The 243793-nt window shown below is 43.3% G+C and overlaps 2 protein-coding genes across 4 annotated transcripts; one reads left to right on the top strand and one right to left on the bottom strand.

Moving 5' to 3' along the window:
• The first annotated feature begins 43200 nt into the window (after nucleotides 1–43200).
• On the top strand, nucleotides 43201–229061 carry BACH2 (BTB domain and CNC homolog 2). 3 transcript variants are annotated; one of them, XM_057432095.1, is made up of 8 exons: nucleotides 43201–43513; nucleotides 85879–85965; nucleotides 148142–148292; nucleotides 151588–151729; nucleotides 182901–183155; nucleotides 210178–211722; nucleotides 220001–220207; nucleotides 226047–229061. In XM_057432095.1, the coding sequence occupies exons 5-8, from the start codon at nucleotides 182913–182915 to the stop codon at nucleotides 226524–226526; spliced, it is 2475 nt and encodes an 824-aa protein (XP_057288078.1). In that variant the 5' UTR covers nucleotides 43201–43513; nucleotides 85879–85965; nucleotides 148142–148292; nucleotides 151588–151729; nucleotides 182901–182912; the 3' UTR covers nucleotides 226527–229061. The 3 variants fall into 3 exon arrangements, with proteins under 3 accessions (XP_057288078.1, XP_057288076.1, XP_057288077.1); XM_057432093.1 differs by lacking the exon at nucleotides 151588–151729; XM_057432094.1 differs by lacking the exon at nucleotides 151588–151729 and having other exon boundaries at nucleotides 43211–43253.
• Nucleotides 229062–241271: 12210 nt separating this feature from the next.
• On the bottom strand, nucleotides 241272–242817 carry GJA10 (gap junction protein alpha 10). Its single transcript, XM_057432081.1, has one exon. It carries the CDS (start codon nucleotides 242748–242750, stop codon nucleotides 241272–241274), a length of 1479 nt encoding a protein of 492 aa, XP_057288064.1. The 5' UTR covers nucleotides 242751–242817.
• Between the last annotated feature and the right edge of the window lie 976 nt (nucleotides 242818–243793).

Consider the following 243793-nt stretch of genomic DNA (forward strand, 5'->3'; position numbering starts at 1 on the left):
TGCAGTACCGGCTACAATGGCCTTTTATTTAATTCCTTTTTTCTCCCAATTTGCTAAATCAATATTCAGCCCTCATTCTGGGGATGGCATCCATTTTTTGCAACAGGCTGCACAAGCACAATGGATGTTGCATAAGTTTCTGGGAAACAGTCACCGAAATGTCTCACTGCAGCCCATTGCCGCTCTATATAGGCCTCTCTACTGGGAGATTTGCAAAACAAAAGTAAGGCTTGTTTTACGAGGAGCTCCACATATTGTTATTCCCAACCAGTATGACAATATCTGCTACTGAACCCATGTCAGCCGTGAGACATGGGCTCAGTATACAACTGAGATTATACAACAGTAAAAGGATTTCTTTGCATAGGCCGGGAAGGGGATAAAACTCTCATCCTCTAGACCTTGCAGAGATTTTTGGTCGACAGCCCAGCTCTAGACCTATACTCTGTGTTTCCAGGGTTTGGACATAGTATTTTGTGTGCTACCATAGCAACTGATGCTCACATATCTGCTAGCAGATGGCAGTTCCAGGAAGAAGGCCTGAAAACGTCTGTGTAGCAATCTTTGCATCCCATGGACATATCAGAAAGACTCTATCTTCCAGGCTTCTCTTCCTGATGTTTCAGATATCACTGGTTGGCGTGTGGCTTCATGAGGTAAAGACAGGGCAAACAGGGAGCTACACTATCAGTAACACCACCAGCTGCACTGGACAAATCAACAGGAACTTTAAAAAAAGCATAGAACAAGTAGACACTTGGGAAAATATGATATAATGGAGAAGAGTCATAATGGTTGTTGTGCAAGGAAGCAGTATCTCACAATTCACCAGTTTTCTAAAGGCAGTAATGAGCACATAGCTGTAGTTCATTTGGATGATAAAGTAGGAGTTCAGCAAGGTTTCACAATATCCTTTATCAAGGACTCTTAAAGATGCTAAACTAGAGGGAAAGTTCCCTCATGGATTAGAGGAAACAAAGAGGAGGAATAAACCTTAAGTTCCTGTGGAGAACCATTCTGCTTCTGCGACATTAAGCATATTTACTAACCACCTAGAAAAGGCAATGGAGAGTAAGCTGATGAGGTTTATTGATCATACTAAGGCACTGAAGCTGTAAGAATGAGTGATGACTGTGCAGAATCATAATTCAATGCTACAATACAAAGCAACAGGGAAATAAGACAAAGTCAGACAAAGTTCAGTGTCTGAACACATCTATGCATACATGGAAAAGCAACCCTAAATTCAGAGGTAAGGCAGTGTGGTTTGAGTTGACTGTTACCCCCCCAGAATGTAATCCTGCATTACAACAGGCATTACATTAATGTGTATTCTATGATTCAGCCTTTTCTACAAACATGCTAGCTCAGGGTTTAGCAGCACCAAAAGAGCAAATGGCATTTCATGAACTGTTAGGAAAGGAACAGAGACCAAGAGTCCTTTTTATTCCTGTATCTTGAACCCTCTGTGGAGTTCCAGTCTCTCCATGCATCTTAAAAAATAGGATACAGTTACAAGAAGGACAGACTCACAACACATATGACTGTGGAAAAAACAAAGATTCTGGAAGCAAGTAAACAACCTAGAAAGCTTTCACCTAGAGAGAGGTGAGCAGGGAGATGACAGGCATTTAGGAAACCTTGAATGGCATGGAAGAGTTGGATAGGGAATGATTAGTCACTCTTCCTATACAGCAAGAAGGACACAGCACCAAATTTTGAACCTACCACATGGCAGTTGCAAAACAAAGGTGGCACTTTTTCACAAAGCAAAGCTCATACTGAGGAATTAATTGCCAGGGGATGCTGCAAATGCCAACAGCTTGCATGGGTTCCAAAAAACAATTGGATAAAGTCATAGGAAAAGACCATCCTGAGCTACTGTGCACAAAGATGCCACCTCCAGCTCTGGGAGTTTCTGGGTCACAGAGTATGTCAGAAGCTGGGAAAATACCTGTATCACTGTCACCCCCAAACCATTTTCCTACCCACTGTCGGTCACTGTTAGAGATAGGGTACTGAGCTAGCTAAAGCTTTGGTCTGGGCAATCAAAGTCCTCTTATGCTGCATCATTTGAGCCATAGGAACTGATCTCAGGCTGTGACATAAATGTGACATAACTCAATGTTTTTCACTGAAAGCCGCTTCAGATTTACCATAAATTTATAAGAGCCCACACATAGTTATGATACAATTCCATCCTGCCTTGGCATTGCATGCTCTTTAACTTCGAAGTAAAATGGGCAACTCACAGAACACATGAAAAGAAGCAGAACACTTGGTATTAGGCTTTTGCAAACCCTCTGGACCTTATTATTTTTCCATTTTTGTCTTCTTCCTTATTTTACCTGAAATGTTAGCAGTGATGCTTTCTTTACAGAGAAAATGAAGATATGCTGATCGGGTAACCTCTCTTGTACATCACCTGTTCTTCAGGAGGAAATGACTGACTTCGTCTCAGTATTTCTAGCGGAATAAGGAAGGGTCAGACCCTGGAAACTGGATTCAACTTATGTTGTACCTCACTCAAATGCAAGTCACATTGCAATCACTGCCACTGCTCAGAGGATTAACAATTTAAGGTTAATAAGAATGAGAATCAGCCCCTAATGTACCCAGTGTCACTGTAAGAGTCCTATTTTGTCCATCTTATTGCGACTGCTGCCCCATTAAAGCCCTAAAGAGAACTCATAAATATAAAAATACCCAAGAGTATGGCAGAGAATCCTGCCCTGAATAATTGCACTGAAATGTTCTAAAATGAACTTAATTTCCTTCTCGATAGCCTCAGTAATACTTTGAAGAGAGAAGAATGAAGGTGAGGACATGCATTACATTCTGCAGAGGTACAGAAAGAAACCTTTTGCCAGCAAATATGTCAGGGGAATAGGTCTAAAAGGACTTATATCTGTGAAAATATGACCTCTGATTTTGCCAAGGTCAGTAAAACCTACTGTGATTCACTTTGTAAGTGTCGGTCACACAAGTTAAAGCTGCCTTAAGGCAATTTAATTTCTGTACCCAAATGCAACAAGACGTGCTATTTCTGAAAGCTTTGCAAAATCCTGCTCTGTGTGGAGAAGCAAGATTGTCTGGTCCAACATTTGTTTATGATTATTTATGGATCCAAAACATCTTAGTCCTTTACTATAAATTCATACAGAATGGCAGATCAAAAAGCCATTAAGAGCTGTTAATCTAACATGAAACAGGCTTCTTCATTTCAGTTTCCTGGCTCATGCTGTTCAAGGGTGGGTGCTGTTCTTCCCTTAGCTTCTCTGGCCATACGTGCCAGAAGACCCTCACATCACACAGGCCTGCAGCACCATTTGTTGAGAGAATATGTTATAATTCTGGATTACACAATTTGCTGAACATTTCTTGAGTTAAAGCTAAGAAGAAGAGGGTATGTGTCTTGCACTCTGCCCTAAATGCCTTTATATGGCTGTTTAGAGGCTGTCACTGCACCTCATAATTGCTAGTCTTGAAGGCAGAGATGAGCATATGGGGTCACACCATTACCCATTCCTTCAAACATTCCTGGTTCTTTGTGTCAGGAAAATGAGCTCCCGAGATCCACCGCACTTGTGTTCACATGGGATTTCTTTATTGTGTTAGGAATAGGAGGATTTCCATAGAAGGTTATAACATTTCATGTCCTGTCTGAGACTGGCTAATTCTACATATTTCTGAGAAAGGTGCCAGGATCTTTTTAAGTAGTTGTGCAGTAGTATGATCTCCAAAACAGTAAGCAATTTACCTGCACCAGGAAAAGAAAGTGGCTTATTATCTGCAATGTATTTACTTCCTTATATTTTCCAGTTATCCTACACACAACAACAATACACATCCTTTTATTGATGTGTCTAAATGCCTACTAGTGCCTCTACTTTTTTCATATCTTGTGGCAATGAACTTAACGGACTGTTGAAGGAGTATTTACCATTTACTGGAAAAGCCTGCCTTTCAGTTTCACTTCATTTTTAGCTCAGGCAGTGCTATATGCATTGTTTGCGTGCCATAGGATGCTCCTCTCTAACCCCTTTTGTTCACCTCCTATCTAACTAAGCAAGTCCCTTTTTGCTGACTTTCCACCAAGAAGTCTCCCTTAACTTTAGTTGTTCTATCACCAGGTTTCTGGATCCTCTCTAGAAAGACTGGCCTACCACTAGAGTATACCTTACATGACAGATTAGCTTGTAATGCCTTTGCAGCTGTAAATGGTATCCTCTCACTTGTGTTGTCTCAAGTATCTTGCTTGTTTTCTAATAGCTATAATACATTGTGTGGTGTCTGGATGTTGCTGTTTACACAGATACTCAGAAATCCTTTTGGTTCTCTGGAAAATCACAGTTTGGGCTAGAACTGTACAGTACTTGCCAACCTGAACACCCAGCCCAGCCCTTTCCTGGTGATGGGCCACAGAGCTGGTTGAGCTCTGGTGGGACACCATGACCAAGCTGCAGTCAGACAGGGTCACCGACGCCCAGAAGTGATGCACTGCTTCATCCCCCTAGTTATGCAGTTGCACTGATTCCCATGATGCAGCACAACTGCTTCTTGTAACTCTTACTGAGCTGAAGTAGCTCATGAAATGGGAAGAAAATGGACATCAGGAGCAAAGGTAAATGGATCAGCTTCACAGTTGGCCTCACAAGCAACACAGTGCATGTCAGAAAGAGGGTGAGAGTCCTGGTCAGCAGCAGCAAGCAGGAGAAGGGAAGTTCACCTCTCCATACAGCTGGCAAGCAAGCACCTCAGCAGACCCAAGCCTCTAGTGTTACACCACTGTTGTCAACAGCAGTTTCCCTCCTGTCATCTCACTCTATCTCCTCAGGTCTCTTTGTTGCTCTTCACTGCCCTCTCTTGAGTCATGAACCAGCAATGGGTTGTGTACATCGCTGTGGCTGTAGTGGCTTCCTCTCCTTTCCAGACTGACACCTTTCGAACACTTGCTCTAGATAATGTGCTTGGAGCTTCTTGTTTGCACTTAGCTACACAGAGACTTGCCAGCCTGCTCCTGCCCTAGACTCTCTGCCACCAAATACCACTACCCTCATCCTGTGACTATTTGTTTTATTAACTGTTTGTCAGGGATTTTGACAAAGGTTTCCTGACGGTGCAGGTGCTCAGGGTCACCACAGAACAACCTTGGCCATGACTCTAAGGTGTCTGTGGAGCTGTAGTCTTTTAGCTTTAAACTCCTGCTTTCTCCTGTGAGTTCCCTTTATATTCAGATGAAGAAGCGATTCAAGAATTCACAGGAGGAAAAAGGTGCGCAGCAGAAAGAGATGAGATATGGAGTGTGATTATGCAGGAATCCTGTGAAACTTGAATTGTAGGAAAGTCATCTCATCTCCTGGGCTGGAATGTCTCCTGCTGATGGGTGCAACGCTTTCCCAGTGACTGTGAAAATCTTGATAAGGAAAGTGATGAGACACTCTGGTGCTCTAAGACTTGGGTTTGCCCTCCCACACGTTTTGGGTGGGCAGGCAAACCACAGACTGTCATCTGTGAAGTCAGAAAGCATTGGGTACATTTAATTACTACATTAGCGCTTGCTAACACTTTCAATGCCAAGAACTGGTTGTGGAGGGTTTTGGGGTTGTTGTTCGCACTTTGTTTTTACCACAACATAACTATTGGGGTAGGAGCTCACACATCTGAGAGTTCGAGTCAGCCCATTAATAGGCACTAACTGCAATAAACAGGTCAGGAAATAGTTGTGGCAAAGCAGAGAGCTGTGTGGCTTTGGCTTATTCTCACACTTTTCTTCTCATTGTTTCTTATTCTGTCTTTTTCCACTCACAAGGTTTTCTCTTTGGCAGTTTTTCTATTTCCAACAATCTTATTTGTTCTGAAGAAGAAAATAATGTAAATAAAGGATCTTTTCAGTTAAACAAGGTTTTTCAGCCCTTGGGAGTTAGGCAACACAGAAATCCCCTCTGAGAATTTGTGCCTGACCATGTTAACAGAAGCTGCAGGGCTGCTCACTGCACAGTCCATTTATCATCAGTCCCCCGATGACTGGCCACAACCTCATCAAGCATCCCACAGCCTAATCACCCTCTTTCCCAGAACTCCAAAGAAGTCAGCCAAATCCGGCTGTGACAACAGCAGCCAGCTGCTGACCTCCCCCTCTCCCATGGGTACACAGCCCTGGCACAGCTGTGCGGTATCACTGCATGGCAGGGGAGCAGGAAGGGGTTTCAGCACCCCAAGGAGGCAGGGAAGGTTCTTGTCACCCCAAATTGTCTGACTCAGGCCATCACCTAATTGCTCGCCTGGGAAAGCAGCTGGTTTGGATCTAGCTGTATGATCTGCTCTGGGCAAGCGCTGCTGGCTCCTGAAGCCCCTTTCCCTGGGACACACAGGCTGACTGGGATGTGTAGAGTGTGCTCAGCACCTGCAGGAGCTTGTCAGGGCTGCACTTCACTGGAGGCATCACACAGGACTGCTTTGCCTGACACTATTATAAGTCATGTGGCCTAGAGACCTAAACAGTTTTGGCACTGCTGTTTCACACAAGAAAGGGAAATTATAACTGCATTTGGCAGTTTCCCTGAGAACAAAAACTGAGGCTTCCAGAAGGGGTACGCAGCTGTTCTGGTGTCATCTAGTTAGATATTTGGGTAGGCAAATACCTGAATCAAAATGAGCTTTGTGACAGATTTGTGATCTTTCAGGTTTTTTTCCATACTTGGAATATCTGAAATGAGTCAGCCCATGCAAAATCGTTGTTTCTTAATGCTAGGGGATCGGTGACAAAAAAAAAATCCCCAGTTGAGAGCTTTTCTGTTAGTTGGCATTTCCTTCCTGATCCCACGACAGGAGCCCAAGTATGTGTGTACCAGACCTGTGCTTCTCCCTCCCTGTGCACCCTTGCCTCCTGCTCACCAGGGGAGACAAGGGCTGTGTGCTGCAACCCTGCCATCTGCCCTGGAGCTGTGGAAATGTCCTGACACCATGCCTCTTCTCAAAACGTGCTCAGGCTTGCAGGACCCATCTTGTCTTTTCTACCTCCGCTCTAAACCTTGTGTTGAATCAGAGGCTGAAGGACTGCAGTGCTTGTTGTTCAAAGCAAGATTAAAACACTACACGGGTCATAATGAGAAGATCATTTCCCTTTCCTCTGTTTTTGGTTTGGTTTGGTTTGGTTTGGTTTGGTTTGGTTTGGTTTGGTTTATCCCACAGTGATTCCCTATTACCAAACTAATGACTTTGAGAGCATGTTTTTTTCTCTTTTATTTCATCTTTAACTTATGTCATCTGTACCCTTGTCAAGCACAAACATGACTGAACTCATGCATGAGAGCACCACGGTTTTACTCCACAGATGGTTACTAAGCCTGATGTAAACATACTGTTGTTTTCATTTAGCTTATAGGTGAGATATTAAGCAGGTTTTGATCAGTGTGAATACATCTGCTCACTGAATCTGGGGTAGATTTTTGTGCACAGGTATCCCTTATAGGACTTAAGCTTCTACACATAGAGCAAAGTAAGTGAATATAACCACATCCTAAATCAGCCAGGGAGATTTGCACTGATACAATTAAACTCATGGAGATGTGTGGGTGTGGACATCCTAACTACTAGCAATCATCCTTCTGCAGAGTAATAATCCATATTAATATGTACCATTTTCTGGAAAGAAGGAGGATGGCTGCCCCAGAAAGAACTTTGTGGACACCACTGGGTTATGCTTTACTGAGTTCAGCTCACTCATGGGTTCTTTTGAGCTCTTAGCCACAAGCATGTAACAACAGTGATCAACAGGACCAAGGACCATGTAGACTCTGACCAAGAAGAGCATGCCCCAGGGAAGGGAAATCACGCAGAGGCAAGGGTGCATCAGCAGCAGCAGGCTGGTTCACCTAGCACGTGGTGCTGTCAGCTGGTCCAATCGTGTCGCCTCCGCACCCTTGTCGTGCTTGACTCACCCTCCCCACTGCAGTACATCATCATCCAGAACGTTATCATAGTAGGAGCTCTCTTTTGCACAGTGACATACAGTAAAAAACATTCCTATAAAAATATAGGAAATATATATATATACATTCCTATAAAAATATAGGAAATCCATGCTTTTTCACCACTGACCTCATCAAAGAGACCATTTACAAAACCTCCTGTCCCAAATAGCTGCAATTATTCAATAGCTTTCTGTTCTGTGCAAGTTCTCAAGCATCATCAGCCTCTAAAATGGCTTGGTCCTAACCTGGCCTGATCTGACTGCCTGGGATGCTATCTGGAAGTGCCAGAAATGTACCTGCAGTGGGGACCACTAACCCACAGAGGCACCAAACACACAACCCTGTGGAGTAAGTGGGAGAGCTGACACCACCATCAAGGTGCGCTCACTCCTGCTGACTGGAGTAAACTCACCCAGGGTAATGTCACCCAAAGTCACAGAGAGAAAAAGGCAGATAATAAAAACAAAGACTGCAAAACAAACACAGCAGATGTTTTCCCTTGCAAATGAAGCTGGAGTGTTCAGGAAGGTGGGTGAGTGCCTGTTTGTCATCTAATATTTATATACATTTTATTCTTATTTATATCATCCTCGCAGGGTGTCAAGCTCTCAGAAGGAATTTGGATAAATCATTCCGTGAATGGGAATAATCAAACTTGCTCTTTTGTTTTGCTGAAGCTTTTCTTAGCTTACTATAAACTAGTTCCAGGTTGGTACTGCTACTTCTTCCTTTTACATTTAACCTTCATGTCACTCTAGTCTTACCATGGTGAGTCTGAAGTTCATTCACACAGAAGCCAGCTGCTAACTGGTTTTTCTGTAATGTCCCTTGATTTTACTATTTAATCTTCTTTTCATCTTGCTCATGTACAATATCTATGGCTACACATATTCAGTGGGGTTATGAAATATCAGATCCCTCCCTCTGCTTCCCAGGAAGGGAAGGAGAAAGGAAAGGGGAGATTTCATTTCTATCCCCTGGTATTATGCTCTGAATGTTATTCACTGTGCTAATATCTGTATCAGCATGTTTATAAGCTGATGTGCTTTTAATTGTTTCACTCACTCTCCCATACACATGATGTAAGCACTCTAATGGGTTCTGTACCTTTCATCCTTTATTTTATTGTTAATGGTATCTCCAGCAGTATAAAATGACAGATGAGTGCAGTCTGAGAAAAGCGGAAAAATCAATGCACGCCCAGACTCTGTATGAGAGCAGGCAAGGAGCTGCGGCTGCCAAGCACTGCAATGCCTCTTGGGTCAGATGACGAGAGAGAGGTGATGAGCAGGGAAAGGCACACTGGCAAAAAGTCTCCTGCAGTGCCCACAAACGTCAGGGAGCATTGGAGGGAGGTAGTGGGACCCAAGCAATAGCAAACTCTTTCCTTGACTCCCAAAACAGAAGTGTCCACACAGGCAGGGGCTGTGCCCAGCTGCGACCATGGGCAGACCCACATGTGCTTGAACAGCTGTGCCCTGGAACACGTGATGGTGTTAGAGGGTGTCAAGCACAGCAGCTAAGTAGCTCTCTGTGTCTTATGAGGAACACCTGACTGTCCTACACATAGCTAGAGGAGAGTGTCACATGCACTCCCCAGGAACACATACAACCATCAGCCAGTGACAGCATTAATAACACACAGGGGCAGCCACTTGCCATTTCCAATTCTCTAGACATCTCTGTGTTCCCTATAGGAAAATACAGCTTGATCTGTAGCCATGGAAAAAAAAAAAAAAGTTTAAAAAAAAACAAAAAACCAAAAACCAAACCAGGAAATTTTAATGAATTTAGGGAAAGAAATCCAAAGGTAAGGAGAAGTATTGTTTGTTTTAAGACAAGATCCCACCCTTCATGTCAGGCTGGAGCCTGGAGTGGGTATTGTACTGCCAAGTTATAGGAGCCTGCAGTGGAAATGCTGACAGACCTTCAGCAACACTGCAGTCACAGTCACTCTATAAATAGGCTTTGCAAATGCCTGGCATGTGAGATGGGTTCAAGTAGCCACTTGACAGAATCTGGCAATCTGACCAATGATTATTTCAGAAAACAATCACAGATGAGATCTGTTTGTCTGTGCACTCATTCTCGCAGGTGGTTGGGGTGCATATCCTACCTATTCTCCAGTGCCGATACAATGCATTAAGGATGCTGTTCTGGCAGGTACAGTGCTGCTTCCCAAACAAAGCTGTAACACGAACTACTTTGCTCAGTCTAGTACTATTCAAGAATAAGTGGCCTCTATTGGGTTTCTATATGTAGACAACATCAAACATGTGTCACTGGAGCATTCAGATATTGATTTTACTCAGCCTGGGAACTTCAAAGTGGGTTCTTTCCATGTCATCTTGAAAACACATCCTCTTGCTCCCATGCTATAGATTGTCTGTTAGCGCACGTGCATGCAGACTCCTCCAGCTGCTAGTCGTCACTCTCCTATTTGTTTCTAAATTAAGGGCAATTGCTGCATCCCTTTATCCCCTAATGGCAATAACTATTGTGTGCAGTAATGTAGGAGCTGTCTCTATTGCTTGGCTTCCCTACTGTTACCCAGCCGTGCCTTGAAACATGTGGGTTTTTAACCAGCATGCAATATCAAGCACTGGTCCCAAAGAGGATCACTGGGGACACTGGAGGATTGTTTAAAATTTGTGAGCCTGTTTCTGTAGCTTCAGGGAGTGTGTTAAGTTTTCACCATGTATTTGTTCATCCCATCATGTATTCTGGGGCTCTTTCTGCAGCTAACAGCTTCATGGAGAATTTTTGCCGTTCTACAACTAAAGGGGTTGCACTGTTGATTTAATTTGCTTCATGTTTTCTTGGTTTGGGGAGAAGATGTCTGTCAATGAGGTACAGATCCAAGTGCAAAGCAAATTTTGTTAACAGCTATCCAGAAACTAAAAAAAAAAAGGACAATCAGATACTTTCAGTAGGGGAGTTAAACACTGTGCCTGAGCCAGATTTCCAAGGACAAGGAGATAGTCTTTTTCCTAGAGTTCTCCCAGTAATTTCAGGTGTGGGGAAAGCATCCTCTTTCTGTCCCAGTTTGTTACATAATTTTTCTGCACATCATTACATTGCTGCCACAGTTCAATCCAAAGCCAGTTGAATCCTGAGTAAGTCTGATGCAGAAGGTGCCTTAGAGCCTTTGGTCTTGAAATGTGGGTGTTTAAACAGGCTGCCATGAGCCCTTCATAATTCTGCAGTAGGAGAGACAACTGTCATCAGAGGGAATCCATGAAACAGAGACCTGCCTGGTGTGGGCCATATTCTTGCCATGCATTTGAGACTAAAAAAGTCATTGCCCACCCACAGTCAGGAAGCTTTGGTGTTCTCTGCACCTTGCCAGAGAGGCACAGACCAGTGTCCCCCCTCCTTATTTGTGGGTGCCCAAGTGAAACATCCATATCTCTCCATCCACAGATCCACTACTGGAATTTGAGCACATGATACATAATCAGAAAAATGAGAGAGTATATATTCTTTGTTAGGGTCTCTCTTGATACAGAGAAGGTCTTCATATAATGTGTTATTATGGTCCACCAGATGTGCTGTTGTCATTATTCTTCTTCCTAAAGTAGGTCAAATGGCAGCTATTTTCTCATAAAAAATAATGAGTTAAGAGTAGCAAATGAAGACCAATAAGCACCTGAAGCAAAGGAACAGCAACACTCTGCTGCAGGAGGTCAGCTCTCTTTCAAATATGGCACTTTTGCTTCTTCATTGGCACAGATGAGCGTTCTTAACGAAGTGCTGATCTTAATTGTTCAGTAATCTTTCTTCCTAAAACTTTAGGGCAGATAGCACATCATTTATACTCACATATTATTGTTTCCTGCAAGTGTTATCTATTTGAAAGGCCGGACACAGAAGCTGATGTAATATCTCAGTAATACTCAAGGAGGTTTGAACCAAAGCAAAAGTAATAACATGGGACACCCCATGAGGAAAACAGTGTCTAAGAAGCACAGTCGAGGTGGACAATGGTGATGGCTATCAGTGGAGCCCTTCACAGCACCCAGGGTTCCTGTTGTCTTCTTCAGCTCTCTGCCCCGTCTGCAATAGATGCTCTGCCTGAGGCTCTGGCCTTTGCATGGACACTGCTTTGGATATTTCTGCACTTTGGTATTGCCAAATGCCACTCACTCAGCTCTGCGGAGCACACATTTCTTCACCAGGACTTTGATGACAGCAGATGGCTAATCAGCAAATAGTGCCAAAGGCAGAAAGGATGGGGTTGTTGTTCAAAGTCTGAATCCTTAAGGTGATGGGGGATGTTAGAGCACTTTCAGCATATATTATTAAAAAAAAAAAAAAAAAATGAAAGAATGAAAAAAAGACCACAGGTAAATTGGGACAATTGATCCTGCCAAAGTCAAAAGCTTCGGCTATTGCTTTTCTTTATGCATGACACATACCGATTAACAATTGAATGCTTCTTTCAAAGGAGCACAGGCGATCCACTGTGGTTTAAAGAAGGTGGAGAAACCCTGACAGAGAATAAAGATGAGATACAAAACCTGTAGTAAAGGAATGCCTCAGTGGAGATCACTTTTCTGCATCCTTCCTGCTTTCCCTGGAGCTAAGCTCAGCGCTGCACTTAACTCAGGACCAGAACCTGCTCATTTTTTCAAGGCCAGTCTTCTTTGGTTTCTTTCTTTTCATACAGCAATTGGGATTCTGTCCTACATGTTAAAATAAGGATATTGGCAAGCAGAGATTCTCTTTCCAAGCTGTGAGATAGAATGATGGAGTCAGCCTGCTTTATGAATGCTAAAAGGGGATGCGCAGTTTCTGGAAAACGCTAAACTGACCTGCGGGGTTTGAGACCTGCCTATAAAGTTCCCATTTAAATGAGATGCTTTCAGAGTGGGTGGACCAAACTACACTCTTCCTAAGTGTCTGCTAATAACCTTAATGGAGTGCAAAAGCATGGAGAGGCTCCAAAAGGGATTTAAAAGTGGAGGGAGCAGGAAGGGCAGGATTGTCGCTCCGCTCCGTATATAAAATTCCACACCCCAAATCACACAGAGGTGCTGAGGTAGGCAGGGGCCTCTGGACATTATTTCATTCAGAACTCAGAGTGAAACACTCAAACCTGCATGTTTGCATGTATTCAAAAAGGCACCTGTGGACACAGACATCACATCACTATCATTTGACCAAAAACCCTGGAGCAGCAAAAGTATTGTCAGGAAAAGAGGAGGCTGGAGTCACAGGATGAGATCTGCAAACATGCCTGAGGGCGCCAGTGCACCCGAGGCTAAATCTCCTCCTGGCTCAGCGCTGCATGACTTAGTGGTTCAGATCAGGAGAAAACGCAGCCCCAGGGCAGAAATCCGTTTTCACCCACAGGCTGCACACAGAGGATGAAAAGCCTAGCAGTGGGCTCTTGGGAAGTTGGCAAGGTGAGTGGGGAGCCAGCAACCAGCCCTGTGACAGTGGGTGGCCATTAGCACCGAGAGCAGACTGGGCCAAGCCCCTTGAACACAGCGACGTTCTTCTTCTCCCTTCAGGATTCTCGCCTGGAGCTGGCTGCCAAAACTTGCCCAGCAATGGTTTCTCCAAATGGGCTTTGTGTGTTCTGGGGAAATACCCCAAGTGCTCAGGTAAGATTTAAATTCACACACAGCATTGTTCTGAGGGCTTCATCTGCACTGTTCACAGAGCCGTTAAGACAGCAGCTTCTTTTGCCAGGGCTGGTGGGAATTTTGTGCTGCTCTCCCTCAAGGGGCTGAGAAATCCCACCCAGAAAAACAGAACACACCCAAAAGTCTGCTGAAGCCAAGTGAGGATAGGGGATTGGGAGACGTGAACAAGGATCTCCCATAGGAATTAGCGCACCCTGATTGCTGCCAGAGTATACCGGGGGCTGTCTCAGTAGCAGTCGGGGTGGGGAGGAACAGTGAAAAAGTGCATTTGGCTAGGCTAGCCCCTTTCCTTCAGGCTGCACAGCCAAGCTTTGAAAAGACAGAGAACAAAAGGCTGACTGGCAAGCCGGGGAAGAAAGTGCTGGAAAGGAATTTGTTTCTACAGGAAGCTCAATGGCTTGTTGTAAAACAGACTGCAGTTCTGTTGTTTCCATGTTAAACCCTAGAAAGGGGCAGCTCCAGCAAACAGTGGATTTTCTGGTGCAAAACCAGCTGAGGTTTGAAAAGGACGAAAGGCAACTTGAGCTTCCCAGCTGGATCAGTAGTAAAAAATAACAACCGAGAGCAAGCTTTTTCCCCTGTTCTTCTCCTCCTTCCAGAAATTCTCTGATTTCATCTTTTTGACTCTTAAACATTCATTTAATCTCAGGCTTGCCTTTCAGAAAAATGTGTAGAGGGCCTTCTCCACCCCAAATCTACAGCAACACTTCCAATTTTCATTACCAGAAATAGCAAAAGGAAATGAAAAGCAGGTGTGGGAAGGCTTTTCTGAATGATGCCAGGGCTGTGCTTTAACCTTTACTGGAGGGAAATACACATCTGTGCGTGCCAGGCTATTCCCTGATTGCACAGTTCCCTTACAGCCAGGAGAAACTGACAAAAACAACCAAATACTCTCAAGTTCTTTTAAGCATGTTTGCTGACAGCCTGTGCCACTGAAATATTTCACTGACCTTTGACAAAGACAGTAAATACGGTTTGCTAGGCTGCAAGGAGGAAAAAAAATCAGGGCATTGGGGATCTCAGCATTAAACAAAGAAAACGGTAACATGAAAACAATTTTGGAGATCAGAAGAAAAATAAGCATCTCAGTTATCTCTTGATCACACCACGTCCTCCTTGCTTTCTGCATGTATTAGTGGCACTTTCTTCGAGTTAACTTGAGATGACTTTGGTTTGATCCTGCCAGATGCTGAGCAACAAGCCACGGCCAGACTCGACAGCTTGCAGCGATTGAGCTAAGATTAGTCCCAGATTACTGCCATGCAGCCTGCGAAAGCCGATCATTCTGTTTTTCATTTCTGTGGCAAAACTGTGAGATCCTGGAATTTGTTCTTTCTCCTCTTATATACCATCCAGCGAAGCAAGAATGAATGCCCTGGAGCTAGCTGTACACTGCCAACTCAAGCCTTTAAAATGAACACAAAAATCACAGCCCAGCCTGAACAGGGAAATGTAAGCCTGAACCTGGCCCCAGCGACAGTGGCTGCTGGAAAGGCCCCCTGAGGCAACTCCAGTGCTGTAATAACCTACGTAAACAGGGACGGTGGTTTTTTTTTTATCCTCCGCCTTGCTTCAGTGGAAAGGGGCGGAAAAATAACTCACTTGCGTACACAGTCATTTAGGCCCAGTCATGATTCCTTTAGAGCCTGTGCCAATGGATTTTAGTCATTCTCTGGCAAAGGTTTCTCTTTTAACCACAAACACTGAATAGTTGCTGGGTGAGTCACCACCTTGAGTAATCTAATTCCTTGACCAGTACATGCTTGCTTCCTGCACTGCAGAGTGTCTTTCTTCACTCGGATATTTTAAAGTGTGCCTTTCCTACAGGACTTTTCTTTCCTGAAGTGCCCAGCGCCGCAGGGCTGGGAGTCCAGAGGAGTCTGGAGTCCAGCTTCCAGGACAATTTCGGCTGCAGATCCCAGGCCACCTCAGGGTTGGGAAAGGCACCATAGCCCACTGGCTACCCTCACCTCAAATCCAGCATGTGTGTCCTTGGAAGAGCAGCAAGGTCCGGGTTGGAAGTTAATTTTTCAGACAATATGCCCTTACTCAGCAAGTCTGGTCGTATCCAGAGGCATAATGCAGCTGTGCAGCTTTACCAGCAAATGGTAAACCAGCTAAATCTGCAATGCTTGCCTTGTACCAGTATCCCAGTCAGCCCTTTGGACAAGAGAAGTTAGTGCCCAAGGGCTGTTCTAACTGACTTTAGGAAGGGAACACAAACAACAACTGTAAGCAGCACAGGATTGTGGTGGGGCAAACCACATGGAATGGTGTTGGTGCAAACCTTTTGGAAAGGGTGTGGACTGTTTTCCCTTTCTCATATACTAGCTTTATGAGAAAATGTACTGTTAAAAAATCACCGGGCTTAGAAACACTAGAGAATAAAGGTGTTTCCCCCCCCCCCCCCCTTTAGAAGATGTAATGTTTCAGGAGCACTTAAATGCTCGAGGATTAAATTGTGGTGAGTGTTCACAAGACACCTTTTGAAGAATGTTATTAAAATCCTTCCTAGCCCCTTCTTTCATGATTGTAGCTTTCTGTTTCATTTCCTATTTATGGGGGACCATGCTTTCCTCGGGGCATCTTCTGGCCGCTACTTCTCTGTCAAGCTCCTTCTCTTCAGGGGAGGAACAGAAAACAGAGGCAGTGAGAGGGGAGGATTAAATTATACTCTGGTATTTTCAAGCCAAGAAAAACAGACTATAATAAAAGTACTTTAATATAAATTTACGATCCCAGAAGAAAAATGTCTCAGAGCAAGGTGGCTTTCTGTGTTTATGTATATATAAGTACTGCTGACAAACAGGGCAGATTCAGCTATGGCTATGTCTGATACCCTGTGTGTCTACTAGGACCATTAGGTCCTCTCTGACCTCAGAATCTATATGACTACATAATAGATGTATGACCTTGACTCTTGATCTACACTCAAAACACACACACGCTCCTTCAACAGGGGAAGAAAAAGTGTTTTACATGAATTGTCCAAAGACGTGATCAATCCTGAACTTGGTGACTGAGCAAAAAGATTGTTATTTTTGATTTTAACACCTTAGTGCTTTTTAAATAATAATACCACATTGCTTGTACATGTTAATCTGGGTTTTTAATATTCTATTTTCTTCTTTAAAAACTTGGTATCAATAATCTGCCATTTTAGGATTGGAGAACGCTGTCTGCAAAAATACAGGTCATTTACATAATGAACTGTTTTAAGTTACTTTAATTTAGAGTATTTTTTTTATTACATATGGAATATAAACACTATCAAAACACAGAAATAACAGAAGAAAGCAGAGCTGTTCAGGGACCCTCCCAGAGGAACACAGTTAGCTCAGTCTGCACTGTCCACAACATGCCGGTCAACAAAGACTGGGGCAAATCTTATTTGGTACCATTTCCAGAAGCTGGAGCTAAACATTTCAATATATGATGTGACACCAACATAATGTGTTGTTGCCTCTGCTCCCATCCTTCATCTGCATCATCCTTTTGTTGGCTGATGCTTTTCCATCATTACCACAGAAGCATGCCAAGTCGGACTGGGAAGGACAGGATGGTATCACCTACTCCAGTTGTTTTCAACCTTCCTCAGACTGTGGGTCTTGAAAATCTTTCCTGTCATGTTCAGGTCTTCTTCTGAGGGTAGTAGCTGGCATGGGTGAACTCATGTGAGTTTGAGCATAACCTGACATCATACCTAAGGCAAACCATCACCAAAACGAGTGAGTGGTCTTCCACCTCATCATCATCCCTGTGAGTTGTGTCCTCTTTCCTTCAGTGCTCTGGCATTCACACAAGGCCAGGGTCCTCCAGTGCGGGAGCTGAACCAGCAAGTGGCATCTCACCTTGTCTTCTGGTGTTAGTTTCCTTCTGTCTTTCTGCCCCAGCCATGTCACTGCAAGGCTAGGTCAGCAAACACCACTTGGTAGCAGTGCAGGGAGCTGTGGGACCACAAAATGTCACAGGTAGCAGGGTATTTTCAAGGCACTGGCTGCATCAGCTTAGTTATAGCATAAAACTGAGCCTTGGCTTGCTTGCGTGGAAAGCTACTGATCTCATCCTAAAGACGTGAAGCAATGTCAAGCCCACCACCATTGTGGTAAGCTATTTCAATATTCATTTACCACCACCGCTAGGAAGCTGGTTTTATTTCAAGGTTGAATTAATTTAACTTCAGCTTACAGATGTTTGATCTTGTTACATTTTTACACGTGGCATTAAAACATTGCCCTAGATCTCATTTCTCTGTGTAAATATCTATAAACACAGATCAAGTCACCTCTCAGACTGCATAAGCCTTATTTTTAGGGCTTGACTTCCAGCTCTTGGGTCATTTTTGTAGCTGTACTTTCAATTCTCTGCAGTATTTCACATCTTAATTGAAGCATGAAAACGAGAAGTGGACAAAGTATCGTAATAGCAGTCATTAATTCAAAATCACTTTCCTCCTTTTACTACATATTCCTTTAATATACATCTATGGGCTACATTGGCCAATTTTTCCCACGGCATTCCGTTAAGTGCTTGTGGTTGGGTAATTATTTGCAATGACCCCTGTGTCCTTCTGTTCAGTACTACTTTCCAAGAAAGTGCTCCTCATTCTGTGCAAGTTTTTCAATCAAAAGATAATGCAGTATTAAGCCAAATGGCTTTGAGAAGCAAAAGTGCATATACTGAGGCAGATCTGCGGGACAGTAATCCTCTCAGAAAAGGGCAACAGGTTTGTATGATGAGATATACCATCACTGAAACCATACTGACTGACGACTGCTAGAATTTTAGATGTAACTAGAATTGTTTGTAGAGTCCTGATACCACTGCTCTATTATTTTGACCAAGATCTTCATCAGGGTCTTATATTTCCCTGCCTGACACTGCTCACTCCTTGCCTAAATATCTCAGTTTTTCAAGCTATGAGCACCCTGGCTCACTCCTTTCAGCCTCTTGGCTATGCATCATCTGAACAGGCTGACTTGAAAATTTTGATCTTTAGCAGATGCTGCTTCATGCACTTTTTTTCTGTACATGAGAGTTTCAACTTCTGGCTATAACTTTGTCTGAGCTGGTCATATCCTCCTGCTTCACCCCACCTATAGCACAAAAATCTCTTTGAAAGTGTCTGCCTTTTCAAGATCCAATTTACACATCCACTATTTGCAAGCAGCAGTGGGCCCTTACCTAACCCACAAACTTTTTATTCCTGATATGACAAAAATACCTTCTTACTGCTTTTGCCCATTTAATCCCAAGCTATGTGAGTGATTCCTTTAGCTCTCCACATGACTGTGCATTATTTACAGCTGTTAGCTTCACTGTCCATCCATCCTTTCACCCTGGAAATCTTTCTGGCAGCACAACTTCCCTGTGTGACTGCAGAACCAGGGCTGAGGGACACCAGTAGGACAGCATGAAATAATCCTCAGTTTGACGTAATGGTTCCCACAGTGCAAATCTGTTATGTCAGCAAAAGGTCTGAGTTTTTGCAAAACTCTTCCTTTTGAAGTTCCAAATATATGTGATAGATGTCGGTACTTTCTTACAAGGTCAGTGAAACCAGGCTGCTCTCACTGGTGCAGAGGCAGCTGCCAATTTTTAGGTCAGCGATGATCTCATCTTCCTCAAGCGGAATAAAAACCAGTATGCGGAGTTGTCATATGTTCTACTGATACCCGCATGGCTACTGCAGCACAGAGGTCAATACTAATTTAATCTGTTTTGTGACTGCAGTAAAGCCATGGCACTTCTGCATTAAGAAATCATTCGTTATTTCTGGAAACTCAGGAAATGTTGCTACTGGCCAGAGGAGTCTAGCCAGTGCATCCCGAGAGAAAGGTGTGTGGGATAATGCAGTTTTACTGCACATCATATAGAAAGCTTAAGAGCGTGTAAGATTAGATGCACTTTAATAAATGCTTGCCAACACCAGCATCTCTTTAATTCACCACTTGAAAGTGTAGTCTATGACTTTTCAGAGAGCCTGGTCACGATCTGTAACAGCCTAAAAAGTAGTAACGTCTTTAATAGACAGTGCCTTAGGTGAAACTCATGTCACCTGTCTAGATCCCCACCAAATATACCAGTCTGGGATGCCCCACATGAGTGTCCTTTATTTACTTCTGGAAAGCAATACTTCTGTATTTACTTCTGAAAAGCAGAAAACTGCTGTGGGATCCACCTGTGCCTCCACGAGCCACGTGCAGTGCCAGCCCCTCTGGACTGGCATTGAAGGGACAGCCGTCTGCATTGTCTGTCTTGACTGGGACCAGTTGTGAGGCCTTCATGGGCTTTTCTGAGGTTTGGCTGGTTAGAGAAGAACAGTATTTCCCAGTTTCCTACACCACCACTTGTGTGTCAGTTTCAGTTGGTCCTTGCAAGTTCTTCATTCAGATGTCTGATTCAGCATCTGGTGGTGATTTGATATCTCCAGATGTGATGATAACATTCCAGCTCTTCTGCTTCTGGTCACGACAAACTGCCTTTTTCTTTGTTTCTCGTATTCTGTGGGCAACTTAACTCCAATGCCAAAGCTTGAAAGTTTTGCTATAGTACTGGCAAGATCAAGGAAACTTTTCAGAAAAGCTTTCTTATTTCTGACCTTTTGGAAGATGATCAGCTTTATCTTAAGACCTTTAACTCTCCTCTATGGAAGGTCTCATAGCTTCCACTACAAGGAGATCATTGGTAAAAAAGCAAATACGATACGTGGTAGAGGTCAAAAGAACTGGTAAAGCTCTTCCCATTCCAATCACTGCATTTGTAGAAGAAAGCTCTCAAACTCCCAGACAAAAGCCTTCTATATGAGATGTCTGTGTTCAAACTTTATCTTTTTTCACGAGTTACCAGCTCAAATAAACACTTCTACTTTTCTAGCAGAAGTGCTTCCACTTCTAAAAGAGATACGAAAAGTCTTAGCAGTGTTTGACAATATAGAGTGAGAAACTGATACTATTAAGGCCCTATTAAAAAGAAGTTTTTAAAAGGATTAAGCAATAATTATAATAAGGATTCAGAAATAGTAGAAAATTTTGCCTTCATTTTTTTATTCAATGTTTAATTCTCCAGAAAGAAAAAAATTAGACAAAATATATTTATACTGCATATAGCTCAGCTGTGAAAAATATTCCTACCTTATTTTTATGGTATTTCAGCTTTTGTTCTGTGGCTTTCATTTTATTTTTTCAACTACAAAGACAAACTTTCTGTTGTTGTTTAGTTCATTGTGGGTGAATACTAGAACTTGAAATGTACGCTAATTTATGTTGCTACAATCCACAAACCAAAGAACTGACAGAGTTGGGTCTTTGTACAGTAACTGTAAGCCGCTGTGAGCCTTGTTCTGCTCTTACAGCTAAACCAGTGCAGTAATAGGACCCAATTCTGCTCCCATTCAAGTCAACAGGATTTTCAGTAGTAATGTTTATGAGGCTAAGCTCAGAATATATATTGCATGGAATTAAATACCCAACAGTTTGTCCTAAAGACTAATCCGTCACACTGAATTGCTGGGAGCTGCAATGGAAATAGAGAATGAGCTGCTTCAACCTTTCCTGGCAGCACCATGGATTTGATCTGAGTTACAAAGGATCACTGAACATGAACAGACCTGGTGGCTTTGAAAACCAACCCCAGAGTAGCTGTGAGCATATTTTGCCCCACATCCCACCCACTTTCAGTCCATACAGCTACCTTGCAAATAGCTTGCCCATGGCCTGTTTCAATGCACCTGGGAGCATCCTAGCCCGCAGAGCAAGCTCAGGCAAGCGTGGTCCCCACAGCTGCTGCGGAGAGCACACCTTGAACCCAGGCAGGGTCTGCACTTACAGACTTGCAGTATGGAAAATAGTCAAGTCTGCTCTTGAGGGTGGTGTAGGCACAGTCAGTATCCTCTCTAGAGATTTCTGGGATTCTCTGAATGCTCTCCATGACCTAGTTCAGTCTCTGTTGCACCACTGTTTGCCCGTAACATTACCCTGGTGTGGGTGGAAAGCAAAACATGCTGTCTGCCAGGTAAAGCTGTGGGAAAGGGCTAGGTCTTCCCTGCTCCGAGAGTGGCATGACAGCATACTCACAGGAGAAGCCATAAAGAGAAGAGCTGGGTTGTGCATCAATTAAGGGCTAAAGCTGCAGTTAGCACAGATCAGCCATGCACCAGAGATGTTAGTGATACTATCCTCACTTGTGCCAGCTGAGGATCTGGCTTTTAGCATCCTTTGTGGCCCTCAGAAAGGCACAAAATGCAATGTAGCCATGAGCAAAAGAAGAATAACAAAGCACTTTGTTAGCAGCAAGGGTTAGAGAGCTGTATCGGTTTCTTCAATCACTGCTGGAGTCCCTGCTGCTGGCCTCATCACCTGCCTGTTTCAGGCAATCTCTTCTCTAGGCTGCCTTAGCCATCTGGTAAGATTACAAACAGAACAAAGCAGCAGCAAAGGAGAAGAAGGAGATGGGGCAGGGGGAGCTTGTTCATCCTGCTCCCCCCCTGCGACTCCTTTTTATCTTCTGAATGTGTAAATCCTGGCTGTGGCCTGGCTCCTAACAAACTGTGTGTGCAGAGGTAGCCAAGGCCATTTGATTCAGCTCTATTGGAAATCTGTTTTCTCGTTGGTCTTACACAAAGTTCTATTAATTAGGGCTGATAGAGCTTAGTGAAAAAATCTGCTTGGCTAGCAAGGGCACTCTCTTGCTCACTCGCATATTTCTTAGATCTTGCCAAGATCTCAAAAATAGAGGGAGCTTAATTACAGTCAGTGGATTAATCTCCAAGGGAAAGAAATTGTAATTAGCTCTTTGAAATGTGCCACTTTTTCTTCTGGGCTTTCAGAGTTTGTCAGTGTGTCTGTCTGTCCTTCTGTAGGACTAGAAAAAAGGTAATTCTGCACAGCTTTTATGCTTATTTTTCATCCCAGGCCAGAAGTACAAATGGCAGCTGACTCCATAAACATTTTCCAGCTGATCTTGAAGATACTGTTGTTTCCTCAGTTTCTCTCTTAAATCCTGCCTGCTGCTTCCCGCGGGGCTATTCTCTCTAGTTGTGGTCACCAGTGTTCCTGCAGCCAAGGCTGTGAAGGCCTTCTGCTGTCTCTTTGAACTCATTCTCCACTTCATGAGAGTAACAAGAAAACTTGGGGTTTGACTATGCCATTTCAAGCTGTTCATGTGATGGCATGAGTGGCAAAAGCCCACCAGTGATTGACGGGAAGGTAATAAACCCAGTGCCTTGTAGTCTATCATTTATGTTCATGTTCAAGTAGGTTTGAAGGTGAACAGGAGTGTTGGGGAGAAAATCTAAAGCCAGAACAAGGCATTGCAAGAGATTTCAGTGAATTCCCATTTCTCATGCATGGGAACTAAGCAAGTGTTTAAATATCACCTTGATAAATGAGAATGCGTCCAACAAAGACACACCAAGCACTCTGATTTATAGCACTCATTCAGTGCAGTCATGTCACTGATACACAGCACCTTTGCTGTTGATTTTGCATGTAAGCAAGCTAATTTGTACAGGCATGTACATCGGGGTGCATCACACATTGGCAGGGAAGATCAAGCCCTTTGTGTGTACACACTGGCTGTGTATCAAGCAGAAGAATAAAAAGAGGAAATGAAATACTCTCCTATGGGGGAATGAGCATGGAGGGAGCCTTCAGGATGTATATCCCTTAATCCTTCTGCCTAGTATATCATCATTCCTCAACAGTGCAGTAAAGCTATCCCTTCATTAAGACTCTCAGTCCTAGGAAAGGTGACCCAAACTCCCCTTCCATCCATCTGAATCTTGCTCTGACAGCCAGTGACTTGTTAATTATTAATATGAAATATTTGATGGTACATAGAGCAGCTGAACCCGGTTTAATGTATGCTCAGGGCAACTCTCTGAAGCTGAAATCAGCCATTCCGGTGCCTTGGATTTTTCTACTGAAGTTTTGCCTTTTGCCTCCTCTTTTACTTTCCCGTCTTTCTTTCTTGTGCCTTTGTGCCTTCATGCCTTCATGCTGAGTGTTTTCTTTCATCTCAGCAATGAACTTACAGGTCTGCATTTCAATTCTATTCCTTTACTTACCGATCAGGCTTAATGGAAAAATAAGAAACAAGATACAAGCCCTTTTTTTCATCAGATCCCCAGAAACCCTATTTCTTTCTTCCATCTGGTTAGCCTGTCCAGTGGCACACACTTTGAAACACTGCTCCTCTCTGCGTACCCCTGGAGTTTGAGCTGAGGTTATTAGCTTCCAACTGTAAGTGAAATCACATCACCCCCAATTAAACATGTGCTGTATGTGGTAAATACAGGCTTTGGAAGACTTATCTTCTGGCTTAGGGAGCGCTTTTAAGATGCAAATCTCCTCTTCGGAATGATTTGCTTGCTATGAGATTATGATTTGCTACCTGCATGCTTTATTGACACAAACATACATTACAGAGCTCATAGCTGCTCACCTGCTCTGGATGCAGTCACCGTTACTTACAGAACCTGTCTCTTTATCATTCAAAATAGAGGGATATCATCTGTTTGACCTCCACTCAAGCTCTTTAGCACTGATTTGTCAAAAGCATTTTCCTGTCTTGGGTCAGGTCACATTTGGCTATACCACCTTCACCCTTTTATTTGTGCAGCATCTCCTGTGCTGATCAAGAGAACTCATTCTAGTTAACACTCCCCTTCTTCCCCCTTGCAGCTTCTTTTTTTTTTTTCACCTTCTTGCATTTTGCCCTTTTGAGATCTACGAGCTGTGATAATACACAAGGGCTGTGCCAACACAGACTAGAATCCAAGCTTAACAGTGGAGAAAATCCCCCTCCTGAATGGCAGGAGTGAGCCCCAAAGCACTCTTGTTACTATTTCCCTATGAACATGAGAGTCAGCTCAGTTAAAGCTTCTTTGGAAACCTGGCCACCAAGTCACTCAGGAGAACCTAAACCAGCAGCTACTTCCACACGGTATTACTATCAAGTATGGCAAAGACACTGGAATTTGGAAAAGTCTGCTTACTGTACCCCCTGCTGTATTCATTTTATGATCACTGGAATATACACAGTATCTATATGCTTATTACATGATATACATCCATTCCTACCTAGGAAAAATGAGAGCACGTATTCAACCAATATTCCATTTTATGCTGCAATTCCAGCTCCTGTTAGGGACCTAGCAAGCAACACATAGTGGAAGAACAAGCCCCATTCCTTGTTTCTCCTCCGCTTGTCCTGAATTACACACACTGTTTTTCCTGAAGAATCTCTTTAGGCTGCATCATAAACCAGAGGTATTTGCTTTGCAGAGGCAACCTTTGTTCTACTTAGCACAAAGTAATACCCACTATCTGTGTACAGATGCAAAAGCGGAGGGGATTTGGAAAGTATTTTGGAAGAGTTTAGAAAGCAGAATTGAGATTTTTATGATTATTATTTTGCAAATTTGAACATTTTCTATCACATTAACTGACTTTACAGCAATTTATTTTGCTGCTATCATAAAGGGAGGTAATGAACCATGAAGTTTCTTCAGGAAATTGTCAGCATCTGCCTACAAATAAATTTCAAACACGTGAGCCACAAAGGAAGAACACAGTGATTCAAAGAAAACTGCTTGTCCTCATCCTAAAAGCCAGCCAGTGTCATTGGTGTTTGACACATTCAGGAGAAGGGGCTGGTTCAAAGACATGTCACTGCTATGTAACAATGGAAAATTTAGATGCATGTTAGTCATCTCAGAGATAAGATTATCTCCTTTGAAAGCATATGTTTCCGCAGATGGGTAATCATAGTGAAAAGATAATCAATAAAATGAGAAGAAATTCAACAACCTGCTTTTTTATTCTCTTAGGGATCTCACTTTTTAAAACAATTATCTCTCTGTTATATGTGACACCTTCTTTGTTCCTCACAGTAGGTGCCTAACACTAAATCAAAACCGAAACCCATATCTAATCAAAGATAATAGGAAATTTAAAAGATTTCCTTATCAGTTCCAAACACATACAGCATCACCTAGTAGTTATCTAGGATTAGGAAGCTTTCTGGGTGTGATTCCTGATAGCATTTACCTCTCATCTCTGTAGCTTTGGTGACAAACATGGTACTGAAGAATAAAGCAACATCCTCAGGTTGTGATATGCTGGAAATCTATGGGAAATGGCTTCTCCATGCCTAGAGCCTTGTGTGGTCATTTATACAGGTGCAATAAATACAACCAGCTATATATGAAGCATTTGATTCTCACTATTAGTGGATGTAACTGACTGTGCAAGGTACGCAGCAGTGAAAAGTCAAGCTTATGTACGTTTTAATATTTAAAAGTTTCCCAGTAATAGAAAAGTTGTACATTTCCTCTATTCAAATGCTCATTTTATGCAGCTAGGGGATATCTATCATTCCCTCTCTTGGGTCTTTTCTTCCTTGATGTAAGAAGAAAAAAGGGGGGGTATTTAATTGTGTTTTTTCCTGATATATTATTATTACAAGTACCTCAGACCTTCTTATGACTTCACACAAAACACTGGTCATTGATGTTTCGCTGATTAGGAGAAAGTCAGTGTTTTTCTTCATATCAGGTTTACTAGCCAGAGAAATGACTTGCTAAACTCATCACAAGCAGAGAGTTAGTATGCATTGATTTACTAATTTTCCCCTGTGCTCATCACTTTAACAGCTGAGCATTTCATAACTTTTGAATGGATTTATCTCTAAAGTAGATCAGTGAGGTAAAGAAATTTTATTTACTTCCATTTTACTGAAGAAGAACTGAGGCAATGAGAGATTAAGTGACTTGTCACAGGTCGCAAAGGAATCCAATAATGCATCCAGAAACAAAGACCAGACCACTTTGGCATCAATTCAGTGCCTTCCTCACAAGAACATCTTTCTTCTTCATTTAATAACCTCTTAACTCATTTCTTCCATGGATTCTGTATCATGTAGCAGTCTGTGACTCTGTTCATGGCTTCCTTGCTTTTACCCACAATCCCATCAAACTCTCCATCCTTATGGTGCCTTCAAAAACATTTTATATTTATTTCTGTATCAATGCAAACAAAAGAACGCAGTATTCTCAAAGTACCATTATAGAAAACCTGGCATGAAACATATGGAAGAAATAAAATGAGGTGATGATATGCCACTCCAACAATAGTGAGAAGACAATATATTGCTAACAACACTCCCAGTCTGCTGCTTCTCCACTGTGCATGAAAAAGAAAAAAAAAGCTTTGTTAACAGAAATCACAGATAGTTATTTATCAGTGCTATGGTTAAGGTTTGCTTTTACTTGGTTTTCAGCTCAGAGAAGGACATATAACAATTATTCTCAGTACTCTGTACATATTTGTAGCATAAAAATAGCAGAAATAACCTGGTTTCACTTGTGCACTATAGCAGTATTTCCTTGTCTGGAAAAAAAAGAAGAGCTTGAAATGCTTAGACAAAGAAGAGAAACACAGTGTTTTGAATAAGGCTTTATAGTGGCCTGTCCTGTTTTCTGGTCTCACTGCAAAAAACTAACAAAGCATAGCACCCAATGGAGTAAATGGATGGTGTCCATCAGGGTACCTGGGGTCAGCAACAGTCCCAGTTACAGACACATAACTCCTAGACAGGTCAATGGGACAGGGTCTCCAGTGGACAGCAAAGTCATTTCTCTGGTGCATGGCTGGTACATTTCATTCCCATTTGCACTGGTATCAGTGAGTAAGTGATGCAAAAAGCCATGAACAATTTGAAGGCAGAATTTCTTCCTGAACTATTTTCAACCTGGTAGTAGGTCAAGGAAGGGGTCTGTTCTTTATCTGAGCTGGGATTCTTGAGGATGCCCATGTCCTAACTCCCCAAAATCCTTATTGTATTTGCATTAAATCTAAACTTGGGCTGCTGCAGCTTACAAATTCTGTATGTCCTTCTAGTAGCAATCTTGGACTTTTTCTAAGAAACACCATAAGTCTCATCATCCACCCAGCTCTGATTGTGCACCATGTCTGCAGAGGCTGCTGGTGGGGGAGAGGCTGCTGCACCTTGCACAAAGGTGAAGGCCATTCTCCTCACCAGCGTTACTGCAGCTCTGACCAGGCTCAGAAACACAACCATACTCCATCAGTTTTCACCTCACTACAACTTTCAGGGAGAATACCACAGTTCTTCAGCAAATCTGGCCTCAACAGTAGCATCCAAAACCCTCTTGAAGTAACATTTAGACTCAACTGGGATATTTAGAATTAAATGTTTCCTACTTACCTTTTTGCCACACATTCAAAGTCTCACTCAGTTTCAAATCGAGGGTAACTTTGCGTGTTGATGTTTCAGCATACACATTAACTTGTGCTTCAGTAGAAAATGTATCAGTGTTTGCCCTCCAAAGAAGAACTGAAGGTAGTTTCATTCAGTTCTCTCAGCCCTATCCATGTACTTCTGGTGTGTCAAGGAGTGGAGTAAGAAAATTTCCAGGATTTACAGAAGTGTTATACAGGCAAACTCCATCAACCACTTTCCTCCAGACCTAGCACCTGGCAGGAAACAGCTCAGCAAGCAGGACCAAAAGATGAACTGCTGGAACTGATGAAACTTCATCTTTTTGCAGCTGGCAGAAGGATTTTCATGCCAGAGCCAACCTTTTTCAAGGTCTGGCTTGACAGAAAACCACTCCAGAATGAGCAGTGCAAGCCCCAATGCAGATGAGCACCCACACAGCTCTGCAGCCACAGCCACATCCTATGGGAGGGGAGGGCACTTTGGGTGGTGCCATTGAAAGAGCAGCTGCTGGCACATCACTACTCATGGACGCTCTGTCAAAATCCATCACAGAAAACTTTGTCCCTTGACTTCAAATATGAATATTCTTGTTTGTTAATCTTGAGTTAGGAAAGATGGATGAATTATCCAGCTACTCTGGTAACATCCATAACAGTGTGTTTCCAAGTACTGACATGGAGGTTTAGGAGAAAAGTCTAGAAACTGTAACAAAAAAAAAAAATTCTGGATAATTAGACTCCTATTAGTATTGGGAGTGATGGCTTTCTATCATTATGCTATAAAACACAGAATCTCGCCTTTACATGAATTTCCAGTAACCTCTGTTTTTCTTGCTCTTTTATATACACTGTCCTTATAACATTTTTATAGGATACGACAAAGGAAATATTTCAGTAAACCTTTTCTTTCTTCATGTACTGAGGAACTAGAACATTTCATTTAGCCTTTTAAGACATGACACATCTTTTGACACCTTCTGACTCCTGGTACAAGGCAAAGGCAACTTCTGAGCCTGTGTTTTGGTTTTCCTTCTCTTTTTGATCTGTTTAGCTGAACCCTTGTCAGTTGAGAAAGAATTTTTAACTCATACATTTCTGGATGCTGAAAAAAAATTGCTTCTCAGTAACCACAGGACTGCTGCAGCCAAGAGCTGCAGCAGAGCTCTCTTTTCCACCAACAGGACTGGACTCTGTTTATGCTTCAGTCCTTCCTCAACTTTTTAATAATGCTCCAGTTATCAAAGTTTTCCTATTATAAACTCTCTTTAAAATATTACTTATTTATTACTCCTTATGACCATGGCTGTTAGCCTTGATCAATGACATAATCCTGTCTGCCTTAAAGATATCACTAACTCCATAGACAAAGTTAAGCTTACTGGCCTTTCCTTTCCTTGATGCTTACTCACTTTTCCTTTTATCTAAGAGCCAAACCCACAAATACCCAATTCATTCATTTATTTTGTTTCTTTTGTCCACTAGCATTTACACTGGCCATTTCAGATCTCTAAAACTGAAATACTGAAATTACTGTGCTTTTTTGAATGAATATGGTCCTACAGGGGCTAATAAGGAGTAAGCTGATTTGCATACTCAGATAAGAAAATAAAAAGATCAGATATCTCTGCATGGATATACAGTCACACATATAACAATTTTTGCAACTGACTCTGTGTTTGATAGGTTAATTTTTCCTTCAGGTTAGCATCAAGACAACACTTTGCCCAGTCACACCCATATTCATCTACAGAATTTAGCCCTAAGCCAATTCAGATATAATAATTATTATTTCCTCCTTCTTCCCATTAAAGTACTGTAGGCATACTTTGCTTTGAAATGAGCTGGCTGATTTTTTCCCATGAAGTACATAAACTAATCCACTACTTATAGCACTTCTTTTCTCTCTCTGCTTTACACAGCACATGTGGTTCTCATGATGAGAGAAAAGAACAGATTAATTTTCTCTCCTTTTTAATTAGTCCGTTTTGTACCAAAGCCACAGAAAGAAGGCAAAGATAACTTAGTCGAGAGTTTTTTTTCTCTCGAGACCTTCTCAGTGATGAGTTAAAATGAAAATTGCTTGGAATTGGTTGGGTAAGGTAGTGAACTAGCTGTGCATCTTTCTGGGTTTGGCTCAATGTTGGTTCACGTCAGACATACAAGTTAAGTTTGCAATCTTGTCCTGAGTCTCGTTTGTACAAATCGCAGGCTCCAAGAGGGCACACTGTAAGTCACCCACATGGGCAGCTAAGAGATGCTGGTGGGTGCAGGTACTTTGATTCAGCTGAGGTCCTCAAGTCAGGCAGTCTCAGTATTTCCCACCAGCTCGTCATTGAGACGCCTCCCACCTCCTCCCTCACCTCCCAGCCCATCTCCCTTTCAAAAATCTCCACTTTTTTTCTTAAAACTCCACATTTTTAATAGATGGGTTTGACATGGAGCTTAGAAGAAACCATCTGCAGCAGTTAAAATGGGGCAGTTTATGAATAGATGAGAGGAGGAAAGTATCTAACAACCTTAAGTTAAAGTTGCTCTCCTAATATAATTGTCAATGATATTAATATTTAAAAAAATCAAATGCCTCATTGAATTATCACATTGCACTGTATTATCATGTTGAACAAAGGCAAGGAAAACCTTTTTAAGAAATACCAGAGCCTTAAATAGTGGAAGAAGAGCATGGTGCTGTGAACTTCAGAGATGTAGCCTCCAGGACAACACCAGGAGTTCACACAGATGTGTTAGAAATTCTGCCCAAACCAGCTCAGCACAAGTCACAAGTAAACCATAAATAGAGAGTAATTCAGAGGGAGGAGGGGGAGCAAATAGCCAAAGATATTGAGATAAACAATATATAATCATTCAGAGACTATACATAAAGCTGCATGTGTGTCTCTGTAGGCCCTCCAAGTCATTAAGGAATTGAGGATGCCAACCTTATGAAGTTTAATCATGCCAAGTGCAAGGTCCTACACCTGGGTCGGAGCAATCCCAGGCACAGCTACAGGTTGGGCAGAGAAGAGATTCAGAGCAGCCCTGAGGAGAAGGACTTGGGGGTGTTGGTTGATGAAAAACTGAACATGAGCCAGCTTCAGTGTGCGCTCACAGCCCAGAAAGCCAACCTTATCCTGGGCTGCATCAAAAGGAGCATGACCAGCAGGTCGAAGGAGGCGATCCTGCCCCTCTCTCTGCTCTTGTGAGACCTCACCTGGAGTACTGTGTGCATTTCTGGTGTCCTCAACATAAAAAGGACATGGAACTGTTGGAACAAGTCCAGAGGAGGGCCACGAGGATGATCAGGGGACTGGAGCACTTCCTGTATGTAGACAGGCTGAGGAAGTTGGGGCTGTTCAGCCTGGAGAAGAGAAGGCTGCGTGGAGACCTCATAGCAGCCTTCCAGTATCTGAAGGGGAGCTATAGGGATGCTGGGGAGGGACTCTTCATTAGGGACTGTAGTGACAGGACAAGGGGCAATGGGTTAAAACTTAAACAGAGGAAGTTTAGATTGGATATGAGGAAGAAGTTCTTTCCTGTTAGGGTGGTGAGGCACTGGAATGGGTTGCCCAGGGAGGTTGTGAATGCTCCATCCCTGGCAGTGTTCAAGGCCAGGTTGGATGAAGCCTTGGGTGACACAGTTTAGTGTGAGGTGACCCTGCCCATGGCAGGGGGGTTGGAACTAAATGATCTTAAGGTCTTTTCCAACCCTAACTATTCTATGATTCTATGATTTTCAAGAAGCTGAAGTTATTATTTGTATTTGTCTTCACTAGAGTGGAACATTTTGAAATCTACTGAAATTATGAGTGTGATACTATAAACATTTCTGAAGAAGAGGTACAGGAGCAAGTTCAGAAAACCCAATCTGATGAAGTTAAAAGAATCCAGAGTGTTCAAAAGCTGAACTTCAGAACATAGTGACTGGAAAGAGCTTGCAATGCAACTGAAAAACAAGGGTGTTTCCCAAGACTAAAGAATTTCCCTGTTCCAAAATATGAGTCAGAAATGAACACAGGTAATGCTGACCCCAGGGCCAAGGATGCCACCATGGATGAGCTTAATTTGTGCATGCAGGATCAGACCAGCTGCATCTCTCTCCCCTCAAACCTTCCCAAAAGTCCCAGTGAATTAAGGGAGTAGGAGGTGTCAGCAGGCTTTCAAAAAGCTCTTGACAAACCTCCTCATAGCAGAGCAATGGGTCACACGACAAACTGTGAATTAGTACGCTGTGTTATAAATGGATTAAGCAATAGGAAACAAATAATCTCGGTACAGCCCTGAGTTACAATGGTAAATGCTAAACCCCTGGTGATTTGAAGGTTAACCCTCATGTCTTCCAATTTCCACTAAATCTATTTGCTCATTGTGAGGTTTTATGAAGAGGCTGCCTGAAGAAAAGGGGGAACATTTACCTTCAGGAAAGCTGGGTGTCTCCTTAACTCTGCCACCCCCAGGACGACACTGCTAAACTGAACAGCCATCGCAAGGTTCGTGCTAATACATTATCCATTCCAATTTCTTTCTATCAGGGACTTTATTTCACACCTTATTGGCTGCAATTTTTCTTCTGCTGTGTCATCCTGGCACCTCATAGCCTGGTCCGGAAAGCAGAGCAAGTGAAACAGAGAATGCCCAAGGTCTGATCCTGTTCCTTGGTTGATTTTTCACCATGATTTAGAGAGCAGTGACAATGTGTTGCTGAAGTTTATGCACGCTGCTAAGACTGAAGGGCAGCATAAATTATGGAAAATGGTGAGCGGTATTAGTAGATCACACTTATACACCCTAGGCAAGTAAAACGTAGTCTGAAGACTACAACATAACGTGTGTAGCTGAAATAACAGTTTCATGATGTGAAATGGCATTCTCTTTGCTTGGTGGTTTCAGGAAAATTCAGTATAGCTTGCAGAAGGCATCCCTCCCACCTCTCATAGGATGCAGGCAATGACACTTAAGCAAATAAAATAGCATGAGCCATGCTAGACAAACAGACCGACACACCTCAAGACAGTTTCAGACCTCTGTATTCAGCAGGCAGTATCTCCTGTGTAGAGATCATTGCTAAACAAAGGCTCTGATTTCAGTTTTGTTTGATGTTTGCTATAGCTGGAGCAACAGATGAAGAGACCCTGGGAAAGCTGATGGAAACAGAGGCATGGGTGACATTAGGTATGGAGAAAGCATGAAGAGAAACAGGCCGTATCCAGCAAAACATGCATATGCCCATGCCCACTACAAGCTGCTTGCTTACAGCCCTCGCTATGCTCCCAGCTTGCCCGGTGCCTCTGCCTCGCATGAAAGGGGCTCATGGGGCTTGAGAGCTTTCCAGCTCTCAGCCTGTGAACAGCCACTGGACTCATTACTTTTTCTTCACAGAATGTGTCTGCTAACCAACCCTTTTGTCCCCCCAAGCTCCTCCCTTCTCCACCCCACTGACCTGCAGCTTTTCACTGGTCTTACAGCACTGACCCCCACTAAAATGTAGTGGTGAGCCTCCACATTGGAGAGCATCAAGCAGGCAGAGCACCTTCTTGTGGGGTGCCAGGCTGGGGCAGAGGTGCCTCACTGCTGGACTCTTAAGGCTGCAGGTCCACAAAAGTGTGGGGTGCTCTGCCCTGTCCCCAGCCTCTCATTCCCATCCTCCCTTTGCACCAGCTGTGATCTCCTTTGATCTTCTGATCAGCTGGTTTAGGAAGTTAAGCTGGCTATTCCTCCAAAGAAACGCACAGCCACTTTAGCTCCTGAACGGCCTTACTGCAATGTCAGACAAACACCAGTGCCTGCCGAAGGGGCAAGTGGTGGGGTAGAGATGGGAAAACATGACCAGAGGGAAGAGTGGGATGAGAGCAGTGCCCACAAGGACTGTTTGGAGCTGTCTCAGAAGCACACCCTTAGGTACCATTCTGCTTGCCATCATCAAAACCGAAGCTTGTCTGTGCCTGTGCAGCAATGACAGCCTCAGGTCATGAAGGCAAAGCTTTGAGATGAAAAACCTACATGGTTTGGGCACCTCTTTGTTTAGGAGGCACCTCTCTCAGGGTCACATCTTTAGGTTTAAACAGTTAGGCCCCATGGGCAGTAGTTAAGCCTTTTTTGGATCTCCTTTACCTTCTGGTATTGCTGTTAAGATCCATGTGCTGGATTTTAATAACCGTTCTGTGATATACACAGAAGAAACCCACTCTCAGTGGGGAGTGCAGAGAGGATTATCATTCTGCTGTAACAGAGCCAGGATCACTCCACAGTGATGCTCAGTGTTATTCAAGGTCATCAAAGGATGCTTTGAAATTTTCCTTGCATTGTTGCCTGGGAGAGCAAGCTGGAGTAAGCTGGGAAGGAAAGGGAGTCTCACAGGCATTGCCTGTTTTCACAGAGTAGCCCAAGAGGAGCTCCTGCTACTTCATGAGCAAATGCTGGAAGAGCAGAAAGAAACTGGCACCACTGCTGCTTTCCATGAGCCTCTCCTCTGCCCCGTTACTCTGCCTGTCACTGCCCTCTCCTTTGCAACTGTGGGAGGCACATGGCCAGGCAGCATCCTCTGCCTGCAGGCAGACCTCTAACTCACTGGGGTGAGTTGCACTGAGGAACCTACCCAAACCTCTTAGCAGGACAGAAAGCAGGAGCCACTGCCCTGTGCCAGCAAAATAAATCTACCCAAAGTAATAGTTTTGCAGGTGGGGGCTGGGAAAGAATTAACTGCTTCAGTTAGGGAGGACTCAAGGGGAAGGGAGTGGTGGCTTGAGTATTTTTCATCTAGACAATTAGGTCTGCTCCTCGGGGCAGTGGGTGTTAGGCCAAAGCTGGAAAGCTTTCCCTAAACTAGTAAAGCACAAAGCTTTCACACAGTGTGTGCTCAGCCCCAAGAACTTCCTGGTAACCCAGGTTATTTGAGGCAGATTGTTGATTAGGATCCAAGAAAGGATTAGAAACTCTTTTGAGCATAAATAGTATTTGCAACTGTGTGAGTTAAGCAAACGGATACAGGGGAAATCAAACCCCACGCTTCAGGGCATAAACTGCTCTCTTGTGAGTCAGGATCATCCTTTTTTTCCTCTACGCATAGCATCTCATAATTAGCTAGGTGCTTGCTGTGGTTTTGATTTGCTCTGAAGCATCAGTTACTGGCCACTGCCAGAGGCGGGGTGCTGGGCTAGATAGACCTGTGATGTGTTTCTGTAGGGCAACCCTTTTGTTCCCATATTGGCAAAGCTTTGTGGGAAAGCTTCAGCGATATGTGTCTTCAGCAGCTCCTGGTCTTACCAAACATTGGCCTCTCATTTCCATAAGCACTAAAGTCAGTCTGAATTGTTACAGAAGTAAAAAGGCAAAGTTACAGAAGGGTTTATTTATCTACCTGGTACAGACAGCATTTATTTACTAAATGCAAAGATATTTTTAGGATCTGCATGGGTCATTTTTGCCAGGAAGAAATTAATTATTTTCTTCATTCCGTTTCAGCTGCAAAGAAGTTACACAACTCGCAGAAGGTTTTGTAATTTGAAAAATACATATTTCTGTATGTGTGTGCATATACACATACACGTATATATATATATATACATATATAAAAATATAAGTTGGTCCAATAAAAAGGTTTGAATTACTAGCATTTCCTTACAAATTAAAGGCAGGCAAGGACCAGTATGCAGGTGACAGAGCATGCACTAACAAAGTCTGCCTTTCCACACTGCCTCTTTGATGTACCTCATCTTTGCCCTGAAGGAATTTCATTATCCTATGGTGAGCTGGTAATGAAATCTGTACTCAGAATCAAGCCTTCATAGAAAACGGTATCTTGGCTCTTTGTTCTGTACAGACTAGCTGTGTGTGGTAGGAATATGTTTCTATTTGTGTGTGATCTGAGTGTACTTTGAATACTGATCTCCAGATAAAAAGGATAGAGATCCAGTTTGACAAAATATTAAATGCCTCTATCTTGCTTTATCTAACAAAATTCTGATGCTTATTATCGTGATGAACATTTGGGGCGATATTCTTAGTGTTCAGCATGTGTGAGAACAATCTCTCTGTGGAGAATCCAATGGAGTGTCAAAGACCCTGATTTACAAAGAGTGCAGAGGGCTCTTAAGTACTATTTTTAGAACAATGCCACAACAGATTTACACACAGAGAAAAACCCCTCCTCTACAGTCACTAAGGAGCAAAGTAGCATTTCACTGCATAATAATGAGGAATTAATTGCTCTTTGTCATCACTTTTTATGCAAATTGCCATAGAACATTTGCCCAATGTGCATTTTACCTTTTAACAAAGAAAGTAGTCATGACAAACTAGACCAAATTTCATAAGCTAAAGACAAAAGTAGGCTGTGCCACACGTAAATTGCAGCTAGCAAGTCTATTCCTTTGAGGAACTCTATCAACTTCCCATGAAAGTCCATTAAAAAAAAAAAAAAAAGAAAGCAAACGAAAAAGGTTTCTTGGCCTACACGTCTAGTTAAATTAAATAAATTGAATTAACTTCAATTATTAGATGACTGACACTTCTTCTAATGGAATTTGCTTGTCAGTCTTTACAGCATTTGCTTATTTTTTCCTTTTGCTTGGAATAATAACCAAATATTACCAATTTTGTTTCTTTACCAGCTGCTTTCAAGCTTTTACTCGTATTGTTACTGAATTTCAGACATCGCAGGATGCCAGTTGTTTAAAAATGTTTTGTTGGGCTTATACTTAAAAATAATAAAAAAAATATTATCAACCTTGTGTCTTACCTATGTGTTCACAACATTTACATTTAGACTAAACTGACAATTCTTCTGAGAAAAAGAGAATTGCAACAGCTACAGAATAGCATTTCCTTTCACTGTAAAAAAGGGAAATACATAATAAATCACCTTTGTTCTACATGAAGCTTTAATTTTTTAGCCATTCTGCAACTGCCACTGCAAATTTGATGCAAAAATTAGATGGCAAACCAGGTCAAAATGTAGACATCCTAATGGATTGTATTGTGTCAAAGCATTTTCTCCAGAAACATCTCAATGTTTTCTTTTCCCTGAGAAACACAGGGAGGATATCTCTGCGCAAGGAGTTTCTGTCTCGCATGTGCAATGAATCAATTCAGTGAACTAGTGGGTCTTTTCAACCTCTAGTTTCTACCAACTTCAAACATAATAGCGAGTTCCAACAGAGTCCCTTTTCTATTCATATGCTATTCACAGCAGACCTTTGTAGTTCACAACTTCAAGTTAACATAGCAAAGAGCAGTTTTAAATCACTCCAGTAATCAGGGGTCACAATCACTTGCTGTAGCTGCAAAAAAAAAATAATAATAATCACACACATGCTGCAAGCCAATGCACTCTGCTTGCACCTTTACGAAAGAAAAATAACAGAGACTTGACCTCTGCCTTAAGTGCTAACACTTCAGCAACACTATCTATTAATCAAAAAACATATGAATGCAGCTTACAAATCCCTCTGCATGGAAAGCACCATCTTCACTCTTACAGAAATATATTTCCTGTCCCAGTCCTTGCTTGAAGTGCAAGAACATCCTGCAGTCTCTTTGAAAAAAAGTAAAAGCAATGGATGTGAGAACTAAATAAATCAAGCAGTTGTTAGTTATTTGAGTGGAAACCCAGAAATTTGTTGCTGTCCCAAGTTTTTTTGTTAGCATGAAAGCTAAAAGCAAAACAAACTGCCTTAGCAAAAGCCAAAGACTTCAGCATAGTAAATGAAGCACTCCAACCTGCCCTCGGTACTTCAGAGTGTCAGGGATTTAGCCTGGAATAAGAAGTCAAAAATATTCCAACATGTGCTCCAATGCTATCAGAGGCAGTGGAAGCCACTGTGTTGGTACAGTTAATGTGTGCTTCCTAAGTGCCAGTACACCTGCACTTTCCATGTTCCCCACCTGCTCTCCTGACTGTTCTTCTCTGGCTTCTGTTCAGCCGGGCAACATCCTCAACCTCCATGAGCCTTCTTATGCTCCAGTCAAGTTTCAGCTACATGAAGTAAGGGAGATGTTGCCAGAGGCACAGAAGAAGCCGGGCATCCAGTCAGATATCCGACTACCACTGCCAGTTCTGAAGAAACTCCTTGTGACTTCCTTCCATCAACAGCAAGATGTCCTCTGCTGTGGCTCCACAGTCCAGCCTGGAGGGTAAGAAATGTATTGGACAAAGCCCCAGTTACAGTTATCCATTGAAAGCAGAATCATGGGTGCTAGAAAGCCTGAACTGTTACCAACTCAGTATCTTTGTTTGTGAGTAATAATTACCTCAAGGCTTTTACTCTTAATTAGTGGTTTTGGGTCTAGTCAGCCACTGGTGCATGTGCATAAGCTTTCACTGATGTTAAAGACTATGTGGAGCAAAGAGTCCTTAGGAATAGTAAGTTCTCCCCATGGAGTAGTGTTGTGGGTTTTTTTTTTTCTTACCCATCTTCTGTTCGTTCCCAAAATCATGACTTTGAATTAAACCTCACCAGATCACTGGTGTCCTTTGACATGTCACAGGAGAGATATGGACTGCTCAGAAATATCTCTGTCCTCTTGAATGTCTCCTGCCTGATATTTACTCTCTAGAGCACAAACACTGCTCCGACACATCTGGGTTAACCACCACGTGCCCTCCTTATTCTCCAGTCCCTCCCTCATCAGTGCTCAAGAGAAAGGATGGTTTTTTTTTACCCTTCTTGTGCATCCCTTGGTTTGCAAAAGGACCATGTTGCCAACACAGATGCTTTGTCCACACTTCCACATTTTGCTGCAGATATTTTCACTTTTCTGGATAGCTGGAAAGACAGAGGGTTGTTGGGGAAAAAAAAAAAAGATTACAAGGCTTTTGAGCAAGCTAAGCTAAAACAAGGTTGAGCTTTGTCCACAGTTGCCCTCAAACAACTTTTGGAGCTGATTTGCCTGATTCTTAGTGATAGGGGAACATGAAGTGAGGTTTAAATACATCATTATGAATGTCCTTGCTTTTGCAAGCAGGCTCTGGGATCATCCTGACCTGCAGAATCAGGGAATTTGCAAGATTTGACCTTTAAAACACTAGAAGTATAATATAGTTTTTCATTGTATTTTAAAATACAATTCCAAATACAAATTCTAAAATGTTATTCAGAAATTGTAAATAATAAATATACTAAGTAAAAAAAAATAAAATAAAAATGAAAGCAGTAATCGAGATGATGATGATCTCAGAAGGTGGCACTGATTTAGAGACAAAATGGGCAAGGACAAAGCCTTGTCCTTGCTGGCCATCTCCAGGACTCCCTGTGGGCTATATTTGGACTGCCTTTCAAGACACCGAACTCCAAGAGACCAGAAGGATGATAGGATTGTGTTCGCTTTAGGGCTGAAAAATTCTGACCTTCTTTAGAACCAATAAAAAGAGTAACCTTGAGGTCATTCATCCTATCTGCCTAGCACAGGTGTTGCAAGTACTTTTCCTGTATTATTATGTCAAACTGAAGTCTGGCAATCTCAGCAAGCAGGTGATCTGAGCAGTTTACTTCTCTTTTTTTTTGAAGAAGATGAACACCGGGTAGACCCTACTTTTTGACTTAGTGACCACAAAGCATGTTTTGGACATAAGACATAAACCTTAATGATTCCTGACCCTTGACTTCTTGACATACAAAGTCAACAGCTCTTTAGATTCCCTTTCTGTTATCTGCATCTATTTTTTTAAAGGTCAGTGCCTGCCATTTTTTCCTGCCTTGCCCCAGCACTATAATTTTAGTCCTTGCAACAACACTTTGTTAATATTTCTATATATTTCATATATTACATCTCATCAGCTCCTCAAAATACCATGCTGGAGATCTGATGCTCTGTGCGTGGCAAATGTTCCTTTGTGGAGCTTTTGATGTGATGTCAAGCCATGCTGCGGAGACATTATACTGTGGATCTTTGATACCACACACCATGACAGTGTCTTCTTCACAGCCGTCACAGCCACTGACTCAGGGTGTGCTGTTCATACTGTCAGTGCTCCTGGAAACGCAATGTACCTGGGGTGTGTTAGAATATGGTTGCGAAAAGACATACAGTGCCTGTGGTATAATCAGTAATCAACTGTGAATTTCTTAATCACTGCAAAGAAAATGATGCAATTTCATTAATTCTACCTTCACAACCCAGGAGAATATGTGCATAATTATTGATAATGACATAGGTCTGTGCACAGGACTGGGGCTGCTTATCCAGGGAAGTTGATCTTTTTCACCCAAATTTTGCAGGGTAAAATGTACTTCAGAAGGAAATTACAATTGCCTCAGTTAAAACCGGCAAGATTTGTTTTTATTTTTCCTTTTTCACTTCTCCATTACCATTGTAAAAATCAAGTTGCATAAGATCTGCTAACATGTCACTCATTCATAGAGTCTTCCGAGTCAGAGCGGTTGAAGCTGAGACGGCAACAAAAGTTGTTCTGTATAGTACTTTCATCTCTTCCCTTAGAACTTTAAATTGGGAATTACCTATCCCCAGGAAAAAGCAATTCGTTTTTATAAATACGTGACTGAAATACCTTGCAATACACAGAGCTCTCCAACAAGTGGCACTATTAAGACTATTCAAGTAACGAGATTGATATGCAAATGAGGTCTCAGAAAGGGATGTTGGGACATGTTTTACAATATTGGATTCCATTTAAAATCTTTTAAATTTACATATGAAGTATGATTGAAATAGATATTCATAATGCAGATACTCTGGAAAGTTTTGTGTTATCCATAAAGAAAACACTGAGAAGTAGGTCAAGTGCCATAAGCTCAACCAGGCAGTCCTCTCAAAAGTGATGAAGTCATGGTGGTGCAGAGAAGCCACCTAATTAAGAAATTAGTAAAGGTAACATGTAGCGAGGAAATCTGCCCACAGAGTCGAGCTCAAACCAGCTGTTCATGTGCGGGTCTCAGCTTTCCTCAAGGATAGCATTGTAGCATTCGCAACAAGCTATCCCTGAAGTATTCATGGGATAACTTCTAAATTGTATCTATTCACGTTTTTTCTACCTCATTTTGTTGTCGTTGCTTGACAAAGTTTGGCTGTACTTTAAGAAAAACTGTCCAGAAATAGTTACTTTTACACAAGATTTGAGGTGTGGAGCCAGTTGATTGCAATAGAGACAGGATCAGCCTGGATTTGTTGCTGGAATATAAGCAGCTTGGGAATAAGTTGGGAAGCAAATGAGTTTTAAAATGTAAGACACATGATATAAAAACACCATTTTTAAAGAGTAGGTTTCATTCTGTTGGTGCAATATTTCTCCTGCCTTTGAAAATCAACTCTTGTTGTTTTTTCCCAGTTTTCCGGTGTTATTTATATACAGATAGATAGACAGAGACCATAATAAAATCACAATCTGAATTATATAGAAGAATCAAGATCCTGTCTTCCATTATGAGCTGGTCAGAAAATTATTGATAGTATTTGTGTACCAGAAGCTGCATAGAGTTGTTGGGTGAGTTTTCACAAAGCCTGTGTGCCCAGTCTCTGCCTGGCTTTAGCTTCTTTCCATCTGTGCCAATCTCAGTCCAGCACAAGCAGGATCTGGTTCACACTAAAGTCACTGCAAATTTTATCACAGGGTAAACAGAATAATAATAATATCTGAAATAGATGCTTTCACTTCATGCTTCCTTTAAGCCAAATAGTAACATTCATTTTAAAATGTCGGCCAGTGAGATAAATGGCAATTATTGTGCCTTTCCGAAACATGTGGTATGGGCAGAGGCGTATCCAGAGTGCTTTGTTGAGTTTTCTATTTGGCTGGCTTTGACTACCTGGAGCGGTTATCTCCCACACTGTGTTGTAAATAACAGAATATGTGCACTTTGAATGCCGTGGCATAATGGGCACGTAGCGTGCTAACTAAAGCATTATAAATGCTGTAAGGCTTATTTTTATCTCTTCGTCCTTCTCAATATAGTATTTTTATCTCTCACGCCAATACAAAATTATTTTTGTGTCTCTAGGAAAAACAAGGCAATGAGGAGACTCAGTCTGCTAGCATTTAAACACATGACAAGTCCCCTTACACACTGTGGGACTTTTCACATGCTTAGCACCATATATGTCTGCAGAGCCAGAACTTAAATGGCACTGGTGAGCAAGGCTTTATATGAACATTGCTTGGAGAGGGAAAGTGAAGTTTATGTGTCAAATTCTCCAGTGGGGTGCTGTTCTGTAGCCATGTGTAGCTAGGAAAAGTAAAAGGGGTAAATGCTATTGAACTAAAGAGCTTTTTGCTTTGCACAACAAGACACCCGTGCAAAATGCAAGCCAGGGCTTCCAAAAAGTGACAATACATTTGTTGCTACATACAGACAGTTGATTTTGTGTTGGCATGCAGGATTTGCAGTTTTCCACAGTCTAGCAGGCTTTGAAAACACAGTTAGCCTGGTGGAGCTGCTGCAATTTCAGCGGAAGACATGAGTGAAATAACTTCATAGAAATTGTTCCTCTCTAAAAGATATGGAAAATAGTATACATCATCTGTCTGCAGTGAAAGGGGGAAACAGAGTATGAAAAGGTACACTAAAGACTGACATAAACACAGAAAAAACAACAAACATGCACATGTTAATGACTGAATGCGCACTTGTTAGCAGTAGGTCACCATCAATCTTTATTGACATTTACTGCAACCACAATTCTTTTTTCAAGACCATTGACCCAGGAAAATGTAACCCCCTTAGTTATCCAACACCCTTTAATTAGATGTCTCCAGAGACAATCTCACTCACAACCCCTATCGTGAATCATTTATTTTCTAAATTTCCTTTTTCTCAGCCACCCCACATCTTTATGTTTTTCTGTCCTAGCCCAACTTGAGCAACTTAGGCTTGCAGAATGCAGTTTATTAATGTACTAGTTCCCCTCACTGCATTTCATGTCTCATGGCATTTGGGTCTTGCTCGGAAGCCCTGAGAGCATCACGATGGTTTTCTGGAATCACAGCTTTCTACTTGGCAAAAGGCACCACAGCGCTAGGCCTCTGGGCGAGAAAGGGCTGGTAAACAAGCACCTTACACTTGTTGGGATAGGGCACAGCACGGCCCACCCTCTGGCGCCGGGAATGCTTGAGGGGATTTTGGTTTTGTTTTCAGGCTCCGGAGCACTTATCTATTCCTGTGACGTTCGGCAGGGCTGACTCATGACTGCTGGACGCTCGCGGTCAGCATTATAAGTAGGATGAGGTTTCTCTTTGGGGCGGAGCGCATTAAATACCACCACGACCATCGACACCCAGGCTGCGCCGGCAGCGAACTGTAACAGGGTGGGCATTCTTCACCATGCCCTTCACCTTCTAGTTCACGGCCAAGCCTGGCCAGGGTAGCGGGTCCCGGCCAAGACTTTGGCTCTGGAAGCAGCTGGTTCAAAGCAATCGCCATGTGATGAGCGTCTGGGTCGGGATTTTTTTCTCTTTCATTTGGGGGGGGGGAGGGTGCAGGTTTCTGACTGCAGAGAAATACTAATAAGAATTTCCGAAACAACAGCAGCAGCAACAACAAGAGCAAACCCCCCCCTCCCCAAACCTCCTCAGCCCTAACAGCCTTTTACCCCCACAACCCGGGCCCGCTCCACCCCGCCTCACGATCCCCCCCCCTTTTCCCCTTCCCAAAGCTGCAGCGAGAGGGGCGACCCCCGAAAGTTGCGCGGAGGCGAGGTGAGTGCGCCTGTTCCGCGGCTCGGCAGCCCCGCCGAGGAAGGGAAGGGGGAAGGCGGAGGGGAGGGGGGGGGTGTGAAGTTTTGGGGGAGGCTGTCCGGGAGTGTGGGGGGGCAGCGTGGCTTTCCTCCTCCTCCCCGAGCAGCTGTTAGGCGGGGGGCTGCACCCAGCTCCGGGGCAGCCGCGGGCTCTGCCGGAGGAACGCTCGCTGCTTATTCCTTCAAGTGGGAAACGCACACGTTGCGTAACGGCGAGTGCACGGCAGGCGCCCCAGCGCGCGTGTGTCCGCGTATGCTCCGCGCCGCCGGGCGGGCCGGGAGCTTCGGGGCAGCCCCTCCGCTAAAGGGCCGTCCCGCCACCGCTGCCGCCTTCCTCCGGCCCCGCCGCCACCTGCAGCGGCTCGGGGCAGGGGGACACCGCGTCGCGTCGCACCCCCGGGCGTGCACCGTGTTGTGTGTGTGTGTGTGTGCCCCCCACCCGCTGTGTCCCCCCAGCCCGGATTTTGTGGGTTCGGAGGGAGATGCGAACTCCGATAACAGTTTCTTGGATCATTAAAGCGTAGCGTGTAGGCAAGGCAGCGCGCCGCGAAGGCGCTGGCTGTCATGAAAAGACGCTAAGTGTGAAATCGTGCCTCTCCTTTTGTGGAGCGGGCTATTTTTGTAATGCGGCGGGGTGTCTTGCTTAAAACGCTTCGGTTATCGTGAGATCGTTGTGCCCTGCTCGCTGGGCCCCGGCAGCTCCGGAGTAAACCCCAGGTTTCATTCTTTATTAACAAACGCAAGACAGAGATGTCCTCTCATTAGAAATAGTCTTTAGGCTGTTGGAGAAAGATTGGCAAATTACTGTGTTGCTGTTTGCTCTAGTTGAAGCCGTGTCTGTGTTTTCGCGATTAAAGCCCATTTTTACAGACTTTGGAACTGTCGCTAAACTTGTGCATATTTTAATTTGGTATTCTGGGGCTCGAGCTAGAGACAAGTCGATGTTTTTCAGCCAGGGAATTGTCTGAGATTGTGCTGTAGATGGTGGAATGCTCTGCAGTTTAAAGAGGGTGGTGGTGCTTAGGTAAATTGACTTCTTCAGGTATGTAAATACTGAAATTTGAGATAATTGTATTTGATGAGATGAATGGAATAAAGCGATAAGGTTGTGTGTTAAGCTGTTGTCTATGGGGCTGTTGTAGCAACAGCCTCACACCAGCCTTACACCAGCCTTCTAGGTGCCTTTACATCTGACAGATAGAAATAAGATTCCACTTCAGATGTGGGCGCGTTCATTTAAAAGCCTGTGTTGCCTTTTGTATCGTCCCGCCCGCCCCCCTTTCACACCGGGATCTGGGCGCTTGTGCAGCAAGATGGATCGGCGTCGGACTTCCCTGCGGTGTGTCGAACCTGTGCTTTCAGCGTCGTTTCTCACATTTGACCCTCCAGCTTCAAAGGCTGTTCTGAAGGTCTCAGCAAGGAATGGAGGGAAGCCGTGACTAATTGTAAAAGTAGAGGATCGGAAAAGCAGGAACATGCGTCTAGTTTTCCTGCTGGTTTGCTCTCTGAACACTGGATGAGCCGTTCAGACAGATGTACACCAGTGCGCTGTGCTGTCAAGCACGAGACAAGAAAGGTCCCTAATGATTTTGGAGATTGTCAGGATATTTAAGAGATCTTTTACAGAAATGCTCTGCAGAAGCAGAGTGTGCATTGCTGGGCAACTCTTCTGCGTAATTTGCAGGTTAAACTAAAATTTCTGAAAACTGTTACAATTGCAAAGATTGGATGGGAAAGCTGCACACAGCAGATACACAATTGATGCACGTGCTGATGGATCCCAACTGGTTAATCATCAACAGTTGTTTATGCCCAGGTATCCTACGCAGGGAAACAGTGCTAGGACAGGTATTTCTAGTCCTTTTCTGACCCTGAGGCGCATCTGGAATGTCTGTTGGTATTAATGTCGTGCACGCTGGCAGGACACGCTGGTGATGTAGGTGGGACCTCTTCCTCGCCTTCCTTCTTTGCTTTCTGTCGTTCATTTTGCAGCAAGGAGACATCAGCTGTTTGCTCTTCTGTGCTGAGCGTGAAGGAAAGTTAAGAGATGGCACTCGAGTTGCCAGCCGAGAACATCGGTCCAAATCCCAGTGAACAGGCAGTGTTATAGACGTGATGCTTCTAATATGAGGAGACTCTGGTAAATCTTTGACATTGTAGAAGCCCTCAGAGGCTCGTTGAAATGAATGAGTTTAATAAAATTTCGATACTGTACAGCAATCTCGCGTATCTCTTTCTGCATGTGCATAATTAACAACAAAGAGAGCTGAGACTAAAACCCTCCTTACATGATGTGTAGCGTGGAATATGTAACAGAAGTTGCTTGCCCTTCCTTATTTTAAAAGTTTCATTGCTTGATTTTCTGTTCTGATGTGCAATAGCAATTTTTTCTTAATAGGCTGCGGTGTGATTGCTGGTTAGTTATTTTCCTCAATTTTTTCCATAAAAATACCACCAGTATTTTTATATAAAAAAAAATCAGTTGCATTTTTTATTTTTTCATGAAATCCAAAAATAATAATAAAAAAGATGTTTTCTGATTGTGTGCCTGTGGCATTCTTTTTGGGTAGGACTTCACATATGCACAGATAAAGAGGCAACCTCTTAGAGCGTAGCTAAAAGACATTTATGGCACTAAGCAGAAAAATGAGATGTGTAACATTAATATATGTGAAGTAATCATTACAGTAGTAATGACATTTTTATGTAATAAACTGTTGATGTAAATTGAATAGCATTTTCTGTGTGATGTGAACAGTCTTTTGTGATTTTAATTTAGGTGGTATGAACACGGTTTATATATTCAAATCAAGATGTGCATGCCTTTTTAATCAAAGGATTGTTATCTGAATGGCTTCGTAGTTTACAAGTTGCATGAACATACCTGTAGTGTTTAACAGATCCTGACTTACATTTGCAGGAATGCATGCTTCTGTCTTTCATGTCTGGGTCTGAATTTTCAGCTCAGCTCATTTTGGGTGTAATGGTCTTATATTAGTTATTTCTGAGTTTAAACTCTTAGGGGAAATATACCAATGATTCCATTAATGTGTGGAAGAAAATCAGGATTTAAACTTACAGCTTTCATAAAAACTAGAGCTAGTCTTGCTGCTTCCAGCGTTTCTCCTGACTACAGGCGTTTGGGGAGAATGTAGAAGAGGGTCTTTCTGGTATTTCAGTTCTTCACTGATGTTTGAGTAGTTGCTTAAATGATTTTGCTATAGTAGCTGAGTGGGCAGTAGTTTTCTACCCCCAGTAACTCCCTGAGGTCTTCCAGAATAGTGCTCAAACTGCTTATTCAGCTTTTTGCAACAAATGGTCATCCTTCCTTTAAGTTCAGTCAGAAGATATTAACCTTGGCAGCTGCCTGAATATTACGCATCCATTTTGGCGCTTGTATGACGAAGGTGTAAAATTCATGAATATAGCCAGCTGAGTTGCAGTGAGTTCATTTTGCCTTTTAGTTGGGCAGGAACATCTTTGCTGTGTATTGAAAAGAGGACTGGTTACTGTGTTACTCTTTGACTGTGAATTACAATTTTAGAGCAGGGGAGCAGTGGAATGTATACAAATCCCTCCCTGGCTGTGACGGACTTGAGGCCCCTGAGTTAGCTAGAACTAATAGTATTGATTGAAGAGCAGCCATATGTTCAGAACAGGTAAACAAAAAGGAACTGGGGAATACGTCTGGGAGAACCTTTATGCTCAAAGTTTATGTGTATGGCAGTAACTTTGATCTGTCAAAAATCGGTCTTGAAAACTCTTCTGCTTGATTGTATTGATCTTTATGCAGAAAGAGCCCCAGCAACAACCTGAAGAACACCAGCTGTGCTGCACTGGCATCTCAGCGGATCGATAGATTTGTCCCTTTTTAGTGTGAAACAGGTTGCTTCCAAAGGCTCCTGATGTTGCAGGGGCTGAACTGCAGCTCTTGGGTGGTTGAGGGGGCTGCCAGGTGTGCAGCCTCTTCATGTATAACCCCTCACCCCTTTGTGATCTACTCTGCCTTTGCTCCCCCTTGGCTGTTTACACCTAATCATGCAGACCTGCCCTCAGAGCACATTGACACACTTTAGATTGAGTGTCTCAAAGAGGAGAAGCAGGAGGAGGTGGTGGTGGTGGTCAAGAGGCACTGGGACCTGAGGTATGCCGTTTTCTTCTTCTTAATGTGAACCGTGACCTGAAAGGGTTGGATCCTCCCAGATTTATTCCGGAGACCTATAATTTGCATACAACTTTCTCTGCTTTTGTGTCAACTGAACAGATGCTTGAAAAGCTGTTAGAAATTAAAACCCTGGGAATTTCCAGTTTACCCCTAGTAGGAGTTTAAATGGAAGCTGGGAGCTTATTTCTTTTTTTTGTTTGTTTGGTTTTTTTTTCCCAAGCTTTGAAAACACTTATCTGGGCTGTGATGGGTAAATGGATAGGTTCAAGAAGAGTCTTCCACTAAAAAAACAGGAACTGTTTATTGCTTGTCACAGTGCTGGGCTTTTGGGCTGTAGAGCAGCAATTTTGTTTTTTGAAAAGGGGAAAAGCAGTTATGTCTGTTCAAATAAACAAAATGACCCCTGAGACTTAATCATAGGTACTGTTATAGCTGACATCCACTGAGGTTTTCTCTTTTCATTATTAGCGATCGCTTTAAAACCTAACCCTGAAGTAGGAAAACAGGAACTGTAGGTGTGGAGGTGTTGCTTTACCCCAATTTGCATGCAGCCTGTTTTTTATTTAGTGGGTAGGTGTGTTCAGTGTATGTGAGAGCAATTGAACATGTCAGCAGTTTCCTACAAGCTGCTCTTGCTGACTCACATGTCTGGTGCAGCTTGGAGCTACCCTTGCAATAAACTATCCACAATAGGAGGCGCAGGCAGAGAGACCATCAGTGCCGAGCTGTTGTTCAAAGGTTATTTTCAGTTCTTTGGTCACTGCTTTGCTGTGGTTTCCTTCCCCAGTAATATCAAAATACACTGTCATTTTGCCAGGCTGCTGTTCTGCTAGGCGGAGAGTGCGAAACAAATTCACTGCACCACTGCAGAGGTTGTGCTTGAAGCGTATCTAGATGCTATGGGTATTCAGCAGGAACAAACCTCTGGGGTTTAGTTTGTTTCTTGCTTTCTTTTTTTTGTGAATGGGATGTTACAAAAAAAAAGAATTCCCCTGAGCACTGTTCCTGATTTGGACGTGCCATGTCCAGCGTATGAATTATATCTTCCCTTGATGATTGCTAGCTGTACAGTCTTCTCCCCTCTGCCCCTTTCTATGGCAGAAATCTTTAAAGCCAGCAAGGCATTCCTATTAACAATCTAGTTTTAGGTATCTTTAATTCTCAGAATTTTGCAGTTTCTTTGGTCTGTTTTTCATCTCCCGTGTGGCAATATTGTTGGCCATTAGCATGAAAGGATGTCTTCATTTGCATGAAGATGATAACTTGCACTGTTGTACAACTGCTTCTTTATTTACAGATTCTGTTCTGATTACTCATAAGGATCCTAAAGCAATAGATTCTGCTGACTGATGATTTTTAACTGATCTTCTTGTGGTTTGTTTTCTTCCCTCCTTTGTTTTTACTTTCTTAGTCGATCACAAAAGCCTTTGCAGAAGCAGTGTGAATTATCCATCTGCAGTTCTGGATTTACTGTCACAGAATTTAGATTCGAAGTCGCCTTTTGCATATTTTTCTTTTTTTTGTGAAATGGAGTGAAAAATAAGCAGTCTCTAAAAGTGTGATAAACAAAATCAGCTGATATAAACCCAGCTTTAATAACAGTAAGGTGAGTTCTTGTCACTTGTTTTGGTTTTAGTCAACTACTTCTACCAGTAATGAATAGAAAACCACATTGAGATCCTTGTAACACATGAAGAAAATGGGTGTTCTTGGTTTCCGCCAATACAAATGACTCATCAGTATCAGTAGGGTTTCTACTTCTAATAATAAAACTGTGGAAGACCTTTAAAACATGTGGGTTTGGCCCCTACTCTTAGTGAAAGGTTGGAAAATATTACTTTGAGCTTTTTACTTTTAAAAAAACCCCAAAACATACAGCAAAATTTATGAAAACTTTAGTGATTTGCTGTGCAACAGTGAAAGATCTCATACCCGCCAAAAAGCCCTAATTGTACCCCTGCTGGCGGTGCTAAAATCTTCCCCTCTGCTGTCTCCTCATTGTTTGGTGTTTCACTGCAGTGAGTATTGCTGATGTTCAGTTTCAGTGTGTAAGATGCGCATCTGGAAAGTATAATCTATTTATGACAAGTTGGGGAAGACTTGGCACACTACCTTGTCTTGCTGAGCTGCTGTTCTTCCACTTTGTTAAAGAGAGGACAGTAAGATTGCTGAGTGACCTGTATTGCAGTCTGAGTTGGGGTCATAGGATATGGAAAGGAAAGTAAACAGAAAATAGGAGTTGGAGAATAAATGACAACTGCAGGATGTGTCTGTCAGTACCTAGGAGGAAATGCACATGTTCCAGTACTGAAAGTGATACAGAAAGTGATCTATTAAACTCTTTCTCTCTTTTTTTTTTTTTTTTTAAGTAATAGATTTCAAATACACTGTCGTCCTTTTAGCTATTTACCTATGCAGCTAAATGTAAAGAGTCTGTGTTCATTGCCCTGTGTTCAGGGCAGTGAAGCAACCCCTAGCACATACCGTGCTTTTTTTAAACTGTAATTTGTGGAGCGTGAGGTTACTTTGTTTTCATACAAGCAGGGCATGCCCTTCTATATCAAATAGGAGTATATCAAATTTTAATTCTTTTGTGTGAGGTATTTCACTTCTAATAGCAGTCCAATCAGTGTCTCCTGATCTGCTTCATTAATATATAGTGTTGCTGCCTCCTTTCAAGTTGCCTGTGTTAAAAGATTTAAAGACTATAAATGAGGCAGAGCTAGTCTTTTCTTCCCTGTTAAGACTGAAAATTCCAGCATTTATGAAATCTCTGTGTTTACTTTCTCTGTTGTTGCAATATTTATACTGGTAAGTTATTCCTTATGAGGATGTGATCGTTCTTTGCTTATTATTCTGTTTTAAAAGCAGAGTGTGCTTTTTTCAAAATCTACTCTGGGGCAGATCGTCAGTAAATCTAGAGATATCCCAGCTCCCTCTCTGTCAGCGGGCATCTTTTCCCATTAAATATTTAAATATATTTATGTAGTTAATTTGGACTGTGCTGAAATACTGTGGATGTGGTGTTAGTTTCTTGTATAACCAGACTGTGATGGAGAATCTTTGTCTTGTAGCTTCTTACTGGGAGAGGCGCACTAAAAATAGAGGCGTAGAAGCCTGTGGAGATATAACTTTGAAACATGTGAAAATCCAGTTGTTTGTTACATGGCAACATTAAGAGAGATTTTACTATTTTCAGATCTGTAGCAGTAAAAGGCCAATTTCCAACTTAAGGGATTCATTTATGGACAGTTCTTACTGAAGCTCACAAATAATAATCAGCACAGACTGCAAAATAGAGTGTCAGTGGTTATTCAGAGTTCAGGAGGACACAGGTTCAGTGCTCTGAGTTCAGCTTGTCTTCAGAAGATAATTGCCATTAGAAGTGTTCTGAGGTTGGGTCATGACAAATGAATAATGCATCTAAATCTCATCCATGTTGTGAGCTTTGCTGACTTGGAAATGGGACTGTTGTCCAGAGTCACCAAGGGCTGGGCCTGTGAAGAACGACGGACACTGTTGCTACTGAATTTTGAGCTTGTGGTTCATTCAGCTCTGCATCATCTCCTCTCCTTGCCTTGTACTTGCCATGGCACCTGTGTCATCTCACAGTGGGCCAGTCCTAAGAGCTAAATTGGCAGCAGGTTATTCATTGTGTGCACAGGGTTAGTTTTCTGCGGGTTGAGTTTACTGCAGGGTCTGGGAAGAACCTGGGTAACGAATCAAATTAAACCAAAATTTGTTTAAAGACCTAGAGCTGGCCATGGGACACCTAGCCCCTAAGGGGCAAATGGCCATCACAGCATCTTTCCCCATCTCCTGAAGGTCACTCTTGTTTTGCTTTTGCAGTGTGGTGGTACTACTAAAAACCAAATCAACCTGTACCCAGCCTAACCTGCAGTTTGGTCATAAGAGATTGCTGCCAGGGAGTGAGAGGTTCAGGCCCTTTAATTTTGGCTTGGGTTTGCAACAGACAATTGAAAGAAACGTTAGAGGAAAACAGAACTCAATCAAGCAAGTCTTCTACATTAGCAAAATGCAAAAGTGCTCTCTTTTGTAAACATTCAAATAACTGTGTTATTCTGACTTCATTCTGGTTGCTCCTGGCCTGATGTGACCTGGTGTGTCACCTGTCTCCCAGCTGTGATGAGCTCTTGTGTATAACCTAAGTTATAGCTGAGATGAACTGGTTGTGGAGAGTTTTTTTGAGCCAGGCGGCTGTGATCCTAGACCCTCAGGTTTTCCTTCCAATCTTTTATCACTCTGGGGATGATGGCAAGCATGGGCACTTAGAGCTGTTGAGTAATGGGTTCAGTGCATTTCACAGCGGCTTGCCTTTGCTTAGGTGAAGGATGGAGTCTAACCTATTGTAACTAGAGGGGCTGGTGCTGGGTGAACACAGGAGGTCCTGCTTGGCTGTGCGCTTGGACTTTGCTGAGCTGATTCAGCTCTCCAACCTAGCACACGTCAGTCTACCGTTTTCTTAGCCCTGGCTAATTTTCTAGACAATCTGAAGAGTAAGACCAGGGGTCTGAAGAGTAGCAGGGCTAAGGCAGGGTAGGTGGGGGAGCACTGGGGACGCAGAGCCTTTGGAAAGGGGCAAACACATCACTTTGAGCCGTAATGCATAGCTTCGCCCTTTGTGGCTGCTGGAGCCAGTTGGCTGTTGTTTAGAAGGAGGGATAGCGCTGCCACTGTTCTCCTGTGTTCTTGAGCAGCACAGCTGGTGATTTTATGCAAAGCTGAGTGCCTGCCATGTATATTGGGCGAACTTTTGGCCAGAATTTGACTAGCAGAAATCAGAGTGTCTGCAGGTTTTTCATTAGGTCCTGCTTTCAAGCTGAGAAACCTAAATTCTGCTTCACGTCAACTTCGGGTATCTGCTGTTCCTGAGGTACTTCTGTGTGCTGAACCTGTAACCTGCCAAATGCTTCTGACTCTACTTGGCGATTTAACTGCATTTTCAATCCCCTAATTTATTCCTGTAGCTGTTATTAAATATGTACTGAGGGGAGCTTCTTTTTACAGAAATCCAGATTAATTGATGGTGTGAAGTAATGGTGAGGCATGTCAGTGAGCTAAGCCCAGTGTAAAACTCATGGTAAACTGTAAAATCGTTGCGTAGTTTGCTGTAGCTGGAAGTTCACGGGCAGTGCAAATGTAAGCACTCTGCAAGGAAATTTTTTGTTGGTCTTTTCTCCCTTCTTGTTCCTCTTCGTTTGGCTTATTATTAGACTAAAAGTAGAGCCAGTGATTCATTCAGTGATCTGTTTCTTGGACAGTTAGTCATCTGCCAATTTGTGTTAACTTTCCACTTTGTTCAGAAAGTGAGTAATGCTTAATGCAGTAATGACCAAATTCCAACCTTAAAAAGCTGTGAGCATCATTCAAGTCATCTCTAAACTTTCTCTTCAAAATTTTTACTATTCTGTAAGATCAAAGCAAGTAAGGTCTGGTGTGCATCATGGTAAAGCTACAGTCCAGCTGCTTTGTCTAGGCACGGTTATTAAAGCAAAACACAAGGTTGCAAATGTAATGTGCAAGTTGTTATATACCAACCTGTGTATTACTCAGTCAGTGTAATGCTTGTTTTTCTTCGCAACTCCTACTTTCAGCAGATAAATATTGCCTCCTTATTTCCCTCCCTCCATTCCTCCCTAGGCTGCCATGACTTTGTTAATTTATATTGTTCCCTACCTCTCCAAATTGTGATGCTATCAAGACTAATGTAGTGAAAATAGCTTGCAAGGAAAGCTGGAATTGGCATTAGTGGCCTGCTGCAAATATTTCTGGTGCTTTTCACAATTCTTTTTGTTGGACAAAAATAAATTACTGTGCTGTTGAAGTTTTATCTGTATAGAACTTGAAGCTAAAAAGCCTTCCTACAGCAATTGGGTAGATATTTTGATCTCAAAGTGATGCCAGTCATTTCTGAAAATGAACACAGTACTTGTTTGAATCGCTTGAGATTTTTTTAAGTACTTTTTTCTTTCTTATGGAAACTGGAGTAGCATAGAGAGTGAGGAGGTCAGTAATGTCACGGGAGAGCTTTACAGGACCAAAGTCTTTACAGTCTGCTCTAACATAACATGAAAGGGCTGACTGCCGTGCTCAGCAGCAAAGGAATTCAAAGTGCAGGAAAGACTTGAGTGCTGTGGGGAGGGTGTGTGTGCACAGGGGGTAGGGTGAGGTGGTAAACATGGGTACCAAAAGGGGTTTCTGCTTGGTCTGATGTTTTCCTTCTTCCACAGGCACCTGTCGTCTTCTCTTACAACTTCAGTCCATCCCTTGCAGTGAAGTTACTGTCCCTGTGTGTGATCGTCCTGTGGTGCAGATGGTTTTAGAGTGTCCTCAGTGCCACACTTCTGTAAACAAGCAATACAAAAGCCAGTGGATGGGAAAGAATAGCCTTTGGCTGTTCAGTCTGCAGGCAGCCCATGGTCACCTCCTGCTGCCCTGTAACGGGGTCATATTAGAGAAGTCTGTTGTGCTCTGCTTGCTGTCAGAATAGAAAATATGATTTGGTCTTGAGGAAAATGTAGGGGAAGATCTGTTTCCCCATTCCTAGGATCTAATTCCAGTCTGTGTCCTGGTAGCCATGTTGTAGTGTCAAGAACTGCGTCTTCTGAAAGGTTTTTCCTTGCAGTCTGACTTTGCAGACCAGCAAGTTCGAATAGTTTGGTTAAGCTTTGGACAAACAGCCATACTGGGGATGCTTATTTGAACACCAGCCTTTGAGACTTGCTCATTGTGATTACCTGCGCATTTCCCAACATCAGCAGTGTTAATTAATGCACTTGCCTCTTTAGACTGATTTCAGCTGTTCCAAAAATTACATGTTTCTGATTTGGACGCAGTTGCAGCTGCTGAGCTTTACTTCTCAGCAATAATGCTGGGCTGGAATTTGAAAACTTCATGGGTATATCTGCTTCTCAGTTGGCTCAAGTGTGAGCTGAGCTTTCACCTGCTTCTGGTTGAAAGGTGTCCAGGAGCCAGCCCGTACAAGTGCTGCTCCTGGGTGTGATTTCAAGCAAAAAAAATGAACCATGTGGGATTGTGTATGGAGGGACCCCAAAGCCGTACCTGAATAGCCTCAGAAACTCTTGTGGTAAGATTAGCATATTATGATGTTACTCCTTTGCTTTCCAAAATCAAAACCTCTACCTCCCTAGGATATCTTGAGCCAGTGGAGGCTGTTCTGCTGCCCACTGCAGCTCCGTGTGGTTGGTGGTGCCAGGTGGCTGTGCCCTTGGGTCTCCTGTGCTCAGTGGAGAGGGAGCTGCTAATGGGTGCTGGTCGGCAAAGCCAGACTGCCAAACCCCACTCCACTCTCCCCAGTCCTGTAGGATGTCTGACCGTCAGTGAGGGTGACAGACCTTGTGTGCTGAACTGGTGCTGGAGATGGGCACCTACCATTCACAAGGGTGTGCAGTGTTCAGGGCATCACTTCACTGCTGGGTTGGCACTTCAGGTTTCAGGTCACCTGAACGGGACAGAGGAGGCTGCAGGATTTATGGCTGTACTTGGTCTAACATCTGGCACACCCGCTTTGTTTGTCTGGTTAAGAGACTGTGGGGAGAAGCAGAGATGACCAAGTACCCGAGACCTTGTTGAAATTCAGATAAGGGTGGTGTTAACTGTTGCAAAGCTGAAATTGCATTCAGGGTATTTATATCTGAGGAATTTTGCTTTTCTTCCTCTCTATCCCTGCAGCTTCTGTTTGTTCCCTGAATGTAAAGTTTAGGACGTTCCCATGAAGTAGGATGCCTGTGTCATCCTCCTGTGCAGAGAGGTGCCTGAGGAGGCACAGCCGGGTGAGGGTTCTCCAGGGTATTTATAAGGAGGTATCTCCTGACCTGGCTTGCTCTGCAGGTGCGCTGCTCAGTCAGTTACAGAAACCACGAGTTGAAATGATCACGGGGGTGAAACAGTTTACATACAGCTTTTCAGTGTTTGTTTTTATTTTTAACTCCTTCCCCACCCATGGCCGCCTCCCCCGGCTCATTGCTGAGACTGAAACGGCTTAAGGAGGGAGAAATCATTGCTGCAGAATATGCAGTGCCCCCAGAGTTTCCAGATGACCTTTGGAAAGCAAGTTGCTTTCTTAACAGCAGAGACCCCACACCTCTTCCTTCCCCGAGCCCCACTTGTTCCCTCCTGCTGCTTTGTCATTTGGGGTTTATGGGGATAAAACTTCTTTTTTCTGTGGAGCTGGGCTGTTTTTAGGGGGATTGCATTTATTTTTATTTTAAGGCTGACAACAGATGAAAAGATACTGCTGGCAAAGTATTTGAAGGAGGTGGAGGCAGAGTGCCTTTCTGGGGCCTGCAAGGAGAGTCATCAAGCCAGGTCCTGCTATCTGGGCACCAGCTCTCAGTGTCCTCAGCAGCATGGTCCCCACAGCCAGGCACCTTCTCTTGGACACTTGGTATGTGCCCTTTTTGCCCTAATTTTAGCTTATCACAGAGAATTGATCTTGCCCATCTGACCATGAGAGGAAATTTAAGACATTTCTTTCTCTTTTTTATTTATTTTCGTAACCCATGCTTAGTCACTTGTGGAAAATTCTGGTCAAAAGGGTGAAATTTCTTTGCTGGCTGTTTAATCTCAAAACCACAGCTCCCGATACCCAGGACACACTAGTGATAATACGCTGCTTACAGCCTTTTTCCAACGCTGAGTAGGTGTGGGTAGGTGTGCATGGGGGGGAGAAAGGGAAACAGCACAAATAGGACGGAGGGGTCCTTCTTGCTCCTTGCACTACTTTTCTGTGGGTTATTGTTTTTCCTTTAAATTAGAGAAAGAGAAGGGGAAGCCTGTATGCATGCAGAGTAGGTTAATCATTGCAGAAAAACTTGGCACTGGTACTCCATGTATACACTTTCACACGTGTGCCGATGGCTTGCGTGCGTACTTTGTGGCTGGTGCAGCGTCGCTGGAAAGTATGTGGGAGCATGCCTGCTTCCTCTGAGACTGCTACAGGTGGTCAGGGGAGGGTGTGGGGCAGAGAAGGAGATGCTCAGGGCGAGGTACTACACCGACACCCACTTCCTTTGGCATGTGTTGTCGTGCACTCCAACCCGCTGCCTCGCCGACAGCCCGGCGGCTGCAGGTCGTGCCTGCAGTGCTGCGTCTCTGCCCTTACTGATTCGCTGCTGTAGGTTTATGACTAAGGTTGTGGTTTAATATGCCCTTTTTAGGTATGCCAAGTGTTTAAAATTATCTAGTGTTGCGTTTCTTTTTTTCCCTTTTTTTTTTTTTAGCCTTTTCTACCTTTACAAGTTTCCGCAACTTTCAGAAGGCAAAAAGAGTAGCTGTATTTTAAAAGAAAAAGGTTTACCTGATTGTTGCTTATCAGCTGCAAGTATGTACCTTTTGCCTTTAAAAAACTATTTTTTGAGATTAAGTAGTTTCATAGCCTTTAAGGTTTAAATATCTAATGCAAACTGTTGGTGAGCCTTAAAACTAAATAAAAGAAGGCTTAGATACCTGGAATTTGCAAGGAGACACTCTCTTTAGACGAGATGCTTTTCTTCTGCAGCCATACCCCAAGAAGATTGTAGTTAACATTTGCAAGTACAGATTTGTTTCCTTGTAATTTTGAAATCTTCACTTGAGGGCCCGTAATTTTCCTTAACTGTTCAGGTGCTGCTTAATGCCTTGGATATTTGTTGAATGTATTATTGTGTGCATGCTCGTATTCCCTTCAGTTTCAGATGAAACGCTATAGCCTAGCAAACTACGCTGCCATCTTGCTGATGGTGAAGATAAAAGTTGCACCTACTGTCTTGGGGAGGAGATGGGAGTGGAGGGAGTGGACCTCTCCTTCTAAGCACATCTGATTGATCTAATGCCCTTCTTTTTTAGCAGTTTGTGCAGCTTTAGTGCTTACTGATTACCCTTTTTTCCAGTTTATGTCATTTTCCACTATGGAGCAGGACAGAGTTTACCTACTCCTTACTGAAGAGAAAGGTGTTTTCTCTACCTGGAGTATCTGGCATTGGCTCATGGTTGATAGGAGCTCCAAATGCTCTGCTCCAGGGGAGCTTGAGCAAGTTGAGCGGTCAATGTAGCTACTGGATATCAAGTAGAGGTGTAGAGCAGTCTTTCTGATGTTTGTGCCACCTTGTATCTTGTTAATTGAAACAGCAGCTAAAGGACCCACAGTACTTGTGGACTGTGTGTTTGACAATTTGAAAAGTGTTGATAGGCAACCATTATGGAAGCATTAAGGACTGATACACATTTTGAAAAGGAATAGCTGCAGGGAAATTGAATGCCCTAGGAAGATGTAACAAGATCTGTGAATCATTAGCAAAGTCATACAGAATTAAACTGATTTAATTTGGGAAAAGGTGCGGAAAGTCTCATAGCACTTTGGCTCAAGTTCATCTCCTGCAGAAAGACTTTCTGGCTGTTGTTTCTTGTGTTTTGTTTGCTTTGGACTTGAGATGGCTGGTCTCTGTAACCGTGCAGCCTGCTTGGCAGGATTCTTGTATAGATCCCGGGCATCACTCCTTGAATGCTACAGGAGCTCTGGGAGCAGCTCATTTAGAAGGTGCCAATCCTTCTGCAGGGGATTTGCTGCTCAGTGCTTCCTTGGGGCTGCCTTGCTGGTGGTCCTGGGGCTCAGCAGCTCCCGTGGATTTTACCCATCTCAACCCTGGCAGGGTCACAGCTATTCCCTCACCAGCAGAGCCCTTGCACCTCTCGCATGATGCAGTCCGTGGTAATGAGCCCTAAATTGCTTGGGAGGCAAGGACTGGCCACCCTGATTTAGGGGCTGTCTGAAAAAAGGAACAAGATGAGGGAGGTTGAGTTGAAATAGTCATAAATGTTGCATGCAGCTGCCAGGCTGGAATCGTTGGATTAGAAAATGAGCAAGAAGGTGATGCAAAGCCAAGAAGCAGCTGAGGGAAAAATCAGAAGTTACACAAAGAGTAAAAAATGAGAAGACAGTCCAAGCCATCCCCTGTCACTTTGGAAGGGGCAGCACTTAATTAAAACTCCTGTGTTGGAGGAGGTGATGTAGGAGTTAAAGCACCTACCTGTTCCAAGTTGATGCTTTTTATGCAGTCTCACTTCAGAATTACCCAAAAAAGAGTTGCTTGCATACAGGAAATCATATTTTTGACTAGAAGATACAGTAAAAAGACAGGGTGGGGCATATGTGCTTTAGTGTATGAAAGTAAAAGGAGAGGGTATGCTGCAGAGCATCGTGAGTGAATCCATCTTACTCCTCTCCCTTTTTTAAAATGAATTCAGAAAGTATCATGCTCTCAAGCTACAACACCAAGGCTTGAGCAGTTGGTGTGAGAGTTACCGTGTACCATTTAAACTCTGCCATTTTACCATCTATGTGATGAAAATGGGGTTTAACAGTTGCAGGGAGGTTTAAAACATTTGAGTCCCCCAGACAACACAAGCATTTAGTTCAGCACACAGAGCTTGCACGCTGACCAGAGGCACATGGCAAATACAATTCTGATCTGTTTTATTTTTTCAGAGGTCCTGCTGGCAGGCATAAATGAAGCAGATCGAGATCTCACTGTGGTTGCAAGCTGTGGCAGAAAAATTAGCACCACACTTTCCAGTGGAAGCAGAACAAAAATGTAGTCTGCCAATTAAATTGGAAACAGCTCTTAATTTCCCCTCTCCTCCTCCTCCCACGAAGGATGAATGGCTTACTCTTCTGGATGGAACTTTGTGTAATGACTCATACTTTTATATGGATTAGTGTGAATATGTAGGTGAGGGAGACACTGGTATCTGAGAAACTATATATAGTGTCTAGGAGAAGTGTCCTGGAACGCAGAATAAATGAACGTGTGATCTATTTCTCTTGATGAATTAATGGAAACATAAATGCAGAGTATCTTCCTCCCCTTACTCCCTCCACTCCCTGTTGTAGTCGGCAGATACAAAGGAAGTTTATGATGAACAGACAATGTGCTTGTATTGATAACTGAGCTAGTCACTAAAATAAGGATATCTCCTTTGCCTTGTCTGAAATACTTGTGGACAGGGCACCAGGAGTCAGAAGTGTTAGCAATGCAGGCATCAGCAGTGAGCCTGCAGGGTTTCTGCAGTACCCTTCATGAGGTGGTTAGTCAGTATATTTCCAGCAGGGAAAGAAAGGCCCTTCTATGTCTTTGCTCCATGTCCCTTTGATCGGACAGCGCTTCTTATGGGCAGCAGCGAGAGTTAAGAGCATCACATACCTTGCTTTTCTGGTGGCACGTTAACATGTATTGTTGTGTCACCATCATACCTGCTGCTGTAAAGCAATAGGTAAGGCAGCCCTATTTGTGCTAGGCTTAGACAAAATCTCTTGGCTCTGCAGTCATCTCTAGCTGGTAACTTAAGCTGAAAGTGAGGGTTCACATGGGGGTCCTCCAGAGGACTCTGAAGTTTTCCATCTCAGGGTTCCTGTTTCACCCTCTCCTCTCTGCAGCCATTTACTATCCATCCACTTCCACCAGAATAGCTGTTAATAGTTGGACTATGGATGCAATCGTTCCCCTGTACTCTGCACTGGTGAAGTCGCATCTCAAATACTGTGTTCAGTTCAGGGCCCCTCGCTACAAGAGAGATACTGAGTTGTCTGGAGAAGGGCAGCAAAGCTGGTGAAGGGTCTGGAGCGCAAGTGTGTTGAGGAACGGCTGAGGGAACTGGGGTTGATCAGCCTGGAGAAAAGGAGGCTCAGGGGAGCCCTTATCACTCTCTGCAGCTATCTGAAAGGGGGTTGTCATGAGGTGAGGTCTATTTCTTCTCCAAAATAACAGCCAATGGAATCAGAAAACGGCCTCAAGTTGTGCCAGGGAAAGTTTAGATTGGATATTAGGAAAAATGCCTTCATGGAAAGGATTCAGCGTCAGCCCCAAAGACACTATGCTAGCCCCCCAGCTCTTGGTTAGCATGGTAGCGTTAGTGGGTGTACAGTACCTGCAGCTTTTTAATACAGGGGGTTCCAGAAATTTGAGTCCTTTTGTGACAAAAGCTGCCATGGAATATGGGGAGTTGTCATGGCCGCGGCAGGAGAGCAGCCTGAAGTTTGGAGCGTGGTGTGGCTGCGAAGGGGGAATGTCTCTGCCTCCATCCTCCAGCCAGCTCAGCGCTCTCTTCCCTCCTTCCCTGTTTATTCAGAGCAGCCCTGCAGAGACAGATTTGGGGGTGTTGGTTGATGAAAAACTGACCATGAGCCAGCTTCAGTGTGCGCTCACAGCCCACAAAGACAACCTTATCCTGGCTGCATCAAAAGGAGCGTGACCAGCAGGTTGAAGGAGGTGATCCTGCCCCTCTACTCTGCTCTTGTGAGACCTCACCTGGAGTATTGTGTGCAGTTCTGGTGTCCTCAACATAAAAAGGACATGGAACTGTTGGAACAAGTCCAGAGAAGGGCCACGAGGATGATCAGGGGACTGGAGCACCTCCCGTATGAAGACAGGCTGAGGAAGTTGGGGCTGTTCAGCCTGGAGAAGAGAAGGCTGTGTGGAGACCTCCTAGCAGCCTTCCAGTATCTGAAGGGGGCCTATAGGGATGATGTGGATGGCCTTTTCATTAGGGACTGTAGTGACAAGTTACAAGGGGTAACGGGTTAAAACTTAAACAGGGGAAGAAGGGAAGAATAAAGAGTAAGTTCTTTCCTGTTAGGGTGGTGAGGCACTGGAATGGGCTGCCTGGGGAACTTGTGAATCCTCAGTCCCTGGCAGTGTTCAAGGCCAGGTTGGACAGAGCCTTGGGTGACATAGTTTAGTGTGAGATGTCCCTGCCCATGGCAGGGGGGGGTGGAACTAGATGATCTTAAGGTCCTTTCCAGCCCTAACTATTCTATGATTCTGTGATTATCAAGCACTGGGACAGGCTGCCCAGGGAAGCAGTGGAGTCGCCATCCCTGGAGGTATTTAAAAGACTTGGAGATGTGGCATTTATGGGCATAGTTTAGTGGTGTATTTGGCAATGCTGGTTTTTTGGCTGGACTTGATCTTAAAGGTCTTTTTCAACCTAAATGATTCTGTGATTCTAATAAAACCTCTGTCAATGAAACCTTCTGGTTGGGGGGGGAAAAAAGAAGACAGCATTTTAAAAAGATGTTCCAGACTCGGGCATTTTACTGTGTTGCTGATAAGCAAGGCTACAGAAATTTAAAATGGGAATAGTAAGGGGTCAGTGAGTTGTGGCAGAGGAGGAGCCGACCAAGCAGACAGGGAAAGATGAAGATGTGTTGAGTTAGTGTTGCTGCAGGTACTCACAGTGGGATCTGCACCCTTCAGTGTTGTTTTCTCCTCTTAGTGTGCAACAATGCCCTTTGCTTCCTGGGGACAGTGGTCTTCTAGGTGTGGAGTCTCCATTAAGGGCAGAAGGAAGAGAGAAAACTGGTTTTATTACTTTAAAATTAGGCCTTACATAAGGAACTTCCCACTTTGAGCAGTTGTCCAAAAACCTGATGTAGCTGGTTCCTCCTTCTTAGATTGTTCACCGTAGCTCACATTAGCATTTAATTGTAGGGACCTTATTTTTACATCTCAGACCTGCAGATATGTATTGTGCTAGCATAACATTATTAGGTAGCAAGACTGAAAATCATGATACCAGTCCTGAGTTCCTGGCGCCTGCTTTCCCTTGGAAGTGTACTGCTGGTCTTCTCTGGAACGACCCTGGCTATGGAGTCTCCTCAGCCCTCTGTAGGGGAGAACTTTAGTTTTCCCTTCAAGCATGATCCCATGCAAGGCTTACTCTCATGGTGTCACAAAACCCTGGGAATGTTTTCTGGAGAAGGGGAGATGCATTAAAAGCACACAACAACAAAAAGAAGCAGCCCTTTTTATATAAGTGGGGGGGAATACCACAGTGTCTTCAGAGAAGTAGACTTGGTCATGTGGAGTATCTCAGACCTCCCACCATCAGATGTCAAGGAGGTCCATTTTAAAACTATTTAAAATGATTACCTGGCGTGGAATAGAATTTATAGCAAAGTCTTACTGCCTAGAAACTCCAACATGGAGAAATGAAGGATTCATGTCATTTAGTGTAATTTCTTGAAAAGAGATTAAAACTCTAGTGTTTGTCTTGGATCCCCAATGCAAAGCACAGGAGGGAGGGATGAGGGTATTGTGTGATTAATGAGCCTTTCTGCATATGTTTCTCATGCCTCACGGCATTTAGTAGTCTCAGTGACCTAGCTTTTTATTTCATTTTTTCTCAGTAGTTTCCAGGAATGAAAGAATCTGTGCTCAACCAGCAGGTCTCCTCCTGGCTGTGAGGATGTGGGCCAGTGTACTGGCCTTGGACTCCACCAGTCAAGTAGGTTGAGCATTTCTATACCATTCCTACCATCACTTCTTTTGTTCTCTGCTTTGGCACAAAACAATCCCTACAACATAAAGCTACCACCCTCGCCTTGAAAACAGGATTCAGTGAAGATGGGGAGCAGCATTACATTGAAATTGCCAGCATAACTTAGGACTAGTTGATTTGGGTACTGCAGGAGTCTGTCCACAGTATTCGCTGTTCAGTAGGAGTCTGGTTTGCAAGCTAGGCGTGCCCAGTGCTCTGGTCCCAGCTACTACAGCTCTGTGACAGTAGTGTAGACCTGTCCCAAGCTGAAACAGAGGCCATAGGAAGAACAGCTCTTCATCTGTCTTTCTCTGTCCTCAAAAGAAGAGAAACCCAAGGTAACAGCACGTGGTTCCTGGCACTTACATGAGAAAGGGAGCAAAGGGTAAAGGTGCTGTATGGACCAAGCAGCACAGTCTGTTGTGGTCGGAGTTTTTTCCTTCATGGATCTGTGTGATTTTTATGGAAAAGGAGGGGATTGGCTTAGACATCGGACTGATCATCTAAGACAGTGTGAAGAACATCTGATGCTGAAGATAAGCAATTCATCCTTTCAGATGGGAGCTTTCTCAGCTGGTGGCAGGCCATGAATGGCACATCAACAGCTCTGCCTCCCCTGGGGTTCCTCCCTGCAGCTGCAGACCATGTGCTTGTGAATGTGTGAGTTAGGGGACAGTATTTAACTTGTAAGCTGTACATCAGTGAATCCGTGTAGGGGAAATGATTTCCCTTGAGCAGAGGAATGCTAAGCTGGAGTGGAGGCTGAGTTTGGCAGGCCCTTTGGTGCTTCAGGCAGCCTTGCCACCACTCTGCGGTGGCCTCAGAAGGGACTCTCAGTTGCCAGGTCCCATTGAAGGAGTCCTAGGTGCTTTACAACTACTATATAGCTGTCCTTATTTCCTGTGCTGCTTTGACCAAGGTGTGGAGGGGCTGCACAAGGAACATGGGGACAGAGGGCTGGAGCATGAACCAATATCCCTCTAGAGCAAGAGCAGGGAGAAGGAGGACTTGTGAAAAATAATGGTGTGCTGTACGTCAGGTGGCAGCTCTCCAGGGACTGGAGCATGAGAAGAGCATGCCTTCGCTCTTCTGACAGTAGGGCTTACGCTTCCTTTCCTGCCTCTCTCCTTACTTGGAGAGTAGACAAAAGAGAAGTCATCTGATCAACCTGCCAGAGGCCCTTCTTGCTTCTGCCTGGTTGAAAAGGGAACCGTAAAAGTTTCCCCATTCATTCCTACTATTCTTTCTTGGCTGTTGGTGCACAAGCAAGTTCAGACTCTATCAGTCTGTTTTCCTCATATGCAGGCAGTCTGTAGTAAATATTTTTTGCCTTTCTCTAAGCCCTGAGTACAACACACCTGTTTTCTACAGCCGTGTGCCTTTTTAACTAATTGTCTTAAATGGAGGAAGTCAGCAAGTAGATGGAGGGTTTTAATTTCACTGAAGCCATTCAGGGAAAGCAGCTGGATTTCCATTCTGCATATGTCTTTATTCTACCCCATGCTTGACCAGTTTGGGAACTGCTGTGGTGAGCACAGGACATAGTGAGCTTGTGTGGGTGGTTGCATGCTCATCGCAGAGCATGCAGAATGAAGCGTGCCTAAATGTCTGGGGCAGAGAAAGTAGCTCAGCATCGTTTATATGGAAGAAGCCTTAGAGGTTTGCATAAGCCTTTTCTGCATCCCAATGAGTAGCCTAAAGGAGTGAGGCCTTCCACCATAGAAGCTATTGGAGAGAGTTATTAGCTGGCAGCCTTTGGGGCGTAAGCTTGGTTTCAAAGAGCTTCAAAGAGCTTGGTTTTCAGCAAGTCAGGGGAACAGAAGAGACACAATATGGTGGGTTTTCCTGTGATTGACCAGTGCTAGTTTTCTTGCACCTTGCCCTGAAGCTTCTGTAGCTCTGCTGCCTGAAGCTGATGGTGGGATGGACCATGAGTGTGATCTGAGAAGGCATTTTCTTGTGTACAGTATAAACTACCATCATGTAGTTACTATTAAACATTGCTGGTGTTTCCTCTGAATGATACATTTGGAAGTCTTATAAAAAAGTGTGTAAACAAAAAATACAACTGTGCAGGGAACACTTAGCTTCTACGGAAAGAATTAGAATAACTAATTGCAGTGTGTTACATGTGGCAGAAACTAGGCTGTATCCAGTGAAATAGACAAGGGGCCTGCCATTGATTTACAGGGTCATTGGTATACCACATTGATCAGTGCAGATTTAGGGCCAAATGGAGAAGAGGAGATAGGGTGGAAATTAGCATAAAAATTGTCATTCTCTGTATGGGACAGCTAAGACCATGCTTGTAAGCTCAGACCCACCCCACATATTGAAACAATATTCAGTGTGGGTTTTGGTGATTATTTTCTTTGCCTGGGGAGGGAATTGTTTGAAAATTGGCTGCTCATAAATATGTAGTGAAGTCTTGGTGCTCTGGACAGTATTATACTGCTCTGAAAAACTTGGGAGCAAAGCTGTTCCAATATGTACCCTTTCAGATCCTGCATATGAGGAGTACTGTAGAGGTAGGATGGTACATCAGATGTAGCCCTATTAGTGAAAAGAGGAGGATAACTGGCCTAGCAATGATGTAAAAAAAAAATAAAAATCATCTCTTTGGTGTAATGCTTTTGATGGGTCAAGGGGATGGCAGAGGGGTTGATGCAGGTCGTAACATGGAAGTAAAGCATGAGCGTGAGCATTAGCAGTGAAGTCCAGCAAGGCAGGTGCCCTGTTTTATTCATATTACATATATTGTACTTTCTGGGATGTTTTTATAAAAAAAAAAGACAGATGTACCGATTTTAATGTACTGGACCTTTGCTTAGTAACAAATGGTCTTTTTGGAAAACTTGTACATAGTAGTATTGTTTTAGTGGGTGCAAATCCTTGCTTAAGCTACAAGCATATGTTTTGGACAAGATGTATTTTGGGCACTGTGTGTAGAATTTTATATAGCAGTTGTCCTCTTTGCTTTTGTGGGTAAATTTTTTAGCACTAAAATATTGAGCTACGACACTGTGCTTCATTGTTAGGTCCTCTGACCTTTGCCTTTAGTTGGAAAGGGGTCAGGAAATCTTAGTTTCCTAGAAGCTGCCTGAAGTCACAGGAGAAAGCAGAATCCCTTCTCCTAGCAGCATGTGAAGTGACCTCTCGGTGTAAGCAGAAATAACTGTGGCCACATGAAAGCTGTATGGAAGCTTGGCTGTGAGAAGTCGGTGATTATGGGAAGCAAGTAAACAACATGGAACTGGATGTTAATGTTGGTTGTGTCAGATATGCAAACTTGTGTAGTTTGCAATAGCTTTGCTTATCAGGATTTGCAACCCACCTCTTACCAAGCAGACGTGAGCCCGTGGAGCGGATGTGTATATATATTGCTTCAGAGGCAAGATCCAGTTGTGGGCAAGAGCAGGGTGATCATACAGGGAAGCAAGATCAAAGCTGCCTCTTCTCTGACTCTTGGACTGTGTAAGAAAACAGAAAAGCAATCCAGAATGGTGAAGACAAAACATCTCAGACTCTTGCCAGTTGGAGAACTGCTAATAATGTTTATAGTCTTGGAACAAGAGACAACAAAACAAGTTACTTAAGAAAAGAATCCATCATTCTGACAAAAATAGAGCTTTCAGCTGTTGGGTTTTTGTTGTTTTTTGTTTTGTCTGAGCCTGCATTTCTCCAGCCAATCAATCCTGTTACTGAATAAAACTCTCAAAATCAACTTACAAATATTCACAGACATTAATCTTATTAAAACCTATGTGTTATACAGTCTTTTAAAATGAGATTATGTCATGTTTATAATAGTTACCCATATTTTGTACCCAGTCTGCTCTAAAATTGAACAGTTTTCATTAATTTTTCTTGCTTGTTTAATTTCATGCTTAAACCAATAAGTTACAAATCCGCATGACTGCCCACTTATTGTTACACTCAGAATAATTGCACTGAGTCACTGTGCATGGACTTGGATTGCCACAGGGTGTTAATACTTGCTGTTTAAGCAAGCATGTTTATCTGAAAGCTGGCTCATCAAGCTGTGGAATGCAATGTTTACTACATGAAGTTCAGCATAGAACTATTGCAGTTAGTCTGTGATCACTAATAATGCATAGAATTAGTGTCTGTCTTTTTAAGGGTGTTAGGGAAATTATCTGCTAAGTGTGGGATAAATGCAGGAGAAATAAGTCTTTGGCTTTGAGAAAAGGGGGTTTGTGTGCGTTCAACAGTCTTCTTAAGAATCTTTTTTTTTTTTTTTGCCTTTGCTTTTTTTTTTGTGCCAGTAGGTATCAGGTTTTTGGCTATGCTCTGTCCTGAATACGTTATTTAACCAGAGGAGAATTTGTGATTGTACAAGCTAATGATCAATTCCCTTAATAAACTGAAAGACTTGTTTCTTTCCTGTCCAGGTTAATTTCCAAGGTGTAGTCCAAGTGTTTAGTTCCAGACTGATGTAGAGGGATTTTTTTTTCCTAGTGAAATTTTCCTGTGTAACAGAAAGAGTCCCGGGGACACTGACATTTGAAATGCCATTTCACCTTCCTTTATTTTGTTAATGTGTTTGCAGGTAATTAAAACACTGAGAAATTTAGTGGCAGCATCACCTGCTGGAGTGTGTTTTACAGCAGAAAAACAAATAATGAAGGGGGGTAATGGTTTACTTACGCCTTCTGCTGAGGCCATTCACCATGCCTGAAAGCAGCCGATGCTCTGCAAATGCTTGGCACACAGGTGAGAACAAAGAACCCTTCCCCTAGCAGGTTCCCTGCACCAGCAGGTGAGGGGCTGCTTAGAAGCACCATGGCGTGAGTGCTGGGTGAAGCCTGAAGTGCTTTTCTTCCTCAAGCAAGGTGGATGATCCTATGTAGGACTTGGTCAGAACTGATACTTGGGTTTTAGCAGGAAAGCGTAACTTCTTCTAATCTGTAAAGGATCCTCCCACAGTGCTTGAATTAGGGATTAAGAGTGATGTGTCAGCAGCAGGCTGGATTTCATTTTTTTGGGAGGAGCATCTGTGCAGTTCTGCAGAGTGAGATAAAACAAACTTTAGATGGGAAATCAGCTGAGTTAGTCACAATAACTGTATTGTGGAGCTGCAGGTGAGGAGCCAGGCACTGCTTCATTCTTTGCAAAAACAGAGGGAAGGTTTTTTTATACTGTACCATTCTTTCAGTATTTATTATTTATTGCCATTAAGCATAGCTGCTCCTGACCTAGGTGATTTAGTTTGTTGGTTTCCTGTTACTTAAGTTACTTGGAATATCCAAAGGCATCACTGTTATTCACAAGACATGCCTGGCAGTTTACTATTTTATGTTTCAGGTGGTATTTGCATGTCCGTGTATCATGTTTATAAATATGATATCTATTTTCATTTTTCAGCATATGTATTACAGTAAGAACATAGGGAACAAGGACCGGAGGACATCATAGTTACAAATACACTTTCATTTATATTTTCTTATTTGATGCTCTCTTGTTGATCTTTTGCTGTCTACGCAAAGAATGTTTTAGTAAACAATACAGATTAGAACACAGAGGAGTATGTATGCGTGCAAGACAAACTTACATACTTTTCCTACTGCATTAGACTTTTTTTAGGTTTTAAGTACTTGCATTATTCTTAACAGTGCTAATACATGGAGCGTACTGAGATATATTCTACACGTATCATTTGTTCTTGGGCACCAGTATAACATACGTGGGTGTCAACTGCATATTGCTGTGGTTTCAACCAATTTATCATAGTTTTGTCCTGATGCAAAGCGTATGCTAGACCCAGGATTGCCACCCACTTTAAATGTTGTTAGCAGATAGCATTTATTCAGCCACTTTAAAATCTTAACATTGTGAAGTGGTTTTAAAAGGTTTAGGTCTTTTTAAAGCAACTTTCATATTCCATCTGGATAATATCTACCCGTGTTGGTACTGGAGATCATTATCCCATAACATGTAACGTAGGTGTGGAGTTCCACTGCATTAATGGATTAACTACACTGAGGTCTCAAACCTCATAGAAGAACAGAGACATCCTCGTTAAGTGTCTGGACAGGATACAACTGACCGAACAGCAGTGTTCTCTCAAAGCTCTCCTTGATCCCCTGGATGCAGTCCAGGGAGCCCATCACTTCGAGGAACGCACGTGTCGGAGCACATGACCTTACGTAATAACCACACGTGTGAGAAGCCCAGGGGGCAGGTAATCCATTGGATGTCCAGTGGTGATGCTGATAGCGGGCTGCGGAGTTCCTGCACTGGGGAAGTTTGCAGCGGGTTACCTCAGGGTTTCTGCAAATGGCATCCTGCAGCTGTTGTTTGTCCTCCTGCTTCTCTTGTGTAGCAGTTAGGCTGGGAGAGTGGGGAGCGTGGCTCCTGTAGTCCATGCGGAGATTTCTGAAGGAAGCTCACAGGGCTGCATGGATTGGTCCTGTTGCCTCCAGTCAGTTCTTTGGCTGAAATTAGTTTGGAGGTTTGAGAGCATGAAGCCACAAGTGAGCGCACACGAACTTACAAAGCAATGAACATACCCAGAGAAATGGCAGAGTAAATTTTTTGCGTGTCACGTAAACAAATATGTCGTAAACATTCAGCGCCTGCTTGTTAGGCTTATTTGGTAGGTTAGCCTGTGTTGCCTAAGAGCTTAAGTTAAAGTGCTTACCAGTGCTCTGCTTGATCTTCAGGGATGTACTGAGCGAAACAGGCTGAACTTTTTCACCCCTTCCTCCATTTCTGTGCATGTACAATGGAGGCTACCTGCTTTCCTGGGGCTTAGAGAGGATTAGTTCCTTCTTATGGCTGGCTTTGGAGAGGAGAAGCACTAAGCTGGGTGGTGTGACGTATGTCTGCTCTGATGGAGATGGGAAGGGAGGAGGCAGCAGGGTGCTCCTGGAGAGCGAGGAGCATTAGCTGGTGAGGATGGGGTCAGGATAGCCCCTGCGTGGGGTGGAGTGAAGGCCACCAGTGGCCACGGGGAGACCCAAGCTGCATGGGTCTGACTGGTACTTCTGGAATGCCTGCAGCCTGCTCTTCAAAGCAGGCAGAGTGTGACAGGCAGAGGCAAAATACGCGTGGTGTGTCAGTAAATACAAGCACAAACCTATTGGCTTTAATCAGCTTATGAGAAACAAACTGCACCTGAGAGATGCACGTGCCAGGTTTGCAGGGTGAGCTCTGGTTTGGGCATGCGTGTCCCTGTGTCCTGCCTGGGCCCACGCCCTAGGGTGGGGGATGCTGCCTTCGGGCTCCATCACACAGCCTTGTGCCTACCTGCCCTGGGCCACCCCCAGAAAGCCTTCCAGGAAAGGAAAGTCTCACCAATTGGATGATCCAGCACAGATTTGGTGTTCACCTGGAAAACTGTGCTCAGTGCCTGCTTCTAGACAAGTTCAAAGCTGGTTCAAGACAAATTACCTTCATGTAGCAGAATTGGAGGCACAGATGCTTACCTGACTCTTCCCACTTCCTTCCTCATGAGCTCTGTGTCATTCCTGTTAGTCCCCATTACCTCTGCAGTGAGGGCATGCAGCCCCAAGCTGCCCTCCAGATTAATAGCTGCCCCATCATCTGCTTGGTGGTGTCTCTAGCAGGTTCCCCTTCCTGCCCATTCCTCTCTCCACATCCTCTGGGATTTAATTCCATGTAATTTGGCTAGATAATGCCCAACAGGCCAGGGTCTGAAATTGGGTGTAGAGCTCCCAAACTGTGCAGACTGAAGGAATGCCCAAGTGCATCTATGACTTCCAGTGGACTCTACGTCTATTGGTTAAAAATCAGCTGGTTTCTCACATTATCTCAGTTTTCTTTCTTTTTTTTTTTATTTTTTAAAATGTTTGTTCCTCATCCCTCCTAAGAAGACAAAAGGCTGTAATATTGAAAGATCATTTTGTAAGTCGGGGGAGAACATACTTTTTCCTTGTGCAAATTAATGTTCTGTAATAACTACCATGCAGGAATTGATTTTCTCCAAGTAACAACTTTGTGGGCTTGATCTGGTAAACAGTGCTGTGCGTGTTGTGTGTAACCCTGCAGTATTTGAGGGCTGATCATGCAAGAATAGCAATCACATTCCAACATTTTCAGGTTCCAAAGCATCAAACATAAGAAAGAACAGCAAAACAAACATACCTGAAGCTCATTGACCATTTTCATCCGAGTTTGCCAGGCCCGCACTGTAAACATGGTGGTACTGCAAAGCACATGACAATTAAGTTAAAAGAAAAAGATATTATTTCATGCTCGTGAAATATTTAACATAGGAGAAAAACAAAGGAAAAGGCTCTCTTGGCATCTGCGTCTGCGATGGGGTGGATGATTTCTTTGCTATCTTGAAGTTCTACCTGAAACTGAGGCAGAAAACCCTGGCACTTCATTATCATCAGGCTTCTTGCTGTCTCTTTCAAATGCAGCTGGCAAGCTCCTTGCTTTTCCCTTGGATCATGAACGGGGACTCTCCAGCTCACAGGGACTCTGGGAGAATGTGTGAGCAATTGCATAAGTCCAGAGAGGAGCTGCCAGGGGTGGTTCTGTAGTAAAGGGGCTCACTGTTGAAGTGAGAAGTAGGGCCAGAAGGGCAGACACTGCTGGCCCTTGACACAGAGGAGGAGCCCTGTGATTCTGGACCATCAAGTGATGTCCAAAGAATGCTTTCTGTATCTTCCTCTGCATCAGCTGAAAGAAAGGATAGAGCATGTAGATAATTGGTGTTTTGTCTGGCTGTGCCCATCTGGTACTTGTCAAAGTAAAAGTTGGTTTCTAGAGCCCACATAAAATCCATCCGTAGGTCTGGGTTATTCCTCTGTACCTTGGAAAAAGTAAACTTGTGGACCTGGAGTTCAGCCTGAGTTCTGGCTAAGCATGTGCTTAAGCCTGCTAGGAGCCTGAGAGGACAGTGCTGGTCCAGGAGTGAGGGGAGCTGGACCATGATGTTCCAGTCTGAAGGAAGCCAGTGGGGATGGTGCCCTTAGGGGGTGTCAGAAGAGAGGCTGCTGTTAGTGCCTACTTGGGTCAACACAAACCTAGGTGGTGAAGTTGGCTCCCCAGGATGGTGAGAGTGGGCACTGATCAGGTGCTGTGATTCTGCTGGCTGCACAGGTTGTGGTTCTCCTGGTTTTACCAAGAGGTGTTCCTTCATGGGAAGGTATTTGCCAAAGCCATGTGTACCAGTTGGGCTGGCACCAAGCAGATGCCTCTGCTGCCTGGGCAGCCTTCAGCAGAGCCGAAGGGCTGCGCGTAGCTGTTACCTCCTCTTCTGGTGGTGAGGCTGACGCACAGGCACATGCACCCAGTCCCTCCCTGCCCAAGCTACCAGCCCTGCTCTTCTGCAGCCAGTTCTCTCAGTGTGACATTACCGGTCTCCTGTTTTGATGGCTGTGTTTGAAATACCTTCTTGCTGATTATGCAAAGTATGTGCTTTTCATCACCACGCATTGTTGTGTGAATGCTGTGTTGAGTCTTCACTTAAAACTTAATATTTCTTGAATATTATATGGTAGTTGCTTCCAATTTTCTATTGCTTCATCTGCTGGCCACTTCAGCTTAAACTGTTGTTACAGCTTTTTTTGTGAAATCTGTTATGCCTATTCTGATTTTTCTTTTCAGTTGCATTTAAATACTTGGCAGCTTAAGTAAACCTTCTTGCCTCAGATATTTTGTTTAGAAGAACAGCTTCCCATTAAATCAAATATGGAAGTTTGTTTAGTTAATAGTGAGACTGTATAGTGCTGCTGAGTGTAAAACACTGTTGTAGCATACAGCATTAAACTGAGTGGTGCATTTCTTGAAATTTGAGGTTCGTATGTTGATTCCTACATATATCAGGTTCTTAAAAAGATCTGTTACTGCTCTTCGTGAAGAATTCTGTCACAGCAGTTAATGTGTGCTATTCCTCTAGATTTTACCCTTTGTATAGGGTAAAGGGCATAGAGTTCAGAGATGACTGAAAAGGTGCTTCTTCAAAAGGCTAATGAGTAAAACTGGACCTTGGCAAGAAAGATGCATCAAGGTAATGTGTTCCTTAAACCGTGGCTCTGAATCTTCCCTCAGTGGAGCAGGAGCAGCTGGAGTCCTTTGGGAACAGTGTTGCGTATCCTCAGGTTCTGAAAGGAAAAACCCCCGCATGTCCTTCTGGAGGACTGAGAGGAAGAGAGGACAGTGTAGAACTTGCGAAGGCAAGAGATGGGAGTGAAAGGCACAGAAAGCTGCTTAGATGGTGATGAGTTTTATCTCAGCCCACTTCCAGAGCTTAAAGCCCCCCAGGGTGTGTCGGCGATCCAGTGACAGCTCTTCTGAGCTTGTCCTTTCCGCTGGGTAGCGAAGGATGGGAAATTTCTGCCTAGAATGTGTGGGAGCTGGACCAGGTGAAATGAAGGGTGGTGGGAAGGGTCCCTGCTGAAATGATGGGTCATTTGTTTAGTAAGATGACTGTGCTTGAACTGAAATGCGCTGATGCTTCCCCACAGTCTCAGACAGCTTCGTTCCTGACTGGCTCTGTGAATCCACGTCCTGCTGTTTACCCCGTGCAGACAGTATTTTGCTGTGAAGGGGATGAGCCCACATAAAGACTTGTATGAGGAAGCACAAGATCTCCCGAAGATAGTGCAGAATTGTTCCTTAATGAGTGTTCAGCACAGTATTTCATAATGGACCTTCAGAAAAGTATGAAAAGTATTTGCTTTGGTGTCTTAATAACCTCTCCGGGCAAGGGAGTGGTCTCCCCGTGCAGAGCTGCTGTGAGCTGGAGCCTTGGCCTTCACCACAGTGAGTGGCCCCTCTGCCTCCTGCACATCATCGCTTCCACCCGTAAGATTTTGTATGTTACAAGCAAGGCTGCTCACAGGCTGGGATTTGGCAGTGTCTTTTGTAAATTAGTGTTTGGAAAGGAAACCAGGGGGCTTTGCTGGATGCCCATGAATTCATCCAGGTGCTTGTTTCTAATGCAGACAGCGGCTCATTCATGAGCATAACCCAAAGAGGGTGTAGTCAGTTGTATCATTTTTTCTTTTTTAACTGAAAAAAAAAGTGTTTTTGCAAGTGATTTAAAAATGGCATTAAGTTAAAAAAAAAATCAAGCAGGTGTTATGCTAAAATGAGAAGTGCTTTTACGGTTTCACAGCGTATCTGGGTGGGTTTTTTTCCTCTGTATTAACATTCCCCACAAAAGCAAATGGATTGAAGACACCAAGCAAGTGGCTGATCATAATAGACTTTTAGGTGTGGGTTATTGCTCGGGCTTATGCTGCTTTGGGGTGCCTGTCACTTGCATGCCAACTGCAAAAGAGTTTGATTATCTTATTAGTTGCAAAGCAAGGAAGCATAGGACAAAAAGCGTGGGTTACTGTTGAGATGTTATAACCCCAAATTAAAACTAAATAGGCTAAAAATGCCTTTTGTTTCCATTACTATTTATCCCTTCTTAAGATAAATGAAAACAGCGCTAAGGAACTATGCGTTTATTTTTACAAATGTCTAGAAAGCACTGGAATATGACGATGTGAGCACGACAGTGCTACCACCATCCCACTGCAAGACCACATGGAAGCATTTAATTGAATGAAGAGACCATTTTCTTTTGTTTGAGATTATGGGATATTATTTAAAACCAATTGCAGCTTATTGTTTTTAAAGTTGGTTATTTTCAGCCAGTAGCCTCTAAACACCGCCTATTTTGGCTGTGTCTGCTCCACACATGCCGAGGCTGGGAGAGAGGGGCAGCCAGAGCCAGGGGCATGAGCCCTGTACTGCCCATGGCTCATATGCACCAGATGGTCCCACCCTGCAGCTGACCCGCTGCTGATTCCCTTTACTTTCCTAAATCTTACTGATTTTCTCCTCTATAAATCATCAGTTCCCTTTCCTAGCAATTAATCATTTTGCTTATTTTTAGTTCTATATTTAATCCTTCCCATTCATCAACTTTCTTGCGTGTTAATTTTCCAATATTAAAAGAGCAGTATGCATTTCTGTGCCAGTTCAGATCTCTCTCTGTGTACAACAATGCCCCTTCTTTATTTTGGTGACTGTCCACAAGATGCAGGAGGAGGCAGCAGTACTCCTGCCCCACCTCAGATGGCAAATACAACATCCCAGCAGCGTATGGTGGCTTTACTGTTTAATTACTCGGTGAAGACATGGTGGATCATGATATGTTTATATTCTTTTCCAAAGTCTGGAGGAGATGGGAAGCTCATGCCCCATGAATCCAACTGGGCTCTTGACCTCCCTGGTATAAAAGGGAATGAATTGCTGTTGGGTAAATTGTATGTTTGATAGAGTATTTTCTTTTACATGTGTTGAGCTCTTTCCTGTGAGGGTGATGTGGCACTGGCACAGGTGGTCCAGAGAAGCTGTGGCTGCCCCATCCCTGGCAATGTTCAAGGCCAGGTTGGACAGGGCTTTGAGCAACCTGGTCTAGTGTGAGGTGTCTCTGCCCATTGCAGGGGGGTTGAAACTGAATGAGCTTCAAGGCCTCTTCCAACACAAACCATTTTATTATTTATTCTATGAGGTTTTTATTTGGTTGAAATCTACTTTCTTCTTGTGTGACAAGACAGAGAAGCACCACCTCCTGTTTTATCTCTCTGGTTTATTTTCTAAAACATCTATTTTGAGCAGACCAAATGGAGCCATGTTACCCAGAACTAGAGCACACCTTCCTCCAGTTCAGCAGTGCTGCTGCAAGGGTTTTGCTGTCCCTCCCTTTCCTTTAGGCACCCAGTGCTGGCGTGTCCTCATTCAGGGCCCAGGCATGGGGCATGCTGGCCTGCCACCACAGGAGGGCAACCCAAGCCATCCCTAATGGCGCGAGAATCTGTCACTTAAATGGGAGAGGTGTTTATCAAACGATTTAAAAACCATCGCTGTGTGGATGCGTTTCTCAGGGTGTTTCTGTTTTGTGACGCAGCACAGTCTGTCAGTTGAGCACTCTGGTTGAATGATAGCACTTTTGTTCCAGGATACACCTGCAGCACATATGTAGACTTCTCTCTTCTTTCTTTTACTTGTATACATCAATTCCACATAAAACTTCAGAAAAGCCACATCACGTTTCTTAACTGATTCTTCAAACCAGCCCCTGACTTGCAAAATGGTTGTCAAGAAGGGTGAGGGGATGAACTGAGGTGTTGACACCTGCAGCAGCAGTTGGAAATTAATACCCTGGAGCCCTGTGTCCAGTGATGTACAGCTCCCTAAGGGACAAACCTGGCCTGAAGAGTACAGGGGAGCATGTTGAGTGGGCTTATAGCTCTGCATTTGAATGCGTATATGCATTGCTGTATCTTTGGCAACATGTGCTGCCTGCATCTTTTATAATTCCAGAACTTATTCAGACGTCTGAATAACTTCCCACCTCTTGACTGCAGGTTGATAGTGGTGCCCTTTGTGGATTCGTGTGGATAAATTCTCTGCAGTACATACCGTTGCTCTGTCTTTAATGTGCATACAGAGCTGCTCAGATAAAATAAATTCATTGTACCTCACTGCAGTTGTCAATGAAAGGAAACTGTGCATTTTTCCCTTGAGTGCTGGGATAGTTTTTCTCCAGCCTTTCTTTCTTTTGAAAGCCCTAGTAGCATGCTACTTTTTAGATCTCTCTCTCTCTCTCTTCATGGAGTAAAAATCACTTTCTGCTTTTCTTGTGTTCAGAATTATGTAAAGCAGTTGCTGAACATAAACATGCAACAGTAAATGCCATAGAAATGTATTCTACAAAGATTCCACCGTTAACCACACCAAAGAAAACAAAAATGCAAGGTTCTTCAAATCTATGTCACATGCAGGAAGTGACATTTGAATTCTTACTCATTTAAAATTAAGCCATCTTAACCATTTTCCTCTTTTAAAGTGTTGGTGATTTTTCCATTAGTTATAGGTTTGTCTTGCAAGTCTTCAAGAATAATTTTTTCCTTTTTTTTTAAAGAGACTTGAGCTGTTGGGCTTTTCTAAGATGATAGTACACGTGAGTGTAAGGACTGCGTACATTTAATTGGCTATTTGAGAGCCTGTGTTTGAGGACTGACCTCAGAAGCATTAGGAAATGGTAATCCCGCTACTTATCTTTGCACTTCATAAAAAGCATTGTTCAATTCTTGGAAGAAGAGGATGTTTCAGTCTTGCTCAGTTTCTTTACTTTGTTCTGGTTTGCTTTGATTCTGTTGGTGTTTTTCCTGGTCCACTTCAGTGCTGGAATATAGTACCAAAACAACTGTGTGGGTTATGACTTTTACTCCCAAGTTTTTCAGTGTTTCATCATGTGGAAGCCTCATGTCGAGGCTCCAGTAAACAGATTTTTTTGAATCCAAACAAAAAGTGAGGGCCACAACATGCAACCAGTTTTGGCTGTGAAATCAGGGTCAAAGTCACTTGCACACATTCAGTCCTGGCAGTGGTGAACTTGGGCTTGCCTAAGTGTTGATCTTTCCCACTGCTCCGGGCTGAGCTTGCATCCCAGCAACAGATGATGTTCGGGACTCCTCTGGATGGCAAGCTGAGCTGTCAGTCCCCTCCACCATTCCAGTTGTCCAAACAAGGTTTTTCTCCTTCCTTTTTGAAGGAGTTTTGCTGGAGTAAAGTTGTATTTTTCATTATTGTTTGAATTGCTGATCCTTCTGTGTCCTGATTGCGCTGAAGGTTGAACACAACTGTTGATGCTCTGCTGAAGCATGAAAGGACAATGCGTTTGTTTCATTTCTCAGGCATCTGCCAGGAGTATTTCATAGCGTTGAAGTGTTGAGATGTTATCTCAGTTACTTAAATGCTGTACTTCAACATTTCCCCATTGCTTGGGTTGAAAACAAAATACCAAATTTGAAGTCTGAATGCTTTTTCAAATGAACTATGATATTTAATGTACTTTTAGCCAGTACAATTATCACAGTTGCTAATTGGTACAATTTTTATCATTACTGTTGAATCATCTTTATCAGAATATGTGTGCCTTTTATCTATCACTTCTCTGTAGCATTGTGGAGGAATAAGCCTTTATCTCCTGTGCATCTCCTGTATATTATTCTGTCAGCCAGAAGTGTCTCTTTTGGTATTCTGGAAGTGTTGAAAGATTTTAAAATACAGTCTACTGAAAAAAAAAAAATAAAAAATAAAAGATACTCTGTTAAAAAAAAAAAAGAAGCAAAAAAATCTTGTTAAATAATTAAGATGCTTTGGGCTCTATCAGGATTGACAGTGTTCTTGCCATAATATACATATGCAAAAACTGTAAGAAGTTTAATATTTTATAGCAAGGATAACTCCAAAACCTAAATCTGCTGGCTTGTTTCTATGGTAACAAATATTGAAATATGTCTAGCCAACACTGTACCCCCCATTTAATTTCTGTCTATGGGTTCTAGGAATTCATTAAAACTGTAGAATCCTTTTAAAATTGGTGCGTTCTGCTGTAAAATTCCCTAAGATTAATGTTGAACATAACTTTAAATTTTAACATAAACATTTCTTTGAAAGAGATTTCTTAGCAAGCGAGGGATTAGGGTTATAGTTCTGAGACTGTATGCACATTGATCTGGTATTTCTGTTCTTCCTTGGCAAGTTGAAATGTTTTTTTTCTTTGTGCATGACTATACTTTAAAAAATGAAGTTTCAGTCTGTGGATTCTGCTGAAAGTATTAAAGGCTGCTTAACTGGAATAGTCTGGCTGGAAGACAACAACAGCATGAAGTCAGCGCCTGCAGGATTAAATTTAGTGGTCTGGACCTCTTGGCCAGGGGTAGTTCTTAAAGGTCCTATCTTACTCTTAAGATTAAAAGGATGAGTTGCTGGGAGCTTCAGCCTTCAGTTAATTGCACTTAACTTTGTTTATGACAGAATATTTTCTGGGTATCTAATTTAAGCCATTTTGTGTCTGACATCTTCTGGTTGTTTTCTTCTTTTGAGGGCAGCTTGGCAGCGTTGGGAAGTAATCTGAAATGCTGGCTGTGAGATTCCATTTCCCCAGCGGTAACTCAAACCACAAGCACCTAGTCCCAGCAGTAAGAGAAATATTTTGAGACTTTGAAGGGAAACATCAGGTTGATACAACATTTTGCATCTGGTTGACTAGCCAGCATTAGATGCAGCTGGAAGCATAAAGACTTCCTCCCTCTGCCTGCAGGGACTCTGGTTTCTGCTGGCATGTAGTAAAGATAATGAGGCAACAGAAAGAAAATTTCAGAAACTGAGATTTGTGCTTAACAGCTGTGCTTCAGGAGCCCGTGATTGTGGACTAAATGCATGTTTTCTCACAGGGCTAATAGCTTCCAACCTTTTTTCCTCAAAGAGACTTACAGCTGGGTAGTTGAAAATCAGACCCAGCAACCTTAAACTGATGCCTCGAAGGGCAAGGAGGTGCAGATGGAACCAGTAACTGAAGTACTCAATAAAAGCAGAAAGTGGTGTTCAGAAAAAGTGTGGTTCATTCACTTGCATCCTTCCAGAGTAATAAGGAAGACACTGGGATACTTAATGGGCAAAGTATCATCTCCATGGTCCTATGCTGGAATGAGTGATTTCAGTGCTGAGCTCAAGGCTGACATAGGCAGTGCTTTCCTAGAGCAGGGAGGATAGTAGCTGAGGCAAAAGTCTTTTAAATGTATTTTTTAAATCCGAACAAAAATTCTGAACAAAAATTTCTGAAGGAACTGACTCAAGACTCTCTGCAAACAAGTGAAAAACTTCTGCTCTTCCATCTCTTGTGTTGAATGTGAAACAAATTATTTTTCTATAAAATAATCCATTTTTCTTAAATAGGTACAAGAATTTATGTAACAAAAGGAGTTCTGTTTTGACGCTTTCTTACATTGTATTGATGGGCTTGCCGTATTTATTTTCAGGAAAAGTGAGCAGGATTGAAAGCAGGATTATATATGTTCATGGAAGCTGTGAATACTCCCGTTCCAGTATGCTTGTAATCTTTCACAGGCAGAGCAAGGCTGCTTGCTACAGCATGGCCAGTTGGTAGCTGTCGGGAAGCTTTCACGATGGACAAATGTGTCCACACCAGTTTTTCCACCTTACTTTAAAGCATCTGGTATATATCAGGGTCCTACACACCCTTTTTGACTCTTAGAGCTGTGAAATGAAAACAACTTGTATTCTTTTGTGATCAGCTCTCATATTCTCATGCAGTGTCTGTGCAATTAAACACATCAGATTGTACTTTGACTCACTCCTGCAGTTTGAAAAAGTACTTAGCATCAGGTTTAGATGAACTGCTTAGTAAAATCCTGCAGAGAGTGAGTTGAGGAGAAGTACCCGTGAGAGGTAAGATGCCAGCAGTTACATGGTCTGCTTGGCATCAGGCAAAGGCAGAGTTCGAGCCGCGATTACCACTATTAACCTCTGTGGTGTTTGCATAGGACAGGAGACACTGGTTTTTGCAGACCTAATGTCAGTATTTCCTTTACCATAAGCAATCCTGTAGGAAGATGCATACCAGACAATTAAAAAATAACAGGCAGCGTGAATGCATACAGAGAAAATCTGCTTTGATAAGGAGTGTTTGTTTCCTGCAGGAGTTCTGTAGCCCCTTGCGAGAGGAGCAACAAGAATTTGTAGAACTGTATTCATTGCAAATGTCTCTCTCAGTGCTTAGTGCTGTCCTGAGAGTGGGGAAGGGGTATTTTTTTTCTTACAGGGTTTTGGGAGACCTGCAGTTTGGAACAGAAGGTGAAAGGTACAACTCCAGAATGTCTTCTGTGTGATATTCCCAACCATAATGTTACTGAGCGCAAGTCACCCTGCCCCATTTCCCTGCTGATTCAAAATGCAGTTTCTTATTTTTTTGCCTCTGGAGGCAAAATTTTGAGAGGTCAGGGGCGGCTCTGTTGCGGCTTCTTTTCTGTCCTCAATTCCCTATCCTTATGGCAGTGTTTCTCACTATAGTCACTTCTGCCGTAGTGGTTAAAGACAGAAGATGTTTAGCTTAACCCCAAGGCAGCTCAGACCTAGTGCTAGATTAATTAAAAAGTAGTGCTGTGCCCTCCGCAGTAGCAGAGCTTTGTTTGGGAGGGGAGTGACGGGAAGGGTGCTGTGCACTGGGGGCAGGAGGATTCATCCTGCCTGCCAAGATTCCTGCCGTCAACAGTAGAGCCCTGCGTGTAAGGGGAGCGGGTATCAGCTCTTCAATCTGCCGCACAGCTCCCCAAGCTGGGTTTCTCCTGCAGTGCTCTGTTTGTAAGGGAGTTGTTCCTCCACCGAGTGTTTTATTTTCCAGAGTTGTTTTAAGCCCCTTTTCCATCCAAAGCAAAGCCCTTTGGCACAGTGGCTAGGTAACAAAGCTGTGCGTTTCTCCTCCATGTTATGTACTTCATACGAGTTAAAAGGCTTGTTCTGCCTTTCATCTTGCGGACTGTTTTCTGCAGATATTTCCTAACTTTTCCCATGACGTTTTCGCCTGGTTCTTCAGAAGACTGCACAGGCTGAAAGAGACTATTGTTTCCGCAAGAGCACAAGCATGTGCACATCAGCTAATCTGTTTGGTACAGGATTTCAGAAGTGGGTGTTGGACTGAGGAACAGGATTGGGATGTGTGCAGCTACAGATTCTTGCAAACAGCATGCTCTCTTATTCTGTAAATAATATCACATTTCACTTTCGAGGTTCACCATTCGTGTTTCTCTAGAAGTTGAACTCTAGTGCCATGAGACGTAAACAAGGAAATGGTGTACAGGAAGATTGTAAAAGCTTTGGTTAGCAGAGCTTGGAAAGCTGGTTTGGTTTTCAGTCCTGTGCCTGGATAGGTATCAGCTACTTGATTATGTGGAGACTCAGCACGTTTATTTTTCACAAATACGTTTTCACAAACATCTCAGGTTTAAAATTCATACTTCATTGTCTTTCTTGCTTTGTACTTCCCCATGTTTGGGTTTTCATTTTTGAAATACAGGATAGACAAACAAGTACCTTTTAGCTTGGTGTTTAGGAGGCAGACTTTAGCAGCTGAGTTGCGTTTGCAAGCTGAACCTCATACTTACAGCAAACTCTTCCTGCAAAATAGTTTACACACAAGACATGCTGGTTGGCTTTTTTTTTATAGGATGTTACTGCCAGGGGCCAAAGCAACCACTGGTGGTGGCTTTTGTTTTGCACTCAGGATCTCAGAGGATGCAACCTTGCCGCAGATTTGTTCTCCCTTTTGGGAACATTACCTAGAAGATGATGCCAGGACAACTCCAGCTTCCTGGTGGTGACCCAGATCTCTGCTGGCTATGAGATCTCATCTCCACTGGGCATGGAGCAGAAACAGCAGTTGCATTCTCAACTGCTCCTCCGTGGGCATGCTCCTGTGTGGTTTCCAGGCTCATCAGCAGCTTTGCAGTGTCTTGGCTATTGCTGGTGACGTGACTGGTGGCGAAAGGCGGAGTTTTCTTCCACGGTCTGGTTTCAAGTAGGTCTTGTACGAGGGTGTGGGGCAACTCCAGGGTGTTTTTACATACTACTGTATGTGTGTGTGTGTGAGACAGCATGAAAATCCTCAGGAGTTTTTTTAGCAGCGACAACATTGTATAGCTGGCGGTTCACTCTATCTCCATTTTAACACAGTTTCCTTGCTTGGTCAGGAATAGTTGCTGCTTGTGAATGACTCCTTGGGACTAGAGGATGTATGCTGGGAAGGCTGGCATTTGCTGATAGTTTAAGAATTGATAAGGATTGATACTGTGGTTTGTTGGTGGATTTTGTGTGGCTGAGATGCCTTTTGATGGACGCACAGAAATTCCCAGGTGATGATAAATTGACCATAGTCAATTTTGTAAAAGGATCAGGAAGAGAGATTGTGAAGTAAGGAGGAGTCAAAGCTTTGGTTCCTTTTCATCTACAGGCTGCCTCATTTAGCAAAGAGGTTATAGTCTCGCCCATAGCCACATGTGTTTTTAGCACCTTTGGCCCAAACTTCTCTGTTGGCTACCCTTGAAGGTTTTTTCCAGTGAGACGCAGCATGGGACAACTAGCTTGCTTTACAGACCATCTCACTGCTTGCCCAAGTGGTGTTTCTGAAATTGCACCTCCTTTTCAGCAGCTCATGGGAGCAGTACAGAGAACTGGAACGAAACTGTGAAGCTGCCTTTTCCTACCCAAGACTCCTTTTGTGTTAGAGTCCTTGCTGCTATAGCCAGGAATATTTGAGGCGTGTTTTTACTGACAGTTTTCTGCTCTGCACTCCTGGGGATTGGATGTAGGGCAGTTTAGAGGGTTCCTTACAGTGGAAATCCCTATTTGCAGTCAGCGAGTTCATCAGAGCCCTAAATTATTTACCTTAAAGAATTCAAGCCCTGAATTATTTACCTTTAAGGTCTGTCTTTCGGCACTGTGCATTTGGTTGACTGTAGACCTGTACTCTGTTATGCACTATGAATGTCTAAGGCAGCATAATAGCTAGGGCGGTTTCAGCTATTTGCTGTTAATTTTATTTTCTTACACAAACATTACAATATAATTAAGGTCAGAGTGTGACTCAGTGAGATATAAAAAGGATTTGTGCAGACCTAATTTTAAGTCTTGTAGATGCATAGACAGTTTTTGATTACATTTCTAAATATGTGATCATGCTCTTCCTAGAAGTCCCTTGCCTAGCACTGAGTGTAGAGCCCTAGCCCTGGGCTGATGCCCTGTTCAGCATCTTGATTTTTCCTCACTGTTTGGTGTTTAGCCCTGGGCTTTTATTTATGGCACACTACACATAAACTGAAGAAGATTGTCTTTTCCTCACAAACTTGTTCTGTTTATCAGTGTCAGGCTTGAGGGTTTAACAAATAATTTGGGAAGCATTGCCGCATCTTTACAGGAAGAGAATTAAAACAAGAGGACAAAGGATCTTGAGGATCTTACAGCCTTGCTGCTGAGATGTCTGCACACCACATAGTGTTTCATATGCTGAGAGTATAGTTCTCTTTGCTGTGACTGTTCATTAGTTTTGCTTGAGAGAAGCCGGGATTTCAGGTTGGTTAGGAACTCGCCATTAATGGCCACTTGGGAAATGCTGGGTTTAAATGACTGGAGCAGTGCTGCATTGGAGCAGTGTGTCAGCTCTCCAAGGCATGGCTCATCTGCCCGAGTGCTGAGCGGGGTGGCAGGGAGTGGCAGGGTGGCTGTGGTCTTCACTGTTAACATCTGTCAGAGTTGTCCTCCTCTTTTATCTATAGCCCTGATGCTCAGCTCAGGTCTGTCCCATGTGCCAAGCGTGGCAGGAGAGGGTGAAGTGAACCGCTGTAGGCAGCGCTTGCTCACCACATTTTCTTCCCTTTTCAGTGCTTCACTCATCAATGTTCTCTCTGTACACCAAAGAAAAAAAGCAGGAAGCAGACAAATGGTGAACAGTGTCCACCAGTGTTGTAGAGGCTTGAATATGATTCATTGGCAGTGCTGTGGCTGCACAGCCACTGTGCAGCTCTCGGTGATGTTCTTTCCTTATCCTACCTCCAATTTTCCATCCCCATTAAGTGAAATTTCTTGTTCTTATGTATATTTCCCTGTCACCCCCTAGCCCAGCTCTTGGCTGCTCTGTGTTGAGTATGGATGGCTCCACGCTGCTGGGGCTGTGGCAGGGAGGTCACCTGGAACAGGAGAGAGCTTCAGTCCATGTCCTTGCTCGGGAAATGGCCCAGCCTGGTTGGGAGCAGATGCCAGAGGCAAAGGCTACCTCTCTTCTCCTCAGCCCTGGGCTTGACCATACTCTTTGCTTTGTGTGGCAGGCACATGGCTAGTCTGAAGTTTAAACTCTCTGCTGCCGGAATTTGTTGAGTCTTTCCAACCACTTTCTCAGGAATAGCTCAGTCAGACCACTGTGACTGAAAGCTTGACACAGAACTTTCTGGCAGACATCCATGTTGATGATGGACAGAGTATGCCAAATGCCCGAGCCCTGAAATAGCAGGAAGGGTGTCACAGCCATATCCCCTAGCCCATGCTGCGTGGCTGTGTTTAATTCATGTGCCCTTCTGAAGGTGGGCAAGAGATCACGTACAGATTGTTGAGTTGCATCTCCTTATGTGGTTTGTTTTGTTCCCTTTCAGAGAAAGCAATGAAATACTGACATTGATGGCATTTCCAGTCCTGAAAATCCAGTGGCATTCTTTCTTTACTTACGATGTGTCTTCTGGCCATTCAGGGAGGCTGGTGGGTTTTTTAGAGGTTGGATCTTCAGTTGGGTTTTTACCATATGGGCCTTTTTTTCTTCCTTATTTAAGTGTGGAAATTTCTTATGTGAGGTGTACATTTTGTTTTATTGGTGTATTGGTAGGAGAATTTGACACTGAAACTTAAAGCTACTAATATGTGAACTGAGAAGTAAACACAGACCCTTCAAGAATTTTAAGTGGAGTTACTGCAGAAATAGTGTTGTAGGTGCAAAGTTCAGGGAAACTGTAGATTAAGTAATCAATGTAATTTTGCATGTATTTTTACATTGCTGCTGTGGTGGTTATTAGTGGCATGTATTTACTGTTGAAACTGAAAGAGACTTAAGTAGCTCTCTCTTCTCTCGTATTTCTGCTTTTGGTACACTGAATGTCTGCTTGGCACTGGTCCTGGTGCTGCCAGGCAGGAGAGGGCAGAGGATTTGGGTGCAGGAGAACTGCATTGTCCTGCAACGAACACTTGCAAGAACTGCAAGTGATGGGCTGTGGTACCGTGGCTGCCCCCCAGATTTTCTCTGTCACTTCTATTTGGTCAGTGTGAATTTTGGGGAAAGGGCTTCTTTCTTGTGTAACATCTTCATGAAACGAGGCAGAAAACAGAAGACCTAAATATCTTCTGGGAAAGCCAACCGCTGTAACGCGAATAACAGATAATTGTGCACAATAAATGAATTTTCTCTTTTTGTGTTGTTTTTCACACAGAGCGATGAGGCAAGAGAGAAGTTTTTAAAAACTGAAAAATGTGATTGCGTAAACATCGTTGTTGGCAGGCGGACTCGGTGGATTCAGGTAATGACGTGACACTGCTTTTTATTATGCTTTATAAACTGGCTAGGGTTCAGGCTGACAGTAGCCTTTTGTCAGGGACTGAGGTGTAGAGGAAAGTGACAAGAGGTATGACAAGAAACGGTGGCTGGCTGTTACATTAATTCAGACCAGGCAATGGGGTGTGAGTGTTCCCCCAGCATGGGTGAATGCTGAATAGGACAGCGTTGCTGGGACTGCAGTAGCTTCTTTCCTTATGTCTGTCTGTTGAATCTGAGGCTGTGAGATGGTTGCTTGGTTTTTTGTTTTTATTTTTTTAGATTTTTTAGGGTTTTATTTTTTATTTTTTTAGATTTTTTAGGGTTTTTTTTACCCTAATAGATTCTCCAATTCAGCCTCTTACAGCCCCATCAGTGCAGGTGGGGAAGCTCCATGCCTGTTCTGTGGAGGAAGGTCAAATGATTAGCTGTCCCTTCAGACTGTAAAGCTCTGAAGCTATGAATATTTCCCTTGAATTCCCTCTTTTAAAAGGTTTCTGGATCAGAGCAGATCATTATCTGCTAAAAGACCCAGACCTAGACCTTTAATGCTTTTAGAGGACTACCACTGGTTGTTTTGTGTGTGAACGAAGACATAGAGAAACCTAATGTGTGCTGTTTAAACATGCTACTAATATGTTTGTAACCACCTTATCTTAAAATAATGGACTTTTAACATATTTAGGTCCTGGTTTGTAGGCAATGTAAGTTGCTAGCTTAAATGCATCTCTTATGTTTTTAATTGTTTTATTTCCCTCACTGAGGGGGAGTGGAAGATAAAGTGGGGGAAGTTTACAGTGCTAAATTGCACTCGATGTTTGTAATTGGGGTCAGATCCTATCCTCAAACTTCTTAGGCAGTCCCAGTGAAGTCATCAGGCTTTTCACAAGCATATGGGTTTTCCTCTCATGTATTTGATTCCAGGATAAGGGCCTACAGTGTGCTTTTTCTGTGAGCTGATTTCTCACATATATGAGGAGATTTGGAAAACAAGTATCTTTTTCGAAGTAGGCTCTTGGTTTCCAGCACTGATTGGAGAAGTTCTGCAGTATTTTACTGAGAAGCAGATGAGCAGAGCTAGTTGCCTTAGACTGAGCTGGTTTTAACTGGCGAGTCCTTTGCATTTTCTTTGTTAGTTCCAAGTGGGAAAAATGCAGTTGTGGCTTTGCATTGCTGTTGTCATGACCAAGAAGGACGTTTAAAGCATGTGAATGGATGCTTTAAACACCCATTTGATATTTCCTAGAGCCAGCTTCTTTTTAGTATTAAATTGCATACTCTGGGAAGATAGTTGCTGTATCAACACTGGTATAATGACACATTATTAAAAAATCAATATCCAGTCATAGAAATGAGTCCTGGTGTAAGCAGTTGGGTGCTTACAGCTGCGATTTGTATGTATTTGCAAATGTAATGGGCTTTTTTTTCTTGTAGCACTGGTAACTTGGATAAACACTGTATGTGTGACTCATTGCAGAGTATAAACTTATTTTAAAGGAGCAAGTGTGGGATTTGCTTAATATCCTATTGCTTACATCCCTGAATACTTGCATTAGGTCATGAGTAATCTTAAATTGGCCAACCTGAGAGGAAAATTACTGTTGATGTCCCATAGGTGACTTCAGAAATAAACAGAAGGATGAAAGTGCTTCAAAAACATAAATAGTAGTTAGAATTCATAAAATCATAAGCATATGGCACAAGGTCTTCTAAAATATTACAATTGAAAGCTTTTTTATAGTTTCAGATAGAACTTGTTTAGTTATCACAGGAAAAGTAAATATTTTCGTTCATTTTCTTTAGAGCTCTCTTGTTCCATTCCCCTTTCTTTTTCTCTTTTTCTCCTTCCGCCCCCCCCCCCCCCCCCCCCCCCCCCCCCGAATCTTCTTAATTTGGTGGGAATGGGGAACCAGCCCCAAATGTGCCTAGAAGGCCCTACTTGGGAGCAGGAGATAACACTGGTAATTGTCCTTCTGTTGTTAGGTTCATTCTTGAAGTCCTTCTGCAGTGTCGGCATGGAGTTGATGTAATCCAAACTGAACATTCCCTGTGCGCATGTGTGCGTGAGTGAGATGCAGTGGGCACTGCAGTGGCTCCTGGACTGGTCAAGAGCACACCTATATTTTTAACATGGTACCCCAAGCACTGGTCATGAAGGATGCGATCCCTCTGTGTGTGTGTGCATGGGGGGTAGCACAGTGTAGCATCCCTGCTCTCCCTACTCTTCTGCCATACCTTTGGTGGGGCAGCCCTGGTCCCCAGCCCTTTGGGCATTGCAGTGGGGAGGTCAGGCTGCTGCTGAAGGGAAGTGAAGGAGAAAGACGAGGAGCAGAGGAGTGGGGGGCCGGGTGGGGAGGGGGAGCTGGGGAGGAAAACACAGCTCCAGAGGGAAATACTCTGTGCTTTGCAGTTGCTTGTGTGGATAGAAACCAGATGGTGCGCTGGAACACCCGCTCGCTTGGGCGGCGGCGGAGCCAAACATATGGTTAATGGTTAGGAGAAAGAGCTTTGCGAGCCAGGGCTTTGCTGACTGCCTCGCATTACAGATTGTTGCAGTGTGTCATTACATTGCCAAACTAAGTGCTTAATACCCACTGCGGGCGCTGGGCAGGCATTTGCAGGGAGGATGCTGAGGCTCCCTGGGTAGGGTAGGAGGCTGACATCACGTGCGTCCCCCCGCCACACCTCCCCACGCCTTGTTTTCCCACTGGAAATGCTGTAAATCTCCCCTTTTACAAGCTAAAAGCCTACAGCAGGCAATTTTCCTGTTCTGTGTGTCTTTAATCCGTTTATTTCCAACAGCATAGGGTTGGTTTTGCCTCTTTTTTGTGCCTGTTTTATTTGGTCCCCAAGCAGCCAAGTTCACCTAGGCTGCAGCACTGCACTTACATGCTCAGTTCTGGGATCTTTGGGCGACACCAGACCCATGTTATCTAAGGAACTGCTGAGCTCATTCATCTCCTTTTCACGGCCCGCTTCCTTTTATTTTTAGCCAAATCCGTCAGGCCTGACAGGCGGGTAATTTGAGCCAGAGAAAGGGCAAGGCTCCAGGTCCTTTCCACAAAGCAATTCTTCTCCTCCCTCCTGGGAAGGCTCCAAACTTGGCCTGCTCCAGGCAGATGGATTTGTTGAGTCATGTGAGATCATTTACACAAAAACACAGCGAGGCAGTGAAAAGGAAAAAAAAAAAAAAGGGAAAAGAAAAAAGAGAAAAGGTGAGGGGCGGGGGGGAGGAAGGAGGGTGGGAGAGCGTGCGCTGCCGGGGCTGCTGCAAGCGTAGGAAATGTGCTGCGAGGCAGCTAGACAGAGGAATGCAGCAGATTCATTCTTGTATAAGGTAATGTCTCGTTTACAGTACAGGGTGGAGCCAGCACAGAAGAGAAATCACTCAAACGCAGATTACTCATTTAAAACAAAAATTTTCCTTAAAAATAAATAAATATAATAATAATAAAAACTAACAACCCAAGCAACAAGCAAGCCGTGTGCACGGGTGCGCAACAAAGGCAGTGTTGTTGACAGCACCGGGTTACAGTAGCGGTAAACTCCAGGCTGGGAGGTTGCTGGAAAATGAGTTTGCTCTGTGATGCAACCGGAGTTTGCTTTGTCTGGCCGCCAGCACGAGCAAGGCGGTGGGGACGGGGAGGCCAGTGGCGGTGGCAGCAGCAGCGTGCTTCGCTCCGTCCAGGGATGGTTTTAGGCGGCAGGGCGGGATGGAGGGAGCAATGCAGGATCCCGAGCAGGCAGGTTGGGTTGGGGCATCAATGACAGCAAAAATGGGGATGTGTGTGCACAGAGGGGGTGGGGGAGAGCCTCTTCTTGTTTTGGTTTTGAACTGGTTATGGCATGATCTTCATTACATCAGGGAGTAGATTGCGTTTTTTCAGTTGAATGTTGATTTGATTACCGTTTGCAACCTAAGCTAACCCCAGCATGTTGGTTTTGGTTTTTTTAAGTGGGTGGTAAGAGAGAACATCAAACTTGGGGCTTTTCAGATCTTGATGCATCCCGGAGAATTAGGTTGGGGTAATTTATGCAGTGTTCTAACGAGTTGTGTTCAAGCCTTTAAATAGACATGGACTGTATTTAAATATTGTTAACATAACTTCCAGTTACTCCACTTTTCTCAGTAAGGCAATATCTGAATATTAGTGTTTTGTCCCAGTGGTGATTAAAAATCAGAGTAGGAGCGGAAACTGGATCTGGAAATTGGTGGAAAACATGCGCAATCAAACAAGTCCTATACAAAGCATTTCATTAAATTCTCAGCTGCAGTTAAGGAACTCGTGGGAGCATGTAAATGTGGGTTTGTATTTTAACTTGACCCTTCCCCCTGCTGAGCAGCATCTTCCACAGGGGTGTCCGCTGAGTTGCTTTCCTTTGGGGAGGGCTTGTCTGGAGCCTGTCTCCCTCTGCCTGACCGTATTTTCTCCTTTTTCTCCTCCTCCTTCTACTTACACCTTTGTGTGCAAGACAGCTAGCTTTCCCCGTCTTCTTGCCCTGCCAGGCTGTGCTGCTGAGCACGTTTGGCGTGGGGAGAGCCTCCATTTCTCGCACTTAAGAGTTTTCTCACTTGGTGGAAACCTTTTGTCTTCTCTGTCTCTTGATTGGGCTGCCTCGTTAATTATGTTGAAGGAGCACTTGGCAGCACCCCGAGTCCCAGCTGGGGTCCCACACTGCACAAACCCACAACCAGGTCCCTGCCTGCCCTCAGTTTATGGCTGGTGTACTGCGTGAGAATCAGCGGAGGGGTAAAAGTACAAGGATGAGAAGTACAGACAGGTTTGGGACCTAGGTCATGCAATAAGCTGTGGCTGTGACACAGCAGCTTTTAATGAGGGATGGCTGTAGATTGCTCTGAGATCCTCGGAAGGGTCCCAGAAAAAGACAGCATTGTTATTTATTCTGTTTATTCTGTTTGCATAGTTACTGTAACTTTCTTTTCCTTCTTCCCCAAAATACGTAATTATCCTACATGTTCTGTTGCTGTGAGCAACATTTCCCGTAGTTACCCAGAGCTGCAATTCCAGTTAAATTCTCACTTTATAAAGCTAATCTCTCAGCAGTGGCTGTGCAATTTCCAAAAGACATTTGTGAGGAGCCAAAGTTTTAACGATTTTTTGTTTTAGTGGACAATTCTGCATGACCCTCTGTTAACTGTTCATGTTCATTGTCAGTTGAGAGCTCAGTAGCTTCATCTCTGTGTATGAATGACACTTACAAGACTTGCAGGTTTTTTGAGTTCCCCTGCAGGGTGCCCCACTCCTCAGTATCTCCTTTTCCCACTCCAGAGATGCTGCATGTGTGGCTTTTTGCATCTTTGTGTCAGTCAGCCAGACTGACTAGACAGGTTTCGGGAACTGTTCATGACCTGACTGTCGGGAAAATCAACCTTATTCTTCCTTCCCCCTCTTTCATGGCGGCTCAACTTCCTCCCCTTCTTCTAAAAGTGTATTGTCTATCAGATGCTATCAGGCCCGTAACTCTCTTATCTCACTTCTCCTATCGTTTCTATTCTTCTGCTCCTGCTGCCTCTTCCTTTATCTTATGATAAGACCAGAAATTTCTCTGCTGCTGGCATTTTCCCTCTGCACGCATACTGTGGCGCTGCCTCCTTCGGGATCTGAGGAAGGATAAGTTTGGAGTTTGCACGTGTTGTGTCATGTTCTGTGCTTGACTTCAAACTGCACAGGTAGAGGGCATCATCTAGGGTAATTTCTCTTTCATTGCTGCCTTAAGCAACCAGCTCTCTCCACTGAGGTTGGAGAATGAACAGGAGGTCCTTGGTGCATCCCTCACCAGAGTGGCAGAGAGAGGCATTAAGGATCTCCTGCTGAGGTTGCTCTTTCCATAGCGATGCACCCCATAGCCAGGGTTTTGCTTGCTTTCCTCCAGTTGTGAGAGCACTGTATTTCCTTTCAAAGACCTTATTCTGTGCCCAGATTGTATTACCTTCCTTGATCTGAAGTTATGCTAAGGAGAGAAGCTCTGGGAGCGAGGTAACCCTCTGCATTTGAGCTCAAATTATCGTGCTTGACAGGATCAGATAGCAATTCCCTCCTACAGAAAACTTGGGCAAGCTTTATAAGTTGCTGCAGTGATATCTAAGGTGAGCAGGTTGGTGACCTGCTTGTGTCACAAACATTTGTTTATGGGACTTAAGAAATAACCTCAAGATAAATAAATCTCTAGCCTGACAGCTTCCTCCTTACAGAAAATCATTGTAGCTGTGGTGCAGTGGTGATAATTTCCTCTTCTTCATGTATGCATCTACAGGGTGTGCTAGGGGGAGAGGTGAGATTTGTTCTAAATAGGTTAATCTAAATTTCTGCGGAGCTTTATAAGGCATTACATCTGTAAAGTTTTCTCATCCAGCAATGAACCGGTGCAACAGTGAAGTGCGGGACTGTTTGTAACGTATTCAGAAACCTAGCTGTTTTCTGGTTGCGGCCAAATCCCATTAACTGTGATTTCCCTGCTTCCTTTTTCCTCCTGTCGAGCCTTATGGATAGTGGCTTCTCTTAACAGCTTGTTTGGAGAATCTGCTCCGAAAATCTCCCAGCCGCTCCTCTCCTCTCAAAGGAAGGGAAACTCTGGGAGCAGCTTATCACCTGCTCATCAGCTGACTTCCATTTCTGCTACAAAGTCTCTGTCGGCCTTACACCAAACAAGCTTAAATCTCTCTTCCACTCGGTCGAGCACAGCAGAGGTAGAAGTCCTTTTGGAGTTCAAACTTTGCCTGTTGATTTAGTGAGACATCAATCCAGACAGCACAGCATGTATAAAATTGGCTTCTTTAATTCCCTTGGAGCATCCTTAGGGATCCTTGAGAGTTGTCTTGAGAGTTTCTAGCGAGGATGTGTGAGCACCCTCTGACACTGCTCTTGCAGTAGCAAGTTTTTCAAGTCTATGTTAAAAAAATACCAAGTTATTTTAAGGCTCTGTTCACTCCATTAGCTTTTCACTCATAGTTCCTGTAGCGTTACTAACTGCAAACGTGATCCTTTATTTCTTTTGCCTTGATTCTGTTATAAACTAAATTGGTGTTGGTAAAAGTCACTTCTGATCACATGCTGTAAAAAAATTTTTTTTTTTAACCTGTTTGCAGCCTTTGTGCAATTAAGAAGTACATACTGTTGGTCCTTGATAAATTCATTCATGTTTAATAGGTATTTGTGGGTCATATTTGGCTTTAAGTGGCTGTATTATGGCTCTTGATGCATTTTGGTGGCTGCCTTCAGATGTATGTATGGAGCGATCAGACACTGTGGTTACTCATACCAGTTGTTTTCCTGTGTCCATACTGAGCTGTGTGTGTTACAGAAATATTTTTAGTTACAGTCTTGTCAGATTTGTTTAAGGAAAGGAGATGTCTTTATTTTTCAGAGATGTTGTTGTTGTTGTTCAGTGATCTGTGAGTGAATGAAATTATATTAATGTTTTCTTCTCAGTTGATCAAATTCTTAATGCTACTTTTGAAAGTAATAGTGAGCCTTTCATCTTAAGACTTGCTTTTGCAGACGTAGAGCAATTTATCTTTTGTATCTGCTTCTCTAATTGCAGCTTGTAAAGACCCTTAAGAGTCCTGCTAGTCAACAATTTCCTTACTTCAACCAGTGAAAAATCAGATTTAAAATGCATTTTACCTGACTCTCAGTTCCACATTTAATCCCTCTTGGTTACTATGGTCACAGCATAAATAAATACATTTGATAGCTTACTTGATCATGCAAATGTTTCATGGCTTTCTCCTTCATCAGCATTCTCCTTTTGTCAAGGATATCTGCTGTCATAGAGCCCCAAGATGTTGATTAGGTAAGAGGGAATGCCGTATATGGGAAAATAAGCCAGCACCCACAAGGTAGCTTTTGACTAGAAAATAGTGAGATTTCTGTAGCAAGTTCAGCATGTTGTTTTCTATTTGAATACTTTTTTGAAATTAATAATAAAATATTAGAAAATAAAGTTGTCATGCCTTCTGGGAGGATGGCATAAATAATTAATATGGGATATCTGTCTTCTCATTTTTGGGTTGATTGCTTACTGGCTTCCACATAGTTCCAGGAATGGGGGTTTGAAGGCCCTGCAGTTGGCTTGGACTGTGCCAGACCAGCTCAGACTTGTTGCTGCCCTTCTCGTTGCTGTTCACTGTGATTAACGATGTCTGGATGGATGGCAGAACACAGATGGTGATGACAAAATACTTGTCTTCTCCTTGGATGCGCCACTTAAGTGCAAGCATCAGTGAAGCCTCTTCTGCAACCTGGTGATACTAGAAGGAACAGGACCACATGCTGTTCCTGGGGGGAACAATCTCAGGTGGGTAGTACTGCACTGCTACACGAGGGTATGCATGGCGCAGCCAGACTCGCTCAGCTGTGCTTTTTGAGAGTGAGAGGTTAAAAGGACAGGGGTAAACCACGGTCTGAAGCAGACTCTTGGGTGACACTCATTTGGTTACGCAGCTCAAGTGCAGCAAGAGTTTCAGCCTGCCCACGGTCTGACAGCCACACACCCGGTGGGAAGTTATTTTTCTGCTGGGTTTTGCCCCTTGTGAGTGTTGTCATCGTAAATAACAGCAAATAAAGGGTCGGAGGCTTATGGGGCATCATGGCCTGTTCACTGTTGAAAATAAATCTTCTTTGATTAATTTTCTGTGGGGCAAAGGGGAGGAGGAGTTCATGCCCTAAACTCTGGAGAATTTTTAGTATTTAATGCTAATTTTAACCCTGATGCAGCAGTGAGTTAAGTAGAGCTCAAAGCGCTGCATTTAGCTTTCATCAGGGTATGTCGGATGGCGTTGCTGCGGGGGGTATGACAGCGGGGAGTTCCCACATGCATGCAGTGGTACTTCTAGAAGAACTAAAGGTCGGTATTTCCAGTCAGAAGCGGAGAAGCACGGATTTGGTGACACATAATTTTGATTTTCGGTACAGTAGGTGGCAGGAGAGACAAAGCGACAGCTTGGCTAAGGTAGCTGCTTGTCCACCTGCCACAACAACAAATGAAGGCCTCACCATGTCTACACCCAATACCCTGGGAAAAAAGTGGCATTGCAGTGCCAGGTGCTTTTGTGAGGTCTGTCATCTGGTGTGATAAACATGAGGACCTAAGATGATGGGAATGTCAGGCACATATTGCAATGCCAGTGTTAAGCGCCACACTTCACGCTGTGTTTTGTGTTTCTACAATGTCTACTACTAGGCGTCAGGGACTAAAGGTTTCATGGCAGCCTAAGCCAGTCCCAGTTATGGCTGTTCATTCTCTTTCTTGTCTGACAATGTCCTTAGCCAGGACATTCCCCATTCCCTCTTGCACCACTGTTGGCATTTATAAAACCATACAGTGAGCTGCTTAATGGGGTCAGTCCAGCCAACAATTAACTCAACTAAAGATGTGGTTGGGTTTTGTGCAAATTAGCAGGACCATATCAACTTGTGCTCATGTAACTAAGGTTCAGGCAGAGGAGCAAGTGATATTAAAAATGGACTGATGGCTTCAGTCTGCAGTAGAGTTGCACCCTTCATCTACCACCCTCGTCAAACGGGGTGGAAGAGATACTTCTTTAATACATAGTGAAGTAGATGATGGAAACTTCTCTGAAACAACATCTGATATTCTTGGACTTCTGATCTGCAGTCACATAAAGTAACCTTAAAAGCTGAAAAATATTTCCTTTCTAAGCATACAAGTCTTTCCTAATGGAGAGACAAGCTGAAGAAGTGAAATTAGTCATGTTTCCCCTTCTGCCTCTTAGACATATGTCTCCTTTTTAAAGGTGAAAGGGATGTTCCTTGTCCCACTTCAGTTAAGATGAACATTGTTTCCTTTCTTATTTATGGGAGATTTGGCCTCCCATTGCATGCAAGGACAAAATCTGGTCTATGGTGCATGTGTAACTTCAGCAAAGTCAATGAGGTTGCATTTGTAAAACAGGTAGTAATTTGGCTCAGGGTTTGTAACTGGAGAAAGGAAGCACTTTTGTCCATTGATTTATGGGAAAGTAGTGTGTGGCTAAAATAGGTCCACCCATTTGCTGTGTGTTTTTTCCAAGGATTGTTCTCTGAAGGACTTTTGATCTTAATGGAAATAGCTTCATTGTGTAGGTCTGCCAGAGGGCACTGAATTTGCCTTACAGCCAGAAAGAGCAGGCAGTATTTGATTCATACTTGTGAGAGTAACCTTTACTAGATGCACCAGCTTCCAGTGATGACTTTAGTCCTACTTTTATAGGTACTTGGGCATAAACTTTGAATGCTGGCATATCAAAACATGCAGCTGTATGGTAGCCTGAATTCTGCGTGTTTATTTGATGTGAAGCCCTGTTGAGCAACTTGTCTTCATTAGTTGTATTCTGTTTCTGTGCCCACTGGTTTAAAAAGGTTTTTGTCAGCATTTTGTCAATATGTTACTGTTGGTTTTTTGTCATTGAAGGTGACTGAGAATTGATCTGGTGTTGAAGTTTTAAACTATGGGTGTAACATAGTGGCAAGTATAGCCATATATTTGTCATTGTACGCAGTTACAATATATAGTGTTTAGGTACTTGCTTGGTTGTCTTTGCTGGAGAGCTTGACTGCCCCATAATAGAACCTTAGTGCTTCTGGGCATAGAATTATAGAATCATAGAATTGTTTAGGTTGGGTCAGCTTCAAGATCATCAAGTCCAAATGTTAGCCTAGCACTGCCAAGTCCACCACCACCAAATAATGTCCGTGCCACATCTACATGTCTTTTAAATACCTCCAGGGATGGTAACTCCACCACTTCCCTGGGCAGCCTGTTCCAGTGCTTGACAACTGGTTCGATAAAGAAATATTTCCTAATATCCAATCTAAACCAGTCCTTGTAAATCTCAAAGAGGATAAAATGGCATGCTCATGCTGATGAGAAATGCAAGTAGGAGCACAGTGATTTATTGAAGGTCATTAAGGAAACCTGAAAGGTTAGGATCTAGGTCTCTTCACCCCACCCCAGGAAGCTGAATCCTGTGATGTCTAGCATGATGAAGTGTACTTCCTTTCCCCTGAGAAACATGAGACTCTTCCCACTGGAAAAAATATCTGTTCTTATCACGGGAGGCATGGGCACACATTTACAAATTCTGAACTAAGTTTAAGACTCATTACCATGAAAGCATGCACATTTAGAGGCACACATTTACAGCTAGTTGTATCTGTAGCATGCAGTATTAAAAGGGGAAATGGTCTGAGGGGCACAAACAGCAGTTAGTAGCTACTCTGTTGTTGCTTTACATACAACTTGAAGAGTTTAGTAGCTGGACAAGAGGAGAGAACTGGGTATACACCGAGCTTAAGCAGCTTTTGGGCTGCTCCATCATTGCATCCATGGGCTGCTCCATCATTGCATCCATAGGCTGCAAGGACAGGTAGGTTCTTTCTGACAGCAAAGCTATTTGTAAAGAATGGGTCCATGTTGGCCAAATATTCTTTAAATAGGCTAGTATCTTGCAGATATTGATATAAATTGTATGGCTGGAAGTATTTGTTTCTGTAACCACATTGACTGTGAAGTGCTCTGCTTGGTGAAGAGGATAAGGAAGGAGTTCCTGTTATTTTAAAGCAGTAGCTGTCTGAGGATTAATTATGAAAAACATGCCAAGTTGAAATACTCATTTTTTTAAATGAATTTCCATAAGCAGCTCATAGGCAGTGCTGGGAGAAGTCTGACTGCACTTTAATGTAGATACCTGGATTGGTGATTAGGAAAAGATTGTTAAACAACTGGAATTTAAATACCGGTATGGCTTCATTGTAGTAATTTCCCCAAAGGCACATTGGTAATTCTGCTAAATAGAGAGTTTAATAGACTTTAATAATGTGTACTTTGGAGACCCTATACACAAAGGAATGATGCATAAAACATTCATTACAGTAAACTGCTACCTTTACATGTAACAAGAAATCTGTTGAAACAAAACTGGCGCGTTGTGTGCGGGAGTGCATCGTGGGGTGTTAATGGACAGAAGTCATTATCTCCACCTTGCCTGTTATTTCACCTGTTGTGATTGAGGTAGCAGCCCATATTGTTTTACCTAGCAGTGAATGAATTAGCCAATGTAGACATGAGTTTATATTCTGAGAAGCCCTTTGCTGGCAGGAGGGCCGTGGTGGTTCACGGGGCTTTGTTTTCTTTTGATGCGCTCATTCGGTGTCAAGAGAAGAGATGCCTGGTAGGAAACGTGGAATAACCCCATTTGAAAGAGAATAATAAGGAATAACAGAAAAGCAACCTTAGCACACGGCTCAAAGCGAGTTTAGTGTTGGATTTTGATTTGATTTCACTGTGCTGCTGCTGCTGCTTTGGGCCCTGCTGGAGAACAGGCAAGAAGGAGGAAGGAACAGATGCTTTTGGTAGAACAGTAGGGCATTTATCTCTTTTAATGAGGTAACATCATTAGTGCTGACAAAGTGCTGCAAATCAATACGTGTAATGGACTGCTGCTGTCTTTCAGTAGCACGCAGATTGTTGTACTTCTGAGAATTCAAATTTGCTGAATCACAGGTCAGGCTTTATCTCCTGTCTGATGCTGGTTTTGGGGGGCTCATTTAACCATTTTGTTTCCCTCCACTCTCTAATCTATGCTTTTGATCTCTGAGAACTGAAGCATACCTCCAGGATAAGCGCTGGGGCGTGCAGAAGTGTACCGATTTTGAGAGCATGGGAGCGCATTGAAATGCTGCATACGTCTATTGTGGTGCAAGGACCTTCTCGTTAACAGGAAAGGCTGACGTTACTGATGTCTATTTGAGCCTGATTCCTTCTGCCTGAAATGGCTGCAGGTTTTGTTTTGGGTGTGGGTTTTGGGTTGTTTGGTTTCCCCCCACCCCTTGTCCTCTGCTTTGCTTCCTTTAGAGCAGTGGTTACGCTACTGGTGTGGTGTCTGTCAGCCACACTAATCATGTCAGCTGGTGGCACTGATGACCCTGGCATTCCTCAACAAAGAGCTGCAGAAGAAAGGAGGGAGTAAGGTGGCTGCTGTGTTGGACAAGGGGCAACAGCGAGTGGGGGGAAATCTGCAGGTCAAAGCATTTCTCTGTACAAAATCCATTGGTGTAAAAATTGTATGCACGGTGACCGAGGGAAGAAATGATGGATGTCAGTGGAGATCCATCCTTTATTCATCCCTTTTCAGATGGCAAACATGACAGCACATAACTATAATAGGATGAAAATAGCAAAAAAGCCCAGCAAAACTAATCTAAATTTGAAAAAGCCTGGAGGCTTTAATACTGTCTCTGTTAAAAATCGCTCAATCCCCCCAGAACTCGCATCAAAACCAGGGCCACCTGCACCACAAAGGCAACATAACCTAAACGTTTCAGGTACGCTGTCTATTTATCGGAGGGTCCAGCAGTGACACTTGGGTGCCCATGCTGGTTCCAGGAAAAGAGCCTGTCAGTAAAAAAAGATTCATCTGAATAGATCACGCACGTCACAAAAAAAGTGGTTCCTCTTTCTTTTTTTGTCTGCATGCCCCTCCCACCCTGGGCTTCCCAGCACCTGCTTGTGGTAAAATAATATAAACAGAATTGCAAGATTCCTCAGCATTAGATGTTGCCTGACAGCTCCAGCTAAGCACTGCCAGCTCATCTGGTTTTCTCTCATTATTTTTGTTTCTTGATCCCTGACACACATCCAGCGAGCCTCTGCAGCATCCCGAGGTGGTACCATACCTGGTGGAAGACCTCCATGTCTTTTTGCCCTCCCATGATCTGAAAATCAGTCATGCTTGCCAGAGCTGATAGGAATCCAGGGTTGTATCTTGTGGCCCACCCCTTTCATGTAACCCTCAGCTGGTGGAGCCACATACTAGCATGTACTGAAGTACCATCCAGTAGTAACACTTTGGAGCACAGGTTTGGATCCATTGTTAATACTTGTTGCTATTGTAAAATTTAGTTGGTGTTCCCGCTGGAGAGATCAGAGGGGTATGCTCCAGTGACACCCAGGGTACAAGCAGCATTCCTCAGTGCTGAAATGAGAGTGTCGTTCTTGCAAAGTGGCAATCTCACTAGCAGTTTGTTGCCTCCTCACGCTCTCGACTGTCTTCAACTAGCAGAAAGTAATGGCCAACAGATGTAGAAAAGGTATCATCTTGGGAAAGCTCTGAAGACCTTATTTTTCTGGTTTTCCCTCATGCACCCCCAGAACATCCCTTGTATAAATCAATGTTTCTGCATTACATACCAAAGCTTTTCTGTGCTGTCTTATTCCAACAGTGAAATCAAAGTTCACTTACCTCCCTGCCAAGGTTGGGATTACAGAAACCTTACACGCATCTCACCCTCCTCTCTCGCTGCAGTCACTCCAGTCCAATAAATAAATACTTGGCCGAGTTTTACTGCCCTTTACCCAGTTAACTAAAAACAAATGCCTTCTATTTTGTTAAAGGCAAGTCATGCCTACTTCTGTTGCTCTAGCCAGCAGAGTTTCTTAACCAGCTTGGCTTCTGAGGGACTGATTCCTTTTTAGTGACTCTGAAGCAGTTACTAAAGCTTTCTGTGATCAACGTGTGAAAAGAAAATAACATAGTCATGGGCTCTAAGGAGAGGAAATAGCTGGTCATACCTTTACCAAGACTACAGGTGACCCACCTTTGCTCTCCTTTGCTTAGGAAAACCAGGGTGAAAGATGTGATGGAGGGCAAAGGGACAGGGGGTGAAAGAGTTTGAAAAGTAAAGAGCTCTTAATATTACAAGCTCCTATATTAAGGTTATCTAGTTGGTTTGGGTTTTTTTCCTTTATGGATAGTTAATTCAAAATGCTTCAGCACTGTGTCTGAGCTTGGTTTGGCTCCTCAAGAGGAGAAAATGCAGGGCTGCTCATTCGTGTTGTTTCAGAGCAGGCGTAAAGCTGATCCTGCCACATGCTCAGCCACTCGTAAGGCTTGGTGGTTACCTCTCATAGCACATACAGGTCAAAGTGTTGATGGAGAAGGGCTGCTAGTGTGTGACTGCAGCACTGGTGGGCCGCATCATGTTTGCCCAACTTTCCTGGGTGGTCGCCTGGCTTGTACGCAGCACATGGGAATAGATCATCTGGAATGTGAAACCATGCCTCCTGCATTTCTCCCTCAAGTATTTTATAGTTTTGACTGGCATGCGCAAAGGAAATGAAGAATAATAGAAAAAAAAAACACCCTTATATAACCCTTCAGCTGTGCTTCCTTTCCATACCAAGGTTTTGCATTTAGAGTAAAAAGACCAGTCTCTGTTACTGTGCAAGTATTTTTTTACAGTTTAGTGATGAGGTTTTTGGTAAACAAGTGAGGGCATATTTCCCCTCACACTATTAAACTCATCTCCAGTTTAGATAGCAGATGCTTTTGTGTGTCTTCACTCAGAAACTGCATTGATGTGGGTTTAGTGATTGGGTACTCCAATTCTTAAAAATTTAAAATATCCCTTTGTCCTAGGTAGATTTATTTGATCCCCGGTTTAACAGAAATAGGTTGCGAAGGGATCTTGAGTTTTTTGTTGTTCTTTTTGGTAATGATGTTGTAAACCACTAAGTATCCAGGCTTTTGTAAACCCCGTATGTGAGTGCAATGAGAGCGTACGGTGAGGAAAGAAGAATGTATGAACAGCTTCTCTCTTTCCTTGTTATTTAGACATGGCTCCCACTTACTCACTAGCTCTGTGATCTTAGCATCTGTGTAAGAGAGAAGCAGCATGTCTTTTCAGTTCCTTCACGGAGAGAAAAGACAGGGAAGTCCTTGCCAGCAGGACTCCTTTCTCCCTGGGATTCAGCTACACAGCCTGGAAGAGGCAGCCTGCACATGTAAGGAGTTGTCTTTTCAGAGCATGTTCAGGATCCAGCTTTGGTCCACCTTGTGAATCAGCCATTTAAGGATCCTTTGTGCCGCCAGAGCAGTTACCTCCCCCCCGAGAGCAAGAGTGAGAGCAAGAAAAGCTACAAACATTTGGAAGGGGCATTGGAACAGTAATAGTACACACGTTAATGGTGGTAAAGCAGTGCAAAAGCATAGGGGGTGAATGGGCATGAGACAGTCAAAAAGACATGCTTGCTTTTCCCCCAGCTGTATCCTTGGAGGTAGCCTCATCCTTCAGGAGCATGGTCCTGGTTTTGTGAGGGCTGCCAAATGGCTCAAGTCATTCTGTGAGCTTTGTGAATCTGGGAATCAGCAATTCAGTGTTTGCAAGGTGCCTTGTAGTCCTCTGCTGGGAACATGTAAAAAGTATACATGCAAAAAGTACCCCTGCCTTTGCAGTAGCTTTCAAATTAAATACCTCCTGTTTCATTAACATGACTGCTCCCTAGCCTGCTTTGTCAGCAGCTCACTGAAATGCTTCCCAGTGGCTTACAGTTCTTGGTTTCATCTGGCAAGAGCAACCTGTAATCCAGGGGTGTACAGGTAAGGGAGCCTTTCAGAGGCTTGTGGAAAAGAAATGATGCATTCAACTTGATACTTAGAGAAGGTGAATATTCTGCCTGTTTTCCACTGTGTCATACTATTCAGTTTTGAAAATTGTGGCTTGCATTTATCCTCTCAATAGAACAAGGCACTCCTCTTGGGCTCCTGGAGGAGATCCAGAAGTGTACACTTAATTGCTTTGTGAATGATGTGAAGTCTTGGAATGCAATCTAGCCATTGCTCATTAACTAGCTGAACCTATTAAACCTGGACAGCAAGCAGGACTGAGTCGGCCGCCCTTGATTGCAGGCAGCTAATGGAGCTGTGGGAGCAAGCTGTGACTGCAGAGCAGAATTGGCAGTAGACTCCCATCAACCTTCTCTGTTTTGAACTCTCCCTGCACTCCATTTAGACTTCTGGCTTGGAGACAGATGATTTCAGAGCAACAAGGCGGGGGGGGGGGGGAAGTGGAGGGTAGGAAGCATTGTCTTCCCAGCTATGTTAGCTTTGATCTGAAGTTAAAAGCCAAACAGAATTCAAATGGCATTGGTAATTCGACATTTAAACCTGCAGAAACAGGGAGATTTGTCATTTGGCTTTGATTATCGATTGGGTCTCACACAGATGGTTCTGCTATACACTGCTAAAACAAAAGAAAATGGCCAAATAATGTGACTCGGCAGCTCCTCTGTTTTTTACCTCTGAGGGAATCAGCTGCTTTTACAAAGCATACATATAGGTGGCTTGGCACTCATGAAACATTCTGTCTCGCAAATGAGAATTGTAGCACTTTCTGGCATCTTAATGTCACACTAGCAGCACAGAAGAAAACAAAATTCACTGAATCTTAACTGACTAATTGAAGGTTTGCTGGGGTCTTTTTGGTAGCTTGAAGAAAAATGAAGAAAATTGGGATTTGCCCAGGAAACTTGAAGCATTTAACCTTTCAAACACATAAGGGCCTAACTGGAGATGCATGCAGCCCTGACTATGTAGCATTTACCTCCGGAGCTCTCCTGGCGCTGCGCCGGAGCATTGTTTCAGAGCAGTTTGTGTTGCTTCCTAAATCATCAGCATCTCATCCTTCAGCACTCACATGCCTCCCATCCAGTTGCACTTTGTGCCCAACCTTATTTACCTTGTGGGTTTTGCCAGGATCACAGCTTGGTGGTGTGGCTTCGAGCCCAGCCAGACCATCTGTCAAGGAGAAGGGGAGGAGAAGTAGTGGTTTTGACATGTTGCCTTGGAAGAAGGGCATGTCCAAATGTGCTCTGAAATCTTTGTTCTACTTGCTTGTTTGATACTTTTGAGCCACTGTATATTATGGATTCCCCCCCTCCCCCTGTTGTTTTGCCTTAATTTCCCTGTTGTGGAGAGATCATTTCATTCCTAGTCTGGATTCGTACATTTTTGTTTGTGCTGCTGGCAGATCCTATCAACACCCACTTTTCTGTGATACTTAAACTTTAGCAGATAAAATAAAAATCTTTGGTGTCATAGAACACTGACTTGCTTGTAAAATAGTTCCATATACCAGAGCTGCTATTTAAAAATATTGTAGGAGTCTAGTAATACATTAGCATTTTATGCATTTCACTCTGAGCAGTCCCAAAGTACTTTAAACTGTAGTGTGCACATGCAGCCCTGCTGAGATGAAGTCTCCTGGACAGAGGCTGTAAATCAGCCCTGCATTTGCTGAGAGTGCAGGGAGCAATGGATGTGAGCAGCTTGAAACAAAACAGCCAGAATAAACTGCCTTCAGGAGGAAAATGCTATGAAAGCCATCAGTCTTGATGTGTGACAGCCAGGGTTTCAGCTCGGGATGCTGCTGGAGTTGCCCACCATGGGATTGCTAAGCTGTGTGTACCCATACTGGGACTGCTTAGCCTCCCTGCACCTTGCCACAGCTGCGGGTACAGCCCCAGACCAGCACTCGAAGCTGGGTAGTTGGAAGGGTGACTGTTGAACAAGTGTATGCATGGGCTCTGTGTTAATAACGTGTTGCCTTTCTTCACAGCATTAAAAGCAAAGAACCCCTTAGTTTGTCAGCAGCTACGAATGGAGTAACCTGCTTTGGCTGTAGGTTAAAGTGGGCTGAGTCGAATTGTGGTGGCCATGCACCCAGAGCAGCGTACAGATGGGCAGCTGCTGCAGGTCCTGTGGTGGCTGGTGATTTCTTACGCGCTCCCAAAGCGTCTGTGTCCCTGACATGTGCGAAGTGTGTATGTCTGCATTATCCTAGGTATCCTTCAGCCCATTTTATATTTGGGTTCCTTTAAAATCAGCGTGTGAGATGATGTCAGATTAGCTATGTTGGGGGGAGGGATGTAAAGCTTTACTGTGAGGGTAACAAAACCATTTTCAGATGATTGAGACACCACTTACATCGTTCTGGGAAATTCAGCCTTGCAGAGGCTAGTAAAAACTAAAATTCAAGCTTGTGTGGTGTTTAGCAGAACTAATACCACGTAGCATTTTCTGGTTATCATTTCAAAACCTCGGTGACATTTTATCTGAATGTCCCCATACAGGCGCCATTATTGACGGGTCAGAATCTCAGGAGCAGCTGGGGGCAAACGGCAACCTCACTGGTGTATGAGGGCTCCATCTTCCAAAAGGAATTGCATCACAGCCAGCTGTGATGTCAGAGCTCAGGGTTCAGTGGGTTGGCAGCAGCTTCCAAGTCTGGTGTTTCAAACCAAGCAGCACAGCAGCCTGTGTTCCTTTTTTGCTCTTTAAAGAAAATGATTAGTCCTTTCAGCTTTAAAATATCTCTAAAAGAGAGAAAAGAAAAAAAAAGGGGGGGGGGGAGAACTATTTTATTTTCGTTTGCCATGACTGTTAGGCAGAAAGAGCCTTCTGATGCTTTGAGTTGGGAAGTAATTAGTCTTGGGAATGTGAGATGGGTTATAATCTTAATGTCATTTTACCATTACTAAAAAAGCTAATTTTGTCCTTTGCTAATCCATGCAAATCCCATTGATTTAATAACATTGTATGGATGAAAATAAGAAATATGGCTGGCCTATATTTTGGGATCTCCTTGCCTAGTGTAAAAGCTTACAGAGCACATTGTTTGATGAAGCAGCCATCCCCCTCATATGCTGGAGCACTGCTACTAAGTGCTGGCACAAGCCAGAGCATCGCCTGTAGCTGTTGCTGTTTCAGAGCTAGCAGGTGAAGCACAAACCCTCTCATTTCCCTAGAGTATGTGTATGTGCAATTTGTCGGTACGTTTACAACAAAATAGGCTAAGAGCAGAAAACATGTCTAGTGATGGTGAAACCTGCTTTATATGAAATGAGAGGCTTCAAAAGCTTACGCAGATCTTGAAAAACAAAAAATGCTGGACCAAACATTGCTATTTCAGTCAAATTTAGAACCTTCACCTACTTAAACAGAAACACATTTAGGTCAGTGCTTTGTGCTTTGCAAAACCGTCTCACTAATCTCCTTCAGAGCATTTCTGACTGTGATTTAGGTGGCGGGGGGGGAGGGAAGTGCTTCCAGGCTGAGACTTGTAGCTAAGTTGTCATATGGAGTTAATCTGTTGAAAGGCTGAAGTAGATAGGAGCTGAATCCTGAAACCTGCTATTTACTGGCGAGTATACTTGCATGTGGGTAGTTATTATTTGGAAGCATTCAGCCAAGAGATCCAGAAACTTTTGGTTTTTAAACTGTTTGCCTAAACCGTGAAAGCAAATTCTAGTTGCCTGGGTTGATCTTGCTTTGTTTGTGTGTTTCAGCAAGATTCAGAGAGGTTGTGTCAGATGAGCTCTTCTATACGCAGTTTCTTGCATTCGTCAAGTAAGTGGAGCAGAAATACGGCTTCCTCCTTTCTCTGCTCCCTTTTCCATTTAATGAAATGGGAAATGTTGAAACTACTGGAAACCTTGATGTGACATTTCTTGATGCAGTGATGCTGTCTCTTAGGTTTGCGTCCTGTAAGCAAGCTACAAACATCAAAAGCTCCTGTGTCACTGGTGGTCTTCAGTGCTGGTGGTTTTATGAAGTTGGTAAGGAATAAATAAACAGGGTAATATATCAGACTGATATATTTTAAAACATGCAATAAAGAGTACCTCCTTGGCAGGTGATATTAGTGTTAAAGCTCTCCGTTACTATAAAGGAGTTTGAGTCTGCAGTCGGAAGACTTTGGATAATGGGAGATAGGATAGGGATTTAGAATCTCTAACCAGCATCCTGTGAGGAAAGGCTCTAACAAGACTGTAGCTGGTGCAGTTGTGATTGCAGTGTGAATGTGGATGCCACGTAGGTGAGACTGAGCCTCCTAGGAATGAATGTTGGTGCTCTGTTTTCCATGGAACCCCCATGTGCTCACCCGTGTCAGTATGTATGGCTGCCACTCACCTGCTAATGAAGACTGACACAAAAATACTCTGCAAGGAAGTCTTCCCTTGGCATTCATTCCCCAAGTATTTCTTCTTGTGTCTGCTCAACAGGTGCTAAAATGGAGTTGCAGAACTGAGGGAGTTAAACTAAGGAGGAGGTGGCCCTGTGTCCTTTCCAGGCTTCCCAAGCATCTCAGTTGCTTGCTTTTGCGGGCAGGGATTGGGCCCCATTCCTGTTTGGGTTGATGCTTCAGTTCTTGCCTTTACATGTCTGCTTTATCCGCAAGCAGTAAAATCAAAAGCTGACAACAGACCTGATCTTGATGGAGCACTGCAGCGGTAGCCTGGCTTATCTGGAAGTACAGATAGTATTAAAATGTGCTCTGTCAAAGAGGGCCAATTGTCAAGAGGTGGAAGTGAAACTGCAGCACAGTCATGCACAGCTTTGCTGTCTAGCCATTATAAGGCCAAGAAAGTTAGGTATCACAAAATTAAAATTCATAATCAAAACAAAAGTACTGTAATTGCCTGGGGCAACAGAAGCTAACTGTTCTCTTGCAAATTTGAAATAGTCATTTAAGTCTTCCTTCAACTTCCTCTTTTTATTGTTATAGACCTAATAGCCACAGATTGTTGTGACACCTTGCATTCACTCAGAACCTACTCTTCCCTAGGCAAAAAGTACATTGGAAGTGCTCTCCTTGAGACTTGGTGGGGAGTTAGCACAGATAGGTACCGGCTGTGTCCTGTATCCACTTGCTGATTGCTCTTTCTTGGCAGAGGGTAACTCGGCAGTGTGATGGTCTGTGTTTCAGAAAGTCCAGGAGTGTTGCTATAAAGGCATTTTAAAGTCTGGATTTGAACAAGTGGATTCAAGAGTCTTCCAGTGTGAGAAACACAGGGCACTTTGTATGTGCTTTGTACTTTGGAAAAAAAGCTGTGTTTTCTAAGGAGAGATTATGTATCCGATAACTGCAAGTGGCAAAATTACTTAACTTTCCTCAGAATTTTACACTGAACAGTACTTTAACCACCAAATTTTAATTAAACCCATCTTACAGACACCTGTTATAGTGTACACAGCTTTTACACATGTGTAAGCTGAGGGACAAAGAAGTTGCTGAGGGTTATACAAGGTTTTTAACACAACCCAGGTCCTTCTTGTTTGCTTTAGCCTTTACATGGTTGGTTGTATGTTACAGTGTGTTAGCAAGAAGGGATGACATGTGGGTGGTTTGTCTTTTTTAAGGCAAGCTTGGTTAAACTTGCTTGGTCTATATTTATACTACTTGAGAGCTGGTTATCTGTGAGTATCATCGCCATCTCTGGGTTTTACAATCTTCTGAATGTTCTTCCGTGTTAGTGTCTTCTGTCATTCTGCAAGTTTAAAAGGCTGACACTGATTTTCAGGTACCTCAGATAACAGCATTTTTGTCTCATTTTTTAACCAGAAGATTCTCTTTTAACCCTGAACTCAGTTTTCTGCTTCTCCCTTCTCCCCTGTCTCCCACTCCATTCGCTAACTTGGCTGATGCCAAGGATGACACCCAACCGTGCAGATAGTGCACTGACCTAATTCATTGATCATCCTCCAGATTTACATAGAGAGCAGTTCATAATGTGCTGGTTTGGTCTACATCTCTTGTTTGGTTGATAGGTACCCCCTGCAATTTTGCTTTTAGTAAGTGAGCTAGCAAGTCCTGGGTACTCATCCTCTAGGTTAAATTTCCTTCCTCTCTGGAGCCTGTATCCCTGAAGGACTGGGCTTTCTGCAATGATGAGCTACTGTTACTTTCAACACTGCTGGCCTTTTGTGGCTCTCTTGAATCCTGACTTTTGAATGTTAATATTTTAGGTCTGTAGCTTGGCCATCCACATACGAAGCCTGCTCTTCCCTTACAGTTTACCCACTGTCAGGTTCCAACTGACTTTGTCACATGGGGCGTGAATGTAGATAAACGTCTCTCACGTGAGGTAGTATAAATTGTTGGCAAAAGGGACCTTCCTTTTCATTCTCCATCTGCTGAACCAAATAGCACCATAAGTGTAGAAGAATATGAGCTAGATCAGTAGCCAAAAAAAAAAATTTTCCGATTTTTTTCTCCCAGCTTTGGTAGGTGTTAAGTTTCTGTGTTACACTGTATTTAGGGAGTCCTAATGTGAACCTGTAGAAGATTTGTGTAGTGATAACTACTAGCATACTAATGCTGGGGACGAGGGAGGAAGGCAATGCAAAATGTCATTCTGAAGACGGTAGGAACAATTCACAGCAGCTCTGGAGACAGAACACAGCTGCTTCTGAGATACAAGATGTGGTTTCTTTTTTAAGCCAGGTATTGAAATGGCTGCTGTTCCTGTAAAATGTGAGTACTCTGCAATCTTTTCATCTTGCAACATCCTTATCGAGTAGAACGTAGATGACAGGAAAACTGCTCTGTTCCCTTAGCAGTTGGCGGTGCATGGGTGCCGTCTAGCCCAATGACCAGAGCAAGGTGAACTCATTGAGACAAGGTTATAGATTCATATGACCCAAACCAAACTGGCCAAATGACATGGTTGAGATGAAAAGCAGTAATACTGTGTTTGGGGTTCAGCTACAGGCAAAAATCTGTCCTTGGAAAAGAGGTGAATTAGAGGAGGATGGTGAGGTAGCTGTTCCAGCAAAACACGTGCCAGGTGGGTGAAATAGTGATGCAACCTGCTTTGCTGAAAACCATGAGCCAGGCAAACCTCTGAGAAGTTCTTCAGGGATAAATTTGGGAAAAAAAACAACCACCAAGCATTGAAAGTAGGTTTCTGGAACACTGGAGGAAAGGCTGCCACAACAGAGGAGATGCAGGTGAAACAGAGAAACAAATACATTAAGTAAAATCCTTTGAGTAAGCAAAATGTCTGTGACCAGGAATTGATGAAGAGCAATCTAAGAATGAAAACAAAGCTATAATATATTCACAAAGCAAGATGATTACAACACAGAGGGAGTAGCATTAATTATGACTTCCAAGGCAGAAAAATAGCTCATAGACTGGGGAACAAATTAGCAGTCGATTGCTCTGAACTAGATTTCAAACATATTACATGAAATGACAATTACACAGTGTTACCAACAGACAACCACTATGGTGAGATATGAGCTATCAGGAAATTGGACCAAATTCCTCAGCCTGATACCTGCTTACTAACAGGGAGACTTCCTTCTCGGGGTTAGGGACTGTGGCAGAATGGAGGAATCAATAGCCAAGTGTCATCTTCTGTCTCCAAAGCAGTAGCGTAGGGCCTGGCAGAGCTCTGGTGGTGCATGGGCATGGTGTAAAGGTGTCTCCAGAGCAGCTGGTGGAATTGTTGTGGTCTGGGTGTATTGGAGGTAAACACAGTTAACATCTTCAGCAGATCTCCATGTGCAGTAGATGTGTAATATTTTTTGAAACAGGATGAAGAAAGAAAACTGTAGGAGAGCTAGTAAAAGAGGTGTTTCTTTTGTGTTTACTACCAAATGAACAAGGTGTAATTTGCTGGAAAATGTAACTGCTTTTCAGCTTAACAAGCCCAAATAATGGGCTTTCCAAGGGTGCAAATATCAAAGCCAACATTGGACATTTAGATGCATCCAGCAAAAGCAGCAGGAAAGTCTGTGTTAGAACAAGAGTAGAGGGGCCCAAGAGAAATATAGCAGATAGCTGATCTAGTTCCCAAAAAAAGGTGTCCCCTCCACTGTTGTCTGCATCTGCCACCACCAGTGTGCCTGTCCAAGATGAACCTGTGAAAACTACTTAGTGAGAGGAAAAGAAGGACGATGACAGGAGGAGCACCATTGACCACAACTCTTTGTGTGCGGCCATCCAGTCAGTTTTTTATCCACTGAGTGGTCCACCTATCAAATTGATGTCTCTCCAATTTAGAGACAAGGATGTCCTGTGGGACAGTGTCGAACGCTTTACACAAGTCCAGGTAGATGACATCAACTGCTCTACCCCTGTCCATCAGTTCTGTAGGCCAGTCACAGAAGGCCACCAAATTGGTCAGGCAGGATTTCCCCTTAATGAAGCCATGCTGGCTGTCACCAAGCACCTTGTTGATTTTCATGTGCCTTAGCATGCCATCCAGGAGAATTTGCTCCAAGATTTTGCCAGGCCCAGAGGTGAGACTGACTGGTCTATAATTCCCCGGGTCATCCATTTTCCCCTTCTTGAAAATGGGGGTTATATTTCCCTTTTTCCAATTGTTGGGAACATCAAAAGGACATGGAACTGTTGGAACAAGTTCAGAGGAGGGCCACGAGGATGATCAGGGGGCTGGAGCACCTCCTGTATGTAGACAGGCTGAGAAAGTTGGGGCTGTTCAGCCTGGAGAAGAGAAGGCTGCATGGAGACCTCATAGCAGCCTTCCAATATCTGAAGGGGGCCTATAAGGATGCTGGGGAGGGTCTCTTCATTAGGGACTGTAGTGACAGGAAAGGGGTAACGGGTTCAAACTTAGGGGAAGTTTAGTTTGGATATAAGGAAGAAATTCTTTACTGTAAGGGTGGTGAGGCACTGGAATGGGTTGCCCAGGGAGGTTGTGGATGCTCCATCCCTGGCGGTCTTCAAGGCCAGGTTGGATGAAGCCTGGGGTGATATGGTTTAGTGTGAGGTGTCCCTGCCCATGGCAGGGGGGTTGGAACCAGAAGATCTTAAGGTCTTTTCCAACCCTAACTATTCTATGATTCTATGACTTTGCCAAAGTACAGATGCTGTCTCATAGCACAAAGGCAGATGTGGAAAGCTCACTAAAACCAAAATTTGGAGAAGCTTCAGGTAGGGACCTTGCCGAAAAATGATTGAGTGAATAGTTGCGAAGTTCTTCAAGAAATATGGGAATAGGAAAAATGTAATAATCTGACTGATGGATAAATTGCATTCCAGTTAAAGTATCCTAGAAAGGTGATATAAGTGGTTGCAACAGTTGAAGAGCAATTGTTTCTTTCAGTGGTACAGTCATGAAAAATGAAGAAAATAAATAAATAAAACCAACCCAAACTCCAGAACAAAACACAGATTCTAATTCTTTGTCTTTCAGCTTCAGCTCAGCCATTTCAATGTAGGAGATAAAGGAATGACCAGATTTTTTGATAGCTTCTCCTGTTCCATGGCTTGAGGCAGATTCCCTGCCAGTCTCATGCAGTTGTTTCTTTGGGGTTCTTTGGGAGGGTAAGGGTATTTTTATTGTCTTTTTCAGACCATTATTCTTCTATTTTCAAATACATAGTTAGGATAATTGTAAAGTGTTGACAAGCTTGAACTACTGAAGTAAATGGAGAGCTGAGTGGAAAACCAAGTGGAGGTTCATACGTTGGTGCAAAACCAGTGTGCCTTCTGTCCTCTCTTTATGACTGCTGTTGATTTGATGTTGACATGACCACACCACCATAAGAAAAAGTACAGCTATTGAAGTGTTACATCAGTTAGATTGAGCATCCTGAGCATGGGATGCTGAAGTGAGAATTCAGAAAACATGTAAGTAACGACTGCCTAGCATTGCAGCACTAATAATAACTTAGGAGAACAAATCTCTGGAGACCTTCAGCAAATCCCAAGTGAAGCATTATATAAAAAGGCAAAGGAATACAAGGAATGAGTCAATTTACATGTCTTGGCAGAAACACACCAACCAGTGGGGAAGTCCAAAAGGAAATGTCACCAACTGGCAAGGCAACAGCTGCGTTTACCAACTTCAACAAAATTAGTCATTGAAAATACAAATGTAAAGACCAAACTAGGAGTCTTCCACTCAGATGTTATTTCCATTTTAACCTGTGGATGTGAGTGTAGGAAACTCACCAAAAGCACAGATGCCTCATGCTCCAGAAGTAAATACCTGGGGAAAATACTAGGTAACAGACGGAGTGAATTTGTCACAAATACAAAGATCTCTCACTTTGTCGCCAGTTGTCCCCCAGGTTCTCCAGGGTAAGTGATGGAAACACTTGGGTCATGTGCTGAAAGCGAAGCCAGCAAGCTTGTCCGAGCAGATGGGCTTTTGAGCAGCTGGAGGAACACACAAGTGGTCAGAGCAGATCCTACTTGGAGTGTGAACACTTACTGGCACTCAGTGATACAGAAAAACTGTAGAGAGCAGCTTAAGATCGGCACAGACGGCAGAGTTGCATTGGCTTCCAAGCAACATCTGTGGGTGCAAAAAGGCTTTGAGGGAAGAAGTTACATTTGGTTCACTTGAGGGGGGTGCTTTGCAAATTTAGACTATTTAAGGTTAGGTTACTGGAACCAGAGCTTCCCAGTGACTGCTTTTCTGGCCCAGCTGCAGAGTACTGTATTGCACACACGAGCCAAGAGATCGTCATCTCTGGTCTAACTTGCTTTTTCTGTCTGACCTCAAGCAAACAGTGTGAACCCACCAGTTCTCTAGAGCTCTCAGACCACAAGGCTATGGGATTTTAATTAGGAGCAGTGGACACTACTTTGTCTTTTTTCCCATCTGTCCATAGGGGCTAGTAGGTGAAGCAAGTTGCTGTAGAAATAGGATAAATGCACGTGTTTCACGCAGTGCACTGGAAGTAAGGAGTTTGCTTGTAGCTATATTTAAAAGTGACCTAAAATGATGTAACTGTAGCTACAGATAGTCTTAAAGGTGAACACTTGCCCCTACCTTCCTCATTTATGGGTGCTTGCATGTTTGACTTAATAGAGTTTTGCATTTTTTTTCATGTGGTGGTTTAGATTATGGCAGACACTACATAAAAAAAATGTTTAGGTTACAGAGTTTTCGACCACTTTGTATAACATGGGGACAAAAATAACATCCCATGCTCTTTTTATCCTTTATTCATTTCTGCAAATAGCACTTCAGTTGTGTGTTGTAACTCTGGTTCCTTTATGCAAACCCTGCTTTCATAGAAAAGTTGTCAGACCCTGTTCATTCTCCCAGCCATAGTCACTGCAGCTTTGCACCTTCATGTGCATCAGGGTTGAAGTAGTTTGCATGCTTCTTGCTAGGCTGGTTGTGCTACCTCACCTCTGCTGTTCCTCTTTTGACATCTACACTTCGGTACAAACAGCCATCATTTTTATTTCTAGTAGCAGTGTCATCAGTCTGTTGGGTGAGATGCTGATCTGTCAGAGAGTTAGAAATTTAAGGCAGAAATGGCTTATTTGATCATCTGCTCACACTCTCCCTGCCAACCTCCTATTATTTCTCATCTGGCCTAGCTTTAAAAGGTTGAGGCAAGAACATCCCAGATCTGTGCCCAGGGAGGTGATTCCAGCACCCAACTCCAAGCTTTCTGCCATGGAGTTCTTCCCAGTGAAAATCTCAACACCTGCCTTCCAGATTTAGCCTTGTTGTTTTACATGCGCATGGCTCATGGCATTTATTACTGTTTACCATGGCCTTCCCAACTAGCCAGGTTTAGCCCTTTTGTTTCTTCCTTTGTTAGTCTTTCTCAATAGCCTTGTTAGGGTAGCTGCGGCTCCTGGTAATGTCTGTGGCTGAACATCGCTTCCGAGAGTTTGCTTTCTGCCTGCCCTCTTCTGTGCCGTGGAGCCCCCCTGGAGCAGCGTGAGCTGTGGCAGTAGGTGCACTGACATGCTTCATGTGACACAGTCCTTTGTGTCTAGAGCCCCTGGATGACAAAGTATAGTCATCTATTTGCCAGCCGAGAGCTAAGTCATGCATTTTCCCTTGAAGAACTGATAAGCATCACAGGCAGCTAAGTAAAGGCACAGCATTTTCCTGTGTTGGTGGTGGTGTGAGTTGCACTGCCCTCGGGACGCTCAGAAGCCAGGATCTGAGCATGGGAGCATGATCAAGGAGCCCCTTTCCAACTACAGTGAAAGGCAGTCTATCTGAAATAATTCTGCTCCCTTTTGAAAACAGTCTGCTAAATGGGGCTGCTGACAGTGAGGGCAGCCGCTGCATGTGCTATCCACGCCAAGGAGCTCATCTGGATTGCATTTCAGAGGGAGTTTTGGACGAGAAGAGCCTAAATGAACACAGGACCTGCTGTATTTATAGTTTGGACATCAGCAGACATCAGAATACAGGTTGGCACTGAACCCCATAGGTAGGTTGGAATGCAGCAGAGGCCAGTTGTGAGAACTGGCGGCTTGCTGGGGGGTAGGTCTGGATGCCTGAGGGCTTCCCTGGCCAGTGCTCCACAAAGCCACAGGAGCATCTGGTGAGACTGCTCAGTGGTTTCTGCAGGGAGCTTTGCTTGCAGGATCTCAGCTGGAAACCCTGTTAAACTGGTAGCCAGCCTTCTTGACACTGCTGCTCTTTCCCCATGACCCAGCGTGGATGTTAGCAGCATTGCCTCCCTAGCTCGGCTGGATCAAGTCATTTGGGCCCTTCACATAAGTGGTTGCAGATACAAAGTCGTAATACAAATTGGTCGTGGCAGCTGGGGTGGAATTCAGGAGTTAGCCTTTGGGGTATTTTGTCAGATTTTTGAAGCATGAACTGTTGGTAAACCAGAGCTAATAGGGCAGATTCATAATCTGCAGTGAGAAGCGGTATAAAGCAGCTGCAATCCCACTGCCAGTGCCTGGCATTAGATTTCTTATGCCCCTTTCTCTGCAGACTTGTTCTTTCTGTGGTCATCCTACCCAGGTGCACTGAGGACCCCGGTTCAGCTGGAGATGGCAAAGTTGCTGAAATGCTCTACAGATGAACCTTAGCCCAGAAGAGCAGACCAGGCTCTCCTGCTGCCAGCCCCCATAGAGCAGGGATTTGTGCCAGTGCAGATGGCCACAGCAGAGCTCTGAGTCCCTGATGTAGGCAGCAAAGGGGTTTGTTTGCCTCCTCAAAGATGGGTACCTGAAACGGTGTGACAGGTGCTCTGGAAGGGACTGTCATTTTGCATCAATGGTAAAAGAATTCTGGAGAGATGACTCTCAGCTGCAAGTTTCTACCTCGTGTCTGAATTAGATGAGATTAATTCTGTTGTAGAATGTTGAAGTGATGGGGTTATAGAAAAAGCTAGGTAAGTAGTAGCCAGATAATTAGATAATATTTATACATAAGGTGTGCTCTGTATGTGAGTATAGCAATCAGCTGAAGTAGAGCCGTGGGTGTCAAAGGCACATTAGTACTGAGATGCTTGTCTCTTTAAGTTGTGGTGCTTGATAATATCGTTTATTAACTGACAGCAGATAGTTAGTAGTCTTGCACATTTTAACAGAGAAAAATGTTTTACAAATAAATGTGGATGTTTCCTAAACATATATTAATTTCTGCAGTCACATAGAATCATAGGACGGGACCTTCAAAGGTCATCTAGTCCAACCCCCCCTGCGGTGAGCAGGGACATCACAGGAAGCTTTCCCTTTTCATCAAGAACAGCTGGATCCTCAGTTTGGCCTAACGTCCAGACTTTATTAATTTTAAGAAAGCTTTTATGAACATTACACCAAGGGTTTTATCTTCATCGTTATCTTCATCTTCTCTGAAGTCTTATGAAAATGTTGTTTGTAGACAAAAATACTACATGTATTATACTTCAGAGCCCCACCTTGATATACATGGGCTTGGCTTATTTCTTGTATTCATCTTGATCAGGACAGCTGAAAGAGCTTTAAAGATTTTTTGCTTCATATGAAGCGGTATCTCTGTTATGGTTAAGACTGCAAGGACTTCTCAGTTTCAGCTGGCTTCCACGTCCTTTAATCTCTTCCAGCTCTGCGTGTCTTTTTGGATTGTCTCAAACTGATTAGACGACAAACTAAAAGTTTAGTTGGCAATTACAAGAAGTACTGAAAAGTGATGTACTCTCTGACTGCCTTGCTTCCAGGAGGCGGTGGGTGGGAAGGAATAAAAGCATACCTTAATTACACAGTCTAGCTGTTTATTTTCACAGCTGTAGCACTGCTAAAATGTGCAGCAGACATCCTAATTCCACCAAGCATGGTCCCTTGGTGTTGCACCTGCCAGTCCCACAATCTTGGTACCAGTTGGGGATATGTGTGTGGCAGAACAATGCGGGAAGACTGCAAGAGCTTTATCCCATTAGAAAGAAATTACAGTGTAGTGTAGCATGAAAATGATGTGTCAGTGAATACAGAACACAGGATTACCTTCTGTCTCTTCCCTTTATCATAGATAACAGAAGCAGTATGGGAAAGAGATTTATATTGCACTCATTTGAAGCTGACCAAGCAATTTAGATGAGATGAAATTGGGATTTTATTTCTGGAGAGAAGAATGTGTTCCTGCTAAAATGCCATTAATTGCTTATATTATTTAAGGCATAAATTATATCCAGCAATTTGTTAGTCTCCTTTTTTTTCTAGTGGAAATAATTCACCGTGGAAAGATTATTCTGTCAAAAAATGATGATGAACCTACTAACAAATTCAGCTGAAAGAAGCTGAACTTTCAGTCCAGCTTCTATTCTCTCTCCCTCCTCTCCCCCCACATCTCCCAAGCAGTGTGTGTGTGAATTTCTATAAAAACACTAGTGGTTTTGCTAAATATGAAAACCCTAACAAAAGTCATGGCAAATACCATTGCAGCACTAGAATTAGAGTCATCCTCTTACACACTGGGAAGCTGCTGTCATGCTGTAGTAGCAGTGGCACCACACACACATTGCAAGCAGAGTTTTTTTGTGCTGGGTGAACGTAGAGCTTAGGAGAGGTCCTGGGCTCTCCTGAAAGCAGAGGCACTTGCCAGGATGGACCAGTCACTTACAACTCCAGTGCTAAACTCTGTTCCTGCTTCCCTGCACTTGTTTCAAGTATACCATGTGAAGTTTCCTCTGCAAGCACTGTCGTCTTCCAAGCTTCCCTCCTTTGGCTTTTTTTTTTCCTCCTCCAAGTCCCTTTGCTCCTCATGGCACATTTTTGTTTTCCTTTAGCTGGTTACCACGTCACCCTGCCACCAGCAGGCTGGTGACCTGTTTCCATCACCCAAAGCCGTGCTCTTTCTGACATGTCTTTAAGCCTGTGATTTGCCATGCTAGTATTAACCCGGTGATTGCCCATGGCTAATTTATTTGTCATAACTGCAAATCACGTTGAGCCCAAAGGAGAGGCAGCTCCATGCAGATTGCAGTTGTCCTGTACAAGCACTGCTTGCAGGAACAGTCGCTTCTGCATCTTGTCCAAAGCACAAGAATTGGAGGTTTTGCTTTGCCATGGGCTTTTGTACTGTTAGTATGCTTGGGTGACCTCTAGAGACCTTGCAGACGTTGCTTGCTTGGGTCATGACACCAATGATTTCCTTAACATCCATGGAGGGGCAAGGAAGAATGCATCTAGAAGTGTGCACAATATATGCAGGGACCTGTCCTTGTTGTGGCTGGATCTCAAGTCTGTGGGCTGCAGCAGAGGTGTCCTCCCTGTAGCAGAAAGTCCCCCAGGTGCAAGGCCTTCTGTACCTGAGGTTTAACTCGGCTCTTTGCCACACCATGTTAGGTTTTTCTGGTTAAAAGCAGGGCTCAGTCACAACCTTACAAGGAAGCATCCCAATCTAGTATGCCCTATTTATATAGTTTTTTTTTCTAGGGAGGTCTAAATTGTACTCCGTGTGGTTGCTGCCCTCATCCTTCTACTGCTGCAAGCTGATGGTGGTAACTTAGATCAGTTCTGGCACTGATGGACTCCAAGGTTTTTTTTCTGGAGCAAGGTGGTAATTATGTTTTATTTTAAAAAATAATAGTTGTTCAACAGAACAAGAGTTTTGAGGCCATTTCTTGTACTTATATATATATATAAAGATCCATTATTGCTGTTTTTCTCGTGAGAGAGAGCATTGCAATCTGTCTTTGTTAGTGTTTAAAGCTGCAGCAAGACCCCTGAATTGCCAGGGACTCTATCATTTGTGTCACCATCGATAGGGAAGAAGAATAGGTTTTAGAAAAACTGTTTTTGTTACAGATGTGTAGACATGAATTTATAGCTTCAGTCATGCTTCCAAGAGAGCATCTGTGAAAGTGAGATAGTTAGAAAGCACGATGAAAAGATCTGGCAGGAGGAGTAAAACGTAGGGGGGAGATTGCAGTAGGGAGTAGCACCTGAAAACATCCAGTGGGAGAAGAGAAGGTGTGGGAGCTGTACAGCCGCTAAACCTCATCTGTCCCTGACCAGCTGCTGGCTTCTTGCCTGCTTTTTTTTCCCTTTAGTTTCAGCATTGCCGGGTGTATTTATTCCTACCCTTATTTACAACAGACGGTTTTTTATGAGGCTCGGAAGTGAGTGAGCACTTTTTCCAGCTCTCTGCTCTCCATGCCTGCTGGAACATCTGTACACACACACTTTTCCTGTCTAAAGATAGTTTGAGCTAGTGTGCCCAAAATACAGATTCAGGCTTCGTTTTGTTGTTGTCTTAGTAAGCATAAAAATATGTTCTAATATTATGTCACTCCAGTTATGTGTTTCAGCAGCTGCAGCCTATCTGTGTCCAGTTTGCTGGGAATGGCCTTGCTTCCTGGGATTTGTTTTTCCATAGCCCAAGCCCTGGGTCACTTAGGTTGACCAAGCCTGTGCCTTGCACTCTTTGTGTGAGGATGAGCGTTCTTGCCCAGTAGGATAATTGCAGAAGGATTTTCTGCAGGAATGACGTGACCTCTTGTGACTGACCTCACACTCTGCCAGCAATGCCATTTGAACAGCATCCCTTCCCACCCCCACCGCTTCCCCTGCACGTTCCTGACACTGCAGGCCTTGCCATGGTTGTGCAAACACATTCCCTTCCCTTTTTCTGCAGTGCCATTTCCATGTCAGATATGCCTGCTTTTGCTTCCCAAATTTCCTGGCTTGACCTCTCCCTCCTCCTCCATCCGACACAGGTGCAGTAATGCACTAATCCTGTCTGTGGATATGTATGTTCCTGCAGTGTGCATTGATAACATGGAATTTACTTATTGTGGACCTTTCCTTATTTTTACTTATATTTTGTTATATTTAGTTTAATGTATCTTAGGCTGCGCTGTGTGGTCACGAGGGTTAATCCTACCCTTCCATTGTGTATTTCCAGATACGAAACAGGGACAGGAGCTTTGTGCAGCCTGGGGACCCAGGGAAAAGAAGTTCTGCTAAGTGTCAGGTTGGACTTCAGCTGCAGATCTGGGTTGGCTGTTGTTTGGAAAGCTGAAACACTTTCAGATGTTTCAGAGAAGGCTGGTGGCAGAGGTAAAGAGGACCACGGAAGTAACCTGGATCAGCAAATGTTGGACATATTTGTGTGGAGATGTTCATTTTTGCTGGAAAATGAAGAAATACACTAGGCGCTTTTGTACATAAAGCAAAAAAGTGATTTGGTCATGCATGGTTGTAAAAGCTGTGAGTTTGGAAATGTTAAGTGGCAAAGTGAATGAGTTATGCGGGTCATCCCAAGTGAGTGCCCATAAAACGGGGCTTTGCAGCTCATTATCAGTTATTCTCTGTCTGAGGCTCGATTTATGGAAAAAGAATTTTTGAAACTTTGGAAATTCTGATTTTTATTGGTGATATTCTTCATCTGTTCGTGGAGCGGCAAAGGCAGGCTCTCCTCACTGCAGGAACCCAGGCAGAGGCATCAGAGCTTCCCTAGCAGAGCAGGCGGGTGTCCCCTTGCTGCTGATGGCCAGTCAGAGCCAGCAGAAGGATGCAAGTAACCATACAGCTGGCATCCTGGTTATGACTTTTAATGGCTGCCAAAATTGGTTTAAAATAGCTTTTACTCAGAGAGCAGTATTGCAGATTTGTATTTGAGCTATTTGGACTTCATAAGGGTTGGAAACTGAGATGCCAAACAGTGCAGCTTGCTGAGTTTTTTTGATGCAGGCTTTCACATCGTGATGGTTTTGTCACGTAAATTTCTATTTCAAGCTCTGGGCTGCAAGGCATTTGCTTTAAAGCATGCCGTTGTTCCAGGCCTGAATATTTGCCCTTCTTTGGCATTTGGGTTATCCTCATTTATGTTTCAGTGATGCCTAGAGGCTGAGTAGGTCGGAGCCCTGCTGTGCTACGTGCTGGGGGAATGCATGGTGATAGCCCCTGGCCTGGGAGCCAGCAGCTTGATGTACTGGTTTCAGATGGCCACTGCCACCAGCTGCTCGGGAGTGTCAGCTGCCGGGCCAGAGCTTACTAGGGATAGCTAAAGCAGGGATAATTCAGGTGAGGCAGCCAAATGTGCAGTGTAAATGCAGTTTACAGTCAGGACTTCAGTACTGCCTTCTTCTCTTGAGTCAGCAGATACAGATGCAGAGCTCATTGTGTCAGTAACCATTGTTATATATCGCAAAGCTTTATAAGCCCTGGCCTACTATTTGGTCTCTGCCAACACCAGTTCCGTAGGACCAGTGTGAAAACAAACTGTTAGAAGCAGAAATACCAATTAGAGGAACATTATTTTCTCCTTCTCAGTGGGGAATCCCTCTGCCTCGTCCTTTCCCATGCTCTGTGCGCCACATCCTTGGGTGAAGAACAGGGAGTGGTGTCCATGGATTCAAGGGAGAGGCTGAGCTGTAACAGTGAAGTGCTGGGAAATTCTTCTGTGTTTGTATAGTATGTCTGAGACGTGCAGGTTGGAAAAGAATCATAGAATTGTTTAGGTTGGAAAGGACCTTTAAGATCACCGGGTTCAACTGTTGACTTAGCACTGCCAAGTCCACCACTAAGTTGGAAAGAAAATACAAGAAAACAACTGAAAAATCTCAGATATATTTCAAAGCCCACTGGGTGCTTTTTGTGCATGTCTAGGTGCGTGCAAGATTGTTTCTGTGGCGTGTAGTCCCAATCACCAGTGTAATTCAGCTGTCTTTGCCACTTAGGACTGGTCTGCAGTCCTTGGGAACTAAGGCAGGTAAAGCCCTCCCGCACCTTCCCTCACCAGGAAGCATGTGTGCCATGCACTGCACCAGTGTGGGTACAAGCTGAAAAAAAAACTTCATTATGTTTGACAGTGCCTTTTTAGCTGAAGTACTGCCACAACTGGTATGACAGCAGTGAATCCCAAAATTGGTTGATTGCTGAGAGAGACTTTAAACTATGAAGAGAGACATGAGGGATAGATAAAAAGAATTAAATGCTTAATTAATGGGTTTATACTTCCTATTTCTTGGATCATGACTATTTTTCCTCTCTCCTGTTTTGTTTGCTTTAAGGTGCTGTATGTTCCACTCGAAGCTCTATAGAAATTTGGTAAAGAAACCCACATGACAGGGTTAAGAGGGTTCTGAATTAGGTGACCTGCTGGTAAAATATTGGACCTTTCTAATTGGAAAATGTTGTGTGCTACCAACATAAAAAGGTTATTTGGCCAATTTATCCTAATGACAGCGCATATATACTTGTGCGATTACTCTTGATACTAATGGACCAAAATGAACCTGTTGTCTTAACTTTGATTTCTCGTGGCAAAAGTTCTTTTCTGTTTTCATGGATTCCTGATAACATTTTTCATTAGAATTCTAGTTACAAACATCAACATTTTCTTTGGTGTCTCCTTCTGTTAGTTCCTTGCTTCCCACATGCTGTTTTTAAGTGGTCTTTGTGAGCTGCTTAAAGGAGTAAAATCCTTCATGGTAATGGAGATGCTAACATGCATGACAGTTCTTATCCACCAAAAAATGGCAGCAATTGACTTCTAGTTTTTCATATAAACTGATTTTTCACTCAGAAAAGTTTTCACTTAGAGAAGGTAGCTATTAATTACCTATCTATCCATGTTTCAATATGCCACCATCTCGTTAAATAGCTCCCTTGTCTATTTCTTTCTGAAACTATAAAGCAGTCTTTTTTGCAGAACAAGCTCGATGACATCTTGACACTTCCCTAATGTTTTCAAATCCTGGTGGGTTTGAGTGAATTATTGGATTTATTTGAACTTCAGATTCAGGGCTTGTAAATATGCGCAGATGAAAGCTGAAAAGGTTGACAAAAATACACTTACAGTTTAAAGTGCTAGGTTTGGCATAGTTATCTTTGGCAACATGAGCCTCATCAAGTCCAGGAACTCAAGTGATCATAAATCTGTTGTGATACCAACAGTTGTCTTGTATTACGGTAGTTCGTACTACCTCCACTATTGTTAGATTGGACCCTGGGGAAATGCAAAGGAAAGTCAAGTCTCCCCCACAGTGATTTGGTACTAAGCAAGCCAGACACTTGGAGAAGATCCTTACCTTCACTTTGCAGACAGAGGGTCAGATGAATGCATGGGACCAAGTTGCTGAAGAGGTCTGACGCAAGTGTGTGTTTGTGGGTTCTCATCTTGCAAATGTTAGTCCAGAGCCTTGTTGCTGAATGGCCCTGCTTTCACAGGTCGATATGCTGCTTTCCTCTTTCCGAACAGCAGTGCTGCTACCCACGAGTGACCTGGAGAGGTGAGTCTACCCAAGCAGTGAAGCTTGCAATTATGGCAGTGCTAAGGATGATTTCAAGAGCCGATTTGTGATATTTTGGTGTCCAGGGACTTGGAAGGTCTGTGAAACCTTGAACCATGGTTTTATTTTAACGGAAGGATATGTGTAGTGATGCTAGAGCTATGTGCATATAGCCATTTAAGCAAAGAGAGCAAGTAGGTGGCGCCTCTTTTGTTACTACTTCTGCCGCTTTCTGAGTTTAATGCATTAGTTTTAGGTAGTGCTTCTACCATACCACCATTTTCTGATGAGCACAGATGTTTGTGAACTGGCCCTTTGCAGGGAACAATCGCATCAATAGGTGTTTAGTTGATAAGTTTCACCTACTCATCTTGTCTTCTATTAATAACCGTGTGTTATAATATGCTAAATATATGGTGCCGTTCATCTGTCTCTTTGGGGAGCTGATCCTGTTGTAGTAAGCATCTATTTCAGGAGCAGCCTAGACAAAGCACAACATGTTCAAGTGCTGGCCTCTGTTACTGTCTGTAGTGGGTTATATTGCTGGTATTAGTGTAATGTAGGAGTTCAGAAAGAAAAGATGTTATTTGCAACATCAACTCGTTAAAAATATTCTGTACAGATTTTTCCAAAAGAATAAGCAGACCAAGCATACTGGGCCCCGTGCCAGGGTATGTAATAGCCTTGCACAGCATCAGTTGAAGCTCCAAGCTGGATAAAAGGCAGCTTTTTATGGGTTTGTTGAGTATTCCTGTAAAAAAAATAAAAACCCGTTTGTGTACAGAAAGTAGCAAATTAATTCAGTTGTATCAGAAAGTAGGTCAGTGACTGACCTCCCAATAGCATGAGGCAGCAGTTTCAAGCAGAAGTGACAGCTCAGCAGCATGAACCCTCCATGTCTCCAGGAAACTTGTTTTGACAAATGTAAACACGTTATATCCTGTATTCCTTTTACTTATTTATTTTCTTGCTGCTGCATTAGAAACCACAGGCTGTCACTCTCCATCCCCTTTCTTCACCCTTTCTGGTCCCCAAAGGGAAATGCCTTGTAACATGGCTAATAATTTCTGCAAGGCTGCGTAATGAGTAAGGCGTTCCAGCAGGGTTGGGGTTTTTTTTGACAGCCGAAGTTGCGCACTGTAAACCAGACTTGACTAAAATCCAAACCAAAGTCTTTCAAATGGTGAGGGAAATCACTGGGAAGACAGGAACTGGATTAATTTAGGATCCTTGTGTCCTGGTCTTGCTTTGTGCTGAATGAAATTTTTGCATATTCCCACATGCCTCTTCAATGCTTTTATTGCCAATTTTGGTGTCCCTATTACTGAACAGACAGTGCTTTGAATACATCCTCACTGTGGCCCAGCAACTCCTGGAACTGGGTTGCTTTTGTAATTTTGGGGAAGTAACAAAGAGCTGATAAAGGGGGTGGTGGCTCCTTGAACACCCCATTAAAAATATTGCCTCAGAGGACATGGGGCACATGCTCAGAGTCATTTTTGCCATGCGATAGATAAAGCTTTAGAGCCCTTCAGCTCTGTGTTGCCATTTAAGTGAATTTTTAAGTTCATTTGTTTGGAACATCGCACTACAGTAAAAGTTGGATACTGGTTCCCTCTGTCCGAAGTAGAGATTTTTATTTGGGAAATGGGAATACATTTGTTAGAAACAAAATGCTTCTGTCCTTGAATAAAAGTTTGATCTGAGTAGACACAAGTCAAGCAAGGATTCAGATTTATTTAACAAAACTGGCTATGAGAAGTTGGGGAAGAAGAAAGTCCTATTTCAGTGAACTACATGCTTCTTTGCTAATGTTATATGTAATGCTGGCATTGATTGTTGTGCACCATGCAGTGGGTGTAATGCTAAGAAAGTAAGGAAAAATGTATTAGTGTATACAGTTGGAAAAAATGGTAAAGCAAAGGATGCCCACGTGTGTGAGCACTGGTGGGATGGGGAGTGCATGCAGTTCCCAGTCTGCCTCCTCAAGGGTCCTTGCACTTCTTGTTAGCGGAGTGACGGGGAGAACACAGATGCTGGCTTTCAAGTGATTAAACTCTTCACAGGGCCTCCAAGCTGCTTCTGCTTGAAAGGGCTGGAAGTGCAGGGTGTTCTCCAGGGAGGCATGGACAAAGATCTGATGTCTTTTCTCATGATTTCAAGCTTACAGAGGTATCACTTCCCGTCACTCCCTCCCCTGCACCAGGGAGGGAGAGTCAGGGATGGAATGACTTCTTTTAGGACCTGGGCTTTGCTGAGCAAAGCTTGCTGTGCAAGATCCCTTCAGTTCGAGGCAATTTGAGCATTTCAGCCCCATCTGAAGGTTTAAGAACCAGAACCATTTTTGAAGCATGCCCCCCACACACACCAAAAAGAAGTGGAAAGCTGCAAGGTTTCCCCCCACCTCCAAATGCTCACAGGAGGTCCTGCCAGACTGTCCAGATAAGCTACTTCCCTGTTTGCTGGTGGGTGGCAGATCTCTGTGTAACAGATATGACGTGGTGACCTTTGCAGCAACATGAAGATGGGCGTAGAGAAGAGACAGGAAAATTGCCCACGGTGTAGTTAGTCACTGGTGCCACTTGCCTTGGGAGAGGAGACAAGCTGCTCTTAAACTCCAGCAGCTCAAGCATTTGGGTCAGCTGGTTAGCTTCCTGTCCTTGCTGGTTGGAAGAGTGGTGCCTAGGGAATGAAAAAACTGCAGCCTTCGTTTTCTTTAATTTCTAGCCAAGGGCGTTTGTTTCACACAGTCTGCACTCCATGCAGTCACTGACTACCCAGTGCATATTCAGTATATATATTTATGATATAGATTTATCCTTTTGTTTGTATGTGTGCGTCATGAAGAGAGCAGGACAGCTTCATATATTCCTGTTTGCTTTTGAAATCTTGGTGAGGGCTTGCTTGGGCAAATGTCATCCTTATGGCTTTTTTCTAATGCCCTGCAAATAGCAGCAGGAGGGAGTGCAGCTGTGGGATCAGCCAAGACTCTGCCGTCCTCCCCATGATGAAACCTGATGGCAAAACATAGAGGTGTGATGCAAGAGATCCTTGGTCTGCATTTCCCCAGTGTTGAACCTTCCTGCTGTCCTACCTTGGTTACAGCAGACACAAGCTCACATTAAGGGACTTGGCAAGAAAGGCCCTTCTGCTTGTGGGTGGTTTCTTCACACTCATAAATTGGATCCATCAGGAAAAAACTTGCACACAAGTAAAGAGGTACTTTTTCCACCAAAACCCACCAAACAAGCAAAACACACACCAGGAAACCCCAAGTCCTGCTTTTTTCCTAATATTCTTCACTGGGTTAGTGAGGATGTCTGGGGATTTTTCCATCGCAAAGTAAGAATTCAGGAAGATTAAGTCCATTGTGTTTCCTTCTACAGAACAAAGAAGTAAAAACGCACTTGGGCAGTTGCAATTACTTGTGGTAAAACTTAAGATTTTATTAGTTTTCCTCCAAGGTGGAGGAAATGTAGTGTTACCCTCTTGGTAATTAACACAGCTGAGGTTTTTGACTTAATAGTTGAGCAGTCTTTCTTTCAACCTTATCAACTCTTGGACCGAATCCAGTGAAATAATGCGTTTCATGTGATGCACTGAAAATATTTATACATTTTTTGTGCCTTTGGGGGAGGGAGGTAGGAGTTGCTACTGCAGTGTTTTCCTAACTGTACAGCAATCTAAGCTAAGTAAGCATGGATGATATAATTCCAGTCAGCAGCACAAGGTAATGTCTGTCCAGACTATAATGATGTAAATGTCCTCTGCTTCCATTAGATCTTTCAGAGAGTAATGTATGTCATTTGTCACAGTAACATCTCAGATCATGAAGAAATTCTGTACAGGGTGTGAGAGGTGCAAGTAAGTGAAGAGTCTTTATGAAATTACATGTTCTGCAGGAGCTGTGTTTCATTAGGAGCTCCAGTGTGCACTTGCAGCCCAGAAAGGCGGCCGTATCCTGGGCTGCACCAAAAGGAGTGTGACCAGCAGGTCGAAGGAGGTGATCCTGCCCCTCTACTCTGCTCTTGTGAGACCTCACCTGGAGCATTGTGTGCAGTTCTGGTGTCCTCAACATAAAAAGGACATGGAACTGTTGGAACAAGTCCAGAGAAGGGCCACGAGGATGATCAGGGGACTGAAGCACCTCCCGTATGAAGACAGGCTGAGAAAGTTGGGGCTGTTCAGCCTGGAGAAGAGAAGGCTGCGTGGAGACCTCATAGCAGCCTTCCAGTATCTGAAGGGGAGCTATAGGGATGCTGGAGAGGGACTCATCATTAGAGACTGTAGTGATAGGACAAGGGGTAACGGGTTAAAACTTAAACAGGGGAAGTTTAGTTTGGATATAAGGAAGAAGTTCTTTACTGTAAGGATGGTGAGGCACTGGAATGGGTTGCCCAAGGAAGCTGTGAATGCTCCATCCCTGGCAGTGTTCAAGGCCAGTTTGGACAGAGGTTTGGGTGGCAAGGTTTAGTGTGAGGTGTCCCTGCCCATGGCAGGGGGGTTGGAACTAGATGATCTTAAGGTCCTTTCCAACCCTAACTGTTCTGTGACTCTTTGTACAAGTGTACAGAGGGGGAGAAAAAGAAAATCAATGCCTTGTATTGCCAAGTTAATTTCCTGAATGAATTTCCTCTGCATTCTTGCATGGTGTGTGCACTGAGAGGTGGTAGAGCTTAGGGAGAGGTATTGGAGCACTGAGGTCCAGATCACTGGTGCACAACATGAAGTAGTGACCTTTAAGTGCTCCTCATGAAGCCTGTTTGGCAGGCTCTGAGATACTCATTTTGCAGTACTGTGCTTTGCTGCCCAGGAGTATTGCTAGCGTTTCAGTTTCTGCCTGGGGTCTTGCCATTGGCAGTCTTCCTGTCCTGACCGTCAACAACACTGGAGGTAAAACCTACTGACCACTTGGTTTGGTTGCTGGATGGCAGTGCGTGGCTTACATGGGTGTCTCTTCAGAAGTGCAGAGGAACTTAAACCTTAGAAGACAAGAAAAACAAAGATAACTTGAAGGTGTTGACACCGCAGCCAAATGGATGCCTTGGTTATCTCCTGATGGCTTGGTTCTCTCCATCCTTGGCTTTGTTTCTTTACCTTGATGTAGGCTAATGTGGGGCTGACGTTTTAAGTTAGCATCACCACTGAAACACTGCTCATTTCAGCTGACACCACCTTTGTGCACATTACTGATTGCAGGCTTAAACTAGACAGATTATCCTGGCCTGAGGAAGAAGAGGAGGAGTTAAAATTTAAGAACTGCCACTCGTGGGCATGAGCGCTGACTAGCGCTTACTATCTGGAGTGCATGGAAATCAATTTGGACCTTGTCTGATGAATGCTGCAGCTTTCCCCCACCCCTCCCATACAGAGCTATGTAGAAGAATCGAGAAATAAATGCCCTTGCTTAAGATAACATTGTGTGACAGCTGAGAACAATTAAAACTCTTACTTGCAGCTATATTTTTTCCCCTTCTTTTCTACAGTAGGAGGCTGGTGTCTGCAGCTCTGAGTAGTTGATACAGGGCCTGATCTTATCTAGAGCAAATATCATGCAAGGTTATTTATTTTACAGCCTCTTCTGCTAGTTTTGCACAACACACAGATCTTGGTAGATGGGAAAGGATTTTTTTTTCCCTTACTAGAGTGTTTTTGGCAATAAACACACGCCTAACTGTAAGAGAAAAAACTTTCACAACCAAGCTTGTTTTGTGAAGCCCAAACATTTGTGAAGCTTACAAACCTTCAAACTTTGCATAATGTGCCCATCCCTGGTCTCAAACATGAGGTGGCAGAAGAGGGAAGTGTTACTTTTTTAAACCAACAACTTATGACTGTGTCAACACATGACAATTTGTCAAAGCTTGGTGTAGCGGTGCTGTAAATTAATTTTTAGCATCAGTTGTGAGTGGTAAACACTTTGTGCGGTGTGAACAGCTCTTAGTACAGTGTGAGTTGTAGCAGCTTGTGAGCTACCCTGAAAGAAAAAAACAAAGCGAAGGAGGGAAGGATAAAAGCTCATTTACTAGTACAAAATGGATCTGAGTCTGCAAAAGCTCAACGTGGTATTTTTTTCCACCTCCATACCAGTCAGCTCAATGTTGAGAGTTTGGGGTTTCCATTAATAATATAATGCCCGCAAAGTTGGGAAACCACAACCTTCCATCCCATGTACCAAGTAGTGCCTGATAGCAAACAGGTTTCTCAGGCTCACAGCTAGGTGAAGTAGAGCCCTCTCTTTACCCCTGGGTTTTGCCTTTGCTTGCTTGTTTGCTTTAAAAGCAGAACATGTCCAGCAAATGTGAGCATACCTCTTTGTTGAGAAGTCTTGTGTAAATGGCATAAAATGTCTGGGGAAAAATATAAGATGGCAGCCCAAAGAGAAATGATTGGGGCTGAGTGCTCTGTGTTCCTCGCTTGTCCCCTGGCTGTTTCTCCTTGCCCATCCCAGCTGCTGTGGTGGCACTGACAGTGACGGTTCATACAAAGGGAGTTGACATGATGGAAGGAAATTACTTGGTACAAAACGCCAGAGAATATGAATTGTAGAAAACAGCTTTTCAGATACAAACCTATTTTAACCTGTCACTTTAGCAGAACAAGCAGTAATAACCTCCCAACCTAACAATGACGGTTAAGTTGAACATTAATTCACTCAGTTGTTCAATTGCTAACATGTCTACAACTTACAAGTGAACACCCACTCAAGAGGGAGAAAAAAGAAGTTGGTGCCTGGAATTCCTGGCCTTGCTGAAATCACCTACATTTTTTGGCACCAACACCAGTATTTCGTCTTGCGTTTCCTGCAAGTGTTTTAAAGTAGAACTAGATGAGAAAAACATCTGCATGCATTTGTTTGCTGCTTTGATATGCTCGGCATGGGGCTTTTTACCCGAGCACAGTCACTCTCAACTTCATCATCCTGGGTAGGCTTTGACTGCACCTTGGAACTTGTTCCTGTAAGTGGGCAGCACACGTGAAGCTTGGCATGAGAACTGGTATCAAGTCTTGCTAAAGCTAGTTTTAAGCTGGTTATGATTTTAAAAAGAAAGATGACTTTGTTTGCATGTTTGCTCACAAAGAATTTTGATTTTATTTCCTTTTCTAGATATAACTGTAGGTGCTGCTTGTATGAAAGATCTGAGCCACACCATCCAGTAAACTGTCTAGAGCAGCAGCTGGCTTACTTGGAAATCACTTCCAGGACTGTAAGTAAGTATTTTTGCAAAAGCAGCATCAAATGGTTTCTTCAGTTTTTGGGTGTTCTTTAGACATTTTGATCGTTCTTTATAATTTCATAGTTTAACATCTAGTAGACAGTAGCAATGCATGTGGGAACACGAGCATTCCCATAGCATAGAGCTAAAGCACTTCAAAGGCTCTTTGCTGACTTGCTCTAAGACTCCCCAACACAGTACCTGAACACTTCTGAGAACAGGTGGCTACATGTAAGCCTAGAACAAAAATTGGCAAAATACGCATTGATCTGTTTTGTCATTCACTCTGTGCCATACATGATTTCTGAGTGTTCATCCCAGCCTGCATTTTTGCACTTCAGTGTTTTAGCCATGCTGATATAGCCCTGCTAGGGTAAATACTTTGTGGAGATGTTCATAAACTATGATCTGCCTAACTCAATTTAAAATAGTCCATGAATAGCTGCCCTAACAGAGCCAAAAAAAACCCACTAGTTGGTCTCATTGGTCAGGCTGTGGGTACAGCTAGGGAACTTCGCTAGGCTGTGAATGGCAGTGACTTTGGTCAGCTGCATCTATCTCCATGAGGACTGAGTGTTGATGAAAAAGACCGCATTTCAGGTTACAAGCCAATTGCATTGAGTATGGCATCTAAGAACATGTTTGCGCTTAAAATGAGTAACATCGTCCTGGAAAACTTGGACGTGTACACCAAGAAAACCTTATCATGTCAGTTTCTTTTGAAAGTATGATCCATTTGAGGATGTTTGTGACCTGAAATTTTTTATTTCTTTCTATATTGCCATCAGTTTTCTTTTTCTGATGATGCAGGTTATAAGACATATGATATGAGAAGTATTTACGACTTAAGAGCATTTCCCTTGAAATGGCCACTGATAATATGGTCTCTTCAGAGAGCAAGGGTGAGAGAGTTAGTGACTTAGGGCTCAAATCACTCAGTTAAGCACATTATACAAGCTGCTCGCATTCCTTGGCACCTTGCGAAGCATTCCCTGTAAGTTACATTTGCTGTACATAAACTAGCTTAAAAAAATACATATATATATAATATATATGCTAATCCTATCACCAGTTCCCTCAGCTGTTCCTCATCAAACTTGTGCTTCAGACCCTTTACCACCCTCATTGCTCTTCTCTCAACACGCTCCAGCACCACAATGTCTTTCTTGCAGTGAGGGGCCCAGAACTGAGCACAGTATTCTAGGTGTGACCTCACCAGTACCAAGAAAAGAGCAGTGATCACATCCCTAGTCCTGCTGGCCACACTTTCGGTGCAGGAGGCAGGAGCCTGGCTCTTCCAGAGGTGATGAGTGCTTCTGGTCCTTTTTCGTGTGGTGCCCCACTGTTGGCTGTCCTGGTCTGGCATCACTGTAGAGTTGCCCATAAGCCCTGCAGCTGTTTCAAGGGGAGCTACTTGCTTTATTAGTGCTGGATTTTAATCCAGTTTATGTCATGGTCTTTGAAGCACTGTGGCACCAGGAGCTTTGCGTTGACTTAAATTTACCCTAAGGTAGTTGCTACTTATGTGGTAGAGCAGGTTTGGACCTGGTGTTGCGGGGCACACGCTACTGAGACAATTTCTGTTATACTAGTTCCTTGAAGGATTCAGTATTCCAGCATGGCTTTCTGCCTCATATCCTTTCAATTTAACTGTATTAGTCTGTTTAATGGTGCCAGAAGGCCACATATTGGCTCTCTGTGAAGTCTAAAACAGTAGATGCGTGCTTTTAAATAGTTAAATAAATGTTAATTATGATTCACAAATATTTTTTCCCCAGCTATTAAGTAATATCAAACATCAAATTTTTCAATCAATAACTGTATTTCCAGCTGCCAAGTGGGACCAGCAATATTTTCAGATGGTTGTTTTTGCAGCTGCTCAGCTGCTTTAAGTAAAAGTCTTATGTTATTTTGCAAGGCTTGACAGCCTTGGATGCACAGTGAGCACAAGTTAGTGAAAGCCTGTGGTGGAAATGGAATGATGACAATCCTCTGATGTACCGTGGTTAGCTGTGGATAGTTTGGGCTGCATCCAGATAAGCTGAAAATAGCATATTGGACACTTTTGATAGCTTGTGGTTTGCAGTGTTTTCTTTCTCACTGCATTAGTTATTACACAGGTGGAAATTAGCTGTTTTTTCCCTCTAAAGATCTTGAGATCTTCTGTAAGGGATTCAGCCGGTGTGAAATATTTTGTGAAGTAATAGTTTGACTTGTTGCACCTCCTTGCAAATAATATAATGCCACAGAATTTTGCCTTAGAAATACATATTATACGCCTTTCAATGGAAGATCTTAAGACATTTTCAAATACCAATTAAGCCACAGATCATTATGATGGAAGGGACAACGTTCTCACCTGCTGTGAAGACTACCCTGGCTGCGAGCACATTGCTAAGGTTTGCCCAGTGATTCATTAGCTGAGCCGGTAAAACATTCTGGGCTGTCTGATGTGGTGGCTTACTGGTAGCTGTTCTTCAGCCAATTGCTCATTTTGACGTGATGCATAGCAGTGTCAGACCATTTACTTCAGAACTTACCTTTTTTGTGCATCTCCTTTCTCTGGTTTTCCCACCCGATCTGCTCTGCTGCCTCACAACACTGATGTTTGCATAAGCAGTCGCTGTAATTCTTTGAAGCTGTGAATAAGACACCTCCTACTAAACATTGCTGCTGTGCTTTGATGAATCCATAATTTTGAGCACAGGGTGCACAAACAAAGGGCACTTAACACTGAGGGCTAGAGAGAGGCTGATGCTGGAGGTGAGAAGACCAAATCGTGAAGGTTAAATTCTGTTTAATGTTCAGTAGTGTTGTTTTTCTAGACCAAAACAAAATGAAGCAGAATAAAAAGCTTCCACAAAGCAGAAGTGTGAGTGAAATGAAACGTAGTGGCTAGACAAATTAAAAAAAACAACCCACATTCATTAAAAATCCCCACCAAACTTAAATTTCAAAGCCCCAGTAGAAGAGGTGATCTGTGAGCCACAGAGCTTGGACTGGGCATCCAACTGTAACTCATGGTCTGGGTTCAGTTCCCCACCTCAGTCACAGGTTTCCTGTGCGTTTTCAGGCAACCTCCTTCATCTGCCCCGTGACCAACTTCCTCATCTGTAAAGTGGAGATGATCCTCCTCCTATCCATTGTGAAGTTGAAGCCTACTGATGCTGCTGAAAGACGTGGATGTTGTGACGGGGAGAGCCACCCCAGGGACTACAGTGAGAGGGATGCATTTCCTCACAGGGGATAATCACCCATGCTGCTTGCATTTCAGTGTTCAAGAGTGGAGGAAATGATTTCCAGATCTAAAGGCTTGGGTTTTTTCTTTCCAAGTCTTTCAGGCCTATTTCTCCTGGAGTTTGGCTGCCCTGGTGCAGCAGCAGGCATTTGGAGTATTCCTTGTCTCTCGCCTTGCTCTCAGTCTGTCTACTTATGGCTTTGAGTCATTCCTGTCTGCTCAACACACACGACCCACACAAACCCAGCGGGATCAGAAATGCAGCTTCTTTCATCTCCTGAGTTACGTGGAGATCTCTTGACATTTAAATAAAGTTGTGTGTAAGAAATAAACCAAAAAGTGCTTGGGCTGGGCAGAGGTTTACCAGAGACGGCACTAGCAGTTGAGGAAGGTGGTACTAGGGAGTGGGCTACCATCTTCCCAGCCTCTTGTCAAGGTGTGCGCTGACATAGTGTTGCTGCACTTGCTAAGGGTGGCCTTCAGCCCCTCTGCTCCTCCACTCAGCCCCTGATATGCAGATACTCATTTAAGTGATTTTTACATGACTCTCCCCCAGTGCTGATGCAAATTCTGAGTAAGCGATCAGAACTGGCAGGTGACATGCCTTTTGATGAGTCCTTTTATCTCCTGTGGGCTGGGAGTTAAATTTTTGTCACCCCTTACAGGAAGTATTTTTCTCTGGGAAGAGTGTGGGGAGCCCTATATGCTCTTTTTTCTTCTCCAAACATTAGTAATGCTCTTCTCCAGCCTGCTTCTCACTTGGAGAGACACAGTGCAGCTCTAGGTTGACTGTTGCATCTAGCCCAAACCTCTAAGTATGACAACTTTTAATTGCAGGAAAAGAGATGTCTCTTCCCTTCCAAGGCTGGTTAGTTCAGAGTCCACTGCCACAGGATGGTTTGAAACATGGTGCTGCTGACACTGGATGTTCCCTCTCTGCCTGCAATGATTATCCTTTTTCCCAGCTGGTAAAACTGAGAGTTCAGTCTGCCTATATTTCTAAAGGACTGGTAACTGAAAATATGGCAACCACTCAGTTGCTGTTTCAACCCTGTGCTAAGCTACATGGAACGAGTTATTGAGCTAATTTAGTTTTATACTGAAGAAGTGATTTTCCTCCTGCAAATCAGGAAGGCTGTTTAACGCAGTGTAATTGACTTTAGCTGTAAGATTCAATATAGTTACCTAGGATTATGGTTCAATAAAATCTAATTGTGCTGAGAGCAACAGAAATCATAGAAACACCCAGGGACTGTTTTCCACCTTTCCTGTGGACAAGCTGAGTTGGATCTCTCCTGATGCTTATAGGTTAGGCTGCTGCTTGCTCTGCACATCGGCAGGAACAGCTTGAGATGGCACTGTCTGGCATAGGGAGGTGAAGCCAAGCAGCTGAAATGATGGGTAGCCTTCTTTGGTCAGTTTTACATGAGTGACTCTCATTTCAGCATGCTCTGCCGGTGTCAGGCTGGGGGAACAGGAAGTAGGCTGCGTCTGGTTTCATTATGATGGTGATAATAATAGGATCCATAGGGTATATGAGATTAAAAGCCCTATAACATTGCAGGCCAAAATGTACGCAGAGAACAAAACCTGAAATCAGTTCAGTGCCTAAACATCCTTTTGTCTTGCCTCACCCACTGTAGAAATAAATGTGGGAAAACAAATATTTATTCATAGTTTCCTCTTACTATTTACCAAACCGGAAGCTGTGTTAAGCCAATTTCTACATGGAAGCATTTGCCGGCCATTGCGGATTGGCTTTTATAACTGTGTGGTATGATTTTGGAGAGCCTTTTTGCCCGGGTATTCCTTAATGAGTTTTTCATCAGCCACCTTAACAAGTAGGAAAGCATCAGATTTAATTCTTTGCTTGCAGAGCTTCAGGAAATAGCATAGACTTTTTCAGTGCAGTGAGGACACTGGCACAGGTAACAACAAGTAAGTTGGGATGATGCTGAACAAGGCAGTGTGGCGAGTGTCCTTGTCACACACTGAGGCACACACCTTGTTATTCTTCCTTCATGGAGATAAATCCCAAACTACAGCCCTTGACCCAAGCATGAGCTTATGTCACTGGGATTGCTCACCTACCAGCATGATTATTTTCTCAGTTATTTCTTCCAAGTATTAATTATCCTGTTGCAAGCAGGAAAAGAAAAATACACTTTCAGATCAAACTAACAGCTTTGGCTGGTTTTGGTACACTAACTTCATAGGCAGTAAAATATATAACATTCTTGGTACAACATGTGCTGTACTAATCATTCCTGATGTAACTGCCTATTTTTAACATCATTTTAAACAAATGCCAGGACTACAGAGAATAATAAGAAAATCAAGGCAGAACAGGCAGGTGTTGTGGTATGAGTTAAAAGCAAAACAAAGCAAAAAAAAACCAAAAGCCATGAGAATTGGAGAGAGGGGCTCTTTGACATGGCAAAATTAAACTGTAATTAACTGGGTGCAGAGAACCTGTTTCTTACAGGACCAAGCAGTGAGTGTGGATCATGCCAGACATCCCTGAAGCTGGCATAGCCACAGTTTAAGAGCAGAGGAGGGAGCTTGCTAAGAAAATAGTTCTTTTTTCTGGTTATTGTTGGCTTTGATTTTGGCCTAGTGCATGCTGGTTCTTACTACTGTTTGGATGATAGTTGTTAACTGGGATGGTGACAGTACTGATATTAAACTTCTGCTTTCAGCTGGCATGAAACTGAAAAATGGATTCATGTAGTGCCCAAGTTTTCTGTTTGAGTTGACCTCTTACAGAGAACTAGATAAACAGTTAAAATACAGTCTTTGCTGGTTTAGTTAACTTTCTTTATGATGTGATGAATCCTGTTTTGCTTTGTTTCCCATACCTTTTCTCATCATGGCATTCAAGAGTTTGTGCAAAATAAAGTAAAAAGCAAATACAAAAGTGGCACTTCAAATTTTGCTCAATTAGCTTGCACCTGAAACACTAATGTACATTTTGTACATGACCTGCTGGTATGCAACTCCAGACGGCAAATGGTTTGTTAGTATTGGCAATGCTCTCATGAAGCCAAATATGATTCTTTTGCTTGCTGGCTTGAGAGTGCAAAGTGCTTTTAATTCCTATTCAGTTTTTCTCTGCTGCTTCTGTCTTGGTGTTGCCAGTCTTGCCAGCCTTGGAATAATAAAACTTCAAAGAGTTTATGAAAGTCACAGTTGAAAGTATATGTTATTGTAGGTTAGGCAGATAAAACCAGTGCTAACTAGGTGCAGTCTCTTCTCAAATCTGGCCAAAATAGTCTTTTTCTTCACACTTTGGCAGTGTGGCTGTCCATGACTCCCTTAAATAGCTGAAGCAGGTAAAAGTGTTGTTCAGAAAAATATGAGAGCCTCTCCAAAATATTGCGGAGTTGATGATACACATTGGATTCCATGCTATATGCTTTTGTACTTAATTTCTAAATCACAGTTGAGATTACATCTTGTTTAGTATTGTCATAGGTTTGTTTTGTAAGTGTAGGTCTGCAGTTGTTTCTGATTTCAAAAGAGCTGTGTAAATTACTTGCATGAAGACTTCTGTTACTAAAAGCAAGACTTTAAATCCACTTCTGCCCCATTTGAAGGAGACACAGTACAATATTTTGCAAAAACTTGTAAGTATTAGTTTCATGTCCAACTGTCTACCTCAGGGAAATAAAATCCAATGTCATCTTCATCAGTAATAATTTTCTTCCTTATGCCACTTGTTTTATCATTTCTTCTCCACCACATTGGATTTTGTCTGTTGTCTTGTTTTAAATTCTACCATTGTATCACTGTCAGTATTCAGTGTTTAGATGAGTCCTTCTCCATCTTCTCCAAAGTATAGTGAGGTTCTCTTATCTTCATGCCTTGTTTTTAAGCATTGTTAGCATTCTGTATAATCCATGAGTTACTGGTATAAGATGAGAGTTGTGCCTCCAGCAGCCCTGTGGATGTACTCCAGCTCCTCCTGGGCACTCAATCTGTAGCGTCAGGCTGGCATTACCACGAGGCAGAGCCAAAACTTGGGCATAACGTCAGCTCTGCAGTACTGGTGATTTTGATCTACAGAAAAAGGCTGATGTAGACATGGCAATGCATTTCTCACCCATCCAGGGACATACTTGTAGTAAGACCATGTGTTCACTGTTAAATGTTTCAAATACTGACCCCTTAATCTGTAACTGTATGGGTCCATTTAACAGCCCCAGCCCTGGGTGGTACCACTGAGCCTGGTGCCATCTCCTCTCTATTTTCATGCTAATTGCATAGCCTAATCCTCTTTCTGTCCAACTCTTAACATGTATCTCCCTTTGATTTTTATTTTTTTTCCCCTCCCCTAATGATGTTGCTATTCCAGGGCAGATTCCCTGGCAGAAGACCCGCAGTATGGCTGTCTAGCATCACCCTTATTCTGGTAGTAGCAACCACCCTCTTTTGTGTCACCTTTTCTTCAGAAAACACCACTAGAGGCAGTTGCAGCCTCATTTGATCTTTCCCTGTTTAGAAGATGTGAAAATACTTAATGAGTCGTTCTGGGGAGGTGTGACCTGAAGAATGCAGACATGTGGGAGCGTTTGTTTGTTGAAAGCATCAGGAGGGGAATCACACGGTTATCCGAGTACCAGTGTCGAAAGGTGGGAAATCAGCGTTCTCTTAAGTTTCACTGAACCCTGTTTCTTCTCCTATCTGTCTCTTCCTAGAAGGTACTTCATTTTGGAAAAGCGCAGGAGGAGGGGAGAAAAGCAGCTTTTAAATTCCCGGGATTTCCTCTGGGGGAGAGATCCCTCAGGGGAAGGAGGGAACTCTTCTAATAACCTTTGCAGCATTTAATTCCAAGAAAATGCAATAAAATCAGTGCTTCCACTGAGAGTTGGCAGTGTATTTTTTCCATAACAAGACCTGGTTTTAGTTTCTTTGCAGTACAGTCTGATTCAGATTGTACCGAGTTGTCTGAGGAGAGCAAAATCTGGTTTTGACAGATGTTTCCCGTGATCTGGCACATACAAACACTCCCGCGAGATGACAGGCAGCTTGTTTACATAAGAAATCTATTTTTTTAAACAACAACAAGAAAAAAAAAAAGACCAACAGAAAAACCACAAACACAAAGCAACATTCGGATCAGTCATTCTGATCAAGGCAGCGTCAATTATTAGGCTGTAAAGGGAACTGATGACTCAACTTAGGCACAGCACTGCGGCGATCTCCGATTTTCGGTTTCATAACATTCTTTTCAGGAATGCTTTTCATTCATACCTGACGTTTAAACGTGTCTCTGGGAGCGTGCATCATTCTGTGATCGGAATGCAAGAGACTGGTGTCAGCATGTTCTGAGAAGCTGTCCAGAATTTGGGAGGCATCCGTGTACTTCGGTGGGACATCAGGTGGGAGAGTCCTCTGACCCATCGCATCACGCACCGGGACTGTACCTGCACACCACCGGTCTTGTCAGTCACCGCGTTAAATTGGTAAATTCACATCAACGAAATTGGAAAGCACTTTGATTCAGAAAGCGAAATGTTTTCATCAGATCCCATGCTTAGTAATTCCAGCGAGCGTGCTTGTTGAAACGGGTGAGTCAGAAATGGAAATGCAAAGCATTTCTCTGAACGGTGGCCGGAAATTAGCTCTGAAAACTGAAACAAAGCCAGACCGCAGTTTTATCTATTTACTTAACAATTCTAATTCTCCAAAAATCCCTTTGTCTTTGTGAGACATTTTCATTCCTCTCTTGCAGTGCCGGTGTGATCCTTAGTTTGGATGATCAGCCATGTCAGGACTGTCTTGACGTGTCTTAATTTTTTGGTTTAAAAAAATGAGTTACCTGTAGGTAGCTTCATTGTCTGTGGTGCTGCCTGATTCTGTCACGGCGTGAGGTAGAAGCTGGTGGTGGAAGTATTAGGCAGGACGGGATGCTGTAATGTTTGAGGTTGATAATACGGAGGAGGAAGTCCAGGAGAATCGAGTGACGTCACTCAGCTGCTTACTACTCAGTGCATAGGTTTGATATTTATACAGCACATGGGGCTATATGACTGTTCTGGCACCAAACACTCATTGGTTTGGGGCTGGCTGCTCCCCAGCATAGCATGGAGAGGCTGTGGTGGTGACAGCCCCTTGGTTGTAAGGACATAGCCCCATAGACTGTGGAATCAGAGCTTCGGGAGGATCATGAGTGTTTTGATGCTAATAGAGGTGGTCTTGTTGAAAACAAACCTCAAAAATCATCATAGAGGGTGACAGATAGCAGCGTTCTGGTCCTCATCCTGAACCCAGAGTGTTGCTACTTTCTTCTCAGTTGGAGTCTGAATACCTGCTGCTTATACTTGAAAGTGAGTCAGTGCTTTAGACTCATTGCACGGCCTTGGACAATGTAGGGATTGCTTTCCTGGCAGCTGCTACATGATCTGAGGCCCACAAATGTAAGTCACCCTGGAGGCGTACAAAGTAATATATGTGTTTAAGGGACTTACAATTCCCATGGCAAATGTGGTGGAGTAGTGCTTGTTTGAAAGATAAGACAGTTTGGGTGATTTTTCTTAATTACTGTTTACCTAAATAAATAAATAATGCATATTCATGGCTTTAACTAAAGTAAGTCATGTTGAAATGTTTACCTCTCCTGAGGATAATTATTAAGGGTGGGGTGCGGGGTGCAGCAATTAATAGTAAAACATCTAGACAAGATTACAGAATGTTCTGATTGGAATAGTAAACATTATGCTAGAAATAAAAGCAAATACACAGAGCTGTCTTGAATTGAAAAACCCAAACACTGTGCTATCCAACGAAAAGCACTGAACAGAAGCAGTTTGGGCAAAGGGGCTGTGGTTTGGAGCTCTTCAGCATCACAAGGTTTCTTCAGTGTAAAGTTAATTGGCGGGTTCTCCCTCAGTTCCAATTCAGAGGAAAAAACGGCGCAGATACTGGCATCCACACAAATTGCTGTGGCAGCTGTAATAGTCATCAGCACCACTTTTGAGGCTGGTGTGCATTGATTTTTAAACTGAGCAACAGAAGGTTTTTCACCTGTTTATATCAGTAGTAAACAAAACCTTCATTTGTGTTGTGAAGCACACACACCCCATTTTGTACAGTCCTTTGAATTAAATTCTTTGCTCAGCTGAGAGCTTGAAATTTGGACCCATCTTTTCATGTCTTTGGCTACAGTTCCTTATCTGGTTAATCAGCTCAAAGAGAGCCAGTGATGTGTTCAAAGATTTCTGTGACAGCTGCATACCATTAGGCTGAATGATTGAAAATAACCTCCCATAATTGTAGTTTGGTGCAGTAAATACAGATTGGTCATTCAGTTTAACATATGGTAGTAAGATAACTGAGCCTTGGACAAGGGAGCTGCTGTTTAACCCTGTGCAGATGAAGCTTGATGGGGTGGTGGAGCTCATCCGCCCCATAACCTTAACCCGCTTCCAGCTCTTCTGGAGCAACAGAGGAGTGCAGCTGAGTAATACAGTGTATCTGCCTTTGCATTGGGTTGGGGATGAAAACAAGAACAGAAGGTGGGCAGAAAGTAGTTAGGAGCGCCAAGACAGTCTGACAGGTATGTAAATCCCCACAGTGCAAATGGGATGGGCTCTCCTTGCTCACTGAGGCATCTCTCGGCCAGTCATAGAACAGCAAGCTGCTGTCCTGTCTGGGTCATTCTCTAATTCAGGCATCTTTTGGGGATGAAGGCTTCCAGACCTTCTCCTCTAGACCAAATCAGTCCCTTCTAAGGTGGCATCGGGGGTGCTTGCCGGCACCTAATGTGCCCACTGCGCTGCAGCATATGTGCCCTGGATACCGTCTCATCTAGAAACCAAAAAGTGGCTTTTGTGTGACTGGAACTGTGGTCTGATTATTAGATGCGGCACAGTCTTTGCTCACGTCTGTAGCTAGTGGAAGTAGCTGGCTGTGCTCCGAAACAGAGCAAGATGTCGAGGAATGAGCGCTGGCGGATGGGCTGCCTTGTTCACAGCGCAGGTGGTGGGAACACCCTGTTGACTTTAGTCCTGCTCCGCAGCTGCCTTCGCTGGTGAATTTCCTCAACCACATTTTCTTTCTCTGCTTTGGTGGGTCAGCCTTTTTCCCTGACTGAACTGCCTGCTCTGCAGGATCTATGCATGGTGTCTGTACTCCATGAGACAAGGGTGCTAATGGTGGGAGGTGTCCTGTTGGTTCATATCCCCTGTAGCAGAGGGGGAGCGATTTGATAAAGGTGGCACATTTTCCCATCAAAAAAATCTTTCTGTGTTCATCTCAACGAGATTTCTGTGGGGCAGAAATACCCATCTCCACCTTTTTTTAGTGAGGTTTTCTGGCAGTGTCAGCCACATGCCTCCCAGTGAAGGCAGGGACAGCAAGGCAGCCAGAGCCTTGTGTGGTGTTTTGCAGGTTGAGAAGGTGCTACACAGCGCAGTAAACCCAATATCAGCTCAACTAATTATCTGTGTATAAAAATTCCCCTGCTTGACGTTTTGCCGTTAGAGGCTCTCTGGTAAGATTTATGACTTTGGCTAAAGTGAAGTACCATTTCCTTTTTCTCAGCATTATTGTGCATGGCCTCTCTGGCTTTTCTTGTTGAACAGACTTGAGTTCACCCAACAGGGAGCATATTTTTGAAGCTCTTTCCCATCATGATTCTGCCTTTCTCCCGTTTGTCACAGTCAGTGAAGATAACACACAAAGCATTTTTAGGTCTTTCACCTTTCTCCTGCTTGGCGTGAGGGTGAAGACGGAGAAGCTCAGAGGCAGCTCCTGCACATGAGATGCAGCATTGGCCAACTCTCAGGCCCACCACAGCTTGTGCAGGCTTGTGGTAGACGCGTACCTCCATCGATGGGCTCCCTCTTCATAGTCAATGTGCAACTGTTGCATACATCATTTATATGAGCTAAAGGATAATACCTGTTCTGTGTTGCTTGCTTATGTCCTTATTTCACAGGCTGATGAAAATGAGACCATTGACTCAACTTTCTGAACTTGCATATGCATCACTAACTTCACCCTGATCTGAAATCACCTGAAAATTAGTTTGTCTGATGCTATAAAATGTCAGGGTTTTTTCCTGAGTACATAGAAAAAAAGGGAGCAATGTTGAGCTGCTGCCATCTCTCCCAGTTGCAGTTAGACATAGTTATTTTTGTATTAGAGCTTGGAGGAAAACCGGTAGAGATGCCAGATAAACCTTCCCAAAACAAACATTTGTGTTAATACTTAAATATTGTTCATCTTTCGCAGCATTTACTTATCTGTTTCCCACATGCTGAACCTTATGGAAAGTTTTTGTGGTTGACTGTGGCCCGTTCTTTCATTCTGTGTTAACTGTTCTCTTGATTTGCATTTTTAAAAAGAAATCAGCAGTAAAACTCTGACTGTGATAATCGTTCAAAGCGGGAACATCCTTTCAGCAGGGCATACATGCATTCCTGTGGTTTACATGTGTTGGGCAGGAGTCCAGGAGCCTGAACCCAGTGAGCTGCATCATTGTGTGCTGCCGTGGGAAGTGTCCTTACCCAAGAGACCTAGTGCTGGTTGTCCAGTATTGTCATCTGAGATGCCAGGCTCCGGAACAGCAGTTTCATCCTCATCCCTGAACCATCTTATGTTCTCCAGTTTGTATGTGTATTAATCAAAATTTCCAGTCCTTAAGGAGAAATAAGCCAGATATCTGAATTTTCGTCAGATCTGACACAAAGTATTAGGCTGTGACTTTGCTTTGTATTGGTTTTACTGCGTGGGGCACACTCGTGTCATTTGATAACGTTCCTTTTACACTGAACCATTCTTTCATGAGTCATACCACCAAGATAAACTATTTTATCTTGATTTTCAGTGAAGTATATTCCAATGATAAAGTCATTCAGATTTTACGTGAAGAGATTTGCAAGTTCCTGTGATGATGTTCTTGAGCTACAGTCTCCCACTTCTCCTAGCCCAGCATGGTTGATGTGTCACAGAGTTGACTTCAACCAGAAGACAAGAGGGGGTGGAAAATTCCACCCATGCCTATGCCTCAGCAGCTCTGCAGGTTTTCCATTTAAGCCCAGTTAGTGCTCTTAAGTGTAGCTGGGGAAAATCCAGTTGCAGACCCTGGAGTGCTTCCCTGATCATCACAGGGAGGCAGCAGCTGCCTTCCCCTTCAGTCAGTCAGCAGCAGTTATCCTGCTGCTTCTCCTGATGACTTCGGTCATGGTTTCTAGACAGACTGATTCCTGATTATCTGAAGAAATGGCCTATTCTCATCTCCACTGTTTGTTGACACAAGTCACCCAGATAGGGACTTACCATAGGGCCAGGCCTTATGGTCCTGGGTGGGTACCTCCCTGCATCTGAGCCACACCTTCCTGGTTGTGGTGGTCTTCTATATCCCACTTCTGGGCACTGGGGAAGAAGCTGCTGTGCCCTTCAGACTCATGGTTTTGGCTGCTTCTGGCCAAATGGTGCACGTGAGCTTAAGAGAAGTTATGGACGAGTTCTTTGGAAAAACCGAGCAGGTTATTAGGAGGAAATTAAATGCACTAATAGTGAAGCAGGCCATGTATCTTTTCTGACATACGTATCAATAACATCCTGGGTCTAATTTAGAGATTTCAGGGAGAGATCCTGCACTAGGTGTCAAGAGCACTGCAAATGCCTTCTCAGCCTCAGGCGATCCTTCAAGCAGTTGCAAGCTATAAGTGTTCCAATGAAGCTGTTTCAACCAGAAAGAAATATTCTTCACCTTCACCCAAAAGCACACAAAATGTAAAGAAAACACATTTGCTAACCTGTGATGGTATTGCATGTAGCAGACTGGTATCCTTGACTTCACTGGGACTAACGACACTGCACATTTGTGTAAGAAGCATTGCACACCACCAAGTGAGGTGTTGCTTCAGAAAACACCAGCTCTGTTTGCACATCAGTGCTCACTTCTCCCTGCTCACGGGTGCACAGCTTTCCTTACATACTTTTTCTCCAGTCCACATCTGTGAGAAGCTCACCGACTCATTTTGTCCTGTGTGTTCATTTTACTTACCCTGATTTTATGGACCCTTTGTGAACATTAGTGTGTTTTCAAACCCCCCTGTGTACTTGTTGCTTGCCTCCCTCATTGCCCACCCAACTTCTGTGGTTTTCTTGAGCATGATTGCATGATTTAATGCATCTGAAAATATATTTCCTGTGAATTGGAGTAATAGCCAGGTGTGTTCATTGTGCTCTTCTCATCATTTTTATTGGTTTGTTCACTGCAAACTGAAGAACTTACCAGCTTTCCTCCTCTTAAACATCAAACCTCTTGTTATTTTGCATTAGCAACAAAGCTCTCTTTGAAACATACTCTCTGTTTAACATAAATCCAAGCTGGAAGGTGTTTTTGTGAAGTACATACCTTTTACACATCATGCTTCCTTCTGCCAGTTGTGATGTCTGGTGTGTCTACATTTGCATTCTTCAGTGCTACCTTGAGCCACCATGCAGTACTGGAAGCCCTCACAAAGGGGAAAAAGGCAACCTGATTCAAAAAATGTACAGAAGTCGTTAAACAATGTGAGTTTTTTAAAACACAATGTCTGTTTTGAAGTATTGTTATTTCTTTAGCTTTCTCTGCAGCTGTGAAGGCAAATGCTTTTTAAAATAAAGATAAGATTTCCTGGCACCCCCCATGACTGCAGGAACTGGGTCTTCAAGTTGGCGTAGAACAGTGATTTTGTCGCTTCTCAGATCGTGTAACTGCGTACCTATGGAGGTCTGTGCTGAGAGCAGAGATCTTCATGTAAGCAAGCCTTTGAGAGGATCCAGCTCTTCCCATGCTGTAAATGTGGCTGGTCAGCATGTTAAAATGATGAAACTCCTCTTCAGTAGATGCATTGTTGTCTCTTCCTTTCGTATAACTTCAGTTTTCATGTATTCCTTGTAAGTTTCCAGCTGCAGCAACAGTTTTGCTTTTAACAATTTGCCTGTTTCAGAAAGAAAATTCTTTTATTGAATGGAGAGCATGAAGAAGCTCCCGTGTTGAGCATAGGCAGGGGAGTTGGGTTTCATTCTACCCTAAGCTGACCCCTGGGCAGAGAGATTCCTGCTTTCATGTTTTAGATCATGTGTAAAACCTGATGCTGGCTGGATCATCCTGTGTAGGGCAATAGTATCTAGGGAACATGGGGTGATACACGGAGTGAGACATTTGCAGAAGGGAATGAAATGTTTGGGATGTAGCCTCATGATTTCTGCAGCAGTGAACATCAATCACACCTTCTCAGAAAAACAAGGCACTGAAAGTCTTCCCCCGCCCCCGCTTCTTTTCTTGTTTCCCTGTTCTCCACTTCTGTTTATTCTCCTTTCCTTCTGATACGGTGTGGCAAGTGCACCTTTAGCTCGGAAAACTGACTTGTCCTTGAAAGCACACAGCCTTCTCTGGTTTTATTCCTTTTGCTGTTGAGTAAGCAACAGTTATTTTTGCTCTACCAATGATTTATGACTGAACAGATTTGGAGTTTATATTTTTAGTTTTATAGGCAATCTTGATAATGTATATTTGTGACCATAAATATTCAGTCCTCTTAACAGTATGTCAATGAATATTATGCCCCGTTGGGGGAAATTACATAAACTGACTGCACACAAGCATTGTGTTCCTGGCATTGCCTCATGATTCTTTTCAAGTACCCATATAGGTAATCCTTAAATGTAGCAGTATTTAGAGCATCTGTTAGTAAATCATCTAGGAGAGTGCCATCCAGAAGAAATAATCTGCTTCTCATAAGTGATCCAGTTTTCTAGAAGGCTTGGAGTAAAGTGGTGTAGCATCAGTCCCCAGAAAACATCCAACATATAAGCATGCTTACAAAAAACAGCAATCAAACCTCTTCAATTTGCTCTGCTCTGATTTATTTTTTGACCTTTTTATGGAGTCAGTAGACATTTCTTGAGAAGCCAGAAGTTTTTACTGAAGAGTTCATTTTGCAAATTTCAGAAAAATAGTAGTAGGATTTTTAACTTCCCGTCAACCCTCCTTTTTATGTAGCTTTACCTAGGTGGTGGTCATTCTGCAAACGCAGGCCTTGCAATAACCCTGGGAAGGTAGATAAATGCCATTGTTTGTACTACTGCTGTCCCCTTCTGTTCAAAAGAAAATATATTCCTTTCCACTCCCAATCACAACTTTATTCAAGTAAATAGCAGTTAAGCATTCAGGTGTTTCTTTTCTCCAGGAAAACAGTAAAGTGTTGGGCACTGGCAACTTGAAAACTCCAACTTGAAAACCCTTGTAGCTTAAAAGTAATTACTTCGCCTTCCACAGGTATTTCCTTCCCACCTTCCTCCCCAACCACTTCAGAGTGTGACTGCTTCACTGACAGATAGGGGGATGCCTTTTCAAGTCAGCTGGGACTGGTCATTGGGTGGGATCTGGGCTGTGTAGGGATGCTGGGACTTGGGTGCTGGGAGGGGTGTCACCTTCTTCCAGCCCTCCCTGTCCCAGAGTGTCTCCCTTCCAGGGACTGAGCCCCAAACCCCTTGCATGGCAGTGGCAGCACCATGAATTTGCTGTGGGCGCACACAGCAAACTTAACGTTTTCTTCCCTCGCCAGTTTTCTTTTATGAAGATTGGCATGACAGGCAGCTTTGCTTTAGGATGGGTGGAGGAATAATATGCACATTTCATTGACCTGGGGGTATGGAACTATGCTGATGGTGTTTCCTCTCTGAAGCTCCCCAGAATAAAGTGGAAACAAAGGAACAAATTTGGTCTTCTTGACTTAAATTCCTAACTGAAATCAAAACAAGGCATTGACAAAAGCCAGTGTTGTTACTTAAAGTCTGTTTGATCATTTTGCTGGTTTTGTTGGAACACGTTTCTGGAGTGATGTGCAGTTTCGTAGAACCACAGAATGGTTTGGGTTGAGCTTAAAAGCTGATCTAGCTTTTAACCTGGTCACTAGACCAGGTTGCTCAAAGCCCCATCCAGCCTGGCCTTGAACGCTGACAGGGATAGGGCAGCCACAGCTTCTCTGGGCAGCATGTGCCAGTGTCTCACCACTCTCATCATAAAGAATTTCCTAGTATATGTTCATAAGTATGCACATACCTGTGGTATGATCTAGTAGAATAATCACAGAAGTGTTAGTTTTCCCGTAAGTGTTCTCAGAGACCTCTCAGAGGTCTGGGTGCTGTATGAATGCGAGGAAAAGAGTCTTTGTTGTAAGGTGTCTACAGCTTAAATGTAAGAGGAGGTATATAATGGGCATAATGTAATTGTCATATCTGACGTAAAGACCTTCTGTTGTTTGAAAAAAAAAAAAAAGCAGCTCCCAAATAGAAGGAAATAAGAAAAGGAAAGGAAAGGAAAAAGAAAAGAAAAAAGAAAAGAGAAAAGAAAAAAGAAAAGAAAAGAAAAGAAAAGAAAAGAAAAGAAAAGAAAAGAAAAGAAAAGAAAAGAAAAGAAAAGAAAAAGAAAAGAAAAGAAGAAAAAAGAAAAGAAAAAAGAGGAAAGGAAAAGAAAGGAAAGAGGAAAGGAAAGGAGAGGAAAGGAAAGAGGAAAGGAAAGAGGAAAGGAAAGGAAAAAGGAAAGAGGAAAAAAGAAAGGAAAGAGGAAAGGAAAAAGGAAAGGGAAGGGAAAAAGAAAAATTTCCTGACGATCCAGTGCTTGAATTTTTTAATGCCTACCTTTATTTTATTTTAGGTTGCTACCGACTTGAGTTGCCAGAGCATTGCCCTACAAAGCTTTGGAAGGCCACATCTTAATGGATTGCTGCAGCCTCTTACTTTCCACTGATCCTGTTCCCTGCATCGTGAGAACACTTTAGCCAGCACAGAACCTAGAAAAGTTACATGTAAGTCATGATTCAAATTCCTTTCCATTTAAAGAAAAAAGAAAAGAAAAAAAAAAGGGTCTTGGGGTGGCAAGGTGGAGGCAGTAAACATCATACTTTAGAAAAATACTGTAAAAGCTGTAATTCAGCATGAAACATCAGGTGGTGAATAAATTGTTATTGAAATAGTTACTTGCTTTTTTAACCAAGATGGTGATTGTCATTTTGAAGGCTTTTCTAAGTGTTCTGCTACCATAGTAAACCATAGCAAGAAGTACTTAAAATAGATTTCTTCACCCCACCCCCCCAACTACACTTTGTTTTTCTCCACAACTGGGTGAGCGTGTGTACACTTACCACGGTGTGATGTGTCAAAAACACTGTGCTCTGCTTGAGTTTGGAGGCCGCCGTTTGCTCGGCAGGACTGCTGGCATCCCAGTGTTTTTCTCATCATAGAACCCATATCCTCCTTCTTTGGGGTTTCCAGAATACTTCCCCTGAAGGAGCCCTCTTGCTGCTTCTCCTTTCAGCCTGCTGCCCCAAAAGGCCCTTTAAGCATCAGTAGTATCTTCTTTGCCACCTCCAGTGCCCCCCATGTGGAATTATCTGCTCCACCTGGCTGTAGGAGGGTGGAGAAAGCCGTGCATTTTTTAGAGAGGGGAAACTATTTTCTTGTGCAATTAGTATCAGGAAAAATTATAGTGAAGGTAGTAAGGCATGGAGAAAGGGTGGGTTGTCATGGAATTTGCTGTCAAATAGGCCTTACAAGTTGTTGGTTTGATTTTGTTTTCCAAAAAAAGTGAGGATGTTGCCATTTCATTGTGAGCTTCACAATATGTGGTGCAATTATTAATCAAACCTGCAATAGCAGGAATCATCTGACTACAGGACAGTTTTGGGTCTGTTTTGAAACTTGTTTCTAGCACTTGTCTTAAGAGAGGAAAACTTGAAAATAAGAGTTGTTAACAGCTAGGCAGGCAGAAGCAACACATTGTTCATTAGTCCTACTTAGCACCATTCCCATGAGGTTTGGAACCTTTATTCATAAATTTTTGCAGGCTTTTCTCATGATACTTGAAAAGCTTATCATTAGGCATCCTGTAAATTCACTATTAAAAACCCTTTCAGAGGAAATACCTTAGGAAATGGAATCTTTCTGAGGTCTTGAAAAAAAACAGCCAGAAACTGAATGGACATAAATAGAAAAAACCCTCTCATTCCAAGAAGTGCATAGGAAGTTTGTCTTGGTACTTCTTGAGCTGCAAATAATCAGAAGTCTCCATTTCCAACAGTAAAATAGGTCTGAGGGCCAAATAAACTTGAAAACCAGGGTATAGAAACTGTCATGAAATACATGTTTTCCTTACTTTTTTTTAACTGTAGTCTTGTGCTCAAGATATGTCAGACTTTTAAAAGATGATGTGTGTTCTGTCTTCTAGGAAACACATGCATCACCTGTTAGGTTGTTGGCCAGGGTTGTGCTCATTGTGAATGCAGATCCGTGCTGGCAGAAGTAGATGCCAGGGCAAGCTGATGATTGCTTGCTTAATTTCTGAGTGCTTCCCACTGGCTGGCTTGTTTTGATACAAACTCTGCTTGTAACAATTACCTTGCTATAGCAATTCCCATAGAAAGAAGTGAACTTTCTCTTGTTCATTAGCCCTGTCAGAAAGAGCAGTTGCACCAGGCAGACCCAGCTGTAACAGCCATATCCTCCTTACTTTTTCCAGGGTGCAGTGTATTTCCTAAACAAGTACACCTTCCCCTGGTCTCCTTCCATTTATTGCTTAGCTTTTATAAAACTAAGTATACTGATTAATATGATGTCCATAAAAATAATACATATTTGATGTTTAAATTCAAAGCAAAGGGGTCTTCCTTATTCTAACAGAGCAGATTGCAAAACCCTGTTATGGTGCATGTGCTGAGATAAAAAACATTTCTCCAGGTCCCCTGGGAATTAATCCTGGGCAGGTTAGACCATGTGTATGATAATGAGGGAGTACAGGAATTAGGGAAAAGCTATGCTTTTTGCTGAGCATCCCACAGTTTGTTATCCTGAACAGTTGCTCATGGCAGAGTATGGATGGGGCTTTGCTCAGGCACTGGGGACATGGCTGTGGCAGATGCTGGGGCAGGGCTGCTGGCATCCCAGCAGAGACGGGTGGTGATTCCTGGCAATTTCCACACCCTGCTCACATTTCTCCCTTTGTTTTACCCCTGTGTGTTTTCCTTTAAAAGCAGCAAAAATAACATCCCATCAACAGCATTCTGCCTCTAATAAACTGTCCTGATTTGTGCTGCTTGTCCAGTGGTCAGAATTCAGCCGTTCAAATGCTTTGTTCAGATAGAACAAAAAAGGGTAATCCAAACCACAGGAACGCCTGCACACAAATTTCCTATTTGCTAGGTATGAGCTCTTCAGAATGCTTCAGAAATTTTAGAACAGATTTCTTGAAGCCTGTCCTACAGCCATCTGTAGGCAGATGTAAATAATGTAAAATTTTATGATGCAGATTCTGGTGATTAAATGTCTGTCACCCGCCTACCACAGCCTGGGAAAAACGTATCTTAAAAATCTGCACTGAAAGGTCAGGTAACTTGGCTGAATTAAGAAGGAAATTGGATTTTTGGAGGCAAAGTCACATCCCTTTGAACACTGACTTACCAAACACTCCTAACACTCAGTACCAAACCCAGTTCCCAAAAGCCATAGCCATACCTGAGGACATGATGGTTTTAACCTCCTGGATTTTGATGCAAGATATAGCCATGTCTGGATTTCATGATGTTTCTGGCACATTTTCCTGATGGAGTGCTGTTTTTATAGTGGAGAAGGCATGTTCTGACCCATTCTATGGTACTGGCATATTGGGGCTCTGCACATCATGCACCATCTCATGCTTCTCCCACCCTGGGGAGCTTCACGACCTCCCATGGCATCCTGTCCTGGGCATAGTGCTCACAAATGCCAACAAGCATTTTCCTACAATATAAGGGAAATCTTCTTTGCTGCTAATTGATCTGGTTACTCATGCTGCCCCCTGCCATTGACCCCTGCCAGCACTACGTTGGTCCCTTGGTGTGAGCAGGTGCTCCTGGGCACCCTCTGTACTCACAAGGCAGGCTGTACCCCAAGCCTGGGTAGCCGCCAGGCACAGCTTTTGGTAGGTGTTTGCTGCAAATATTTCTGTTGATTAAACATGGGGTTTTATTTATATATACATATGTATGCGTGTGTATAAATAAAATATATCTATATATAATAGACATACATGTAAGTATATAATTAAAATACATATATATGTCTTGACAGATATAATCAGTCTGGTCTGAAAAGTGCTGGTGTAGCTTCACATGCAGCGTCTGCATGTGCACACGTGGGGTGGGTGGTGAGCTGAAGTCCCTCTCTGGATAGTTCTGACCAAGAGCCCCGTGCCGGAGGCATCCCCATCCAGGTATGCATGGTGATCCGGGGCCATGCGGCCAGGAGGAGCATCCCACTTGTGTTTGGCTGTGTTTAGCTGGTACAGCGGAGGAGGACAGTGGTGTTTATGGTGATGTAGCACACCGTATGAAACAAACTGTTTTGCTGGCACTGACCACAGGTTGGTTTGTTTGCTCACCCCAGCGGTGCGCCAGGCTGCGTGGGCAGGCGGTGTCGTTGATCTGTTGACTCGGTGTTTCCCACGTGGCCGCCGTGTTGCAGCAAGGAGTTTTATTTTTCCCTGTGGCAGGTGACACTGCATGTGTCAACCCAGGGCACTGAGTCACAGCTCTCCCACCACATAGGGCTGGTGGCACTTCCCCTTACCGAGGAGCGGGGAGAGGCTGGCCTGTCTCCATGGGGCAGCTTACCTGCCCCTGCATGTTGCTTTGTGTTTTCTTTTTTCTTTTTACAAAAAAGACTGAGAGATGATGATGGCGAGATCAACTTTCTCTGTCACCCAGACCAGTGAAAAGTAAACTGTCTCACCACATCAGTTTTGTTTTCACTGCTGGTTCAACCTGTCCTCTCCCACTGGCAGAGCCCTGCACAGTCATTCAGTGCTTGGCCTGGGGATGGTGTGGTTGTTAGCTCAGTGGTGTATGACCCATTTATTTTCATATTACTTAGGTGCCCACATTCTGCAGCATTCAACACATGGGTCCTATGACCTAAATCCTCACCAGAGAAGCACACGCTGATTTCAGCGGCGTATGGGGAGAGCAGCCTGCTCCACACTGGGCTGGCCACGGGCTGTGGGAAGGCAATGGGAAGGCAATGGGTTTAGCACGCAGTTAATGAGCAAGGGCAGGTAAAAGTACATTTTTCCAGAGCTGGCCCTTTGTCTTAGATTATTTTGTTAAGTATTGTTGGCTAGCTTGAGGGATGTGTTTCCTGTTATGATTTGCAAAGAGTTGAGAAGTAAAAGTGTTGGAGTGGATGCTTTTCTGGCTATAATGACTTGCGCTTTCAGAGGCAGCAAGGTAGTTAATGACATGATATTGTTCCCTTTCCTTTCTCCATCCCCAGACATGGCATCACCTGTAAGCTTGTTGAATCTGGTCTTAAGATAGACCTTTTTTCTTTATTTCTTCTTTACTCAGCTAACTGAATTAGATTTCTGCAGGTTTTTTTCTGAAGATAATTAGGCTCATGCTTGTGTTACTTTTGGTAGGTGGAAAGAATTGAGCACAGGACAGACGAGAGTAAACTGGCGTCATAGTAGACCTGGAAGGTTTGGGGTATAAAATTAAAGAGTAATTTGCAAAGCGGCTTGAAGTGAAGTACATTTAAACACAATGAAATCATCCTTGACAGCAATTTGTTTGAAGTTCTCCTACTGTTATGAGTGTAAAGGGATTTTTTTTCAATTGCCAGTTTCTGGGTAGAGTATTCAGCATAATTTCTCACAGGTAAGTGAAGCATTAACTCCTTGTACCTCGGTAGGTTTGGGAAGTGGGGGGAGAAACTGAGAGTTAGGGAGAGGCATCTCCTCCATTTCATCATTTGAAAACTGGCCAGTGGTCAGTGAACTTAAGAGAAGGACTCTACCAGGTAACTCAGAGAAAACAACTGATTAAATGTATGAAAACAGAGCCTTGGGTGGCATGGTCTAGTGTGAGGTGTCCCTGTCCACAGCAGGGGGGTTGGAACTAGATGATCGTAAGGTCCTTTCCAACCCTAACTATTCTACAACTCTATGAAAATCCAGCAGGAGCTCAGACAGTAGGTATGCGAATAGCTGACCCTGATGTTTAACAAAATATAATGGCACTCTAAATGCAAACTGGAAAAAAAGTAGCAGCAATTAGCCAGTTTGCGTCCCTTTTTCAGATGAGCCATGAGTTCTGGGTTTTTTGCATTTATATACTTTTGCTGTAGGTGTTGGAAGTGTGGGTGGCCATGAAAAAGTGGTGGTTACAATAAGATTTTCCATTTATTGCCCTTTGTGTACAACTAAAAATAAGATTCAGATGCTTCAGAATTTGTAGGGCAAGCATAATCCTTCTCTTAGCTCTGATGACTGGCTTGCCTGCAACTTCAGCTGTCTGGTGAGTCTTAGACTTAAATGCTTGTGAATGGGTCTGTGTTGAAAGGAGAGGCAGAGTTTGTTTGCAGTGTGGTCTAGCTGGGTTAATTCATCAACTTATTTAAAAAAAATGAAAAAGGATCTATGCTCAGTGCATAAGTAAGAGGTAGTGATGAAAGAATTTTGGAAGCAGGATTGTTCTGCTCTCTGGAAAAAGCAGCTTTGGAGAGGGCTGAAAGATCTTTAAAATCAGCCTTTCAAAACTTTATTGGTGTAACTTGAACTGTTGATCCAGAGCTTCATCTTCTGGCAAAGAAGGAGAAAAAGGAAATCTATACGTATCTGTTGAGAAGCAAGAAACAAGTTCTCAGGGTTAAATACTGACACATAAAAACCTTTGGATTTGGTTTTCAGCGTGACGGTAGTGAAATATGGTGCCTCAGTAGCTTTTCCAGGTATTTACCTAGGAAATGTAAATTTAGGAGTCTGGTTAGGAATCTGATAAATTAGTTGCAATATCCTGAGCTACTAAATCTGTTCGGGCCACATTAATTGGTACCTCAGCTTGTGGCCAAAGAACCATTAAAGAGATGTCAGCATACGCAGGGAAATTTGTGACTTCATGGTGTCAGGTTTGGTGCTGTCCCAGCTTCACTCATTAAGTAGCTGTGGCATTTCCAGAGAATGAGTGTGCCGGTGCATGTCAAGCGTCTCGGTTTTATGTCATTCTTGCAATGGATGAGTAGAGAAAGCATCTCTCCAAGAGCTGCAGAACCAAAGGTACAGGCTGAAAACTTGCTTTCTGCTGCATGCCAGCTCGAGCTTCACCGCTTTCTTGTTGCCTCATGACCTTCCCAGGTTTTCCAGGCTTGACAGGGTAGCAGAGATGTTGGTCTTGAGAATTGGGCTGCGTAATACAATAATCGGGCTGCGTAATACAATAGGTTTTTGCTCTGAGTAATGCTGTGTGGCACAGAGGATGTGGGGTGCTGGGTCCCTTAGAGGCACACGTGCTTGTTCCATGGAATAGCCATGCTGTTGGTGGTGAGGCTTTTATTATGCAATATGAAATCCCTTTAAATTAGCATGATGTAACCCTCCCCCTCTTCTTAGGAGACCTTGGTGCTTGTTGTTGCTGCCTTACTTTTGTCTTGCTGAAACATTCATTTCTGCTTTTATATCTGTGTGCATGCTTTGGACTGGCTCCGTGCCTTGACATAAAGTACGAAAGGCAAGAAAGCTAATGCAGTAGTCAGGGTTTTAAATGTTTCAGGTGGGAATAGGTAAAACTTTAGCAATAATTACTTTCCACAGCAGTGGTTGCTGCAGCGTATTACATCTGTTATAATCGCCTGGATGTCTCGGTCCTGAAGGTGAGCAGTTGCTGACAAGCAACAAAAGTGCTTGTTATTTTTTCTGTGGAATTTTCCCTTTTTAGTACAGATGTGGGTTTTTTCTCTCATGTCTTCTCTCTTGTCCCTGTCCCCCCCCCCCTTCTTTCTGCTCCTGCACCCAATGCAGATGAGTTCAAATCTGATGGCTTTGAAGATAATGGCAGGAGAGAGTGCGTCATGCGGCGATGGCACTCGCGCGCTGCTCAGGGCTGCCACGCTTTCCAGCTGGATGAGACATACTGGTCTTTTCCAGGAGTATCGCCACACGGCTATTTTTAGTGATGGCACATAGGACATGTTGTTCAACTATCAGTACTTGCTGCTGGGCTCTTCATTTTTTCCCTTGTATGGTGATGAGGTTTTTAAGGTGTTTACCTTCCTCTTGAAGAGGTAGACAGATCTCTTTTTGATTCTTCTAACCAGAGCTGCTCTGTGGAGTCTGTGGAATTGTGTTTTCTGGACATACTCTAAAGGGAACAGTCCTTCAAGTGACACTAAATTAGGATTAGCATAAGCAACCGAAGCAAATGCTGTTGAGATTTTCATCTGAAGAGCTCTAACAACCTGTTGGGTTGTATCGCAGAAGATCTGCTACTTCAGGAAACCCCAGCTTGTTTTATTTTTAACTTTCCCACAGCAAACAAGCTGCACACAGGCACTTTTACAGTTGTTATAAACTCTCTTCTATGGCTTTCGGTTCCTGGAGGCTTTTAAGCAGCCGCCTTGCCTGTTGCTGCTCCCTGTGATGTAGCAGGAGGTCCTCTGAGACAGCGGCAGCAGATCCCAGGCAGCGGCGATCCCTGCCCATGCAGCCAGGGGATAACAGGAGATGACTGGGGATGCGATGCAGCCTAACAATGGGAGCAGAGCCAGACACAGCAGTTTACTGCTGGCTTGTGCCTGTGGCTTGCTGAAGGAACAGAGCTGGCTGGTCACAGGCTCCTTATTGCGTGCTTGAATAATGCAAAAACATTAGCAATGGAGATTTGCTGTAATGGTGTATTTTAAGTGTGTGTCTGCTCTGCCAGCTTCACTTTTAATGTACTCGGTTAAGGAATGCTTTGGATGTTGCTGCTAATGGATGAATCTGCCGGAAAATTGGAATTTTCAAATAAGATTGACACTTTGGAGTGAGAAATATAAATCTAATGAGAGTATTTCAGCAGAGGCTTGTAATTAGGAATGAATGGAGGGAATTTGTACGCGCAGTCTGTGAAAGGGCACAATTGAAGGTGAAATTGCACCCTCTGTGCTGAATGAGGGATGAAAGCCAATGTATCAGTGTCATGGCATGACAGTGTAGAGTATAAATGATACTGTCACTGAGTGCTGCAGAAGGTATCAAGGGAATTCCACTCCAGTAAATTACATTACTTAGACAGACCTGGAGGCATTGTGTCTGAATGATTGGAGGGAAAAAAGGTTGTCAGCACAAAGCGGAAGATATTATAGAACAACTGGCTGCAAGGTTGGGAAGCAGTGTTTTTCTGATGTTTACCACGCAAAGCTCTTCGGATGCTTTTTAAATTTTTTGTTTTGTTGAATTACAAAGGTATTGATGAAGCAGTGGTATTTTTTGAGATGGTGTTTGGAGCGGATACCAGCCTGCAGCAAAAGGTTAAGGATGCACAGCTCCCATTTTTTTCAGTAGGAACTGGGACTCCTTCAGACTTGGGAGAAATCGAGTCATGTTCCCAGCTCCAGCAGCGACCTTTATGCATTGCTTCATTGGCTGAGGACTTGCTTTTTGGGCTAGACTGTGGTTATGGGGTAATTCTAGCATAGGTTTGTGGGAAGATGAGGATTTGTACTATTCTCACTAGTAGTGTCAGGGACTGGATTGGGGGAGCAGCAACAGATTATGGGACTCAAACTTCATGGTCTCATTTAGAGGCACTCTGACAGCATGTCAAGGTCTGTGATGCAAACAGCTAGGAGCATGATGTCATGGTGACAGTGCAGCAAAAATCCAGCAACTTTATCCCTTTCAGAATGTGTGTGCTGGCACATCGTACATGTATGTTCCTGGTGCTGTTTTGCTCTGTGCCTGCCCAAACCCACTGCTAACGCTGCCTTGTATCCCCCAGCCACATTGATGGTGTTGAATTTAATAGTTACTTTTCACCATTTTTTTTTTCCCCTGTAATCATAGAGTGGGTTGGGTTGGAAGGGACCTTAAAAGTCATTCAGTTCCAACCCCCCTGCCGTGGGCAAGGACACCTTCCACTAGACCAGGTTGCTCAAATCCCCATCCAGCCTGGCCTTGAGCACTGCCAGGGATGAGGCAGCCACAGGTTCTCTGGGCAAGCTGTGCCAGTGTCTCAGCACCCTCACAGTAAAAAACTTCCTAATATCTAATCTAAATCTCCTTCTGTCAGTTTAAAGCCATTTCCCCTTGTCCTATCACTATTCACTCTAATAAAAAGTCCCTCTCCAGCTTTCATTTAGGCATCCACCCTCACAGGGGCGGTACCTCAGAGACAGGGTTTAACTGCTCCTCTGCCCCTGACCTTGCACACAGACAACACCTACAAGCTCCTATCATTTCCTAGTTTGCTCATGGGTGAGACAGCTCAGCTCCCACAGTTCTCCCAGGCTGCTGCTTGACGATAAAACGACTTCTCCCCAAAGACGCTGTTTCATTCCTTTGGTGCATAATAAGCATTGGCCTGCCGTGGGGCTTCTTGTGATACTTTAACAGACTTTGTATTGCTTAAAAATATATTTTTCCACTTGCCTACTCATGGAAAGCATCAGTGAAAGTGTGTGCTGTAAATAATGATAAGGGAACAGGCTTCATTTCTGCTCTCCAAAACTTGATTCTCAGCGAAGCCAACACGTGGCAGGAGGATGGACACACAGCATGGTTAAATTAGCAGTCGTTAGTGTAAGCTTCTTTACCTGGAAATGCTCTTGTGGGGGTATGAACCAGGAAATATGGCCAAACTGAAGGGTACTGACTTGGGGAAGGTTGTGATTCAAATGCTTCCATGGAAATGGCTCATCTTCCTCAGGATGCAGGATTCAGTCCTTAATAGCCCGTAGCTGGAAATCATGGCATCAAACCTACAGGCAGTGTGAGAAGGCAGTGAGGGATCTGTGGAAAAGAAGATGCCCTATGTGGGATGGGATTCAGTTGTAAAGCAATATATTAGTGAGTCCTGATCATAGGCAAAGGTGAGTGGGAGGAAGTAAAGTGTAATTTGGATCCTTACTTCCCACATTAGAACTAGGCTGAAGTGGCCTAGGGTGTAGGACTGTGTCTGTTTGACTGGCTAAAAAGGGGAGTTAAGAAGCAAGAGATGTCACATTTGTCCTTAGACCATAATTGTCATGGAAAACTACTATGCCTGCTTAAGCAGACATTTGTAGTGTTATTAAAAATGTGCTGTCACTCACTTCTCTTGTGGTATTTTGTGTCAAAAGCTGGCATTTTGACAAATCTCAGGGGAGAGGTTTGCATGTTGGGAAAGCAAATGGCTTTTCTTATATTGAGTGTCATTCCTGTGGTCATGTTTGAGCCACGTCTTCAAAATGTGGCTCTTTGTAGTCATCAAAATGGAAGACCCATTTATTCTTGCTGCCCTAGCCATTCAAATAATGCCATTTTCCTCTTCCCACACTGGTCCTGCAGCATGAATGTGTATAACCAGCACCTGTGAAGTCACTCAGGTCATTTGTAGGAGTGATGGATGCAAGACTGGACTTTAAACACTGCAGAGTACTGTGATTGCAGGAGTGGGGTGGAACAGGAGAAGGAATGACCAAACTGTGCCTTAGGGAAGACTGAGAGACTAACCAGTATTACTTTAATTGAGAGAGATATTGAGCCTGCTCAGTCAGATCTGTATCCCCTGGCAAATGTATTTTGTTGTGTAAATGGCTCCCTGCTGTCCCAGAAGACTATCGCTATCTCTCCCTATCTGGTACAATGGATTTTGAAATAATCAATCTTTTTGCAGGAAAGCTGTGATTCACTAAGCCCAGCTTGCTAACAAGTCAATGGTTTAATCTTAATTCTCATTGCTAGTGCTTTTGATAACACAGGGCTGTGAAGTTTGACATAGCAGAAACTTCTCTATAAACTCTGATGTGCTTGCCACAAAGTCAGCCCATTACCGTTAATTCCCCTCTTATCATTAGTGTTATTAAACTGACGATTGATGTGTAAAAACTGCCATTTGCATGAAGTTACCAAAACTGCAGTTAAAGAGACTTTTGTTCTGACTTGGGGGGGGGGTGGCGGGCAGGAGGGGAAGCAAAATAACGCTAGTTCTAACAGCAGAGATGTTCATATAAAGACATGTTCTGAACAATAAGATCATTTATCCATGTATGACATAAATACATCGGAATTTAAATAATGAGAGATCTTGTGAAATGCAGCAAAACACACACCACTGGCATTGTGAAGCTTCCCTTCTCTAAAGCCCTATTCTCAGAGAAAAGCAGCTTTACTTTTGCTTTGAAAGCCATTATCATAAGCCATTTTTTTAAAACACTTGTCTTAGTGCAATATTAAAGCAATTTTATGCCCTAAGAGCAGCTCTTTCATAAGGTAAAGTGCAGTCCCGTGTGTATATGTAATTGCGGTTTATAATACTTCTCACAATCCTAATTTCCCCAAAATTAAGAAAACCACTCACCTTTTTAGGCTTTCCTTTTCCTAATTATTTTTTGTTCTGCCTGTTTTTCTTCCACAAAATATCCTTTTTTTAAAATCCCTTCTTAGAAGCAGGAAAAATAAAGGCGCAGAACACTTTCTGGATTCATTGCAAAATACTGCTTGAAGGCAACATTTTAAGAGTTTAGGTTAAAAAGTTTCTGCCTCTTTCAAACTGCATGGGTGACATTGCTATTTTGGGAGGCAGTGCCATCTGCTTGTTCAACCAAAAAGCAGGGAAGATGTTCCTAGTTCTAGCATAGACTTTTGGGTTTATTCCACAAAAAATTCCCAACCGATCTTTGCTTCCGCTTGCCCCTTTCTATAAGCTGGGAAGAGCAAGGCCACTCACCTCTTCCACCTTCACATCTTCCAGGGAAAGGTGTATAGCTCGTGGTCCTCAATGAGTAAGACATGGTTGTTCACAACAGATGAGAGTCCATCATGATGTATGAGGTCCATAATTCCTCCCCACGCGTTCATGACACAACAGTTATAAAGAAGAGAAAAAGAGAGCACTATAGTGCCCAACACCTGGCATACCACAGGTTGCTGCTACCTGCAGATGAAGAAGAGGGTGTTTGCTTGGGTTTTTTTGGAGGAGTTGGTGTTTTATTTGCTTTTCAGTAAGAAAGAGAAAGGACAAGGTTTCCTGGAGCACAGATCAGCCATCTAAGGCTGGTGCAGGTATAAGGGGTGCAGGAGACAGAGAGGACTGTAGGAAGAGGTGGGGAGGAACAGAGGGCTTGCGGAGAGTGCGGATGGGTTGACATGAGTAGGAGCAGGATGGAGTTTATGTAGTATGTACTGCAAGTCTGTGGAAATAGCACAGGGGAACGTGGAAATGTGAGAAGAGGTTACTCCATAGGTAGTCCTCCATAGGTGATGAAGACATTTCTCTGAGAGAAGAGAGATTTAAGTCTATGTTACATTGCTGAAGTGTTTGCAAATACATATGTATCATCATTACAGTATCTTCCTGACTGGCAAAATGTTTCATCCAATCTCTGTTGACAGAAAAGATTGCCTACTGATAATTGCTTTGCTTAAGTGTCTGATAATATGCCAGGAATGAGAGCATTCTCTGTTGGGTCATCTTTAATTATGCATGTACCACCTGTCAGCCTTAAATCTGGAGATTAGTTTTCTCGTTGGATTTAGAGTAGGGAAAAGAAGAGAGCCTTCAACAAGAGGACTAGGCTGTTGCAAACAGTGTGCCTATGGGGGAGTTTCACAACCAGTCTCCTCGTCTTCCCTAGTCATGGATACTGCTGTTGGCACAGGCGGAAATATTTGAAATACTGCCTAAGCTAGCTGTCGTAGCGATGGTTTTCACAGGAAGAGGATTTCAGACCATCTGTTGCGTTTTCTAGTTTTCCTTTCTCCCCATTTCAAAGGGAGAGGGAGCACTGAGGTGGGAGAGGACATGCGGCAAGTTGTGGCTCCTTTGGCAGCACTGGAAGGAAATCCCCCCCAAAAGCCTTGCAAGGGGTTATTCACTTAGCCACTGATTAAAGCACACAATAAAGCCAGTCAGGCCGATGAAGACATGCCAGTCTAACAGGAAATTAACGGCTCAAAAGACTGAAAAATGATGAGGATGGGTGCTTTGTGGAAAATCTCAATAGGGAAAGATGGTAAAGGTCTCTGAGGATATTAAATTAATGGGGATGCCACTACCAGGCCTACTTATGATATTAAAAATTACCTTGGAGAGGAAATTTATCTTTGTACATCATGGGGAGGCAGTAATTGTTTTGGAATAGTTGAAGGGATTGTCAGTTCATGGGAGAATACTAGCTGTTTATTTGGTACAGTAATAGATTTTACAGATCTCCTGGGTTTTCTGGTTTCCTTTACTCCGAGGCCAGTCTGGAAAGCAGAGAAAGGATTGTTGGTTGTCCTCTGAAATGCAGTGTTTGTACCAAAAGACAGGAATGGTCTTTGTTAAACTTCTCCCCTACTTTTGGCAGGAGAGAACATCACTTGCACTGTCAAATGTTGGTTCTTCTGCTTCTTGCCTATTTATTTGAATGGCCTGTGCTTTTCTCTCTCTGGGATTTTGGTTTTCCAGCTTCTGTCATCACTGTCTCAGCCTCCTGGAAAGAATTCCTCAGTTTCTGGTTAGCTGACACTGATCGCTTTTCCTGGTAATACCTTCAGCCAAGGCTATTTCTGAAAATCTGGGATTTGGAACAGTAGGTCAATCTGTAAAACAACAAAAATGAGTGAAGAGGGACAGATGGCTCTGGATGCGAGAGCATGTTTCTGTTCATCTCCCATTTGGCTTTTGCTGATGTTTCATGCATTTGGAGCTGTCTTTTTGCATTGGTTAAGCAGTGGATGCTCCTTTGCTGCAAATATTGGCCTATGGCACTTCCCACCCTCCACTCCTGGGAGGCTCCAGGGCAGGCTTTCTCTGCAGAAGCTGGCAATGCCTTTGCACCTATGGACATGCAAAGAGTTAGGGAGACAAGTGGGTTTTCTACTTGGAAATCTGTCTTGTTTTCCTGACCTTTCCTCCCAGTGACTGCACTGGGTGAAGCTTGCCTGATTATTCCTTTGTTCAGGATAAGGTTGCTGGATTCACCTTTTTTTGTTATGTAAATGATGACAACTCCTCCATCCTCTGTTGTGCTGTGGAATTTTGCTCAATTCTTAGGCAAAATCTGCTGGATTCACACTTGCTCACTTCTCTCACTCTGGATAGTGGTTCAAGTAGTATCGTGGACACAGTTGAACTTTATAGAGCTGAAATGGAAAAGCATGGAGGTGTGCCTTAGCCTTTTTTGCTCACTTATGATTCATTCAGCCTTTTTTTCGACCCTCCTATTGCATGCTAAAAGGCTCTCTGGTCTAGCAGTGGTCACTGGAAGACACCTTTCATATAGGCCTCTGTTAAATACAAGGGTGTATGCATCTTATTATCCTTATCCTGCACTGCAGGTGTCCTGTTCACCAGTCTGAGAGACAGCCTTACCTGAGGGAATGCAGTGCTCTGCTTTTGTCTCTGAAAACCTGGACAACTGGATGAGATTTAAGGATACCTTTAATGATTAAAGAAATATTTACTTAAAGCTAGACTTGAAATAATGAAGCAAAACTGCCAAAGAAAACAAAAGAAGGAAAAAAAAATCAGGAAAGAACAAGGATTTTTCTGAGCTCTTCTGGTTCACATAGTCCCCAGGTCTGGTTGGTCCTGGGGGCTTTTTCTTGCCCTATGTATTACAGATTTTTTCTGGAAGGCCTTCCTGTTCTCAATCCCAGGATGGCATCAGCTCCCTTGTCCTCTCTTACAACTACCAGCCACTTTTCTCTCCTAGACCCTTCATTGGAGCTTGCCCACTGCCTTGGTTGCAGGAGGGGCTTTGGCTGTCTTCTCCATTTCTTGCAGGGCCACTTGCTTAATACTTCTCCTGTAACATTTGTTGTGTTTCTGGTTTTAGGCTTCATGCTTTTTCTCTGCAATAAAACTTTTCTCTTGTCAGGTTTAGTGTCTGTTACAGTAGAGACTTCAAACAGGAGTCATACTTTTCCTTCCATAGCAGTGCACCAGTGCTTGATAGTGAAGCTGATGAAATGCAGAGCCACGTGTTTACATTCAGATATCCGAATATATACACTGCTAATTTTAAGAGGAAGGGGAACCCTTCTTGGGATAATTAGTTTTGCCATATTTATAGACACGACCTCTTGCTGAAGCATGTTTTTCCTGACTCCAAGTCAGCTGCTGACAGCCGGTATTACAAGAGTTCGTTGTGAGTCTCACGATCCGTGTATGCTTATGTGTACACAGCACAGACATATGAAGCCACAGAGAGATAATGAAGGCAGCGATGCTAAACCCTGTAGCAGTGTCTAGTAGTGAAGCATTTGAACAACCAGCGTAGGCCAAATTCCAGCTCCTGTCTAGGCCATAATGATCAGGGAAGTCACCTTTTGACTGATTTAACCAGTCTGGACAAGTAGCCGAGAAGTCATCCTCTCTCCCTTACCTACAGCCTTGGCAGTGGCAGCACAAACTCCTAAATCAGGTGGTTTGCATGTACTGCCACAGCCTGCCAGTAAATGGGGATACTGCTGTATTTCCCTAGGTGGACTGTAGAGCAGTCCACCTGCAAAGCAGAGTGTGGACTGTATACGGTACTGCAGTCAGGTTTTTCAGCCTTTTCCACTGCAAGTCAGTTGGCAACACAGTGCTGTAGATCGATGGTAAATATATGCAACCTTCTTGAAAAGTTTAAGTGGGCAATCGGAGCAAAGCAAGTGATTGCTTCTACACTTTGGTTGCAGAGCGTTTGTGGAGGGATTTTAGGGAAACCTCTTGGTAGCAGGAAGCTGCATTCAATTCACAAGCTGCATAGTTGTCTCCTGTGCCTCGTGTGCCTTCCCCAGGCTGCTTAATAAATACGTGAGCATGGCCATCATAAGCCAGGCTCTGTTTCTTTCTCCTGTGCTAATGTGCCAGTATTTTATGTCACATCAAGTGAGGAGGGAAAGCAGTGATACAAAGCCTTTTTGCCCTTCCCTTAAATAGGATTGATGACTACAGCATAAGAGCATTCCAAGAAAATGGCATTTGATCAAAGCAGGCCAGAGCCTCCCCTGAGATGCTGCATAAGGATGTTCGTCCTGATAATAACTTGCCTTTGCCATTTTCAGAGCAGACATTCCCATTGCAAATCCTGTGTTAGCTCACTGCAGTTAGTGTGCACACAAATACATAAAGGTACCTCTTTGATTTCCCTCTAACCTGCCTCCCCCCACAGGCTTAAGGGCTGCACGGGATGCGTGTGCCACCAGCAGCTCCATCCCAAAGGGGTTCCTCCAACAGCACCCATTCGGTGCCCTTCAGTGCCCCTTTAGCCATGGGGGGTCTCCTTTGCTGTGCTGGAGCACCAGCAAGCTTTCTGCACACCACAAGCTAGAATCCCCACTGGGCCACTGTGGTGAATATTGCAGAAACCTCGAGCAGGGTAAAGCGTTGTGCTTTTACGTGCAAGGGCTTGCCAGCTTGAATCACGTCTCTTGTGTTGCAGAGGGGAATATTGCTCCTGTTGCAGTGAGTTAGTGGAGTACTAGCAAGTCTGATTTGCAGAGGGGTCCGGGGCTTCAGTCTTATCTCATCTGTTACCAAGAGAAGGAAGCTTACTCTGGCAACTTCTGCAAATGCTGGTTTCAGTTTTGGTTTTTGTTTCCCAGTTGTGTCCTTTGTTTCTGAAATGCTGTTTACGTACTGCAGATTTTTTTTTTCTTGGTGCAAATTGATTAGCTTTAATTTCTTGCTCAACTCTCTGATTTTTATGCCATTGCTTCACCAGCATCCTGTTGTTAATTCACATGATATATGATAATGTGATGTGATATCCCTCCCTAGTTAGCAAAATGTAAGAATTGCTGTTGGCAGCTTCTGGAAGAGTAATTAGCAAGTAAGAATTACTCAAAAGATGTGCACACTAGCCTAAGCAGGCATTTTCCAGCTGTCTGCAAGTTCAAAAACTAGTAGGGACTTTTCAGGCTCTAACGCAAGATTAATTACTTGCTACTAAAAAAGGCCATTTACAAAAATGATTAGTGTGTGCAATCAGGGCTACTGTGATTTGTTGCTTAATTTGGAAGTGGTTTTCTTTGTCACAAGATTTTTTCCGGGTTTTGGCAGTCATTTTCCTAAGGAGGCAAGCCTTTTTGTTACAAGGGGATGTCAAGCTCAAACTCAAAATAGTAAGCTATCTAAGAAAGTACTTAGGGCTTTGTGTACCTCAGTCCTCCCGCTGCTGGGCATAGCACTGCTTTCCATGGCGATAGTGCGATGCAAGCGCCTTTGTGCTGGCTGCCCAAGACAGGACCCTCAGCTCTGGTGTAGCCCAGGATATTAGTGTTTCCTTTCTCTCTTTCTAATGTACAGGAGTTTCTGTCCATGCTGCTTTCTTTAGAAAGCCATTTGCACTGCTGTGCCTCTCTTTTGCATGAAGAAACCCATGTAAATCAAATATAGCCATACAGCTGTGCTAAGCCCCATCTTTTTTTCCATGGGCAGCTATTGTCAGCCAGCTTTTTTGTCCTCTTCTCTATTCTGTTTCTCCTCCGGGATCAGCCTGAGGGTGGCTGGATTTTTTGTTTGCTCCCGTGCAATGGAGAGAGGGGGCAAGCAGAGGGGAAGCGTACAGCTGATGCAACCCTTGACAGTTTTATTTTAAGCTCACGCTCTTCTTGCCACCTCTGTAGCCTCTTCTGCTCTCTGCCTTTCGCTTGACATCTCTTGTGCTTAATTCTCGAATCAGCTGGATTATCGTCTCTTGGCACCGTGTCCTCACCCACTCTCCAGCCTCTTACCCACGATTACCTCTCTCATCTCTTCTCCACTCTTGACAGCTCTCCATTTGCTTCTCAGTGTGCCTGTGATTTTCCCTGCCCTCGCCTCCCAGCATCACCCCACCTCCCAGTGAAGGAACGGACAATTTCCAGGAGACATTTTTCTTGATGTTACCTCCATTCCCACTGCTCTTTCAAGCTCCTTGTTGGTTTTTCTCCTCTGTTCTGGGCAGTGGAGCCTCTCTCTGCCGCTTGCCCATTCTTCTCTGCTCCCTCCCAGCATCCTTACATACTCACTGTAGTATGCCATGGCTTTATCTCCGTCTTATTCAGTTTCTTTTTGCACACTGAAAACATTGGAAAATGGCCACTCTTTCCCATGATTCGTTTTCCTGCTCTCACCTCTGCTCCTCTGTTCCCCTGGAGGTGACAGGGCCAGGACTGGGCTCTTGCCTCCTTCCCACAGACCCTTCTCTCTTGAAACTTTTCCAGCCATTCCTCCTGCGCCTTTCCTTATGTGTAACTCTTGATCCATAAGCCCCAGCCTCTTTAGCTTTCTCTCTCTGCAAGGTAAGCCTAGTCCTTTCCCTTCTTTTATCTGGAACCCTTCCATTCATCCATAATAATGCAATTTTTAGCATCCTTGTGATTATTGTTCCTGCCTCTTCCACATCACTTCTACTTTAAACCGTTGCCTCTGGATTAGTCCCATTTCAGAGGTTTTTTTTCTCAGACATCTCTTTCCTCCTTTATTATTACTAAAAACATTTGCACAAACATCCTTTTCAGGATCTTAATTTCTTCTCTTCCTTATGCTCCGTTCGGAAAAATTCTTGCCACATACAGCAGAGAAGAATGTGTATGTGTATAGGTGCTTTAGGTGAGAAGTGCATGGAATAATGGCTACAGATAATACTGAGCCACCCAATTTGTATAGAGTTGAAGGAGCATTTCCTCCTTATATAAGGCCGAGTAGCTCTATTGATAGAACTGGCTCAAGGACCCTTTTAATAGAGATCATGTAATTCTTTTAATGTTTGGAGAGCTCATGCCAGGCAACGTGGACTATTCTAGAAAAATGCAATATCAATAATAAATCTTTTCTAAGAGATACTAATTATTGTGTGTGCACATGTGTATATATACACGTACATATATACACATGCATAACGATGTGCACATACACATCTGGTTTTAAGACACAGTGTTGGAGCACAGTATGCTCTGATGAAAAAGCATCATGACATTCATAGCAGAGCAGTGACTGCCCTGTATTTCATCAAGCAACAAGTATTTTTTAAAACATTTTAACATTCCTTTGGACATTTGACCAAACTGTGTCTTACTAGGACTTAAATTCTTGGAGTAATAGCATGAATCTATAGGTGAGGAAGAAATTATTTACAATGAGGGTGGTAAAATACTCCAGAAGAGGATGCCAAGAGAGATGTTGGATGTGCCATCCCTGGAGACATTCAAGGCCAGTCTGAATGTGGTTCCAGGCAACCTGATCTATGTGAAGGTGTTGCTGCTCATTGCAGGGGGGTTGGACTAGATGACCTTTGAAGGTCCCTTCCAACCCAAACTAGTCTATGATCCTAGGATTCTATAAACGTACCCGATCTTGACCTCTGTTAAATATAAATTAACTGTGCATATTTTTACAAGACTTGAGTTGTTCTAATGGCAAAATCTTGATGTAGTCTGGGAATGGGAAATTGTCTTTTCCTTCTGGAAGCTATGTCAAGTTTGTCTAAAAAGGCTGGATTTGGTCCTGCATAACAATATTTGTATTCTTCTGACAGCCCAAGAAACAGAGTACATTGATTTAGTTGGAAGATTTGCGGAGTGATTTTTTAATTATTTATTTTTTATTGCAGCCTGCAATAAAGGCTAGATACAGGTAGGGAAGGCAGGCATTGAAGGGGCAGACAAAAGAAAGAAGTGCGCTTGTTTTTACATTGCGGACTGTTCTGTTTTACATGCATATGGAGAGACAAACTCCCTGGCAAGCACTGGAGATTGCCATCTACGCTGGTCCCCCTTTTAGTACAGAAATTGCCGTAAGGGTTGCAAGCACTGGAAAGTATTGATTGTTTCATAGCACGCTGTTTGTACTACATATTTTAGTTAATAATTAGGAATGCTTTTAGATTAGTTTTGTTTGAAATACTAATCAATGAGCTTTATAGATTCCCGGCTTTATACATAAACATGTCAGTCTCCAGTGGAGCAAAAGTATTTTATTTCATTCCAGATGTTTATACTGTATAATTATTAATCTGTATTTTAATCTCCTTGACTTCATGCTTTTAAGGCTTGATGCTGCTTGCTACAGGGGATCTAAAATCTCATTAAAAGGCATGGGTTAAAGGCACTCAACACCTTGCCAAGTAAGTGCTGGAATGTGCCAGCTAAGTCCTATTGCATGTAGACCTCCCAGTGTTTCTCAGTGTACATGTGCACTATAGATAGGACTGCCTGCCTTCTATCTTGTCATTTCGCTCTACAAAGCCTTATGTTGAACCCCATTCGGTTTGCCAGGTGCACAAGGTCACAGTTTTCTTGCTGTGATGTTCTCTCAGCCTGTAGTTGGAAAACCATGACCAAAGTGTGCTGAAGGGGAAGTAAAGAAGAAAATAAAGTTTGAAATGGTGTGTTGATTTTCCAATGTTTGACATGGTTTTTTATCTCTTCTAAAGCTCTGGTGCCCCCATGCTGTGGAGCAGACACATGAGATACCAGTTGGAGAGTTGGTCTGGGGCCACAGGTGTAGGCGTTGCTGTTGCTTTTCCCATGGAAATGCATCTTGAGTAGCCAGAACCTTTTGAAAAGAAAGCCCAGCTGATGGCTTCCACTTAATACTGTCTCAGAAACCTGGTGTCTTACAAACCAAGAACTGCAGAGCTATACAGAGCTATGCTCTCCATCCATATTTAGTGCAGCATCGTGGGCTGCTCGTTTGTGATTTTGCAGACCAATTGAGGGTCAGCCAGAGCTGCTTGGGAAGCAGAAATAGGGGGGCTCCCTGGGCTCAAGGGTTAGGTTCCACAGTGGCACCTTTAGTTTGTTTAAGGTAAGGAAATTATGCACAGAAGCTGTTAAAAGAATAGAAGGTTGTCAAGTCAAGTGAGAAATGTTGTAACATCGCCTTCTCAGCCTTCAGTTGGATCCTTGTGTGCATGCAAATTTGACAGTCTTTAATTGCATGTCTCTAAGATCTATGGAGAATATAGCTTCTCAGTTCATATCAGAAGAAGGCATACAGACTTTTTTCTTCTCAGAAAAAAAAGCATTTGCTTGTGTGTCAAATACTGTTAATGTTTGTCCAGACTGTAGGTATGGGGTACATTTCATCAGCCAAGCAGAGCTTCCATAGGTCACAGCTGCCTGAAACACAGCCCTGAGCAAACTTGCCATGGTCCTGACAGTAGCATGCCAATGTAGGGACAAGGTCCTCTGTGATTTGATTTGCGTTGCCCTCCGATATGGTACAGTCAGGTCCCTTTGTGAAAGGAGAGGGAAGGCAGGCTCCCTTACCAGGCTGCTGAAGGTGCAGAAGGGCCTGGTATTTTGCGGGTCTCCAAGCTATGGTCTGCAGAGACTGCGGGGAATGCCTGGGTTTGGTGGCCTCTTTCTATGCCAATAGTACATTTCCCCCGAAAGACAAATGAGCAAATGGAGGCTGTCAACTAACCACAGAGGGAGAGAGTGACATCAGTGGATACCCAGCCACATTAACCAGCCTTATGGTGCTTTCGGTATATGAAACTCTAAATTATTGGGATGGTACAACAAGCACACTGTTTGGCTTTTTATTAGCCAGTTGTTAGCATTATGAAAGAGGCATTGGAGTGGCACATGAGCAGGAATCCAGAAGAGTTTCAATGGGAGTTGTTCTCTTAAAAACAGGCTAGAAAATAAAGGTTTGTAACTTGTTGCATGAGAAAATGAAGCAAGAAGGGAAGCAGTTTGTCAAACAGTGTTATTTGTGGACAGTCTTAAATAATGTGAATCATGTGGCCTCAAATCCCGTATGGTGACCTTGTGCAAGCAGAGTACACCACCTACCAGGCGATCATAAATTTATGCACGCACTGTACTCAGAACTGAAAAAGGTGTTTTCCAAAGTTAGAACCTGTTGTGTTGGCATAACATTACATTTAAAGTAAAAAGCGCTGAACGCACTGGGAATTGTTGAAGAATATTCTGCCAGCTACTCAAAATTATGATTTTACCCTGCCATCAATAACAAAAAACGTTATTCTAATGAGAAGCCATTCTGGTTAAACGAAGAAATAGAAGTCGTGTTGAAACATTAATTAATCGAATATCAGAAAAGGGAAAACAGAAAAGGCAGACATGCTCCCTACTTGGGTTTTTTATTTGAAACCATGGAAGAGGATGTGTCCATCCTGCGCGGTGACGTGGAAATAAGAGAAAGTTTGCTGCTTATAGCAAAGGAGGATCTGAGACAGGCGGGAGTGGTTGAAATTAAACATTCGCACATCCTAGTAACTTCTACATCCAGGAATCTTAAAGGGAGTAGCTGAAAAGCTCTGTTAAGTGCTGTTAATTTATAATAAATCTTGGGAAACAGGGGAAATTCCAGAAAATTGGAGGGCTGCCAAATGTATTTCCGATATTTCAGAAAGATAAAAGGGATGTTCCGTGCAACTGAAGGCTGGTTTAGCTTGACGTCAGTCCAGGGTAAAATAGCGGAACAGCTATTTCAGGAGGTGTCAGGAGAGAACTTGGAGGCTAAAGGTATAGATAATTCGAGTAACGGTTGAAAAGAGAGCTTGTCAAACAACCTGATGGTTTTCTTCGCTCTGTTGGGATTGTGAGTCTGCGTGTTAAAGGCAACTGTTGATACTGCCTTTAGGAGACCAGATTAGGTGGTCCCTTCTGCCTTTCGGGTTTGTGAACCGTATAAGGAATTCCCTGAGATTGAAACTCCCATGACAGAGTGCACTAATTCTAACAGAAATAATCAAGCCACTCTCTTCCCCTGGGATAAAGTGTGGCTTACTTTTGGGTTTTTCATGTTAATCTCCTATTTGATTTCATTTGATTTAGTTGTGGTTTGGGGGGAAGACACGGACAAAGAAACCAAACAGATTTCAAAAACTGCATGAAAAGCTCAACAAATAATGAAAGTATCCTTAAACAACGGTAAAATTCAAGTCCTTCTTATAGCAGCTTTTGCAGCTTTAATCCCTTGTTGTTTACCATGACAAAAAAAAAAGCTTTCATAAGCTCCCGTGGATCTTACAGAAGAAGGAAAGCTTGTCTTTGCCGCCTTCTGTCTTGCAGTTGCAGTCCTCTGAGAAACTATAGGTGCAGATGCTATGTGGCTGTACTTGCCCTGAGAACTGGGATCCAAAAGCCTCAAATCTTTTGTTTCTCTCTGAGCTCCTTAAGGCTGCAGATGCACTGAGTCAAAAAGCCCATTTCTGTCTCACATCCTCTACTTACCTCGTCTGTAGCCCAGTAGGTGTTGGCAGCAGAATCGATTGCTTTCTGTGCGCCTTTCTCTGTGGGATGATTTATTGTCTACACCAGGAAAGGCAGTTTAGTTCCAGAATGAGGGCCAGTCCATGGATAAAGGGACTTTAAATAGGAATCTAGACATGTGCCAGACTCTGAGGATGGGAATGCTTGCAACTCTTGCTTAAACCTTCTAATAATAAAATGGCAATTCTCAGATCCTTTCAGGGTCAAAAACACTGGCAGAATCCCTCGGTGTAATCCAGGTATCCCCTTGGCATTTGCTGTGAGAGTTTCCAGATAGTTGTTTCAGTGACCTACTGATGATTTGATGGTTAGAAAAACATATGAAAATTGGGTTTTGTATGTGTTGATAGGGCTTCCAAGGTTCAGACCTATAAATAATGTGAATCCTAATGCAGGAGTCAGTCACTAAAATTTATTTATTTCTTTTTTTTATCAGTAAAAATCTCTGATTTAGCCATAAGAAAACATTTTTTATTTCATTACATTGTCAAAGGAGACCGTTTTTGTTGGTATCTGGTTCTGGAAAACGCTGCACAAGCAGACAGCAGCCCAGTCTCCAAGGAGAAGGTGACACCTGTATACTTTCCCAAAAGCAGAACATGTGAATTTATACCCTACAGAATTCTGTCCCAAATTTAACCCAGTGACCTACTGTGTGCCTTCCTGCTCTTCACACATTAATCACAACAGACACGGTCCAAAGGACATACCAGTTTGTGACCCCAGGAAACAAGAAGGATGTTCTGAACACCTGCTAACTTGCAGCAGAGATGAAGAGCTTGCATTTTAGGGGAAAAAAAAAAAAAAGAACAGATTTTCCCCATACCAACTGTGTAGTCTCACAAGAGAACACGGGCTTTTGTCATTTTTGTAACCTGTGCAATTTGAATAGTCAATGTTAGCAGGGGTTTTGGCCATAGCCTCCCATGCAGACAGTGTTTCTTCCACCAGTTCTGCAGTTAGGCTGGAAAAGCAATAGTTAGTAGAGATTGATAAGTGAAGAGAGAATTAACCAGGAGACATAATTTTGAGAGACAACTTCTCTGTTTTCCTCTGGAAAAAAAAAATAAAGTCAAAAACTATGTTAATTTGATAGAAACTAGAAATTTCAAGCACAGAGCTTCAGCACTGAACTCTACCGCAGGTTTTAAGGGCTGGGCTTCCTTAGGAAAAAAAAAACATAAGGGAAATTAATAGCTTTCACTGAATTTGCTGACATAATCTTTCACATTAAAAGGCTGATAAAAGGAGCAGAACAGTGCCATTGTTACTAATTCGTAGCTTCCAAACACTGGTGGTATTGGGTCAGTATTAGCCTGGCCTTTGTTCTCATAGTCATATTAGCAAAAGAGATTTCAAAGAGGGAGACACATTCTTTACTGTCCTGATGTATTGTCATACTGGCAAGTGCTCTGGATATTTGACGAACCATTTATGCCTCATCAATTTCAGCGTGTCAGATGGCATCATAGTGCAAATTATACATACATACACGTGCACATATGCCCATAGAAGTACACATAAATTATGTAAAGGTTTAGGAAAAGAAGGAAAGCTGTATCATTCCTCAACAAACGTACTCATTTAAAGCAGGGAAGGCCTAAATCTGGTGGTCCCTTGCAAGAATTTCCAGCCTCCATTTGCGTGGAGACCTTAAACCTTTTCAGAGAGCTCACCAAGATGGAGAGCAAGATAAAAACAAATCACTGCTTCATTTTTCCCTCTCTGATTCTTTAGTCTGGCAAGCCATTTTACCCAAGAATAACCCAAAAGGCGATGTCTTTTCCCCGAGGTTCTGAAGCCATTGACCACCTCAGAAAAACATAATATGTTGTTTGTTTTGCTTGGTGGTTTCCTGGCGCTGTTTCAGCGTTGGGCATTCCCCATGCTGCTTTGAATAAGCTATTCTGAGCAGCAGACTTGATTTCTGTCCCCTTCGCCATAGCCAGCTACTGTAAAGAAAGCTATGAGGAGAGATTTTTATGGGGGAAGGGTTCTTCTGAGAAGCAGGCATAGAGGACAGACAGGTCTTCTGTTGTTTGCCCTGTTTTCCTACCTGGTGTATGTCTCCCCCTCTCCTCCATCTGCATGCCTCTTTCCTGAAGACATCATCATTTATATTTAAAGGACATTGAAAATGCGTGTTAAATTAAGCTTGACTTACTGAGCGTAGGACAATTTATAGTCTAATTATAGAATTTTTCCTGAGTCATAAAAAGATGCACGTATATATTTTGCCTAGTAGGCCTGTATAGAATGCATATGTCAGTGCATGTACCATGTGTAAACATTATTTGCCTGTTAACTTAGTCCCTGAAGACTGCAAGCTGTCATTACCTTGTTCAGCTGGGTTACTCTCTCAAAAAACAGTAACAACACAACCCTCTGAAGTCAGGAAATAGGTTTTATCTGTACGTGGATCATAAATCTACTTGGACTTTTCAAGGCAACCTCCGCTGGGAATCCCTGCCTCCTTATGGTACCAATCTCTGAACAACCTGGAGTGCAGTTTCTTCAGAGTAGACACCTGGGATTTAGATCAACATTCATCATGGAGACTATGGGCACCCTGATACTAATTTAAAAAACAAACAAACAAACAAACAACAAGATCCATGGCAGAAATGGAGCTGTGGTACATTTTTGTCTGTGTGTGCAATCTGCCAATACTGGAATCATTGTAAGTAAGCAAAATGTGACAGACAAAAGTTATATTCAGCAGTTCTGTTTGAAGGTCTGCAGGATCGGAGTTCCTTTATTTTTTTTCCCTAGTCTCTACCCAGTTGCGCTGTAGAGTCTAGGTCCAGTATAATGAAGCCAGTGAGTGTCTTTTGCGCTGGGACTTACTTCCTACATCGGAGCTGTGCAAAAGCAGCAGTTCAGTGATCTAGAGGATGCATCCTTGTTCCTGTCAGCTTAAGCTAAGGAATGAATTTCCAGTATTCTCAGCTCTACTTGGAAAACATGTAAAGCTGGCCATACAGAAACATGGCCCAGCTCTGCAGGGAGCCCAGGTACAATGCTTCTGCTCACTGCATGTGGTGTAGCTCATCCAGTTAGTGGCCCTTGAACTGCGTGCAGCTGTTTAGCAGTTTGGAGGGTGCTCCCACACTTGATGTGTTGGAGCCATGCAGCCTCCTCAGCAACATTAATGTCCAACTGTCTGCAGCGCCCTGCTGTGTGCCCCACCAGACCCGCCTCTCTCGAGGGCCCGTGGTTGAATCCTGTCCTTGGTTTCTCTTAGCTATCCCCCCTCCCACTCATGGTCAAATGAAGGTCTTGCTTTGAGGCTGTAGGGTCAGAAGCACCAGCCAGTGCTATCAGCAGCAACACATTAACAGCTGCCGGCCAAGAATGCTCTACGATGTCTTTTCCCCTTGACTGTGTATCTTCTATGATACAGCAGAAGGTACTTGAACAATGTGAAAAGCTCATTTCTGAAGAGGTTCTTGCTAATGGCCCTGGCACCCACAGTATGTTTGGCAGGAGGCAAGCTCATGTAGCCTGGCAGCCCGCTAGTCTATTTTCAATTATCTGGGGTGCTCAGAGAAGAAGACATTAATATTGCTGAGGATGACATAGCAAATTACTACTGCTCCCTAACCTTTTTAAATTGCTAACACTGTTGTAATCTGTAATTACAGAAATCAGTGTGAGAATTGTGGCACAGTGTAATTATCTTTCCTGATACTTTATTGCCGTATGAATTATTAATCAAAATCAGTCTTGTATAGTATTTGCAGCAACGAAGAAGAATAATGTATAATTAAATTTCGTTGTTTCTATTTTTGTGCTGATGTTTTATGATGTTGTAATTGATAATTAATTGGTTAAAAATTCACACAGTTCTTGGGAGTTTCGTATGACTGTGACTGCTTGGTATTCAGCATTTATTAATTGAATAATGGGCTCACTGAAGAGACCTTTGTATATAGTCTTCTGTCATTACAATGAGCTCTCAAAAATGGTGAATTAATCATTAGGCCTTTCAATAGTTTCTTTTTAAAGGAAAGCAGTGACAATATAATCATATCCTTTGTTGTTATAGCTATAATTGAGAGATCGTAATAACCAATTATAAGGATGGTCATTTTAGGAGCTCTGAAGTGTCAGTTATTGATAAATTTCTTTAAAACCAAAGCGTTGATTACACAGAATGAGTCTTTTCATAGAAAAAATATTAGGAGATGGGGAAGGAAGCCTGGAAAATTATTTTCCTCCCACTTGCCACTTAAAACCATTGCAAGTTTATCCCTAAAAACTGTCAAGTCTGATGTGCTTTTGCTTCCATTTGTCAAAAGTACAAGTTCCTCTCAACTTTTTAATTATTTTATCGTCATTCTCCCCATTCTTTTTCCAGTATCATTTGCTAAATTGTTAAGGGAAAAAAAATACAGAAAAACTCAGAAAAAAAAAGAGCTTTTTTTTACACTTTGCATCATATTGAACAGAAATATTGTCAGACATTTACAGCAGAACAGACTTTCTAGCTACCTCTGACCAAATAGTCTTAGGTACATTCAGGCAGACCACTTCAAGTTGTTTGTAAGTGTCTTTTTAATCCTGTTGGTGGAGCTGATTAGAAGAATGTGAACTGGAACTAAAAATAACCCCGGTTCAGTATTGATCCTCTCTTAACCTGATGAGGAGAAAGCCAGGAGTCACCTGCTATAGCAGAATATAATGTGATTGCCAGCTTATGCTTCCAAACAAAACCTGCAGTTCATTTTACACCAGGTCATGTCCTGCAGTTCTTTAAATGAGAAATTGCACAGTATTGCCTGCTCACTTCCATACTAAAATGCATTGTTACAAGCATAATGTGAAGATACTGATAAACCTTTTCAGGTCTTTACCATGAAGTTGATGGTAGTTGCTGTTGTAGATCTGATGCCCTGCTTGCACTTCCTGGGATACAAGTGAGCTTTTGTTTGATGGGAGGAGATGGTGCCTTCAGGCCATTTTTTCTCTTTATCGCCTTCCTCACTGGTGTTTTACCATGGAGAGACTACAAAGATGCTTCTGCTGTAGACTGTATGCCTTCTTTTCTGAGTTGAGCTCAACATCTGATGGCTTTTCATGTCCTAAATGCACCGCTTTGCTGGAGTCAGTGGGAGCAGGACCCCTTGGTGTCAGTGGCACCCACTACATGTAGTCTTTGGATAGATGTTTTCTACTGCTTGCCCTCAACAGCTTGGTCCTATGCAACTTCAGTGCCCGTTCAAGAGAGGGGAACACAGGGCAGCATGCCCATCACTGTCTCCTGCAGTTGGGGACAGAGGGTACAAGGGGCCTAGGGAGCATGTGTGGAGGTGGTAGATTTGGAGTTCATCTGTGTTGATCCCAGACAATGGTTAGTAGGTTAGGAAAGACAGATAATACAGGCACGTTTCTCTGCTCAGGCAGTTTGTTGCTGAGCAGCATGCTGGAGTGTGTGAATATTCATCCCATGTAAACTTGTACCCTGAGTAATGTGGCCCTGGATATATTTGTTAGGAGTGACTAATTCCTTTACAAATGTGGTGAGTTCTTTGCAGCAGTGGTCAGTTCTGCATATGGTTTATTGCAGTGACTGAGAAGTCTCCCAGGAAAAAATAAAAACAACCCAGCTCATCTCCCTATGAGTACAGGGTACAATCTCAGTTCATTTCTATAGTCAGGAGTCACAGCTTTTATTTTTACAAATTCTGCTTTTGTCTCACTTCTTTTGCTTCAGTGTCGTCTCCTACTTGTAACACTAGAAACAATAAATAGCAGTGCTGCTTTGACGTTTTTATTTCATATTACTTGTATAGTGCTTACTGAATTGATCATACATGTTGAGGAGGGGTTTTTCTCTTTCCTTGCCAATCGTCTTTTCTGTTGTTCTCCTGAGGGTTTCTTTTTTCCCTGTTTCAACACCAATAACCAGATGCAGACACTACCCAGCAGTGTAGTACACCACAAGTAAATAGAAAATACATCTCCTTATTAAAATATTTTTCTTTCTAAAATCTGTCTCTAGGTGATGAGAGTCTGTGTATCCAGTCTGTCTTTTTTGATAGACTCCAAATTGGAATAGAGAGTCCAGGTCAATGAGTTCCTGTTCCACTGTGACAGTGGTCAAACACTGCAACAGGTTGTTCAGAGATGGTGTGGGATCTCCCCCTTTGAAGAGTGTCAAAACCCTGCTGCACACAGTCCTGAGCAGCCTTATCTAGGACACCCTGCTTTGAGCAGGGAGGCTGGACTAGATGATACCTGGAGGTCCTCTCTGACCACAACTGCTCTATATTTTTTTTTCCCTATAATTGCCACCTGTGCATAACAGAGCATGCTGGATTTACTGTGCCACCTTGTTAGTGTCTAATCCTTTTTTATATTGTCTTTTTTTTTCAATTCCCAACAATCCCTATTACCTTTGACATTTGAACTGATTTCACTGTTTTGACCTCCCTGTCATGGTCTGTGGACTTTCAGGTCACTAATCAATGTAGGATCAATGATTAATTCACGTTGTAAAGGACCTGAGGAGGTTCCTGTCACAACCTCCTGCTCAGAGCACGTCAGCGCTGGGATCAGAGCAGGTTGCTCAGTGCTGTATCAAGTCTGGTCTTGAAATCCTCCAAGGGTGAAGATGACACAACCTCTTCAGGCAACCTGTTCCTCAGATTTTTTCTTATGTCCAGTCTAAAGCCTCTGTTGTTAAGAATTGCTTCCCGTATCTGGTACCATATTCTCAATGACCTCACTGTAGGACTGCTGCTAGGACCCTTGTATGCCTGGGCAGTTTCCTGTCCAAGTACTAAGTGTGCTCAACCCTGCTGTAGCTTTAGAGGTCAGAGGAGCTCAGGCATATTGCATGGTGTAACCATAGACAGATGTGAGCCAGTACTGCTGCTGATGTATTTCTGGAGGAATTTCACTGTTTACTTACTGAAAATTGCCCCTGCATCCCTTCTCTGTTGAATACAGTTTAGCATACATGATTTCCAGTCTGATGTAACTTCTTACCTTATGATAACTGAGCCTCTCTAGCAACCTTTTGTAAAGGTTTTGTCAAAGGATTTCTGAAAGTCAACACTAATTACGCGTACCAGTGTTCCTCACTGCTAATTTGACACACTTCAGGAATTCTAATAGAGCCCATCAGAGACATGACTTCCCCGTGCAGAAGCCATGCTGCTTTGTCATGATGGTAATTTGCCTGGTTAAGCGCCCTGTAGTTCTGCCACGATCAAGATTTACTTTGCACATAATTAACCCAGTTCTGATGCAGGACTTTCTGGTTTGCCTTGATAAGGTTTTCTGTCCCCTAATGTTTCCCTTTAAAAACAGATTCCACATTGCCTGCCCTCTAGTCTTGTGAGGTGGGAGCTGGTTTTTTTTTGTGATAGGTAATGTATTTTTGGTAGCAGCTCAGGCGGTGTGTTTATGAGTTCCTGGAGAGTTTTGGGTGAGCGCCAGCCAGTAGAGATGATGTGCTGCAAACCAAAGTGATCTGGATGTCCCATGAGTTGCTTTCTTGTCTCCCAAGGTTTCACATGCCTCCTCCATGCTGCCAAGGGCTTGGTGGGGTCTGCCACCCGTTGCTGTGGAAGGACTGTGTAAGCAACAGTTTGTTTCTCTGCGGTTACTGCCCTTCACCAGCAACTGTTTTTTGGCAAGGTTTCAATGGTGCTTTTCTTGCCTACAGTAGTTCATGCCAGTTTCTGGAAACTTTTGTTTCAAAGAGGCTTTTTCTGGCAGTATGGTGACCTATATGCAAACAAATGCACAGCATGTTCTTTTGAGCCAGAGAAAGGCTTGCTAAGACATTCTCTCTTCAGTTTGAAGAAATACCAAGTGTGTTGCAATGATTTCCATGAACAAGGTTCTGCAAACTCAGCATAATACTGAATTCAGCAAAAAATTACATGGTTTGAATTAACATTTATATAAAAGACTTCCAGCCCAGCTTGCCTCACAGTTCAGAGTTAATACCCAATCCCTGTGTTTCTCTTCTGAGGAGAGGAAAAAAGCTGAATTCTGCTAATTTTCTTGCTACAACATGCCAAAGCCCTGTGATGACCTTTCTCTTTGCACTCTAAACCCTTTCCCTGTGAAAATGAACAAGCTACTTCCCAGTGCAGGATTTCACCATCTTGCTCCTGTCCTGCACGATAAAGTCCTCTTGGAGAGGAAACAACTCATGCCTGGAGGTCATTCAGTTGATGGCAGATCATGGAAAAGGGAAGACCATAAATCACTTGTGTTGAAACATTAAAAGCTGATAAATAGGTGGTCCTGACTGTAGCCCAGCCCCAGCTTCCCTGTGCGCAATGCAGGGCTCAGGGTGTTTCCTGGAGCAGACAGGGGCATGGCCAGGGGAAATCTGTGTCGGGCTGAGATTGCAGCCACTGGCCAGGGCATCCACATGGGCTTTGAGTGACTGCTGGAAGGGATATGCTGTGGATCCGCTGTCGGGAAGTCACTGGAGTCACAACAGTGGCCTTTGGAAAGCATCGTGGTACAAGCACCTGGGTGGAGGTCCTTACTGGGAGTGTATCTAGGGATCCGTTGGAGTGTGGATGGTGAACTTCACAGCCCCAGCATCTCAGTACGACTTTGATCAGGTTTCCTAGCATAGAAGGCAGTCTGGCTCGCCAGTGGGGAAATACAGCGTGGTGTTTTCAGCACGTCACAGGGCATGCAATGAGTTTTTAAAAAATACACTTGATGAGAGTTGTAGTTAAGAAGTGGGAAATTACTAATTAGTAACCAAGTAATTCAGGGTTTGATTCACACAAATTGCACTATTACTGTAAAAAAGGATTGCTATTTCAGGCAAACAGTGGGTTTTGGTTGGTTTTTTTTACAGGCACTGAAAATGTAATTGATGTTCTGTTAATTACCTGCCAGGTTTCAGGTTTCTCATAGGTTTTTTCATCACTGAGGCATTACAGGCATACACATGCCTGAGAAAAAGGAAAAAAAGAAATTAGCACTATTCCCCTTTGCATTGTTATTGGCAGTTCTCAGGTTTTCCCAGTAGATTGTTCTCGTAAACTCTTGCATTTCACAGCATGCAAGAGTGACCACTTAGAATGTTACTATAACGCTGTTGTTAGCATCAGTGTTCAGTTACACAGAAAGCTGAGTGGGAAGAGCTAAGTGTCATTTTCTCTTTTACCTTACTGGAGTGGTAACAAAAGGATGGCTGCCAATTCTTCTTGTTAGTATCAATTTATGAGGAGGAAGAAAATTAATTTTATTCTGGTTAAGAAATGCAACTGTTAGCATAATAAAACCCAAATGTCTCCCTCACCTACCTTCATGCAAGTCAATAAGCAGCTAGGTATCTTCTCTCTAAAGTCAGTGACTTTGGGTTGGTAGGTTGCTTCTTTTCTGTTCACATAGGCATTTCAGCTGGCTACTCAGAAGTGTAGCATGAGTCAGCAGTAAATATTGAAAATACCAGTAAAAGTGAAGCCATAAGCATCTCATTGATACTTCCAGTAATGTAATGTTGGCAAAAAATACCTGTTTTGTAGAAAGAGTCATCATAGCCACTGACTTAAAAATACCCCTATGAAAATGGGAAGATGGAGTTCCCTGAGAAGTCTAGTAAATAGTTGCAAGGAACAAGTGGCTCCTCTTAAGTCCATTCCTATCTAGATTATTACTCTCTTTCAACAGCACTGTGTGGCACCCTGGTTTTAATTCATGGCAAGAGAAATAGCTTGAAGTCTTCTTGTTTATACTTGTCTACCTGCATATCATACTCGCGAAGGAAGATGCTACAAAGATTCACGTTAAAAATAAGCAGAGGAGGAATTTTGCTTTTACTTGCTATAGTGGTCAGATATTTATAGTGCAGCAGTACTATACCAAAATATCACCTTCTATTGCCCTTAGCCCTGTGGGCCTCTGAATCTTACCTTTCAGAAGGCAGTTGTCATTCTCAATGAGGAAGAATCATTCCTTAAAATATTTACAGTTTGTGCATTTGCACAACTCTTTTTTCAGAGGCAGGTAGACTAATACATACAAATAACCTTTTTTTCCCCAGGTAAGCTCTGAAAACGAGTGTGTTCAGTTTGTCTGGGAGTACATAGGGTGTTCAGATGCAGCACAAGCTCTTATGCTTTTCTACTTAGATGAGTTGAAATAGGAAAATAATGTAAAGAGTCTGGTGCTGGGCAGAAAGTTTTGGGTAAAAGAATTACTTCAACGTGTTCAAGTGCAAAGGGGGTTCACACAGGGTTGGGAAAGCTGATCCCCGTCACCATCTCCACTGCAAATCCAGTCCCCATGTTCAGAGGCATTGCAAGTTCTACATGTGTCAAAAATTACAGAACAACAGGGAGAGGATAATAACAGGTGTCTTAAATCCTTCCAAACTCTGCCCTGCTGTAAGGAGGGGAGACTTACCTGCAGGCAGGAGCAACCCCAGACCCACATGCTGCCCCGCAGCCTCCACATGGGTCAGGGTTTTTTCTTGTGTCTGTGGGTCTGGAATTCAGAAACTGCTCTTTTCTGTAAATGGCATAAAACCACTGGTGAGGGTATGTTGCTTTAGCAATACCTGGAAACAGATTTCTTCTGAAGCCACTAAACAGTTTTTGCTCACCCTTAAGTTTTAAAATCATGAGTTCTGATTGAGAAATGAAGTCACTGTAGTTAGTGGTTTGTCTTCGTTGTCTTTGCAGGGTACAGTTCCACCTTGGCTTTCACTTGAGCTGAGGTCTTCGGTGTAAGCATGCAGTACTGCCTGTTCACTGGAGATGAGACAGGGGTTTTGAGGGTTTTTTTCCTTTAATATCAAAGTAAAAGAAGCAAGCACAAAGCCCTATTTTCATTATTAGAAGACCCAGCAGTTACTCTTGCTTTGTTTTGCTAAAATCTAAAATTTCCCATATCTGCATGTTATTTTATTGCCGCTACTCAGTTGAAACTCCTAGATGTGTAGTAGGTGGTTGAGGGAAAGCACTTTGCAGTCCATCTAAACTCTGCTTTGGTTTTGAGGGGGAAAGTTGGGGGGTGAATAGGTAATTGAAGCACAGCTGAGTGAAAGTTGTTGGCAGTGAGCACCATTCCCAATATCTTTCCTGAGCAACTTGCTTGGATTTAAGAGTTAATGGGCTACTTGGCCATGGTCCTTGGGTATCCAGAAATCAAGCAGCATCCCACCGTACCATGTTTGCCCAGCAGCTGTGTAGCTCCTCACTGCCTTGTTTGTGTTTTCTTCCCCCCTTCTCTGTTGCAGGGTGTGAACGGCATGTCTGTGGATGAGAAGACTGACTCCCCCATGTATGTGTATGAGTCAACGGTGCACTGTACCAATATTCTCCTCTGCTTAAATGACCAGCGGAAGCAGGACATTCTCTGTGACGTGACGCTGATCGTGGAGGGGAAGGAGTTCCGCGCCCACCGGGCTGTGCTGGCTGCCTGCAGCGAGTACTTCTTGCAGGCCTTGGTCGGGCAGACGGAAAATGACCTGGTGGTCAGCCTGCCGGAAGAGGTACAGTTTCTCGCCTTGCCCACACTGTAAACACGAGCCCCTTCCAACCTGAGCAATGAGGAAGACCTCTGTGGCCAAGGGGAGTGTGGTGCAGGTTTTGATGCCTGCCCCAGCACTGCTCTGAATGCGGTTTTTGCGTTCGGATGGGTTGCAAATTGCCGAAGGATGGACTTGTTCAGTCCAGCCTTCCTCACAGCTCCTAGAGGTTACGGTGGCAAAGCTTTAAGATGCTTCAGCTCACCTTTGTCACTTCCACCAAGGGAGTCGTACCCAAACAATTGCCATAGCTTTGTTCAGGACATTATCAGGACCTTGACAGTCTTCTGCTCTTCCAGACAGGAAATTTGAAAGGCGTGATACAGCTGCTAGACAGCAGGTTATTGTTGAAAAATTGTTTGAGCTGTCACATTGTTGGGAATCACACTGCTGTCCCGTCCCGTCCCCCCCCGTTTCCTTCTCCTCCTCTTTCCCCTCTCCTGCACCTCACTGAGCCTTGCTTCCTCTCACCTCTCCTCACAACAAGTTTAGGTTAACTGCTTTGGGCCATGTGTTTTCCACTGAGAAACCATGAGCAGTCTGTCAAAAAGCAGGGTTTTTCTCATGCAGCGTGGTTCCCACAGCAGGAAGCCAAGGGATGTAGAAAATACATACCTCACTGGAAAGTTTACTTTATTTTACCGCAGAATCTCGCTGGCTGGCTTCCACCCCCACTGTAATTTCCTCACAGCCATACAGCCGTGACAGGACAGCTACTGCAGGGCATGCCAGTGGCTTTGCTGTCCACAGAAAGGATATGTGTGCCTGCTGGCCAGGCTGCCATCACCAGCCGCCTCAGCACCACCTACGCAATGCCTCTGTCTGGGTTGGGCAGCACAGGAGTGGTGGCAGTGTACCCAGAGCATGGGGCAGCAGTCACTCAGTGGGAAGGTGCTCTGGCATACAGAGGGTTTTTCAGCATCCTTCGCTTACTGGCCATGAAGAAGCATGGTGTGTTTTAAATGATGTCGGGTCCCAAAGTGTCACAAACCATTTTTCCCTCCTCTAGTTTAGCCCTCCAGAAACTTCAGTGGAGTCATGATGTTGTCACGGCACAAGTTGGAGAGCATTTGAAGTAGGTCACTGGGGTAATTTCATCATGTCTTGACACTGAATATTACTCATGAAGAAATTTCAACCCAGACACTTTGCATAGGAGTTTAAAGACATCACAGAGGACATGCTAGGATGCACACTATGATTCTGCAGCCTCTACTGATAATTTCCAGTGGAAGAATCGACTCTGTCAGTGTAGCATAGCTTTTGCAGTGCAAAGCTAAGGCAGGAGCAGAGAAGTGACAAAACACACCCAGGGGTGCACAGGTATGAAGAGATAGGAGAGTATCAGCACTCTTATATAAAGCCTTGGTGAGACCTCCATGTATGATTCAGGTCCTGTTAGATAGAGAGATTTAATTGAAATTCACATAAGCATATACAATAGTGACTGAAGTGTTCATAAAAAGGAGCCTGACCTGGTTCAACAGAAGGAGGAGAAGACGACCATAGCAGGTTTGTACGACTGGCGTGACAACTGAGACATGCTACAGCTCTTGTGTAGGCAGAGGAGATGAAATGGCTGAGGAGTTTCTCTTTAATACTAAATACAGTGTTGCCACAAGCATTAATTGGTTTCAACTAGCTTTTAGTAAAAGTAGATTGGAAATTAGCAGATTTCTAAGCACAATAGTGGTGGGATGCTGAGCCACAGGCAAGTGGAAGGAGCAGGGATCATGCTGTGTCTGCACTTGGTGACTCAGTCCTATGTTCATATGACACTAAAGATTTAAAACACAAAGCTTTGTCTTTCTATGTGTTTCATGAGATACTACAAAAAAATATTCCTCCGGTCCAACCAGAAATGATTTCTATTTAAGTGAATCCCCTTTGGATAAATGAAGTATTGAAGTTTCAGATTCTAGAATATGTCGCGTGAAAGATCAAAACGTTTTAGTACCTAAAGGTTACACTGGTGGTTGCTACAGGTCTAGTGAAGTCTATGGATTTACAGAAGCAGTGAATCTAGTTCTGAAGGTTTTTCACAGCACTTCACCTAAGACCACCACTGTTAACTTTGCCACGTGCTTCTGTTAGTTGCAGAATGCCAGGGCTTTAACCTTCTCATCCTGGAAAATAATTCCCTTAGCTTTTTAAAAAAAGATACTACAGTTACCAGTGCTTACTTGTACAGATATTTTCCATGTGCAAATTAACTGCATTGATTCTAACATGTGAAACAAAATAGCTACCAAGCAAATCAGATTCAATGCAGACGTGGTCAGTTAAATAATTTCCTCACAAATGCTAGTCAGGAATTGGGGTAAAGAGAGCTGCCTGATGCACTTTGTTTTCCCTCAGTTATTCCTTGGTTTAAGATGCACATCTCTGCTTCTGGTATGCCTCTGCCAGGAGCTTTGGTAGATGCCTGTGTATAGATATGGGAAGTGCCTCCAACAGTGTGGGAGCTCCCGACAAAAGGAACTGAAACACTCCTGGATTTAAAGATCTGATAGAGCAGGGGAAACACCATCTTAGTTGTATTGCATTAAAAGAAGTTAGCAGGGTCTTCTTCAGTTCACAAGCTAATAGCTCTTCCGAAGGCTTTTGTTTGTTTTAGTCTGTGGTCTGCAGAGCTCTGACAGCCCATGAGTTATTGCTAAAGGTATCTGTGAAAACTGACTTTTAATCTGTCATGCAGGGGGTTACTCTTCCGGTTGAGAAATTTCAAACTGAAGTTGAAAGTTGATGTCTTGAGCCAATACTTTTTTTTCAGGTTTAGAGACTATTTATGTTGGCATATACTTGTTATAGAAAACACAGAGACTGAAAATCATTTGTAAATACAGCCTTCACAGATCAGGACTTTTCTGAAGGTGATGATCACTCATAAATTAACAAATCTGTTTGTAAGTCAACAATGCAAGCGTTGCATTTTAAATTCTGGCATGGTTTGAAAACTGCTAAAGTGTGCAATTGTGGAGAAAGGGCATTATTGTTATAATTTCTCAAAGGTTTGATGTCAGAGCTGGATAAAGCTTTGTTTATAAAGCTTTTACACTCATGTAATGTTGGTGTGAGGGAGTTTAACATCAAAACAAAAGAACTTCTTTTTGATTATTCAAAGCAGTAAATCTGCCTCTGAAGTCTAAATTGCAGACTTTTCTTTTACTTCATAGCATGTTGGGGTCTTTTTGTTAATCTGGCATCCAGACATTGTTAACTGTTGTCTAGCTAAACAGTGAACAGATGTTTTTTACATTATTTCGTGTTTATATCCAATTACAAGCGAGAGCAGTCTTTATGATACTCCAGTCATTTCAGTGGGGAGACATTGTGCATGCTCAGAATTGGGACTGGTAGAACTCACAGGGTTTTAAACTGCTGCAAAACTTTGCGTTACACATTTCAAATCAGTTCAAGCATGACTTAATGTGCCTCAGTTCAAACCTTTCCCTAATCAACTTAAACTAAGTCAGTATGGAGCTAATTCTGCACTGATTGAAGAGTTTCCATAAACCCTTTTGTGGAAGCCTTGGTAATTTGATTTTGTACTACACCTTTTGTTAAAGCACTGGATTTTAGTGTGTAGATAAGCACTTGGAAAAACAGCCACATAATAACAAGGGCTCAGATGCGGCCATGGTGTGTGATCAGCCCTCAGTGCAGAGTTAGAGGACTAGAGTGTATCAGCTGCCTACAGCTAATTAAAAAGGACCCCGTTAGCTCTTAACTTCTATGCTTTTCTCTTTATTGGCAGGTTTTGGTAAACAAGTAGAACCTCGCCTGCTTTTCACCCAGGGTATTTTTCAGCAGTTGTGCAGTTTGTTTCTCTAGCAGGTGCTGTGAAATGCAACCCAAAATTAGTATTTTCTAAAAACTGAGTTTAAAGCTGTAAAGTTAGTAATTCAGTTCATACCCCTAACTGTTGTTTTGTTTTATTTAATCACGAAAACTGGTCTTCCTTCCTTTAACAAGGCACTTAATTAAGGTTTTAATTCATGATAAGAAGTTAAATGGCACTTATGAGGCTTTTTTAATGGTTTCCACTTCCCATCCAGATTACAAAAAAAGGTGTGATAGAGAGAGAGACACGGCTGTCAGCCAGGGGTATTGTAGGTCATGCCAATATTAGCTGGCAGCCGGCCATTATCCAATTAACATTGCTTCATTGCTGCAAGTAATAGCTCTCGAGTAGATGATTTAGTCATTCATGCTGTAGTGGTACTCTACTTTACTTGAGAAGGAGCCAAGCTACTTTACTTGAGCTTCATCAAATAGGCTTTTTATTCACTATTATTACCTGCCTGGCTTTGCTAAAAGAAGTGCACAGTGAGCCTATATGGGCAAGCTGAAAGCTGGGCGCTGGACAGAGGAGCATTCTGTGCAAACACCTTATTCACTTGGTTTTCTGAAAGCTGAGGTTGCAGTTAACTGGGGAAAAGATGGAAACAGCAACAACAAATATACCCCCTCAGCTGCATTAGATTCCTACAGCTTAGAAATGAGATGCCTGACCTTGCTTATGGGTTTTTTTTACTTTGGGGTATACATTTGAAAATACTTTCACCTGGTCATTCCAGCTGTGAGATCACCAAATGCCTTTCTCTCTGGTGAAATTAAACAGAGGTCTTCTGAAGTAGTAGTCTGAGCTTTCTCTAGCACTGGTCTGATACTGTCCTTTCTGTTATGGACTAAAGGTATAAAACTACCTTAGTACTCCAGTAGGCTGGTTAGTTTTACCCATAACCTTGAATTTCTTGCATCTGTTTCAAAGAATGGTTACTGGTGACTCTTTTTAGTGCAGTGAACTATCTGCTGGAAATGTTGCCTTCCAGAAGGATGAAACAGAGTTGTCTTTGGCTTACAAATCTTCCATGGGGCAAAGGGAAGCGGCATCTCTTTTAGGAAGAGGCGGTGGGATGTGCTTGGGGAGCCTTTTTTGTTTGTTTATCCACACAGCTCTTTTCTTTGCTATTAAGAGAATGATGTTCAAAGTAGATGTTGGCACACACCACAGGCTGAATTTCTCTGCGTTCTTACTGCTTTACTGCTCCCTGATGGCTGCTGCCAAACTTGCTGTTTCCCCATGAGGTCTAGCCCTGTGAAATCTGTCATCTGCTTCTTCACTTGATATGGGTTAACTCCCTCACACAGCTCATCTTTGCAAGGAGAAAGGCAGGACGGGACTTCGATTCAGATTCAAGGCTGGCAAAAGCTGAGTATGTTGGAAAGCGAGGGCATGCGGCACCCTGGGGTGGGATTGAGCCAGGCATCTAACATTAGTATGGCATGTAGCTGACAGGGAGGAGAAATACTGGCAGCTGCTAACCATCCATGCCAACCCGCCAGCCTGAGGGAAAAATGCTGGGAATTAGCCAGCGAAAGATGATTGTGATGAGGAGAAAATCAAAGGCAGGATGCAGGAGGTCAGCTATTACATACCCTGCTGGCTAAAAGCGATTATTATTCCTTTTTATCTCTCTAGAAAGAAACCATATTTTCTTACTTTGTCTCTTTCCTTTCCATGTACTGTGTATATGTATGAATATAATATCTTTAAGGAATGCAGGGACTGAGCTGGGAGTGCTCTCCACAGGAGCATCTAGTGGAAGAGGTGATAAATGTGGGAAAGGGGAGCAAGAGGGCAAGAAAAAGTTTCTTTCCCAGCTGGAGGGATGTTATTACACAGTAGGGAACAACAAAAGACTCTTTGTCACCCCAGAGATGTATTAGGAATAGCTGAGGTTAGTTCTTAAAGAATAGGAAGCATTAATGTGGTTTTCTCTTTATATGACTGTAAAGGCCATTGATGTTCTTCACAGATTGCAGTACTGGCCAGAATTATTTCTGCTGTGGCTCAGGAGGCAGCCATGATCTGCAAGCCTTCCTGAAAGCCACCGCTCCCTTCATCCACAGAGCTTTTTGTAGTGGCAAGAGTCTGTATCCATCAGGCTTCTAGTAAAGTCAGACTTCAAACTAATTTCCTCTTCAGCCTTGACTCAGCAATGCCACTTCAGTGAGTCCACACATATGGACATTAGGTCTTAGGTTCCCAAAGTTCCTGTTGAGGAATGTGTTATTTTTCATGCTGATTCACAATTCTGACACTAGCTGTACAGAAGGATGACTGGAGGCTGCAGATCTATAGTGAGAGTAAAACTGAGCATTTGGGTACTTTTTGAGGTCTTAGGTGACATGATAGTAATTCAGGAGAAACCACGAGACAGAAATTGGTATTGTTAGGTGTGTGTTGGTTATGTGGCCCAATACAAGGTACAAACAACATAGTTTGTTTCTAGCAGGTGAGCGATAAAACAGAAGTGAAACCATCAAGATGTGATATGAAATTCCAATCCCTGTCTTGCTGCAGAGGCTTCTGGCACTGCCTGATTTTTCATGCCTCAAGTATGATGAAGAAACTAGCTGCATGCTTTTCATTATGCATGGTGTAACTTCCATTATTTTCTGATGAGGGCTGTCTTGCTACTGATGTTACTTCTCTGATCTTTTCCAGTGGAGAAAAAGGAAAAAAATCTTGTGTTGTGGAGAGAGCTAGGTTTAAAAAGCAAAACAAAAGCCATGCATACATGCATGTTAAGGAGAGAAAATCTTGAAATAACTCCTCTCCTGCCCTTTGTCGATAGCTGTACTATTTATTTATGTATTCTAGTAAGCATATAAAAATGTACCGTCAAAGGGGATGTGGAGGTGAATGCTCAGAATGGTTTTCACCACCGCAATAAGTGAACTCAATTTCGTTGCCTTTGTTAGACTCCTGCCTGCCGATAGTGCTAAATTGGGCTGATTGACTGTGATTGCACTCACTATTGAAAAGGCAGTTTGCAGTGTGGAAACTTTCTCTCTCAAACATGACAAGAGATCTAAAATGTAAAAGATGTCCTGAAGAGTAAGTCCTAGAGGTAGAATGTAGTAAGGGCATGAGCAGAAGGAACAAGGATGTGTAACAGGAGGTATATTTTATTTGTTTTAAATTTGGGTTTGTTGACGGTATTTTCTGTATTCAAATATGTATGTAGGCAGGAAGGAGAATGAGGTGGCTGAGCCATGATTGTGCCTCAACAGAACTGAAAGATCTCCTCCCTTTCTCCCCCTCCACCTTTGAATCTCTTACCTTTGCTTTTTCTTTCTCTGAAAATTTAATGCCAGCAAGCTAAGCATCTGCTTTTTTAGGAGTCCAGAAGTATAGGCTGAGCATTTGCCATTTGAATAAACAGACAGATAAGGCCCAGATAAGACACCCTCAGTTTCACCACTTCAGAGACAACAACCTGTAAGGTATTTTCTAATCCTAGTACCAAGGTTTGTTTTGTTAGCATTCCCAGGACCCAAATAAGATAAGGTTTTATCTCCGTACAGCACTGTCTGACAAGGATTCCCCAGTGAATAATGTCAGATCGACTGTTTTTCTCAGCTACTAGTGAAATTGAGCATGTTACAGGGTGGAATATGGCATGTATTCAAATGATGCATCACAGCAGTCAACAAACATTAAGGCTAGGAAGTATGGTTCAATTTGGAAGTGAAATATGGGGTTTAGGTGAGCAGAAGGCAATTGAATCGTACTAGGATTTGGGAATGAGATGCTCTTTGTGAATTTTACAGGCAGGCTGTTGTGTTTTTTAGAGGAACAAGTAGACTTACTCTGTTTTGCATTTTCAGTGCAAGCTCTGAAGAGAGAAATGGGAGGTTTATTCCAGGACTTCTGTGCAGTCCTGAATTTTCATCTCTCCCACTTTGATGGGGACCGACGGCAAACACCTCTAAGTCCCAGCACAGTCTAACACTATTAAAAGCCATGTCCTTGGGCACTTTATTTACTTTGATAAAATAAATAAGTAGGAGCAGCTGTACTTAGTCAAACTACAGATCCATCTAGCCCGGGCTTGGTTTGTTTTAAAAATGAGATACAAGTTCTCTGAAAGAGCTTGAGAGGAGGCTTGTGTGGTTGTTTAAAGACTTAAATGAAAAGTATCAGGCATATCTCTGGGAAGCATGTTTCAATTTACTGGGGAAAGACACCATGAGAGCCACTGGCAGTTGCTTTGAAGCCAGATTAAAATCAACTGAAAAATTTGGCACATGTTCGTAGCAACAAACTGCCCAATGATGTATATGACTGGACATGGTTTCATCACTGTAAGGCAAATGGCCTTGGAAAGGGATGAGCTTTAGACAGCCCTCAAAGAAGTTTGCTACTCAGTACAGACGTAGTTGAGTGGAATTTAAGATCCTAGGATAACAGTTCAGATTTGCTAATAAATTTTTTTCGTCTTTCACTTTGCTTAATCTGACTTTTTAAGAGCAGGTGGTGTCAAAGTGTGTGGTTAAGTGTGACTGTTTCCCGCACAAAGAGGTCCTTGTACCTTTTTTTTTAGTTTACAATTTGTATTTTGGGAGGGCTTTTTGGGGGTTTCTTGCTTAAAGTTTGCACAATGCATCTTTCAGGTCACTTTAGAGTCAGTGATGAAGCTTTACAAGACTTTGTGGAGGAAAGTAGGTTAATTTGCAATTAATATGGCACTGTGAATTCCTTGCTGTGACCCAGGGACCGCTGCTAGCCAGGGGTCTACAGTTAAAATAGCTATAGCTGGGCTGAGAACAGCAGAGAATCACAGTACTAGCACTTTCAGTAAAACCAGTACATAAACAAGGTGTTACCAAACAGCTGGAATTGAGAGGTATCGGTTCTGAAGTTAAGACATGGTAACATAAAACCTTCAGCACTAGATTTTTGAGGTCTCTTGTGAACAAATAAAGTATTGTTATCACCTCTCTGCGAATGCTGGGGTGGAAGCTGATGCGTCAGATGGGAATTATAGTACAGGTCTGTGCATCAGGTCAGTGATGATTAAATCATCTTGTGTGAATCACTCAGCTATGTTTACCTCTCTAAATGCTCTGGTTCACATTACCTCACACAGAGGTGAACAGGCTGACCCGCAGCTGGCACAGCTGCTAGTCACGGAGCAGCCCGTGTATCTAAACCCAGAGCTTCCACCTTATCACTCCCCAGCCAGAGTTTCAGTCTCATTTTCTTCCCTCTCTATCTTTTAAGCATTTTCTTCCTTGTCTATCTTTTAAGCATGCAGGAGACATTGAGGGGATTTTCAGACTAGTTGCAACCTTTTTCAAGATAATAGGGGTAGAATGGAGCAACTCGCTGCCGTATCTGGTCAGTTGGTCCTGAACAACTGATGGGCTTTACTCTGTGTCCTCTGCCTGTTCTTCCTGCATCACCTCTGAGGTCCTGTGCACTGCCATCAATAACAGCTGCTGAGACTACCACATCCAAGAAGAAAGTAGACGTGGAGGCATGGAGCGGATCAGAAGGAGGCTGTGAACTGCTGCAGACTTCCAGTCACCAGGAGACTGGGGCACTTTGAGGGTGCTTCATTAGGAATTTTTGAGCTGTTGTAGAAGAAATTCTTGATTTAAAAATAACAATCTTGATACTTGAGGGTGAGATGTAAAAACTTTTTCCTGTAGCATCGTAATTTTGGGGCATCGCATTTACCCAAACGGTAGGCAAGCAGGTACCTAGCAAGACCTGATCTCTTCCAGAGAGTGTTAATCAGTCTTGGCAGATGGGAGCTGTGAGTTTTCAGGACCTCAAAATCCAGCCATCTTGGTTTTGGTGTTGAAGCAACTATGTTTAGTTATGTATCTTTTGCACCTAATCCATATCATTCCTTGCAGCAGCTGCTCGTCATTTCAGAACAACACTTTAGAGAAATGGAAGTGTAGGTCTCAGAGAGATTTCACAGGTGTGACCCAGGATGGATTCAGTGGTGGTATTGTATTCTCAGTGCTCCCTTCTGCTCCTGCAGTGTCAGATACACCTCCCGAAGCCAGTGCTGAAGTGGGTTTATGGGGGTAGTACAATAGAAAGGAGACCATCCAAATAAAAGAATTGACCCAGAAAGGGACCTGAAGAGTGCTAATAGTTTAAAAGAGAAGTGGGCATCCAGTGTATTGTGCATTAAACACGTGGTAATGCTCTACTTGAAATCTGCTTGTGATAAGACCAAATTCCCTAGTCTGTGCATATACATCTTTATGTTCCCAAGATGGGTGGGGATGCAGGCTGTAATAGTGTTTCAAGGTAAAAAAAAAAAGTAGATTTGAAGAAATGTCCATTCCGTGCAGTTCTCAGTTTCAGGAGAAGATGCCTTAGATGAAGTGGTCCAGGATTTTCATCAGACAGTCAGCTAAGAGGCTGAGGCTAGGTTTTTGGCTGTGTAAAGCTTCTGCGTGTGGGAAATGTGTTGGGTTTTTGCTTACCTTTGAAATTCAGCCTGTGTTCCTCTGTTTCAAGGGCTTGCAGCTAGTAAGAAACTAGTCTTAAGCAACTCTGAAAGCAAAATACATTTCCATCTCTGACCACACAGCAGTAGTACAGCATGCCTAGCCGCTTCTCTCCCCCGATACACAGGCAGAGAAAATTTCCTTGTCAGGGGATTCTTGGTCAAGTTAAAACAGAGTAAGTTCAATTTATTTCCTGTTTCTTTCAAAGGACAGGGTAGGAGCCAGTAACCTTTCAAGACAGGAAAAAGCTGGGGAAGGACAAGTCCTGACAACTTCCCTTCTGCTTTCCACAGAGACTAGTGCTCATTTCTGCTTCCAGGAGGCAAAAGTGGGCTAGAAGAGGACAGGTTTCCAGCCATTCCATCTGCCTGTTGAATTGAACTATTTTTTTCACCTGATTTTTATCTGACTGCAGATTTCCATGTTCCCCCATGTATGGCTTTCTGTATATGGTGTTTTAGTCTGGACATAAAGGCAAATCAAGCAGTTTCTGTCTGTTCCTTGAACTTGTTAGTTTTGAAGAGACTGGATACGTCAAACTAAGGTCATGTTTTAAATGTCTGAATTAATTTGTCAAATTCAAGGCACAAAAAATAAGAGTTGCCTGTCTTCTGTAAAAGCCATCTATTCTTGTCATTTTTGTCTGATTTGTGTAAGCAGTAGCCATTAAGGACAAATAATATCTATACCACTGTCCAAGGAAGTGAAGAATGAAGAGGTGTCCATGATGTATATAGGCATTGGGGTATGCTACAGAGAAGCTTGTTCGCATTTACAAAGTCGTTAAAGCATTCAGAAAGCAGAAACCATTGCTTTCAGTACTAGCAGAAACTTTTCAATCATTGACTCCCTTTTCTTCTTTCCCTGTCGTCAATATATCTTGCAGTTGGAGGACAGAGAACAACACCCGGTAAGAGCTACCACGGGCTTGGTTTAGTTTCCTTCCTTTTCAAAGATGAGCCTAATCCTTCTCTTACGGAATTTATGATTATGGGTGAGGTTACAGTCCAGTTCTGAAACTGGTTTTCTGCAGAGGAATTGCGTAGCTACAGGGGGTCTGAGAATTCATGGTCATTTCTTGTTACTGTGCTTTGTACCTCTTGGTTGAATGGTAAGGTGGTAGTAAAGCCCCCTATAAATATTCTCTTTCATGAAAGGATGTTTTACTCAAAATAGGCTTTTCTTTTCCCAAGCTGCTCTGATTGCACATAGAGGTAAAAAAAGGGTCAGGTGTCATGTATGTTCTTGAGAGGCTTCAGAGGTGTCTTTGTTGTTGTAAAGGGCAGATGAAATCAACATTGTTATAACTATTTGACCAAATTATTTCCCTCCTGATATTAAAATTTCTAAAAGACAAGGTTTTCATGAGGCCTTTTTGTAACTCATTGTCTGCGCTATTATTTTTTAATATTATTAATTTAAGGGAAGGGGGAAAGTTGTTCCATTTGCAGCTTGCAACCCTTGTCCATCTGTCAGGTGGATGTATATTTACAGGAATTAATGAATGCCTGTTTTTATTTCTCCCCTCTCATCGTTTAAGCCAGCCAGTAACTCAGAACCATGCAACCGCTTGCTCACTCCTCCCCTTTCCTCCCCCCCACTCCTGGAGGGATGGGGAGGAGAATCAAAAGAAGGTAACTCCCATGGGTTGAGATAAGAACAGTCCAGTAACTAAGGTATAACACAAATCACTGCTGCTGCCACCAATAATAATAATGATAAGGGAAATAACAAGGGAACAGAATACAACCGCTCACGACCCACGGACCGATACCCAGCCCAGCCCGAGCAGTGATCTCACCCTTCCGGGTAACTGCCCCCAGTTTATATAGCGAGCATGACGTGCTGTGGTATGGAATACCTCTTTGGTCAGTTTGGGTCAGGTGTACTGTCTCTGCTTCCTCCCGGCTTCCCCTCCTCCCTGGCAGGTTGTGAGACTCAGGAAGTCCTTGGTCAGAGTAAACATTACTGAGCAGCAACTAAAAACATTGATGTTATCAGCGCTGTTCCCAGGCTGAAAGTCAGAAACACAGCACTGCACCAGCTACTAAGAAGGAGAAGAATGACTGCTACTGCTGAACCCAGGACATCCCCTTAGAACAAAGGTTGCATCATCATTGTCTTTGGAAAGCTTTTGGATCAGCTTGTCTTTGTGTGTGCACACCATTTTTTGGTACCATGCCAAGCACCCCATTGAGACTTTAGTAGTGATCAGAGGAACAGAAGGAGATTTTGAAGTTTGGATATAAACCCTATTCACATGACCAAAACTTTGTAAAACCTCCATAGCAGTCTCCTGGAGAGCTGGGCTCTCTGCTGTATGCTTTCCATGCCCATCTCTGCTGGGATGAAACAACTCCTGCCCTGCCACCTCTGAACATGAGGTCCTCCAGCAAATGTGGGAAGAACTTGATCTGTACTTACTCTTCAGGAAAGCAGCCATCCCTAGGCAGGCTGGCATTTCCTCACCCTCTTTATGCATGTGGTTCTGACATGCCAATGCTCTTGCTTAGTCCTATCAGCTGCATGTCATTCTGTTCTGGGGAAGGTGAGAGCAGCAACTGAAATGGATGCAGCTCCAAAAGGCATCAGCTTTACTCTTTTTACCCCCCAAAAGTTAGTCCTAGCCTTGGGTTTGTATGGTAGCTACTGCACAAGGGGGAAGCATCACTTTACTAAAAATGTAGAGCAATGAAAAATGCAGTGGCTGTCCATCAAGTGAATGTATTTGTCATTTGGTGTTTATATGGCTGATGAGCTCTCTCTGCACTTCACCAGTGCTCTGGTTGGCCAGGGTTCTTTAAAGGTCCCTGAGAAGCCTGTACAGCAAATGAAGGAACCTTGGCAAGATCCTGCGTTACACCGTGCCCTGCCCAGCATTCCTGTAGTTCTTGCCATTTCCTGCTCCTTACAACATGGCTGTGGCTTTGAACAGCAAGCACGTTTTGTATTTTTGTATTTCCCAAATGACTTATGTTGAAATGTCTTTCTCTGTGAGGGATGTTGCTGCGTGCTGTGGATTTGCACAGGGGTGAGGGATTTTTGTTATGTGTGGTTATGTGCTGTTTCATGGCTCTGTTTTATTTCCTCTTTCATCCTCCTCCTACTCTCATTTCTACCTGATTCATTAAATTAAATCTAACATAGCGGCACATTTAGACAGAAGAGACACTTGGCTATGCCAGTTCCCCAGTGGCTTTAAACTGCTGGCCGAAGTACTGCGAACAAACATAGACATTGGCTTGGCCAGCAGTTCCACCCAGCTATCTGTGTTTGCTCTCCAGGCTTTATACTATACCTACACTATTGGAGACTGCGGAGTCACAGCCTGTGTCTCATTGTTATGCATGGATGGGAAATATTCCTGTCTGATTTGCATTCATTAGCTGTTGGTAGTTCCTCTGTTGAGGTCTCTAGCCTTGTTTTTACAGTGCTTTTGGCAGTGTTTCTGCACTTGGTGTGTGAATTTTTATGATCTGTTGCATGTTATTCATGCAATTTCCTGCCCTGTAATGGTATCAGTTTTCCAGACACAGAGGAATACAAACGAAAACCCAGGAGCCAGCATTAGCATAAAATGTCCCAGTTCTGTCAGTTTGATTAATTTGTCTCTTTGTCTCCTCTGTATATGATAAGTGCTATTAATGGTTGCAACACTTCATATGTCAAAGTCTTTCTTCCTAATGACTTGAAAATGTGGTTTATTTCCCCCTTTTTTGTATTATTTTTCTCATTTAGCATTCCACTCAAGTATAGATTTATGCCATGCTCTTTCATTATCTTACTGGTTGCAGCACTGGAGTGATTACATATGGTGTAGGGTATGAGCAAAGATGTGATCCCAGGGGCAGCAGCTGCTGATGCTAGCCGAAAATAGATCCAGCGTATGCTCAGCACTTTTCCCAGAGGTCTTTTATTTATTAGGAACAGTCTTGGTACAGGACAGCTCAGACCCTCATTTAGCAAGATGACTTTTTGCCTTTCAAGAACAGCGCAGTGACTTTGCTCTATTTACCGACTGCTGTGTAATTTTTTTTCACTGCCTCCTATTGAAGCAATGACTTTACCTAATGTAAATTGTAATATAATCCTGATTTATAATGAAGTCAAGAAACGACAGGCTCCAATTGAAGTAATGGAACTTGACAGATCTAAGGTTTAAATTAAATAATCCTATTTGTAAGACAGCATTTGTACATGGTACACTGGTTTAAAATGAACTTCAGTTCTTCTTCAGCAAATCCTTTACCATTCTCTGTGTTGTGCCTTCCATAAAGGCTTTAAAGGGAACAAAATTCATTTGGGAATATCATCTTTGTCTTTGTAAATGTGTCTGGAACAATGCATTGTTTTCTTTCCCATAGCAAATTATTTCACATAACTCTTTAATTAAAGAGGAAAAATTAATGTGGGTCATTTATTCAGGGCATGCCACATCTAACCTGCTTTAGTGGCCAGAAGAGGCCAACTACGGAGAATGAGGAGAGGAGAATGCTGGAGGGAAAATAGAGAGGAAGGCTGCAGCTCGACTCTGCCTCCCAGGAGCAGGGGTTCATCCTAGCAGTGATTTGTATGGAGGGAGAAGATTGTCTCCTATGAGCTGTCCTTCCCTCACAGCTGGCAGGGGCAGGGGGGAGTGCTTCAAGTTGGTGTTTCCTTTTGCCTCTGCACCCCATTTTTTGCCCTCCATCACTGTCGTACCAGTGCAGGCAGCGAGAGCCCTGGGGTGCGCAAATCAAAAGGTGGCTGGCTGCTCAGAGCTGGCAGTCAGCACAGAGGTGGGGGTTGGTGGAACAAAAGGCTTGTAGATGAGGAAAAGAGACCAGGCAAGGGAGCATGAAATGCTGAAGAAATGATGGGAACAGCACAGAGAAAGGGCAGTGGGATAAAAACACCAAAGGTACGGTGCAGGGTTTTCCTGGCCTAGATTGAGGGAAGCTGTCTTGGAAGATGACTTCTTCCCTTTTCTCTCACTCAGCATTGCATTTTTGCCATCATTTCTGACTGCATTTAGTTGCTGCTGCCCCTCTCTGTCACCTTTCTAATTTTCCTTTGTACCTGGCTGTGATGTGCCCTCTTCCCCAGGAGCCTGATGCTCTCACCCTGGGCCAGCCTTGTGCACTCCAGCAGAAACAGCCCAGCTTGGGTATCCATCTTGATAATGTTCCACAGCTACCTGTCACCCTGCTGTCGCCCTGAGTCATCAGCTTCCAACAAGCCCTGGTAGAGAAAATGTCTCTTTTGCAGCAGTTGTGTTTGGGCAGTGTCAGCCACCATCAGCACTGTGAACTCGGTTAAGAACTTTTTCTCCCAGTGCTTGCAGGGAAGTCATAACTTCTATTAATTAGAAACCAACCCCAGTTCCTCACTGCCGTCAAGAAGGGACAGTACTGCCCAGGGCCACTTGTGAATGTGGGGAAAAACAAGCTCACAAAGCCAAAGCAGTGCAGGCCAGCAGAAGAGGCAAAGGCGAGGAGGATCCACGCAGCAAACATGGCATTGACATCATGTGGGCCCTTGCTTCTCATCTAGGGAGAAAAAGCAACAAGGTCCAAGAATAAAAGTCCATCAGGAGGTTTTAGAGTTGCTGCTGGTAGGTTGCACACTGCCCCGTCTCTCTTCTCTGACAGGCGTGCGCATGGCTACAGGCATGGCTTTCTGTTCATTTGGAATTAATGGGATTACATAGAGCAGAAAAGGAGGTGGGGTACTGATTTCTGCAAGCACGGAGTTTCAGCCTCCTTAACCCTTAGAAAGATAAACAAAATAAAATAGCAAGAACCAGGATGATTCAGTATGCAAATAAACTGGTTTTCATTACTCAAGACACACATAAATGCGCACTGGTGACTGAGGCAGCAGAATAACACTTCACTGTTCATTATTTTATCAGACAGTAATAATTGTAGTTAATATTTTCTTAGTAGTGTCTCTGAGACTTTATTTATGCTTCTAATAATCTGAGCAGCTGTAATGATGCTGGCTGCCAGAGCTGTAGCCTTTTAGAAGCACTCTAGTGTGGCAATGATATGATGATAACAGAAATATAAGGAGATGATGATCTTCTCGGAGCAGATGGGGCTAATTCAGCCCCTTTCGCACACATTCACGTTCTCTAGTCTCTTTCTCACACTAGCATGCGTGGGTGCACGTGAGCATATGTAGAAAAACACACACACAAATAGCTGTAAAGTCCCAACTTCCATCCTCCTGGTAAGTCACATGTCAAGCTGGAAATGCCATCATTTTTCTATGTGATGAGTATTTCTAGGGCTTCTAGCATAGATGGCATTTTCTACGCCTCACTTGCTGGTTAGATCTTAAAAATCTCATTTATAGGTCAAAAAGGAGAAAGTCAATTCCTTGGGAGCAGCGTGGAGCTGGGCACAGGGTTGTGGCTGGAATGCCATTGCCCATCCTTCCCATCCTCTGACCACTGTGCTGCAGGGCACTCCTGCTGGGCCTGTGCTTCTTTAGGGACTGAAAGAGCCATTTGCCTGTTTTCGCAGCAGGTGTGATCTCAGCAAGAAAGCAAATACCTCTGTTTTTTTCTGGTGAGATTTATGGAGGCTTAGCTAACGTTTTGGGCTACCATGGGAGGAGTTAACTGCTCCTCATGGAGGATGGGAGGAGAGGAACTTTGGCAGCTCAGCAATGGCTGGTTCGCCTTGTAAATGTGCTTTGGTGAGCTGAGTGGACATCATTGATGAAATGTGAACGCACCAAGCAGTGGAACAAAAGCCACCATAATCCTCAGATCTGCTAGTAGCCATGCAGGAGCAAAACCAAGGTGAACACAGAAAAACTGTGTGTCCAAATACCAGAAATTAGAAGGCAAGGCAGGGGAGGAGGGAAGGGAAATCTGGAACTTATGCAGTATTTGGCAGGTTTTGTGTTAAAAATACGATGCCTGCAGGAAGCCAGGTTATTTTTACAGGGTTTCAGCATATCAGTTAATAATTGTAATTGCCTGGTTACCTTGTGAAGTGCAGTAGTAAAGCCTTTGATATTCAGTTCCTTCCACAGCCTAGCAGAAGCATCTCTAGATTTCAAATGTTCCAGTATTTGCTTGGCTGTGCTCTCTGCTACACAGGCCTAAGGATGCCAGTGATTTTATATACTGTGCCATGCTAGTGCGTGGTCACAGGTAATGCTGGAAGCACTGGCATCATCAGCCCCGTAGAACCCACAGCTGAGCATCCTTGAGATGCATCGGATATTAGCCAGCACCGTTTCCTGAGCCTGCTTCTTCTCCAGCTCCTTTGTCTTCTGATTTAGTTCTCTTCCTCAGACTGCAGCCTTGTGTTTTCCTAAATCATATCTGACAGAGCCTGCTTCTTTCTTTCCTACGCTATGCAAAGTATAATAGCAGGGCTTGTAGTGAGACGTCTTGCTGTGAAGTATTCCTCGTTTTTATAAAGTAATTACAGTGTCTTTAATGCAGTGTGTATTTAATACACTGGATTACATAGTTTATTCACATAAATGGATTCTGCCATACTTTGGAAAGAGGAGTATTCATGTAATTTACAGTCTTTGTAATTTTTCTGTATTGTGTTTGCTTGTGTATTAATTGCAGCTTCAGAAACTCTGAACCACTCCCCTAAGCACCCTCTGAATTAGCACATTTCTACATGTGTCTTAATTTTCTGCCTATTTTGGTATTTCCTAATGTAACTTGGAGGCTTCTAGAATTTCTTCCTTTGAGAAGTTCTTAAACTGCTTTTTGTTTTCCCTTTTTCTCCCCACTTTGGTTCATGATATGCACCTAAACAGATCTTTCACAGACTCTTCTCTCGCAATTTATATTCTGTGAAAGCTTTCCCACTTCCTCCTCCCCCCTCCTCACTGCTCAACACTTTCCCTTCTTTAATTTTTTTCTTTTTTAATCTGAGGGTCAGTTTAGTTTCCCTTTTGCAAAAATGCGGGACTGATTTTAATTTTAAATTTTAGCTGCACTTCGTTTCTGATGATGTTCTTGGGTTAAAATCTGCTCGTTTCTGCCCAGCTCTTCCTCGATGGTTTGAGCATGGCTTGTGCAGGCACCCAAGGAGAGAAGGTAGCATTTCTGCTGAGCCACTTTCCTGTGTCATGCCTCATTACTGCGTTCCAGGTTTCTTAAGGTGTAAGTTGCATTGGAAAAACAAATGTATTGCAAACTGCCAGATATCACAGCAGTATTTCCCTTTGCTTTATCTTCCAGTTCATGCCTGAGTGTTTAAACTGCTAATTAGTGCCACTGGTTTTTATGTGTTCTTTGTTGATTCAGTCGTGTCGTAGCCAAGTGGTTCCTTCAGAGAAAAGGTTACTTGAAACATCCTCATCTCTAATTCTATTTCTAACACCTCCACCCAGAGTCAGACCTCAGCAGCTTGAAAGTTCTTCTCCAATTTTTTCACCTATTCTTGCCAGCAGATACTCTCTTGGCCATGATTTTGATTTTTCCCTGTTCTTCAGCTGCCCTGGGCAGCCTCCAACATTGACAATGTACCACAAACTATGTAATTAGTTAAGAAAAAAGTGTTCTGCTCAAGTTCATTAAGATATTTTCTCCAAACAGTGGTACTTCAGCTGTCATTCCTCTGGTTTGATGCATAGCATTACAGGCAGTATACCGTTTGTGGTTTAATAAACTAGTGTTTAGATGAGGCTATTACTGCAGTGAATCTGGTTCAGAAAACCCCAAGTATGTGGGTGCCTTAACTCTTTAACGCTCCACCCATAAGTCAAGTGCAGTCGAGTGCTGACATAACCAATAATATGGGCATCGATCTGCTGGCTGCTTACGCCATCTTTACACTTGACGATCAGTTCTGAGCCCCTTGCCCCACTATCAGCACTGATGCACTTCTCGTGGTGTGATGGACCCAGTTTGCAATTGCTGCTCCCCATCCTTAAGGCGAGTCTAGCGTGAATGACCTCTTCTTCCTCCTCGTCACACAAGAAGCATTGTGGTGCTCCCTGAACACTGAGAAATACAGTCTTTTCCTTCCTTTTCGAATGGGGAGGGAGGAGGCCCTTTGAAGTGCTGCTCCTGAACGTCTGTTAGGCTGGAGAAGACAGTAAGAAGTGATTTGCTTTCCTCCTTAGATTTGTAAATACTGTCACAGGCCTTCTAGTGTAAATTTGTCATCTGGCCAAAAGTTGGGACTTTAAAGGGGGAAAGCTGAAGGGAGTATCTGCATGGGTATCAGGCACAAAACTGGAAGTTGGTCTAGCATTTCCGATGTGGCTTCTTTCTCAAAAGTGCTGCTAAAGGTTGTTAAGCATCTCCTTGGAGCTCTCAGCCCGATGCCTCAAGAAGCTGTTGTGAAGGATACACTGGAAAGGTACCAGGGTGCCCCTTGGTATGGCTTTGCAGGTGGCAGCTTTTTCAGTGGGACTTCTTTCTAAAAAATTAAAGAAATAAAGGAGGTAAATCAGCCTCCCAAAGAAGGGAGCTGCATGTCTGGGTTCTCCCATCGCCTGGCATGCATTCATGCCCAGGGGTGTCTGTCATGGTGGTGATATGGTGGCTTCCCACCCCTGCGGTGTGATGTGATGCAATACAATGTGATGCAGGAGATGTCAGACTGTCACTTGGACTTTGGGTCCCTTTTCTGTCCAAGTATGTATGTACTACCCGAAGTGGCAGAATGCTAAGCTGGAGCCATCGGGGTATCTGCTTAATTAAAAAGTGGCTTTAGAATGAAAACAAAGGCCTCTCTTCATCAGTCTTTTCTGTCTGCAGCTTGTACATTCCTGTCTTGTTAAAAGCTCAGACAACACAAATACCTGCATCTGATACTTCTCACCCAAGCTGGATTTTAAAGGGTGATTACTCATTTTAGGAGCTCCACAGCTTTATAAGGGAAATACATCCGTAAGCTGCTGGTGAGAGAACATTTAAATTAAAGAGGGGAAAATGCAGTAAAATACTGGCATGGCATTGGCTTACAAAAGTACTCTGCTATTTATTATATCTTTTTCTGACTTTTTCCTGCCTCCTGCGTGTTCTCACCTTATGTAAAAGGATCATGGTTACAGAATAATTCCTGGCTATGTGCAGGCTTACTTTGAGCAAATATAGGAAAAAAAAACCCTGATGTCTAGCGCCATTGATTTTGCACACTCCTGACCTGTTGGAGCCTAGTAATATATTTAAAATTTAAAACAGTTTTCTGAAACCAAATAATTTGAAGCTAGGAAAACCAGGATCTGCCAGTCTTCAACATCCCAGGTAAAAATAACTAAGTAAATAGCCAGGAAGTCTCTTAACTCTTAATGGAATAACAGCTTTGGTGACTGATTTTGGTTATCAGATTACACTCTAAAAATAACTTCTGCACTATACTTGCAATTGGCTGTAAAAGAAAAAGAATACAGTGTGTGCTAATTTTAGCAAATAAGATTAGAGTTAATATTTAATCCCAGAGACCTTCTTCAGGCTGTGGAAAAAATAGCAGCAGTTAACTGTCACTAATCTTATCTCCTGTTTCCAGCGTGTGTTTGATTATATAAGTTGTGCTGTTAGGAACACGCTGGCTGAGTGAGAAGTTAGTAGTTTGTTTGATACATCCTTGGGTTTATTAGACAAACTTCAGGGCTGAGGTGGATTTGGAAGGTCTCCACACACGCCTTTAGGCTGCAATAGCAACACTGAAAGGTTAACAAAGTGGGTACCACCGTAGGCCCACTGCAAAACAATGTGTGAATAACAGATTGATTTTGAGTTCTGAAAGAAAACGGTTGCATTACTTGTGTGTTTCTATCCAGTTGTTCTAAATTAATATTTAGTTTGCGATTTGTTACACAGCGTATGAGGTTTTATTCAATTTTCTTTTCTTCCTTCCCTACAAAATGGCCCAATAATTACATTGATGTTTGGAGATTAGAGATGGAGGCTTTCCAACTGTTTTTAGGTACCTGGTGATGAATTTAACCTGAAAATCAAAATACTAAAAATATAATCCATAATTTTACAAGCAGTTTTCATGCTTCGCAGAAAACCCATCATTGCTCCTATTGATTTCAAAAAGACTACTCCAGCACATAAAGATAATAACCTCTGCCTTCGCTCCTCTGTCAGGACTTCTGCTTTCCCAGTGGGGCTCCAGGTCTGACCATCTAATTTATCCACAGTTTGGTAGGATTTAGCAACTAATGTTCTGCAGATCTCATTGATTGAGGGGAGGAGGGGCCTCTGCCCTCCCACACCACCGCCAGTGAGCTTGTTCTTTGAATATGCCCTAGGTATGCTTTATTTGAAACAGTTGCTTGTACATTTGCTGTTGAACTTAGATGCTGTTTTCTAGAAGATCACTGGCACTCTGCTCTCATTAACACAAAAATTAGGCCTGGAAAAGCCTAGCAAATTAAAGCCTGCCTTGCCAGAGCAAGTTAGTTTTGCTCTGCAGTACTCATACATAAAGTATCCATCACCTTCCCTGGAAAGCTTTCCAAGATGTCACTGAACTCACTGTTAGTTTAAGAGTCAAGAGAAAATCCCTACATTTTCATTCTTCAAAGTTTCTTCTTTCCAATCGTCAGTAGCACCACGTAGCAAACTAGAGAGTTCTCTGTTCTTGATGATCGTATGCATCAGATTACAGTAAACATTCTCTTGCTCCATTTTAGATACTGCCTTGCCAAGTTTTACATTCCTACATGTTTACAGTGATCTTTCCTTGCCCTTAGTCACTTTTCCCCTCTTTAAATTGAACTCAGACTTGCTGGCATTTTGCAGGGATTGACCTTCCCCACTCCATATGCAGCTTTTCATACAGATGCCATTCGGAGCAGAGTTACCAGACATCTATGTTTCCCTTGGAAATAACCTTTTTTTCCCCCTCTAAGAAATACTGTCTGTGCAGAACTGGAGGATTTTGTCTATTTGTCTGGGATTTTGAGACATCTGGAAGTCTGGGCAGCAGCTAACGAGCAGCACTGATGAACTCTGCAGCGCACAGTGAGTCCAGCCTGTCCTCAGAAATGTCAGACCTTTGCATGTGCTCAGAGGCCAAATCCCGTGTGTGGGCAATGCAGCCAACACAAAGGTTTCCACGCTCGATCGGCTGTCATGGAGGAGACCACGTACAATGGGGAGCCAGAGGGAGTTCACCCACAGTGCTGTGTCTCCTGTGGTGCCTGTGGGTGTGTGTACAACTGCCTTTAAATAGAATCTCTGCCATAGGAGTCCCTTAACGAAAATACGATGTTCCTAACATGAAAGTGAGGTAACCCTCCTCCTAATTTTAGAACAACTCATGCCCAGTTTTAGAAAAATGCTGTGCTAAAAGTGTTCTATATTTGCATCTGTAATGCTGCCTTCTTTACTAGCATTCCTCGTTGCTGACTCTTGTCTCAGCTTCTTATTCTGCCATCTGACAGTGATCAATATTGTTTTCCTTGAGTTAGCCAGGTTTTCGTCAATGATATAATGCCAACCAAAGAAGAAGGGAAGGCAGAGAGTATAACAACACAAATATTTCTTCAAAAGGGAGAAGCATTACCCGGAATGCATCGAGAAAATGTAATGACAGATGATGGAGGAAAATAAGAGCAGGAAGATTTCCTCACAGGGAGGTTTCAAGTAGAGTCTGGCAATGATCTCCCAAAGGAAGTAGTGGAAGTCTGGTGTCTTAAATCAATTAAAACTAACCAGAGCATTGCACTCCACAGACTCTGTAAGAAGAAAAGCAGTGTTGGACTGAACTAAAATAGATTTTGCATGCTTATTTTCTGCAGGGCTTCTGTCTGTATTTTGCTGGTAAATTCAATATGGCTAATGCTGATTAACAACTCTCTTGATGGTGATTATATCACTGCATTATTTCCAGCCCATTCCTCAGTATCATACATTCATGAGGGCATGGATGTACTCGGCTAGCACAGTCTGGAAGGCAAGCGGCACATAAAGGACTGGAGAACTTTCTTTCACCTTAGCAGTGGTCAGGCTTGTTATCACCACAGTGTTGAATCGACGTAGACCTCCGTAGCATGTGCTGAGCATGGTGTACCTGTAGCAGCACAGCTGCATGTGTATCCCTGGTGCTTGATCTCCTGGATTGCTGTAGAGCAAGAAGAGGTGCCAGATGGCTTAGGTAGGGTTGCAGTACCCATGTCCTCTGTGCGCTGCTGTGCAGATGGGTTTTAATGCATACAAGACCAGCTGGGAACAGGAGCAAGACAAAATGATTCATACTTAGACTTGTCATGTTTCATGTACACAAGAAAAGTCCTCTCCTGACCTGCCTTTAAAGATAAGGGAGAGCAGGCCTCTGAGAATCTCTGTTTTGCTTTTCTTGTCTGTGTGTGCATTGATGTTTTTATGTATGTTTTACCTTTACTGTGCCTCAATTTCTTGTACCCATTTACACAACAGAAACGGGTAGAAATCAGCATAAGTTAAACGATTGGAGAGCAGGGAAGCAGTGACTTGGAGTATGAGCTTGGATAAGGAGCCTGGTGGAGGTTCCCACAAATTGACCTGCCTACTTAAACATTAATGTACGTGGAAAATAACACTTAAAAGCAAACAAAACTGGGACATATGGCATCTTATTTACAGTGGGGGGGAATAAACTGAAATTGTTGCTGGCATGTGTTTTACTCATCCAGCAAAGGTCTCTCTCACGTGTAAATGGGGACTGTTATATCAGAGAAATGATCTGTTTCCTTCTGAAAACACAGATCAACTTGGTTTCAGTAGCTGTTTTCACTGGGATGCATCAGTCAGGTCTAATCATTTTTAAAGTCTGTTCCTACCTCTTCCTACAGAAATGCGTGTGTGATGGTAATGCACATGGCTTCGAAGCCTTCTCTTTCCTAATATATGGTGCTCATAGCCACACTTCAGCGCTTTGATTTCATCCATCTTGACAGAGTGCATCAGATATGGGCTGTCCCAAAGCTGGTGGGGCTGAGGCAGGGGACCCACCACGGGAACCAAATCAATATTTAGACAGCTTCAGGCGGCAGAGTTTGCACTGGTTTTCACACTTGGCAGCAAGCTTTGCATCTGTTTGTTTCTAAAGTTATTGTTCGTGTAGTTTCAAGCATTGGCACTTGAGAGATTCCTCCCTGAGGGCAATGACAAGCACCAGGTGCTTGAAACTTTCCCCCTTTGCATCTGAAGATCTTGAGAATGAGGAAAGTTGTGTCATTGGGTAAGATCTTGTGAGGTTAAATTCATCACCAGTGTTTTCATCGTCCTTCACTTGAGGTGTCTGCTGGGCACTGTCAGGAGTCCACAATGCAGTCTCAGGCTCTGTTCCCAGTACATCCAGCACAGAACAGCTGTAACAGCTGTCTTGCTGCTGTTATCATGGTTATTTATGGGCAGCAAAAATCTGAGTCAGTGTGGGAGACAGCCGTGCTGTGGGGTGGTCTGAGCCAGCCCGGGGCTCTGCAGAGTGCCTGTGCTGGGGCCGCAGGCTGGCAGGTGAAACCCTGGCCGGGCACAGCGAATGATTGTCATTTGCTTTCCAGTCGTTCCACCTAGTGGCCAAGGGACACAACTGCCAGGAGAGCTGGGTTGATTCTTCAGAGTACCTCCTCATCGAAAGGAACCCAAAAACCCCAGACAGTATGTATGGCTTCTCCTACAGTCTGTGCTACTGTGGAGCTTGCAAAATGTGTAGGCATATGTAAGCCCCCACACTGAATATCTTATAAAAGAGAAACATCGGCCTGCAAGGAGCTCATTAAGTTCCCAAGCAATTTTGTTCATCATGCTGCATAGATAAAATGCAGATAGGCCTTTATAGTGAGCTCATAATCTAACAGATAGGCAGAAAGTGTAACACTGATAAAGCAGAGATCTGTTTAATAGCCAGCTGTAAATCTAGGCAATTCTGAACCAGAGGCGTATTGTAAAAGGATGTGCAAGTGTGTAAGTATCTGCATGAAAATGCACTGTTTCTTGAAATAGCAGATACGGTGGTAATATGTGTGGAAGAGCTACTGGGAGCAGTTGTCGAGGTGTTTTAAAATATTGTTCTCTCCATCACCACTTGTGGTGTCTTCATAATCCACCATCACGACTACACATCTATGAATAACAAAGGCTTTTTCCTGGAAGTCAGGATTGTCTATAAAAACTGTGAGCTCTTCCATTGGTCCTGAGGCAGTGTAGGCAATTTATAAGGTTTTAATGAATGAACCAAGTCATTCACTCAGATTTATGCTAATCACAAATAAGACCATCACAAATTTGTGGCCTGATTCTCACTGACCTCTTGAGCAGCTTCTTGTGCAGTAGCATGAATTCAGTTGGAAGGACAGGGAAAAGCAGCTCACCTTTGAGGTATCGCATTCCTACTTGATAAGATATCCTTCTGAGGAGCTGGGAAATGCGAGTTTGAATCCCTGGGGAATGGACCTTGTCTTCTACTTTCTATGTCTCTTCTGATCTTTAGGCCATTTTACAAAAAGGGGACAGCAGTGCTTCCTCTTCTTGTTGGTTTTAAAAGAAGAAACTGAACTGGGCTCAGTTGTATCAGGAGGTTGCTTTCCAACCTCACATAAGCATGAAGGCATTTGGCCTTTTTAAATCCCATCTAAATGCCTTTCCTTTGTATGCAAAGCACAGGGAACTTAGATTCATGAACACCACTTGCAAGCAAGGCAAGAAGGCATCTTCGTGAATCAAGACTGAAATGACTTGTCAGGGTCATGTAGAAGGTGGTTAGTGCAATGGGAAATTGAGTTATGGTCTCTCAACTTAGTGGCCAAACCACTGAATCTCCGTCTTGTGGAAAAACCTTTGTCCTTGATGGTGAGCCCAGGTTTTGAAGCAGCCTCTGTCTGCTTCATGAAGAATGGTTTTCCATTTGCCTTTGCTTCCTGCCCATTGAGGGAAAAAATACAACTGAAGTTAATGCCAGTGCATTTTTTGTCAAAAAATAGACTATATCTATAGTTTACCATGTGGCTTGGCAAGTTATTTGATAGTTATGTGTGAAGATATCACTGAAAAAAAAATGGGGGGGGGGGAATGTGTATTTTTTATTATATGATATGTGAATGAGGAATATAGATGGCATGATGAGAAAAAAGGACGAGTAGTGGTGCATAACTCAGACCTGGAACAGTTGGTTGGAGATCACTGTCCTAGAAATACTTGTTACTCTTTCCTACAAAGAAAATGGTGGAAAATTAAGTACTGGGCTGAGACTCAGAGTAATTTGCATCACTTGAACTATGTATATGGATTTCTTTCATGTTAGCTGTACCTTAGACTCACTAAAATCAGGAACTGTATGAGAATAATCTCCACAGGATGGAAAAAAGAACTGTGGAGCCAGTACTTAACCTATTTCTTTTCCATCAAAAAGAATCAATAAAAAAAAAGGAATCAAAATTGAATTGTTATTTTTGTAGAAGTGCCCATCACAGTTAAAATAAGATCCACCCAAGAATTATCAGTGTCCACACCAGTCTATTTTTTTCCAGCCTTTCGTTAGAGAAGAGGCTTAGTTCATAAGTCCTCAAGATATTTAGGAAAAACAGTGTTCAGCTCAACCTGTAATGGTTCACAGGAGCAACATAAAGAGAGCAGTGCTGGTTACTGGATGTAGCATCATTGCTGGCGTGATAGAGTAACTATATGATGAAGGACCTGGGATGATAGCAAGAGCTGATAGTAACGCTGTCAATCTCCCCTTCTGTTTTTTTGCAGGTCACTGTCAGGGGATTTGGTCCATTGTTACAGTTTGCTTACACTGCTAAGCTGTTACTCAGCAGAGAAAACATCCAAGAGGTCATCCACTGCGCTGAATTCCTGCGCATGCACAACCTGGAGGACTCCTGCTTCAGCTTCCTTCAGACGCAGCTGCTGAACAATGAAGATGGCCTGTTCCTGTGCAAAAAAGATACCACCTGTCAGCGCATGCACGATGAGGAGAACTCGGATGGAGATGAGGAGGAGACGATGGAATCGGAGACATCAAAAATATCTTGCCCCAGAGAGAGGATGCACCAAGAACCCTTCAATTTTGAAACCACTGTTGCTGGAGCAGACAAAGGCGAAGGGATGCTGTCTGACTCTGACATGCTGAGGGATAGCAAGGACAATTTGGATAAAGATGCAGTAACACGGTACCCCAGATACAAGAAATACCAGCTTGCTTGTACCAAGAATGTCTACAACACATCACACATCAGTACCTCAGGTTTTGCAAGCACATTCAGTGAAGAGAGCTCTGGAAATGGCCTCAAATCAGGACTTGCTATGGGGCAGATAAAAAGCGAGCCTCAGAATGAAGAGAATGATGAAGAAAGCATCACACTTTGCCTGTCTGGAGATGAACCTGACATCAGGGATAAAGAAGGGGATGTTGAAATGGACAGGAAACAGCCAAGCCCCACTTGCGTTGACAGGCCGAAAAGTGGGTCCTCCTCTTCTTGCTTGCGGTCTTTCTTCAACAGAACAAAAAGCATAGATTTGGTTGGCTTCCCCAGTACTTCCCAACAGCACTTTGGCAGGAGTCCAGCATGCCCTTTTGAAAAAGGGACATCTCAGGGTGACCACAAAACTGATTACATCCCTTTCACAGGGAACTATGGACAGTCCCATGCCATGCAGAAGGATGCTTCCAACTTCACAGTGGGATCACCACTCAGGGGGCCCGGCTTTGAAACTCTCTGTAAGCAAGAAGGGGAACTGGACAGGAGGAGTGTTATATTCTCTTCAAACGCTTGTGACCAAGTAAACACTTCGGTGCATTCATATTCTGGTGTGAGCAGCTTGGACAAAGACCTCACTGAGACTGTGCCAAAGGGCCTGTGGGCTGGCAGTAGCCAGTCTCTCCCCAGCTCTCAGACCTATTCGCACAGCGGACTGACAGCTGATCACTTGCCGGGAAGGATGCGGCCGAACACCAGCTGTCCGGTGCCAATTAAAGTTTGCCCTCGCTCTCCTCCTTTGGAAACCAGAACCAGGACATCCAGCTCATGCTCTTCCTACTCATATGCAGAGGACGGCAGCGGCGGCTCCCCCTGCAGCCTGCGTCTTTGCGAGCTCTCCTCTTCCCCTTGCTCCCAAGGCCCCCGATTCCTGGCACCTGAGCACCAGGAGCCTGGTGTGGTGGGGGACGGATTGTACAACCCAGTCCGAGCCCAGATTAAATGTGAGCCATCCTATGGAACAAACTCCAGCGATGAGTCTGGGTCATTCTCAGAAGCAGACAGTGAATCATGTCCTGTGCAAGACAGAGGGCATGAGGTAGGGATTTAAGATAAGTACATATATTGCAGTCGTTGTGACCCAGTTAATTGCCCCTTGATCCTTTCAAATGACTCGGCATTTCTCCAGCACTTTCTTTGTTTATAGGAGCAAAGAGTAACTCCTGTTTATTCCCTCGTCAGCTTAGTGTGCATGGTTGACTTCACGTAAATAGGTCTGCTTGACCACAGAGGTGTTTGGCAATTGTCAGAATTTGGGTATGGGACAATGGCAAACTGCTGAATGATGAAAGTGCATCGATGTGCTTAGGAGCCTGCTAGAAGTGTCCTGTCCTCCTCCCTCCTTCACCCACTCCCAGGGCACAAAGCACTGTTCTTCATCCTTCATTTGCAGAGGTGATTCCAGCTCCGCTGTTACTGCTGCTGGTATGTCTTAGCAACCTCACACTATGCCTTCACTGACACCAACGGCCGAGCAGCCTGCTCCAAATTGCCCCTGCTTCATACTGCTAACAGCCCAAGTAGAGGAGGCAGGCAGAGTGGAAGGAGATAGAGGTGTGAGGTTTCTTGGAACAGTTGCATAGCTGCCCACTCTCAGCTGTGGTAATGGTATTCAAGTAGTCTTCCCTTTGTGTGTGTGTGTGTCTTGCATGTGCAGGTGATGGGTTCTGCCTCTGTTAAGTGACAGCTGAGATAGTGTTTCATGCCCGTGGCCCCACTTTGTCTGGTGGTGAACTTTAGCAGCCATTGCATAAAGGTTTTCAAAGACAAATTATCCTTTAATTTCCAGGACTGCTAGAGAATGGCAGGGGAATTGTCTGGGGCTGAAGAGCAAGCTGTGAGTTCCCATGCAGATCTCCTGTGAGAAAAAGAGGGCCTGCTCTAAAACTAGAGATGGCCCAGGTGGAGATGCTGAAGTGATGGAATAAACTGTCTGTATGAAGTCCCTAGTTTGAGGAAAGCCTTAAATGATGGAGATGTGTTGTGGAGCCCAGAAACTGAAAAACAGACTGGATGTTTTCATAGAGTTTCATCAGGAAACTGCATGACCTGAGAGCATCTGGGTGAAATCACATATCCTGCTGAAATTCTCCACTGAGAGTTTGTGCTTCAGCATGGGGAGCAGTGAGTGCATGTTTGGGAAGTTCACGTGCACTGAGCACCTGGTTTAGAACCAGCCTTAGTGATGGGCTAGGCACGAGAAGAGTAAAGTTTATTTTATCCCTCAATCCTTATTACAGCTACATTCCAGATAGAAGTGGGTGGTTCCTTTAGAGTCACAGAATACCAGGTTGGAGGGACCTCAAGGATCATCTGGTTCAACCCTTCTTGGCAGAAGTTGCTTGCTTAACTGTAAGGAAGGTTTGGGGAGCCTCAAGTGTGTTAATCTCTGTCACGCTGTGCTGGTGGTTTTGAGAGGACAGTTCTTGTTTGGCCCGATATCCTGAACTAGGGACAGTGCAGAGTGGAGAGGAGTCTCCTTGGGAGCCTGCCTGTGATACTGTGTTTAGGACCTCACTTGGAAGCCCTGTGGCAGAACCGCTCTGATCATACCAAGGTTATTTGGTGACATCCTGCTTTTACAAGAGGTGGAAGGGAGCAGGGAGTGGGACTGGGGGGAGCATCGAATCTCCAGCCACATGTGCTGCTTGCTCAGCAAGGGCTAATGCACAGCATGAGGCAGCAAAGAGGGTGGGAGGTTAGCCTTTTGGGTTTTGATGATTAATTAGCTGTCGTAATTGGCTAATTGTGTGGAGATGCTGCAGCAGAAACAAACCCGTAAGAGTCAAATGAGAAGGTTATAGGGGACTGCTGGTGGTTTCCTAAAATAAGTATGTGAATGTGTGCAGGAGACCTTGGATGACAGGAGGGACAAGAGAAGCAAATGGGTAGGAGGCCAGCTGGGTGTGCAACTGGCAGGCAGATGTGTGTTTCTCTGGGGCAGAGCTAAGAAAGGGTTTGCTGCACTCCTGCTTTTGCTGCTGGTTTCCTCCTGGGAAGGTTTTCTGCACTGTGCTGAGCAAGGTTTCTCCCTGGGACTGCTGATAAGGTGCTTTTATTTTCCTTTTTTCTTTTTTTTTCCCCTTTTTTTTTAATTTTCCCCAGGGCATTTTAAACAGGACTGCCAGGCATTAAAAATGTGAGGAAATTAATGCTCCACAAAGTTGCACTGCACAACCCTGAACAAGCCAAGGGTAAACAGATCACACTGGTGCTTCAGTGCAGATTTTGTCAGAAAAATTAATTTGTAAAGGTTGTTACCAATACAAGGAAGGACTTTACAGCCTCATTAAACAATGCTGTATTTGTACAGCAACTTGGGGGGTGTACCCTACAATCCTGCAAGATCCTCTGCTGTGGAAGCTGCAGTGAAGGATATGTTAAACCCGGCAGTAGAAAATAGTAGCAGGAAGGTTTGGTGTAAGTTGCTTTACCTACTTTTAGCAGTTTGGCTGCCATTAAAACAGCAGGAGAGGCTCACAGCAGTCTGAAAGGAACTGCTTTCTGTCCTTCACCTGCATGCAAGCTGCAGGGGAATCTTTCTCCATTCCAGAAATTGGTCATTTTGCCCATGCTTTCCTAATGACTTCCCAGATGGGCCCTTTGCCCCCTGCCGTATCAGATCACACAGTGTTTGCTGGGCTGCTTAAAAAAAGCACTGATAAGATAGCTTGGGGCAACACACAGGTGCTCACCCCTCCAGAGGTGGTCACACAGGCTCTTCTGCTGTAGGTGGGCTTTCATTTGGGTGATAGAAATAAGCTTGATGGACTCTGACCCTCAGTTATCTCATGGGGCTGCTCAGTTCCCCACGAATTTGGACCTTGCTGGTCTTGACTTGGCTCCCAGAATGCTGTTGGTCCCAGAATTAATGTCACAAAACATCATTTGCCAGTGTTATCAATTGTGTGTGAAGTAGGTGAAAGGTTTCTTCTCTCTGCTTTTTTTGGACTGTCTGCTTTCCTGCAGGTGGATGCTGTTCAGGAGCATATGCCCGAGTTGTTTGGTGCCAAAAGTGGGGTGCTAGGGCTTGACATGAGTGCCATGTGGGTAAAGATGACCCTGCTCTATGACCAGCCTCCCTGTCCCACTGGGGTCAGAGGAGGTGACAGTCCCCATGACACCACTGGTAAATCCTTTATTGGATGTCTTTGCCTTTCATTTTCCTTCCTGTTAAGGAATACCCAGAATCTTCTGAGATTTCCCTTTCTTAAAGCTTTGTGATAGAAGCAGCAAGTGCAGTGAGGGGTATCCCCCTCTTACAGAGTTGCAGGAATGGGGCTGTTACTTGAGCTGCTGGGACTTTGCAGAAATATTTAACAGTTTGTGTTGCTCTTTTCACCCAGCTCCCTCAGGCCTCCACAGGTTGTTAAAAATCAATTATTGGGATATAATAGTAGAGAGAAGACTTATGCTCAGTGCTTGCAGGCAAGTTCTGACAATCCTGCTTAAAATAGCAACAACAAGACAATAAGCCCTGAAATAATGAATTGCTGAGAAGGAAGTAGTCTGTCAATCTGTTAACCTACTTAGGAACAGAAACTTCAGCACTACCTACCTTTCTTGATACTTCTTTTCTTCAGCAAATATCTGTTTTTTTCTACTAGAAAACTTGTAAAAAATATTGTACTACAAAACCAGATAAAAAGAAATCATCTCAGTCTAATTCAATGAGTGAGTTTTCTTAGGGAAAGAATAAACAAGGGTAGGAGGAGGTGAGAGGTGGAGTTTTCCAAGAACTATTATTATCTAGAGAATTGCATTCAATGTGTCTTTCATTTGTATTACAAAAGAATTTCCCGCCTGGGTTAGTGACTCACTTTTCAAAGGGAATTTTCATAAAGGCAAAGCTAGTGCAATTGGACCATTGAGGATATTGTAAGGAAATAACCTTCAGTGAGAGCCCAGATCCCTCCATGCTAAGTGACAGGCAGCCACCCTTTCTCTGTTCATCTGATGATGCTTAATGAAGTACGAGAAGTCAGAGGCCCATTAAAGGGGGTAAACCAAAGTTGCTCTACCAAAAATCTACTGGAGCTGTCCTGAGTTACCTAAGCTGAGTCTTCTTTGCTGCTTAATATTTCTGCCTAATGAAGACTATTATGTAGAAAGGGCATAGAAACATAAAATGGTTAGGGTTGGAAAGGACCTGGGGATCATCTAGTTCCAACCCCCCTGCCATGGGCAGGACATCTCACACTAGACCATGTAAAATTCATGTTACAGTGTTAACTTGCTTTTGTATGTAGTTCCTCCCCAGAATTTGGTGATCAGTCACCCCAGCTTTCCTCATCTTACTGGGTTTACAGATCTGAAAATGAGAAAGTTACTCTCCAATTCTTCTCTGATGGAGATCCCCTGACCGGGATCCTCAGTGACATCAGCAGAGCACTGGGAATTTTGTGTTTGGCAACATCTGGTTAAACGGAGTCTTGTCAAACATCGTTCTTGCAAGTTTAACTTCATGGCAGTTTTGTTTTCTTTCCCCTCTTCAATAGGAGTTGTCCCCATGCTGGTAGCAGAGAATTACTGGATTACAACACTGAGAGTTCTCCATTACAAGCTTGACATTTCAGGAAGGTCCTTTTAAACACTGTATTAGTTTATTGCAGCCTACAGTCAGTTCTGTTAAGCCCTAAGCTTTAAGTTAAGACCTTGCTGGAGCTCTTTGAGGACTCTCCAGTTCTTGATTTTTTTTCTGCAAAAGCAGATTGGAGTGCCACCCTCCTATGCCCAGTACATAGTAACTTTTTCTTATGCCCAGCACGCGTATCCTTTTAGTTGCTGTGATATTAAACCGAACTTGGGAAGTTCCTTATCTTTAATAGCACTTGCCAGCTTGAGGAAGATGTTGAAATTTAGATACAAATAAAGAATGAAAAGCTAATGTTACTCATAAAATAAGGAAGTTCTCAACGCTTGACATTTGTATTTTGATGTGAGGGAATACGGAGTCTTGGTCCTTCCCTTTGTTCCATAGAAAAGGAGAGGGGGAGAGTGGTAGCAGCAGTAACTAGTACAGTATGTGAGTGGCACAGCAGTAACTGGTGTATGATCCAAGCTGAGAACCTTGAAGTAATTAATTGGTTGTATATGGGCCTTTCATGTGCTGAGTCAATGGCTGTCCCCATCTGTCTAGATTGCTGCTGTTACTTAGCCACTTAGCCACGTAGCAATGACATTTACACTGGCATCCCAAGCTAATACAGGGGAGAGGAAATGCCATAAAATCATCACCAGGTTTTTGTTTGCCACCAGTGTGGGTTGGCTGTCCTCCCAGGTGTGCATTAGCCAGAGCCAGGAGCAGTAGAGGCCGCAAGCAGGGGCAGAAAGTGCCAGTTTATTTGTTTTGTGGTGGAAACAGAGCTGCTGCTGCAGGGAAAGAGTAGTTGTGCTGATAGGGAAGATCTGAGAGCCCTGTGAGGTTAGCTCTGGCTGGAGTAACTCCTGGAAGGAGAGGGGATCCAGTTTATATTTGTAGTTTGAAATAATCCAAACCAAAGAGTAGACAGTCATTTCCTGTATAAAATTCATAGTTATTAAAAGGAAAATTTTACAAGAAAACATACTTGCTGGGGGTTTCTTACACATATTGGAAAAGTTTGACTGTCCTTTTTCAGACACCACAGGTAAGACTTACCTCACCTACTTTAGATACTGTAAGATGCAGCATCTTCTCTAAGCCTCATGCCTGCTCCTTCTGCAGCCAGGAGGAGGGAGAAGCAGTGCGGGATGCATTGCCATCTGAAGGCTTCTCTGTCCTCGATGCCAGCTAGTGAAACCGTTATTTCAGACAGTTCTGAGTGGGTCAGATGAATCCCACCCATGCCACAGTGGTTGGCTCTTACAAATTGACTTACCACTCTGTTAGGATAACCGCCAGCTTAGAGTCTTGCCCTGTGCCAACATAGAACACCATTAGCCTCTCATGGCAGCAGTATTCTGGTGCAGTTATTCACTGTGTCTGTGCCAAAGGCTTGGTGGTTGGGTTTTTTTTCAGTTGACAGCAGATTTTGGAGAGGGAGACCGGCAGTAAAAATGCTGTGAATGGTGAAGAAAATGAGTCTGACTTGCTTCCACTCTCCCTTTCATGATTTTAATCCTGCACAGTGCTGCTTATGACAGGAGTGGGATTATGCTGGGTTTACTGATAGCAGTCTCTGGCCTGCTGTGTAGATGGGTTTATTTTCAATCCTTTTTTTTTTTTTTTAATTGTTTCTATTTATTTTCTCATTTCCTTTAACAAGTTCTACCTGACAGATAGAAATTGCTTCCCTTTCATTCCTATTCCAGCTGCAAGCACATCTCCTCCTTGCAAATGAATATGTTTTGAAAGGAGAGGGAGGAAGAAATAAAAGTTAACATCACTTTCTGCATTTGACTTAAGAAAATAAGGAAAAACTGGGAAAGTGCAAGGACTTTTTTTGCAGTGAAACTGTGGTGTCTTTCATTTTCAGACCATGGTTGAAGCTTGAGAGAAAAGCAGATGACACCAAGTTTATGTTGATCGTCCAAAGGCTAGGGAGGGGAAAGCAAACAGGTTTCATGTCATTAGTTAGCAGTCTGTAAACAAGGTAGTCCACAATACCATGCCTAAGGTCAGCCTTTGTGTGTACAAGCAGGACTTTGGGGGGAATGGGACAGTTTGGTGTTTCTTGCTAGTTTCAATTGGCATGTCAGGTAGTGTATTACAATGTGGTGCCTGGATACATGGGGCAGAGGGACAAGGTTCAAGGCATGAAACCATCTGAAAGGATGCACTGAATTTCATGTGGCCCAGACTTTGAGGTGCATGGAGCAGTGATAGAAGAGTGCAAGAAAACACAAGGTCATGAGTAAGGCAAGGAGCTGGATATAGGCAGGTCCAAGTCCCCAGCAAGGGTCTATGACTCTCTGTGCCAGAGGCCACTGCTGTTTGTGTACGTGTCCTCAGCAAACTGTTCTGCATAAACAAACTCAGCTCTTCAGTGAAAATAACTTATTTCTAATCTATGCTGTTATTTTCTTTATCTCCAGATAGTTAAAGTGCATTATTTAAAGACAATAACCATGTTTTAAATAGAAAAAGTAAACCTTTTCAACCTGTATCTTTTGCTTGGCTGGAGCAATTTAAGTTGTATTTTCTTTGGTAGCCTGCATGCGGAATAGTCTTGTTTGAGAGATCGGATTGTACTAATCTGGACAGAAATGTAAATATTTACTGCCATCTTTTGGGCAGTGTGGGTATGACTCAGAAAAAGAAGGGGTCATGCTCAGCTGTCATCTCCTTCAGCCTTGTCAATTGATTCTTATTTGACCACCAAACACAGCAGTCCACTGAGGAACATTTTTTGGATGTGAAGCAGGGTTTGTAGGGAGAGGTGCTCACTTTGACTGGAGCAAGCTGGTAGGTCTGGGAAGAAAGCTAACAGAAGTCTTTGAGTGCATCCACCATTCTCCAGGTTTTGAGTCAGTATGTGTTCATTGCTCCAAGCTGTCAGGAGTTTTGTGTTTTGCTTTGCTTTAATGCATCATCAGTAAGAGTTGGAGAGGTGGTTGGAATTGCTGAGGCCAGAACCTAGAGCTACTGTTGCAAGGTGTAGGTTAAAACTGGATGGGAGTTCATGGCCCAGAGAAGAATGGTTTACTGCAAGTAACTGAAGTTTTAGACCGTTTGGGCTTTTTTCAGGAAATGCGAGTTGGGTGCTCGTCAATCTACAAAAATACCAGAATGTCAGCAAACATTGGTTTAGCTCAAAATGAGCATGGATAAATTATGTCACACTCCTCTGACTCTTTCTTCTTACACGGTGTACTGCTCAGTTGAAATGTTGATTAGATGACCTTTCCTAACTGCAGTATGGTATTTTTCATCCATTTGAGGTGTCAGGTTGCATTTTTAACCTCACACCTACTCAAAATTGCAGTCCTGCAGGCCATGCAGAGACAGGTTTCCAGTTGTGGTAATAGCTTGTTCATTGAAATTAGTTTGAAATTAATAGCAGTGAGGTACCTCACTGTTTTCAAAAGCTTGCATCTCTTAGCGGACAGAACCTTCTTTTAATGCAAGGAAATCTGTTAGAGCTTTTTAGAATGATGATATTTTTACCTGGGACTCATCTGTATTGCTGATTTCAGTACAGTTATATCTGATCCTTACCAGCTGGATCTCTTCAATGTGCCACAAGGGAGTGTTAAAAACCTGCTTAATGTAAAACTTTGTGTGTTGTTTATTTAGGGCTCGGCAGCATAGGTACTTACCCTTCCGCTCACTGTTGTTCTGCTCGCATTCAGCAATCAAAATAATACTCTTCCCTCTTGTTTTCTATTTGGTTTAGGTGAAACTTCCTTTTCCTGTTGATCAAATCACAGATCTTCCAAGGAATGATTTCCAGATGATGATAAAGATGCACAAGCTAACCTCAGAGCAGCTAGAGTTCATCCACGATGTCCGCCGGCGCAGCAAGAACCGAATTGCAGCTCAGCGCTGCCGCAAGAGGAAACTGGACTGTATTCAAAACCTAGAATGTGAAATCCGCAAGTTGGTGAGTTGTGTGCTCTTGCTGTGTCTCCACTCACCCTCATGATGCAGCTTGCATGGCACTCAATTCCTGTCCAGCGTTTAGTGGGTTCAGTCAGTTTTTACATGAGTAAGTGGAGCCACTAGTATGAAAAATTAATATACAAAAATATATTGGTATGTGTGTATATACTGTTTATGGGAAACACAGTGGAATGAGGCCTAGATATCTCTTTATTCTGATACCTCAAGAATAAATTGTCGAATGAGTTGGAAGAGGAGGGAAACGTGTATCACAGCTCCCTTCTTGCAGTTTAACTTACTCCCAGTACTTACAGTGCCTCCACAATGGCATTTCCTCATCCAAGCCCCATCTCCATGCCTAAATACCATAACAATCTGTTCATCATGGATTTGTGGAGTGCTCAAAAAAGATAGGTATGAAGAGAACTTCAGAGATTGTCTGGTCCAAACAGTGGTGTGGTGGGACCAGATTCATCTCTGCATAGAGATTTTCTTTCTCTTTTGTGTGCTAGAAGGCAGGTCAGTGTTTCCAGGATATTTCTGCGCACTGTGTCTTTAATTCAGTTCTTTTTATTTACTGAGCAAATGGCAGAAATGGAAAGGGAACTCAAAAGCCAGGAATGTGAATATCCAGACAAGTGGGCATCCGTTAGTGTATGTCAGTGGGATGGCAAGGGTATGTTCCTCCTTGCTCCTGCTGTCTTTTCCCTTCTAATGCTCTTGGTATGGCATGGACTGAAACTCACACACACCCCCCCCCCCATAATTCAAGGACCATCTAACACAAAAGGCCTATTCCCACTCCACATTACAGTGGCGTTCATGTCCTCTGTACTTGGTTCAGGTGGCAGCTGCTGGTTGGCCCCAGCCTTCACTGATGTTTGTCTCTCACAGTAGTCTACTGTGGAAAGGAGAGCAAAGCATGCTCTGCTCACTGGCCAGAGCACATCAGGGGACAGGTCTCCTGTGTGCCAAGGTGTCAATGGACAGTGCTACCACATTCTAATCTGGAGTGAGTTGACTGGAGCAAGGCTAAGTGTTTGCTCAGGAAATTCCCCTCTCTTTCAGTAATGAACACCTCAGGTGTGGTTTGGGTGGCTACACAGAGATGTCTACAATATAGACACTTGTAGTGCAGCTACTTGTCCTAGTTTCCTTTATAGCCAGTGAAATGACAAGTTTTTTTAGTCTCATCCAGTGCTGCAGGGGCGGTGACATAGAGCCCAGAACTGCCTGTTCCTCTCCACTGCTAAATAAGATCACCTGGAGAGCCATGTCACATGTAGACATCTTAGCTATAGGAGCCTAATCCGATAAAACTCCCTTCTTTGTGACCATGCCCCTGTGGTCTGAGAGTCCTGCTCCTCTTCCCCTGTCATCCCTTGCCCATTGAGAGAGCAAGATGGTACACAACAAAAAAAAAGGCTCGAGAGAAGGGTCATGGGGAAAGAAATGTCTACATGGGTGTCACTCAGCAGGAGAGATGCAACACTGGAACTTCAACATGGGTTAGAACCTCCTCATCTGTTTGAAAGCCCTAAAAGCTTTCTGAAACGTCAAAAAAAAAAAAAAATGTAATAGCCCCAGTTCAGCTGCTGTGAGAAATGTGGGTGTGCAGCATGCAGAACTGTATAGTTCACTTGCATTACGAAGCACAGATTTAGGAGTCTAGCGTTAGACCTGGCCTCCAAGGATTTGAGTGATAAATTCATTCATTCACATAGATGAAACAAAAGGAGTTTAAATTGATTTCCTTATTGATATCTCTGTGTACCCATCTTCTGTTAAAATTAAAGGTTATTTGGAGTCTTTGACTTAAATATCTCTGTGCACATTTAAAACATGCTCTGTTGTAGGTTGAACATGGTGGGTCTTGGGAGCTAGGTACTTCTTGTTCTTGTCATCATACTGGCCTTTACTGTAGGCTTTGTCGTGCTTCATTCTCTGCACAAGCTGTAGCAAATGTTGCATGAAGGAGGCATCTGTTGGAAGAAGCTGAGTTACAATCACCTCACAAATGGCAGAAAGCCGCATGACTTTGGGTTACTCACTTACTGCCTCTGCCTATCTGCATCATCTCTGTAACAGGGATGTGACACTGGCCCCATAAACTGGTTGAGAGGCTTAAATCATCAAGGCTTGTGAAGCCTTTAGATACCATACTGCTGAAGTCCTGGGGAAAAGAAAGCAGAGGTTAATATCAAAGCATTGTTCGGAGTAGTGCTCCCCTGATGCAAAACAAACAAAACATCAAAGGTAAACAAAATAGTGAGCAACTGTTAATCCAACACTGTGGATTATGCTCCTGCACCCAGCATAATCCATAGTGCATGTGGGCTGAGTTAGAGATTCTGCAGGGTGAAAGAGCGACTCCTCATCCAGGCTGTCAGAAGCAGATCCAGTACTGGCTGATCTGGTGATGGGGATGTCTCTTGTTCTTCAGTGCAGAGCACCGCTCTTAAGGGCTGGGCTAGCAGCGAGGTAGCCTTTACCTGAGAATTAATTTGGGTTCTTTGGCTTTATGCAGTCCTCTGACTTTACTGTTATTGTCTAGCATATTCAACCCTGTGTATAGGCAAAAATAATACTTTTAAGTCCCCTTCTCTCCCCTGCACACACACACATCTCAGGGAAATGAATGAAAAGTGTATGAGTGACCCTGTGGTCCTGATCCCTGCTGAATTTCAGGAATCAAAACCCCTTTGAGGTGCAGAATTCTTCAAAAGAAATGTAAATTTAGCAAGCTGGACTTGAGGATGTAGCAATATGTAGTGAGTGAGACAACTGGGGAAGGTACCTGCTGGACCCGTTTGTGAACAGAGAGGGACTCTGTGATGTGGTGCTCGGAGGCTATCTTGGCCACAGCAGTCACAAAATGATGAAGACTTTTTGATTCTAGGAGAAGTAAGGAGAGGGATCAGCAGAACTGCTACCTTGGACTTCCAGAGGGCAGATTTTGACCTGTTTAGGAGGTCCGAGCAGACCAGAGGTTAGCAAATATGATGCCCATCTACAAGAAGGGCCTAAAGGAGGATCCAGGGAACTGCAGGTCTGTCAGTCTGGCCTCAGTGCCAGGGAAGATTATGAACAAATCACCTTGAGTGCTATCACATGTCACACACATGATAACCAGGTGATCTGGCCCAGTCAGCATGAGTTCATGAAAGGCAGGTCCTGCTTTGACCAACCTGATCACCTTCTTTGACAAGGTGATCTGAGCAGTGGAAGAGGAAAATGCTGTGAATGTCGCCTACCAAGACTTTAGTAAAGCTTTTGACACTGTTTCCTAGAGCATTCTCCTGGAGAAGCTGGCTGCTCATGGCTTGGATGGGTGTACTCTTCCCTGGGTAAAAAAACTGGCAGGGTGGCCAGGCCCAAAGAGGGCTGGTGGATGGAGTTAACTCCAGTTGGTGGCCAGTCACCAGTGGTATTCCCCAGGGCTCAGTACTGGGGCCAGTTCTGCTTAGTGTCTTTGTAAGTGATCTGGATGGGGGGGGATTGAGTGCACCCTCAGTAAGTTTGCAAAGGACACCAAGTTGGGTAGGAGTGTTGATCTGCTGGAGGGCAGGAAGGCTCTACAGAGGGATCTGGACAGGTTGGATCAATGGGCTGAGGCCAATTGTGTGAGGTTCAACAAGGCAAAGTGTCAGGTCCTGCCCTTGGGCCACAACACCCCCATGCGCACTATAGGCCTGGGGAGGAGTAGCTGGAAAGCTGCCAGGCAGGAAAAGATCTGGAGGTGCTGAGTGACAGCCACTTGTGAGCCAGCTTGTGCCCAGGCAGCCAAGAAGGCCGTTCAACGGCATCCTGGCCTGTATCAGAAATAGTGTGGCCAACAGGACCAGGGAAGGGATTGTACCCCTGTGCTCAGTACTGGTGAGGCTGTACCTCAAACACTGTGTTCAGTTTTGGGCCTCTCACTACAAAAGACATATGCTCCTGTGCTGGAGCAGGTCCAAAGATGAGCAATGAAACTGGTGAAGGGCCTGGAGCACAAGTCTCATGAGGAACAGCTGAGGGAACTGGGGTTGATCAGCCTGGAGAAAAGAAGGCTGAAGGGAGACCTTATTGCTCTCTACAACTACCTGAAAGGAGGTTTTCATGAGGTGGGTGTCAGTCTCTTCTCCCAAGTAACAAGTGATAGGACAAGAGGAAATGGCCTCAAATTGCACCAGGGGAAGTTTAGACTGAATATTAGGAAAAATGCCTTCACCAAAAGGGTTGTCAAGCATTGGAGCAGGCTGCCCACAGAAGTGGTGGAGTCACCATCCCTGTAGGTATTTAAAAGACATGTAGATGTGGCACTGAGGGACATGGTTTATTGGTGGGCTTGACAGTGTTAGATTAATGGTTGGACTTGATCTTAAAGCTCTTTTCCAGCCTAAACTATTCTGTGGGATTCTATGGGAGTTCATTCTGAAAATGGACCTTCATAAAAAAAGACAGTCACGAGATGTGCAAGAGTATAGAGCTACAAAATTAAACTCATGCAATTTTATCGTTGCCTCTCAAGCAGTCCTGCCCTCACTCCATACGCATGCTGTCCAAGCAGGTAGTCTGCTTCAAGATCTATACTTTTCCACTTAGAAGAGCCAGCAGTAAAACTCCACTTGACTTCACACATCATCACTGGAAATTCCTTTGTCATCTTATGTCCACTTTGTGACCAGTGATTTCCAGTCTCCTGAACTGTGTAGTGGTACTGGGGTTTAACGGGTTTTCACTCAGTGGGGTCTTTTTTATGAAAGACCTCTTTCTCCCCCTGCACTTAATTCGTGTAAGTCACCCATCTTGTTGACACAGATGGTTTCACAGCAGACAGTGAGCGTAATGGTCGTATCCTCTGAGCTTGATAGGTTTGGGATTTTTTTGCCTGCTTTCCCTCTTATCCGTCTACCCACTTAAATTTCTTTTTTTCCTTGCAAACTCACAGCATATTCTCTTCCATAATTCATTATCTCAAGATGTACTTGAGCATCTGTTTATTTTTTTATAATTTTTTGCTTTCTTGATAGATTTATCAATATTTTAGCAGTTGGTTCTTTTCATGTGCACTGCTCTCTTTCTCATTCGCACAGCTGTGTGCTTCTGGTGCAGGCTTCAGACCCAGGGCAATACTATCAGCTGTCAACAGCCACCCATAGTTGGATGATCTGAGTTGTGGAGTTTTCACACCTCAGATGCTGAGGCAGCTTGGGTTTAGCAGTGTTACTAGGTGAGGTACACAACTGCGCTGCTTTGGGGGCCAGCTCAGCTCTGGAAATAGCTCCTGTATTCTACAAAATCTACAAAAATCTACTCCTTTGAGCTATATACCCGTCTTCCTGGGACAGCAAGTGATGCAGCAGGACCATCCAAATCAGTCTGCACTGAGTCAAAACCAGTTTTTAGAGGTGTAACTCCAGGCTGGGTCTGGCTCTGTGCCTAACCCTCCCAGTCCGCCTCTGCAGGGAGGAGAGCACTCACCAGTGACCTGGCAACATATCCTAACCTCTAGAACTAAGCCCTGTTTTCTTGCTGTTTAGATGGGTTTCTTTCTGAGTGTTTTTTGTATCATCCAATCATCCTTAGTCTAGAGAGAGAACTAACAGTCTCTTGGGAATAACTTGTAACTCTATCCTCTTCCAAGTCAAGTGTTTAACTCTGAAGATGTTTCCGAAGCTGTAGTCCACACAGACCTCATGGTGGTCAAATACCTGATGTCTTTGTGACTTTTCCTTTACCCATCAAACCAACTGTGACATCTTGGTGTTCTTCCCAGGTACTGCTGCATACATGCCTGGAGTGTGCAGCTGGTGGATGGTCCTTCCTCAACCTAAGATACGTTCTTTCTTTTTCAGGTGTGTGAGAAAGAGAAATTGCTCTCAGAAAGGAACCAACTGAAAGCAAGCATGGGAGAATTGTTAGACAACTTCTCTTGTCTGTCCCAAGAAGTGTGTAGAGATATGCAGAGCCCAGAACAGATCCAAGCTCTCCACCGATACTGCCCCGTTCTCAGACCCATGGATCTACAGCCAGCGACCACCATCAGCCCCTCCCCAGCTGGTGTGGAGCAGAGCCTGGTGACCTCCCAGTGCATTGGGGAAAGCATGCAGTGCTGCTCAGAGCAAGGCTCGGTGCAACTGGGAGCACCCTGGCTGCCCAACAACATCTCGGAGAATTGTTCTGCCAGCGGGGGGCTGGATGGAGCCGACACAGGTACTTACCCTGAGAGAGAGCTTCCAGCAGAGCAGAGCAGCCAGACGGTCACGGTAGACTTCTGTCAGGAAATGACTGATAAATGTACAACAGATGAACAACCTAGGAAAGATTACACCTAGTGACTTGTAACGTTACACCTGGTCAGGTGTTCTTCAGTCAGCCAGTGGCAGTGTTCATTTGTTGTCTAGAAGAACGTATTTGGTGCACACTACAGTGGTCTTAGCAGCAATACTGTTTTTAAGTATTCCCTCCTCTCTACAAGCAGGAGTTCTCTTCACAATGGTGCTATCCCTTGCTCAGGCAGGGAACGAAGCAGTGGCGACACTGTTTTTGTATGTTGATTTCAATCTTAACAGGGATGGACATAACACCTCTGAGGACCCAACCGCAGCTTTTTTCTCAGTGGCCCATGTCACAAAACCCTAACTCAGGAATTTCCTCTGAATGTTCAATTTTTCATTGAAGACAGCTTCTTTACACATCAAAGTTTTATAGCTAAACTGTACATATTATATATAATATATATAAAATATATATATCCATATGCAAAAGTCCCTGCATGCCTCAATTTTTCTCATCCTACAAACTGGAAGCTTTTGTTTCTATTGTATAAACAAGTTCCAACATTCCTTTTTGTCTTCGATGCTAGAACTAGTTTGGTAACTTGTTACATGATAATTTTTTCCTCCGTTCGCAGTTCAGCAATATCATTCAATTTGTACTTATTTATAAAATTTTAATGTTGGAAACTTATTTGAGATTTTATTATAGACAGTTTTTTTGGCACAGCCATTTTGTGCCACTTGAGCAATGTGGAGTTATTTTATTTTCCTGCAGATACTGTACAGTAATGGTCAACTTTGCCACTTGCACTGAGTTTCTGGTCAAACCTCTTTTCATAAATGAAGTCGTGACTTCAGTATAACTTGAGTATATGGTTTTCTTTGCTTTATGGCTTAAAGAAAATAGGAAAGTTTTAGCTAATAGACAAACACTCAGGAGCTCATTATGTAGTCAAAACAGTCTTGCCAAATACTGAATTCACTATACAATTTGTAAAGAGAATCTGCTTGAATTATTTTTATATTCAGACTTCTTTCTGTTTCACAAACCAAGTTTAAGTGCTGTTAATGATGCTTTTGGAATCTTATAGGGGAAGGTATATTTCGCTCTTTAGAGAAAAAAGTATTTGACAACTGGATCAGTTCATCATACGTTCCACGAAGTAAAGCAAAAAAGAGATCACATCAATACACTTGGAGGGGGCTTTTTCTCCAGCCCCGCTCTACATCCTTTACTCATGGAAGCAACTGCTGCTCCGGCTAGTCCCCAGAGCCTCACCTCAGCTGTCCTCAAATGTTACCTGTTTTGCTCACCAGACCCGAGCTGCAGAGGTGGGTCTGGTGAAGTCATTAATCCTGCCTGGGTAGGCATAGTTGCAGGACCAGACCCTTAGTTGTTGACTTTGGTTTCCTTTCAGAAGTCAAATTAGCACTGTCTCCTCCAAGAGCAAAACACACATCTGCCAGCACCTGATTTGGTCACTTCCCCATCAAACTCTTGTTTTCCAGGATCCTCTCGTCCTGCAGCATTGCCCTCAGCACAAACCGCAGCTAAAAGAGTGCTGTCTTGAAGGAGACTACTCAGTGAATTGGCTTAGTTGTAACTGTATTGGATTTGTATCTTAAGCAATGTTGACTCATGTTATGACTGTATGAGACAGCAGCTTTCCAAGCATAACATCTGTATGTACAGTGTAGACAGAGAAACATCTTCCTAATGCTTTTTTAATAATTATTATTCTAAGTGTACTGAGTTTTTAATTTGTGATTCTTTGCCTTACGTGTGCCAGGTTGCGTGGCTTTATCGACAACAACTGTCATGTGCTTTACTGGCTGATATTGTTTGTTCTCGCTGAAAAAAAAATGACCAGCTGTTCACACCTATTAAAAACAAAACAAGTGTGGGGAAGCAGCTTCTCAGAAGCACTGAAGGATAATGTGGTCTTCTGTGCTAACGTTTACACTAGAGGTGTGCGCTGGTGGTTTTTTGCGGCACTGAGTAGATCAGCATCTTGACCTTGGAGGAGGAATCAGCTCCCTCTCTCCACTTCTTCCATCTTCAGACTGTGCTCATGGACCGTCGCCCACTTGACACAAAGTCTTGCTTTTATCCTCTTCACCCAAACTATTGTAGCCAAGCTACCGAGGAGGAAATGCATATAGCATGTGCCATGTTTGTTGAAAATACATTTTTTCCCCGCATGTACAAAGGAAAACTAGTATATAATGTAGGAAAATATTTATGTTTAAGTATTAATCATTACTGTACAAAATCCTTACCTTTAAATGTTCAAAAATATACAAATGCCATAAACTCCTAGTTCACGCAGTTGAAAAAGGAGGAGGAGTCGTCCTTTCTTTTTAAAAGAGCTTAATCTAAAAATATCTGAACCCCCTCCCAGCCATCTTTTGCAGGTAACTGACTGAGAAGCTCCGTGGTGGTACGGGAGGGATTTGATTTTTCCTTTGAATTTGTTGACGTTGCAAAGCAGTTCTGTGCTTCGCAGAGAAGTTTTGTTTCTATGAGACCATGGTGAAAGCTAGAATTTAAAACTAAATGTGAATCACATTATAGAGTCATAGCTACTTGGGGGGCGGGGGGGGGGGGGGGGGGGGGGGGGGGGGGGGGGGGGGGGGGGGGGGGGGGGGGGGGGGGGGGGGTTGGGGGTGGGAGGGAAGGGTCAACTGACACAGTATTTTAAAGATGTTTTTTCTGTTGCCTTTTTTATTTTTAAGTGACCTCCTATATATATGAATAGATAGAATGTTTCATGAGAATAAAACCGAGTTTTAACTTGCTTCCTGACATGAAGACTTACTCTACTAACAACTCATGTGCAACTGGTACTCTTGACCTCATTCCAACGGTTTAAAAAACCCACCCACACAACCCATTGCGCTGCAGCTCTTAGGTTTGACCTGGCTTCGTACTGGTGCTGGGTCTCTTGATTTCCTCTACCTTGGGAACTGATATTTAAAACCACTGCTCAAATAAGTGTCTCTTCCTCAACCTTTCTCTTGTCTCTCTCTCTCTTCCCCTCCCCCATGAGCTTTTCTGGATGTTTGATTTCATTCTTTCCCATTAGAAGTGGCTGGTTTTGTGTCATTGCTTCCTATATTTACATGTATCATGGTTTTCAGTGGGTTTTTTCTGGTGGTGGTGGTGGTGGTTGGTTTTTGTTTCTATTTTGTTTTGAGGTTGTTTTGCTATTCTAAACCACACAGCTCTTTAAGCAGTTACTGGGCTAATGTTAAAGGAAAACACTGGGAGAATTAGTTTCAGACTTGGACGTCAGTTCACATACCCAGCCCTTCTTGTCTCATGGGGTCAAAACAAACTGACAACAAGAATACTATTGGAAAGAAAAGCAAACCCAACTGACTGTAGTATTTATGGATTTTAAAAACTTTGGCCAGTGGTCACCATGATCTTAAGTAAGAATCTCCTTGCTTTCATCAAACAGCATCAGTCCTGTTGGGCATTGCTTGGGAATGGCATGGCAAGACCCCATCTCCCCAGCTGGGCACTGCACCACTTTCATGGGTGTATGAGTCCTTGAAACTTTGTCCAGTCTGTATCTAGTCCTCCTTTTCCTTTGCCGTTGCTATACTTGTATTGCCAGGAAACCTCATTTCATTTAAGCTTGTTATGCTTTGTCAGGTGAGTACTACACTATATAATGTGTTTGTTTCTCTGCGTTCTCTGGGGGTGCCTTGAACACAATTAAAGCTCATTGCAAGCTGATTCTGGAACAAAAAGGTAGTGGGGAAAAAAAAGGAAAAAATCTAAAAAAAAAAAAAAGAAAACAAGCAAAACAAAAGCAAAAATGTTGGCTGTGTTATCAGGAGATCCCGATATTTATATCACAGACTTCCTAATGTAATGACTCAGGCGTCAGAGTTTGATGCTGCAGTATAAAACTATTATTTTATATATTGTACAAGTAATTTATTAAATGTCTTTCTAAGGGTATATGCTGTTTTTAAGATGCACTATATTTTTGGATCTAATCCTTGTATTATGTTTTTTTTTTCCCAAGGAAGTAAAATGTGCTGCAAAGGCAAGCCACAGTGATTAGTATGCTAACTGCTGCTTCTCTTTAAAAAGGAGTGGGAACTAGATACATAACTTTGCTAAATGGATTAACTGCTGCCAGAGAAATAATTAATGCTGATAGCGTGGTTGTTAATCTGGAGTCCAACACTTTGTCAAGTCTGTATTCTAAAGAGCGCTTAAATAGAAGTTAAAATGCCTAGAGTTAGATATTTTAACATGTAACTTTATGATTACCTAATAAATAAAACAAATCTGCATGCTGGAATTGCTATAATCCTGTAATAAAATTGAATCTGATCCACTAGGAGAAAGCACGGGGAAGCGTTGCAATCCCAGAATCAGCACCACATCTTCACTTGTGTCTTGTAATCCACCACTGTGGTGTTTAAGAGAGAGAGAGTGGTGGGTTTGCAGAATAGAGACTGTAGGGAATTTTGCAGTGAGACAAAGTGAACGTTTGCCAGGTTTTGAGAAGCTCATGTTTTGCTGCACTTCATGTCCTCTACCATTGCAACAGGGAGCACTGCTTTCACCTTGTTTTTTCTGGTCTGAGATGCATCTGGAGGTGCCTCCAGGTGAATGTTGTAGCCCATGGCTGCAGCATTTTAAGTCTCTCTCTATTTTAGGGCCACCTAGAGAAAGAAGGTTTAGCTCAGTATGAGCAGTGGAGCTGATGGCTTTGCATAAGGAGGGGATCTGCTAAGTATGGAGCAGTTTATTTTTATCGGAAGTGAGGTGAAAGTAAAACTATTAACATAAAGAGCTTATGCTCTCTTTCCTGCTAGAAAATTTCTCAACAGATTTTGACTTCATTTCAGTTTTGTCTCTGCCAACACAGTCCAAGTTAATTTTACATCATATATATAATATGTGTATGTATGTATACATACATCTATAATTCTAGTCAGAGTGTGTGTTTGTGTATTTTCCTGTTTAGAATACATGTATGTATATTTATAATACTCCCCGGAGTATTTCATGACTCAGGCATCAGATCTGATGCTGTAGAATACAATATATGTGTATATGCATATGTTCAAATACTGTGTGTATATTTAAAAGATCTATTGTTGGTGGTCTGTAGAATAATTATTCTCTTTTCTCTAAAAATTTTAATGGCACTACTTGCAAAGTCTAAGTGTACAGTATTTTCCTACACTCCACCAAGATAGGTGTTATTTATATCGAAGTCAAATATTGATATGCATTTTATGGTATTAGGCAGATAACATTGCCATTTTTGCAAAGAAGATCGCTTTTTGGCAGGAAGGAGTGCTAAAAATACCTTTTTATAAGGTTATTACCCCAACCTAACAACTGCTAAAAAGCCTGTTAGATGACTCCTGTTCTTGTACAAATTTTAGTGACTGTGGGCAGAGCCCTTTCCGTAGGCGAAAGTCACTTTGTGGTTCATGCAGTGCCACTGTTGTCCCTTTTGCCTAATTAAGGGCATGCAAAAAGAAACTAGCATCCTAAAATAGAAATGGCAACTGGCAGTGTTTGATTTCATTGATTGCTTAGAAGCAGAGATGGGCCCAGGCTACGAACCCAAGCAACCCCTCCGTTTGGAGGGAGCCGAGTGGGGACTGCAGTGTCCGGCTGGGCTTGTCCCTGCGACCAAAGGAGCCCACCCTCAGGAATGTGGGCAGAGGAGGGAGCAGCTACTCCACACAAGGGGCTGGGGCTGGGATCCCCAGCCCAGGCTGGCGTTACCCTGATTTTGTGATGTACCTGAGAGAAACGTGCATGGTTTCAGTCCTGTTCTCACTACTGCCTTTGCTCTGCCTGAAGCTATCTGGATCCCTCAGACCGGCAGGAATGATACTAAACACTTTGGTGATATTCAGTGCATGGTTTACTCATAGTCCCAAGCATCACCTTTGATTTCAAGGGTGGGGATGCCCTAAGAGTTTGTTCCAGAACCAGTTGGTTACAAGTGCACCTCTTATATATGCCTTACAAACTTCAGAGGCCATATTCAAAACAGGGTTTTATCAGTGTATGCAAGGGGGTGCAACCCCTCTTCTCTTCCTCCCCAGGTCAAACAGTATGGACAGTTTTCACACATATCTACCTGTATAACCCTCTGTACCTCTCATAACTGGTCAATGACTGTAACAGGTTACATCAGGTGTTTTTTCTACATACTTTTTACACAAATTCTATGCGATTAATGTAACTTAATTCAATGCATCATTTTATTGTACTAGTTCTTAAGCTTGTCTTTATTTTTTTTTCTAGGTGACTGTGGTTTCTTGTGATTTTTATTGTATAAATAAATGAGGTGGCTGTTGATGCTTACTCTCTGTTACTAAGAATTTTTACCTTTTTCGAAGAAAGCATTGCTATGAACTAATGAATTTAAAATGTCATTTACTCATTGTAAATACAGTATTGTGCAAAAAAACAAAAATAAAAAAAAACCATCCGACCCTTTTCATTCATTTGAATTGCTAGTGTTAACTGAATTTTGTCTAGACACCATTTCTGTTGATGAAATAAAGACATATCATTATGTATTGTAAATCGACTATTCTTGACTCTGAAGTTGATGTTGCAGTGCTCAGTTAACGCGTGGGTTGGAGGTGAGATTTGGGAGGGTAGGTTGGATGCGGTTGATACTGCTCAGTGAATCTCTGGGCTGATGAAGAGGTCTCCACTCATGTGGTCCCATCGCTAATTCACTATTCACCTTTGATCCAGGGATCCAGTCATCTTTGATCTGCTGCAGGAACAGCCAAGGGTATTTCACTGCAAAGATGAAATAAGTTGTTTTGGAAGATCAAAGAAGCTGTATTTGTAGCTAGTGCTTGACTTAAGGCAATTCAGCTAAGTCTTTGTTTTGGTCTTCTAAAGTGCCTCTGTAGATGTTGGGAGGCAAGGGGAGAAGTTGGGTTGTGTTTCCCCTTTACAGAAAACCTGAGAGAAATTGAGGAGTTTCTGCAGAAGCAAAATACAGCTGAAAATCTCTGAGTCTAACCCAAATACGGTAGAGTTCCTCTCTGAAGTGAGAACTTGTGCTATGGACCATTGGCATCACTTACACTGCAAAAGATGCAGAAAAGAAGAAATTGTAACAGCCTTAGGAGCTATTACCACAAGCAGGGTGTGGGCTCTAGCAAGGGGTGTTTGCTCTGTGGGACTCTCAAACACATGGCAGCCACCTCACTCCTTGTGTTGAATGCTACCTGAGAGCCTGCTCAACAGCCTAGCAGGAGGAGAGCTAGGAAGGAGGGGATGGCATGACCACTTGTCCTACCCTGGACAATACACTTGCTGGGGTGCTGCTGTGGGGAGCAGGGAGGAGGCAAGCTGCTAGAGGGAGGTCCTTACTCTTTTTTATCATCAGACAGGAAACGCTAGATCGCATGCCCTGGGCCACCATCCTTCAGGATGTGAATTGTGCGCTCCTCCATCTGCAGCAGGGAAAGTTGCCTGCAATTTTTCAGTTCCAAAACTGAAACATGTAACTTTCCAGAGTCACCCGGTTTTCTGAATCTTCCTGTTGAACGTATATGAAGAAAGCTTCCCACCCCCTCAAATCTGTCAGAAGACGTAGCATCCACCACAGCTACACTTATCCTGGCAGTAGAGAATGTACTTTAGCAAAGCTGTTTCTCGATCCCTGATCAGTTGGTGCTGGTGCTTAATGGCCACCATCTGAAGTATTTCCCTTTTTTTTTTTTGCCTTAAAATACTAAACAAATGCACACACAAACTGTCAGTGAGTTTGTAGTGGGGCAGGATATAAATGTAAATCATGTGCACCAGAACAAAAACGCTGTAATCTCATGCAATCTTTATGCTTGGCTCTTTTTTTCTGCTTTCTGCTAGCCTTGCTTTAAGGTTGCCAAGTCAAAGAGGATTTTTATGCTTGAGGAAACTGGCATAGCAAATGAGCTTGTTCCAAGCATCACTTGCTATTGAGGTGATTGCAAGTGCAAGCTATGATAAGCTTGACAAATAAAAGCAGCCAAAATCATGTGGCCAGAAATGGGGTCAGGGACAGTCAGATGAAGGTGCTTTGTTTTCCAGATATACAAGTGGAAAGATTGCTTTCTTGGGCCACATACAACCCAGAAATCCAACCCTCCAGAGCTAGTCTGTCCTAGCAAACTGAAGATGAGGTCTTTGGGGCTTTGCTTGTCTTTCAGTTCCTCTGTATGAGCTAAAGAGACAGTGAAAGGAATAAGATTTTCATGACCCTGAAGTGATAGCTTGCAGATCTTTTTGAACAACAAACTGAAAAGCACAGATATTTTGCAATTAAAATAAATTGCCCAATTTTACTGTTTCAATTTTGAAGCAGAGAGTATTAGCTATGAGGAGGCCACATTAGCACGGAAAGTGTCCATCAGAGCTTGAGGTCTGCATTAACACAGGCAGGTGAGCAGCAGCATATTCTTCAGTTTGTTTTTCATCTCTCTCAAATTCTCTGTCCCTTCAGATTCCATGAGTGTTTCTTCCATCCTTTATTCATTGGCTGCTGAAGCTTGGGGAGATAGAGGCCACGCTGCCCTCCAGGTAACTTTCAAATCAAACTAACCCTTTCTTGTAAGTGCTTTGGGTCTTCTGCTACCTTGAAGGTCTATGGATCAGGCTGGTTTCTGATATGAACACTACTACCATGCACAACAAGTAGTACATCCCAAAATGTTCTCCCAAAGACACAAGGCTGTTTCTGCAGTGGCAGCACACACTGACCATGTCTGGCTCAGTCTACATGAGAAAAATCTTCAGTTGTGGCATGAGCTACCTGAACACCAGCAATCAGAGTATGGTATGGCTGGGATTGGTGCAAAATGGAGGAATAAAGTGGTTGCTTTCTGAAACTGTATTATGAATTGAGCATTGTAGTGGCAGGAGAAGGGAACATAGCAACAGATAACCTGGTTTTTTATCTCTCTGCTGAAGGCAGTTTGTGCTCAATCCCTTTGTTTATTTCTTCTCCTTAGAATGTAATTACTTTTTCATGATAGATGATAGTTCTAGGAGCATGCTCTGAAAGATAACAAGAGAAAGAAAGCATGAAGCTGAGTTGGCTTAGAGGAGAAAAATAAATGTTACCATTATAATTATCCCCAACACATACATAATTGGGAAGGTGGGAATCTGGTGTTTTAGCTGACAACATACTTACCTTGTCAGGCTTTGTTCAGTGCTAAGGAGAGGGTGGGCAGAAGGGAACCAAAATAAACATGTAACTCCCTGCAGTAACTTGCTTGAAAAGAGTGGACACATCCTAGTGCCTTTGCTTTACAATTGAAGGAGGGTTGTGTATTTTTGATTCCTTTAAAACCATACAAAGATGGATTTCTAAGATCCACCTTATGCATTTGTTGCTACACAAATCCTCAGAGGGCTCATTATCTGTCAACTGCTGATGACTCCCAGAGTTTATCTGTTTGTGCAACTGGCAAATGGCTGCCTTTGGGGTCACCACCTAGCTTTTGAGGATAATTCATACACTCACTGTCATCACCACGAGCTTCTCCTGAATGCTCCAGGGCAGATAAATACAACTAGTGTGGAATATACGCATATATATGTATATATATGTATGTATAAAGAGGCTTTTGCAGAATAAAACTCTACAAAACCAGCAGTAGTTACCAGCAGGTGTAAACATGAATACCCTCAAGGATTCTCAAACACCCTAGAGTCCCTTACCCCACCTGTAGATTTTCCTATAGGTGAAGCTCAGCTGTTTAAAAAACTCCTCCACAGTTATCAGGCTTGTTATTTCAATGTACATTCACTCTTATCAAACTGTTCCCAGCCCCAGGAGTGAAAGCGGGTGAGGAGCTAGTTAAATGAGTGCGTATTTATTCCTCAAGTGTTGCTGAAAAGGCGAGTAAACATGCCTTGTTCTGCAGAAGACTGCAAGCATTCAGGCTGACATAGCAGCTCTCTTTTTCGTGTCCTGCTCACTGTGGAGTATTTTCCCACTGGGTAAAAGGCTCCAAGCTGAATGGAGAATTGAGAAGTAGAAAAAGAGCTGAACACCACAGAGGAATAAGAGAGCAATGCAGTGAGTGAAACCGAACCCAGTGGGTCGCAGAATTCCCCTGAATTTGACAGAGCCAGGATTTCAGCCTCAGAGACTTTTTTTTCTGCAGATGAATAAAATCAGCAGCCCTATCTCAGTCCAATTCTGTAAGCTGAGGGTATCAGCTTTACCAGCTGCTTCATTATCAGTTTTATCCCACTCATTCACCATGAAGAGGGGGCTTTGCTTTTAAAGACACATTGATTACTTTGTAGGCAAAAAATACAGCTTTAAAGAAATTACACTGAAAGCACAGGGCTAAATAATAAGGAATGCGTAGAGGAAATGCATTGAGGAATGGTGAGGAAAGCTCAGCACTCCTTGGAAAAAAAGAACACCCCAATTTAAAATAATCTGGAGTGCCTAAAATGCACTAATTCTGTCTGAAAATCTTGGCCTAGTCATTTTGGTTTCCCAGGAGAGGAGTTCAGCCAAAATATTGTTAAGAATATTATTAATCTCCTAATGACTTCCCATTTTGTTTTGTGACTCCAGGAAATTATCTTGGCTTAATGAAGATAATGTTAAGTCTCCCCATCTTCTTGCTATGTCCTTGGTGCTCTAGCAAGAGGACTGGCACAGTAGATGTTTCAATGCAGGTTTAGGCTTGGGATGCAAATGTGATAACCTGGTTCCAAGTCATCTGAAAGATGGTGCCTTACTAAGAGGAGTTACCAATCTACTGTAAATACTCCCAATGGCAGTTAACCAAATTAGATCTCACAGGGTTTAGAGGATTATTTAGAAAGCTAAACAAAAGGAACTGATGCTGGACATGCTCAGGTAGCATGCAACTGGAGTCCTCTGCTTTAGAAAGGCAGGGAGAGACACAGCTAACAAAAGACTTCGAACGCAGCTAGTGAGGAAATACTACACAGCCTCCTGCTTTTGCAGGAATGTTTGCATTCAGCTGCCAAATTGTGATGACACTGTAACACCGTGAAGATGCAATGCCAAGCTGTGGCCATGCTCAGCTGAGCGTTCTGGTGTTTTGCAGTCGTTCCTTTGATTTGCAGAAAATGGCAGACAAGGAAGACTGCTTCATTCTGGCAAAGGGTGACTTTGCTCTCTAATTGTTAAGTTGAAGTGCTCAGATCTCTTATTTCCATCTCGCCAGAGAGAAAAAGTTATTTGATGGTCCCAATGGCTTCACACTGTCTTGCACACATAAATCAATGAGACAGTCCTCTTAGTGCAGTGCTCCGAGAGCTAGATGCCTATTGCAGGCTGTAATTCCTGGCTCTGCCTATTTTGAAGAGAGCACAGATTATATCTGCACTAGTTATATACTGACCTTTGACTGCCTATTCATATTATCAGACTTAGAAATGTATTATGTCCCAGTCAAGGGCCTGACTGGTGCAAATTGTGAAGCTTTTTTCTCTTTATGATGCCATTCATGTGAAGAAACCTATTGACAGCAGCATAATTCCTACAGACCTTTGTGAATCCAACTCCCAGTTGTCATTTGTGATTCTAGTTATACTAAATTCAGAGCAGCTCTTTTCACTGATGGATGTATGAAAAGCAGCCATTTAAGGCCTGCTCACCTAAGGGAGGCTGGCAGCCAAGGACCATGCAAAAGGTGCCCTTTTGCTCCATAGCTCTCTCCCCTTAAATAAAAGCTAAAATATGGAGAGATATGCAAAACTTAGGGCAGAACTATGTGTGTACTCACAATATCTCTTAGAAGATAAGATACCATATATTCTCTAAGGTGTACACTCTAAGTGAGCCTTGGAAATGATTAGTCTACAGACAGTTATCAGTGAGCAGATTATCACTTCAAAGCATGCTGACTGCATTCCTCAGTAACAAGGTTTTGGAGGGTTACAGATAGCCTGTTTTCAGCTGTACCAGATGCTGAATTCCCCTGTCAGTGTAGAGTTTTGTAACATTATTTATCCCAGGTCTCCATCAAGTTGAGATAAGCTCACCATCGTCAGCAATATTCTTGTCACTCTGTTTAGGTGGCCTGAAATGAGTTGGAAATTATGCTCATGCCATGCAGCGATTTTCTCCTCCTGTGTTTTGCCATGTACTTTCCCTGATGCAGTGAAGGTCCAGTTTTGGTGGTCTGTCCTCAGAACCTAATAGATGTAAAGTTTGACCAGCAATGGCTCAAGGAAAAGATGTTTTTTTCCAATGGATCAGAGCCTTTTGAGAAGCCTTTAGCCTAAGAAATTTTTCAAGGTTTCTGCCTCTTTCATTTTGCCTTCTCAATCTGAATAACAGATAACTTTGGACAATGCAGTGACCAAGAAACTGAACAGAGTATGAAGAGTGAGTGGTTTTGGGTGTAAAACTAAACTGTCAGAGCACAAATAATTTTTTCAAGGTTTTATGCCATGGCTGAACATGAAATGAAGAAATGACTCTTCACCTCCACCAATTCCAGATGAGGAGGTTTTAAATAGCTTTGTTTGTTAGTTTGCATTGTGTGCCAACATGATTGGTCTGTACAAATTCCAACAATGGAATGGGCATTTCTTCTGTTATATATACAGCTGCTCTGAAGTCTGAAAAGTTGAGATATCCTCATGCCAAACATGCATTTTGTATTCAATATCCTATTGAGCTGTTTCATGGGGGTTTACAGTGAGGAATGAATGCATTCTCTCTTAAGGGTCCAAAGTAACCTTTCTTCCAAAAAGGAAGTCCTAAGAAGTTCCTGTTCTCTCTGAGGGATGCAGTTTTGTATTTCCTTAGAAAAAATCCCTTGATCATGACCTGGTCAAGTACTATCAACAACCTAGTCTTCACGGTCTGATTAAGAGGTTGCAATTTGTTATGAGAGGTAACTTCAAGAACATCTAGTTGTCCCTAAAAATTATTCTTTGTCTGGTAGAGACTCGTGTTTGGTGTGGAAATGCAATTGGTAATATTGCTCAAAAAGATCTCATCAATGTCTGACAGTCAAGCACCCATAGCTGTACTATTAAATCTGTTCAGTGCTTTCAATGCCATGATTCACAGAATGTGGTTGACCTGTATTCATATTCTTGCAGTATCAGATGGATTGATTTTGTGTAGCTTTAAGATTTTCTTTCAGCTAGGAAGGCTATGACGGTTGTGGGCAGTTGCAGTTGTACTGCTATCTTAGCACAGTGTGTGGGTATGTGTTTGCTTGGAGGTTGCTAGAATGGTTGTTGAGGTATAGGAAGTGATATTTTTAATGTTGATTTGATACTCTCATTGAGCTAGTGCAAGGAATGCTACAGACAAGTTCTGGCAGAATGATATGGAAGAAGGGGAAAAGAAAACATTCAAACCAGCAAGGAACTAAAGATGATAGTTTGGGAAAGTTATCAAAGAAAATTGAAGACCAGTATCAATTCCACTGCGATTTTGCTCCATTTGGCTATGCAGGCTAGACTAGTGAGATCCAGGTTAGAACAGACTGTATTTTGGCTGTTCAGAAAATGTTTGTGCATGTGGATTCATTGTTATGTTAAAAAGTATCTGTCCTTTCTCTGCATTACTGTTGCAAGTCACTATTGATCAGGCATAGCAGTAGATAACAAGTTTTGTATGCTTCAGTTGGAACCTTTTACATACAATTCCTTTTAAGTACTTTTTTTTTTATAAAATCACTAATTTTTGAATGCTCCTGTCATGCAGATAAATCTAATCATAGATATTTTCTTTTATCTGAATATTACTACATGATGATTGTCTCCTGGAAGTCAAATTAAAACAGATCAAACTAATGCTGAGTGCCTTTTACAACCAAAATAGAATGTGGAATTTAGGAAGTAAAGACTGGAAGGATATAAATGTTTTAATGCCCAGAATCAATATTGCTATGATGCACCAGCATATTTGTGTATTGAAATTGTTACTCATAAAGTGTCATAGCAATGCTAGCAGTAAAGTGAATTTGCCAAAATCTTGACCCTGTTGTATATAGAAGCACCTTTACTTTAAAATATCATGTGCTGTAAGCAGGTAGCAATAGGGAGCATACCCACATGAGTCATTTTAAAATGCTAGCAGCAGTCCCATACATCATGATCTGCAAAGGCAGCATGCCAGAACAGTGTTAGTTTCAAGAGTAATGACACTGCTTTGCGAACAGCTTATATCTCTGTGCAAGATCTCCCCTGGAAGATACCATCATTGTCATTAAAGAGTAAAAGCTGCCAGGCAACTTCTGTGAATTCTCGGCAGGGTGCTACTGGAATTCTGTCTTACTTGAATAACTTTTTACACTTCACCTTTTTAAAGAGCCTTCTCAGCTGAGTATTGAAAACCAGCAGATCAGACAGATTGGACTCTAAGCCCTCTCCCTGTATTAGAGATAGTGGCATAAAAAGTGATTAAATTGCACCTAAAGTGACAATTTAACATGACTTATGCTGACTGTATACTGCACAAACTGTAACTCCATGAAAACTGGAACCAGTGAACAGTTTTTTGATAAGCAATGTGTAACAGTGCCTTCTGCTTCTAACCACTCTCTGTACTCAAGGATCCTCTTTCTCACAGTGTCAGTGGAGCTGGACAAGTTTCCCTTTAGACAGTCCTCAGAATTTGATTGGGATGATGTAGGGAGTATAAAGAAGCTCAGATTCGGTGACTTAATGATCCTCAGCACTCAATAATTTCTTAGCGATGCTTTTGTTCTCACCAGAGAAGGGGACAGAATGTGCGGGAGCTTGGGTTGATCGTGAGGATGCGTGGTGTTAGAGTGGTGTTAGGGTCGGAAGCGCAGCCCAAGCCTCCCTGCCCCCGGCTTGCCCCCTCCTCCCCGGGGCCCTGACAGGCAGCCGGGGGTGCCAGCCCCGGCCCAGGATCCGCCGCCACCCCCTCCCTTGGGCTTCCCCTTGGGCCGCAGGGCGCTACTTGCCATCGACACACGTCGGCCCATGGCGGCGGCCGGCGGCGGGCTGCTGGTCGGGCTGTCCTCCTCCCGGCACTTCCCCTCCGAGCCGGAGCCCGAGCCGCGGCCGGGGTCTCCACAGGAGGCGGCGCTGTCGCTGTCGCTGCTTTCCCGGCTCCCGGTGAGGACGCGGGAGAGGAAGCTGGAGTTGCGGGTGCCCGGGCAGTGCCCGCTGTCCGGGGATTCTCCGCGTTCCTCATCGCGGTCGCGGCAGCCGCTGCCCCGGCTGTGCCTGCGGGGCGCCCGGCGGGCTAAGGCCGCCGTGCTGGGTGTCCGCGACGCCTCGTCGCTGCTGGAGGAGGGCGGCGGCTGCTGTCCGTGGTGCTGCCCTGCGCTGTGCCGCCGGCGGGCCGGCGGGGCGCTGCGGAGCTCTCCGCGGTGCTGGCGGCCCGGCTGAACATCCGGCTGCCCCGCGGGAGCGGCAGTAGCGGGAGCAATGGGAGGCTGCGGAGCTGTGGAAGGCCGCAGAGGAGAGGCGTTGCTGGCCAGGGAGGCTGGCTGCACCACGGAGCTCTTCTTGGAGTTGCAGAGGCTGGCCTCCTCCTCCAGTCGTGGCGGACGCCAGTAGAGGCTTTTCTTGATCTTCTTGAGGCCCAGGTGGGCGATTTCTAGGAGGTTGAGGAACAGAGAGACAGCAGCAATGCTGTTCATGAAGACCATGAAGATGGTCTTCTCTGTTGGTCGGGACACAAAACAATCCACCGTGTTAGGGCAAGGGGACCGAGTGCATTTGTAAAGGGGGGGCATGTGAAACCCATATAAAAGATACTGACCTATCATAAAGCCCACTTCGACCACAGATCGGGTCAGGATATGTAGGACATAGGTGCGCAGCAGGGACCCTCTCAGGGGTGCCTTATTCACTTTCTTCTGTTCCTCCAGCTTACGCAGTTCTCTCTCCACTCTCCTGTGCTCCTCAGGCATGGGTTCCAGGTCTTCTAGCTGAGCTCGCAGGTGGGCTTTCTTCTTCTGTCGCTCTTTCTCGAGAGCCCTTAACCTGTAGAGTGCATGGCCCATGTAAACTAGTGATGGAGAAGAGACAAATATGATCTGCAGTACCCAGTATCTGATCAAAGAGATGGGGAAGGCCTGGTCATAACAGATATTGTTGCAGCCAGGTTGCTCTGTGTTGCAGATGAACTCAGACTGCTCATCATCCCAGACATCTTCAGCAGCCACTCCCAGCACCAGCATCCGAAATATGAACAGGATTGTGAGCCAGATTTTGCCAACTATGGTAGAGTGGATGTGCACTTCTTCAAGGATGCTGCCCAACAGGTTCCAATCGCCCATGGTCACAAGTTCATCTCTGAATGCAAAAAAATATGTTGCCTTAATGCAATACTGGATTTCCCATGAAATGGCCCTTTTTAGTGGTTGGGTTTTTTCGGGGGGTTTTGAGGAGGGGAGGTTGGGGTTGGTTTTTGTTAGTTTTGTTTAAGTTTTTTTTTTTGTTTTGTATAAATAATCACCTTTCATATACATTCTTCTCATAGCAGGAGAGCTCTTTGAAATTTATCATTATTTTCTACTTACCAGGTCTTTAACTGAATGCAGACTTCATGATTACCGATGAAAAATGCAAACATGAGATTATTCTAAGCATGAAAGAGATTGATTTCAGCTGTAAACCACAGTACTTTGTATCTGCCTACAGTTTTACACTATTTTCTTCCCACTAGGAAAGAAGACAATTTTTCTCACTTTGCAAATCCGTTACCAGCTGCAATTTAATTCTACACCCACTCCATTCCACTATGGCTCTGCCTTAGTTTTGCCATTATGTATAATGCTCATGGCGTCGATAAATTGTCTGAAAAAGTTTTGAGAAGTATCCTATAACTGCAAGAAAAAACTGTTTCATTCTGTACCCCAAGGCAGCAGCATTATTAGTGCCATCCATCCAATATTTTCCCCTCTACCAGGGTAACAAACCACAGGTTTCTTGCTTGGATTCCTAAAACTACAAATAGATACTTTACACATAGCTGTACATGTATAGTCTCAGTTCTAGGATAATATTAATAAAGTAAGAGTGCTTCTAGGATTAATGGCTTTAATTTTATGCATTTAAAGTCTTACTGAATCACCAAGACTTTGTCTTGATTATAAATTTTAACATATGAGATAAATAAATCAGGGATTACACAATGGAGCGATTCGGACTTTTTTTGCTGTGACTGTTAAATGATCTTTTTAACTACCACTTTCCCAGAATCTCTTTGATTCATCAGCAAATTCATCTGTCTTCTGCTGCCAGATGCTGCTGCCAGATGCTTGATTTCCAAGCTGCTTCTCTGGAAACTATTTGGGAGTTTCAGGTAATGTAGGGAATT

Source organism: Pezoporus wallicus, unplaced genomic scaffold (genome assembly GCF_028554395.1).
Source record: "Pezoporus wallicus isolate ANWC-B61680 ecotype Strahan unplaced genomic scaffold, APGP_CSIRO_Pwel_v1 contig_4847, whole genome shotgun sequence".
NCBI lineage: Eukaryota > Metazoa > Chordata > Aves > Psittaciformes > Psittacidae > Pezoporus > Pezoporus wallicus.

Excerpts from the sequence above, each read along its gene's own strand:
- GJA10 (XM_057432081.1), bottom strand. The coding sequence starts at position 242,750 with ATGGGCGATTGGAACCTGTTGGGCAGCATCCTTGAAGAAGTGCACATC.
- BACH2 (XM_057432095.1), top strand. The coding sequence starts at position 182,913 with ATGTCTGTGGATGAGAAGACTGACTCCCCCATGTATGTGTATGAGTCA. Across the intron at positions 183,156-210,177 it reads TGGTCAGCCTGCCGGAAGAG|GTCACTGTCAGGGGATTTGG; the intron begins GTACAGTTTCTC and ends GTTTTTTTGCAG. Across the intron at positions 211,723-220,000 it reads TGCAAGACAGAGGGCATGAG|GTGAAACTTCCTTTTCCTGT; the intron begins GTAGGGATTTAA and ends TATTTGGTTTAG.